The sequence below is a fragment of the Neodiprion fabricii genome, chromosome 4, assembly GCF_021155785.1.
Source record: "Neodiprion fabricii isolate iyNeoFabr1 chromosome 4, iyNeoFabr1.1, whole genome shotgun sequence".
Taxonomy (NCBI): Eukaryota; Metazoa; Arthropoda; class Insecta; order Hymenoptera; family Diprionidae; genus Neodiprion; species Neodiprion fabricii.
The window spans coordinates 5,353,389-5,621,329 of record NC_060242.1 but is presented as its reverse complement, the minus strand read 5'-3'; the positions used below and the strand labels follow the sequence as shown (position 1 = coordinate 5,621,329).

At 40.6% G+C, this 267,941-nt stretch overlaps 6 protein-coding genes and 1 non-coding gene across 8 annotated transcripts; 3 read left to right on the top strand and 4 right to left on the bottom strand.

The window, feature by feature from the left end:
- Positions 1–1,311: 1,311 nt before the first annotated feature.
- On the top strand, positions 1,312–12,336 carry LOC124179473 (proton-associated sugar transporter A). Its single transcript, XM_046563871.1, has 10 exons — positions 1,312–1,484; positions 2,723–2,947; positions 4,314–4,576; positions 5,252–5,506; positions 6,786–7,036; positions 7,567–7,680; positions 7,745–8,041; positions 8,802–8,932; positions 9,526–9,700; positions 11,095–12,336. Exons 2-10 carry the CDS (start codon positions 2,748–2,750, stop codon positions 11,323–11,325), a joined length of 1,917 nt encoding a protein of 638 aa, XP_046419827.1. The 5' UTR covers positions 1,312–1,484; positions 2,723–2,747; the 3' UTR covers positions 11,326–12,336.
- On the bottom strand, positions 11,916–18,937 carry LOC124179472 (tetratricopeptide repeat protein 21B-like). Its single transcript, XM_046563869.1, has 6 exons — positions 16,663–18,937; positions 15,933–16,246; positions 15,506–15,840; positions 15,217–15,424; positions 14,820–15,133; positions 11,916–14,226 (listed from the first exon to the last, which is right to left on the bottom strand). The coding sequence occupies exons 1-6, from the start codon at positions 18,804–18,806 to the stop codon at positions 13,594–13,596; spliced, it is 3,948 nt and encodes a 1,315-aa protein (XP_046419825.1). The 5' UTR covers positions 18,807–18,937; the 3' UTR covers positions 11,916–13,593.
- Positions 18,886–19,953, bottom strand: LOC124179476 (protein NATD1). The gene is made up of 3 exons (XM_046563878.1): positions 19,615–19,953; positions 19,241–19,347; positions 18,886–19,116 (listed from the first exon to the last, which is right to left on the bottom strand). Exons 1-3 carry the CDS (start codon positions 19,736–19,738, stop codon positions 18,886–18,888), a joined length of 462 nt encoding a protein of 153 aa, XP_046419834.1. The 5' UTR covers positions 19,739–19,953.
- A 901-nt stretch (positions 19,954–20,854) lies between these two features.
- Trnaw-cca lies at positions 20,855–20,926 on the top strand. Its single transcript has one exon. It is a non-coding gene; the product is annotated as a tRNA-Trp (tRNA).
- A 41,786-nt stretch (positions 20,927–62,712) lies between these two features.
- On the top strand, positions 62,713–64,115 carry LOC124179703 (39S ribosomal protein L16, mitochondrial). Its single transcript, XM_046564377.1, has 5 exons — positions 62,713–62,929; positions 63,030–63,101; positions 63,234–63,391; positions 63,472–63,603; positions 63,718–64,115. The coding sequence occupies exons 1-5, from the start codon at positions 62,890–62,892 to the stop codon at positions 64,042–64,044; spliced, it is 729 nt and encodes a 242-aa protein (XP_046420333.1). The 5' UTR covers positions 62,713–62,889; the 3' UTR covers positions 64,045–64,115.
- A 206-nt stretch (positions 64,116–64,321) lies between these two features.
- Positions 64,322–259,925, bottom strand: LOC124179702 (transmembrane protein 132C). Of its 2 annotated transcripts, none has more exons than XM_046564375.1 (10): positions 259,238–259,925; positions 135,157–136,072; positions 125,103–125,246; positions 103,137–103,368; positions 80,185–80,328; positions 73,421–74,170; positions 72,140–72,566; positions 71,057–71,478; positions 69,937–70,154; positions 64,322–69,829 (listed from the first exon to the last, which is right to left on the bottom strand). In XM_046564375.1, exons 1-10 carry the CDS (start codon positions 259,317–259,319, stop codon positions 69,340–69,342), a joined length of 3,825 nt encoding a protein of 1,274 aa, XP_046420331.1. In that variant the 5' UTR covers positions 259,320–259,925; the 3' UTR covers positions 64,322–69,339. The 2 variants fall into 2 exon arrangements, with proteins under 2 accessions (XP_046420331.1, XP_046420332.1); XM_046564376.1 differs by having other exon boundaries at positions 71,057–71,373.
- LOC124179704 (phospholipase A2-like) lies at positions 157,682–159,779 on the bottom strand. Its single transcript, XM_046564379.1, has 4 exons — positions 159,527–159,779; positions 158,274–158,433; positions 158,013–158,165; positions 157,682–157,851 (listed from the first exon to the last, which is right to left on the bottom strand). Exons 1-4 carry the CDS (start codon positions 159,768–159,770, stop codon positions 157,770–157,772), a joined length of 639 nt encoding a protein of 212 aa, XP_046420335.1. The 5' UTR covers positions 159,771–159,779; the 3' UTR covers positions 157,682–157,769.
- Positions 259,926–267,941: the final 8,016 nt, after the last annotated feature.

Genomic DNA, 267,941 nt, shown 5'->3' with positions numbered 1-267,941 from the left:
CAAGTCGTTGGATAAATCAAGTTTCAAAAATTCTCCTCCTCCATAAGAATAAACTCTGTACGTATTTTGAATATTTCACGACTTCAACAAAAGTTCCATAGATTTTTTTCTGCAAAATTTTATCAGTGATTTTTCGCGGAATTAATGTTTTTTTTTTTCACTAACTCATTAGTTGAATTGATTATTTCGATTAACAATAAGAAATTCCAAGTTCTAATTCGTTGGAAATACTTTCTGACGTACTCGGAATAATTCTTTTTTCTGTTAGTGAGTGAATTATACGTAAAAGCAACCGTATTTCAGAGGTGATGAAGGTATCTTTGTAACTGCAAGCAGGTCAACCGAGGATGGAATGGTCCACGTTGCAGGTACTTGTTGCATCGACACAACCTGCAGCCGCCAGTTCGAGTATTTGCAGAGAGAAGTCGAGGAAGAAGAGGAAACGGGATTAACGAAACGAAAAACAAATAACAAAATCGTTCGCCGCAGACATTCCGCCTGCAATTTCACGCAATTCTAGCATCCGCTGAGGAAGGTCTGTACTTTTATTTATTTTTTTTTTATTAATTTTGTTCACTGCACCGGGGAAACATTCAACTTAATCTTTGAAACATGTATTCGTTTTTTTCTTGTACGATATACGTATTGTACCTAGAGTATTTACATTCGACCAAAGAATAAGAAAGAATGAGAATAAAAAAAAAAATAAAAAAATTGGTGAAAATTAATCTCTGCCGAATATTGAGCCAACTTGAGTCGTGCAACATTGAACAAACAAGTCTTTGAACGCAGTTTTTTTCACTGTTGTTGAAACAAACGAGCTTTCGTTAAAACGAAAGCCATCTTTATGGTTCGTGTTACGATTGTTCGTACAAAATGTCGAGCCAAGTTTCATCCAACATTGAACGCTTGAAACGACTGTCTACAATATAAATTGTTTTTTTTTTTTATCGTAGAATGTACTTAATATACGGTATCTTCGTTGGACCAGGGAGTGAAAAAAATGAGTAAAAAATGACAAGAACAAAACAGGCGAAGACTGTTCCCTGCCAAATATTGAGCAAACTTTCATCGTGCACCATCGAAGAAAACATTCTTTGAACGAAAAACTTTTCCATCATTACTGAAACAAACGAAATCTTTATGGTTCGTGTTACGATTGCACGTATAAAATATCGAGCCAAGTTCTTTCCAACATTGAAAGCGCGTAGAGAGACTCACACAGGCATCGGTTCTTGTTAGAATAACGCGAAACTTGCAGCGCGTCGCGACGTCGCAACACCGGCTCGATTCGAGGGTGGGGTGAGCTTCGGGGTTGGTAGTCGAGCAGCGTCCGTCGACAGGGTTGAACGTAATCCTTGACGTTAGCTGCGGAAGAAGAGTGACGCGATCTTGTAATATTCGGGAGGGAGAAGCCGGTTGATTTGCAACGTTGCGGTTTAAAATGGATTGAAGACACGGGATATCAGAGAGCGATAATCCAGGTTGGTTGTTGCATTTTTTACGTTGCGCGCATTTATTCCCTTATTCATTAAAATTATAATTGTAGTATAAACTTTTTTTCTTACTATCAATGAAAAACGCAACTGATTGCCGGCATATTTTTTATTCATTTTTTTTTCTCCTTTCTTCTTCTGCTCTTTTTATTTACACCATCCCCGCCATTCAGACTTGCGGATACTTTCATTTGCCGCGTAATCCCGTTGGATTATCGCAATCCGGATCAACAGGTATACCGTATTCGCCCCAATTCACTTTCAATGCTTTTTGTTTTTTTTTTTTTTTTTTTTTTTACCGTGTTAATGTCGCTTTGAGAATTACTGCTATTTACACATCGACGAGACAAACGTTAAGTAAATATAATTATCAGTCTCTGGCTGGAAACTTTGGACTTTCACATGTCGTGATGACTTTCACATTCTTGACGATGTACCTTTTCATGTTTTATTTATTTCAAGTGCGTATTGTCATTATTATATTTTCAACTATTATATGACAGAACTGTGAAAATCACCCTCTAGGTGTTAAAATCAGTAAAAGAAATAGCGTGTAAATGAGATCAATAAGTCATTAAAAATAATCTGATTGTCTGGTGCGTAAGCAAAATTGATTGAATTTATTCCGATCGAAAGAATTAGCGTTAATGTTTCATTGTTATTAAACGAATAAAATACACAAAAATATAATCACGTGAATCACTAATCGCAGTTACAGCCAGTGTTTTCTTATATCTTCTACCCTGAAACTTTCGCAAACACTTTGCTCGATTCAAAGAAGCCTGAACCTAAAAGAAATGTTATTCTTCACTTTCGATAGGTTTTCGAGCGTTTTTATTCTCAATCCGATTAGCAGACTCTCGGGAGTTAGGCCATTTTCATTCGTATCCCCTACAGTTTTTCCATTCATTTTAATCGGGGATTCGGTTAAAGCAAACCAAGAAACCTCAGATAAGGAATTTCCGACCAATTAAAAGTTTTCAAATTCCTCATTTTTGATTTATTCAATGTATCATTTTACGCTTCACAAATTCAGATTTTCAATTCTACGGAATAATATCGTTTTTACTGTCAGGAGAAAAAGAGACAGTGAACGGAAAGCATGAGAACCGTTATAACTACGGAGCAGCAGCGTCCATCCATTTGAATTAAATTTTTCTCGAGGTCAATCGAATTTGGGCTTTTATACGGAGCTGTTACTCGACGTTTGAAACTGTTTTATTCAGGGTCGTATAAGGAGAGTCGGATATAATGGTGGATAAACTGCACGAGTACGAGGGATTGGCCGGTAGAATTCACGGTGTCCGAGATAAAGTTGGTGAGAAATGGAACGGTTGGAAAGAGTGGAAACAGAGTATTCCCTTGGATCAGGGAATCGAAGGTTTTTTGAACCATATCCGAGGCCCTCCGAAGCTGGAAAAGACCCTCGACGACTACTCGCACATATACAGGTGCGTTAGAACCGCTTTGATAGGATGCATGTACGAATGAACTGCTGAAAAATGGGCTGAGTCTCGGGACTTTATACATCTCGACATTCGATTATTCAATTCGATAAGGACGCCTTTTATTCAAAAGTATGTGAATCGATCTTAATCAATTTATTTCAAATTTCGAGACAACGCATACTTGGATAGTTTTAGGGTCCCTATCCCACAATCCCACTTCTCTTGCAAAGGTAATTTTCTTGTGATAATTGAATGAAGAAGTTGTCAATTAATGACTAAAAATCTAAATTCAACGCAAGACTGTTGTAATTTTTTTCACAGAAAAAAAAACAAAACAAACCATGTCGTGGCAAAGAGGATAAACAAAGTTATAAACCGTTTCTAAATTTCAAATAGATAAATCGATTTTCACCGTATTTGAGGTATCACAAGGACCGCAAGATGGTAGATGTTAAATATAGTCAATGACAATGCTTTCTATTTATCGATCATAGCGGATGAAAAAAATAAGATTAAAAGAAATACGAATGAAGTTCGATCGACATAGTTTTTATCAAGGAGTTGGAGCAACTCAGGATTTTCAAAAAATCGATTTCTTCTTTTGCGCTTTCTTAAAGTATGATGCCTCGAAAATATTCTCTGAAAATTTCAACTAAATTTAACGAACAGTTTCCGAGATATTATGCAATAACTGAAGGGCTAGATGACCCTGGATGGCAGCTTTCAGCGACCGATTTCCGTTAAACCCGTTTCTTTTCGATACTGTGTTTTCAAAGTCCGTGACCACTGTAGTTCAAAAACCACTCGATGGATATAAATGAGATTTATGCAGTTTATTGTGGGCATAAAAAAAATAGTGCCTGCTCGTAGGATTGTGTTTTTTTTTTTTTTTTTTTTTTTCTAATCCCAACTTATATTTTTACAAGCAATAGACAATTGCTTTTTTCCTCAAAAATTCGCAAGTAAATTATCAGAGGCCGCCATTTTTTTTTTTTTATTTTTATTTTCAGAAAAAAAAGCTCTAATCGGGCTGCATTAACTACTTGAACTGATGATTTTTTCTTGTTTGATTGATTTTGGACGGACCTGTGAAAAAAAGTTACGATGGTCATCAGAAAGCACTACTTGTGAGACGGGTTACAACAAATATGGCGATAGCTTGGTCTACAATGAACACATTGTTTTTTTTTTTTTTTTCAAAATAACCATTTTTTCACACCTCTGAGCCGCCCTAACCACTTAAAACAAAATCCGATCGCATTGAATAATTGATCGTCAAGTGTGCTGCAATTCTTCGGGAATTTACTGGTATTTAATACACCCGTAATTGAGTGTGACAAGAACGTGAAACAAGCATCGAAAAATTTAGGAAAAAAACGCGGGGTGAGCTGGTCCGGATCTCGGCCGCCGTAATGGGAATCGAGTTTTCGTACGCGGCCGAAACCGCGTTCGTATCACCGACGCTCCTCAAGATCGGTGTCGACCACCAGCACATGACCTTGGTCTGGGCGCTGAGTCCTCTGGTCGGTTTTTTCGTCACCCCGTTCCTCGGCAGCGTGAGTGACCGTTGCAGAATACGACAGGGACGAAGAAGGCCGTTCATCCTGCTCTTGGCCATTGGTGTATTCATAGGTGAGACAGAGAGAGAGAGAGATATCGATCGATTAATTTGTTGATTAGTTTTATTAACCATGGCAAGCCTTTTGCAAATGAAAATAAATAAATAAATAAATAAATACAGGAAAAATAATGCAAGATCTAGAAATCACCGTAACGGTGATGCGAAGAAGAAAATTATAGATATATAATCAACCCTCCGAGAAGAGAATTATTTTTTTCGACGGTGGAGAACACTCTGGGTCAAAATGACCCTGTTCCATTTTTCACGCGTTGCCATTTCAAATCTACTAGTCCAATCTACCTGAAAAAATTCACCGGTATACTTTTACTATCTCAGAGTGTTATAGCATAGTATAAATATAATTCATAAATTGGAAGAATAAAAAAAAAACAAATAAATTGAAAAAAGAATTACTTGTTTCAGAAGCAAAAAGGTGTAGGTCAGTATAACCCAATATGTTCTCGAGGGGTTGAACAAAATTTAACAAAATTAGAATAGCATGAATCATGAACCAATTAGAACCTGAAAATATTACGGTCGCGACCTTGATTGACATTATATAATTATTATAAATATTAATTCACGTGAAAATGTACGTGAATTGAAGTATAGAGAGGGAGAGAGAGTGAAACTATCCGTGAGGCCTGAGGTGCGATCGATGTAAGACTCGGGGCTTCAATTTCCAGGGTTGATCCTCGTCCCCAACGGCGAAAACATGGGATACGCCTTCGGCGACACCCCGACGTTTGCCAATCACACCGTTCCTCTGGGGCATCGGACCTCGGGCACAAATTCTACCGACGAAAACCGGCACTCGTCACCGACATCGTCCCATTCTTGGGGGATATTCTTCACAATACTCGGCACTGTTCTCCTTGACTTTGACGCTGACGCCTGTCAAAGCCCAGCAAGAGCCTATCTTCTGGACGTCACGGTTCCAGGTAGGCATCGAATTTCCTCTTCGATGAAAACAAATTTCGAATCCAATTTCACCGCGCCGTCGTCAGCTACTTTCACGCAACTCGAAGTTGAGGGATTGGATATGCAAGTGGTACAAATCAGTCTGGCCTAAATTTTTAGGATAAAAAAAAATTTTTACCTTGTTTAATCGCAAATGCAAATTCTTACTTATGCTTACTTATGCATATTCTTCTTGAACTTGAATTTTAAACCTACACCACTGGCGCGGCTCGTAGCGCGTCACGTTCATCACTTTTAGTCACTTTTTTTTATAAAACACACTTATTTGTCACCATTCTGCGATAAGTCACTTTTTCCAACTGTATCCCGATGATCGAGATTTTTTTTTCAATGCCTATATCCTGTTTATTAGGGTGGACCGGAAATGCAAAATTATTCAAAAATTTAAAAGCTTCAGCTCCGCGTGTAAGGACAGAAAATTCTTTGCCGGACCCCAAAAGTCTCGAAAGGAAAAGGCTTTGAAGATTCGGTTTTCCCGATGAATCCAAAAATTCTTACTTTTTCCGCACTTATACACGTATGCACGAGCATTATTTTCAAATGAACTCAAATTCATGCCATTCTCGTTCATCGTATCTTATTGAGAAACGTATAAAAAAACGCATTCATAACCCAGTACTTAGAAGTAAAAGCATGCTCATTTTTTTAAAACATTTTTTGTTCTGGACGTTGTTCTAATTTTTATCTGTTCCTGGTTAGTTCAACGTGATACTTTTTTCACTCTAATAAGAGAAGAGCCATTTTTGTAAACTATCGAGAAAGTATTTGTACGGATCAGAGAATTGAGAAATAATTATTTTTCGTTTCAGGCCTTTTTTCCCAAGAAACTGGTGAATCTCAAATATGCTCTGCTTCGTCGAGAGCGACGAATAGTCGCTAATTCAAGAATTTTTCTAGCAGATTCCTATTACTTAATCACTGACTAACTGACTTAGTGATTTAATCAGTACCTAAGTACTACTAATCCGAAATTAGATCTACAAATTTTTCGAAATACTTAACTTTTTAATCAGTTTTTGGTCACTGTATGGTGACTTTTCAAATATTCCTGGTCACCATTTTCACTTTTTCCGACCAAGGAGACTGCTACCAGCCCTGCACTTGCTCTCTCAACCCCTCAATTATTGAGGTGGTTCGCTAATTAACTCCATTGGGCAGTTACCGCTTAATTGTAACTTGATTATAAACCTCGCACCATTTTAAAACCCTGATTATACCTTACACGTGCCCACGACGCAGAGGATCATGCCCGGGGACTCAGCACCTTCACAATCATGGCCGGATTGGGGGGCTTCATGGGCTACGGACTGGGGGGCATCAACTGGGACGCAACAACCCTCGGGGTCATGCTGGGGGGCCACCTTCACGCGACCTTCACGTTGATCACGATAATATTCGTAATATGCGTACTTTGCACCATAACCAGCTTCAAGGAAATTCCACTCGAGGTTCTCGAGCGGGATCAGTACCAACGATTCCACGATCAGAAGGTAACGATGAAGATATTCCGACGGTACTGTTATACGTTCTCTGTCAGATAAATTTATCCAGAACAATTAGGTGTCTTATTGTCATAGTTAAATTCGCCTTTTGTCTTCTTATAAATTAATTGAATGGAAATAACCTTTCCGAGAGAAAAAGGATTTTTTACCATGAGACTAGCAAACATTTTTCTTTTTCCCTTTGACGTTGACGAAAAAAATCATTCTCTTGCTTCGACTAGTTTTTACTTTATTCTTATAACCAAATCGAGCTATCGTTGCTTTGGAAAAAAATTATTCACGGTAACAACATACCTTTTACACAAATTTTGTCGTTTTTATTTTGATTTTTTTCACTAAACAGATGGAAATAAAGATAATCTAATGTCAATCATGGAGATAATACATTTTATCTAGACGAATTTGTATATAAACGAATAGTTTCTCCGTCATAAGAGTATCTAGTACCGCAATGACGATATTCTGTTCGTTGATGATTTTCTCGCTGATTTTAACCGTTCGCAAACTTCTCTCCGCAGATGTCTGAGAGCAGAAAGTCGGAAGAGTCGGACAAGATTGCAGCCGAGGAGTGCACGTCTTACGGAACCCTGACGCAGACGGAGGATCCAACGAACGTTGGAAACAACGCAGAGGCTAGTTGACGATGAAATAAAGAGAAAGTTGAAACATAAAAATGAAACGTATCCGCGGTTTCAGGAGTTCATCCTCAGGCAGCTTCCCAACGACGAACGTCCGAAGCGACCTGGCGCTGTTCCCATTATTCCCGACGTGCTTCCGGAGGCATCAATGGCGATCGAGAACAACGAATTGGACGACGGGGCCGAAGCCAATTCCAGAACAACTCTGAGAGAGTATCTTCTGTCGATACTCTACATGCCTCACAGCATGAGGATGCTGTGCTTGACGAATCTATTCTGCTGGATGGCACACGTCTGCTACTCTCTCTACTTCACCGATTTCGTTGGCGAGGCGGTTTACGGTGGTGACCCTAAGGTCAGGATTAATCGGAAATTAATGAGTAGATTGGAAGAAATCAAACTTTTGGGAAACGACAGAGTTTTGAATGGCCGGAAACCCGACGGCTCAAAGTTCCGAAATCCAAGATTTCGTAAATTCAAGTTACGATAGAGCAATGTTCCGAAAAGTAAAGAAAAATGAAGTTTCGATAGAGTGGAATTCTGGAAATTAAAATACACTCACACAGCGTAGTTTATTCAATGAGTGGGTGCAAAAAATCAGAAAAATCGAAAATCGGAATAAACATGACTCCGAACGTGAAAATATCGAAAATCCAAAAGGAAGAACGATCAAAGTGGTGAACTTGTACGAAGTCAGAAATGCACAGAACTGAAAATCTTCGATCATTCGGAATTCTAAATTATCTCATTTTCGCACTTTTGGAACTTTGATTTTTCGGAGTTACGCCCTTTCGAAATTTTGCACTTTCTTAACTTTGAGCATCGGGTTTCGGACCTTTCGAAACTGATGTTTTGCCTAAGTTTAATTTCTTTACTCAAAGTTAAGCCCTTCCTTACCTTTTTCAAGAGTGAAACGTGATGTCAGAACGATGTTTTATAACCCATTTTTTGCATCTCAATGTGGCGAAAGACATATTTTGGATAATAATCGTAAGCCATATTTCCCAGATGAAAAAATGGGTCGTTAAGCGTCCTTTTGAGCAGTTTTAGCTTTGTGACGCGGTTTCCGGAATTCTACCCCGTTCCTTTCCAATTCTTTGCAATCTTCATTTCAGGCTTCTGACGGATCTAATGAACGACAACTTTACGAATCTGGGGTTCGATTTGGGTGCTGGGGAATGTCCATGTACTCCCTATCATGTGCCTGTTACTCGCTCGTCATTGAGAAACTCATTAAACGCTACAAGTTAGTCTTAGTCATAAAATCTATCATACTCAACATTTTCTGCGTCATTGTGAAACGGAGGTCATTCGCCATGTCATTGAATCATTACTTGTTTCGTGTCCTTTGCTCAATGTTCGTTTGACGCCTGTGAGTTTTAATTGGTATAACAGCAAGTTACGGTTAATTTGTGTTGTATCGACGTGAGGAAAGTGGCACACTAATTCGTTTGAATCAAATATACGCTTACCACATCACAAGGTGATTAATGGTTATTAAATTCAATCAATCCAATCTTTATATTGAGCGCAGATGTGCTTTTCATTCTGAAACACGGCTGTGCGTTTGCTAAATCTGTGTCATAAGTTACATCCAAATCTTCATCTAGCGAACACATCAATTCAAATAATTTGTCAACTCACTGTTCGGTCAAGCGTAAAGCAGTCGATCGGCTGCTCGATAAGCTTGATGAGTTTCGCAAGTTGAATAGGAAAGAACATTGGTATAAAACCAAAATTATTAACTCATTTTTAACTGCATACTAATCTTCCTACTCTAGGAGAATTTCCGAAAAAATAACAAGAGAATTATTAATTCATTCCTCGGGTCATCCACAGAGCCAAGAAAGTGTATATATGTGGACTGCTGTTCTACAGTACGGGAATGATGATGATGGCGTTAACGAAACACCCGGTGGGTGTAATTATTTTCTCGTGGACAGCCGGCGTTATGTATTCGACACTCTTCACAATGCCGTATCTGCTGATTGCCCATTATCACGCTTCGTCAACGGTAATATAAGCCCACACGCAGTAGACGCAGCTACGGTGAAAATAATTCTCTGAAAGAAAAAAAGGGGGAAAAAAAAAAATAAATAAATAATCAAACAGAAGTCAATCTCCGACAATCAAGCTCCAAAATATACAGCTCGACGGTTTATCGGTGAGGAATTCGGAAGTAAATCGAACGAAATCGGTGAACCTTGAGAGAAAATTCAACTATACGTTACTCAACATGATATGTCAGTTAACAGATTTATAAAAAAATATTCCATACTGTTACAACGTGTTGAATTGCAAAGCGAGATGCAGAAGATGATTTAATGAAGATATTTCTTTGGCGGACTGACGATGTGATGATTATCATCGAAGGCGAGGCCTTTTCTAACTTTCAAAATAAATACGGCTCATTTTATTGTGAAAATTTATTGATTGACGTAATTGGTGAATTTGTACCAAAATTCTTATAAAATTTTTCAAAGAATATTTTCACCCCGGTAGCCTATTTCGTAACTATGGCTGGTAATATAAAAATAATCGATTCAAAAAAAATTATCCAACAGGACTCGATTGAATCGATAGAAATTAATCGAGTAAACGATTATTTCGTAATTTTTTGAAACGGTGCACTTAAAATCAAAATTTCGTTTATTTCAATACGTAGACTGAATGGCGGAAAAGTTTGTTGATGATTTGTAGTTTAATTCAAAATATTTTTCAATTTCAGGTGAAAATATTCATTCATCTTTCGCTTATTGTATCAAATAGGTACTTGGTAAATAAGAGAATGATAGTAATTGATATTTCAATAACATAAATTGATACTGTATCGCGGCGTTCATGAGAGTAGGAAACAAAAACCGATTTTGAAGAAAAATAATCGATTATACTCTATTAATCGGGAAAAAATACGTCGCTCACGGAGTAGTAAGAGGGAGACAGCACTGCGCTAAAACTTTTCCCCAGTTTTCAGATGACGTGAGACGAATTGTCTGAATGCGATTTAAGCGCCTCTTACGGAAAAAAAGTGAAATTTTCATAACCTATAAACCTCCGTGCTACAAGTACACTCCGTATATTCGTAAAATACGCATTTGATGTGAGTGAAAACCAGTGAAAACCGAGCAATTGCTTTTCCAACCTCAACCGACATTAGATCCGAATCGTAAGATCATAGAAGGAAGAGGGGAGAGCGTTACGCGGGCTTAGACCGCAAGAGGCGCTTGAATCGCATTTTGGAAATTCCTCCTCCGTTGCCCGAGAAACTGGACCAACTTTTGAGCCGAGAGCTGCCTGAGTGTTGTCTCCTTCCTAGTTTCCTACTACTCCGTGATCTCTATCGATCCTCTCCACTCTAGGTGGAGATAATAAATACCTAATAAAACCACCATTTCATATCTTCTACAGTTCGAGGTTGGGTTGGATGGGATTGCCGTTCAAAGTGGCGGTGTCCGAGGCCTGGGTACGGATGTTGCGATCGTTTCGTCGATGGTGTTCCTGGCGCAATTCCTCCTGTCCTGTGGTCTTGGGACCATAGTCAGCGTCTCGGGAACGACAACAGCAGTCGTATGGGTGGCATGCATGCTGGCAGCTTGCGGTGCCGTTTCAGCTACCCAAATTATGTACTTGGATCTCTGAACAGCACACGTACTATGTAGACAAATTTGAGCACAGAGCCACTGGTTGATGGATATACGCAATTGCCAGTGTCGTACAAGATAATGAGTTTCGTTGTCTAGAGGAAAGTATGAAGAGATTATGCATATAAAAATTAATTGTCTCTGTAACCGGCATGAAAGATACAAGATTATCCTTATTTTTATCTCTGAATATTCGAAAAGATGACGATAATGACGGGAGATTGTTACACATCAGTGAGATAAAAGTAGGCTCATCTGAACGAAAATTAAAGATAAACTTGACCCAAATTATCTCTATGTAACATAAAAAGTAAGGTGAATTTATCGAAGATAATTATCTTTGATAAAAATATGTAGGCAACGTACAACACTGACGAATTCGCGAATTTGGGTGTTAAAAATTACGTACACCATACATTCGGGAGTGGAAAAAAATTCGTTTCCGATCTTAGCGACTTGTGTCTGTTTAATTTTCGACAATTTCAAAGTTCGGTTGTTATATATTGAAATAAAAAATATGTGGGAAACATTACATCAGCTGCGATTGATTTAAATATTAAGTTCGTTAATATCGAAGGCGCAGGAAACTTCGTGCAAGCTGATGGACATTTATTCATATTACATCGTGTCATTTTAGAGTAATAACCACAGTGAAAAGTTACTTTTATTGATACAAGGGGAATATTCCTCGCTCCTATTTGCTGAATAAGTTGTCAACTACCAATTTTGAATCAAACAAAATATTTGAGCATGCACAAATAGCCAATAGTGTATACATATAATGGTATGTAAAGTGATTGAAATACATCGTCGCGTTAAATCTATGATATACATACACATACATATTTTAATCTTATCTGATTTATTTAAAACAAAATTGTCATTGTACATAATATAACGTAATAATCGTAATAGGTATGATGTAAAACTGTCACTTTCAACGTGTAAATATTACTTATTACTGTAATCAAGTAGCATATAGAGTTAATAAAATTAAACGAACATCGTATCAATGTTTCAAGAATCCCGTGGTAATAACGTGTGAAAAAAATGCCTCGGAGCAATTCAACAGTTTGATATATTTCAACTGTAAATAGATATTGGAGGAAAACGAATTGAGTGCAATCACCGAAATTCCCAACGAATAAAATCACGCGAATTGCGCAGCAGCCCTTTCACATATCTATTTGCAGCTAACTGACACTTCAAACTCGATTCAATAAGTAGATATATCGTTTAGTTATACATGTATACATTTCGTTGCATTATCCACGCTTCCTCATCACCAGCCGACGTGCGGATACTAGTGTAATCGTACATGTCATATCAAGATGTATCGTCAAATATTTATAGTCAAGACAGTATTCGCCTTATCTTACAGGTATACTTTATAATTTTGATTCATGTAATTTGTTGTGACAGCAGCTGGTGGTGATTAAATTCGAACCATCAATATGCTGACGTATAATCCGTGGTGAAAATTATGTCTACGATTTTTTACGAATTTTTCAGAAAATTGGGACACTTCGTACAATTTTGTGCAACAAATTGTTCTCTCACAAAATTGTGAATACGCATAGTTTTTCATAAAAACTTGTAGATTTTCATGAAAATTTGTATTTTTATACAAAAAAAAAAAAAATCTACAAGCTACTAAAATTTTTAAACACAAATATTGAAAATTCTTTACGAAAAACTATGCATATTTACAATTTTGTACGAAATAATACAAAATGTTTCAATTTCCACAAATATTCGTAATGGCAGAAATTTTCATAACTCACTAGTGAAAATAAAAAAGAATGAAATTCAATCGGATCGCATTTTATTTGTCAGGAGTGAAATTTTAAACGTCGTTGCAGTGAATATTTGTTCCTCAGTTTTATGAGCGATTAATGCTTACGATTACAGTGGACGGAATAATTCATTTAATAATCAACTATACCGGAAGGATTCCCTGAAAACGAACATTTCGAAGGACGTTTCGCAGCTATTCGGATCGTCCTCCTTCAAATTCGTTTTTATTCGAATTTTCGGATAAAGAAATCGGAATGGATCGTATTAAAAATTCTATTCTTTTGCAGTTGTTGGGAGACAAATGGGCAACCGTAGTTACATATTACACGCAGTAAAATACTTCGTACGTAACTTCGGAGATCTATCTGCCGGCGAAGCGTCTTTGAAATCATACGATTTCCAGGAATTCTCCCGGTACAATCTCGTTTGCATGCAATTATTGCCTTTCGGTAGAATGATATTTGTAAAACTAAGTTCGCAGATTGTTCATAGACTTTTCCAGTATGTCTTTTTTTATCCGTGGATAATCCGGATTTTGTTTCAACACTTCGTTGCAAGTTTCAATGGCGTCAGCGTAAGCCTTACTCTTCATATGGCAATAGGCGAGTTTGTAGCCGACGGAGAGTTTCGACCTTCCTCCGTACTTCCAGGCCTGGGAATACTGGACGGCGGCCTCGCGATAATTCTGTTCCTTCTCGGCTATGTAGCCGGACAATTCGTGGGCTCGTACACAGGTCGCGTTGTGCTGAAGAACGCGCTTCAGTAGCTCGTTGGCCAGCTCGTATTTGCTCGACTGGACGTAAATGTCGGCCAGCAGGACCCAGCAGCGTTCCAAGTACTCGGCATCTTCGAAGGACCAAACATTCCTGCAAACTCTCTTGAGGTGGTTGCGTGCTCGCGGCGTTTGCTTAAGCAGGATGTGAGCCGTAGCCAAGCCCAGCGCTGGACCGACGTGATCCTTGAGCGCATCCTGGCTCGCCAGAGCTGTACAATCTTGTAGGGCACGCTCAATGTTTCCCTTCTGCTTCGTCGCCAAGAGGAAGAAATCACCCAGCAATCGGTGGGTCAGCATCTCCTGGATGCCTCCCTTTGGGTTCAGTTCCTGGGTACAAAGTTATTGGAATTAACGTTATTTCGACTTACTTTTGGAGGCCTGAAATTTATCAGGTAATGTGCCTAATGAAAATTATTTTGTAATGGATCACACAGCGTTATTACCGAAATTCCGATGTATTTTATCATGTAATTTAACATTTGGATACGCATTAATATATAACAAATCACATGACAAATCATGTGCAGCAAAGCGAGTATAGATTATGAGACAAAATACATAACAAATCATGTACCGAAAATATGATTTTAGATTTAATTTTAATCTTAAATAGATAATCTTACATTTTATGGAGATAATTTCCTGAAAAACTATCTTTTATATTATCTAGAAGCATTTTTATCGACAACTTGTATACGAATATTTGTATCTTCATCTAGATATTACCTAATTAATAGATAGTCACTATCCTGTAAAACACTGCTAAGTTTGAAAAAGTTATTAGGTACTATCTAGTTACCGTAACTTTCAGTATATTTGCTGATTCCCACCTCCCTGAATATGACTCGGCACTTTTCTTTGCAATGTAATAGAATTTCTTTGAAACGTCACTCTCTTTCAAATGTATCATAATATGGTACCTGCAATAATCGTTGAGCTGTTTTCAATGCCAGTGATCTTGAATCTTGGTACTCAGAATTACTCTCATTGAAAGTATCATTGGTTAGCGCAGAGTCATCGTCAGGGTCCAAGCATATATCAATCATGTTGTAGATGGCCTGCTGACCCCACTCCGGATCTCGTCGAGCAGCATTAAAGTACCGAAGCGCAGAATTCAGCTTGCCAAGTCTCCAATCTAATAGACCGGCGCAGTAAGAGAAGCCAGCTTCTTGGTTTGAACCACTTATACTAGATTCTGCCCTAGAGATCCACTCGTGAAGGTCATCCATGTTGCCTAGGGTACGACTTTCGTTTATTTAATGAAAACTTTGCTTCGCTCGCAGAAAAATAATTAACATTGGATCCTCGTTGTTCTACCTGTTCGACGAGAAACTTCTATCAGTCTTGCCAGCGCTGTCCAATAAGTCGGCTGACGAATTAATAACTGACGAAAATGGAACGCAGCAGTTTCAAAATCCACTTTGCGAAAGGCCAGATCAGCCATCATCACCAGTGCTGCCTCGTTGCTCGGATCCATTGTTAGTAAGGTTGCACAGTTTTGAGCGCAACGATCCAGGTCGTTTACCTGCAAAAAATATGGTCATGTGATCTGGCATAAATTTCTTTGCGAGGCTTGCTACGTTTGAGTAGAACACGTCATATATACCTGCATGTAAATCTTGGCGAGCGAAAGCAGAGCTTTAGTGTCACTAGAATTATGACTCAAAGCCTCCTTGTAGTAGACGATAGCCTGGTCAAAATCTCTCAGAGATGAAGCATGCTCCGCCATACTCGAGCATATTTGAGCCAGCAACTCCTTCTGCATTGTTGAACCAGGCGTGACAGCAGCTCTCTGAACAGCCCTACTCTGATTTTCTCTGGCTTCACGCAGAGTTGCGAGGGCTGCCTGCGTATTGCCTGCTCTTTTACGAACCTTGGCCAGTAACAGTAGCTGTTTTGTTCGCAGTTCTAAGCTCTGTAGGTCGTTTGCATTGCGACAATCTGTAAACGATCACAAATCGCTGTGAGAATTTGGGCATTGGACGAGAAACTGATGTGTATAGCCAATACTCATTTCCGTCAAAAGGACTTAACTTGCAACTCTTGAGCAAGAGTGGCTTCCGCTTTGTCGAACTGTTTCATTTTCATGAACAATTCTGCCATATCCAATTTCAGATCACCGCAACCTTCCTGGCGCGTTGCTTCTTTGTAGTAATTTATTGCCTTTCCGTATTGGTGTGTTTTGACCAGTGCCTTTCCCATTTTGCTAGCCAGTATTTTGTCCGATGGACTTTTCTTCAGGGACTGTTCATAGGCTTCTATCGCTCGGTCCGGTTCTTGAATGGCGATATAGGCATCCCCAAGCATGCTGTATGTTGTCGGACCAGGAGAGTGCTCGACTAGTTCTCTGATTGCAAAAACGATGGTGGGTTACGTACAAGCTGGTTTATTTATAACAGAAGGAGTACAATTTCGAAAATTTTCAGGTGAGTTGAAAAATTAACGACGGAGCTAGGAATCGAACCTGGTATCTAGAGATGCTTTACCGGAGACTTACTCCACTAGACCACCTAGCCGTCCTGACTACAGTGTCATTGATGAGAGAAATTAATAGTGGAAGCAAGTAACGCCAATCCAATGATGCATTTTGATGAAATGTCATTATTTCTCACAATCAGTATTAGTATACTCATGTTTATTAAACTCGAATACTTCAGAATAATACTCAAGTTGCAAAAAAGTGTTTTTTTTTTCCAGTCATTCGTTAAATTAACGCTACCGACTTCAACCCCGGATTAGTTTTTTGTTCGCACGATATCTCACCTGAAACACTTGGCAAAAGCATTCCTGTCCTTTCTCCACTTGAGGTGAATTTCAGCGAGTCTTGTGTGCGCTTGCAAGTAGTAAGGCTGACCTGGATGAACTCTTGACAAATGACTTATGGCCTGGTCTACATCGCCCATGTCCAGACAGAGTTCAGCATTTCCGATTATTATGCGACTCTCCTCAACAGTGCCACATAATTCCCCCGTAGCCTCCGCCATAAGTGAAATTGCTTCATTATACTTTTTGACTTTACTATAAGCAGATATGAGCTCAAGGTAAAGCGTCGCCTTGTCTGCGGTGGGTATCGAAGTGGTTGTTGATATACCCTCGCCAGGCATTAGACCGGCATACGACATAGCAACACGCAAACTATGAATACAGCTATTCAGGTCTCCATTTTCTTTCTCGACCAGTCCAATGATCAAATGGTACATCGGATCATCTCTGACTTTAAAATTGTAGCTCAATCCAACTTCCAAACTTTGCGAAGCCTGCTGATACTTTCCTTGGCGAGCGAGAATTTGAGCCATTAACAAGTGACCTGGAGCGCTGGTTGGATCAACCGAATCTAGTAGTTTTCTCAATGCTTCCAAAGCTCCGTCAAAGTCCCCATTTTGCAATCTGACTTTTCCCAACAACATCAGAGCTGCCGCTAAGCCAGGACAAGCGTCGCAAACTTTTTCGAGTATATTCAAGCACTGCTTTTTCAACGTATCGCTTGACGAGTTCTTCTCTTCCGGAGCACTGCCAATTGACGTGCTTGGTAAATATATCAAGAACTCTTTTACAATTTCCAAACAAAAATCTGGATTCAAAGTTTTGAGATACTCAAATCCGTAAGGAATACCTTTAGAGTCTTCCAACAATATCATGGCTGCCATGTCCAGATAATTTACAGCTATACTTGGCTCGTGATTGCTCAATTTAGCTGACATGTACAGAATTTTGGGACTTGTGGCATTTACCTGTATCTCTCTGAGAAAGTCAATTTGCTGTCTGGCCAAATCTGTCGCCCCTGAAGAAGTGTCGAGTAGCTGGCAATGCGCCAGTCCCATCAATGCTGGCAGCGAAGATTCGTCGATTCGTACCGTACTGCGGTACCAGTGTTCGGCATCCTTGATTTTTCCCATGAATACATTCAGGTTCCCTAATTCAACCATCAATTCACCGCTCTGAGGATTTTGCTGTACACATTTCTCAGTGATTTTTGTCAGCTCTGTTAATATGGCTGGATCCCGTCCAGTTACTCGAGAGAATAATTGCACTCCATCTATGAGAAGGTGTATATTTTTAGGCTCCGATAGCAACAAGTATCTGAAAAATGTTTGCAAGTATCTTAACCCTTCGGCGTAGTCGCCGTCCCTGCACAGCGATGCTATAGCTTTAAGTTTTGCAGCGCTTGTGTTGTTTGAATCAAGTAATAGTATTCTGTTAGAAGTTTCTAGCCCCTGTTCCCAATCTTTCATGGCCAATTGGTTGGACATTTTTTCTATCAACGGCATGGACAGTTTTGGATATCGAACTATGATCGAGTTAAGTATAGATATCGCGCTTTCGTGGTCTCCATTCTGTTCTTTGTAGCTTGCAGAGCCAAGTAAAGCGTTAAGATGTTTTCTGTCTTGTTTCAGAGCCTGCTCGAAGTAATCTGTGAATTTTCCTGCGCTCCCCTCTTTTGGTAGGTGCAAACTAATCCATCCTTTGATCAATAGCGCATCCATATTCGTAGGATTTAACTTATATGATCGGTCAGCATATTCCTTAGCTTTTTCGACTTTACCGAGTAAAAACAGCACGGTGCCAGCCAATGTTAGTGCTTGAGGTGTAGCTTTTCTTTTATCTTCGCGGATACGGGCGTCTAGCTGAGTCAATGCACCTCTATCAATACTATTGCCAAATCTGTGAGCATAGCTTTGCACTAATAAAGCAGCCAGCGTTGTATCTCCATAGCCAATTAATCCTGAAACTTCCTTAGCAGCGTCTCTGCCTTGTCCTATCAGTGCGTAAGCCAAAGCGAGTAAAATTTTCAAGTTGTCGCTAGCTGGATGAGCATCGCACGCTTGTTTCGCGTGGACTAACATGCCATTATAATATTTTTTGCGGCAGTACCACTGTATCAGTGCTTTATACTCGGTCTCATCCATTTTTTTTTTTTTTTTAACGGTCTAATAACAAGTTTTTGACTTATTTCATCTCTAAAAATGTCAAGTCCTTAACTCAACACTAGTCCTTATTGAATCTGTTCTTTGTGTCCGCAGGATCCGGCATGCCTTCAAGCCTATCGGCCTCTACAGTAGGAAACATTGCCACTGGATGAGGACCAGTTAAAAGGTGCGGAGGTCCAACCACATATGCACTGAGTTGTTGCGTCTTGATTGTTTCGTAATAGCGTTGCAGGTACGTACAAGTTAGGTGCATGCGATAATTGCGAACAATTACGTAAATGAACGCTGTCTGAAACGTTGGACGAAATCAGGATTAAATCAGATAAGAACAAGATGATTAATTCACGTGTTTAGTTCGTCGTGCGATTACGTTTCAATCGTTCGTGAATGTAATCACGGTAATCTTTCATTACCTCTGCCAATAGTCTTCCCAATCCTTTTCCCTCGTGTTTTTTTGGTACTTCTACGGCATACATGTCCAATACCCGATCATTTTGTTTGTAAAGAAGTACCGCACGATCTGATGAAGTAGAATAAATAAATTGAGCTGAAAGCTACTGATGTCGGCAATACTTTGTTATGAGTTTTTAATAAATGATTATTTGAATTGAGTGCCGAGTAGCTGCCGACGAAATTATAATCCAAGGTGATGTGAGCAGTACGTTATTTATTGATAAGAAAAAACAACTTCTCGTACAACTAAAAACAACTGACGAACATGATTGATTGGAGATGAGAACTGGTAATGCAGTAATCGAACACTCGTTAGTTGAAAACTAAGGTATACCATTTGGATGTAGCTTCACGTAGAATACACCAGGATCATGGTTAACACCGTACAAGTACCTTAAGCCGATCGGTCGTATCGCTGACTTAATACGAGCAGTAATTAAGGTACTAAGCCGAAGCATGTGATTGGAATTTTGTTGTCTTGTGATTTACTGCGATTTATCGCTACCGCAGGATAACTCTACTGGCTGAGTGGCTTCATCTTCTTCGATGATAATTCAATTTCAGCTTAGAAAAAGCCAGATACTTCCATGCGTTGTAAAACTTTGTTCGGCGAGTCAGTTATCAACGATAACGGACTCACAGTTAAGCAACGTTTTAGACAACCAACTGAATCCCTATCAAGGTATCTTGGCCAATGGCGTCACGTTGCTAGGCAACGGAAGGCTATGCTTGTAACACGTGCTTCCACGCTTTGGTGAAGGGGACCACTTTGCTCATAAAAGAGGCCATTTTCGTCTAGAGTGGCCATTTTGAACAAATATTTCTCTGTAATGTAACGCACCGTTCGTAACCGAGACTGTATTACGGTCTTTCAAATAAATCGAAAACAATTTCACCGAGTGAATTTTGGAGTTAATTATAATGAAATATGTTCACAAATCCAAATCATTAGTAAAATTAAAAAAACTGAAAGATATGAGTCGCCGCATTTCATGTATTGATTGATTGATTGATTGACGTCTATCAGAATTTCAATGAATATCGTTGATTCAATTGTTCCCGCGAGTAATCCAGTTAGAATAAACATGAAATATCAAAATTTGTTCGCTCTTACAACAGTAATTGTTGGAAAAACCATAAATAAGGGGTATAGGTACATATATTATGTTACTGAGATACGACAGAAACGCCGTCATTAAATTCATGCTGAGGAGTTCATTTCAAAATGAAAACGATATATTTTTGGTTTAAATTATTATTTTTTCATTTACAGCTGATGTCGCCCAATTCTCAAGCTTTCGTCGGTTGAATAATCTTACGTACGGCTGACACTCCGCAATCTACAGAGGATCAGCCAACGTCCAACGGCCGTTATCTTCTCGAGAAGCTTCGATTAGTTAAGCCATTCAGCGTTGTTGAAAATTAACATTTGGTAGCTGTGACCAGTATCAATTACAACGAAGCATCGTGATTTCTGTGATAATAGTCAAATTTTGAAACAAATGGACAGATGTGCGATCTGTTGAAATAAATCCTTTTGTTCATATGTTTAACGTACATCACACTTCACAAGAGACTCCGTGGCGCAACGGTAGCGCGTCTGACTCCAGATCAGAAGGTTGCGTGTTCAAATCACGTCGGGGTCAAGGGAAATTTTTTTTTCTTTTTTCTTTAACCATGAAATTTAAATTGGCAGTTCGCACTGCAATCGAGGGTATTAAAGTAATTACTTCTGTTGAAGTTTAACTTTGAAAGATGGTAGGATGGAATGAGAATCGTTTCCAGAATTACAAAAATTTCACGTTGTGTACATCGAGAAATAAAAATGAAGCAGGAAATTTCTTCAGACTAATTGTAAAATAAAAACGTTTGATTGTTGCATGCGGAACAATGAAGATCCTTATGTCAGAGCCTGGCTGAGTGCTCCAAATACCATATCAATTTCTACACGTTCCTGTAGACGAGTACATAGAAATGGGGAGACGATTGAAGTTGACAAAGTGAAACAGCCCTTTTTTCTCTGAGGTCTGATTGGAAACGAGCAAAAACAGCTACTAATGAATAAATCTGTCTTGTGCAATTTATAAAAATTATGTATTAATTGATATAACTGGAGTGATTGAAAGTGAGTATTGCATTAAGCTTGATATAATGAAATAAAGTGAAAATCAGATCGACGTAATTTTTGTTTAATCCTACCATAACTGTGGGCATATCAGGCCGAATACACAGTAGAAAGGATTTAAATTGTATGGTGATCCGGAAAAACTGCCGCCTGTTGAATTTATTGTGTAGTTTGCGAAGACCGCGATTGCTGAGAAATTGAAATGGCAAGAAACATTATGGGTACACTTCACTTATGTGAGAAAAAGGAAGCCAGAATAATGAAAGACGTGAAACATTGGAACGATCAAACCCAGCCGCACCAATCCTTCGATTCGAATATCCCATTTCTCCATCCATAAACTAGTAACTCACTTGAGTGAGGTGCCATGATTGGATGAGTACAAACACTCTGAGCTTTGATATTGAACAGAAGAAATGTTGGCAGCAAAATTACATAGCAAGAGAGACGAACCCCTTTGGATTATTTTCAATATTTCGATGACTTTGAGAGATGATCGAATAAAATTTCCGATGCTCTGTATCGACATCATTTTGCGAAAAGGATCGATTGCACTCAGTCTGAATACGCTGCGATTAGACAATGAAAAAGTACGCCTGAAATACATAAAATTTGGGACAGATTCTTGAGGAGGTGGAAAATAATCACAAATTTACAGTTCGGCAGTTTTATTTTTTACGATATAACTCGATTATAGGCCAAGTGTTTGAGTGTGAGTGTGCAGTAATTTGACAAATTACGAAATAACATAAGAGTGGATGGCAAAGGGTACAGATATTCGGTTGAGCATTTAATAAAAAGTCTAGGTAATTATACATTAGTAGTGAAGATAGATGTAAAGTAGGTATACAACGTTTTGAGCACAATAAGATCAATAATTTTTCGTAGAGTTACGGACATAGTCCTGTAAGAATAGCCGGAATTTCGGCTTGCGTACAGGATTAGAACACCTCTACGAGCTACGATGCGTCTTGAATATGTCTGTCGTGTATTAACGCTATTAGGGGAAGACATGTATTGACATAAATAAAGAATGAATATTCACAAAAATTTTTTTTTTGAATTTCCTCAACTGTGGGTCGCATGCTCTGTTGAATCTCTTCCTAGCACTCGGAAGGGCCTAGTGAGTCTGTGACAGATCATGTCGACCGATTCTAATATGATGATTATGTGCCGAGAAGAGTAGGGCTGGCATGGTGAGGTTTTTGGTGAAACTTCTGACTGCATCGAATTATGCAAGGATGATTTGAGAACGAACCATACGAACCTGATTGTACAAGAGGGACAGATTGACCGCGGTCAGTATACACTACGACCAACGGATCGAGAAATACAGCCAAAAAGCGGGGGATTTTTTACGCTATTTCGCTGCTGTTGGTCCTATAATCTGATCGCTGTGTTTTCTGAGTTCCTGGTGGTACAATGAGTCTGGAAAGAGTCGTGCAAATCGAATCTAAGACCAAACATTTTCGGTAAAACATTTAGCAAAAAAGTAAGGCTAACCCCTTTGCATTTTTGGAAAAATTTTCGCGGTTTTGGAAAGTGCTGAAATGAATTCTTTAATGCACTGTTCCGATGTGATTTTGAGAGAAAGAACAATTGAGCGCGGTACCCATACGCTGCGAGCAACGTACGAAGAGTTGAAGGCGAAAAACGAAAACCTGAATTTTCGACATTTTTCAGCAGGTGCTTTTTTCCTCGTATCTTCTCTCCCGTTGATCCCACGCTCCTTTTGCTGCGTTTTCTGAGTTCCTTGGGGTCCAATTGGTCGGGAAAGAGTCATACGAATCAATTCTGAGACGTAAAATTATCTGGTCAAGAAAAAAGGAAGGTTAACCCCTTTGGATTTTTGGCGAAAATTTTCGCGATTTTCAAAAGTGCTGGAATAAATTAATTGTGGCACTATTCCGACGTGATTTTGCGAGAGAAATCGATTGGGCGCAGTCCCAATACGCTGCGATCAACGCATCGAAAGTGACAGCCAAAAAACGAAAACCTGAATTTTCGACATTTTTCAGCAGGTGCTTTTTTTCTCGTATCTTCTCTCCCGTTGATCCCACGCTCCTTTTGCTGCGTTTTCTGAGTTCCTTGGGGTCCAATTGGTCGGGAGAGAGTCATACGGATCGATTCTGAGACGAAAAATTTTTTGGTCAAAAAAAAAGGAAGGTTAACCCCTTTGTATTTTTAGCGAAAATTTTCGCGATTTCCGAAAGTGCTGGAATAAATTAATTGTGGCACTATTCCGACGTAATTTTGCGAGAGAAATCGATTGGGCGCAGTCCCAATACGCTGCGATCAACGCATCGAAAGTTACAGCCAAAAAACGAAAACCTGAATTTTCGACATTTTTCAGCAGGTGCTTTTTTCCTCGTATCTTCTCTCCCGTTGATCCCACGCTCCTTTTGCTGCGTTTTCTGAGTTCCTTGGGGTCCAATTGGTCGGAAAAGAGTCATACGAATCAATTCTGAGACGAAAAATTTTCTGGTCAAAAAAAAAGGAAGGTTAACCCCTTTGTATTTTTGGCGAAAATTTTCGCGATTTCCAAAAGTGCTGGAATAAATTAATTGTGGCACTATTCCGACGTAATTTTGCGAGAGAAATCGATTGGGCGCAGTCCCAATACGCTGCGATCAACGCATCGAAAGTGACAGCCAAAAAACGAAAACCTGAATTTTCGACATTTTTCAGCAGGTGCTTTTTTTCTCGTATCTTCTCTCCCGTTGATCCCACGCTCCTTTTGCTGCGTTTTCTGAGTTCCTTGGGGTCCAATTGGTCGGGAGAGAGTCATACGGATCGATTCTGAGACGAAAAATTTTTTGGTCAAAAAAAAAGGAAGGTTAACCCCTTTGTATTTTTAGCGAAAATTTTCGCGATTTCCGAAAGTGCTGGAATAAATTAATTGTGGCACTATTCCGACGTAATTTTGCGAGAGAAATCGATTGGGCGCAGTCCCAATACGCTGCGATCAACGCATCGAAAGTTACAGCCAAAAAACGAAAACCTGAATTTTCGACATTTTTCAGCAGGTGCTATTTTCCTCGTATCTTCTCTCCCGTTGATCCCACGCTCCTTTTGCTGCGTTTTCTGAGTTCCTTGGGGTCCAATTGGTCGGAAAAGAGTCATACGAATCAATTCCGAGACGAAAAACTTTTTGGTCAAAAAAAAAGGAAGGTTAACCCCTTTGTATTTTTGGCGAAAATTTTCACGATTTTCAAAAATGCTGGAATAAATTAATTGTGGCACTATTCCGACGTAATTTTGCGAGAGAAATCGATTTGGCGCAGTCTCAATACGCTGCGATCAACGCATCGGAAGTTACAGCCAAAAAACGAAAACCTGAATTTTCGACATTTTTCAGCAGGTGCTTTTTTCTTCGTATCTTTTCTCCCGTTGATCCCACGCTCCTTTTGCTGCGTTTTCTGAGTTCCTTGGGGTCCAATTGGTCGGAAAAGAGTCATACGAATCAATTCTGAGACGAAAAATTTTCTAGTCAAAAAAAAAGGAAGGTTAACCCCTTTGTATTTTTGGCGAAAATTTTCGCGATTTCCGAAAGTGCTGGAATAAATTAATTGTGGCACTATTCCGACGTAATTTTGCGAGAGAAATCGATTGGGCGCAGTCCCGCAACGCTGCGATCAACGCATCGAAAGTTAGAGCCAAAAAACGAAAACCTGAATTTTCGACATTTTTCAGCAGGTGCTTTTTTCCTCGTATCTTCTCTCCCGTTGATCCCACGCTCCTTTTGCTGCGTTTTCTGAGTTCCTTGGGGTCCAATTGGTCGGGAAAGAGTCATACGAATCAATTCTGAGACGAAAAATTTTCTGGTCAAAAAAAAAGGAAGGTTAACCCCTTTGTATTTTTGGCGAAAATTTTCGCGATTTCCAAAAGTGCTGGAATAAATTAATTGTGGCACTATTTCGATGTAATTTTGCGAGAGAAATCGATTTGGCGCAGTCTCAATACGCTGCGATCAACGCATCGGAAGTTACAGCCAAAAAACGAAAACCTGAATTTTCGACATTTTTCAGCAGGTGCTTTTTTCTTCGTATCTTTTCTCCCGTTGATCCCACGCTCCTTTTGCTGCGTTTTCTGAGTTCCTTGGGGTCCAATTGGTCGGGAAAGATTCATACGAATCAATTCTGAGACGAAAAATTTTCTAGTCAAAAAAAAAGGAAGGTTAACCCCTATGTATTTTTGGCGAAAATTTTCGCGATTTCCAAAAGTGCTGGAATAAATTAATTGTGGCACTATTCCGACGTAATTTTGCGAGAGAAATCGATTGGGCGCAGTCCCAATACGCTGCGATCAACGCATCGAAAGTGACAGCCAAAAAACGAAAACCTGAATTTTCGACATTTTTCAGCAGGTGCTTTTTTTCTCGTATCTTCTCTCCCGTTGATCCCACGCTCCTTTTGCTGCGTTTTCTGAGTTCCTTGGGGTCCAATTGGTCGGGAGAGAGTCATACGGATCGATTCTGAGACGAAAAATTTTTTGGTCAAAAAAAAAGGATGGTTAACCCCTTTGTATTTTTAGCGAAAATTTTCGCGATTTCCGAAAGTGCTGGAATAAATTAATTGTGGCACTATTCCAACGTAATTTTGCGAGAGAAATCGATTGGGCGCAGTCCCAATACGCTGCGATCAACGCATCGAAAGTTACAGCCAAAAAACGAAAACCTGAATTTTCGACATTTTTCAGCAGGTGCTATTTTCCTCGTATCTTCTCTCCCGTTGATCCCACGCTCCTTTTGCTGCGTTTTCTGAGTTCCTTGGGGTCCAATTGGTCGGAAAAGAGTCATACGAATCAATTCCGAGACGAAAAACTTTTTGGTCAAAAAAAAAGGAAGGTTAACCCCTTTGTATTTTTGGCGAAAATTTTCGCGATTTCCAAAAGTGCTGGAATAAATTAATTGTGGCACTATTTCGATGTAATTTTGCGAGAGAAATCGATTTGGCGCAGTCTCAATACGCTGCGATCAACGCATCCGAAGTTACAGCCAAAAAACGAAAACCTGAATTTTCGACATTTTTCAGCAGGTGCTTTTTTCTTCGTATCTTTTCTCCCGTTGATCCCACGCTCCTTTTGCTGCGTTTTCTGAGTTCCTTGGGGTCCAATTGGTCGGAAAAGAGTCATACGAATCAATTCTGAGACGAAAAATTTTCTAGTCAAAAAAAAAGGAAGGTTAACCCCTTTGTATTTTTGGCGAAAATTTTCGCGATTTCCAAAAGTGCTGGAATAAATTAATTGTGGCACTATTCCGACGTAATTTTGCGAGAGAAATCGATTGGGCGCAGTCCCAATACGCTGCGATCAACGCATCGAAAGTGACAGCCAAAAAACGAAAACCTGAATTTTCGACATTTTTCAGCAGGTGCTTTTTTTCTCGTATCTTCTCTCCCGTTGATCCCACGCTCCTTTTGCTGCGTTTTCTGAGTTCCTTGGGGTCCAATTGGTCGGGAGAGAGTCATACGGATCGATTCTGAGACGAAAAATTTTTTGGTCAAAAAAAAAGGAAGGTTAACCCCTTTGTATTTTTAGCGAAAATTTTCGCGATTTCCGAAAGTGCTGGAATAAATTAATTGTGGCACTATTCCGACGTAATTTTGCGAGAGAAATCGATTGGGCGCAGTCCCAATACGCTGCGATCAACGCATCGAAAGTTACAGCCAAAAAACGAAAACCTGAATTTTCGACATTTTTCAGCAGGTGCTTTTTTCCTCGTATCTTCTCTCCCGTTGATCCCACGCTCCTTTTGCTGCGTTTTCTGAGTTCCTTGGGGTGCAATTGGTCGGAAAAGAGTCATACGAATCAATTCTGAGACGAAAAATTTTCTGGTCAAAAAAAAAGGAAGGTTAACCCCTTTGTATTTTTGGCGAAAATTTTCGCGATTTCCAAAAGTGCTGGAATAAATTAATTGTGGCACTATTCCGACGTAATTTTGCGAGAGAAATCGATTGGGCGCAGTCCCAATACGCTGCGATCAACGCATCGGAAGTGACAGCCAAAAAACGAAAACCTGAATTTTCGACATTTTTCAGCAGGTGCTTTTTTTCTCGTATCTTCTCTCCCGTTGATCCCACGCTCCTTTTGCTGCGTTTTCTGAGTTCCTTGGGGTCCAATTGGTCGGGAGAGAGTCATACGGATCGATTCTGAGACGAAAAATTTTTTGGTCAAAAAAAAAGGAAGGTTAACCCCTTTGTATTTTTAGCGAAAATTTTCGCGATTTCCGAAAGTGCTGGAATAAATTAATTGTGGCACTATTCCGACGTAATTTTGCGAGAGAAATCGATTGGGCGCAGTCCCAATACGCTGCGATCAACGCATCGAAAGTTACAGCCAAAAAACGAAAACCTGAATTTTCGACATTTTTCAGCAGGTGCTATTTTCCTCGTATCTTCTCTCCCGTTGATCCCACGCTCCTTTTGCTGCGTTTTCTGAGTTCCTTGGGGTCCAATTGGTCGGAAAAGAGTCATACGAATCAATTCCGAGACGAAAAACTTTTTGGTCAAAAAAAAAGGAAGGTTAACCCCTTTGTATTTTTGGCGAAAATTTTCACGATTTTCAAAAATGCTGGAATAAATTAATTGTGGCACTATTCCGACGTAATTTTGCGAGAGAAATCAATTGGGCGCAGTCCCGCAACGCTGCGATCAACGCATCGAAAGTTAGAGCCAAAAAACGAAAACCTGAATTTTCGACATTTTTCAGCAGGTGCTTTTTTCCTCGTATCTTCTCTCCCGTTGATCCCACGCTCCTTTTGCTGCGTTTTCTGAGTTCCTTGGGGTCCAATTGGTCGGAAAAGAGTCATACGAATCAATTCTGAGACGAAAAATTTTCTAGTCAAAAAAAAAGGAAGGTTAACCCCTTTGTATTTCTGGCGAAAATTTTCGCGATTTCCAAAAGTGCTGAAATAAATTAATTGTGGCACTATTCCGACGTAATTTTGCGAGAGAAATCGATTGGGCGCAGTCCCAATACGCTGCGATCAACGCATCGAAAGTTACAGCCAAAAAACGAAAACCTGAATTTTCGACATTTTTCAGCAGGTGCTTTTTTCCTCGTATCTTCTCTCCCGTTGATCCCACGCTCCTTTTGCTGCGTTTTCTGAGTTCCTTGGGGTCCAATTGGTCGGGAGAGAGTCATACAGATCGATTCTGAGACGAAAAATTTTTTGGTCAAAAAAAAAGGAAGGTTAACCCCTTTGTATTTTTAGCGAAAATTTTCGCGATTTCCGAAAGTGCTGGAATAAATTAATTGTGGCACTATTCCGACGTAATTTTGCGAGAGAAATCGATTGGGCGCAGTCCCAATACGCTGCGATCAACGCATCGAAGGTTACAGCCAAAAAACGAAAACCTGAATTTTCGACATTTTTCAGCAGGTGCTTTTTTCCTCGTATCTTCTCTCCCGTTGATCCCACGCTCCTTTTGCTGCGTTTTCTGAGTTCCTTGGGGTCCAATTGGTCGAGAAAGAGTCACACGAATCAATTCTGAGACGAAAAATTTTCTAGTCAAAAAAAAAGGAAGGTTAACCCCTTTGTATTTTTGGCGAAAATTTTCGCGATTTTCAAAAGTGCTGGAATGAATTAATTGTGGCACTATTCCGACGTAGTTTTGCGAGAGAAATCGATTGGGCGCAGTCCCAATACGCTGCGATAAACGCATCGAAAGTTACAGCCAAAAAACGAAAACCTGAATTTTCGACATTTTTCAGCAGGTGCTTTTTTCCTCGTATCTTCTCTCCCGTTGATCCCACGCTCCTTTTGCTGCGTTTTCTGAGTTCCTTGGGGTCCAATTGGCCGGGAAAGAGTCATACGAATCAATTCTGAGACGAAAAATTTTCTGGTCAAAAAAAAAGGAAGGTTAACCCCTTTGGATTTTTGGCGAAAATTTTCGCGATTTTCAAAAGTGCTGGAATAAATTAATTGTGGCACTATTCCGACGTAATTTTGCGAGAGAAATCAATTGGGCGCAGTCCCGCAACGCTGCGATCAACGCATCGAAAGTTAGAGCCAAAAAACGAAAACCTGAATTTTCGACATTTTTCAGCAGGTGCTTTTTTCCTCGTATCTTCTCTCCCGTTGATCCCACGCTCCTTTTGCTGCGTTTTCTGAGTTCCTTGGGGTCCAATTGGTCGGAAAAGAGTCATACGAATCAATTCTGAGACGAAAAATTTTCTAGTCAAAAAAAAAGGAAGGTTAACCCCTTTGTATTTCTGGCGAAAATTTTCGCGATTTCCAAAAGTGCTGAAATAAATTAATTGTGGCACTATTCCGACGTAATTTTGCGAGAGAAATCGATTGGGCGCAGTCCCAATACGCTGCGATCAACGCATCGAAAGTTACAGCCAAAAAACGAAAACCTGAATTTTCGACATTTTTCAGCAGGTGCTTTTTTCCTCGTATCTTCTCTCCCGTTGATCCCACGCTCCTTTTGCTGCGTTTTCTGAGTTCCTTGGGGTCCAATTGGTCGGGAGAGAGTCATACAGATCGATTCTGAGACGAAAAATTTTTTGGTCAAAAAAAAAGGAAGGTTAACCCCTTTGTATTTTTAGCGAAAATTTTCGCGATTTCCGAAAGTGCTGGAATAAATTAATTGTGGCACTATTCCGACGTAATTTTGCGAGAGAAATCGATTGGGCGCAGTCCCAATACGCTGCGATCAACGCATCGAAAGTTACAGCCAAAAAACGAAAACCTGAATTTTCGACATTTTTCAGCAGGTGCTATTTTCCTCGTATCTTCTCTCCCGTTGATCCCACGCTCCTTTTGCTGCGTTTTCTGAGTTCCTTGGGGTCCAATTGGTCGGGAAAGAGTCATACGAATCAATTCTGAGACGAAAAATTTTCTGGTCAAAAAAAAAGGAAGGTTAACCCCTTTGTATTTTTGGCGAAAATTTTCGCGATTTCCAAAAGTGCTGGAATAAATTAATTGTGGCACTATTTCGATGTAATTTTGCGAGAGAAATCGATTTGGCGCAGTCTCAATACGCTGCGATCAACGCATCGGATGTTACAGCCAAAAAACGAAAACCTGAATTTTCGACATTTTTCAGCAGGTGCTTTTTTCTTCGTATCTTCTCTCCCGTTGATCCCACGCTCCTTTTGCTGCGTTTTCTGAGTTCCTTGGGGTCCAATTGGTCGGGAAAGAGTCATACGGATCGATTCTGAGACGAAAAATTTTTTGGTCAAAAAAAAAGGAAGGTTAACCCCTTTGTATTTTTAGCGAAAATTTTCGCGATTTCCGAAAGTGCTGGAATAAATTAATTGTGGCACTATTCCGACGTAATTTTGCGAGAGAAATCGATTGGGCGCAGTCCCAATACGCTGCGATCAACGCATCGAAAGTGACAGCCAAAAAACGAAAACCTGAATTTTCGACATTTTTCAGCAGGTGCTTTTTTCCTCGTATCTTCTCTCCCGTTGATCCCACGCTCCTTTTGCTGCGTTTTCTGAGTTCCTTGGGGTCCAATTGGTCGGGAAAGAGTCATACGAATCAATTCTGAGACGAAAAATTTTCTGGTCAAAAAAAAAGGAAGGTTAACCCCTTTGTATTTTTGGCGAAAATTTTCGCGATTTCCAAAAGTGCTGGAATAAATTAATTGTGGCACTATTTCGATGTAATTTTGCGAGAGAAATCGATTTGGCGCAGTCTCAATACGCTGCGATCAACGCATCGGATGTTACAGCCAAAAAACGAAAACCTGAATTTTCGACATTTTTCAGCAGGTGCTATTTTCCTCGTATCTTCTCTCCCGTTGATCCCACGCTCCTTTTGCTGCGTTTTCTGAGTTCCTTGGGGTCCAATTGGTCGGGAAAGAGTCATACGAATCAATTCTGAGACGAAAAATTTTCTGGTCAAAAAAAAAGGAAGGTTAACCCCTTTGTATTTTTGGCGAAAATTTTCGCGATTTCCAAAAGTGCTGGAATAAATTAATTGTGGCACTATTTCGATGTAATTTTGCGAGAGAAATCGATTTGGCGCAGTCTCAATACGCTGCGATCAACGCATCGGAAGTTACAGCCAAAAAACGAAAACCTGAATTTTCGACATTTTTCAGCAGGTGCTTTTTTCTTCGTATCTTTTCTCCCGTTGATCCCACGCTCCTTTTGCTGCGTTTTCTGAGTTCCTTGGGGTCCAATTGGCCGGGAAAGAGTCATACGAATCAATTCTGAGACGAAAAATTTTTTGGTCGAAAAAAAAGGAAGGTTAACCCCTTTGTATTTTTAGCGAAAATTTTCGCGATTTCCGAAAGTGCTGGAATAAATTAATTGTGGCACTATTCCGACGTAATTTTGCGAGAGAAATCGATTGGGCGCAGTCCCAATACGCTGCGATCAACGCATCGAAAGTTACAGCCAAAAAACGAAAACTTGAATTTTCGACATTTTTCAGCAGGTGCTTTTTTCCTCGTATCTTCTCTCCCGTTGATCCCACGCTCCTTTTGCTGCGTTTTCTGAGTTCCTTGGGGTCCAATTGGTCGGGAAAGAGTCATACGAATCAATTCTGAGACGAATAATTTTCTGGTCAAAAAAAAAGGAAGGTTAACCCCTTTGTATTTTTGGCGAAAATTTTCGCGATTTCCAAAAGTGCTGGAATAAATTAATTGTGGCGCTATTTCGATGTAATTTTGCGAGAGAAATCGATTTGGCGCAGTCTCAATACGCTGCGATCAACGCATCGGATGTTACAGCCAAAAAACGAAAACCTGTATTTTCGACATTTTTCAGCAGGTGCTTTTTTCTTCGTATCTTCTCTCCCGTTGATCCCACGCTCCTTTTGCTGCGTTTTCTGAGTTCCTTGGGGTCCAATTGGTCGGGAAAGAGTCATACGGATCGATTCTGAGACGAAAAATTTTTTGGTCAAAAAAAAAGGAAGGTTAACCCCTTTGTATTTTTAGCGAAAATTTTCGCGATTTCCGAAAGTGCTGGAATAAATTAATTGTGGCACTATTCCGACGTAATTTTGCGAGAGAAATCGATTGGGCGCAGTCCCAATACGCTGCGATCAACGCATCGAAAGTGACAGCCAAAAAACGAAAACCTGAATTTTCGACATTTTTCAGCAGGTGCTTTTTTCCTCGTATCTTCTCTCCCGTTGATCCCACGCTCCTTTTGCTGCGTTTTCTGAGTTCCTTGGGGTCCAATTGGTCGGGAAAGAGTCATACGAATCAATTCTGAGACGAAAAATTTTCTGTTTAAAAAAAAAGGAAGGTCAACCCCTTTGTATTTTTGGCGAAAATTTTCGCGATTTCCAAAAGTGCTGGAATAAATTAATTGTGGCACTATTTCGATGTAATTTTGCGAGAGAAATCGATTTGGCGCAGTCTCAATACGCTGCGATCAACGCATCGGATGTTACAGCCAAAAAACGAAAACCTGAATTTTCGACATTTTTCAGCAGGTGCTTTTTTCTTCGTATCTTCTCTCCCGTTGATCCCACGCTCCTTTTGCTGCGTTTTCTGAGTTCCTTGGGGTCCAATTGGTCGGGAAAGAGTCATACGAATCAATTCTGAGACGAAAAACTTTTTGGTCAAAAAAAAAGGAAGGTTAACCCTTTGTATTTTTGGCGAAAATTTTCACGATTTTCAAAAATGCTGGAATAAATTAATTGTGGCACTATTCCGACGTAGTTTTGCGAGAGAAATCAATTGGGCGCAGTCCCGAAACGCTGCGATCAACGCATCGAAAGTTAGAGCCAAAAAACGAAAACCTGAATTTTCGACATTTTTCAGCAGGTGCTTTTTTCCTCGTATCTTCTCTCCCGTTGATCCCACGCTCCTTTTGCTGCGTTTTCTGAGTTCCTTGGGGTCCAATTGGTCGGGAAAGAGTCACACGAATCAATTCTGAGACGAAAAATTTTCTAGTCAAAAAAAAAGGAAGGTTAACCCCTTTGTATTTTTGGCGAAAATTTTCGCGATTTCCAAAAGTGCTGGAATAAATTAATTGTGGCACTATTCCGACGTAATTTTGCGAGAGAAATCGATTGGGCGCAGTCCCAATACGCTGCGATCAACGCATCGAAAGTTACAGCCAAAAAACGAAAACCTGAATTTTCGACATTTTTCAGCAGGTGCTTTATTCCTCGTATCTTCTCTCCCGTTGATCCCACGCTCCTTTTGCTGCGTTTTCTGAGTTCCTTGGGGTCCAATTGGCCGGGAAAGAGTCATACGAATCAATTCTGAGACGAAAAATTTTCTGGTCAAAAAAAAAGGAAGGTTAACCCCTTTGGATTTTTGGCGAAAATTTTCGCGATTTTCAAAAGTGCTGGAATAAATTAATTGTGGCACTATTCCGACGTAATTTTGCGAGAAAAATCGATTGGGCGCAGTCCCAATACGCTGCGATCAACGCATCGGAAGTTACAGCTAAAAAACAAAAACCTGAATTTTCGACATTTTCCAGCAGGTGCTTTTTTCCTCGTATCTACTCTCCCGTTAATCCCACGCTCCTTTTGCTGCGTTTTCTGAGTTCCTTGGGGTCCAATTGGTCGGAATAGAGTCATACGAATCAATTCTGAGACGAAAAATTTTCTGGTCAAAAAAAAAGGAAGGTTAACCCCTTTGTATTATTGGCGAAAATTTTCGCGATTTCCAAAAGTGCTGGAATAAATTAATTGTGGCACTATTCCGACGTAATTTTGCGAGAGAAATCGATTGGGCGCAGTCCCAATACGCTGCGATCAACGCATCGAAAGTGACAGCCAAAAAACGAAAACCTGAATTTTCGACATTTTTCAGCAGGTGCTTCTCTTCTCGTATCTTCTCTCCCGTTGATCATACGCTCCTTTTGCTGCGTTTTCTGAGTTCCTTGGGGTCCAATTGGTCGGGAGAGAGTCATACGGATCGATTCTGAGACGAAAAATTTTTTGGTCAAAAAAAAAGGAAGGTTAACCCCTTTGTATTTTCAGCGAAAATTTTCGCGATTTCCGAAAGTGCTGGAATAAATTAATTGTGGCACTATTCCGACGTAATTTTGCGAGAGAAATCGATTGGGCGCAGTCCCAATACGCTGCGATCAACGCATCGAAAGTTACAGCCAAAAAACGAAAACCTGAATTTTCGACATTTTTCAGCAGGTGCTATTTTCCTCGTATCTTCTCTCCCGTTGATCCCACGCTCCTTTTGCTGCGTTTTCTGAGTTCCTTGGGGTCCAATTGGTCGGGAGAGAGTCATACGGATCGATTCTGAGACGAAAAATTTTTTGGTCAAAAAAAAAGGAAGGTTAACCCCTTTGTATTTTTAGCGAAAATTTTCGCGATTTCCGAAAGTGCTGGAATAAATTAATTGTGGCACTATTCCGACGTGATTTTGCGAGAGATATCGATTGGGCGCAGTCCCAATACGCTGCGATCAACGCATCGAAAGTTGCAGACAAAAAACGAAAACCTGAATTTTCGACATTTTTCAGCAGGTGCTTTTTTCCTCGTATCTTCTCTCCCGTTGATCCCACGCTCCTCTTGCTGCGTTTTCTGAGTTCCTTGGGGTCCAATTGGTCGGGAAAGAGTCATACGAATCAATTCTGAGACGAAAAACTTTTTGGTCAAAAAAAAAGGAAGGTTAACCCCTTTGTATTTTTGGCGAAAATTTTCACGATTTTCAAAAATGCTGGAATAAATTAATTGTGGCACTATTCCGACGTAATTTTGCGAGAGAAATCGATTGGGCGCAGTCCCAATACGCTGCGATCAACGCATCGGAAGTTACAGCCAAAAAACGAAAACCTGAATTTTCGACATTTTTCAGCAGGTGCTTTATTCCTCGTATCTTCTCTCCCGTTGATCCCACGCTCCTTTTGCTGCGTTTTCTGAGTTCCTTGGGGTCCAATTGGCCGGGAAAGAGTCATACGAATCAATTCTGAGACGAAAAATTTTCTGGTCAAAAAAAAAGGATGGTTAACCCCTTTGGATTTTTGGCGAAAATTTTCGCGATTTTCAAAAGTGCTGGAATAAATCAATTGTGGCACTATTCCGACGTAATTTTGCGAGAAAAATCGATTGGGCGCAGTCCCAATACGCTGCGATTAACGCATCGGAAGTTACAGCTAAAAAACAAAAACCTGAATTTTCGACATTTTTCAGCAGGTGCTATTTTCCTCGTATCTACTCTCCCGTTAATCCCACGCTCCTTTTGCTGCGTTTTCTGAGTTCCTTGGGGTCCAATTGGTCGGAATAGAGTCATACGAATCAATTCTGAGACGAAAAATTTTCTGGTCAAAAAAAAAGGAAGGTTAACCCCTTTGTATTTTTGGCGAAAATTTTCGCGATTTCCAAAAGTGCTGGAATAAATTAATTGTGGCACTATTCCGACGTAATTTTGCGAGAGAAATCGATTGGGCGCAGTCCCAATACGCTGCGATCAACGCATCGAAAGTGACAGCCAAAAAACGAAAACCTGAATTTTCGACATTTTTCAGCAGGTGCTTCTCTTCTCGTATCTTCTCTCCCGTTGATCCCACGCTCCTTTTGCTGCGTTTTCTGAGTTCCTTGGGGTCCAATTGGTCGGGAGAGAGTCATACGGATCGATTCTGAGACGAAAAATTTTTTGGTCAAAAAAAAAGGAAGGTTAACCCCTTTGTATTTTTAGCGAAAATTTTCGCGATTTCCGAAAGTGCTGAAATAAATTAATTGTGGCACTATTCCGACGTAATTTTGCGAGAGAAATCGATTGGGCGCAGTCCCAATACGCTGCGATCAACGCATCGAAAGTTACAGCCAAAAAACGAAAACCTGAATTTTCGACATTTTTCAGCAGGTGCTATTTTCCTCGTATCTTCTCTCCCGTTGATCCCACGCTCCTTTTGCTGCGTTTTCTGAGTTCCTTGGGGTCCAATTGGTCGGGAGAGAGTCATACGGATCGATTCTGAGACGAAAAATTTTTTGGTCAAAAAAAAAGGAAGGTTAACCCCTTTGTATTTTTAGCGAAAATTTTCGCGATTTCCGAAAGTGCTGGAATAAATTAATTGTGGCACTATTCCGACGTAATTTTGCGAGAGATATCGATTGGGCGCAGTCCCAATACGCTGCGATCAACGCATCGAAAGTTGCAGACAAAAAACGAAAACCTGAATTTTCGACATTTTTCAGCAGGTGCTTTTTTCCTCGTATCTTCTCTCCCGTTAATCCCACGCTCCTTTTGCTGCGTTTTCTGAGTTCCTTGGTGTCCAATTGGTCGGGAAAGAGTCATACGAATCAATTCTGAGACGAAAAATTTTCTGGTCAAAAAAAAAGGTAGGTTAACCCCTTTGTATTTTTGGCGAAAATTTTCGCGATTTCCAAAAGTGCTGGAATAAATTAATTGTGGCACTATTCCGACGTAATTCTGCGAGAGAAATCGATTGGGCGCAGTCCCAATACGCTGCGATCAACGCATCGAAAGTTACAGCCAAAAAACGAAAACCTGAATTTTCGACATTTTTCAGCAGGTGCTTTTTTCCTCGTATCTTCTCTCCCGTTGATCCCACGCTCCTCTTGCTGCGTTTTCTGAGTTCCTTGGGGTCCAATTGGTCGGGAAAGAGTCATACGAATCATTTCTGAGACGAAAAACTTTTTGGTCAAAAAAAAAGGAAGGTTAACCCCTTTGTATTTTTGGCGAAAATTTTCACGATTTTCAAAAATGCTGGAATAAATTAATTGTGGCACTATTCCGACGTAATTTTGCGAGAGAAATCGATTGGGCGCAGTCCCGAAACGCTGCTATCAACGCATCGAAAGTGAGAGCCGAAAAACGAAAACCTGAATTTTCGACATTTTTCAGCAGGTGCTTTTTTCCTCGTATCTTCTCTCCCGTTGATCCCACGCTCCTTTTGCTGCGTTTTCTGAGTTCCTTGAGGTCCAATTGGTCGGGAAAGAGTCATACAAATCAATTTTGAGACGAAAAATTTTCTATTCAAAAAAAAAGGAAGGTTAACCCCTTTGTATTTTTGGCGAAAATTTTCGCGATTTCTAAAAGTGCTGGAATAAATTAATTGTGGCACTATTCCGACGTGATTTTGCGAGAGAATTCGATTGGGCGCAGTCCCAATACGCTGCGATCAACGCATCGAAAGTTACAGCCAAAAAACGAAAACCTGAATTTTCGACATTTTTCAGCAGGTGCTTTTTTCCTCGTATCTTCTCTCCCGTTGATCCCACGCTCCTTTTGCTGCGTTTTCTGAGTTCCTTGGGGTCCAATTGGTCGGGAAAGAGTCATACGAATCAATTCTGAGACGAAAAACTTTTTGGTCAAAAAAAAAGGAAGGTTAACCCCTTTGTATTTTTGGCGAAAATTTTCACGATTTTCAAAAATGCTGGAATAAATTAATTGTGGCACTATTCCGACGTAATTTTGCGAGAGAAATCAATTGGGCGCAGTGCCGAAACGCTGCGATCAACGCATCGAAAGTTAGAGCCAAAAAACGAAAACCTGAATTTTCGACATTTTTCAGCAGGTGCTTTTTTCCTCGTATCTTCTCTCCCGTTGATCCCACGCTCCTTCTGCTGCGTTTTCTGAGTTCCTTGGGGTCCAATTGGTCGGAAAAGAGTCATACGAATCAATTCTGAGACGAAAAATTTTCTAGTCAAAAAAAAAGGAAGGTTAACCCCTTTGTATTTCTGGCGAAAATTTTCGCGATTTCCAAAAGTGCTGGAATAAATTAATTGTGGCACTATTCCGACGTAATTTTGCGAGAGAAATCGATTGGGCGCAGTCCCAATACGCTGCGATCAACGCATCGGAAGTGACAGCCAAAAAACGAAAACCTGAATTTTCGACATTTTTCAGCAGGTGCTTTTTTCCTCGTATCTTCTCTCCCGTTGATCCCACGCTCCTTTTGCTGCGTTTTCTGAGTTCCTTGGGGTCCAATTGGTCGGGAAAGAGTCATACGAATCAATTCTGAGACGAAAAATTTTCTGGTCAAAAAAAAAGGAAGATTAACCCCTTTGTATTTTTAGCGAAAATTTTCGCGATTTCCAAAAGTGCTGGAATAAATTAATTGTGGCACTATTTCGATGTAATTTTGCGAGAGAAATCGATTTGGCGCAGTCTCAATACGCTGCGATCATCGCATCGGATGTTACAGCCAAAAAACGAAAACCTGAATTTTCGACATTTTTCAGCAGGTGCTTTTTTTCTCGTATCTTCTCTCCCGTTGATCCCACGCTCCTTTTGCTGCGTTTTCTGAGTTCCTTGGTGTCCAATTGGTCGAGAAAGAGTCATACGAATCAATTCTGAGACGAAAAATTTTCTGGTCAAAAAAAAAGGTAGGTTAACCCCTTTGTATTTTTGGCGAAAATTTTCGCGATTTCCAAAAGTGCTGAAATAAATTAATTGTGGCACTATTCCGACGTGATTCTGCGAGAGAAATCGATTGGGCGCAGTCCCAATACGCTGCGATCAACGCATCGAAAGTTGCAGACAAAAAACGAAAACCTGAATTTTCGACATTTTTCAGCAGGTGCTTTTTTCCTCGTATCTTCTCTCCCGTTGATCCCACGCTCCTCTTGCTGCGTTTTCTGAGTTCCTTGGGGTCCAATTGGTCGGGAAAGAGTCATACGAATCATTTCTGAGACGAAAAACTTTTTGGTCAAAAAAAAAGGAAGGTTAACCCCTTTGTATTTTTGGCGAAAATTTTCACGATTTTCAAAAATGCTGGAATAAATTAATTGTGGCACTATTCCGACGTAATTTTGCGAGAGAAATCGATTGGGCGCAGTCCCGAAACGCTGCTATCAACGCATCGAAAGTGAGAGCCGAAAAACGAAAACCTGAATTTTCGACATTTTTCAGCAGGTGCTTTTTTCCTCGTATCTTCTCTCCCGTTGATCCCACGCTCCTTTTGCTGCGTTTTCTGAGTTCCTTGAGGTCCAATTGGTCGGGAAAGAGTCATACAAATCAATTTTGAGACGAAAAATTTTCTATTCAAAAAAAAAGGAAGGTTAACCCCTTTGTATTTTTGGCGAAAATTTTCGCGATTTCTAAAAGTGCTGGAATAAATTAATTGTGGCACTATTCCGACGTGATTTTGCGAGAGAATTCGATTGGGCGCAGTCCCAATACGCTGCGATCAACGCATCGAAAGTTACAGCCAAAAAACGAAAACCTGAATTTTCGACATTTTTCAGCAGGTGCTTTTTTCCTCGTATCTTCTCTCCCGTTGATCCCACGCTCCTTTTGCTGCGTTTTCTGAGTTCCTTGGGGTCCAATTGGTCGGGAAAGAGTCATACGAATCAATTCTGAGACGAAAAACTTTTTGGTCAAAAAAAAAGGAAGGTTAACCCCTTTGTATTTTTGGCGAAAATTTTCACGATTTTCAAAAATGCTGGAATAAATTAATTGTGGCACTATTCCGACGTAATTTTGCGAGAGAAATCAATTGGGCGCAGTGCCGAAACGCTGCGATCAACGCATCGAAAGTTAGAGCCAAAAAACGAAAACCTGAATTTTCGACATTTTTCAGCAGGTGCTTTTTTCCTCGTATCTTCTCTCCCGTTGATCCCACGCTCCTTCTGCTGCGTTTTCTGAGTTCCTTGGGGTCCAATTGGTCGGAAAAGAGTCATACGAATCAATTCTGAGACGAAAAATTTTCTAGTCAAAAAAAAAGGAAGGTTAACCCCTTTGTATTTCTGGCGAAAATTTTCGCGATTTCCAAAAGTGCTGGAATAAATTAATTGTGGCACTATTCCGACGTAATTTTGCGAGAGAAATCGATTGGGCGCAGTCCCAATACGCTGCGATCAACGCATCGGAAGTGACAGCCAAAAAACGAAAACCTGAATTTTCGACATTTTTCAGCAGGTGCTTTTTTCCTCGTATCTTCTCTCCCGTTGATCCCACGCTCCTTTTGCTGCGTTTTCTGAGTTCCTTGGGGTCCAATTGGTCGGGAAAGAGTCATACGAATCAATTCTGAGACGAAAAATTTTCTGGTCAAAAAAAAAGGAAGATTAACCCCTTTGTATTTTTAGCGAAAATTTTCGCGATTTCCAAAAGTGCTGGAATAAATTAATTGTGGCACTATTTCGATGTAATTTTGCGAGAGAAATCGATTTGGCGCAGTCTCAATACGCTGCGATCATCGCATCGGATGTTACAGCCAAAAAACGAAAACCTGAATTTTCGACATTTTTCAGCAGGTGCTTTTTTTCTCGTATCTTCTCTCCCGTTGATCCCACGCTCCTTTTGCTGCGTTTTCTGAGTTCCTTGGTGTCCAATTGGTCGAGAAAGAGTCATACGAATCAATTCTGAGACGAAAAATTTTCTGGTCAAAAAAAAAGGTAGGTTAACCCCTTTGTATTTTTGGCGAAAATTTTCGCGATTTCCAAAAGTGCTGAAATAAATTAATTGTGGCACTATTCCGACGTGATTCTGCGAGAGAAATCGATTGGGCGCAGTCCCAATACGCTGCGATCAACGCATCGAAAGTGACAGCCAAAAAACGAAAACCTGAATTTTCGACATTATTCAGCAGGTGCTTTTTTTCTCGAATCTTCTCTCCCGTTGATCCCACGCTCCTTTTGCTGCGTTTTCTGAGTTCCTTGGGGTCCAATTGGTCGGGAAAGAGTCATACGAATCAATTCTGAGACGAAAAATTTTCTGGTCAAAAAAAAAGGTAGGTTAACCCCTTTGTATTTTTGGCGAAAATTTTCGCGATTTCCAAAAGTGCTGGAATAAATTAATTGTGGCACTATTCCGACGTAATTCTGCGAGAGAAATCGATTGGGCGCAGTCCCAATACGCTGCGATCAACGCATCGAAAGTGACAGCCAAAAAACGAAAACCTGAATTTTCGACATTATTCAGCAGGTGCTTTTTTTCTCGTATCTTCTCTCCCGTTGATCCCACGCTCCTTTTGCTGCGTTTCCTGAGTTCCTTGGGGTCCAATTGGTCGGGAAAGAGTCATACGGATCAATTCTGAGACGAAAAATTTTTTGGTCAAAAAAAAAGGAAGGTTAACCCCTTTGTATTTTTAGCGAAAATTTTCGCGATTTCCGAAAGTGCTGGAATAAATTAATTGTGGCACTATTCCGACGTAATTTTGCGAGAGAAATCAATTGGTCGCAGTCCCGAAACGCTGCGATCAACGCATCGAAAGTTACAGCCAAAAAACGAAAACCTGAATTTTCGACATTTTTCAGCAGGTGCTTTTTTCCTCGTATCTTCTCTCCCGTTGATCCCACGCTCCTTTTGCTGCGTTTTCTGAGTTCCTTGGGGTCCAATTGGTCGGGAAAGAGTCATACGAATCAATTCTGAGACGAAAAAATTTTTGGTCAAAAAAAAAGGAAGGTTAACCCCTTTGTATTTTTGGCGAAAATTTTCGCGATTTCCAAAAGTGCTGGAATAAATTAATTGTGGCACTATTCCGACGTAATTCTGCGAGAGAAATCGATTGGGCGCAGTCCCAATACGCTGCGATCAACGCATCGAAAGTGACAGCCAAAAAACGAAAACCTGAATTTTCGACATTATTCAGCAGGTGCTTTTTTTCTCGTATCTTCTCTCCCGTTGATCCCACGCTCCTTTTGCTGCGTTTTCTGAGTTCCTTGGGGTTCAATTGGTCGGGAAAGAGTCATACGAATCAATTCTGAGACGAAAAATTTTCTGGTCAAAAAAAAGGAAGGTTAACCCCTTTGTATTTTTGGCGAAAATTTTCGCGATTTCCAAAAGTGCTGGAATAAATTAATTGTGGCACTATTTCGATGTAATTTTGCGAGAGAATTCGATTTGGCGCAGTCTCAATACGCTGCGATCAACGCATCGGAAGTTACAGCCAAAAAACGAAAACCTGAATTTTCGACATTTTCCAGCAGGTGCTTTTTTCTTCGTATCTTCTCTCCCGTTGATCCCACGCTCCTTTTGCTGCGTTTTCTGAGTTCCTTGGGGTCCAATTGGTCGGAAAAGAGTCATACGAATCAATTCTGAGAAAAAAATTTTCTAGTCAAAAAAAAAGGAAGGTTAACCCCTTTGTATTTTTAGCGAAAATTTTCGCGATTTCCAAAAGTGCTGGAATAAGATAATTGTGGCACTATTCCGACGTAATTTTGCGAGAGAAATCGATTGGGCGCAGTCCCAATACGCTGCGATCAACGCATCGAAAGTTAGAGCCAAAAAACGAAAACCTGAATTTTCGACATTTTTCAGCAGGTGCTTTTTTCCTCGTATCTTCTCTCCCGTTGATCCCACGCTCCTTTTGCTGCGTTTTCTGAGTTCCTTGGGGTCCAATTGGTCGGGAAAGAGTCATACGAATCATTTCTGAGACGAAAAACTTTTTGGTCAAAAAAAAAGGAAGGTTAACCCCTTTGTATTTTTGGCGAAAATTTTCACGATTTTCAAAAATGCTGGAATAAATTAATTGTGGCACTATTCCGACGTAATTTTGCGAGAGATATCGATTGGGCGCAGTCCCAATACGCTGCGATCAACGCATCGAAAGTTGCAGACAAAAAACGAAAACCTGAATTTTCGACATTTTTCAGCAGGTGCTTTTTTCCTCGTATCTTCTCTCCCGTTAATCCCACGCTCCTTTTGCTGCGTTTTCTGAGTTCCTTGGTGTCCAATTGGTCGGGAAAGAGTCATACGAATCAATTCTGAGACGAAAAATTTTCTGGTCAAAAAAAAAGGAAGGTTAACCCCTTTGTATTTTTGGCGAAAATTTTCACGATTTTCAAAAATGCTGGAATAAATTAATTGTGGCACTATTCCGACGTAATTTTGCGAGAGAAATCGATTGGGCGCAGTCCCGAAACGCTGCTATCAACGCATCGAAAGTGAGAGCCGAAAAACGAAAACCTGAATTTTCGACATTTTTCAGCAGGTGCTTTTTTCCTCGTATCTTCTCTCCCGTTGATCCCACGCTCCTTTTGCTGCGTTTTCTGAGTTCCTTGGGGTCCAATTGGTCGGGAAAGAGTCATACAAATCAATTTTGAGACGAAAAATTTTCTAGTCAAAAAAAAAGGAAGGTTAACCCCTTTGTATTTTTGACGAAAATTTTCGCGATTCCTAAAAGTGCTGGAATAAATTAATTGTGGCACTATTCCGACGTAATTTTGCGAGAGAAATCGATTGGGCGCAGTCCCAATACGCTGCGATCAACGCATCGAAAGTTCCAGCCAAAAAACGAAAACCTGAATTTTCGACATTTTTCAGCAGGTGCTTTTTTCTTCGTATCTTCTCTCCCGTTGATCCCACGCTCCTTTTGCTGCGTTTTCTGAGTTCCTTGGGGTCCAATTGGCCGGGAAAGAGTCATACGAATCAATTCTGAGACGAAAAATTTTCTGGTCAAAAAAAAAGGAAGGTTAACCCCTTTGTATTTTTGGCGAAAATTTTCGCGATTTCCAAAAGTGCTGGAATAAATTAATTGTGGCACTATTCCGACGTAATTTTGCGAGAGAAATCGATTGGGCGCAGTCCCAATACGCTGCGATCAACGCATCGAAAGTTAAAGCCAAAAAACGAAAACCTGAATTTTCGACATTTTTCAGCAGGTGCTTTTTTCCTCGTATCTTCTCTCCCGTTGATCCCACGCTCCTTTTGCTGCGTTTTCTGAGTTCCTTGGGGTTCAATTGGTCGGGAAAGAGTCATACGAATCAATTCTGAGACGAAAAATTTTCTGGTCAAAAAAAAGGAAGGTTAACCCCTTTGTATTTTTGGCGAAAATTTTCGCGATTTCCAAAAGTGCTGGAATAAATTAATTGTGGCACTATTTCGATGTAATTTTGCGAGAGAATTCGATTTGGCGCAGTCTCAATACGCTGCGATCAACGCATCGGAAGTTACAGCCAAAAAACGAAAACCTGAATTTTCGACATTTTCCAGCAGGTGCTTTTTTCTTTGTATCTTCTCTCCCGTTGATCCCACGCTCCTTTTGCTGCGTTTTCTGAGTTCCTTGGGGTCCAATTGGTCGGAAAAGAGTCATACGAATCAATTCTGAGACGAAAAATTTTCTAGTCAAAAAAAAAGGAAGGTTAACCCCTTTGTATTTTTAGCGAAAATTTTCGCGATTTCCAAAAGTGCTGGAATAAGATAATTGTGGCACTATTCCGACGTAATTTTGCGAGAGAAATCAATTGGGCGCAGTGCCGAAACGCTGCGATCAACGCATCGAAAGTTAGAGCCAAAAAACGAAAACCTGAATTTTCGACATTTTTCAGCAGGTGCTTTTTTCCTCGTATCTTCTCTCCCGTTGATCCCACGCTCCTTTTGCTGCGTTTTCTGAGTTCCTTGGGGTCCAATTGGTCGGAAAAGAGTCATACGAATCAATTCTGAGACGAAAAACTTTTTGGTCAAAAAAAAAGGAAGGTTAACCCCTTTGTATTTTTAGCGAAAATTTTCGCGATTTCCAAAAGTGCTGGAATAAGATAATTGTGGCACTATTCCGACGTAATTTTGCGAGAGAAATCAATTGGGCGCAGTGCCGAAACGCTGCGATCAACGCATCGAAAGTTAGAGCCAAAAAACGAAAACCTGAATTTTCGACATTTTTCAGCAGGTGCTTTTTTCCTCGTATCTTCTCTCCCGTTGATCCCACGCTCCTTTTGCTGCGTTTTCTGAGTTCCTTGGGGTCCAATTGGTCGGAAAAGAGTCATACGAATCAATTCTGAGACGAAAAATTTTCTGGTCAAAAAAAAAGGAAGGTTAACCCCTTTGTATTTTTGGCGAAAATTTTCGCGATTTCCAAAAGTGCTGGAATAAATTAATTGTGGCACTATTCCGACGTAATTTTGCGAGAGAAATCGATTGGGCGCAGTCCCAATACGCTGCGATCAACGCATCGAAAGTTAAAGCCAAAAAACGAAAACCTGAATTTTCGACATTTTTCAGCAGGTGCTTTTTTCCTCGTATCTTCTCTCCCGTTGATCCCACGCTCCTTTTGCTGCGTTTTCTGAGTTCCTTGGGGTTCAATTGGTCGGGAAAGAGTCATACGAATCAATTCTGAGACGAAAAATTTTCTGGTCAAAAAAAAGGAAGGTTAACCCCTTTGTATTTTTGGCGAAAATTTTCGCGATTTCCAAAAGTGCTGGAATAAATTAATTGTGGCACTATTTCGATGTAATTTTGCGAGAGAATTCGATTTGGCGCAGTCTCAATACGCTGCGATCAACGCATCGGAAGTTACAGCCAAAAAACGAAAACCTGAATTTTCGACATTTTCCAGCAGGTGCTTTTTTCTTCGTATCTTCTCTCCCGTTGATCCCACGCTCCTTTTGCTGCGTTTTCTGAGTTCCTTGGGGTCCAATTGGTCGGAAAAGAGTCATACGAATCAATTCTGAGACGAAAAATTTTCTAGTCAAAAAAAAAGGAAGGTTAACCCCTTTGTATTTTTAGCGAAAATTTTCGCGATTTCCAAAAGTGCTGGAATAAGATAATTGTGGCACTATTCCGACGTAATTTTGCGAGAGAAATCAATTGGGCGCAGTGCCGAAACGCTGCGATCAACGCATCGAAAGTTAGAGCCAAAAAACGAAAACCTGAATTTTCGACATTTTTCAGCAGGTGCTTTTTTCCTCGTATCTTCTCTCCCGTTGATCCCACGCTCCTTTTGCTGCGTTTTCTGAGTTCCTTGGGGTCCAATTGGTCGGGAAAGAGTCATACGAATCAATTCTGAGACGAAAGATTTTCTGGTCAAAAAAAAAGGAAGGTTAACCCCTTTGTATTTTTGGCGAAAATTTTCGCGATTTCCAAAAGTGCTGGAATAAATTAATTGTGGCACTATTTCGATGTAATTTTGCGAGAGAAATCGATTTGGCGCAGTCTCAATACGCTGCGATCAACGCATCGGAAGTTACAGCCAAAAAACAAAAACCTGAATTTTCGACATTTTTCAGCAGGTGCTTTTTTCTTCGTATCTTCTCTCCCGTTGATCCCACGCTCCTTTTGCTGCGTTTTCTGAGTTCCTTGGGGTCCAATTGGTCGGAAAAGAGTCATACGAATCAATTCTGAGACGAAAAATTTTCTAGTCAAAAAAAAAGGAAGGTTAACCCCTTTGTATTTCTGGCGAAAATTTTCGCGATTTCCAAAAGTGCTGGAATAAATTAATTGTGGCACTATTCCGACGTAATTTTGCGAGAGAAATCGATTGGGCGCAGTCCCAATACGCTGCGATCAACGCATCGAAAGTGACAGCCAAAAAACGAAAACCTGAATTTTCGACATTTTTCAGCAGGTGCTTTTTTCCTCGTATCTTCTCTCCCGTTGATCCCACGCTCCTTTTGCTGCGTTTTCTGAGTTCCTTGGGGTCCAATTGGTCGGGAAAGAGTCATACGAATCAATTCTGAGACGAAAAATTTTCTGGTCAAAAAAAAAGGAAGATTAACCCCTTTGTATTATTAGCGAAAATTTTCGCGATTTCCAAAAGTGCTGGAATAAATTAATTGTGGCACTATTTCGATGTAATTTTGCGAGAGAAATCGATTTGGCGCAGTCTCAATACGCTGCGATCATCGCATCGGATGTTACAGCCAAAAAACGAAAACCTGAATTTTCGACATTTTTCAGCAGGTGCTTTTTTCCTCGTATCTTCTCTCCCGTTGATCCCACGCTCCTTTTGCTGCGTTTTCTGAGTTCCTTGGGGTTCAATTGGTCGGGAAAGAGTCATACGAATCAATTGTGAGACGAAAAATTTTCTGGTCAAAAAAAAGGAAGGTTAACCCCTTTGTATTTTTGGCGAAAATTTTCGCGATTTCCAAAAGTGCTGGAATAAATTAATTGTGGCACTATTTCGATGTAATTTTGCGAGAGAATTCGATTTGGCGCAGTCTCAATACGCTGCGATCAACGCATCGGAAGTTACAGCCAAAAAACGAAAACCTGAATTTTCGACATTTTCCAGCAGGTGCTTTTTTCTTCGTATCTTCTCTCCCGTTGATCCCACGCTCCTTTTGCTGCGTTTTCTGAGTTCCTTGGGGTCCAATTGGTCGGAAAAGAGTCATACGAATCAATTCTGAGACGAAAAATTTTCTAGTCAAAAAAAAAGGAAGGTTAACCCCTTTGTATTTTTAGCGAAAATTTTCGCGATTTCCAAAAGTGCTGGAATAAGATAATTGTGGCACTATTCCGACGTAATTTTGCGAGAGAAATCAATTGGGCGCAGTGCCGAAACGCTGCGATCAACGCATCGAAAGTTAGAGCCAAAAAACGAAAACCTGAATTTTCGACATTTTTCAGCAGGTGCTTTTTTCCTCGTATCTTCTCTCCCGTTGATCCCACGCTCCTTTTGCTGCGTTTTCTGAGTTCCTTGGGGTCCGATTGGTCGGGAAAGAGTCATACGAATCAATTCTGAGACGAAAAATTTTCTGGTCAAAAAAAAAGGAAGATCAACCCCTTTGTATTTTTAGCGAAAATTTTCGCGATTTCCAAAAGTGCTGGAATAAATTAATTGTGGCACTATTTCGATGTAATTTTGCGAGAGAAATCGATTTGGCGCAGTCTCAATACGCCGCGATCATCGCATCGGATGTTACAGCCAAAAAACGAAAACCTGAATTTTCGACATTTTTCAGCAGGTGCTTTTTTTCTCGTATCTTCTCTCCCGTTGATCCCACGCTCCTTTTGCTGCGTTTTCTGAGTTCCTTGGTGTCCAATTGGTCGGGAAAGAGTCATACGAATCAATTCTGAGACGAAAAATTTTCTGGTCAAAAAAAAAGGTAGGTTAACCCCTTTGTATTTTTGGCGAAAATTTTCGCGATTTCCAAAAGTGCTGGAATAAATTAATTGTGGCACTATTCCGACGTAATTCTGCGAGAGAAATCGATTGGGCGCAGTCCCAATACGCTGCGATCAACGCATCGAAAGTGACAGCCAAAAAACGAAAACCTGAATTTTCGACATTATTCAGCAGGTGCTTTTTTTCTCGTATCTTCTCTCCCGTTGATCCCACGCTCCTTTTGCTGCGTTTCCTGAGTTCCTTGGGGTCCAATTGGTCGGGAAAGAGTTATACGGATCAATTCTGAGACGAAAAATTTTTTGGTCAAAAAAAAAGGAAGGTTAACCCCTTTGTATTTTTAGCGAAAATTTTCGCGATTTCCGAAAGTGCTGGAATAAATTAATTGTGGCACTATTCCGACGTAATTTTGCGAGAGAAATCAATTGGGCGCAGTCCCGAAACGCTGCGATCTACGCATCGAAAGTTACAGCCAAAAAACGAAAACCTGAATTTTCGACATTTTTCAGCAGGTGCTTTTTTCCTCGTATCTTCTCTCCCGTTGATCCCACGCTCCTTTTGCTGCGTTTTCTGAGTTCCTTGGGGTCCAATTGGTCGGGAAAGAGTCATACGAATCAATTCTGAGACGAAAAACTTTTTGGTCAAAAAAAAAGGAAGGTTAACCCCTTTGTATTTTTGGCGAAAATTTTCACGATTTTCAAAAATGCTGGAATAAATTAATTGTGGCACTATTCCGACGTAATTTTGCGAGAGAAATCAATTGGGCGCAGTCCCGAAACGCTGCGATCAACGCATCGAAAGTTAGAGCCAAAAAACGAAAACCTGAATTTTCGACATTTTTCAGCAGGTGCTTTTTTCCTCGTATCTTCTCTCCCGTTGATCCCACGCTCCTTTTGCTGCGTTTTCTGAGTTCCTTGGGGTCCAATTGGTCGGGAAAGAGTCATACGAATCAATTCTGAGACGAAAAATTTTCTGGTCAAAAAAAAGGAAGGTTAACCCCTTTGTATTTTTGGCGAAAATTTTCGCGATTTCCAAAAGTGCTGGAATAAATTAATTGTGGCACTATTCCGACGTAATTCTGCGAGAGAAATCGATTGGGCGCAGTCCCAATACGCTGCGATCAACGCATCGAAAGTGACAGCCGAAAAACGAAAACCTGAATTTTCGACATTATTCAGCAGGTGCTTTTTTTCTCGTATCTTCTCTCCCGTTGATCCCACGCTCCTTTTGCTGCGTTTTCTGAGTTCCTTGGGGTCCAATTGGTCGGGAAAGAGTCATACGGATCAATTCCGAGACGAAAAATATTTTGGTCAAAAAAAAAGGACGGTTAACCCCTTTGTATTTTCAGCGAAAATTTTCGCGATTTCCGAAAGTGCTGGAATAAATTAATTGTGGCACTATTCCGACGTAATTTTGCGAGAGAAATCGATTGGGCGCAGTCCCAATACGCTGCGATCAACGCATCGAAAGTTACAGCCAAAAAACGAAAACCTGAATTTTCGACATTTTTCAGCAGGTGCTTTTTTCCTCGTATCTTCTCTCCCGTTGATCCCACGCTCCTTTTGCTGCGTTTTCTGAGTTCCTTGGGGTCCAATTGGTCGGGAGAGAGTCATACGAATCAATTCTGAGACGAAAAACTTTTTGGTCAAAAAAAAAGGAAGGTTAACCCCTTTGTATTTTTGGCGAAAATTTTCACGATTTTCAAAAATGCTGGAATAAATTAATTGTGGCACTATTCCGACGTAATTTTGCGAGAGAAATCGATTGGGCGCAGTCCCGAAACGCTGCGATCAACGCATCGAAAGTTAGAGCCAAAAAACGAAAACCTGAATTTTCGACATTTTTCAGCAGGTGCTTTTTTCCTCGTATCTTCTCTCCCGTTGATCCCACGCTCCTTTTGCTGCGTTTTCTGAGTTCCTTGGGGTCCAATAGGTCGGGAAAGAGTCATACGAATCAATTCTGAGACGAAAAATTTTCTGGTCAAAAAAAAGGAAGGTTAACCCCTTTGTATTTCTGGCGAAAATTTTCGCGATTTCCAAAAGTGCTGGAATAAATTAATTGTGGCACTATTTCGATGTAATTTTGCGAGAGAAATCGATTTGGCGCAGTCTCAATACGCTGCGATCAACGCATCGGAAGTTACAGCCAAAAAACGAAAACCTGAATTTTCGACATTTTTCAGCAGGTGCTTTTTTCTTCGTATCTTCTCTCCCGTTGATCCCACGCTCCTTTTGCTGCGTTTTCTGAGTTCCTTGGGGTCCAATTGGTCGGAAAAGAGTCATACGAATCAATTCTGAGACGAAAAATTTTCTAGTCAAAAAAAAAGGAAGGTCAACCCCTTCGTATTTCTGGCGAAAATTTTCGCGATTTCCAAAAGTGCTGGAATAAATTAATTGTGGCACTATTCCGACGTAATTTTGCGAGAGAAATCGATTGGGCGCAGTCCCAATACGCTGCGATCAACGCATCGAAAGTGACAGCCAAAAAACGAAAACCTGAATTTTCGACATTTTTCAGCAGGTGCTTTTTTTCTCGTATCTTCTCTCCCGTTGATCCCACGCTCCTTTTGCTGCGTTTTCTGAGTTCCTTGGGGTCCAATTGGTCGGGAGAGAGTCATACGGATCGATTCTGAGACGAAAAATTTTTTGGTCAAAAAAAAAGGAAGGTTAACCCCTTTGTATTTTTAGCGAAAATTTTCGCGATTTCCGAAAGTGCTGGAATAAATTAATTGTGGCACTATTCCGACGTAATTTTGCGAGAGAAATCAATTGGGCGCAGTCCCGAAACGCTGCGATCAACGCATCGAAAGTTGGAGCCAGAAAACGAAAACCTGAATTTTCGACATTTTTCAGCAGGTGCTTTTTTCCTCGTATCTTCTCTCCCGTTGATCCCACGCTCCTTTTGCTGCGTTTTCTGAGTTCCTTGGGGTCCAATTGGTCGGGAAAGAGTCATACGAATCAATTCTGAGACGAAAAATTTTCTGGTCAAAAAAAAGGAAGGTTAACCCCTTTGTATTTTTGGCGAAAATTTTCGCGATTTCCAAAAGTGCTGGAATAAATTAATTGTGGCACTATTTCGATGTAATTTTGCGAGAGAATTCGATTTGGCGCAGTCTCAATACGCTGCGATCAACGCATCGGAAGTTACAGCCAAAAAACGAAAACCTGAATTTTCGACATTTTCCAGCAGGTGCTTTTTTCTTCGTATCTTCTCTCCCGTTGATCCCACGCTCCTTTTGCTGCGTTTTCTGAGTTCCTTGGGGTCCAATTGGTCGGGAAAGAGTCATACGAATCAATTCTGAGACGAAAAATTTTCTGGTCAAAAAAAAGGAAGGTTAACCCCTTTGTATTTTTGGCGAAAATTTTCGCGATTTCCAAAAGTGCTGGAATAAATTAATTGTGGCACTATTTCGATGTAATTTTGCGAGAGAATTCGATTTGGCGCAGTCTCAATACGCTGCGATCAACGCATCGGAAGTTACAGCCAAAAAACGAAAACCTGAATTTTCGACATTTTCCAGCAGGTGCTTTTTTCTTCGTATCTTCTCTCCCGTTGATCCCACGCTCCTTTTGCTGCGTTTTCTGAGTTCCTTGGGGTCCAATTGGTCGGAAAAGAGTCATACGAATCAATTCTGAGACGAAAAATTTTCTGGTCAAAAAAAAGGAAGGTTAACCCCTTTGTATTTTTGGCGAAAATTTTCGCGATTTCCAAAAGTGCTGGAATAAATTAATTGTGGCACTATTTCGACGTAATTTTGCGGGAGAAATCGATTGGGCGCAGTCCCAATACGCTGCGATCAACGCATCGAAAGTGACAGCCAAAAAACGAAAACCTGAATTTTCGACATTTTTCAGCAGGTGCTTTTTTTCTCGTATCTTCTCTCCCGTTGATCCCACGCTCCTTTTGCTGCGTTTTCTGAGTTCCTTGGGGTCCAATTGGTCGGGAGAGAGTCATACGGATCGATTCTGAGACGAAAAATTTTTTGGTCAAAAAAAAAGGAAGGTTAACCCCTTTGTATTTTTAGCGAAAATTTTCGCGATTTTTGAAAGTGCTGGAATAAATTAATTGTGGCACTATTCCGACGTAATTTTGCGAGAGAAATCAATTGGGCGCAGTCCCGAAACGCTGCGATCAACGCATCGAAAGTTAGAGCCAGAAAACGAAAACCTGAATTTTCGACATTTTTCAGCAGGTGCTTTTTTCCTCGTATCTTCTCTCCCGTTGATCCCACGCTCCTTTTGCTGCGTTTTCTGAGTTCCTTGGGGTCCAATTGGTCGGGAAAGAGTCATACGAATCAATTCTGAGACGAAAAATTTTCTGGTCAAAAAAAAGGAAGGTTAACCCCTTTGTATTTTTGGCGAAAATTTTCGCGATTTCCAAAAGTGCTGGAATAAATTAATTGTGGCACTATTTCGATGTAATTTTGCGAGAGAAATCGATTTGGCGCAGTCTCAATACGCTGCGATCAACGCATCGGAAGTTACAGCCAAAAAACGAAAACCTGAATTTTCGACATTTTTCAGCAGGTGCTTTTTTCTTCGTATCTTCTCTCCCGTTGATCCCACGCTCCTTTTGCTGCGTTTTCTGAGTTCCTTGGGGTCCAATTGGTCGGAAAAGAGTCATACGAATCAATTCTGAGACGAAAAATTTTCTAGTCAAAAAAAAAGGAAGGTTAACCCCTTTGTATTTCTGGCGAAAATTTTCGCGATTTCCAAAAGTGCTGGAATAAATTAATTGTGGCACTATTCCGACGTAATTTTGCGAGAGAAATCGATTGGGCGCAGTCCCAATACGCTGCGATCAACGCATCGAAAGTGACAGCCAAAAAACGAAAACCTGAATTTTCGACATTTTTCAGCAGGTGCTTTTTTCCTCGTATCTTCTCTCCCGTTGATCCCACGCTCCTTTTGCTGCGTTTTCTGAGTTCCTTGGGGTCCAATTGGTCGGGAAAGAGTCATACGAATCAATTCTGAGACGATAAATTTTCTGGTCAAAAAAAAAGGAAGGTTTAACCCCTTTTTGTTTTTGGCGAATATTTTCGCGATTTTCAAAAGTGCTGGAATAAATTAATTGTGGCACTATTCCGACGTAATTTTGCGAGAGATATCGATTGGGCGCAGTCCCAATACGCTGCGATCAACGCATCGAAAGTTACAGACAAAAAACGAAAACCTGAATTTTCGACATTTTTCAGCAGGTGCTTTTTTCCTCGTATCTTGTCTCCCGTTGATCCCACGCTCCTTTTGCTGCGTTTTCTGAGTTCCTTGGTGTCCAATTGGTCGGGAAAGAGTCATACGAATCAATTCTGAGACGAAAAATTTTCTGGTCAAAAAAAAAGGTAGGTTAACCCCTTTGTATTTTTGGCGAAAATTTTCGCGATTTCCAAAAGTGCTGGAATAAATTAATTGTGGCACTATTCCGACGTAATTCTGCGAGAGAAATCGATTGGGCGCAGTCCCAATACGCTGCGATCAACGCATCGAAAGTGACAGCCAAAAAACGAAAACCTGAATTTTCGACATTATTCAGCAGGTGCTTTTTTTCTCGTATCTTCTCTCCCGTTGATCCCACGCTCCTTTTGCTGCGTTTCCTGAGTTCCTTGGGGTCCAATTGGTCGGGAAAGAGTCATACGGATCAATTCTGAGACGAAAAATTTTTTGGTCAAAAAAAAAGGAAGGTTAACCCCTTTGTATTTTTAGCGAAAATTTTCGCGATTTCCGAAAGTGCTGGAATAAATTAATTGTGGCACTATTCCGACGTAATTTTGCGAGAGAAATCAATTGGGCGCAGTCCCGAAACGCTGCGATCAACGCATCGAAAGTTACAGCCAAAAAACGAAAACCTGAATTTTCGACATTTTTCAGCAGGTGCGTTTTTCCTCGTATCTTCTCTCCCGTTGATCCCACGCTCCTTTTGCTGCGTTTTCTGAGTTCCTTGGGGTCCAATTGGTCGGGAAAGAGTCATACGAATCAATTCTGAGACGAAAAACTTTTTGGTCAAAAAAAAAGGAAGGTTAACCCCTTTGTATTTTTGGCGAAAATTTTCACGATTTTCAAAAATGCTGGAATAAACTAATTGTGGCACTATTCCGACGTAATTTTGCGAGAGAAATCAATTGGGCGCAGTCCCGAAACGCTGCGATCAACGCATCGAAAGTTAGAGCCAAAAAACGAAAACCTGAATTTTCGACATTTTTCAGCAGGTGCTTTTTTCCTCGTATCTTCTCTCCCGTTGATCCCACGCTCCTTTTGCTGCGTTTTCTGAGTTCCTTGGGGTCCAATTGGTCGGGAAAGAGTCATACGAATCAATTCTGAGACGAAAAATTTTCTGGTCAAAAAAAAGGAAGGTTAACCCCTTTGTATTTTTGGCGAAAATTTTCGCGATTTCCAAAAGTGCTGGAATAAATTAATTGTGGCACTATTCCGACGTAATTCTGCGAGAGAAATCGATTGGGCGCAGTCCCAATACGCTGCGATCAACGCATCGAAAGTGACAGCCAAAAAACGAAAACCTGAATTTTCGACATTATTCAGCAGGTGCTTTTTTTCTCGTATCTTCTCTCCCGTTGATCCCACGCTCCTTTTGCTGCGTTTTCTGAGTTCCTTGGGGTCCAATTGGTCGGGAAAGAGTCATACGGATCAATTCTGAGACGAAAAATATTTTGGTCAAAAAAAAAAGGACGGTTAACCCCTTTGTATTTTTAGCGAAAATTTTCGCGATTTCCGAAAGTGCTGGAATAAATTAATTGTGGCACTATTCCGACGTAATTTTGCGAGAGAAATCGATTGGGCGCAGTCCCAATACGCTGCGATCAACGCATCGAAAGTTACAGCCAAAAAACGAAAACCTGAATTTTCGACATTTTTCAGCAGGTGCTTTTTTCCTCGTATCTTCTCTCCCGTTGATCCCACGCTCCTTTTGCTGCGTTTTCTGAGTTCCTTGGGGTCCAATTGGTCGGGAAAGAGTCATACGAATCAATTCTGAGACGAAAAATTTTCTGGTCAAAAAAAAGGAAGGTTAACCCCTTTGTATTTTTGGCGAAAATTTTCGCGATTTCCAAAAGTGCTGGAATAAATTAATTGTGGCACTATTCCGACGTAATTCTGCGAGAGAAATCGATTGGGCGCAGTCCCAATACGCTGCGATCAACGCATCGAAAGTGACAGCCAAAAAACGAAAACCTGAATTTTCGACATTATTCAGCAGGTGCTTTTTTTCTCGTATCTTCTCTCCCGTTGATCCCACGCTCCTTTTGCTGCGTTTTCTGAGTTCCTTGGGGTCCAATTGGTCGGGAAAGAGTCATACGGATCAATTCTGAGACGAAAAATATTTTGGTCAAAAAAAAAAGCACGGTTAACCCCTTTGTATTTTTAGCGAAAATTTTCGCGATTTCCGAAAGTGCTGGAATAAATTAATTGTGGCACTATTCCGACGTAATTTTGCGAGAGAAATCGATTGGGCGCAGTCCCAATACGCTGCGATCAACGCATCGAAAGTTACAGCCAAAAAACGAAAACCTGAATTTTCGACATTTTTCAGCAGGTGCTTTTTTCCTCGTATCTTCTCTCCCGTTGATCCCACGCTCCTTTTGCTGCGTTTTCTGAGTTCCTTGGGGTCCAATTGGTCGGGAAAGAGTCATACGAATCAATTCTGAGACGAAAAACTTTTTGGTCAAAAAAAAAGGAAGGTTAACCCCTTTGTATTTTTGGCGAAAATTTTCACGATTTTCAAAAATGCTGGAATAAATTAATTGTGGCACTATTCCGACGTAATTTTGCGAGAGAAATCAATTGGGCGCAGTCCCGAAACGCTGCGATCAACGCATCGAAAGTTAGAGCCAAAAAACGAAAACCTGAATTTTCGACATTTTTCAGCAGGTGCTTTTTTCCTCGTATCTTCTCTCCCGTTGATCCCACGCTCCTTTTGCTGCGTTTTCTGAGTTCCTTGGGGTCCAATAGGTCGGGAAAGAGTCATACGAATCAATTCTGAGACGAAAAATTTTCTGGTCAAAAAAAAGGAAGGTTAACCCCTTTGTATTTTTGGCGAAAATTTTCGCGATTTCCAAAAGTGCTGGAATAAATTAATTGTGGCACTATTTCGATGTAATTTTGCGAGAGAATTCGATTTGGCGCAGTCTCAATACGCTGCGATCAACGCATCGGAAGTTACAGCCAAAAAACGAAAACCTGAATTTTCGACATTTTTCAGCAGGTGCTTTTTTCTTCGTATCTTCTCTCCCGTTGATCCCACGCTCCTTTTGCTGCGTTTTCTGAGTTCCTTGGGGTCCAATTGGTCGGAAAAGAGTCATACGAATCAATTCTGAGACGAAAAATTTTCTAGTCAAAAAAAAAGGAAGGTCAACCCCTTCGTATTTCTGGCGAAAATTTTCGCGATTTCCAAAAGTGCTGGAATAAATTAATTGTGGCACTATTCCGACGTAATTTTGCGAGAGAAATCGATTGGGCGCAGTCCCAATACGCTGCGATCAACGCATCGAAAGTTAGAGCCAGAAAACGAAAACCTGAATTTTCGACATTTTTCAGCAGGTGCTTTTTTCCTCGTATCTTCTCTCCCGTTGATCCCACGCTCCTTTTGCTGCGTTTTCTGAGTTCCTTGGGGTCCAATTGGTCGGGAAAGAGTCATACGAATCAATTCTGAGACGAAAAATTTTCTGGTCAAAAAAAAGGAAGGTTAACCCCTTTGTATTTTTGGCGAAAATTTTCGCGATTTCCAAAAGTGCTGGAATAAATCAATTGTGGCACTATTTCGATGTAATTTTGCGAGAGAATTCGATTTGGCGCAGTCTCAATACGCTGCGATCAACGCATCGGAAGTTACAGCCAAAAAACGAAAACCTGAATTTTCGACATTTTCCAGCAGGTGCTTTTTTCTTCGTATCTTCTCTCCCGTTGATCCCACGCTCCTTTTGCTGCGTTTTCTGAGTTCCTTGGGGTCCAATTGGTCGGGAAAGAGTCATACGAATCAATTCTGAGACGAAAAATTTTCTGGTCAAAAAAAAGGAAGGTTAACCCCTTTGTATTTTTGGCGAAAATTTTCGCGATTTCCAAAAGTGCTGGAATAAATTAATTGTGGCATTATTTCGATGTAATTTTGCGAGAGAATTCGATTTGGCGCAGTCTCAATACGCTGCGATCAACGCATCGGAAGTTACAGCCAAAAAACGAAAACCTGAATTTTCGACATTTTCCAGCAGGTGCTTTTTTCTTCGTATCTTCTCTCCCGTTGATCCCACGCTCCTTTTGCTGCGTTTTCTGAGTTCCTTGGGGTCCAATTGGTCGGAAAAGAGTCATACGAATCAATTCTGAGACGAAAAATTTTCTGGTCAAAAAAAAGGAAGGTTAACCCCTTTGTATTTTTGGCGAAAATTTTCGCGATTTCCAAAAGTGCTGGAATAAATTAATTGTGGCACTATTTCGATGTAATTTTGCGAGAGAAATCGATTGGGCGCAGTCCCAATACGCTGCGATCAACGCATCGAAAGTGACAGCCAAAAAACGAAAACCTGAATTTTCGACATTTTTCAGCAGGTGCTTTTTTTCTCGTATCTTCTCTCCCGTTGATCCCACGCTCCTTTTGCTGCGTTTTCTGAGTTCCTTGGGGTCCAATTGGTCGGGAGAGAGTCATACGGATCGATTCTGAGACGAAAAATTTTTTGGTCAAAAAAAAAGGAAGGTTAACCCCTTTGTATTTTTAGCGAAAATTTTCGCGATTTCCGAAAGTGCTGGAATAAATTAATTGTGGCACTATTCCGACGTAATTTTGCGAGAGAAATCAATTGGGCGCAGTCCCGAAACGCTGCGATCAACGCATCGGAAGTTACAGCCAAAAAACGAAAACCTGAATTTTCGACATTTTCCAGCAGGTGCTTTTTTCTTCGTATCTTCTCTCCCGTTGATCCCACGCTCCTTTTGCTGCGTTTTCTGAGTTCCTTGGGGTCCAATTGGTCGGGAAAGAGTCATACGAATCAATTCTGAGACGAAAAATTTTCTGGTCAAAAAAAAGGAAGGTTAACCCCTTTGTATTTTTGGCGAAAATTTTCGCGATTTCCAAAAGTGCTGGAATAAATTAATTGTGGCACTATTTCGATGTAATTTTGCGAGAGAATTCGATTTGGCGCAGTCTCAATACGCTGCGATCAACGCATCGGAAGTTACAGCCAAAAAACGAAAACCTGAATTTTCGACATTTTCCAGCAGGTGCTTTTTTCTTCGTATCTTCTCTCCCGTTGATCCCACGCTCCTTTTGCTGCGTTTTCTGAGTTCCTTGGGGTCCAATTGGTCGGGAAAGAGTCATACGAATCAATTCTGAGACGAAAAATTTTCTGGTCAAAAAAAAGGAAGGTTAACCCCTTTGTATTTTTGGCGAAAATTTTCGCGATTTCCAAAAGTGCTGGAATCAATTAATTGTGGCACTATTTCGATGTAATTTTGCGAGAGAATTCGATTTGGCGCAGTCTCAATACGCTGCGATCAACGCATCGGAAGTTACAGCCAAAAAACGAAAACCTGAATTTTCGACATTTTCCAGCAGGTGCTTTTTTCTTCGTATCTTCTCTCCCGTTGATCCCACGCTCCTTTTGCTGCGTTTTCTGAGTTCCTTGGGGTCCAATTGGTCGGGAAAGAGTCATACGAATCAATTCTGAGACGAAAAATTTTCTGGTCAAAAAAAAGGAAGGTTAACCCCTTTGTATTTTTGGCGAAAATTTTCGCGATTTCCAAAAGTGCTGGAATAAATTAATTGTGGCACTATTTCGATGTAATTTTGCGAGAGAATTCGATTTGGCGCAGTCTCAATACGCTGCGATCAACGCATCGGAAGTTACAGCCAAAAAACGAAAACCTGAATTTTCGACATTTTCCAGCAGGTGCTTTTTTCTTCGTATCTTCTCTCCCGTTGATCCCACGCTCCTTTTGCTGCGTTTTCTGAGTTCCTTGGGGTCCAATTGGTCGGAAAAGAGTCATACGAATCAATTCTGAGACGAAAAATTTTCTAGTCAAAAAAAAAGGAAGGTTAACCCCTTTGTATTTTTAGCGAAAATTTTCGCGATTTCCGAAAGTGCTGGAATAAATTAATTGTGGCACTATTCCGACGTAATTTTGCGAGAGAAATCAATTGGGCGCAGTCCCGAAACGCTGCGATCAACGCATCGAAAGTTAGAGCCAAAAAACGAAAACCTGAATTTTCGACATTTTTCAGCAGGTGCTTTTTTCCTCGTATCTTCTCTCCCGTTGATCCCACGCTCCTTTTGCTGCGTTTTCTGAGTTCCTTGGGGTCCAATTGGTCGGAAAAGAGTCATACGAATCAATTCTGAGACGAAAAATTTTCTAGTCAAAAAAAAAGGAAGGTTAACCCCTTTGTATTTTTGGCGAAAATTTTCGCGATTTCCAAAAGTGCTGGAATAAATTAATTGTGGCACTATTCCGACGTAATTTTGCGAGAGAAATCGATTGGGCGCAGTCCCAATACGCTGCGATCAACGCATCGAAAGTTAGAGCCAAAAAACGAAAACCTGAATTTTCGACATTTTTCAGCAGGTGCTTTTTTCCTCGTATCTTCTCTCCCGTTGATCCCACGCTCCTTTTGCTGCGTTTTCTGAGTTCCTTGGGGTCCAATTGGTCGGAAAAGAGTCATACGAATCAATTCTGAGACGAAAAATTTTCTAGTCAAAAAAAAAGGAAGGTTAACCCCTTTGTATTTTTAGCGAAAATTTTCGCGATTTCCGAAAGTGCTGGAATAAATTAATTGTGGCACTATTCCGACGTAATTTTGCGAGAGAAATCAATTGGGCGCAGTCCCGAAACGCTGCGATCAACGCATCGAAAGTTAGAGCCAAAAAACGAAAACCTGAATTTTCGACATTTTTCAGCAGGTGCTTTTTTCCTCGTATCTTCTCTCCCGTTGATCCCACGCTCCTTTTGCTGCGTTTTCTGAGTTCCTTGGGGTCCAATTGGTCGGGAAAGAGTCATACGAATCAATTCTGAGACGAAAAATTTTCTGGTCAAAAAAAAAGGAAGGTTAACCCCTTTGTATTTTTGGCGAAAATTTTCGCGATTTCCAAAAGTGCTGGAATAAATTAATTGTGGCACTATTCCGACGTAATTTTGCGAGAAAAATCGATTGGGCGCAGTCCCAATACGCTGCGATCAACGCATCGAAAGTTACAGCCAAAAAACGAAAACCTGAATTTTCGACATTTTTCAGCAGGTGCTTTTTTCCTCGTATCTTCTCTCCCGTTGATCCCACGCTCCTTTTGCTGCGTTTTCTGAGTTACTTGGGGTCCAATTGGTCGGGAAAGAGTCATACGAATCAATTCTCAGACGAAAAATTTTCTGGTCAAAAAAAAAGGAAGGTTAACCCCTTTGTATTTTTGGCGAAAATTTTCGCGATTTCTAAAAGTGCTGGAATAAATTAATTGTGGCACTATTCCGACGTAATTTTGCGAGAGAAATCGATTGGGCGCAGTCCCAATACGCTGCGATCAACGCATCGAAAGTTACAGCCAAAAAACGAAAACCTGAATTTTCGACATTTTTCAGCAGGTGCTTTTTTTCTCGTATCTTTTCTCCCGTTGATCCCACGCCCCTTTTGCTGCGTTTTCTGAGTTCCTACGGGTCCAATTGGTCGGGAAAGAGTCATACGAATCAATTCTGAGACGAAAAATTTTCTGGTCAAAAAAAAAGGAAGGTTGACCCCTTTGTATTTTTGGCGAAAATTTTCGCGATTTCCAAAAGTGCTGGAATAAATTAATTACGGCACTATTCCGACGAATTGTGCGAGAGAAATCTATTAGGCGCAGTCCCAATACGCTGCGATCAACGCATCGAAAGTTACAGCCAAAAAACGAAAACCTGAATTTTCGACATTTTACAGCAGCTGGTTTTTCCTTCGTAACTTCCCTCCTGGTGATCCCACGCCCTTTTTGCTGCGTTTTCTGAGTTCCTGGGTGTCCAATTAGTCAGGTAAGGGTCATTTAAATCGAAACTGAGACCAAAAGTTTTTTGCCCAAAAAAAAAGTAAGGCTAACCCCTTTGCATTTTCGGCGAAAATTTTCGCGATTTTGAAAAGTGCTGGAATTAATTCCATCTGGCACTATTCTGACGTAATTTTGCCGGGGAAAACAAATAAGCGCAGTCCCAAGACGCTGCGAGCAAAAAACGAAAAGTTACGGCCAGAAAACGAGAACCTGAGTTTTCGACATTTTTCGGCAGCTGGTTTTTTCTTTGTATTTTCTTTCCCGCTGATCCTACGTCATTTTCGCTGTGTTTTCTGAGTTCCTGGGTGTCCAATTTGTCGGGTTAGGGTCATTTCAATCGAATCTAAGACCAAAAGTCTTTTGCCTAAAAAAAAAGTAAGGCTAACCCCTTTGCATTTTTGGCGAAAATTTTCGCGATTTCGAAAAGTGCTGGAATTAATTCCGTCTGGCACTATTCTGACGTAATTTTGCCGGGGAAAACGAATAAGCGCAGTCCCAAGACGCTGCGAGCAAAAAACGAAAAGTTACGGCCAGAAAACGAGAACCTGAGTTTTCGACATTTTTCGGCAGCTGGTTTTTCCTTCGTAATTTCTCCCCCGCTGATCCTACGTCATTTTCGCTGCGTTTTCTGAGTTCCCGGGTGTCCAATTAGTCGGGTAAGGGTCATTTCAATCGAATCTAAGACCAAAAGTTTTTTGCCTTTCAAAAACTAAGGCTAACCCCTTGCATTTTTGGCGAAAATTCTCGCGATTTTGAAAAGTGCTGGAATAAATTCTCTGATGCACTGTACCGACGTGATTCTGCGAGGGAAAACGATTAAGCGCAGTACCAATACGCTGCGAGCACCGTACAACGAGTTAGAGCCGAAAAACGAGAACCTGAGTTTTCGACATTTTTCAGCAGGTGCTTACTCTCGGTCATTTCTCTCCGGTCGATCCCACGCTTCTTGAGCTGCGTGTTCTGAGTTCCTGGGCGTCCGATTAGTCTGAAAAGTGTCGTACAAATCGAATTTCAGACCAAAAATTTCCGGTCAAAAATTTGGCAAAAATGTAAGGCTAACCCCTTCGCATTTTCGGCAAAAATTTTCGCTATTCTGAAAAATGTTGGAATAAATTCTTTGCGGCACTATTCCCACGTATTTTTGCGAGAGAAATTGATCAGGCGCATTTCCAATGAGCTGCGAATATTCTGTGAAAAGTGACAACCGAAAAACGATGAATTCTATACGCCATTTCTCTCCTGTTGGTCCTACGCTTTTTTTGCTGCGTTTTCTGAGTTCCTGGGGTTCCAATCAGTCAGGAAAGGGTCCCATTAATCGATTCGGGGATACAAGATCTTTAGCTCAAATAACAGTACTTGGTTCCCTTTAATATATATAGCGAGAGAAAAAACCTGCTGGAATCCACGTTTGGATGGGCATACGTATGTTTGTACTCCATGTATACCAATGTCGTATGCATATAGTACCGTGGTCCACGCAGTGTTGGCTAGGTGAATACTACGATTTTCAACCTTTTCCGCCATCCAAGTATTCTGATTAGTCAACTAAACTTTGAAAACTAATCTGATTAGTTGACCAAATTTTTGCGTACCAATCAGAATGCTTGGATGATGGGAGGAAATGTGAAAAGCGAAACGACAGAATCGACTCCTAGCGTCGACTTCTCGGGTTCGTCCAGCGGCCAGCATGCCGCTGCTGATCTGAGTCTACGTGCCTTCTGCTAGTGTCACGTTGCGCGTAATTTGTCGATCGTTTGATTGTTCTTGGAATTATCTTCGATACTTTTTTTCTAATGACTTCCACATTCGTCGTTTTGCATTAAAATTGGTCATTCACTACAGCTCAATCCATCAAGTACACAATGCTGACAACTAAATGTATTTTCCGAGCGTTGTTAGCCGGTATTTACAATTTTACTATCATCGCTACGAGTTACTTTGAGGTTAAGTTTCAGTGATTGAAATTAGATAATTCTAATTATATCACCTGTCTTCTTTGCAGTGAAAGATGTTCCTCTAACAGCCCCAATAGCCTTAGGGTTGAAGCATTTTCCATTGCCGAAACAGTACGGAGGTATGTTAAAATTGCACTGAATCGTGAATTGGAGGTGAATCAAACCCACTGTGTTCCTCAAGCTTACCCGTAATTGAACCCGAAACGATCATCTCTTAGCCAAAGATCATATTTTACGTTTTTTTTTAATAGAAATCGAGTTCCCTGAACGTCGAAAATTGAAGCCTATAGATAAAATGCCGCAGTTTCCTCCCAATATAAGAGCACCAAAAATGCAGAAGAGATTGCGATACATGCGCGGACCTGAAGTTGTGCATAACACACTCTTGCACAAGCAATACGCGATGGTTGTGAGTTACTTTTTTTTACCTGTATCCATTCCAAGAAATCATCACTTGGTAATAACAATATTATTCCTAAATCCTCACAGGCCACCAGAGGCGGTAGATTGAGGTGGGAACACTTCGAAGTGATACGACTGATGGTCAATCGAATGATCGATACGGACCGAATGTTTGCTATTTGGAGAGTAGATCCGCCTTGGCAACCGGTCACCAAGAAAGTAGTTATCCGTTTACTTCGTCAAACGAATAAAGAAATTTCTCATCAAATCATGTGAACCCTTCTAGAATTATGAAGTTATTATCAATTGCAACGCTCGTCTTTTCATCGACAGGGTCAAGGACAGAGAATGGGTGGTGGAAAAGGAGCAATCGACCACTACGTCACCCCGATAAAAGCAGGTCGAGTGGTATTCGAGATAGGAGGACAATGCGAGTTTGTCGAGGTGAAACCCATCATTGATAAAGTTGTCGTAAAAATGCCTTTTGCGGCCGAAGCGACCAGCCAGGAATTGATGGATAAAATGAAAATGAGAGAAGAAAAGGGGAAACAACTCAACATGAACGATTGGTCGTTCGAGTATATAATAAAAAATAACATGGGAGGATGCCATCAATGGATATCTCCTGTCGATAGAAGGTGGTTTGGTAAACATCGTTAATCAAGAAACAAACATGTCGTGCTGTAACTTGTAGATAATTTTTTTTGAATAAACCGAACAGCTAATCTAAATTCAGTTGTATACTGTCTTACCCTCTATTCCAAAATGTTGAACGTGTTTTAGTGCCGGTTTTCGCGTTTATTTCAACATGCTTGCAAAACCTGTTATGCGAACTTTTGTATCAGCATTAAATATTACAATTATACAAATAAATATTTAAAAATTGTAATTTATAGAGGTGATGGGTTTGCTCATAAGTGTCAATGCATTACACATATACAATTACAATATTTTATATCTTTGATGACGGTTTGGTGGTAACAACAGGTAAATACTACATATTGTACATTGAGTAGGCAATATAATAATCATATCTTAATATTTAATATGTCAATAATAATAATAATAATAATAATGATAATAGCATTAATGATATTATTCCACAATAATGAAAATAATAATAATACAATAGTAATCGTTATCGTCGCCGCATACGATAATATATAATATATTATTTTTTTTTCAGCTTTATTACAATATATCGTAATGGAGGAATGATTTTTGTTTATTCACTTATATTATAGTACGCCTCAAAATATATGGTTTAGGGTTTCAATAACACACTGGCTAGACATTCAGTGGGGAAGGAATTGGGGGGGGGGGGGGGAGGGGGGAGGATGATGATCCTGACAAAACGTAATAATATTTCGTCACTAAGAACTTGAAACTAATTCGGAGCTAGCCATAACAACAAAGTATCTATTTTTACCGCAGCAATTTGCTGCAACATCGTGAAGTAATTAGCAATTGCTCACAATTAGCGATCTTATTGCGCCTTGACGAAATTTCTCTACAGTCAGTTAGAGACTGTCTTGTCACGTAAGATATGCCTGTATTTATTGAAAAATCAAATTTCAAATGTCTGTATAAATGTAACGCAAGTCTTTTCCCAATCTCATTAAATTTGCGGCTAAAAAATAAAATTTATTGCGTAAGAAGATGGGCTAAACTAGCGCAATATTTACGATTTTTACTAAACGTACGTTTAGCTCTAGTTTGTTTTTTTTATTATAGGTATTCTTTAAGATGGTATAAAGATTGTAAGTTTATTTCTTCCAACTTGCGCACACAAATTATCTTCGATAACTAATCGTAATACCCTTTAGTGTCATTGCTAGGTGATTTTTCCGTCGCAAATTTTCTCTCAGACTGCGTTTAGGGATGGCAAAAATTTTAGTACCTTAAATATCAACAGATGAATAGTCCCCCCCCACTTAGCTTACAAAAGTTAAGTATCGTATCCTATTCAAAACATCCTCACACACAGTCTAATTATTACGTAGTAGGTCCTATAACATATCTGCTTTTCTTTTCGTGTACATACGTTACATAGACGTTATATATATATAATATACGGGGTGACCCAGAACTATAACTCCATAGGCTACCAGCATATTCCTCGCGAAGATCTGCGACTGAAACGTTTTTTATTTCTCATAGGAAATTTGTCTTTATTTGAGTTATCAGGTGCTACCGGATTGGCCAATTTCAAAATGGTGTAATTTGCAAACTTCCAAATTTCCAATCAAAAGTAAAACATGTTTCAGTCGCGGATTTTCGCGCGGAACAGATTGGCAGCCTATGAGGCGATAGTTCTGCGTCACCCTCTATATATGCACATATAGGTTTTCAACGTCCATGCATATATCAGTTATGTGTTTCATTTATAATAATATTATATATGTATATATAATTTGTTTACATAGATTTATAAATAATCAGCTTATTTTATAGATTAACATAATTATTATGCCGTACGATAGACGCCACGCTGTTTTACACGCCTTTTACATATTATAAAATACATTTCGTCTTACGCGTACGTATCCGTCGAAGTGTAATTATTTATTATTATCTTGTCTCGTTAAATTACAAATATTTAATCAGGAATACGCCGTTGGATAGAACGTTGAAATGGTGTGGAAATTATTCGTAATCACAAATAATAAACCAGACAAGACGAAGAGTAAAACATATTTTTCCTTCCAGCGGAGTTCCGTGAATCATTGAAGCAATTAGTCATTACATTCGTACTCATCGTTGTATGTAGCAGAACGGTAGTAAATTATCGAGTCATCGTATTTACGGAATAATTACTGTTACATAAAGAGTTTCTGCCGAGTGAAAAACTAAATCTTATGGAATAGAATCACAGTGAAAAAAATCAAACAAATATCAACATCTACACTTACATTGACTGAAAATATACAATATATATATATAATATAATATACAATATATATATATATATAATATATATATATCGACACTTATATATTTACCGATCAAACGGAACGCGTATTTGGCTGGGTATGTATTTTTATACAATATGCAAGAGTTAGTCTTATACGTGAATGAATGTACTGTTTTTTCTTTATATTCTCAAGATTATTAATAATAATAACAATAATTTATTCGTGGTATGAATTTTATATGCGTGGATGAGATGAACGTTTGTGAATTATGAAGATTAGTCCTCGGGCGAACAATATTTCAGTCAAAGTACGAGGCGTGTTATCTGTATCACGTATATAACAGAATTGATCAGGTATATGTCCTATAGTTAAGCTTATTTCTCAACTACATATGTACGTACGAGTTTCCTGAAGCTAAGGTTAAATAAAAGAATTTCAGTGGCAGGCGACAACATCGAAGCGAGTCGCAATGAGTGGCGATTAGACTAGAATGCAGAAGGGCGAAAACTTCATATTATTGTTATCCGTACTCACTGTTGGTAATCGTCACATACCATCGACACATTCGATATTTCATATGTATGTACCATATACTAAACACAGTATGTGTGTGTCTGTGTGTGTGTATATATATATATGTATACGCATAACTTATATACTTATACATATAGCCCTTACAATTTAATTGATAATCAAACGATTTTTAATATTAATCTCTAGACTCTTACGATTTTGAAAATACTATTAGCGTTAGTGATTTAAAGGATACACGTTACCATGCCATTTCGAAAAGTGACTCCTCGCTGAGAGTCAAATCATGCTTTAATTTTTAAAAATCATAACAAATAATATGATTGGATTTGAAATAGGGATATCGTTTTCTTTCATTTTTATTTCTCATTTCATTTATCATTCGCATACGCCTTAACGTTGGTTATAAAACTTTTCATGCGATTACCTTCATTTTTAATTTCTTTATTGCAAGACAGGAGGATAGAAAAAAAAAAAAAAATAATAAATAAAACAAAATAGAAGAATACGCGAAAGGATTCAATCCCTGAAATTGAAATCCAATCATAGTAAAATACAAAGCGAATATGATCGAGTAACATTATAATTTATAATAATTATATTCAAAGGTTTTTCTCTTCGTATTCTTTTCTTAGCGAATGACACAACGACACAAGGCTTTACTATGGTTATATTCAGACCCTAAGAGTAATCTGCGACATTATTATTAATATATATTATATGTACAAAATCTTACAACGCAAAATTTACAAATATACGACACAGTTAATTGAATAAATATTTTTCTTTTCCTTTCGTATTTTTCCTTTTCTTTTACTTGAACGTAAAATGGAACACAGGTAGACTTTTCTGCCCTCGGCCGGAGGAACAAACGCTTAATTGTAAGCGATCAATGATCGGTTACTATTTTATTGTTATTGTTATTATTATTATTATTATTATTGTTATTAATAATAATATTACATTAGTTAATTATCTAATAATCTAATCAGATATTTATACCATTAGCGTTTTGTGACTCGGTCGAGTAGTAATCGTATTATGTTCGTATGTAAGTTTATGTATATGTATCATGTAAAAAAATAAAAATAAAAAACACGTAATCAAGTAGTAACACGAGCTGTACAGATTTGGATGAATATGATGCTTTATAATACACGTCAATAAATGATAGCTAAGCTAGTATTTTTTATTATTTGTTTTCTTTTTTTTTACTTTGTCGTCTCGTTTTTCCCCCTTTACTCGCGTGAAAGGTGTTCACGATGACGATGATCGTGAAAAACAAGGGATGATAGGAGGGGAAAAATGAGTTGTACAGGTTCAACAAATGGCAGATTTGGGCACGTCGGTATAATGAGAAGTTTTAGGGAAAATACGAGATTAGGATTGGGGTATGATATGGTGCCCAGCTGCTGATAAGTGATAGGTGGTAATAATATAGTTTAGACAGTGGCGGCGGTGTTAACAAACATTTTTTCGCTTATCACAATGCAATATATATATATATATATTATACTTATATAATATATATAATATATATATATATTTATACTTGAACCGCTTATTTATATATAACTAACAAATCTAACTATTTTTCCTTCAAATATATTCTTATATTCATTGAACTGTCAGTTTAAAATCTCATCCATGTATGTATCGTACTGTGCAACCAAACGAATTAATCGCCAGTTATTTGTTCTTTGTTTTTCAAATTTTTCCTCTCTCGATCTACGCTTTTGTTTGGTTTTTTGAACAGACAATTCAATATTTGATCTGATATAAATGTCACACAGCATACAATATATATATATATATATATATATACTTATACACATATATATGTATGTTTTAAATTTTTAGACCTATTTTGTTTACTTCCTTTCTGGATATAGGCGCGTTTCAGCGTTTCACTCCATTAAATTTTATTTTTCGAAAGTAAGAAACAATATGCGATTATGCAATCACCAACCGTCACTGATTTACTGTATATATGTATACACACATACCTATACATACATACGTATAAATATATATATATTTATGTATGTATATAAAGTTATCATTACGATGTGTAATTGGATGTGCTGCTAGGAAGCTGACTAGAATATAGCCTAACGGACAGCTTTGCACCTGTTGCGTAAGAATCGTATCGTTCACAGCGTATAAAGTGAAAACGAAACAGATGTTTGGAATCAGGGAAATGCCAATTTCATTTTGATAATTTAGGCATAAGATCGTTGGATTGGAAAGTTTAATCTGAGCCAGCACGGAAGCCGTTTTTAGTGCTTCCCTTACTACGGTAATAGAAAAAAGTAATCCGCTAATCGGCGAGAAGTGATATAAGTTACGTATACACAGGCTCGAAAACTTTCTCTCTTCATCCCTGTCTCGGAAAAACCATAGAGTCAAACCGAGCCCTGATTCCTGCGACACAACAAATCTCATAGTAACATTTTCAAACGCAATCGGGCGGCTGCCTGATCCTTAAATTAATATCCGAGGCCCTTACCTAGGCATTAGACTCCTTCAAATTGTCAAAGTACTGCATAATCTGATCGTAGTCCATGCCCAGGTTCAGGTCGTCCAGCGCCATTTCCTCTTGTTCCTGAGAGGAGTACATCGGGTTCCCGACTATGGTGGCCCTCTTCACCTCCTTCAGTTTGTCCTTGACGCCACGCTTGTCCTCGTGGTTCCTCAGCTCAACGAACTCCTCCTCGGCGTTGTTTTCCCGCGTTTCGTTATCCCCTGTCTTGCCGTTTTGCTCCTGGTGCTGCTTGTGCGATTTACTGTGATGCTTGCTGTGCCGATGGTTCCCATGGCTGCCACTCGACGCCCTGTGATGGTGCTTCTTCGGGGTGTCGGGGAACCGCGCTATAACTCCGGTGTTCCGGTGCGGCGGAACCGGGGGTTTGTAGTCGTCGTTGTTCCCGTTCGCGTTGTCGCTCGATACGGGCGGCGGAATACCGTGAGGCGGCAGCGGCGGTGGCAGGTCGTTGTTGCTGGAAGGTGAAAACCGGTTAGCGCTTGAATGGTTCGCCCGGTAAAGCCCGAAGAAGACGCGGTTGCGGAAAAACGGGGAAGCCCCTTGTTCAAGGGCGAAACTCACTCGATCTGCGTCGACGAGGGTTTCGGCTGCATGCTCGACTTGTTGCTCGAATGACGTGGCGTCTTGTCCTTCTTGCAGTAGGTCGTCGTGTCGATCGGAACCGGCGCCGACGGCCGCACAGACGGGAGCTCGATGTGATTTGGGTTATCGAAGCTGGTTCCGAGCTCCCCAGATTCTTCTTCAGGTTCGGCAGCCAGTGGATTACTGGTGACGCGAACCTGGCGAACAGTGAAAACCACCATTAATCTCAACGCGAATTTATCACAAGCCAGGCTTTTTCAATGAGAAAAATGTTCACATGTGGTTATTGAACAGTTCTTAAAGAGGTATCAATAACAAAATATTTAGGTCGGCTAACGAAGTGGGTGACTTGACAATCGATTATTCAATACGTTTAGGGTTTGACTCAGTGAAAAATATAGAAATCGAGTTTCGTTCCTATTTTTTTTTTTATTTCCATTTTTTCTTGAAATTAGAATCAATGAATAGGAAGCATTGTTCTTGACAATAACTGCAACGATTTTTCTCGGTGATATATTTTGCGGTATCCACAATATCTCAAAGGCTGATCAACCCATTTACTTTAAATTTTTCAGACGATATCGATTCGTTATTGTAACGATGAACGTATCTCACCAGAGTTTTTCAGTAACCACACGAATGCAAATTGTCTTACAAGGAAGGTATCCCAGGTCGATCTCTCCGATTTGATTTTCTTTTGTATTGTGTTACAGTAGACTAAAAACTAAGTGACACGTACTTTTTTTTTTATATCTGCCGTTAAACACTTTCAGGGGGTCAAACCACGCTTCAAAATAAGGCATGTCAAGGGACGACCTGGCAGTTTCATCCACAAGAATATAATATTTTTTCACCAATCCAACTGGAAAATCAATTGGAAAAAAAAAAAAAACTGCTGATTCGCCCCTCGACATGCCTTACTTCGGAGGGTGGTCTTACCCCCTTAAAGTGTTTAATGGCAGATGAAACAAAATATATGTCGCTTAGTTTTTACTCTACTACATTATATCAGAAATGGAATGAAATCGGAGAAATCGATCTGGGATACCTTCCTTGTAAGCGTTCTTCAGTCCCATTTTGCGCAGACGGCTCGACGTACCTGCTGAGGGGCACATGCGGCCCTCTCGAGGGTCGCTCGTCCCAGCCAGACCCAGTCGTGAGCGTTGGTCGTCGATTCCCGGGGGCGGCGATTCGGGGCCAGTTGACTGGCAGCGGCCCTGGCGGCACCGAGAACCGGGATGGTGGGCAGGGGGTAGTCGGGAGGCTGGGGCTTGAATTTGCTGGCGTAAACGACGCAGGAGACGACGAATACGACGATCGCGAAACAGAACGCGGCCAACAGAACGTACATGCCGATCTCTAGAGGCGTCATGTGCGGACCGCCGTGATGACGGATCCCAACGCCACCCATTCCCCCTGAAGACATGCCATTAGCTATAGCCGTGTGGTGCTGCTGCGCCTGACGCGCCTGATGCGCCTGCACCGTGGGCTCGTGGTTGTTCTCGTCTTTCATTGGTACCCCTTCGCACAAGAAAAACAGTCTGGCCAATAAAAACTAGGCGGAAATCCTCGGCTGCACGACGACCCAAAATAAAACATGAAAAAAAAAATACAAAAAAAAAAAGCAAAAGACAACAGTGCGAGGGACCCCATCATCCGCGCCACGATTCTTTTCTGTTTTACATACTTTCTTTACTTCCGATTCAACAATGTTACACTGCAAGCTATTACGAACAACCCACTACTGCACAACAGTACCAACGGCTCAAGCTTTCAAATGCGCATTTTTGGTGGGATTCAAGAGTGTTTCTTCGGATGCGTTGCACCGTACAACCAGCTGCTGGACGCAAAATTTATCGATTTCAAATCACGTCTTTATCATTTTTCTTCCGATCTCCACTAGACCGAATTTGGATGTGATAATCTCGTTTTCTGTAATTTTGTAACAAAGCTAAGCTAAGGTTGCTCATAATTAATGATTGGGAGCTTTCGGGGACACAGAAATGTACCCGTAATAAGACGCGAGTCTCTACCGAACCTCCTGACTGTTCAGCAATCGGTAAAAAAATCTATGAACTTACAGTTTCGATAGTACCAATAACACTCTTGAAGCGCACCGTCAGAGTACAAACTCTCAGGCTTACATAACGACTGGTATAAAAAACTTGAGCCAAACAATTACCGATCAAAATGTCGTGGAGGTCGGGCGCCATCTCCTTCCCGTTCTTTCTCTCTCTGTGAGAGCCGACCATCCCGCCACCGTCGTTCTGGACAAATTCTGGCCGGTTGGGTAGATCGCTGGACGCAAAGTCGACCTCGACATGGGCGGCGGCTGTGGCCAGAGGTGCCACCGGTGGTCTTGGTGAATTTTTCGAGCGCCGATTAGGCAGCCGACAGATATCGGCCAGCTGAAGAGTGACACGCAAAAGGTGACCCCGACCTTCACCGACGGCTATAACCCTGGGGTGATGCGACGCCACCATTGGAGCAAACGCCACAACCTCTGGGTCCAAACTCTCGACAAGCAGGTGATAGTCGTTTACCGTCACCTCCCTCAGCGGCGTGTGGGATCCGTCCGAAAACTCGATGTCTATGTCCAGCAGGCCCTCCTGGAATATCGAAACGGATCTTCGTGCATCGTCGTGAGAGATAGATAACGAATGAGAAAATTTGCAAGTGCAGACATGATGTTGGTACAGCTTGGATCTTTACTGATGAAGGTATACGGCAATGTTTCACAGTTAATAATGACTAGAAAAATGTTTGCTGTACTATACTCTGAGGAAACACTGCACTAAACTATTCTACACCATCCTATTAACACTGTGAGATGTCGAATTTTTTTTAATTGACCAGAGCAATTTTTCTATAATAGTCTACGTCGCCCAATATTGGTAAATTTCGACCCCACCTCTATCGGATGAATATAAGCACACGGAGAAAATGGTAGACTAAAAATTTGCATACGGTATGGTGACAGATGGATTTGCCGTTGCACTAGTCACACTATTCCGATCTTCCATCCCAATTCTTATCACACCTGAAGTATGTCTCATACTTCATATACCTAGTATTATAAAATTAATCCTAATACTGTTGCGGGATGTCAGATTATTACCGTACCACAGTTGGGTGAATTTTTAGTATACCCATTAGTGGCATAGCTATGAGAGTTCTGGAGATACAGATTCCTACTACCGACGTCTACTTACCGACATCCCACCTGGACTCAAGGACTCTCAGTGATGACGAAATTACGGAGAAGGGTTTCAATCTGGGTAAAATGTCGGTAAGTATGTCGGTAGTAGAAATCTGTACCTCGAGAACTCTTATAACTATAGTACACCCTTTTCTCCATGGCATTGTATCACGAAACCATTATATTTCAGAGATGAACAAAACATTACTCAAACCGACAATAGTATAATTACCAAATCAAAGAAATTCGACGAAGTTTCGTTACCTGATACTGAGCGGTTAGTCTCCGGGTGACTGAAGTCTCGGCGATGTAGCCATTCTCGATCGCAGTGTCCGGTGAGATGGTGAGCTGCAGTCCTGAGACGACGCGGACCGACAGGTGTGCGACCGAGACGCGGTCGCTGACGACCTTGACCTCCTTGGCGCCGATGACGCGGCCAGTGATTGGAGAGACGACCTGGACCTCGGTCCTGCCGAAGCTCCGACCCTGGACAATCCTTCCTTGGAGGGTGGCGAAACGATGATCCGAGACGCGGAGCAGTCCGACGACGAGGTCCGTAACCCGGAGCCAGGTCCGCCGGTTGACGAAGTACGAGACCCGGCCCGAGTCGTGATCGGCCGCCAGGAACCTGGCGTGGACCTCGACCGGACTCTGCTGGAAACGCAACCTGCAGCTGGCCGTCCGGTCTTCTGCACCGGTACCGGAATCCGACCACCTATCGCCCCGGAACCTCTCGTCGGCGGACGGACTCCTCTTCGACCGTTCCAGCTCCTCGTCCTCCGTGTCGTTCAAGCTCCGCTTGTTCTTCGAAGAGGAGAGCTCGTCCGGCACCTTCCATCCCTTCACCTGGCTCAGACGGCTGTCAGTCACAGTCACCTCCAATGGAAACTCCGGCATCCAGACCGTGAACCGAGCCAGACCCGTGTACGTTCCGTACTTGACCAGAACGGAGGCATTGCTAGATCCTCGGATCTCCGAACCATCGACGTACACACTACTGCAGGACGACGACACCTGGACAAAAGGTTCGCGGTGATTTTGGGTTAACCCGGAATTTGGAAAAATGTTTCTTACGACAGGTTGGGATGACCCTGTAACTACAACGGTCTTGATCAACATCTTTTTGGATTTCCGTCAAGAAGCTGGTTTATAAAAATCTTTTTTTTCAGACAAGGAAAGTTGAGTGTACACGGATGAGCAAAACTCGTGGTGTTCAGAGTGCAATTGGTATGAGTTGAAATTTCGCGAATCCGTACCACCAGATCTTGCATCATCGGAACCTTGGAATTGTCTGTTCGCAAATTGAAATGGGGGAATTTCATTTTAGTTCCAAGTCTCTCTGACATAAGATTCCTTTTGGCAAGGATGATGACACGAGGTGTGACAAGGAGTTTGGGAAAATAACCCGAGGCGTACAAGGGCGCAGAGATCATAAGGGACGAGGGTTCGCTGTCTGTCACCATGACACATGGAGAATAATTCGTGCACTGTTCACGATTCAAACATACTCAGTTCGGTGTGTGAATAAATATTTTCCAAACTCAAAACAAGTGGCAGTTCATTTCCGCCGTCCCAATTTTTACAGTTTCCTAGGACAAAGAGTACAGGTATAAAGTGCTGCGAGAGTGATCCATCGAGTTCGTGGGACGAAACTTTACGACTATGAAATGTTATTGACGGAAAGGTTTGCACTGCACGGTCATCGATCAGTCGCCGTAATGGTTTGCAGGGATCTACGGCCTATCCACCCTCGACTGCTTGTTAGAAGGGTGCGGATGACAGGGCGGATTAAAAATGAAAGAATATTTGCAAAAAAAAAGAAGATATTGAAAATGCACATCGCAAAATTTCTGCCATCATCTTGCAGCCTGCCGATGCGTTGATAATAACAGTAAAACCTCTTACGGTTCAATTATAATAGCGAAATGATTTCCCAGAGAGAGTAGCGATGACGTAAAGAATTTACGAACTAAGTTACTTTGGAAATTCAAATTTTTCAACAAACATTTAACGGGGGGGGGGATAAGGGTTTGCACTTTCGAAAAATCGAATTTTTTTTGCCTTATCTTATTGTTAAACATTTCAAGAATATATTATCAAAATTTTAAGTCGATCTGAGCAAAACTCTTGAAGTTATTGTCTAGTTAGTCTCCTGCCCTTTAACACTATAGCTCTGACAGCAGGTATAAAGCTTATTCACTTCTATCTTTCTGGTCCATTATCCTCTTTCGAAAATATTTTATTTAGTAAAGGCAGGTAAGTAAAGCCATGAAGACATATTTTATATTTGTATGTGTATACTGTACACTGTACAATATTTTAAAACGAGAGACGAGCGTCAGTTTGTCGTTGTACGTTGGATCGTGCGCTTGTGATTTTTTCTCAAAACTACTTTTTCAAAGTCCGTGTTCACTGCCATTTGAAAACTACTTGACCGATTCATTTCAGACTTGGTACACATTTTCTACATATAAAATACCTCCCCCGAACGTTTGAATAAAATTTTTTTTTTTACATTAAGGGGGTTTCCCACCCACAAAATGGCGGAATTTTTCGCGGAAAATAGCAGTTTACACTTTAGATGGCCACCAAAAATTTTTAAATGAAAAAAAAAATAATCATAGAACGCTGGGGGGAGGATTTGATGATACTTTGACTAAATTTTAATGATTTTTGATTTCAGATAATTTCCGACCGAGATATAGTGAACACCGCAAATTGTTTTTTTTCTTAGACGTTCTGGGGCAAGCTCTGTCACCGGCTTGTTTTTCAACATTTTCGCATGAAAAAATTATAGAATATTGTTAAAAGTATACTTAATAATGTACAAAAGGTTTGAATAAATTTGCTCAATCCATAATTTAAAAAAAAAATAACGAAAAAAGTGTTTTTTTTTACGCTGAAACCCTTATCCCCCCCCAAGCTACGTTTCGTTTCGTTCACCTGGCACGACTGTCAAGAGTTAACTTCCCCTGTTTCGGATCGAAAATTCCATTTCACACTGTAGAAAAAATCGTGTGTGTATATATATATATATATACATACACGCGTATATAGTGATAAAATTCGTACGGCTCCCGGGAGGATTCGATTGTATTTCTTCGGAGACAGACAGTCAGGCTTTTGCCGCCGCCACGAACTTCATTTCAACTTTTAAATTTTTCCAAGTACGTCTCGACCGTAGAGTTATGGGTGGATGACGGGTGCCGTCTTTCTGTCTCACGTTTGTGACATACAATTTTCCGTTTTAACATCCATTTGCACAGCCTGAGAGTCCTGATGTATTTTAACCGAAATCAAATCGAGAAAACTTGCCGGGTTCAGGGTTTTTTCAGTATAACGAAAGAGAGCATGGATATCATAGGGGGTTAATTGCTACAAACGATTACTCGGCAGTTTGAACTCGTACAGCTAACGAAGCTTTCAGAATTTCTTGCTGCAGTAACGAGGGATTGAAACTACGGAAGAACTCTCGACGGTCAATCGGTAATCGGGCGCGAGTGATTATAAATAACAAGAATCAAGCTCAAGTAACGTTTTCTTTTTCATTTTTTTTTTGTTTTTTTTTTACGCTTAATTTTCTACCATATTTCGTACAGCAAACGCGTGATTAATTGCGATCGCTAAGAGGTCAACGATCATGAAAGAATGTATGTTTCCTTTCTGTTATAATTTCGTAAAAAGAAGAGATGCTTTTGCGCAGTTCTGAAATCGCATTAAATTTACATTTTCGTTCCCGTTCGCGCGGTATCGGGAATATAGGAAATTCGGATGGAATTCATTAAAACAAACGACCGAGAACAAAAAGCTTGGAATATTTGGCCGGCGAAGCGAGACGGGGAGAAATTGAGTGAGATTGGCGCTTATAATGCGCAGGATGAAACGTCGACCGGGAATAGCGAGCGGCGTTTTCATTTTCCGATTTATTCATCCATGGACTCGAAGGAGGGTGTTTTTGAACGTCGCCAGGGTAGACAGAGAGTACACGAGTAATTAAGCCGGCTGGTAATTTTCGTTTCTACGGAATTAACATGAGAGATTGGTAGGAGGAGGGGTTACAGGGTACATCCTCAAAGAGAAAACAACATCGTCAAAATCACAATTATTCTGCAAAACAGGTATTGCATTACATCGAGATTTCGTACGAAGCGCTGTTTCCTTTGCCCGCATCTCCGCGGTGTTCCCGATTAAATTTCAAGAACGAGCCGGGGTCTCAGATTCACGCGGGTGAATCTTGAATCGACTAAGATCACTCTCAATTAGTGCAAACAAGCCCCGTTTCGCGAATCTGGAACAGAATGTAGCGGATGAGGTGATGCGAGGTGAACAGTCTCAAGATATCTGAGGGTAGCTGGATGGATACCCATTAATTCCGGGCAAGCTCTTGCCGTCGCGGATGGAGTGACAACCGAAAATCCACTGGCCTAAGTGCTCGTTGGATAGGAAATTCTGCCCGACCCGTGTCTCTGGTTGTCTAGGAGCGTAAAAAATAGTGAGGGGGGGGGGGATAGAGAGAGAGAGAGAGAGAGAGAGAGAGAGAGAGCTGGTCCAGCGTGCTGACAATGAGCCACCGCGACGTGGCAGAGGCGAAGAAAGAGTAAATTCAAAAGGTACTTTGTCACGCGACCGCCGCAAAACCGCGACCCCAAAGTTTCAACTTCTCTACAGTTTCAACTTTCGACTTTAATACCGTCTAGCGTGACCTCGGCACGTTTTTCAGACGGTAATATATTTTCCCGTCCCCGGCCGGTGTCCCAGAAAAGCGTATTTTCCTTCCTGAGGAGAAGAAGGTTTCGGTTATAATACCGGTTTGCATTTCACCCGCAGGACCTCTCCTAGCCACCATGGAATTATTATCAAAGGAATCTTCACCCGGTTATTACTTCGCTAAACGGTTCAAGATACCGTGTGAATACGTACGCCGTTTGTTTTTATTTCAACTCTGACTTTTGTGTATGAGGCATTCCACCGTAAACGGACCCACGTATAACCCTCACCATCTGCTATTTTATTCATTTTTAAATATGATGTAGTGTATATAAAATAGAATACCATCTTTCATCGGGTTTTAGATTTTTTGGATAACGGTTTCGGTTTTTACCACTCCCAAAAATATAAAAACCCAATTTTCGGATGAATAGCCTTAATTGATTGGCGTTCAATTTTTCTCGGGAATTCTTTGTTGAGAAAATGAAAATTTTGAGGATAGCTTTTGGCTTAGAAGCCACAGGCGAAACAAGTAACTGAAAAGTGAGAAATAACCAATGGAATATAAATTTTTATTTTCGAAATCTATATACAATTTATAAAAAACAACGCAAGCAACCGCCTAAGCAGTTTTCAATGCTGAACAATTCTGTTCATCGTAGAACTCGTTCTCATTTTTAAACTCTTTGCAAGGATTTACGTATCGTGACTCTTTTCACGATAAACTTGGAATAACGTTTTGGGACTGGTCGGAGACAAAAACCAAAAAATGACTCGCAATAAAAATGACTCACTTTCCAATGAGAACTGAGAAAATGCTAGGAGCTTCTATTCGAAAAACAAAAGTTGGGCCTCAATGGGCCTGGCAGAGGAGCCGGACCCAAAAACTGGAATACTCGTCCGATGCCCCTTTTCATATACAACAACTTTTGTCCGAGATATTTTTCAATTGAATGCTCAGTTTTCGATAGATTTGAGCATATTTAAAAAAATAGAACATCCTGTAGATAATGCCAAATTCTTATAAGAAAATAATTGAGAGGCCAAGTTTAAATCCAAGTTGTTTTTCCGTAAGGGTAAAAATCAAACCCGTGGTCCGAAAAATCTCAAACTCAAAGGAAGAAATTTTTGTGCACTCTACACCATACTTAAAAATAAATAAAATGGCCGATGGCAGGTGAGGGTCTGACGTAGGTCGGTTTGGGGTGGAATGCCTCATATACACATTTTCGAGCAAAACGCGTGAAGTGATTCGTTCCTTACTGGTAATTGCTGAGCACGGTTAAAAAGCAAACTGGGAAATCCACAAGTAGGCATACTTAAGGTTTATCGCAATTGGTACGTGAGTCAGCTCTTCTCACGTTAATTGGTTCAAAATGACTTCTTGCTGCGACGAATTGGTTCAAACTCACCGAATAAAACATCACCACTGGAAATTTCGATCTTTGATCGGTTATTGAATACAGTGCAGAGTTGAGAAAACGTGTTCAAACTGTCGAGTCGCGCAGTGAAACTTTAATGAAATACTTTGAACATCTCTTTCAAGCTATATTGCGCCATTTCTCGGCTTCCGGGCGATCAGGAATATCGATAAAAATTCAATTTTTCAGCCACTGTTGCTCACCGTTTCACGTGAAAAGTTGCATTGTGCATTGTTACGAATCTGCGAAACTTTTCTCACCTCGATACCTAATTAAAATATATTTCGTCGTACTTCAATGTCTTGAAGTGAAAAATTCACTAGGCGATAGTGAAAACTGCGCAACTCTAAATCGAGTGAAATCTAGAGTGAATTTGTTCACTCCAAGCGTTTGGAGTGTAAAGGTTTACTCTTAAAGAGTGAATATCGGCTCCATATTGCGAGTTGTGCGGTTTTCACTACAAGGAAATTTAGAGAGTACAATATTGAAATCGTCTCAATTGATTCAGTGTGATTAGAAATCGTATAACTATTCGGCAGGGCAACGTATGAAATTCTAATTAGGAGAGAAAGAGACAAGAAAAATAGATAACGCGTAATCAAGGAGAAAGGGAACAAAAAGGAAACACTGAAGTGGAGAAGATTCGTTGCGGTATTCCGGGGGCAAACAACTTGCTCGCAAAGTAAGAAAAGAGAGAGAGAGAGAGAGAGAGAAAGTACGCAGCGATTGTACATCTGCACACGTATAGAAGTCGAAGTAAAGTGAGGAGAAGGGAAGAGAAAAAGATAAGAAACAGCCGCGCAATGCGCCGGGGAAACTTCCACCCCCTTTCCTTTGGCCAACTTTAAAATTGAAAATGTCTCGCGATTAAAATAGGCACTCGACGATCGTGCAGCCTACCTTAAGGACACTCTCGTCCTCCGAGTGGCAGGACGACTGCAGAGTAACGTCGGCCACCTTTCCTGCCTGGCTGACTATGAAGACCTTCATCGCTTGGGAGACCTGGCGACCCGTCAAAACCGCGGTGTTCATCACCTCCCAGTTCTGAAAATAAAAAATTAGGAAACATCATCGGTTAGAGGGAAATTTAAAAATTTTGCAGTGTAAAAATATATGCGGTGTGGATTTTTGTAGAATATTTTTTGGTGGAAATCCGACGCTATTTCATGTTTAATATCTTAATTGACCATGAACGTTGTTTTATGGTAGTGACCACACCGGCCGCTTTACGTTAAAACATCTTCAATTTTTTACAGTTTGATTACAAAGTAACAAAGCTGCCTTTGGTGGATTCGACCAAAGTATGTCTCAAATTTCACCAAATTTGTTTGGTGAATACTGAATTTTCGTTGTTCGAAAGTAAAAATTCTTCCTAGCGTGTTCCTCGTTTCACCGGGCTCCAAGAGCCTCGCTGATAAGCCTCGGATCAACGTTGCCTCGATCCTGACGCTTATCTCAATTCCACCCCTCCTGTCATCGCTTGACACAGTCGAATGGTTGCAGGTCTTGAAACTGACGCGTACCTTGATTCAAAAATTATTACACTGAATTCGCGACACGGTGGAAGTACAAGGTCACACCCTCCTTTTTACTTTTTATTGCCTTTGATGATAAAATCTGAAAGTTATTGGTTTCGGTCGCAAGTCACTTTTTTCAACTTCAAACTCCCACGATGATCTCAAAAACGGCTGGATGACAAATTTTTCAACCTACCTACCCGATTTTACAACCAAATGATGGGCGTGAAATATTCCCACGTCCAGCTCAATTTTTGAATTTCCGGTTCTACCGGAAATAAATAGATTTACAATGTTTTACCGAGAAATATTTGGACGCCGAGTCTTATCAGTTTCAGATTTTTCACTCGCCTGCTTTCGAGATCGTTGCAAAAGTTTGCCGGACAGACCGACGGACTCTTCCCTTTTCACGATGATGAAAAGTATGGCAAAAAAAAAGCGTTTTTTCGGTTCGTTTTTCATCTTATAGGGCGAGTTACGAGGGGGTGAAGATAGAAGCCGGGCGACGCGTAACGCCTGGCTATAATATTTACGATTGGGAAAAATCGAGCAGGTATTGGATTCTTACGAGTGGTAGAGAGGATGAAAAAATGAATAATAAAATAATTACTTCCGGAGTTATACACACGTACTTTACATATTTTCTTCCTATAATTCCCGTTATGTTTTCTTCATTTATTTATTCGTTTCAAATTAGATTGGATGAGAGAAAATCAAAGATGAAATTCGAGCTTCCGAAACGTGAATTTCGCCGGACGATTTAGAAATTCCGGTTATATGTAAATTAATACTTAATGCTATGCCGTGTGGTAACTGTGCGCGAGTTTGGCTTGGGAATTGCTAATGAGGCAAAGCGTTACGTAACGAACTCGTCTTCCCGTCTCGAAAAAACCAAACTGTACCGGAGTGTAACTGGGTTTGCACTTAACATCCGGCTCGCGCAACAGACTTCCTAGTTATACCGTAGCCAACAAAATCCTGCCGACAAACATGCAGAAGTTCGGTACACGGTACGACTCCTCTTCCGACCACTTCCGTAACTGCACACATCCTCCTTGCCAATTCACAATCTGCTCTTACCACTTCCATACCTCGTGGAAATAATTGCGGTATTATAATTTATAGGTTATATTATAATATTTGTTTATAATTGGGGTGAAATTTTGCTATCGCGCGACATTCAAGGGATACACTTAAATCTGGGTGCATTATATATTGCTTTTTTTTAACCTAGTAACAACGCACGTTTTTTATGGTAGAAAAATTGAGTCACATCTGAGAATATATAAAGATATTTTTTGAGTCAAGGAGGTGAATAGAATAACGGTGTTTTTAAGCCGCGGAAAATGTTTCGGTTAATTCGGTAAATAATTAACGAAGGCTCGAATTGTTTATCCGTCAATTTCGGTTTATAGCGTCGTTGTAATTAATTCAATCTCGCGAATGCCGGGAGAACAAATATACAAGGGTGTGTATAATCACGCATATGACGACAAGACACCCCGTGTAATTATCCCTTTTCGTATCAGGGCGTGTATATTTATAGTCGGGCGTTTGTAGGGGATTCGAATTAGCCGTAGACAGACACGTGTATTGGTGTAGTACAAACTACGGTTCAGCGTAGGCAGATTAGCCGGTGATTATAATCATTTTGTACATGTACAGGGTCGTTAAGCGGCGGTGTGTGTCTACTTTGATTAGCGTCGATTAATGCCGAGGTTATATTCAAGGGAAATGTACCGTATAAAAATATCCCGTTTGCTCGAGGAACAAATGTGCATAACGAAAAATTTGACGTGTGCAAAGTGAAACTGTTTCACCAATCATTTTCTTCCCTTCTACGCCAGAATAAGTCTAAGGCGGGCCAAGAAATGAATTTAAATGTAAAGCTTGGTCTGGCATTCACCGCGAAAGGATAAAGTGGAATAAAAGTTGAACAACTCGGTTTCATTTGATTAAAAACACTGCAGAGAAAGTTCACCCGGCTTGTTGAGAATTCCAAGTTAATATGTCGGGTAATATTTCATCCTCTCGTCAGATTATTATCGTTACTACAGGATTATTATTAAACGGTTAGCGCTTTCATTTAACGCATACCACTCTCATACTTGGGACGTTTTTATAGGCGTTTCGAACGCCGCTGATCCGTCACTCGTAAAAGTAAACAAAAAAGAAACGGACGAATAAACGCGATATCAACAAAAACTTGTACCAGTTCAGGTATTTGAAGAGCAAAGATTATGATGAAATTCTTCAAATATCAAACATCCAACAACAACCACGCGGTTCTCTCCGAGTTTGCCAGACCGAAAAGTTATACCGGGTGTACACACAGATATTATTCAGCTTGTATAATTGAGTGCGAAGTAAAGTAAAAGACAATTGCCGGGGTGGGGAATAAGCTGTAGAAAGAGGTCAGGAAGGATATTATCCGAGGAAATATTTGCAAGTGTTGCTGCTTCGCGATTCACTTGGCGTATCCGCGCAGGTATCCTTAACTTGCGGAGCTCGAGGAGTTCAGGTGGCAAAGGGGGATGTTTTATAACCACCTCGAAGCGTAAAAGAGGAGGGATGGGGCGCTCCCGAAAGTTGAATAATATTCAAGTTTAAGATAAATTTATATCGCCTGTTTGCCGAGGGGAAATAAGCTCGAAAGAACCGTGCGCACCTGGCGTAGGTACCTACAAACATTTTTCCCGAGGAGATGCGAATGGCGTCGGTTTTGCGCAGGCAGCGTAAGGAGAAGAAGAAACAGCAATAGGAGCCTTGCTGCCAGGAATTTAAATCTCCAGCTGCTGCAATATCCGTAGAATCTTTTGATCTTCCGTTCGGCGAATCGAGCGCAAAGAGAACACGCGCGTTCGCCCGCTTCTATAAGACGTCGCTCACTCGGCAAATTTCTGCTGCTGCTGCACGCTTGTTCTTTACGGTATGCAGGCACCTATGTGCAAGCGTACTTCTCAAATCAGAGTACACGTAGTGCACCAATGAACGGGCAGAAGCGCAGAAAACGTCCCGCGTTATTCGCCCGAATGCCAATAACGCGAAAGCGAAAATAAGAAGAAGAGATGGAAAAGAAAAAATTGCTACAGGGGAAAGCCTCTTTCAGGCTTTCCTCCTAGGTATACGTCTATAAGGTGCTTACCTACACGAAGCAATAAGGGAAACTATCCAAGTGCAATATCCTCTGACATTGCATTTCAACGGTTGAATAACCGCGGACACTGTTGTCTCTCTTCTTTCTACTTTCCATCGACTTTGTCCGACATTAATTTTGAGACGAGAGAGTGGGAAAAATCGATTTTTTCTCTTTCAAGCTTTCCGCGCATCCGACAAATGGTTAGAAAAAATTCTGTACGAGCAGCGAGAAGGTACGATTGAATCTATCGTAAAAAAATATCGATAAAAGCAAGGTATAAGTTACAATTTTTACATTATTGTATTAGACTGAATCAAAAAAATTGACTGTTGTTTTTTTTTTTCTATCAAAATTCAAGTCGAAACGATTGTTCCAAATGACGAGAAAGAACGACGTCAAAGTTCGAGCTTTTAATATTAATATTAAGAGGTGCGTCATTGCGATTTTCTATTTCTTATTTAAAGAACATGGGAAATATTTTTGATAAACTTTCGAATTTGATAACTCGTCCACGACTTAGTGTACTGATAACACCAGAACGTATTTTCCTAGGGAATTGAACGTTCTACAAAAAAAGTCTGTCATCATTTTATGCCAAATCTAATCTTTCAAAAGTTATTTAAGATTAAAGTTGAATTTACAGTAAAATTCATGATTTTTTTTTTACTTTTTCAACGAAATTATCAGACTAGTTGTGTAAAATTTTGTCGAACTTGTTTGACAGAACGTTTAAAATTATTTGTGACAATGTTGTTGAAATTCCTTAAGGATCTTCAGAGATCTTAATACATGTCAAGGTTTTTCAAAATAAATTTACGTTTAAATGCAAATAACTAAGAATGCAGAATTACGCCAGTGTTGATGATAAACAACAAATGACAGTATCGAGTTGACGGCTGCAAAAAGAAAAGATCCGTTTCAGTTATTATGTAGTGCATAGTTTTCTGAAAAATAAAATGAGCCATCGTAGAACGAAATCGAACGAATTTGATAAATATTTTCAGCAATTTCAAAGCGATTTGAAAGGAAAGATCGATAGATCTAATAAACTTTCAAGTATAATTGGAGTATTTCTTCTTTTCATGGTATTTCTAAAGCGATATTCACAGCTTATAAATACAATGATGCGATAAATATTTAATACACGACTATATTACAATAAAATTAATGAAAGGCTTTGATTTTTGGGCAAGGAATCTTTTCGAGATGAGCGAGAACTCGAGACTGCACCGGGTTGGAATTTCGGTGTAAATATAGCGCGCGGTAAATTTCGGTGAAAAATGTTCAGTAGAGGTTTATTGCCTGACTCACGTCTGACTTGGCCTGGATTCTACTACTGATAAGTAGAAATCCACAAATACGCCGCAGCGTCGCGGCGTCGGCTCGACGTCGAGCTTTGTGGAAAATGGGCGGTCAGGGAATCGCCTGGATCGATGCCGAGAAATAATAGTTATACGTTCTTTCGCTGCTCTGATAAATTAAAAATACTTCTCGGGTTTGACGTGAATACGTATTCGATTATTTGCCTCTCGAATCCTTCTCTGGTTTTTTTCTTTCTTATTTTTTTTTTCGTTTTTTTTTTTCTTTCTTCTCAAATACGATTTACAAGAAGAAGTCGAACACGTCGTAACTAAATTCCCGTTACACGTAAACTTCCCGAGAAGTTTGTGGGATGGAAGAGGAATGCCGAGATTGTTCGCAAGCTTGGGTTGATATAAAACTGTTCTCCGTCACCTTGGTATTTTCATTTAGCATCGGACGACGGGGGAAAAACACCGTCGCAGATAAATCTGGGAAAGTAAGCCGCGAAGAATTTTCGAATCTCTTTTCTCGATCGACGAAAACGAGGAAAACGAGGAAAACGACGACGCGCGATTTGTCGCCGCTGAACCAAGATTAAGGAGAAACCTTCTCTCCGCCTCTTCGCCACCTCTGCCGCCCATTTTTTTGTTCCCTTCACAAATAACATCGACGCAATTAGAAAACTTTTCGACGTAGTTCACCGGTTACTTTTTCACGAAACCCCAGCGAAGGTTATGCCTGCAATTTTTCACGTTCCGAATTTTCCGCAATATTTAGATGTCGCTAACCTTTTCTTTTCACGTCTTTCTCGCTAAATTTTATGATACGTCATATGCGCGTAATAATAGTTTAATATGTAACAAAAAATCTAAGAAACTAAAAAATATTATAAACTTAAGGGTTGAAAAAGTGATACAAGAATGTGTAATTAAATTGAATGAATTTAAAAAAATTTTATCCAACATGGAAAAATGTATTGTATAACAAATCGCGCTGGAAATTTAATTATAAAGAGGGTTCAGTTTTTAGTAACCCAAGGAAGATCGCATTACTGTTTCGTTCTTAAAGTTTTAACTATATTAGTAGTATTGTTTGTGGATAAACGAATGAGATATTATTCTAATTAAATCCAGCCGTGTTGAGTTTAGCCTGAGCTTTCGAAACTTTGTCGATTCTTAAGCGTAACTTCAGACCAGTTTCAGGGTAAAACTTATAAATGATCCTCTATAGCATTGGTAAATGATTAATCGAATGATGTAAGAAAAATCTCATTTGTTAAGGTAATATTAAAAAATTCTAAAAGAATAGTTATCATTACAATAGCGGTTTAAATTTTCTTGGAGTTAAAAGACAGTCTTGTTACAGTAACCACTTAGTGTGACTATTGTTGTCAATAGTAAATCTTCTGGTTAATGCGAACATTGAATCTGTTTACTAGTTTCCTATATTTTTTCAGCTAATCAAGTACTCAACATCAATTTATTATTGCATAATTAATAAGAATAATAACACTCGGTAGATAGCCTGGTTAGAGTTACGAAATAAATTTTTACATTTTGCTTAGTTATATTAGTTAAAAAATAAAAACCAGCGATTACAAGTAGAAATTTCTCTCGGCGCGGCACCACGATTACACTAAAGTTTGACATAAAAATTATTTGATCTATTTTTGTTTTATACCGTTCGTAGAAGAGTTTGAAAAGCGAGCGAGAATAAAATATGATGTTCAGAAGTGGAAATTTGATGGTGGAAAGAAAAGTTTTCAACCCGTTTCAAGGCTCCAGCCTGCAGGGCATAATTTTGCGATATTGATTCGGGGCGCAGGGTGTAACGGATCGTAAATCCATGGGGGCGGCGGTATTTGAGCGTTGGAAAGAAAGTGTGCTTTGCTGATGACTACCCTCTTCAAAACGGTGGTGCCGAATTGGGGGCGCCGCCTTTGCAACCTCCTATTTAGGTGTCCGTAGTGTGATGTTTCCCTCCGAGTCTGTGTCTTTGACCCAGCGCTGTTTTTACTTTTATTAGCTGTCCGCCATAACCGTTCCTCAAAGAGGGTGAGAAGAAAAAGGCGCGCTAGAGGGTCGAAGAACCACCTCCCATAGGATTGACGGTCCTTTTTCGCGTTCGTCGTATACGAGTATCCCACTAATTCATCGAGGCAATGTTCATTTCGTTACCTACCCCAATTCAACTCGCATCTAATTAAGGTCATGTACTACTCCTATGTTTACCGACCGAGCAAACTCACCCTTTTCTTCGTATATTAAAAAAACAAACACATTTTTTTTTGACGGTTTTTGGAATATTAGTAACTTTCCTGAATTCTGCTACAAAAAAAAAAAAAAAAAAAAAAAAAATGCACCGTCGAAATTTGAACGCTTTTTGGTCGTTTGTTTATTTAATATAAAAAGACAAATGATGATTTAGCTCGGTCGGTAAAAGTAGGACTACTACATGACCTTGAGGTATCCATGTCATCGTTCGTCGAAGAAACGAACAGAAGCACGAAAATATGACACCATATAAAATTTTGTGCAAGAAAATTATTTCTACAGTTTACTTGAAAAAATTGAAATAACAGCCGGTGATATCTCCAAGATCGTTTATGCGGCTGCATAATTATCGGGTATTCTTACAGTTCCATGCGCCCAAAGTTTTTTGACCGTAGAGTCACCCTCGAGCCGATATCGCGTCGGTGCTAAAGTGGGTGGCATTCAATTCTTATTGCACGTATCTATACCCACCGACCCTTAAGGTGCTTATCGTTAACCGGGTTTACAAGGACAATAGGCAGCGGACCTTGCGCAGCCGGTTGAGCTTTTCTCTTCAGCTACCTTCGTCGTAGCGCCGACCCTCGGCTTGATATGGAATTAAACTAATTACAAGTTGGGTTACGGTCTGAGTAATAGTCCAAGCAACTTGCTTCCGTGTGTTGCGTTATTCTGTCGCACGCGTGTGTTGCACACCCTCGGCTTCGAGCAGACACACGACGTCCCGCATCCGACGTTCGACGCCAACGTCGACAACCCTGCGGCATGAGATAACTAGAAAATGACTGGGTGATATGCCCATTCAACCTTCTCTAAATCGCAGTCCCAAAACCTGCCATTGTTCTCATTCGCCTTAAATTCACCCGCGTAAAACCTCCGGGAAAGATTGAACGTGGTATTTATACATGCAGCGATCACGAAATCGTACTTTCTCTGTTATTCCAAGTCTTATGTATTTATTTAGTACAAGGTGTAATAATGGTTTTGTACTTTCGATGCGAATGAATAAATGAAACAATGACTTCGAGTAAGCTGGACGTGCTCGTAGTCTGACTTGACTTGAACAGTACAAACTATCGAAAATTACACCAAGCGGTTACTTGAAGTTACTGAAAAAGGTACCGTAGAGACGTGAAAAATTTCGCAAAGAATTTAAGACACGAAAGGACCCCGCAGAATCCTTATAGAAATTCGCTCTCGGTTGAATTGGCTGGATTTTCAGTAGATATGTCACAGTAAATATCCTCCCGATCAAAAGTTCTCATGGACTCAAGTCCCAAAAATCAGTAGTTTTCGAGATATAAGCTTCGGAAGGGGGGGTGTATGGATTTTTTGGTACTTATGGAACACGCGATTTTTACGAATTACGAAGCTTTCAGGGGGACTTGAAATTAAATATATCACTCAAAAACGGCACGGTCAATTCGTAGAGATTCCGCACACGCCTGCAAAACAAGACAAGTCGATGATTGTAAGAGTCGGAGGGTCTCGTTCTTCACGCGAAATCTGACGTTGCACCTTCTTCCGGTAAACCAGCGAGTTCATGGATGGAATCAATGCACTGATGGAACGAATCACAGCTGCTTGGTTATCTTTGAAAATCAACCGTGCAGTTTTTTGAATGATTTATTTGATTTCAAGTCTGCTTGAAGCTTTATAATTTATGAAAATCGCGAAACCCATGGCTATAAAAAAATCTGGACACCTTCCTTCCGAAGTCTGCATCTCGGAACTACTGGTTTTGGGACTTGTATCCATGAGAACTTTTGATCGGGTGTACATGTACCATCGACCGGGAGCCAATTTCTCGAAGGATTCTGCGCGATCCTTCGCAGAAATAAAGGAACTCTGAAACTATGATCAGATTCTACAAGCCTGCATACCTACTACGTACATAAATTCTAATAACGCGTATAATTAGTGATAAAAGCATGTAAACTGTAGCGAAATCTAATTCCGCTCATAAAATAGGGCTGAAAACGTGGCGTCGCATATTACAGAGCAGTGCGGTGTAGGATGCAGAGAAGAGACAGGGCATAAGTGAAGTTTCAAAGTTCGATATGAGTAAGTGCCTACGGGGCAGACTAGACACTAGACACTAGACTGTTCGAGGGTTCTCCTCATAGCCGAGGCGTTCCTCGTCCCGGTCTCAAGTTTCAGGAGGGGATAGTTCCTGGATAGCTTCTTCGAATCCTCGCCTCACCCTCATCCCAGCTCCAGCTACGTGCAAATATAATACAGGAGAAGGTGAAAGAGAAGAAGTAGAAGATGGAGATGAAGAGCAAATGGGTTGTTATCGCGGTATAGAAGCTAGGCGACATCCGGACTTGCCGAACGCTTTTCCCGCACTGATCGACCGTGGCTACACGCACGAGTGAGATATGACAATTAATTAACGATATTACGATTACCCTAAGTGGCTGTGGTGCGCCAGGGTGCACAGCTCCTTATCCGACAAACAAATTTCCTAACCACTGAGTTGCGAGCTTCCAGGTAGACGTAGTGCTCGTTCAACATTATCTCATCAGTCGGTAGAGAGGATTTGTAGAGGTTATAACGCGATATAATATGTCGTTGCGTGACTAACGGGAACACAGTTTTGATCTCATCTTCTTCGTTTGTAACTATCCTTCTTCAAAGTTACAGGAGAATGGATAGCATCGAGTATCGGAAGCTTGCGGGAACTCAACGTGCACACGTCGTTTCATTTCCCGTCAACTTTTCTCCCTTTCTCTTTCTCTCTGCAATCTCGAAGCTGGCTATTGCAAGCTCCACTGTGAGAATAGACTTTCGACTAACAAATGGCAACTTATCTTGTTAGACGGTTTTGCGGTGACTGAGTACGGTATCATATTGCGGAATGGGAACTTTTCCATTTGTGCATCTCGTCTGATTCGCCGTTTCGACGGTGTTTTAAAGGCGGAAACTCGGTGCTTGATGGGGCTCTGAAAATGTGACTCGGTGTGATAATAACAATGCAATGATAATCGAGACCATTTCCGAAATTAATGTCACTCTCTGTAACTGCTCAGCGTCGCGCGGTGTCGGAACTTCTGGGTAATTCCGAGTGCTCGGCAACATTAACGGTAGGCGGTAATTGGAAGTTTAGGAACGGCACTAACTGAGCTATTGTCTCTCGAAATCCAATGAGAATTCAACTCCGTGTTTAACAGAACCTACGTACATACCTCGTCTTTATCTCTCCCGGGATTCTGGCTGCTACCCACCCGACCGACCGAAGGGTTTTAAACCCACTATTATTCATCGGGAGCGATTGCCGGACAAGTATAGCTTCCGTAAGGATTAAAGAAAATTAGTGGGAAATCCCCGCTACCCCCCTCCCATTCTTCCTGCTGTTTCACAATCCTCTGAGAAATTTAAACTATAGAAGCAAGCAGGTGGCCTCGTGGTTTGAGGGAAAAAAAAAAAGAAAAATTAAAAAATAAAATGGTAGGATAATAGGTTTGGCAGTTACCGTAGAATGATGAGTGGACTCTGTGTCTTCGGACAAAACTGTCGTCAGTCGAGTTGAAGGTACGCCGTTAGACAAATTTGATTCAGTAAGGCACTCTTCTTTCCAAAGACATGCATTTTCCACCTCAGTGCGGGAAATTTATTACTATACATTCTTTACTGAGTTACGTATAAAATAATCATGTATATCGCTGCTCAATCTTCATCAAAGTCTAGTAAAAGCTGACATTTTCTGTATTGCATTTTTTTCGCAGACACCTATGCTCAAGCGGAAAAGGCATTTTTTTTATTGGAAAGAACAGTGAAGTCAAATTGGACTGACAGTGTATCTTCAACCTTACGACAACCGACAGAGCTTGCTGAAAAATAGGCCTTTATCAGTAGTATAGCTGTGGGAGTTCTGGATACAGATTCCTACTACCGACCCACTTACCGTCATTTTTCCCAGACTCAAACCTTTCTCTGCGATGACGTCAAATTATTCAACTTTGAGAGTTCTGGATACAGATTCCTGCTATTAACACACTTACTGACATCATCCCCTGACTCGAACCCTGCTCCGCGATGACGTCACCGCGCAGAAGGGTTTGAGTCTGAGGTAGACGTCGGTAGTAGGAATCTGTATCCAAAACTCTCATAGCTATACTACTTGTATATTTACGTAAAATGTAGTTTTTGATGTTCATAAGGTAAACATCAGGCATGAATTTCTCTAAACAGTCAGATCTTGTCGATCGTTCGTCGTTGAAATATTCACCGATCTTTCCAAAGTTTCAACCTCTACAATATAAGACTGTACCTCTACAATTAGAGTTTCTCCAAATATTTGACAAGTGTATAATAATACCGTAACTCATACGGTATATACTCTGCGTATGATCGCGTGTTGTTGAAGGTCCTTTATAACACGATACGTTCGTGTAGCAGCTTTCAGACAAATTAGACTCTTCTCAAAAGATTTCTTGGGAGTGAGGTCGAGCGCTTTGCTACAGGCTTTTCGTACGGCTGCTACTACCGAGGCTCTCCGAAAGCACATTGGGTCCATTCTTTCTCTCCGGTTGCCTCGCTTTCGCACGAGTATACATCGTATATAATATGGCCAGATCCAGGCTGAAATAATATGGGAAATGACACCTTGACAGCTCTCTCTGTCTCCCTCTTTCTTCCTCTCGCTTTCTCGATATCTATGGCATCGCTCTTTTTCCGACAGCTCGCATTTATCTCGCAAGCTGGAATATAATAATACAGATACGGCATCTTCCCGATATCCAGCCGAAATCATACATCTGCACTCAGTATATGATACGAAGTTTGATTTATCGAGCAAGTGAAACGATTCAATATATCCATTTCCTACGCAGGATTCAATTCAGCGTGAAATTTTCTAAATGTTTTTTTTTTCTCACCTTTCCTCTCTGCCGTGGGATATTGGTTGAGAGTTTTTTATATACATATATCATGTCAATCCATCATCATCGACTCGGAAATAATACTGGATTGATTTTTTCGGGGCACAACACGTGAATTTTTCGACGTGTATCCAGCATCCGGAGATTATTCTGACCACTGCCTAAGACCCCCAAATTGGGCGCTGAATCCTCGTCGGTATTTTCGGAAATACACAACATACGCGCAGACGAGCAGCTTCCGTTTTCCTTTTTCTTCACGTCCGGGGGAAAGATTGAGGATAAAATAATCCTGCGAAAAGAACTCGTGCACAGGAACGAGTTTTGCGTCAATTCCTTGAGCTAAGGATCAGCTTTTTACCGATGACGTTAAAGCTGGGGGACCAATCTGGGTCATCGGCCCGGAATAGCCGTTAACTGTAGTCGTTTGGAGAATTTTTCAATAGAATGAATTAGCGGTTAGTGAGCAAAATATTTCCGTTACATTTCAGATTTGCCAACGACTTCGGAAGTCGTTTGAAAGATCGAGTGTATCCTGTGCTCGTCATATTTACAATATCAATTGCTATTTTCTTTATATATATACGCAAATATATTTGGAACAAGCTGAAATTTTACCTTCAGACACGATAAGCTTCATCTTTCCGTTAAAAACACCTTGCTTTACTTCACAGGCAAACGCGTTACGCTATGTTCACCTTATATATTATAACGAAATATAAAAGCTGATAAGAATTTTCACGAATTCGAAGTGATTCGAGCCTTTACTTCATGAAAAATTCATTATCTCTAATGCTCCGAGATCCAATGTAGTGAAACGCCGACGTATAAGAGGGTAAAATCGGTATGCGTTATGCATGCCGTTGGATGTGCTTTGAGTTCCCTGCTCTACGATAATCATCGGATATTCGCGGATTCCGATTTCGCAGTAAAAGTTGGAAAAAAAAAGAAAAAAAACTATAGGTTCGTTTAGACGTTGAAGAAATTCTTGTTCGTGTAATCAAGTGTCGTGATGAAAATCCGAAGACGTCAATCTAATCAGTCGTATAGAAGCTGTTGCAGAAAAAATCTGTTCAACTATAATTAAGTTAATGACGAATAACTGATTGATACAAAAATGCGATCACCAAAAATATTTGCCGAGTCCAATCTATTGTGTAGATGAAAAATTTGAAAAAAATAAACCAAGTCTGCAATTCTGAATAAGATGTGTAATCGAACAAACAGAATGTTTTATCTTTCTAATTTTTACCCGAACTTCGTCAATCACAGGGTCGGTAATCTTACGGCGAATTTTTTTAGAAGCGTTCATTCGCTCATCTTTTTCCTCCGGCGCCGCAGCGTTAGGGGAAAACGTTCTTCATTAGCCGGTTGTTTTTGGGGGTGAGAGACGGAGTTTCATTTCGTTCTAATCCCTCCTCCTTCTCCTCACTCACCGTAGACAAAGGGTGCGAGGCGCGGGAGCAGTTAAGTTAAAGAATAGCGAGGGTTTTATTGCACCACGGGGCAAAACGGGGGAGGATCTTGCAGAGGGTGGAGAGGCAGAAAAAACGGCCGAAAAGCGACGGGCAGTGCGGGGTGTTGAGTGGGAAAATCCGCTGCCTTTTTTCCTGTGCACCCCCACGTGTTCGCTGCGGTAATCGAGAGTGTGGAATATCGGGATTGAGGAGAAGCGGGATAGGAGATAAAGTGGCTACGTGGGAAATAAACCGATTCGTTTTCCCGGTAATTTCATCCCCGTCGAATGGTCGAAACAGCGGCGTATTCCGTGAGAAAAACACCGTTGACCCTTTCTCTTTAACGGATGCGGTACCCCGATTCCGCTATTCCGCAATACCGTCGAAGAAGAAGCTGATAATGAACGAAGGAAGTCAATTGCTTCGAGAGTTCGAATTGGACTGTGGGAAAATAGGTTGTAGGTAAATTGAGGGTGCGACCGATCGACGGAGATTTCTATTAACTAAGGTATAAGGTTTCCGTGCGCGATCGCGGGACACTTTCTTGTTACTTCGTCGAATTGTAATGCGAATGAAAAAAGAAGAGGAAAAAATATGAGGGTTTCGAAAACAGAGATTGGCTTCAAAGCAACGGGGGTGGATATAATAATAATAAAAAATAAGAGAGAAAATGCTTACAAATAATTTCATACCTCTCTCCGAGAAAAGTCAAAATGCCTTTGACTCCAGGCTTCGACCCAGCGGCAGAGGTGAAAACGATACGTAGGTAATATATATATATACATTATGTTACATAAATTTTTAACGGATTTCATCCATATCTTTGTCGAATGAATCTTATTGCGTGATCATCAAAGAAGACATGTTGTAGTCGACGTGCGAAGTGAAAATCAAGAAAAAAAGAAGCAAAAAATGAAGTTTAGTGAAACAAGACGCGGGACGTGTAAGGAACATGGGTGAAGCGAAAGACGCAAGTGCCTGCAGGGTGAATTGATGCGCAGAGATATCTTTCAAGTAGGTATAGTCATATGTATGTTATACGTGACGTAACCGATGAGGAAAGAGAGAGAGAGAGAAAGTGAGAGAGGAATTCTCGATATCCGAAGAAATAGAAAATATGCATTTCCTCATCTATACTTTATCGCAGCCTTATAGCTTTCTCCAGTCTGAAGTTGAAATATTATACCTAGTATAGGTATAGGATACTTACAGTCCTTACAGACGGATTCTACCTCCATCAGCATAGGTATACGATAACAATCCGAGACGTACATTACGCGCAGAGCTTCGTCCCCTCATCTCAAAAATGCCTACCTAGCATATATAATATGTGTCGATGCTCCAAGGAATCGATCAACTACCGAGCGTAATTTTTCCAGGCTCTCTAAATATTGTATCGCGAGTTTCATTAGCGCTTAATTTATTAAAAAATTGTGATGATAGCACAGCAACGTTTTTTTTTTTCTGTTGCTGTCCGTTTTTTTATCAAACAAAACTTTCGTTATAATTTTTCCCAAGCTGCAGCTTCCACGGCGGTTTGATTAGCTTCTCAAGTCAGTCCACGCTATTGCTGCTGGTGCTGCCGCAGCTTTCATCTTGCAATTGGAAGCTCGTCGTCTGCTGGGATCGTTTCCAAGTCCCGAGTAAACATCGTGCAGCGTAGCATGGCGGTATACATGCTCGGTTATTTACGTGGTTCGTCACTACGGAGCGTGAATTGCAACAGTCTGTAAATTCGGCGTCGTGCAGTTTAACCAAAAACTTCTCTGCACACCGCACCACCTGCAGTATAACGAGAGTACTTCGGCAACAGAGATGCATTAGTGCAGCAAGCTCCGACATTTGCAAACGCGTTTCGCAAACCTCGTTGCAGAATTTCGATGGTACTGCTGAACCAGTCCAAGAACATGGATTATTTATATAATCACGAATATCGTAAACCAGAGACGTATTTTTACCAGAAAAAAAAGTGATAAAAAATAAAAGAAATAATAATAAAAAAAAATAAAGAAGAGAAAAATGTGTAAACAGACGGAACGAATAAAGATCTTGTTTGCAGAACGAGGGTTTTCCGCAGTTCTGACGTTTGGTTATATATTTTTCCATATATTTTTCTTGTAGGTTTCATTCGCGGGAATTGGTTATGCCACGAAAATTGAGGAGCTTTTCAAAACACTCAACTTCGCGAGTGTCTGAACGCTGGGTAGAGAAAAAAAGAAAAAACATATATATCGACTGAATATACATCGTGAATAGCTAACCGTCGAATGGTCCAACGCGCATGCGCTGAGCAGTTGTTTTGTCAGGACGGCCAACATTTTTGAGGTTACATACATCGCGGTGACCTGTCATCTGAACTTAAGACGGTTGGTCAACCTGACAAAACATCTGCATTTGCTCTAGAATTTTAGCGCATGCGCGTTGGATCGTTCGACAGTTGGCTACGCACTCTGTGTACACGCGAGAGAGGTTTTACGCCTTTCAACTTAAGAACCTGGGATGATGATAATAAAAGGTCTTGTACATAAAAGGGGTGGGAAAATGTACCGATAATTTTACATACAGTTTCGATAATAACTGTTTCTAATATTTGTACCTACGTTTGCTACAAAAAATTTCACACGGTAAAAACAATTTTTCAGAATTAGGGGAGCTCCGGGAACAGTTCGAGAGTACATATTGCTGATAAAATTCGCGTAGGTAGGTACGTAATATATTTTTCCAATAATCGTTAACCGAGTGGCGCGGCGGCCACTTGAAGTGAAATTGTCGACTGTGTTTGAAAAACAAATTGTTGACGAAAACATTGAACGCGAAGGAATGTAAGGGGCGCGGGGAAGATGGATACAGGAAGAAAAAGAGAGGAAAAATAAAAGGAAGATGAATAAAATAAAACGAACAAACACACACGTACCTGGGAATTGGGGAATGAGAATAAATAGATCAAGATGTTTCATCCCGTATTTCCGTTCAACCAGTCCGACAACTTTCAAATTTGATTCCACACGACGCCGCTGCGACTGCTTATACGACGTGATCGTCACGGGTCCATATAGACTGTGAAACAAGTCTCATCAATTGCGTATAACGCATCATTCAACGGAACGTTAAATCGAAATGCGAGTTTACTGCGTCCATCTAGCGATTAGTTTCTCAAACGCGTAAAACCCGGCGATTGAGTGTCCAGCTGGAGCCGCCTAGAAGGACATCTAGGAGACAGTCTTCGAATCGAGGAAACGGGAGAGTCCGTTTCGCTTTAGCGCGATCACTTTGAAAGAGGCACCACCGCGACTGGATGCTTAATTTCATTAATTAACCCGACGCCTCCGTGGCGAACCGCGACGCAAAGGAGAGCATCCTTTAATTTAGCTTGCAGACGACAGCGAGATGACTCGTCTAATTAACTTTCTGACGTCCAACCACCGCCGGACTAATGCGAAAAAGGGAAAGTCGAGGAAAAAGGTAGGGGGGGGGAAGGCAAAAAATAAAAAAAAAGTGAAAACTAAAAACAAAAACCGCGAACCTCACCACGCAGAGTGTAGGTATCGCCCTCAAAGTATTGATTGGTTTACGAGCGGTTACTTTTGGAATCCGCGCGGCACAAGACGAGAAGGAAGGGTCGGATTATTGGAAAATGCTTTATGAAACGCGTGAGCTGAATTCTCCCAGCGCGTGCCTCTTGCCATAGTGGAAAACCCTGCGTACCAACCCCTGTTGTATATACACGCCATTTCTGTCTGGGAAAAACGCAAACACCACAGTCACGTGTACATCGTCGGTCATAAATCGTCCCGATGTAGGTGTGCTGCTTTATCTTTGCGTATATTTCGGTTTTAGAAGTGAAAACCGAAAACCGAGAACAACTCGGTGATCGAGGGATGAAGCGGAAGGGAAAGAGAGAAGAAAAAGGAGGAATACGGACATCGTTGCATAAATGTTTTTATTTGTTCTTTTTTTTTTTGGTTAAGTCAGTATCAATATCGTTTTGAAACTCTGACCGATCAGATATACGAGTTGACGGTGCAGTGAGTACACATATTGTACGCGAACGACACGAGGATTTTATTATTATATCGATTAGGATAGAACCGTATACATATACGATATCAAAATTCACCTTCTGAATGGGGGATATTGTTTTTTTTTTTTTTTTACTTTTGAAGAAAGGACACCGCTCTCTATGGGGAAAATATATACTTTCTTTGAACCGGCGATGAGGAAAGACGGTCAGTCAATTCATTCGACAAACTTCCACGATGATCTCGTAGAGGGCTCGATGAAAATGATGAGCAAGAAAGATTACCACGTCTCGTTTAATTTGAACTTACGGTTCCACCGGAAATAAATTGATTTTCAATGTTTTACCGTTTACAAACGTATACTTTTTTATAAATAAACGATTATATTTTTCCTAGCTAGTATATTTATTTAGAAAAAAAAAAAATGTATAAATATTTTTGTTTTAAGAATTCGTTTTTTCCTATTTTCCTATCAAAACTTCTTCATTTGGCTCCCAAGTCGCATCAATTTCAGATTTGTCACTCGGCCGCTTCCGAGATCATCGCGAAACTTTGTCGGACAGACCCTTTTCACTGTGATGAAAAGTATCGCGAAAAAACAGTTTTTCCGGCTTGATTTAATTGGATACCGAGAATAACCTTAAAAAAACATGGAAAATATAATTGATTTCCATTCGAGCCGGTAGAATTTTCGGTTCAATGGTGTGATTCCGCGATCCGATCAATGCTTCGACAAAAGGATTGAAATCCCGTAGAAAAAGTCGAAACAAAAGTGAACACCCAGGTCCGAGTTGGTCGGATGCTGCAGAGGCATCATTGAACGGACCGCGTTTACCAGCTCGCAGTTTTCTACGATCGTTAATTCCACTCGCGGATTAAACGATGCGGAATGACGTTCGTGATGGGCTTTGGACTCGGGCTCGGGCTTTTTACGAACCGGCTGGATGCTTCGCTGGCTTCGTCAGCATCCGCACCCAAAATTCTCTCCATCTCTATAAACATACTCGAGCAGAGTGTTGGCACAATTTTTATCCATTTTTCTGTCCTTTTCTTTCTATCATTCTTCAACTTCGCCAGGACGTCGGTATTTCAAAAGTCAATGTCCAACTTATCTGGATTGCGATATATTATAAAAAAAACGTTCAATTTTTCGACCGGCGCAATGAAAAAACTGCTTGGCTCTGGTCTAAAAAGAAGCCTCAAAAACAAATTGAACATACGGGAAAAAAAAGTGAAAAATCATTTTGCAAAAAAAAAAAAAAAAATGCTTCATGGCCCAGATAGATTATTCAAAGCGCATTACAAATAAATGCTGATGCAGAAGGATCACAGCAAAGACTTTACATTTTCATATTTACAATATTACCTCTTTTATATTTTACAAAGAAATGCATTATCTAATTTTTTGCGATCAGCTTTTATATCAGCATTTCAATGTAATACGCTTTAGATCATCGTTTTCAGCCGTAAGGAATGTTTTTTTTAAACGCAAAAGAGATAATACACGTTAAAGGGGGGCTATTATAGATTTTTCACTCTTTTAGAAAGATCGTATTTGCCCACCCGAAAACTGGTGCTGCAGTGTTCGGTATTTTTAAGGCTTATTTATCGATCAGAATAATGTATCTTTTGCATTCACTCGTAGAAGAATTGATTTTTTTTTTACGTGAAGCGCTCTAATGTAGTCAATATCCCCCCCGTAACTTTTAAACCTTCAGGTTTACGAACGAGAACAAAAAGTTCAAAAATAGCTAGAAACGAAGCAGAAACATCGGAAGAGTTATCGGGAAAAATAAATAAATAAATTTTTTCAATGTCGTTGTCCAGGTTCACACAGGTCCTAATTCCTCGGGACTAACAACAAATCCTCCCGCAGCAGCGTCGCAGTATCGATCATGTAAAGCCCAAGGGTGTTATACGTACTGGGAAATGTTTTTTTTCTTTTTTCTTTTCTTTTTTTTTTTGGGCGGGGGGAGGGGGAATTTTTTTTTTATTCTTCATCCCCCTTTCGTCTCACCTTCCGTTTTTTTTTTTCTTTTTTTTTTTTATGTCAACCGTACGACGCGCGCAGGGCGAAGAAGAATTATTCGAACCCCCGCGTTCGGTGAGCCAAAGCAGGTGAACAGAAGCTGAGGCATCACGCAAAAGGTCCTGCAGCGGTGGGTGTCGGTCCGCTAGAATAAATCTGAAGTCCGTTCCTCTTTTTCCACCTTCTACAATCTCCCTCCCTCAATCCCATATCCTTGCGGCAAGGAAGAGAAGAAAAAAAAAAAAACTTTTTTCTTCTGCTACGTTTCACGCCCTGCACGAACGAGGGCTGATGTATGTATAAATCTTATACCTTGAGGTTTTTTTTTTTTTTTTTTATTAGGACGTTAACAACCCGACGATCGATTCTTTGGAGTGCCAAAAAAAAATCGAAAATCCTAGGCAAAACTGTCGCATACGGTTGGCGAATAAACTTTCCGCCATTCGTAGAAGGCGGCTGATGAACCATTATTTATTATATAGAAAAAACAATTGGTTGTTCAATCTGAAAAGAAAATGTGTTTAAGGTGAGCAAAGTTTTACTCGTCTTGAAAAAAAAAGGAATATTAACAAGAAATTCAATTGATTAGAAGCAAAACATATTTTAGGTATATCAAAGTAGATTACCCGGTAACAAATACTTTTGTCGTAATGTGTATTGCGGTTAACGAGTCGTATTGGTGAAACAAAAAACCGATCTATTAACGTTGAACGCGAAGAAGGAGAAATATCTAAGATATCGGTCGAAATTCGATATAAGAATTCGTCCAACTGTATAACGGTAGAAAAGTTTATTATTGCTATCAAGAAATGTTATTAAATTTTTAAATAAAATGTAAACTCCCGAGTATAGAGGGAAAAAAATGTAATACAGATTTAACATCTATTGTGGCGAATACGTGGATAGCACTTTTTTCGAGTCAAATCAACATCAATTGTGGTAGATCTTACTACTCGTTTTGTAACTCTTGTTATCGGTTATGTAAATCTTGCCACAATTGCTGTAGATTTAACTCCAAAAAAGTGCCGCTGTTCATACATTCACCACATGAGATGTAAAATCTGAAATATTTTTCTTTCCGTGTAGGAACTCGAAAAGCAACGAAACAACAAAGAAGAGCGGAAGGACTTTTTCACAGTTATTACCATCATCATCATCATCATCATTATTATTATTATTGTTGTTGTTGTTGTTGTTGTTGTTATTACTATAATATCAGTCTTCTGCTCCGAGTTTGGAATTTCTGAAATCCGTATTAGCAGACAGAATTTCGGGGCTTCGCGGACGCGATCAACTTTTTCTTACCACGCAAAGGGGAAAACAAGAGGATATTTCATTGTTTATTTATTTATTTTTTTTGGGCCACCCCGATACGCACACATACTCACCTTATACGCACACGATATAATACTATATCGACTGCGAAACAGCGGTTAGATGTTGGGACCTATAAAAATGGATGTCAAATCATCTGTAAGGGGAGAGAAGAGCTTCGATCCCCGCCCCCCGCCCCGAAAAAGCTTCGTATATATACATACATATATGTATACAATATACGTATATATTATGTAGGAATAAGATCGAAGTTCGAGATAGTGCAGCAGCCAAAGCCTGACTAAGTTCCCCTTGGGTATTCGGAAACTCGTTTCAGTTGAGCCTGCAGGATATTTCGGGTTCCCATCCCGCAGCCCAAGCCCCCCACCCCCCTTCTGTCATCGATGTGGGAGAATTTTTTGTCCTTTCTTCGCTCTTGCTTTCATTTTTTGTTTTTTTTTTTTAACTTTTTTTTTCCCCCTCTTTCTTTGGGTGGTTTTTTTTTTTCGATTGTATTGTTTTTTTGAAAATTCATTTATTTATTTATTTCTCGTCGCAAAGGGAGTGAAATCTGAACAGACGCTCGATAAACACCGGCTTCCGGATAAGCGAACGGTAGATTCAGGATTTTCGCAACGCGTATTCAGCTCTTTTTATTATCTCCTCGCTTTTGTTCGATTCGCCAATTGTACTTTTAAATGGGGTGAAATCCCCCCCCCTCCTCCGAGAGTTTGTCTTCGATTTTCACCCGAGTTTCGTTTGTCGATTACCATATATATATGTATACGCTGTTCTTGTATTTTTAGTCACGCACGCTGCGCAAAAGTCGATCTCTTCGAAACGATTTGGTATTGCAGGGAAAAAAAATTATGCTTCAATTGTACCTAAGTAAAAATACGAAGGTTTTTGTTCGAAAACTGCGAACATCTTCATTTTGGTAAGAATTCATGTTACCTGTTATTTGTTCTGAAGCGTACCGTAAGTATATTTTTAGTTCAATTAGTTTCCGCCTCACAGCTTGCGTCATTTTGATAAACGAGCAATTTCAATGAACCTCGATGCGAATGTTTCGCGTTTTTCTCAAAGTTTGAAGTTTCAAATTCTTACCCTCCAGGTCTGCACTCGACTCGTTTTATTTTCTCAATAAATTTCCGCTCAATAAATACCGGAGAACAGCGACGAGAGATTGCAGAACCAACCGCAGCCACTGAGCTTACAGTGAGCTTGCAGCCGCTGCCACGATGTAGTCATTATACAGAAATCGTAAATATACGTGGACGAGTTATTACGGGTCTCGTTATTGAGGTGAAGGCGCGGTTAGCTGATGCTGAAACGAGTTACCCTATTGTAGTCCATCCCTTCGCCCTTATTTTTCTTCTTATCATCGCGCAGAATTGCGAGATGTTACAAAATTTCGTACAACCCTTGGTGAAAGTAATTTCTACGCCAAGGTACAATAAAAAAAATTCCGTTCGTTGAAAATTCAGGCAATATACGAAAATCGTTGAAGATCGTAGTATTTTTCAAAAAAAATTACGAATTTCTACGAAAAATTATAACAATCTGAAATTATCTATAAAATATAATTATTATTTTCGATAACGGGTAAAACAGATTTTTTTTTCCTGGCATGAGAAGAAAAAAAAAAAAAAAATACCGGTTTCTACAAAAATTATGAAAGTCCGAAATTTTCTATGAAAAATAACGGCAATTTCGGTCCCGGACAACACGAATTTATTTTTCTCGTATTATTCTAAGAATTTCGTTGAAAAGTGCAACTTTTTATAAACTCCATTAATTTTGATAAAAGAGTGGGAATTTTGCGGAAAAAATTTCGATGATCGATAATTTTAGATTTCAATTTAGATCGATAAGATTACTGATAATTTGGATAGGCAGATGTGAGGCGTGATCGATTACCTTACCTTAGATATTGGCAAAACCGCCTGGATATCGTCCTTCTGGATTTCGAGACGAGCCTGGAGTTTCCTTCGATCGATATTGTGGTGGTGCTGGCTTGACCCAGACGGGGATCCGTCCTCATCTTCTCCCTCGAGCTCGTATCGCACGCTCCAGACAACTCGACCCCCGTCTCTGCTGCCCCCGGCCCCCTCCTCGCTCGCCTCGAGGAGCATGGTTAGGATCTCCTCTGCCGACCTGAAAGAGGAGAGTCGAAATTTGAGGGGCGGATTAACGTCGATGCTCGATTTGATTGAACGCGGAAGGAAAGGGGTGAAACAACGAGTTCGGAAGGGTGGTTGAAAAGAAAAACGGAACAATTTTTAGCAATCTTCTTACGAGACGATCGTAAGTTGAGTAATTGAAAAATGACAAGTTGTGCATAAGTTGAAAATACCGGCATCGAGATGAAAGAACGCTTATAGATATCGACGGTCCGTTTCAAATCGTTTAAAAACGCGGAAAAAGTCTACAAGTATTCGTATTAGGGTGTTTCGAAAAAGGTTTTCACACGATTTTAAGTCGTGTTCTAATGACGATAATAACTATGCTTTGTTACAGATATTTGGAAAGCTTGAACAATGAGCTTCAAGGATTTGTAAGTGAGTTTAAAAAAATATTGAACAATTTACGAGTAAATTAATATTAAAATAGCGACGTGTCAGACTTGACCTAGAGAGCTCATCTTTTGGGAGGATTTTTTTCTGTCAAACACTGACATTTGAAAGCGTGTGAGTGAAAAATAAAGCGGCTTTTTTTTTTTATCGAACCACCCTCATACGTATAAATAGAATAAAATAAGCCTGGATTTTTGTAAAGTAGATTTTTAACGCATTTTCGAATCGATTTGATTATGCGAAATATCGATGTCTAACCTTTTCTTCATCCTTTCAGTAGTTCCTATTTTTGCATTTCTAAAGCGATCTTCGCAGCTTGCGAATTTAATTACACCCACATATTTCTGAGAATCACTTTGTCGTCAAAGTGCATATTGAAATTCTCCCTTATTAGTCTTTCCAGCGAAGTGAAAATGCTGCATTACAGTTCTAGTCGGCAGACTCGCGTTAATCAGCTTTGTTAAATCTCTGCTTACAATAAGCTCTCCGACCGCAGGGAGGGTAAAATGACTATATTTCCAATCCCAGAGCTGCACGCTTAGTGCAGGGTTGGTTTTGAATAAGGTTCGAGGCCATGGAGCTCAAGTGATTCAATTTCACCGTGGGAAATTGAAAAATAGTGTTGTAGAGAGCGAGAAGAGGAGGATGCGGAGAAAGAATGAAGGAAAAAATTCAATGAAACGAAACGGAGGAATAACACTGCACGATTAATGTGTACCGATCATGGGAATTGAAATTTCCCTCGACGCGTTAAGATTATTCAGGTGATTTTAAAGTCCGCGTGCAGATATCAATTTCTCATTATTTTTCAATAAAAATCGAATAAGTTATGGATAAAAATAAAAATTTCTAGTCATTGGTATGGAATTAAAACGAGCCTCCTCGCTGTAACATGAAAATCTAGTACATGTGTCATCCAGCGTATCTTTTTGTATTACGCTCACTCGTGATTTTTATTTTCTTGCACCTATTGGGAAAATTCGACGAGGATGCAATTAGAAAATTATTTCAACCGTTATTGTAGCCATTCCAGACTGAAATTTTCTCTAGTAACTATGAGAAACGGGACGAGGTTGAAGTTCTGAATTTGAAAAGTTGCGAAAGCGCATAATTGCGAATTATTTGGCGGTGAAATTTGAAGTAAAGAAATCAAACATTGCCGTAAGCTCGACGGCTCAAAGTTCCGAAATGCCAGATTCCGTAAAATTCAAGTTACAATAGAGCAAAATTCCGTAAAAATAAAATATACTCACACGGCGTAGTTTAATCAACGAGTGGGTGTAAAAAATCATCGTAAACCGAAAATCGGAATGAACGTAGGAATATCGAAAATCCAAAACAAAGAAAGATGAAACTGGTGAAATTACACCGAGCCAGAAATTCCCAGTTCCGAATATCTTCGACCATTTGAAATTTCTATGCTTGAAATTTTGAAATTTTCTCATTTTCTCTTAAATTCGGAATTTCAACCACCGAACCGTTTCTCGGTGCAGTTAAACCGCGCACCAATAATCCGTGTATCGAGAGAAACCGTTTAGTCTATCCACGCGGACATAGTGGCGAGAGATGAGAGTAGGATAAATCGGATCAGTCAATTAGATAGAGCAGTAAACTTGATAAACACGGGGGTGAAAAATCCCCGCATTTACGGGGAACGATACTCTCGTTACAAGGGATGCGGTTGCGTTTTTCTCTGTTGCCTTGAGCAGTTTACGCGTCCCCGGGTTTCAGGGGCTCGCCAAAAAAAAATATCATATCGAGTAATTTCTTGCACGACCGGAACCGGGGATTTAAATTGAAACGGCATGACGTAGCGCCTCGCATTAAGGCCGCCGACTGCCCGCTGCGAGCCAGAAAAGAGTTTCGGGGGTAGGATAGATGAGAATATAACGTCGCCTTCGATTTTTTACGGACGAATGAAATGGCTGCGGGAGAGACCCACTTTGTTTCGATTTCCCAGCAACCCCGAAAACCCTCTCGAAAGAAGAAAAGGATCTCTCAAAGCCCGTAATGTCCATCTTTTTTTTTTTTTCAAGATCGATAGAAAAGTGGCAAAATTAGGGAGGAACGGTGTTTAAATATTTCAAAATTCCAATTCGCATAAATAGTCAAGTAAGTTGCAGTTTGTCTCTTCCGAATGTTTCGACGGGACAAAATTCCATTCCGGATATATAATGTAATCTGTTTCTTTTTCGCTCTCTCTCTCTCTATCTCTCTCTTTCTCTCTCTTCCAGTTTTCAACTACGTTTTCAAATAACGTGTGAGAATTCTAGGTTTGTATCGTATATTGAAGTACAAAAACGTCTGGAACAAAATCCGAGGACTGGATCGTGAAAATGTCTTTTTATGAAACGATAGTTGAGAAAAAATTACAAAAAAAAACAAAGAAACAAAAAAAAGCTAAGATTTAAACAGTTTCTTGCAACGAAACGGTACGATAGTAATAAAAATTTCATTAAATCATATCATCGAAATGATGATTCACAGGTTTATTCGGAAAAATTATTTCTACTGTTTATTTTTTCTTCTCTATCTTTTTCTCGCAATTTGCAAATTGAAGAAAATGCAGTCACGCGGTTCAGAAGGAAAACCTGATATACACGCCCACGTATGAAAATGGGCGAGCTAACGGCAGCCGGCCGAAGCTTTCAGAATTACGTAATAAAGTAGCGTATACTCGTTTTGAGAATTTGAAATTTAAAACAGATTCGGAAGGATATTCGCCATCGTCTTCGTCGTTGTCAGGGGAAAAAGTTAGGAGACAAGAAAGAGGAAGAGGTACTGTTACGTAAATATATGTATAACGAAAGCGGTGGACTGTTATGAGGAAAAATGTGGTATAAAAAACACATATCCAGAGACAGAGAGAGAGTGAGAGAGTAAGAGAGAGAGAGAGAAAGGGAGGCTCGCAGTATCGGGGAAAAATACCTTTCGTATTTTATGGAACGGAGAATTCGAACCGTTTTCCGATTTGTCTCCGTTTTGACTCAGGGATCGCTTTCAACTACCGTCACTCACGCTTTTATCTCACGCAACCTTCACACACATTTCGCGAAATTTTTGCGAACCTGTAACAGGCCTCCGGGTGTTTGTCTCGGTTCGACGTGCCACGAATATACGCAGTGTACCATGCTTGGGAAAATGAGGCTAATAGGAGCGGAGAAAAGTAAATGAAAAAGCAAAAACATTGCGCGCGTGAAAGGTCGGAGAGAATAAAATACACGCGAGATGATTTTTTTAACTTTTTCGAATAGTTTCATGTAGAACTGAGGAGAGGTTTACTGTGATACGATTTTTACTTTTACTGGCTAATTCTTAAATTTAACGATTCAGAAATTACTAAGATTTACATGTTTTCACAGAATCTATAAAAAAAAAAAGTAATTCGTATCAAAAGCCGTTACACATATGTTACCAAAACTTTTACGTCAATTCCAAAAGTCTTTTTACGCAACTTACTAAATCGAACGAACTTAATATTAATAGATTTTTAGCCATTTTGTGAGGATTTGGAATGATACATCGATAACTGGAAAGCTTTTGTTTATAATTTCAGTAGCCTCTAGTTTTATGTAATTAAACAGATTTTCGCAGATTATCAATATGATAATTTGTTAAATACCCCATGCATGATTTCCTCCAAGGTGGCCAAAAATTTTTGAGAAAAAAATTCCATGACATTTCCAGGTTTTCGAGGACCTAGAACCAAGTTTTCTTTGAAATTTTCCCAATTCTAGTAAGCTACTAGAACGTAAATCGTTTAACTCATTAACTCTATGTTCGGTTGAAATTCAATTTGAATTGAAGGAAAATATGATGTACAAAAAAGTCAGTTTAAACCAACTTGTTTTCTCGGCGAAAAAAGTAAACCTGTTACCTCAAAAAAATCATTTCTAATTTCCCTAATATAAAACTGATATTTTGGGTTTTTTCCATGAACAAATAAAAAATCCGTGTGCAATTCCAGGTTTTCCATAGACCCTTGTAAATTCCTTGACATTTCTAGGTTTTCCAGATTTTCCAGGCGTCTGGCCACCCTGTTTAATCTACCTATATAATTATTTTTGCGATGTTTAATACCGGTAGAAAAAACGGGATCGCATGTGCGGCTACGCAGTTCGTTCCATGGAAAAGGTAGAAGAGTACAAAAGAACTGCGTTTGCCGCAGTAGAGGAAGTGAAAGTAGGGTCAGACGGTGCGGCAGCGAAGGCCGGGTGAAAATAGTCGCAATTCCAAATTGAACGCCATATTCGCCATTCTTTTGTTACAATTTCTTTTTTCCTTTTCCTTTAAATTTTCCTCGCTATCCTTCCCGCCCTTCTCTCTCTCTCTCTCTCTTTGTTTTTTTTTTTATCGCGATCAGCCTCACGCGGAAAAACGGTACGGCGACAAAAACAATGAAAATTGGTGCCTCTCGGTCCATTGTCGGTTCGTTTGAAAAGCACTCACGCGACAAAAACAAGTGGAAAAAAGAAAGGTGCCGGATCTGACGTCTGTTGGCGTATCCTGCTGTTGGTCAGCTAAAAGTCGCTCTTATCCCTAGGGAATAAATAGTCTGGACCGTCGGAGAGGACGATAAGACGGTTTTTCCTCAACGGGAGCAACACGAAACGCCTTTCAGGGCTTAAGAATCGAGGCGAGCGACTCGTTTCGGGATTTATCTGGTGGGAAATTCGAAAAACGAATTACCAAGCCACTAAATAACCAGAAAAAAAAAGAATGATCAACGAAGGGTCGATAATTAGAGATCAAAAATGATTCAGGTACACTGTTAATCGGTCTAAATTCGGATGAAAATTTGATCGTAATGACCAAAATTTGGTCGTGGTAACGAAATTTCAGTATTAATATGCGATATCAGATCTACAAAGTGAAAACAGTTTGTAAAGATTGAAATATGATTGTTCAATTGTTGTAACTGAAAGAATTATCGTTTGATTGTAATTAAAGCTACGTGAGCCAAGTGCCACATCGATAATAAACAATAGTGAATTATTTTCCAAGCTTTGTGAAAACAACTTTTTCGACGCTCGAGTGACACTCGATTTTTAAAAACAGTGACTCTCCATCATCCTTTGGTTTTATGAATTATCCTTGTTATATCTTGAGTCTTAAATATTTGCTGCGAGAAGAATACGGCGAGCTGATGAGTAAAGTCGCTCAGTTAAAAGCACAGAAACAGAGCTTTTCCCCGAGAGTGATGGAGCGAATTCTTCACAGCCGTAGTATGGCGTGTTTCTGCTCTGTTATTTTACGAGGCTGAACACGAATTGTGTAAAAAATAATTTCAAACAATTACGATTACAGATTAGACTTGAAGGCGGGTTTAAGTTCTCAAATTTTCAGTTACACAAAATTCATTCTCGATATACCCGCCGAGCAGAGTCGCCGGTATAATTAATCCTCGTTACCACAGCGCAAGATAGACACTTTCTGCACCTATGATTGTGAAACAAAGCTCGGTACACCCGGTGCTCGTTATCAAAGTTCTGGCATCTCTCCTGACGAGGCCAACGCGCTGTTTATACAGCATGATTAAGGTGGTGGCCAGATCTCGCTGTACCGGAAGTCCGTTCTGGCCGCTGAACAGACCGCTGACAGCGCTGCCGAAATTTGTCATAGAGGACAACGTTATCTCTGTATTTCTATTTACACGTCGAGGTTTGAAATTTTCTTCGGAACGTCGTTAACCCGTTGATTCACGTGTTATTGTGCTGAGTCAACTTTTATAAAAATAGTACTTTATGGGTTTTGGGAACGCTGGTTACGAGTCTGAAATCAGATTTAAAAAATTTAAGATGGCGGATCCAATAAGGTGGAAGAAAATTTCAAATTTTATCGAATATGGTTGAAAAAATTGGATTCGCAGTGCTGAATTTTCAATATCTGATTTTAGATGCGTATTCAGCGGTCACAAAAATTTCTGTTCGGTTTTTTTCTTCGGAATCGATCAAATTTGAAATTTTCACCAGCCGTATTAGATCCACCGTGTTAAAATTTTGAAATCCGATTTCAGATTCGTAATCAGCGAGTCCATATGTGTGATAACTTCCTTGGAAATGGATTGTTCCTTCAATATTCACAATTTTATACCTATTAGTAGGTATACTGTTAGAAATAGGCAAAAAACTGCAATGAAAATCTCTCTAAATACACAAAAAAAAAAAAACGGGTATAAAATAGTTGGTAAAAATTATGTACTTATCACTACGACTCGAAGGGTTAAATCCCCACAGAGCGAAAGAGGAATGGCTAAAGGCAGTCAGTCAGGTCGGGTGTCAGGGGTGCATCACGAGGACGAGTTGGGGGATCAAATCACGGTAAAAGCTGTGCTTTTTATCTACAGTATCGCGGAATGTCTGGGTGTCAAGGAGCATCTACAATCATTCGGAAGTCAGAAAAGAGAAGCGCTGAGGAATGACGGTTGGCTTCTTTCTTCTTTTCTTTTTCCATTTTGTTTTTCTCGTCACTTTTTCTTTCTGCCTCTTCTACCAACATTCATTGTCGGTATTTTTACCTCGTGACACGGATTCTTTTATCATTCATTTTATGCACGAACCGCGGATACATCAGGCATATATTACTGAAGTACAGTGAAAAAAATATTCATACATGATTAAAGAGAGCATGATGAGAAAAAAAAACCATTCAACCGAAGTCAAAGTAAAACGCGATGCAGAAGTTGAATTTATGTGACAAGGATATATCCAGGTTTTTTTTTATTTTTTTTTTTAAATGTACACAATATACTAACTGAAAAACGTCGAGGAAAAAATTTGAGTTATTTTAGTAGCTGAAATTATCATTTCTGTTTTCAATTATACAAACGTTAATAATCGTTAAACAATCGAAATGATAGTTGATCTGAAACTCTTTTTCACGCTTCTGCGGATATCTACCGATTTCATTAGACTTCGATAACAATTTTTGAAATTCAATGCAATTATCATTTTCCTCCTCTGTTTATCGTGCAAGAAAACTCATCACTTTGGAAATCGAAGGCGAGAAATTTCAGGCCGTGAAATTGCATGAGGACAAAGTTAGTAACTTTACAGTAACGATGCTTGTTTAGAAGAAATCGCGTCACTTTGCACATTTAGGATTATTTGAAATTAAGTAAACCATGATAAATAAAACATACTCATATTATATATATATTTCTAAAAGTTTACTCCTTGAAAGTCACTCAGAAATTGACCCAATAATAATTTTTTCCCCTGACATTTTGTCACAATTGCACCGTTTGAACTTGTAAGGTTTGTTTTGAAATTTTAAATAAAAAATTTTTTCCCCACATGCTATGGTGAAAAGTTACCATAATTACATACTGAGTGGAACAGTTCAGAAAATCAGAACACCTTACACTATAACAAATTTGAAGTAATATGAACGTACTGTACATTTTCGATATGAAATTTTTCCCAATTTTTCTCTCTTGCCAATAAAGTTCACGGAGTTGAATTACAGCAACAAATTATTTCCACCTCATTTAACAGATAACCAGATAAAACCTCGGTACTTCGTACCTGATATTAAAAATAAGACAAAATGTAAAATCTCCGGTTGAAAAACTTGAGTAGCGGAATTGAGTTGCGTGAAAATGAGATGATATTATACCTGAATTAATATTATGTTCCTTGAGTAAAAACTTTACCGCTCTATCACAACGCTGCTGACCAGCCATGCACACCCGCGCTTCACAATCGATCACAATTTTTTACCGTATCGTTGAAGTATTAACGCCTTAACGACGTATCGAATATAATCAGCAAGCGATTCCAACCGGTTATCCGATTTCCGTTTCTTCTGATTTTATTCCACCCTATTTTTCACCCTTTAGCATTGTGTCGGAAACTGCGTTCCGCAGGCTTCGGAAAAACTTGCGAAGTTTGCTGCGGGTCAAGGGGTGAATTTTCGAGCAAACGTGCGGTGAGAGACGTGGCCGCAATCGACTTTTCGCGGTCAGTGGAAAGGGGATCAATGTTTGCCGATTTGTCCATAGCAATTTTCTCCCCTACGGTGTTTGTACGTAATGTGTATACGTATACATGTATATATGTACGTAAGTGTGCTTTGTTTATGTTGTATAACCAGGAATAAAAAACGAACGTGTTTCCTTAATGTTTGCACTTTCCCGAATGGTGGAGGATTCCATCGTTTCGAGTGTTCGCCGATCGATGCAGTTACGTATGGATAAATCGAAAATATGTGGTGTGAGTTCTCGAAATCGAATGTTTCCCACGATCGCAAGATACATTGGTTTTTTTTTTTTTCATTTCCAGATTCGTCCTTACAGTTAAAGGAATACACAAGTATCCAGGGTCCGTTCAGAATGGGGTCGGGTTGAAGTTCCGAAAGCGACTAATTCTGAATTATATGGTGGCGAAACGTCAAGTCAAGAAATCAAACTTTAACGATACGACAATGTTTCGAATGGTCGGAAACCCGACGGCTCAAAGTTCCGAAAATTCAAGTTACGATAGAGCAATGTTAAAAAAAAATAAAGTTTTGATAGAGTAAAATTCCCAAAGTTAAAATATACTCACGTAGCGTAGTTTATTCAATGAGCGGGCGTAAAGAATAAGAAAAATCAGAATGACCAGTATTCCGAACGTGAAAATATCGAAAATCCGAAGAACTGAAAATTTTCTCATTTTCGCACTTTCGAAATTTTTAAGTTTCGTTGAAGTATGATTTCCTTACTTTAAGTTTCGCCACCAAAAAATATGAAATGCGGCGCTTTCGGAACTTTTCAAATTCAGAATTTCATTCTTGTCCCGTTCAGAATTACGTCTGTTATCAGGATTCATACGCTTTTTGGAATATGAAATTCCCTGACTTTTCCAGTAACTGTTCAAGAAATATGTCGCTGAGCGGTAAAAATTTGTTTTTTTTTTTACATATTAATACTAATACCTTTAAAATTACTTAGTAAGTATCTTACTGTCTGATTATCAATTTACAAACAACAGCCTGCGATTTTTCGCAAGAAAACAACGAAAGAAAGTTTCGTATCAAGTAATACATTTTCAGACATGTAATCAATCGTGTGTTCATCGGTTCCAAATGATGATGATAGGTCGAAAAATTATCTTTATACAAATCTGACCTCATCATCTAGATATAACGTAGCCATAAGCTGATCGGAAATCTATAAAAAAAATTCTGAACCGATATTACGATAATCATAGCACGCGATTCGGAATCAAAATATCTACCCAGCTGTCGTCGTTGAACATAAACGGATAAATCACGATTGCCGGTGATTACCGTCGTTGACGTGTCCGAGAATTTATAGGGAGGAGTATAAAAGAAGAGAAAAATCTAGCGGCGGGTATATTCGCCACCTCTAGTGAGCGCTTGATTGATTATGTGGAAAAGGACGGGAGCTGGAGGAAAGGAAAATTGCTTGAAAAACTGACACGGATTAAGCTGGGTTATAACAGTGGGTGAAAGTGCAGAGAAACTTGCACGCAGCTAAGGGAAAGCGACGTGAATGATATAGAATTAGTTTCTTGGATTTACTTCGACGTTTCACTGAGAGAAATTTTTAGTTCCGGTTACCGCTCTGTCCCTTAACTATTTTCATTTTTTGCCACAATCAAAAAATATAGTTCTAGATAGAAAATGAAAATTAGTTTTCTAGCTGTTACCGCAAAGTCTATTATCCGTTACTATTCTTTCTCATTACGATCACTGTCGCTATTTTTTCTTGTAACTATTGCGAAAATTTAATGCTCGCGCAACAATAAATAGACGTTAAAGCTTTGTTTAACTAAAAAAGTAGAGTAAACCGAAGAAACTGATATATGTTCATAAGAATTTTAAACCATTATAAATTTGCAAAAAAAAAACCCTAGTCATTCCAAAGTTTAAGCATTTCTTTTGCCTGAAAATGAGTAATAAAAAAAAAAAAAATTGAGAATTTTCCATAGGATACAATGAAAATGATAGAAAGAAGGTAAAAACAAAGTGTGCCACTATAGTGACTTCTGTGACTGAAAGGATTAAGTTAATAACGATAATTTCACGGTATGTGTTTCGGCATAAAATCGTTATTTCGCAACGATCTTGAAGAAACCAAGATTTTGCAATTTGAGTGTGTTTTGTTTTATTACAGTTTACGGAATTTCAGAAAATTCCCAAATCGCAAAACAATTGTATTCCCTCAGCATGAATCGTTACGATAACGTTACTAACTTCAATGTGAGTCGAAGATTAATTCGATTCTCCGAATTTCCGTCCGCCATAAAGCTAACATATTTCCCAACCATATGCATATATGTATGTAGAAAGCTAAAAAGGTCGAAAACGGTATAAAACACGTTATTGTTGTTGTTGTTATTGTCGTTGTTGATTCGGTATGTCCACATTGAGGTAACTAGCTTAATTACCACCAGTACGAGCATCTGTTTTTTACCCTCGGTGTTCACGTACACAGTTTCAAAACATCCGGCGCGTTATATCCGGGAAAAAAACCAGTCGCCGGTTTCCGCGATACTCGCGGGCTGCTAATTCATTTCGCTAATGTTTTCCACGAGAGGCTGATTGCGATTCGGTCGAGGGTGGACGGTTTGCGCCGCAGCCACGTGGCCTGTTCTTGGGATATTCACTCGTCAATTACACCCGATGGGTTGGATTAAATTTCTCTCTGCGGATTATAATCTCTATACCCTAACGACGTTCCGCCATTTTAATATCTAACGAGTGCACGATACTCAATCGCGTGTAAAATCCAACGTTATCAACGTGTTATATGCGGGTATATGTCGGTTATGCTTGTGCGGAAAAATTGTATCGCATGTAAATGTAACCGTGTCAACTGCGTTGTTCATTGAGCGGGAATGATTGGAAGCGCGATGTGAAAAGTTACACGCTGGAAAAATTTACTTTTGTGAATTATTCCTCAATTTCCATAATGATCAATCTCCCTTTGACTGCACGTATAATCGTATAATATAGTTACCGAGATATTCTGCCTGTACGTTACACTGCAAGAGTTTGTTAATCTCCATGTAAAGCAGCGCTGTCGAGACGCGGATTGAACCGAGATTATTTTTTCTTTCCATTTGACAAAAGGTCAATAATCGTTAATCAAGGTTAGGTTGTTTATTGAAATTTTTTTTTTTTTACCTTGAATTTACGAATTGCGAAAAACAATATATATCTGTCATACTTTGTTATTCTTCTTTTGTTTTAGCTCGAATAACGAATTAGGAATTTCATAAACCTTAACAATATCGCGCGGTTCAACTTTAGGGTGCATCATTCCGAAGTATATTTTTTATGAGAGAATCTATTTGAGCAGGCACCGAGACCTTCGTAGTAAAAATGAGATTCGAAAAAAACGCGCAAACAAGAGAAACAAAAAAAAAAAATAATAATAAAATAAAATAAATAAACAAATACCATTTCGTTTAGCTTAATTGACTATGAAAGGCATTGAATTTCTCATTCAAAGAGAACCGTGGAATCGGTTTGTATCGATCGCGAGGTAAGGTGCGACGCATCGGCGAGCTCAACATACAAAAGCAATTTGGATCCGCGTGCCGAGAGTAGAGAGACAATATAAATAACTAGAAGATGTACCATTTCTCACCGTGGTCGTATACCTTGCTCCCCGTCTCTTCGTCACTGCAAGGTAGAGGTGGATCAGGTTCCGCTCTGGTAACGCGATCTCACCCCCACCCCTTCTTTATCCCGAACTCGAAGCGAGTAAGGAGCGTGACGCGGGAGGTTGACAAATTTCGCGAATTTGCCCAATGAAAAGGTCGATCGTTTCTCCCGGTGCGCCAGATTCTATAACAGAGTAGTCCGGCAGGTCTGCGGTCGTAAAATAGCTGAGCCATAGATCCCCGACGTTCGTGAACGCGCATGACACTTGCTCCGTGTCACGGTTTTGAAGAAGATCCCTCTTTGAGCTCAGGTAGAACGGAAGAGAGGGAAGATACACGCACCGCACACACACCGAAACCACTCGAGGCTCGTTGTCAGCGAATGAAGAGGATTGATAAGTTGAGCCGAACGTTGATCGTAAAACTGATCCACCGTAGGACGTATAGATCCTCCCTTCAACTCGACGTGTAAAATGGGTCAACGGAAGAAGACCCATCGAGGACCTCACGGAGCCTACCCAGGAACAGGTTAATTATTCATTCGACCTGAGCAGCGTGACACGTACGGTGAAAAATGTAAGGCCGACGAGTTGTTCCGATTCATGTACCCACGTAGAAAAATCCACGCTTGGTAATCGGGTCAGATTTTTACGTGGAAATCTAGCCTTGGCTCAACTCAACCCAACGTAACGCGTATCCTTACCGTGGAGCAGTTTCGAGATCGGAAGATGCTTTAAATAAACCATCACCAGGGTAATGCGATTCCGTGAAGAAGACGTAGTCGAGGTATGTGAGGAATATGAGATGATGGTGCATCGCGGCGACGTGTTACCTCGTACCTTCGCACTACCTGGTCGCGAAAGACATCCACCTCAACCGAGGTTCGTGTTCCTACCAAACTTCAAAAGGAACTTCCTTGCAAAAGGAACTACTTCGGAATCATTCCAAAGTTGCGGATCTTTTTCAATAATTCGGTACGAACGCAAACATAATGTTTTCTATGTGTTCAGTTCAACCTACCAAATCACAACGTCCACCTCTATGCTCAATTTTCTAATACATATTAAGCTTGGATGTCTGTTCATGGAAGTCAACGTGGGACGATATTGACCATACTTCAAGTAAGTCAAATTCAATCCTGGTCATTCGTTGTAAATTTTTCCAACTAATAAACTCTCAGGTCGGAATGAACCTTGGCTTTTGTTAAGTGACAATCGAACACCGAACGCGATATTTCCAACGTTGCCGAAGAGCCCAGACAGCTCGGTTGTTGGACAGAGTTTCAGAAAGCCCGAGAACTGTCTCGTCCTTGTGAAGAACGGTGACCTCGTCGGGAGCAAAGTAATTACGGTAACATGACTGGTGATCCGTAGTATATTTTCTCATCTGTCAGACAGAGAGAGAGAGAGAGAGAGCTCATACCGCGGGGTCTCTCAGGGTTTTAATTGACGTGTGAAACCAGGGTTAAGATGGATTCGGTTCGGGCCAGAGCGACGTTTCATTAGGATTTCTGTCAGGCAAGGAGAGAGAGAGAAAGAGAGCAAGCTTCTACTCGCGCAATGCGACGTCGTCGCTTCTACGTAGGTAGGTACGTATATACATGGCGATGTGGAAAATGGAACGGGGGTTTGATATTCGCTTGTATCTACTCTACAGTCTGAAGGTAGCGCCGATGCCCGTCGACTATCAATGCTCGAGGATGTGGAAAAGGGATATTCCCGGAGACCTGAGTCTCTGGCATCTCGGTACAGATACCCGAAACGCAATAGGTGTACGGGTTCGTGACTCCGAGTGTTTTGCATACCTATCTCTGTTGCACACGACGACGTCTGATGGGAAAACACATCCATTGGTATTCCCCGTGGGTCCTGAGAGCATCGCCCGCGGGTGTCAACTGGCGAAATAGTCAAAGACCGTGAGAGCGGGAAACGAGCGATGGAACGGGCATCCTGTAAAAACCGAAACTGCCACCTTGACACCCGGTGATAACTATCTCGGATTTTTTCACAAAATATTGAAAACTACGTTAGCATACGAACGATGGGTGAAAAGATTTATCAGTGGGTAAGTTTTACTCTTTTATTTCTTACTCTTGTGGAGGATGCTATCCCGGATGGTTTCGTTAGACGAAATATATGTCCCGCACCATAGATTTAAATCGGACGAAGCAATCGCACTCCCTTCTCCCAAAGAAATTGATATGTATTTCTTATCACTGTACCTACTTGACATTTTTACTTCTCATTGCCTTTGAATTTATCATGCCGGTGCACGCGCTGCATTAACGAGTCACGATGTCAGTTTTCGTTATTAAGCCAACGGCACAAAGACGCGTCACGCGACCGGAATGATATTTCTACGGGAGAACAAGTTTCGAACAACGAACGATGACTATAAATTTTAGTAGACGCGCAGATTGGTGTACATATTGTACGGTACAAAAGTTTGCTTCAGTGGGTAAATTATACTTCTATTATTCAAGTTAATGTTACTTACTTATATATGTACAGTGTATGCCGATGAGCAAAGCTAACGGTGATTGTAATTAAAATTAATTTATAACCTGTATATATTGTACATGTATATATATATATTAAATGAAAAATAAAACAAAAAGCCAGCGAAAAGTTTACGGGACTTATCAAATAATTAAAACCCCCGTCATCTCAGGCTAATCAAAACTTTTTATTGCCGTAAAATCTGGCTATGTCACGTGCAGTTTAGATCGTTGCGAAAATGATATTTTCTTCATCCATTTTTCGTTCGGCACTCGGTGTTCGCTTGGAAAATAGGTGGTTGGGGGGAGGGTGCGTGGAGAAAAAGTAAAGAAAAACAATAGCTAATTTGTTGGAAATCATCGTAAAAACAGGTCGCAAACCGACCGGCATACAATGGAAGGAAGTTTTTTCATTTCAGAAACTTTGGCCATGCCTCAGTCTGAGCAAGGGGCTTGGAGGTTGAGGCGGGTGTAAGAAATAACCCGGCGCTTAGGTAGATGTATAAACTCTCATAGAGTTAAATGCTATCAATTTGAAACTTGGGGAGAGTGTTGCTCGCCTTGCTTGAAAGGGAGAAATACGGAGAGAAGGGGGGGAGAGAGAGAGAGAGAGAGAGAGAGGAACTGGCGAATCTCCGGTCTGATTACCGGCATTAAGAATAAATTGAGAAATACAATATTAAGTTTTATCTCACGGAGGGACGAGACGACGCTCGCATGTTACATTAGCGCAGAAGGAAAGTAAAGGAAAGGAAAGGTGAAGAGTAGGTTCTGAAGACCCCCTTTCACCCCGCCCCCCGCCGGGGTTTTCCGGCAGCGTGTTATTTCCTCTATCCTTCGTGGATTTTTTTTCTTTCTTTCTCTCCGTATAATTTAACCTCGTTTTATATCCTTACATATTTTATCTCCCGTCCCTACATTACGTAACGTGTACCTGCTGTGTTTCACTTGTGAAATATTCAAAAAAATAAATTTTTTCTTCCTTTCCTGCAAGTATACCATACACGCGTAGATTTATTTTTCCGAACATACTCTATTTTTCACGTGGAATTTTTCTTTCGTACGAACGCTTTGCTATTTTATTTTTATAGTATTTTTTTATTTTTTTTTTATTTTTCCATTTTCATGTCACAGACGACGTTTTTGTTGTGGGTTGTTTTTTTTTTTTGTTTTTTTCTTCTTCACTCTTCTTTTTTCTCTCATCACTTTGCTTATATTACGCGAGAAAGAAACTTCTTTTTCACGTGCGACTATGTCAGCAAAGAAGACGCTCCCTCGTCGGGTAATTGAGACGGTGCAGGGGAAATTGAAAAAGGAAACTTTCGACCGCTTTAGACGGAGAAAATATAAAATATTCAGAGGGTTGGATAGGGTCAGAGTTTATATTCGTATAAATTAACGAAGTGAATTCATCGACGATTATTCCCCGAGTAGTTACTGGATGATAATTTACAGTCTATTGAACAGGAAGAGAACCTGGCGGCAGAACCGAGTTGCGAGACAGAAAGAGAGAGAGAGAGAGAGAAAGACGGAGAGCGATATGAATCGAATCAACGTTTCGATAAATACTTGAGAGTGATTTAATACCATACCTGTATATTTCTTGTTTCATTTTCGTTCATTTAATTCGGCTGAGTCGGCCGCCGCGTTTCTGTGAGCGGAAATTTCTTAATACGAGACGCTAGCTGATTGTGGTTCGTTCTGCAGGATTATAAACTAGAAGAGAGGGGTAAAAGAAAAATGAAGAAGCTTAAATAATCATCCCGTTCAAAGAGAAAGAATATTTCAATTTCCGGTCGGTGTTGTTGATCCGTTGAAACTTGAAAAATTCATATGCGATAATTATCCAACATACAACACGTCGCGGTTGGAATATACAATTGTTTGTTATTCATCGCCGGTTTACACGTTCCGCGATTAACTCAGGACTGAACTGGCCATACTTAGGCATAATTAAATAACTCGCTAGTGCTGCTACCGGGTATCCCAGCAAACTTATCGTCAATTAGTTGTGGCTTATTCGCGACTATTGTAGGAGGACCGTGTCAAGGGATCCGAGTAATTATTTCGACCGGCGATGAGGGAGAGGGGCGGGAAATTTTCCGCCGAGCTTAGATGATCATGTAATTTTTATTTATCATTCGTTCGCGAGAAAATTAAATTGTACAGTTGGCAATCGGAGACAGCGTTTACTCTCCAAGGGCGAAGAAAGAGCGTTGTCAATATATTACACTCGAGCTTTGTTCTAAATTGAAACATAGTCTACCGAATCTCTCTTTCTCTCTTTCTCCCTTTCTCTGGAAGAGAGGAAATTCTCAGCACGTAACGGTTGTATAAGGAATGGGTTTGGTCCAGGAAACTACAAGCTGCGTCGTTCCGTTGAAAATAGTAAAGTAAATACCGCAACGTCCGCCGTACGGAGAGTGTGGCTCTCATACATCTGTGCAACTGAAACTCCGAGTAAATATGTACCGAAGGTAAGAAAATAAAAAAAGGAAATAAAATAAATAAATGTACATACATATATGAAATAGAACAACGCAAGAATCTCTGTGATGATGTTGCGAAGCAATTGTTACATGTATTTCAGTAACGTCGAATCGCGAAGTTTTAGAGAAAGAGAGAAAGAGTCCGTCGAACAAGCTGCTTTCCACATTCGTCAAGCCATGTTCGCTTGATTAACGAGAGTAAAAGAGGAAGGACGACTGGTGAAGTTCGAGGAGATGAAGGCTTGCCGAAGAGTTACAGGCTTACGGTTGAACGAGGTTGAAGTTAGTAACGTTAATCCAACGATGCATGTTTGGGAAAAATCGTTACCTCGATCCTTGGGATTGTTCGAAATTCAGCTAGGAAATCGTAACAAATAAAGCATTTTCCTAATTCAGAAAGAAACCACCTTCTTGAAAGTCTGCGTAAGAAAGGCTTGTTCATTGGTTTATAGTTCGTGAATTAGTTCCAAGTTAATTTATAGTTACTTGTAAATGTCCGATTGGTAGAAAATAAATTCCAGTTTAATAAGCAACGTTCTTTTCACGGGATCGTTGTGGAAATGGAGCAGAAGGCATTCGGTAAAAGATGTTGTAGAAATTGCGACGTTTTGTGAATAATAAATAAAGTTATTTACTAATTTCATACAGCTGGAATCATTAAGTGCACTGGTAAAGTTTATTTAAATTCAATATTCAATTCAAGTCGTTCCACCTCCGTTGCAAAAGTTCATCAGAGAGATTCTGGCAACTTTAGTTTACCTAAAAGGAAATGTCTTCCGGATAACTAAAAACCAGGATTTAACCAGCTGGAGATTTCAGAAATTCACAGAACTAAAAGCTAAACATCTTAAACAAATCACCAATTTATCTTACGACGAATTAACAAGACTTCTCGTAACGAACCAAATAAATAAATAACCGTAATAAAGTAAAGTGGTAGATAAAAATTCGGGAGACAACACCTTCCGTCACGAGTCGTTCTGATGAAATTGTGCAACAACGATTTTTTCGCATCACGTTTCGTTAACGTTAACGCTACCAACTTCAGCCCTGTCCGGTGTAATGGAAACGGAAATTTATCTGGCATTAGTGTCTTCAGCGCGTGGTTAATTTAACTGGTTTATAAGGCAAATTTTATGGAAAGGGGGGGCAAGGGGCGGGGTCATTTTCCGCGTGTGTGAAACACCCCGAGATCCCCGACCACCTACCTCGTCCTTCAGGAACCTGGAGTGTTTTGCTCGTTTGCCATCGTATCGCGGTTTATTATCTCGAGGGAATATGTGCGGAGACGGCAGAGCCGCTTCGCTGTGGTGGTCCACTTTTACGTCTTTGCTTTTCTTCTATTTTCTAGGCAATATGGAACGAATAACACCCGCATAGGTGCCTGAGTTACGTGCAAGGATCACAGGTCGGGATACAAAGCTCGTTGGACTTCGTACTTGCAGATGCTTGTACCCGTGTTCCTGACACTCCTCGTAATTTCCAATTCCTCCCACTTCGTTCCCTTCGTATTCGTTTTGCCTTCTTCTGCTTCGCTATTTCCTATTTCCAACTTGCACTTTTTACATCCCGCGTACACGACTCAGGAACGGGTTTTTTGCATCCGTAGAATGTTTCAGGATACATGAATAACTGATACATGGATCTATTTAGATTTCGGGATCCAACGATTCGGAAAAAAAAAAAACAGAAATTCGACAAGAAAGAAAAAGAAGAAAAAAAATTTCGCTCGCAGAGGTCGAAAAGCCTTGACGAGTTCTAATCGGGACTTGACCGTCGGTTAATTTATCGCGCCTAAAATGGTGCTGATTAAAGAGTTATAACGAAGCGGCTGCGATGCTGTACGTCAGACCGGAACCGTTCTTCAGATAACAAACAGTTCGCTCGTAGTTTTCTTACCTCTTCACACGAGCAGCGACTTTCTCGGTGATTGCGAACGCCGGCTTTGCCTAATCACAAGGCTATCCAACGACTTTTTCCCGTCTCTCAACAGCTTATGTTTCCACACGTTCGACGAGTGAGGAGGTGTTTCAACGCTTATTCTCCTCAGATTCTCGGCTGTTATTAGCCGCGCCAAGTTAGCCAATAATTACCCAGTGCTTGCAACGAGCAAAAATGTGACTAATTATCCCGATATCGTTGCCGCAATCGCGAGGGTTGTATAATTTGCTCAACCACAGTCAGTCGGTGTTACGAGCAACACATGTTATCGTAGCAGGGCTTCCGGTGTGGTTCTTGGACCGAATGAATTAACAGTTCGTTTCGATACGTTTTACACCAGATCATTCGAGCAAGGACGAAAATATTCCGGAGCCTCTTCTCGATCAAATGAATCGCGAATCTCGTAAGATGAGTCAGCCTGTCGGCGTTGGCACGTGTGGTAGAAAAAGTTGAAAGGAATGCGAAAGAGGGTCGAAATTAGGGGCTGATAATGACGCGGAGAATAGCCGGGATCTGAGGCGCAGCAGCGAAGTTGGAAGACTTCGGGTAAAATTGGAGAGGCAATTAATCATCTTATTGACTACAGTCGGTGCAGCGGTAAACAATTTAGCGAATAAAAGTCGGCTCGATTTTTTCGCCTTTCATCCTACCCAAACCACGACCCCAGTCTCTTTTTACTGGCAAATCTCTACCGCCTACTCACAGCTTCCTGTCTAACGATAAAAATAGCTCGGCGCCGTAAGATAAATGATAGAGCAGCGAGTTGCGGATAATCCCGTGGCAAAGAGAAAGGGGGAAGTTGAGATCGAGGTTTCGCGGGTTAGACGCAAGGACATCTGGTTGATCCGATTTCGAATCGACCTGCGGATTCGGGGGATGGGAGAGGAGCGGGAGTCTTTAGATTAGAGAAACGCCCTGCCGGGTAACAGAGAAACGTAAAATGATCCCGCTTTTATCGCAGCGCTATCCCCGAGCCGTGGATTCGAGGCAGCCATCTGGTATGCACGATGCCAAAAGACATCGAAAGACATTTCGAAGATTCTCTTCCGAATTAGGAGAGACAGCCGGCGTTTCGAGGAGGCGGCGTTAAACGTGAGCGGAACTCCGAACCTCGAATTCTACACCCGTTCCCGACATACCGGTTGTCTCCATCACCCTGGATACCGACTATTCAAAGCTTCCATGGGTATCCAAAGTATTCAAAGCAGGCAGTGTAACAGTTTCTTCGTCCCGAGAGTCGATCCGGTGATAAACTCCGAAGTGCGGTTACCAGTTTTCATTTCTTCGTTAACAGGCTATCGGAAGTCGCACGTGTCGCAGCCTTTTTCTCATTCCAAAAATCATCACGGCACCGTGATGACATCAGAGGACGCGGAACATCCGAAACGATTCTACAGAGAAAATTCTCTCGATATGAGAATCACTGATGGGTCTGATTTCCCAGCGGTCTCTGCGCGGAAGAAAGTGCCTCGGCTGTTATTCGCCGTTTGAAATCACGACGATCCGACGACGAATCGAACTATGCCGTCGCGATGACCGGCGGTGGTTTGGACGGTGGATACTTTGTAACCTGAATCGTCAATGCGGGCCATGGATTCATTCGATGGAACCTTGTCATCGAAAACACGTGATCGCCTGAGCAAAATGGTCAACTGCCTCTGAGTCGCGCGACCGCAACTCCTGATAACGAGGTGCAAAAACGTCGATAGCAATGGATATAAAAGGGGAGCCGTATATACTAGTACCAGTAGCAAACAAACTGCGACTGTGCGAAGATGTTTAAGGTTACGGTGATCGTCGCGTTGCTGATTGTCGCGGTCTCCGGGTTCCCGGCCAGGATGATCGACGTCGCTGACTTGGAGACTGTTCGAATTCTGGGTAACCAAGACCAAGCCAACGTCGATCCGACCGTCGCGGATAACGGATTGATTTACTTGGACTCCGAAGACGAGGAGGTCAAAACTTCGGAAGGATTGGCGAATCACGAATACCTCGATCCCGACTGGGAATCGGATGGCTCGTTCGAGTCGCGGGATAATGACGATTTGGAGGACGATGACACGGAGGTTGGACTGCGGGGAAAGCGATCAATGGATTGGCACATGGCGCAACCATCGAAGGATTTCGACGAGGGTGCGGTTAAGATTCGTTGGAGGTGGAACGACGGGACGCCGGAATCGAAGCCACGCAAGGTGGACGTATTCGATGGTCTTAACGCGAAGCAGTCTGACTCTGCCCAAATCAACGTGCCCCTTGTGCATTATCGACGACTCTGCAAGTCCAGATTCGAGCGTCGTGACAGACACGGCGTCTGCAGATCAGTCATCGACTGATCGCGTTTCATCACATTAGTAAATGTCAATTTTTATGGTTCGTTTCACGATGTGTTTGTCATACTTTGGAGTCATGAGCACTTCTTTCATTATACATGTACTTGTGCAAACGATACGACGAGTGATAATTACATATACGATATCAATTTACCGACAAATTGGCGGTTCTTGGGTGTAATTTTGATCATTCCTTTTTTCCCCCACATCGCACTACCTCGTGTTACTATGTGCGACGAAAGTTTCGTCAAAAATCTTGAAATGGGTAGGAATAATTGATTCCATTTGCAATTCTTTGGACTCCGACATAACATGCATACAGCTGTATAATAATAATCTCAGGAAAGTGTCCACAGGTATAATTTAAACGAATTAAATAACGTTCCAATTTCAGATCTTCGAACGAGGTTTGTTTTTCACGTTGAATTATTCGTTTTACTTACATATTCTGCGGACGGGGTGCGTTTTCCTTTCGTATTGCGGTGAAGGTGGCGGCTGTGTACTTTCCATTAACTTCAACAGTGACCGTCCAATCAGGGCTGCTGGACGTGGCTCCCAATATTCGTACGCCGGATTTCACCCTGGCTCTGTAAGCGGAGAAATGGAAGAGTAAAAATTTGACAATCGACCGAAGAAGCTTGGATGCAGGATAACCGAAGGAGTATTCGTAATACTAGCGGATGTACTATCGGCTATGCTTTATCTCGAACCTTTTACCGGGCAAAAGTTTCCGGACCTGCGGGACGATATTAAAAACTCAAAGCCACAAAGTTACGCTCTGAGGGGAGAGGTGGGGAGGGAGGGGAGGGGGAAAGGAGGGACTCGAGAGGGTTGTAGTGGAAAGATGAAATTCCCCGTTTCATCGTTTGAAAAACGATCATTGAGAGCGAGTATGTAGTTATACCGAATAATATTATCCTCGATAACCGCTGCACGGGGGGCAATTATAGAGGTCCGGATAACTTTTCGCGAAGGAATTAAATTATAATTACCTTTGAGTGGAAATAATTTTTATAACCTTCTTTGCCTCTCGACTTCAAGCCTCCGTCGTTCGTTCGGATCGAGTGGAAGTGAGGGGCGGGATTAAGACGTTACGCGTACTTTTAGGAGCGGCGACGAATTCAGCCCGTCTAGACTCTCTCGAGGCTATGAAAAAGGAGCGAGCGTCGTAAATCGGGGTTGAATCGACGAGGCAGACTGGGTATATTACACTACCCCGCGATCTTATAAAGCCGGGCTCAATACCGCGTAATATTATAATGGCTCGGTCCGCGATAGCCGCCCTTCGAGCTCAAATAGGGACGATGACGACTCGACAAATACTCGCGTATCTGACAAAACCGGTCCTCGAACCTTTTGCCGCGGTCGTCACTTGAATTCGAGACCAAGTTTCCGTCCGACATTACGATTTATCCTATAAATCTCAAACTAACGAATTTATGGAATTTAGCGAACGGTTCCACAAAATACGAAGAAAAAACCGTAAATGTGACCAATTGTAGCGTAACGTATTGAAAAAAGTCAAATTCACCGTTGGTTGAGAAGGCTAAGGAAAATAAGACGTGTGGGAAAAAGAAAGTCGGTAAAATTTTTTAAAAAACTAAGGCGTTTCTGAGTTTCCGGTAATAATTCAACCCCTTCTTATGCTAAGTTGGCAAGACTCGGTTCCGATCGAAGCTGCGTCGACGAATCGTAGAGTATCAACGATGAGAGAAAGAAGAAGAATGGGTGGGTAGTTTCCACTGCATGCGGCACAAGTTTTTCTAAAATCTCAACTTCATGCGGAGTCAAATCGTTTTCAACCGTTCGAAAAAGGGGCTTCTTGTAACTTTTAAACTGCGAAAAATTTTTGAAAATTGTAACATGCTGTCGCAATGAGACGCAACATCAAATTACAATCATGAAAATAATTAAAATTTACCGAAGTTTGGAGTCTCGTTCGTTAAAGGAATAAAAAAGTCATGTGCTGACGTCACGCTAAACTGCAGTTTGAAATACGTCTCACAGATAAGCGTTAGATCCCGGAATGAGTTCGAGTTGTAAGTGCGAACTTAGACAGCGATACATTACGTGCAACCGGTGCAGCAGTATCGCTCTTAGAAAATTGCAGACACGTCTTGATTCTGCCGTGCCGCTCTGCATCTTTACCGTTCCCTATTTTCCCTGCTTCGTTTTTCCTTCTCCTCTTCATTTTCCGTATTATACACGTGTAACGACAGAAGCCAGGGTCTTCGAGGCCAGAGGGTAAGCTCTGGAAAATTAATTGGCTCACCAGAAGGCAGCCGCAGGTGCTGGAGAATAAAGAAGAGAACGACTTGCCGAAAAGCGCAGTTTTCAATGCCAAAAAACCAACGACTTCCCACTTTTTCTTCCCTACTTTGTCTCGAACCTTTCATCTCGTTTTAAAACTATCACTCTTCACTTTCCGCCTTTGCGAAAACGTTAGATATCTCGGTACCTCTGCATTTCACGCCTCCTGGCGCTTCAAAGCCGGACGCAAATTGCAAGGGAACGAGAGTTTGCAGACATTCGACTCGAAAGATGAGGTAAGATGGTTTCTCGTATTGCCAAAGTCGTTTTTGCACTGTGCAAACTTTCAGCCGAAGAGAACGGCGAGGAATACAATGAATAAATGACGGGGATTCTGTGTAAGGTAGGACGACACGTGGAGGCCATTGGTATCAATTTGGTGGTTACATTCCGCGACGTGACTTAATAAGTCATAGACTTGATTATCGATCACGCTTACTTACGCCGACGGGGTAGCCGATAATGATACTCGACAGAGAGACGTGAGTTCAATTCGAATTCCCTTAAGCTCGTGTTATATAAGTATATACGATGTTTAAAAGGTGGGCGGCGTTTCAACGAAAGGTATAAGCAGCAGCGATGAACGAGCCTCGAAGTATTTCAACTTCAATTTCGGAGGGCATAAGTAATTCAGGTACGGGGATTCTGGGAAAACATTGACTCGTCAGAGATTCAAACCTTCGCCCAAGGGGGAATTAAATTCACCAACGAATTTTCACTTTTTTTTCTCATTCGTTCTTTCTTCCCCGAATTCCAATTCTCAGCTGTAATTATTTATCAACTTTTCATTCTTCCCTCGTCGTTTCTTTGACAGTTAAAAAAGACTTGCACGTTGACTTGAACCGTGCTTTTCGAGTCAGAAGAGCAAAAAATAATAATAAAAAATTAGATAAAAATGAAAAGAAACTGACCGATCTTCGAGCAACATGACAGGCGTGTAAATTCCCTGTAATATCCGACGCATAGAAATCAACGCCTGATAAAAGACAACTCTGATTACTCTCGTGTAGCGAGGACCGAGGCAATAAGGCGCCATTGGGTTGAAAATAAATCACAACACGTGCGCGTTCCGCGCCTCCTTTATACACATCCATCCATCCATCCATCCATCCATCCATCCATCCCAGTACGTTTCGGGTGAAATATGAACGGATATAGAATTTACCCAGGTAAAAAAAAAGGGCATCCGATTTTTGATACTACCGAGGGAGATTCGTCGGGACGAGAGACAATTCATGACGCAAAACGCGAATCGTTACGCTATCTGTGCGTGTGTGTGCGCGTGTGTGTGAAAGAGTATAGGTATAACGGTGTAATGAAACCGGACCGAGATTGCTGTGCGAATTTCGCAATTTCGCAATTTCGCTGTACCCGCCGATCCTCAGTCACGTACTTCGGGGAATACATAACTCAGTTGAGATTCAGCTGGTATCGTTGTCAACTTCTCCTGTCCTCGGACTGTGCGAGAGGCAGGCCCCGGTAATACAGTTAACTGCAAAGTGACGTACCTCTAACGGTTTAGTTTACAGGAGCAATTACAGTTCCCGACGTAACCCTGACGAGGGTTGCTCGAGGCCGCAGCAATGCGGCCTCACGATTACTCTTGAAGCCGCCATTTTTCATTCCGAAAAATTAAACTGAGCCCGCGTTGCCGATGAAAATTAAACGAAATCTAGATTCACTGTTACCGTGTTATTCTGTGTTCGAAATGCTCACGACTAATAATAATTAACAATTGTTATTCCGGCGATTTCGGTTCGATCGTTTATTATTATCGTATGGGCTGGACATTTTTTCGTTATACGATGCAAGCTGTAAGGTTGGCGATTAAATATTTTAACGATATTCACGATTCGATACATTTTTTCCCACCCAAGTATATGCTTATGTAATCGGTAAGACTTGGTTCGATAATCTATACCGTCTTCGAACGAATTCTCAAGGGAAAGAAAACAAAATCTCTGGCGCAAAAACTTGGCGCCAAGTACATTAAATTGGAAACTACTCAAAAAAAAAAAAAAATAAAATAAAAAATTACCCCACGATTCAGAAGCCGCCAGAATGACAATGTATATTCAAATAAGTACAAGCAACAATTATACCCTTACCTACAAAAAAATTTTGAAATCAAAATCCTTACTGCCAAGTGCGTAATTTCTTCACAAAAAATAAGAAAACAACAAGAATAGTAAAGAATTAGCGACTATTAGAATTAGGGAAAATTTGGTGCTATTTGTACTTGAAGGAGATATTTTAGAAAAATATTTTGAGGAATAAATCAAATTTTGTCATTATAGCTTCATCTATGCATCGTGCCTTGACTAAATTTACCTACAGAGCGTCTTTGTGCAGCTATATGTAAATCGCCTCTATAACAAGGTAATTAATTTGCTGTGTTATAGCCCATTAGTCGAACCGATATAATGCGAGCATACGGACGTATCTAAGAAACAACACATTCGTAAATATAGAGGTGAATTTCGTTGGCTGGATTTTAGAAAATAAAATGATATTCTTCGAAATTGTGGCACGAAATGGATTGCCGATAATTTGGGAATCCGTTCATCGTTAAGAACGGATTGTTTTGGATCGCATATGCTGCACGAAAGAGAATATCGAGTACCGAATTAACTTCGACTTGGTGAACAAAGCATTGACATTCATATATCCAATCACTTCCGGTAAATACTCTCTTGTCGTAACGAAGATCAAACCTGAATACTACGGCGTTTGATGGGCGAAATTATTCATCGAGCAAACTGGGCGGAAGACTTGCGGAAATTGCAAAATATAAGTCCTTCGATCAAACAGACTTTTCAAGAGGTCCGAACCTACACGGCAGCGAACTTCAATATTTGCTCGCTCCAAACGGCGCGTCTATTCATCTTGTACATACCGATCGATGTGCATCGTCGTTTATTCTTAGTTTTCTAAAAAGTCCCGTCAAGTACAACTGATTCTGAACGTTTCAATCCGTCTCTACTTCGTTATTGTCCGTGTTGATTATTCATTTTTACGAAGAAGTTACGACGTATTTGGCGGCAAGGATTTTCATTTCAATATTTATTGTCCGTAAGTGTATACTTACTTGAATACGTACGTTGTCATTTTGTTGCTTTCCAAGTTGAAAAGCAAATTGTTGATTATAGTTTCGACTTTGTTATACTTGAAGCAAGATTAGACATACCGATATAACGGTGAATCGGAAAATACGATACATCTACCAACGCCAAATAAACGCAGAAAGAAGAGAATCCTCTTTCTCAATTTCGGAGCACGTGTGAAAGATAATATCTTGATCTCGTAATCGTTCGGCGATCAAGAGAACAGATAATAACGATAGATCAAGCTGTGGGAAATCCGAGATTAGTCGACGATACGATGGTTCGGATTATAATGCCGTTAAGTCTAACCTCAGCAGAATGCTGGGTAATTCGGTGGAAAACATAAGAGACCCGCACAGCCGAGAGCCGGGATACGAATCGAGGGTTGCAAGTTACGTTTAGGGGATTGTGGCACACACCGTGGGATGCGGAGGAAAGGGGTGGCCGCCACACGTCGAAACAACTTTCGACAAAGTTACCCGCATCGCAAAGTCGTTCCTCGCATGCCTCGGGCTAAGCAGGAAATTATGCTGCTTCTCGTTTCATTCGTCGCAGGACTTCTGCGAGGATTCGAATTAGAATGCGTTTGAGAGTCGGAGAAAGCGTATTTCTTGTAATCATTTAATTAAAAGGAACAACAAGAAAAATCAAAAAAAAAAAAGAAAAATGCTATCGAAATTTCAAATCGAGAGGAAGTATTTGAAATGAGTTTCTGGCAATATTTACAACGAAACTGTTATTCATATCGGTATAATACAACAATCAATTGTATATTATAAAGAGAAGCGATGATTTGAAAATCTTCCTTTTGTTTCGAAAAAATGCATCTCCTCATATACAAACTTTACGATTTCAATAAAGCTTGGCGTTCACCCTACATCAGACTTAGGGCACGACGATAATTGGCCATGTACTCTGTTACAGGGGCCGGTTTTCATCCCCTCGGAGTGTTCATAAATTGTCGAAAAAGAAAGAAGAAGAAGAAAAAAAAAGACGAGGAAAGAGAAAGAGACGGAGAAAGAGAAAACGAAAGAACATAAGAACGCCGTCTGTTTTTCATCCCCTTGAATTCCCTCCACCTTCTTTAAACGTATTATAACACCAGCACCGGCGCTTTTCGAGATACCGGCGCAAAGCGGAAAGTTCCCGTAGCCGACTTCTGCGTCGCGTCGTCACCGGCATCGATGGTGACCCATCTCGTTACCGGGGATTTACGTCCCTCCGCACCCGAGCGTTCTCCATCCCGGCCGTATTCTTACCTCAGTAAGGAGAAAGAAAGAAAGGAAGGAAGGAAAGAAGGAAGGAAGGAAGGAAGGAAGGAAGGAAGAAAGAAAGAAAGCAAGGAACGAGGTTCAGGGTGGTAGGCAGTTCCTCCTTCCTCCGCAGGCCGTTATATAATCGCCGTTGTGCTTTACGACAGCGCCAGGTTTCCCACGGAATCTTGCGTCGTAGCAGCTGGGAGCGAAGCGCCGAGGAAATTAAAATTGTGCGACGATCCGAGGGGGGAGGCAACGTCAGGACGACGTCGACCTTAAAAACTCGCAAGTTTTACGGTTGGTGCAGGGTAAATTATTACCGAACACAGCGGCAGCTTCGCCTTCGGCGAGGTCTGTTATCGCGTACCTTATTGTAATCGAGAACAGATGCGACATCGGCGTCGCTTTGACCCACCCTCGCAATATTCGCAACGCATCGCACATATATATATATATATATATATAAATATATACAGTAGGGGGTCACAAATCAGGGATGGATCGATAGGGTAGCTTTTACTCGGTTCCCCGTGCATACATATACACGTATAGACTACCGCAGAGACACGCGAGTTCGTAGAGCTCATGAGGTAGAATGTAGGTACGTATCCTGCTTGGTGTTCGGAACTCGAGAGGATTTACGGATTGGGGGATGAAGGGGTGGGTGGTTGGGTGGCACGGCTTGATCTCTCCACACCGCGAACAGGGTTCCCAGTTCGTACTACGAAGTAGATGGAGATACCACGCTGCGGAGACACTCAAAGATATACATATACGTATAATACGCAGGGACTGTCGCCTAGTCTGCATGCATCGCGTGGATATCGATTAACAATTTGCATGCAAATGACACGGGGCGGTAATTGCGCCCCACGGTTGATCAGCTCTGTTGCCGGAGACTCGGTCTTGATCCCAGACGAGATCTTGATCTCGATCTCTCGGTCTCCTGTCGTCACACTCGTCGGGAGATTCTAAACGCGATTCGTGAAACGTATCGCTAATCGAGAATTCACCTTCAATTCGACGGGGTGAGAATACCGGTAACTTTGCTTCAACGTTACCGTTTTATCATCGTCCGCGTTTTCGACGTACCGAAACCGTGGAGCCGACTACCTCGCAAAATGATGGTAACGATAGGGGGAAGCCGAAAGCCCCGTGACGTAAAAAAATAATGAAAAGTTGAAACTCGAGCAGAGCAGGGTAAACATGTTTGTATAGGTACGTATATAAGGGCATGGTGCCCGGCTTGACAATATTTTAAAAGTCGAATATCCACGCGCGGATTCACCGAAATATGTGTGTATAATTTGGATCCGCGGATGCTAAGATTTCATCGCGGTAAACCGACGTCGTACCGAGTTTGGCGATCAACCCCCGTCGGCGAGCTCGTTAACTCAGCTCGAGTAACGCACGTTATCCTGCAACCTCGTCCTAGTCATTGCCTTCCAGGTTATACGTGTATGTATAAGCGGACTGTGCAGAACTTCGCTGAGGGGTTTATTAGGAAACTATTTTCATCGAGGTTTATAGTTAATTTTCGAATCAGGCTTTCTACCTCGGATACCAACGGTTGTAGGGTAGAGGCACCATTTTTGGCCACCTTTGTATCATTTTTTTACTTTTTTCTGGTACCATGAATCCATCCACTCATTGAGAATTCGTTACAAAAGCCTATTCTGCACATAATATTGCTGTGATAATAAACTGCTTTGAAAACAATTTGAAGAATAATTAAAGCTGTCTCAACACAGGTTGTACAATTTTTGTCCATACTCGGAGAAATTTTTAGTTCCGCTCACCGCTCAGTCCTCAATTATTTTCATTTTTTACCACAAACGAAAAATATAGTTCTGATGGATCTAGTGGATGGTCCAAAACGGTGCATCTACTCTACATGCCAATGTACCATGGTTTTCTGATTCTAAACCATAATAATTTCGGGCCACCTGCAAGATAAGACCACGATTTAATCCACGAGATAACCCATTATTCAGAATCCATAATTCATCTTCTTGTATAATTGTACCGATGAAAAACGTTGGGTACGCGGGTTTCGCCGTTGTCTGCTCGTAGTCGGAATCGTCTCTTGTATCTGCCGGCTCCATTTTTTTCGGCATGATGTATCGCCGCGGTTCACAATCAGTTCCGAAATCGAATGGACGGGATTTGGTCGGCGGAGGTTGTATAGCCGTAGTAGAATGCGGAGTATTTTTATTCGTTTTTTTTTTTCTATATACATTCGAGCTCACGTAAGGGAGGGAGGGTTTTTGATTGGTTCCCGCCACTCTATGACCCGATACGATTAACTCGATTTGATTTAGAGGATTCGGATAGGTATTACCGCCGAGGAAAATGAATTATACCTACACCAGTAACGAAGAGGAGGAACGTTAGCGGGGGGGAAAGAATCGGGCGAAACGCAGCGGAAATCTGATAGAGCGTGCGGAATATCGCATCGATGTGATGCACGGCTTCGGTCGTGACGTGGCTTACGATATAAATCATCGTTTCAGGTTAATCTGCCCGACTGAACGTCACGACGCACCGGCTTTCGGGGCTTTCCTTAATCCCTCTCATGTCCGCGGAGATTATTGCTTCGTAATGACGCATTTTTTTTTCCAGCTAGCGTTGGATCGAGCATGAGGAATAGGCTTACAGGAGGGCAAGAGCGATGGAATAATCGAACACTTCGAGTTACGGTTCTGAAAGTAGGATTGACGGATGCAGAGCCGAGCAAGGGGAGAAAAATTAGAAATGAAGGTTTCGAAAAAAGAAGATGTAAAATAAAGAGAATCGAAATTGCACCAAGTGATAGAATTACGCTACGTCTTGCCCTGTCAAATACGACGATTTCAACACACCGAGTTGTAGCATTGTAGTATGCATACAGTGTAGGGTATTTCAAAAGAGACACAGCGGGTACGTAAATATTCACATTGAATCCGATAACGATAATTGGCTGAATTACGCGATAAGAATTCGACAGGCTCTTTTTCTCCATCCGATTATAATACGATCATTACATTACACTATATTTGGAGAGGTCGTGTAGGAACGGTCAAAGCGGCATTCAACGACTCGAATAAACTCGAGCTCCTTATTTGGTACCAACCCTCGATCCCACTGCGTCGCTAACAACGGGAGTATAAAATAAATGGGTTACATAGCAGCTGAATGAATCCTTATTCCAACGTTTCACGAAGCACTTCCATACATTCCGCGTGACGACTTCACGGAATTTCCCAACATTCATGCAACAACGATTCTATGTAATGTGAACAGAGTATTAAGCTTTGTTTGACACCCTGGGGTACGCAACAAACGACCACGTGCCTCATTTTCGTTAATTTAAAGTACCTAAATCTAAAAAGATCGGGTCTGCGAAGCCGCAATGTGCCATTTCGATATTTTTTTGTATAACCTACATAGTTCCAATAAGTTTTCAAATGAAAATATTTAACGGTTCATTTGTTATAACGATTTTTGTCGCTGGGGTACAAATGATCCCAGTGTGTCAAGTACGCGATTCTACAAGAGTGCGCGAAGCAAGGGTTAAGCCTCTGACTAAAACCGGGAACAATAGAAACATACCCCCAAAAACGAGGTATTTTGTTATGTAACCTACATAGCCCCAAAAAGTTTTCAAATGAAAATATTTAACGGTTCATTTGTTATAACGATTTTTGTCGCTGGGATACAAATGATCCCAGTGTGTCAAGTACGCGATTCTACAAAAGTGCGCGAAGCAAGGGTTAAGCCCCTGACTAAAACTGGGAACAATAGAAACGTACCCCCCAAAACGTGGTATTTTGATTATCCGTACTCACCGTATGATGACTGCAGCGACAAACGCGCCTTGTCTGGGGTGTAGAAACGCCGGAACATGGAGCCTGGACCTCGGATATAGAGGCGCGTGGGGCACCAAAAGCGTCAAGGCATCATCAGCCCTGAGCTCCTTGTAGGCAGCCCTGTTCGGAGCGAGAGGAACCTGTCCCAACGGAGTGACAGGTTGTATCTGAACCCTGGGCTGACAGCCACCGTCGCTCTCGGTCCTGGGCTCGAGTACGGAATATGCGACCTGAACTAGCCGTGGTAGGGTCTTGGCGACCTTGACCCTACCGGAGGCGTCGGGAGGTGGAAGCGGCGCCCACCACGCGGCGGGGATGGTGATTTGGGCGAGGCAGACGCCGTCCTCACCGTCGGGACTGCAGGCCGCGGTAAGTGGCGTCCGACCGGCGAGGGAGGCGTGGAGAACGACGCAGACCCGCTGGTGCCGAGCCAGCAGGACCTGCCGACGACCGCCGGCCTCGCTTCCGGCGTGGAAAAGCACTCTGAGCACCGGCGAGTCCCGAGGGACACTCGGCCGCACTAGGTGAGCCGACATGTCGAGATGCCTGGCGCTGAGCTCCTGAGCATCGAGGAGGGCTGTCGTGGATGTCAAGTTCCGCCTCATCTCTGGTCCCGGAAGCGCGTCCAGAGGATCAGGGACTATGTACCTCGCCGGAACGGTCTGCTTAGTGCTGAAAGGTCCGTAGGTCGCGCGGACCGAGGCCGGCTCGCTGGTCTGGAAGACCGTGAAGGTGTCGATGGACAGGATCGAACCCGGCGGCGCGGGACCCGGCGCTAGGATTGGGGGCACCGGGATCGAATCCGGCTGCGCCGGGTACGACTGTCTTGGTGTGTGCTTCAGGAAGAATCCTCCATCCTTGTTCTCGAAGTGCACCTCGACCGACGCAGCTACGCCTGTATGGGCAGAAAGAGACAGGATTGTTATCTTAGGGCATCGTCATGGGTTGGATCGTATGAGGAATGGGTTTGTCTTTCGGTCGGATGATAACTATCCCCTAAGTAAACCATCGTCCCACTAGCAGAGAGTCTCGATCAATGTTTATCGAAGTAAGCAAGGTGTTACCCTCTAAATTGGAAGACACTTTTTCTTCGTTAAATCAATCATCTTCGATCATACCGTCACTGAATACGTACACAGTTCTCTCTTGATGAACCTGAATCCAAATTCAATCTCATCAGTAGGACTAATTCCGTAGAAATTTTGTGGTGTACTATATTTGACCCAAGTTTTCAACACTGAGCTTCGGTACGGTTGCATTCATAGTTTGACTGTGAAATAAGCGGATAGAATTATGCAATGAAGATTGCACGGTTGCCGTGTCTTGAAAACACTCCGAAGTTCGGTAACGTGAGGTAAAAAGTGTATCAAAAGCGGGTTCTAATTTTTCTCTACAGAGGGATCACATGTTCCAATGAAGAGAACACGCTCGCCATGGAACATCCGCAGTCTAAGTACAAGGGTACGAGATGCGGTACACGTGTAACGCACACCCTAACCAGCTAGTGCAGGAATAGCACAAGCATTAAGGGTAAGCCCGTGTGTGCAGGGGCAGGTCGTAGATTAGTCAGAGAGGAATGAAGCACAGGGAGGAAGGGGTACGGCGGTAGGGGGTGGTGTAGGTAAAGTAGAAGGATTACGAATCCGGGGATGACGAGGTCCCCGTCTCATTCTACGGATTAGAGAAAACGGCGAGATTGCGGAGGACGGATGGATGGATGGACGGACCGAGTGACGCGGGATTCAATTTCGTCTCTGTTAGTCGGGGCTCCGAAACCGAAAGGGTCCAGCCGACTACCTAGATTTCAGTTATTATACGCAACGGCACGAGAGAGATAGAGAGAGAGAGAAAGAGAGAGAGATTCCTCCGCCACGCATAGATGGGTATAATATGGGTTTAATCTGGTACCGAGACGCTGACGTTATACCGCGCAGGGGGTTGAATGACGACGAGGAAGTGAAACTTCTATGCAGGACCGTTCGCCGTTCGTTCGTTTTATTTTACAGAAAATTAAGCTACCTCGTACGTGTGTACGTTGAACCTACACTGGCCCGCAGTAACGGAAGTTTACGGGAACTCGGATACAATTGCGATTCTGCGGCAGTAATTTCACCGAGCAAATATTAAACCCCAAGTGGTAACATTCGCTTTTACTACAAGTCGTGCCTCAAACTCGAACTTCGCAGTGAACAAGCATCCAAACGGTGATTCCTTCGGCGAAGAATTGAAAAAGACAGACCTGTTCTTCGGTCTAAGTGAACGTGAAGTTTTTTGGAACGCGGAATTTGGACGGTGCGCCGTCATAATCCATGGCCTAAGGACAAAGTTATCGGTCCCGATGTTATTCGCGAAGAAAATGGTTTCCCCGGAAGATATGGCTAAGCCGATAATCTCGGGAAATGAAGGAACTCCACCGGCAGGGTCAATACTTGCTTCTCTTCAGACCTCGGAGGTGCATCCAGCAAGCAGCTATTTTTACAACAGAGTTTTGTGCTCCACCTTGGCTTATTCTTTCTCGTTTCGATTCGAGCAGCTAATTCCGCTCACGTTTCCTAGCCCCGGTAATTATTTTCCGCAGGGTTCGAGAATGGGGGTTGAAGAAACAAAAGAGAGAAGTAAACGAGGAGAAAGAAAGTACGGAACAAGAGACACCCTCTCGAAAGGAATGAGAAAAAATAAATAAATATATAAAAAAAAAAAAAACTACCGACAAGGATACACAGAGGCAGTTAAAATTTAGAACCTGTACCGCGTTCCAGTTAATCCAACCACCACGTTGAGCCACTAGAAAAGTTTGAGACAAACGATGCAGGTGCATTCCGGGTTAATGAGGTAGTCGGAGAATTGTCTGCAATTGTTGAACATTGAATTTTGTTCCAAGAGGTGTAGGTGTAGGTCCAAAAACTTGTGACGAATAGTGAGAAAAAAATATATCGTAAAACCTGAAGAGAGGTCGCTACCAATTATTGTAATATTTTTTATTCATTTTTATATCTACACCGTAAGGACTTATCATATATATGTTAGTTTATTTTTTTCGTATCGCGGTCGAATTAATCATTGTTCATAAAAATCAGTACCAAAAACGAAACAGGGAGGTTCGGGGTGATGCGATGCTCCTATTTCGGTAACAAAAACTGTTATCCAAATCTCTCCGAGACAATTAATGTTTCGGATAAAAGACGAGAACAACCAACTGCGGAATTGTTGGGCCCAGTTTGCTACTGATTGGTGAACGATTGATCGGACCACAATACAAAAAAAAAAAAATAATTTAAATAAAACTAATATATAATATAGAAGTCCGTAAGGTGGATAAGGACCTCTAAATATTTTCTTACCTCTACCAAGTTGGACATTTTTTTTTCTCAATATTTGTCACAAAGTTTTCGAGTGGTACCTAATAAAAAAAAAAACGAAGTAATAAAATTAATCATCGTAGCGTACGTCGAATCGCGAAGAGTTAATAGAGAGTTCCCGTGTATCTGAAGTAAAAACAAGGAAAGTTCGGTGGAATTCGTCACTTCAATCATGGTAACGAGTCACGTTGAGACCACCACACCATTGCGTCGGCTTTGAGAGAAGCGTCCCGAATGAACGCGATGCAATTCTCCGACGCTGTTCTGTCGAGACGAGAATTCTGAGGGGCTCAAGCCGTCGGGCAATGGCGATTCCAATTTTCCGGATGTTTGGAGAATTCACGTCTGGGTAACTTGGCGGACCTCCTCGGAACCCCCGGTCGGCTTTCGTCTACCGAATTTTCAACCGCTAGTCGCCTGATTCGTCTGCATACGCAAAATCTCCCGTTCGGCTTTTCCGAGCACCTCCGTGTCTTTTTCTCACTATTATGCAGCCTCTTTTGCCACCTTCGATACGAACTGAAGCAATTTTATATCTCAATTTGTTGTTCAATTCTCGTCTCATATTGAGCAAACTTCATTTCAAAACTCACCGCTGTCCAGTTGCGAAAATTCGTTTCGGATGATTCGAAGAGAAAGATTTCAAGTTATGCCACCTCAAACTTATCACGTAAAAACGAAAGGTGCCTTGTGTTCGAAAAGTCATTATTCAAAAGCAATCAAGTTGAAAATGTTTGGAGAATCATGAAATCATTTTCGCAAATAGATATGAAACTTTTTTCTTTCTTTCATTATTGTTTTCTTCTCTGATTCCGGGCATATGTATATAAATGTCGTTGTTTGGTTAGGTTAGTTTGTCTGCTTGGTCCGTAGCGGCGCCATAGCGTATGGGAGTAAATAAAACATCCCATAAGTGCGTGCGTGATACGTATGTACCTAAGCCTAGAATGTAATTGGTTATCCTCTCATGATATGGGAGCGCGGATATGTATTTGGACAAGTAATCGATTTATCCCAAACCGTCGAGCGGAGAGTGAGAAATATGTGAAAAACAAAGAAAAAGAGAGAGAGAGAAAACGAAGATATGCGCGGAGGATAAACGAGATCGAAGTATTGTATACATTTTCATATCCAACTAAGCCTGACAATACGTTATAAATTGTTACTCCCTAGCAGCCTTTATTTATGTATATCCACAACCTCTATACATGTATTTTGTACGAAAATTTATTACACTCATTGTCAGTCGAGAGCGTTGTGAGACAGATACCGAAATATATATGAAAAAAAAAAAAATTATAAGAAGCCTCGATCCATCCGCTTCCATCGATCTCTCCCGAAATGCGATAACTATAAACGCGAGAATTGCCGATTGCGGAAAATATTCTCAGACTTAAATTAATCGGGAGAACTGATATAATTACTGTTCATAGATTTTGGCTGTTCGAGATGATCCGTACAGGTGGTGATGATCCAAGGGGGTGTGAGGTGCTTCAAGGTTCTATCAGCTCCAAGATTACGCAATCCGTAGAGCTTTGTTTCGCTAAATTAAATCAGAGATGATGTCCATTTCTACATGCTCTCGCGGGGTTTATTGTACCGGTATCGGTGGCTGGGCGAGGAGGGTGCGGAGCGAAAGAGAGAGAGAGAGAGAAGACTACACACACTTTCATGCAATTGCCTAAGCAATTGTCACCTCTTCACTGATAAACCATCCGCTCGCGATATCTCTCCTCCACTTTATCGTTCTCCAGGTTAAACCATTTGCGAAATTGAGCCATTCTCGCGCAGCGGTTGACTAACGGTTTTCCAATCATTTTCGAATGAAGGTAAAATAGAAACATCGAGTCTTTGCAGCGTCGAGTAATAAGAGTGTAAAAGAGAAAGAGAGAGAGAGAGTGAAACCTGTAGACCAAAAGAATTTCGACAAGTATAAATTGTTTCTCGAGGTCGAGAGTATAGATAATGTGATTTAAATTTCGCGGATTCAGATGGATTAAATCTGTTACAAATTTACTAATAACAACGATGTAACGTCAATATTCAAGGAACGGGTTTCAACACCGAGCCGGGAGAATAGAATGAATAGAAATTTTGAACATAGGGTAAACAACGACCCCTTTATCAGAGTTGAAATTTTCCGTCGAAGTTGTAAAACCCACGAAACTGGTGGAAAGGTGTTAAGCCGGGCTGACCCCTGAGGGTGAGAGTTGGGATTCGGCTAAACCGTATCGCCAGCTGAAACATCTAATCAAGGAGGAGGTAGGAAAACTGGGAGACAAGTTGTATAATTATATTGCACACGGGGTGTGCGAACATAGCTTTATACATGAATAACGCCGAACCCCAGCGACATGGTTTAATTTTCCCATAGCGTAGCGTACAACGCATCGTGTAAAGTCTGTAGCGGAATGCAGAAGGGCGAACAAACGCACGCGTTTTGCGGATATATAAAACGTAGTCCGCATTCCTCCGGCTCTTTCGTCCAGGACGCAGCGGTACGTACGCATATTCCTAGTTTACGCTCGACTCGGTTCACCATACATATATTGTGGGAAACGGGACGACCCTTTGCTCGTCACGTACCCGCAGGGGATGTTCTCGTGTTATCAAAAGAACGAATCGGAGGACGAAAATCAGAGCCAATGATATGTATGTACGTACACTGATTGTGAAAGAAATTTTTAGTTCCGATTACCGCTCAGTCTTTGACCATTTTCATTTTTTACCACAATCGAAAAATATAGTTCTGGGTTCAAAAATGAAAATTAGTTTTCTAGCGTGCCTCGTTTTTCGTAATTCCAACAATATTCAAACAGTTTTTTTAAACGATACCTCTTTTACTCAATTTTTCTAGTTACTGTAACAAATGAAATTTTTCTCAGTTTACGTTACGCCAGACCCCGATATTGGCGTAATCGATTTTTTCAAAGACTGTTGGTAAATCGTTGGTAAAAATTCTTAACCAAAAATGTAACGTTGGTTAAATATTTCAACATCGAGATTTTTCAAGTTTTCAATGGGGTCCGTCAACCCCCCACTTACTCAAAAGGTGATTAGAAAATGACGGAATTTCCTTAGAATCGTAGGTAAGGATTCGTAAGCGAATAAAAAAGTAAAATAATCGTTGTCGTTGAATAATATTTCGCAAATCAGGCTGCCAAATCTGGATCTTGGAATCTTTATCCATTCAAGTTTCGAACGGTTAGCGAATCGTTGATAAAGATTCGCGAATCGTATTTTGTCGATCGTAAAGTTTCGTGAACAGAATCACGAGTTTGGAAAGGAATTCAAATTTCTATAAGTGACATGCCTATCAATGACGTCGACTCTTCGATCATTCAACAGATACAGCACCGTATACATATAGAGAAAAGTCTGTCGATCTGTCCGAGTGATTTTGATAAACTTACGCGATAATTTTGAACAGATTGAGTGAAAAATCTGAAACTGATGGGACTTAACAGCCGAGTGACATAGTTTTGAAAGAACAATTACATAAAAAAAAAAAAAAACAAAGATTCCTGAGAAACGAAGAGGTTATAAGTGAAAAAAAAAAATATATACTTTCTGAACGGTGATGAGCGGATAAAAAAAAAAAAAAAAAAAAAAAAAAACCAAAAACTCTCAATTGTCGAGGGATTTAACCGACAAAATCGACTACTGGCTGTTAATTTCTTATAAATGTATGGAAATTTAGTGAAACGAGATAAAAAGCGTGCTGTGGCAGGAAATTCGGAACACTCAGTACGCGTTGTGTAAAGAAAGAAAAAAAAAAAAAAAATCAAATTACGCGTACAGAGCACAATTTCCGTTGTCGCGTAGTTTGCACAATGTATTGTCGCATATTTGTTGCGCAGTCGTTATTTTTCGGTACATATTGTAAAATCAACGAATTGCATTGTATACTTACGAGGTATAATGAATCGCGGATGTTATAACGCTGAAAGAAATCCGATAGAGATTTTCGAGTGAATATTGCGAATTGTTCGATTTCGCGAATCGTACGAGTATCGACGTACAGTGGTTACCGAATTTCGTATATATGTATAGGTACTCACTTACATTTGCGAGCCTATTGTGCGGAGGCACGCGTTAATGGGAATTTCGCTACGCCCGAGTTTCGCCCATTATATGCGAAATTATGCGGACCATTTGACCACCTGGGGACTCTGGAACCCACCGATAAATGGCGAACACGGGATCCGGGCGAATTCTATTTTCCGATACACCAGCGGCTGCTTGCTCGATTGTATCGCTACGACGAAATCGATTTAAACCGAATTATAACAAGAACGCGAAATTAAAATCCCTTTGAACAACGCGTGCGAGACTGGCCCATGATCCATAAAGAATATTGCCAAAATCTAGTGCGAAATACCTTTTCGTTTTTACTTCATGTATCCGCCGCAAGAAGAAGGTCGAAAATATTTTCGGGTAATTGGCAAAAATTCAAACGAATCGTTATTTCTTAAGCTTATTGTTATTATTAGTATTTCTTAAGAACTCTAAACTTTGAACTTCAAATTGGCGAAGTTCAAGTTTCATTTACAATCGTTCTAATTGGTGACGAAAAATTTTCGTGATCGGGCATTAGGTACGACGATCAATTCCGAGCAGGAAACTTTGAAAAATTAGAACCATTCGGAGCTCCGGTTCTTAAAAATTGATCGAATGATTCTGTATTCCACAAAGGTCATTCCGCATTCCGATCACTCGAAATTTTAACCCACGCTATATCTGTTCCACCTTACTGTCCATCTCTGCGAAACGATTTTGCCAACGACTTTGAATTCTAATCGCGTAGACCCGACCGAATACGTGACGTATTCGGCATCAGCAGGCTTGGTTTTGACCTCAACCTGAACAAGAAGTCCGTGCCATGTGAAACGCTGATCACGAATCGGAAGGCAATTATTAGCGAAGGAATAGCTGACCTTGATTTCCGCCAAATGGAGGAAGACGAGAAGTGGAAAAAAAAGTAAATACCAAAGAGGTAGAAGAAGACGAAGAACTTATAATTATCGAATATATTTCTGCGGTGCCAGAACCCCAGAAGTGAGATCAAAGTATCAATTTATACGGTATCGAGGTGATAACTTTTCGCCGTTTCCAATTCTTTATACGAAATTCACAGCATGGATAAAAAATTTGTAGAAACGTAGAGAAGTGGCGATCCAAAAACTGCGGAATAATTTTCCTCCGACTTTGGTCAACCCCCTTACGATGGCCACTTTTGCGGAAAAAAAAGTTCCCTGACCTTTCTCTGACTTTCTCTGACCAGTTGTTCAATTTTCTCTGACTAAAGTTCTTATTTCCTTCGTTAATGCTACGAATCTTCAATTAAAATACCCCCAATTTTTCATTTCGTCGCAATGTAAATTCATAAGGAAATTGAACAATGTTAGAAAAAATTACATGAAAACACATCCAAATGTTTATATATATATATATATATATATATATTAGGGTAGTCCTTCGTTGGGGCTCTGACGAAACCCAATTCTCAGATTTTTGTCAGATTGTTATGTCAACTCTAACCCCTCCCACCAAGAGAGTGGATTTCCCCATTAAAAATATACGTGTTTCGGCGACATGAATTTTTCGTTTTGTTTCCATGATTGACTGCCAAAATTTTTTTTTCCTTTATGTTTCCCAATTTTTCCCTGACCACCTTGCCTCGGTCCAGTAATTTGACCATTCTGCAACGACGTAGTCTCGAGATATTTTCTCGTCGAAAACGTTTCTTCACTCGTTTCGATGATAGAAGACTGGTTTGTGGAAAATGGTACTTCAGGTTAAATTTACACACACGGACAAGCGATGGCGCGAAAGAAAAGTGATAACTCGAAGGATGAGAATGCGAATGGGAATCGGTTTACTTTGTATTCGTTCCTTGCCTCATAGTTCCGCCTAATTGCTTGCCGGCACGTGTCTCCTGGGAATTTCATAGAGCTTGCAACGCAGGCAGACAGACAGACAGACAGACAGACAGACAGACAGACAGACAGACAGACGGACGGACGGTTGAACAATTGCTCTCCATCCCTTGAGGAAAGTTTCTCACCCGCTTGAGGATCGTCACCGAATTTCCCAACGTTAGACTAGAGAGACGTTACGTAGCGTTGGATATTTCATCGAGTTCTCCAAAGCGTCGCTGTTGATATACACGGGGAACGGGTGATACGCCAAACTTCAGGATGAAAAAAGAAATTCGGAATTTGCGATCAGGGTTGATGCGGTGAGCGATTGTAAAGCGGATTGGAAAATTATGCGTGACCAAAGTGGCGCTCCGTGAAAGGAGAGCAAAGGGCGAGTCAATTCAGCAGGAATGTTTCCGTACCGTCGTAACTCGTTTATGTGCTCGCACACACGACGGCAGGTGTGAATATATACGCGGTATACAAAGAGATACGAATGCGATATGATAAAATACGAAGCGAAGTGTATTGGACAGGGGTGGAGGAAAAACTTATCAATTCTTGGGACAAGAGCATCGGGGTGAGGGCGATACTTGAACGCGGGGTACAGGTATTGAAAACTTGGGATTTACGCCGAGTTCCCTGCACGGAATTTTTCCCCCCCTATCAAGATTTTTACGGGCATGCAGCGCGGGCACCATCCTGTCACGATGTGCGGCTGCATGCATGCATGCATACGTGGCTTACGAGCTTTACGAGGCGGTATAACTCGCAAGCACGCCGTATAAGCTGAAGCTTCGAAATACGTCTATCCGGCGCATAGCCGCGGCCAATTGCAATCGCTCATTCGCGAGAAGGTGAAACGCGCCCGGGAGAATACAGAATAATAAGTAAGCCGTACGTGGGGCGAGGGAAATTTTATCGGGTTGTCCACAAATTGTATGGAAAAGAAATTCCATGACATTTCCTAGTTTTTCAATACCCAAGACCCAGTTTTCTCTGACATTTTGCCACACTGAGAGATATTTTTACTTCGGATTACCGCTCAGTCCTCGACTATTTTCATTTTTTACCACAATTGAAAAATATAGCTCTAGGTAGAGAATGAAAATTAGTTTTCTAGGTGTTACCGCAAAGTCTGGTATCCGTTAATATTCCTTCTCATTACGATCACAGTTACTATATTTTCTTCTGGCTGCTGCGAAAAATTTAATACTTGTGCAACGATAAATTGATGTTAAAGCCTTGTTTGACTAAAAAAGTAGAGTAAACCTCAAAAATTGATTTTGCGTTGCAATTACCAAAAAAGGATCGACGATAGCGCAAAATGGTTAGGCGTACCTCGTTTTTCGTAATTCCAACAATATTCAAACAGTTTTTTTTTTAACGATACCTGTTGTACTAAATTTTTCTAGTTATTGTAACAAATGAAATTTTTCTCATCCCTGTTCTGGTAAGCTACAAAAGTCCTAATCGTTCAGCTCATTAACTCTATATTCGTTTCAAATTCAATTCTAATCCAAGAAAAATATAATTTACAAAAAAAAAATCAAGCTAGAAAAATGATTTCTAATCTCCATGATAGAAAACTGACATCGTCAGTTTTTTCCACGACCAAATCAAAGATCCCCTGACATTTACAGGTTTTCCAGTTGCGTGGCCACCCTGTTTCATATAACAAGCGAAATAATCCTGCGAATCGCTGAATGGGGGAGAATTTCGTGAACCTTTCAAAGTCCGGGATAATCTGTCGGGTCGCGGACCGGTTATAGGCTTCGTCATTAGAAACCGCAGCGACAGGATTGATGGAAACGTGAAAACTCATCCCGGCGTTTGCGAAGAGGGAAACATCTTTCTTAGTACGTTGATTGACGGGAGACACGAGAGATGGGACAAGAGACAGGGACTTCCACGACAGATTGTTATGGATAATAACCCAGCTCGGCTTCGTCGTAATCGATTTGTTTAAAGAAACACTTAACCTTCGTCTCCCTTCCACTTTGTCTGTCGATGATGAATCGACACATTTTCGTTTCACTCTCTCTCTCTCTCTCCATCTCTATCCCTCCGATTTTCGTATAAAAATATTGAAGCTTTTCGGTGGGCGTTTTCAGATCCTCCGATAACGATGAAACGGTAATTTCATGAATTCTCCTGCCACGAAAAGAGGGATAGACGGTAATAACAACAATAAATACCAGCCACTCGAGTGTGAGAGAATAACAGAACGAGAAGAAGAAGAAAAAGAAAAAGTGAGGATGAAAAATATCGTCAAGCTGGAAAGATGGTGGAGCTTATTGGCGACGTGGAGCGGCATCGATTCTCAAGACGGCTGCCACAGCCACCGTAGTCCCTGAGAAATGAGGAAAGTTTGCACTAGGCTCGAATACCACGTTGTTACCTGGAGAAAGGAAACGCGGTCCGCAGTAGCAATTTTATTATTTTCTTTCTTGCCTTTTTTCTTCTTTCTTCCTGTTTTTCCCTTTATATTATTACTATTATCATGATTATTATTATTATTATTGTTATTATTATTATTATTATTTAATTATTCTCCCCTCGTCTCGACAAGGTAGTTCCAACACCTAACCTAGTCTCACCGGCTGTTTGCACAGTCTGGTCTAGAGGAAGTGTTCCGGGTTCTCTTCTGGCCGCTTGCCAATTTCTCAGACAAGCACGACGATGTAGTTTTTTTTTTTTTTTTGTTACTTCCCAATTTTAATCAACTTTTTTTCCTCCACTCCGAGTCAATTATTCTCTACTTTTCACTGCTGCCTGTCGACAAGTGCATAAAGAGCATCATCTCGCATAGCGGCTGGGAAACCAGACACTGTTCATCGTGTATTATACACTTTTCAGCAAAGCAAGTCGATCAACGGATATACGAGAAAGGCTTCGAGACACCCCTCGGAAAGACGAATAAACTCCTCGCCGCTTCAGTTGCAGCCATCACGTTGAGCTTTTTGAGCTTTTTGAGCTTTCTCGGGCACTTCGGGACATCAAATATTAACACGCCAAGCGTCCGGTTCCCGTCCCTGTCGTTTCATTCGCCTGATTTTTACTCCCCAAGCGTCTGCAACTGTCTTATTCACGGGAGATGATCTCCTCCTCAAGGCACAAAAGGGAGGCGCGTGACACTCGAGACCCTACGCGCGATTCCGTGACCAAGTACCCACCGACGAGATCATTTGGTACCTACGAGAGTGGGTATATGATATATACGTAGTATTTTTGCCAGCTAAACTCGTCCGGGATTTTTGGGGCGTGAAGGAAATTACTCAGTCGGATGATGTTTCACACGGAATGCAGACTTATAACACGGCAGTGATGAATGGAAACGGCGGAGTTCATCTTTGGACCGATGGAAGCAAGGTGAAGAACGCACAGGACAATCAAGGATGTATGATCAAAAAAAAAAAAATAATGTGTTTAATCAAAAACATATGAAAGTTGAACAGGACAACTGAAACTGCGGATCAAGCTGAATCTGATTAATGAAATACCACGTAATCCAGAGAAAAACGTTTCAACACTGAATTCGAATTGTAAACACCTTGTTATCAACACGGTTATAGAAAAATCACAATATTCTTTCCATTATTTTTTCACCATTAAAATCGTACTAAGAAATAAAATCATAACTCACTGAATTTGCAATATTTTGAGCTGAAAATTGACTGAGTAACTCTCGAGGCACAGATATCAAAGAAAAAACAAAAACAAAAATAAATAAACATTGAAATACTGCGCGATACATAAAAAGGAATTTATTTGAGTGAGTAAAGTTGACTTTTTAGCAAGAGAATAAATTCACGTTTTTTTTAACGATATTTCATTATATATTTTGCTTGAAATCAGATTAGTTTGAATGTTTTTCGTACGGGATTTACGGTGAAGATGTTATGTGGCTATTTTGACCACGGTGTGGAACTTAAAGGAATCGACGATCATTAACTTTTTTTGTAAGTCAGCTAATATAAATGAGAGATTTATAGTACGCATTGCATACCTACCCACGACTATTTCATAGAATTATCAAGAGAGATACGGAAGTATCGGAAAAAGAATTTATTTATTCAAGAATACTTCATCAGGCAGCCGCTCCGCGCTAAGCTCGGTACGAAGAATGACGTCAGAAGAATGCATTTTTAGTGAGAGAAATTTATGAGCCCGAGGAAGACTCAAGTGAAATATACGAAGGTCGAGGTACGGTATACATATACGTAGAGAAACGACGGTGGTGCTCTTTTATTCCACTTTCCGTATAATGGATAATCTGCATAAAACGGGAGAACGCTTTTTGCCACTGAATCTCGACTGATACTCCTCGACTGAATAAATGAAAGAGGAGGAGGAGGAGGAGGAGGAATAAGGAGAACGGATAACCGTGGCGGCGCTTATCTGCCACTCCGAAAAGAGATAACAAAGTCCGTCAAATATCGCTGCCCGCACGAACGTTTTACAAATGATCCCGTCTACTTTTCATCCGCATCGGTGATCAGGCAAAGTTTGTTGGACAATTTGACGACGTACCGGATATACACACGCGTCAACGTTTGCGGGGAAAAATAATGAACAAAGTTTCGTCCTACCATCCGTGAGAGGGAAACGACGCGACGCGACGACGGTAGGGAGAGGAGAACCAGGTCGAGAACTTTACTATAGGCTGCGCGGATGTACAGAATTCTCTGATGAAACGGTCAAGGGTCCTTATTCCCGACCTCAAATCCATCCCACGCCCGGCTCAACCGCGGTGCAAACAAAGTTTTCCCCGACACAGTGTATAAGCTATGGTCGCCTCGTCGACCCTTTTTTTTCTTCTTACCTCATCACATACACCCGGTCGTTGATCTCTCTCTCTTTCTCTCTCTCGAGCAATTTTTTCCACTTGTTATACCCGGGGCGTCCCGTTGACCAAGGGTGTCGAAGACGTACCTCGGTTAACGAACACTTCAAGTGCGGACAAAGACGCTACCGACGGTGAATGGAGACAAGAACGCGATGGCCAGTGAACGGGAATGCTCATTGACTGGACGATGCTCGCTGCTTCAACCTCGCCTTACCGTCACTCTTCGTCCACTTAACGGTCGGCCACTTCTACGTCGATTTGTCGAAAACCTGACACGCGGTAGATACGCTCCCCACTAATTTTAAACGCAGCGGAATTTTTGGCGCCGTATTACGGAACTGTAACACGTAACACGGTGTCCGGTGAAAAATCCATAACGAATTCAAGGACGTTCGTAACCAAAAAAAATACACGAATTCATGAATTCTCCGCAAAGGATAGAGGTCACTGTACATAATCGACGCGATGTACGAGATACATTAAGTTACTTCTACTACCACCTGTTAATAGGAAAGAACGAAAGACACGATTCGATGTGGAAATCCAATTTTTTTTAAACATTTACTCAGTGAGCACAAATGAATGTGTCGTCCGTGGCAAAGCTTGAAAATAGAATGTTTCCAGGACACAAGAAAAATTCAAGGAGTTCCAGGACCATCGGACAACATTGGATGATATAATCATCACGTACGATAGCAATGGTCCGTGGAATTTGTTGAGGTGCGAATTAGAGAGTTATGCGGTCGATGGGTGTTACACCGTGATGCGGAGATACGACGTACCTGAGGTGCGCAGGTTCGTTCTCCTCGACGACTCGATCCGTATCGGGAATCTCGGAGTCGCTCTGGAGCGACACTCAATTATACGGTGAGAACGCTGCACCCGCGATCAAGAGATACGAATTCTCCTCTCCCTTCGTACACCTGAGGACCAGCCAGAGTGGATACGGCGTTTGCAGTCCCAGCGAAGCGTTATCGGGATCCTTGGAAACGCGAAACTCGGCAGCAGAAGGCGATAGATCAACAGTTTCCGTTGAACCGCTAATAACCGGGATAATCAGCGGGTTTCAGGGAACGATCTGCGCCAGATCACCGCCACGAGATTACCTTGACAACTCCTCTCGGATGGTCGGACGATTAATTACCACAATTCCCAGCGTGCTCAACATTGTCGCCGATGATCGTAGCACGCGCGATCGATAAACTGTGAAGGACCTTCTTCTCAAGTTCGCCACATTGTATCGAGGCTTTGCGAACTCGTCCTGCCTGCGGCCCGGGGTAAAGGATCTCCGAGATGCAAATTTACGCGTGGTGGACGGCCATTTTTCTGCCGGCCTTGAAGACTCTTCGCTCTGCGAACGCTGTTTCGCAACAGGGTCGTAAATCGAATGTCGAACAAATTATACCCACGATTTTACCCCCGCACGGGATCAAAGGTTCGGACACAGAGCTTTGGTCGCGGTCAGTTTTTGGGGGAGAGAATTTCGCTGATAGCAGCGATATTGTCACCAGATTTCGAACGCGTCGACGATTCTCTGCAAATTGGCAATCGCGATATTTCCAGCAAAAAAAGGAACGAGAAAACCCGATATAAAACCTGAATTTAAATGACAACGAAAAGGAATGATCAATCCGGCAGAGGTGCGAACTACTTTGATTTCCTCTGCAGAGGAATCGGAAAGCTTGATGCATTTACGTTGAAAACACAGTTACCGGTGATAGAAAAATGATTAGATTGTTGTCGCTGCTGCATCTTGCTCTCCGTCTCTCTCTCTCTCTCTCTCTCTCTCTCTCTCTCTCTCTCTCTCTCTCTCTCTCTCTCTCTTTCGAACGTGATTTTCTCTCTAATCCTCCAGAGAGTGGCTCTGCGGGAGAATTTATATTTCGTTCGCGTCAATTTTATTTCTCATTTTCCACAACGGTCCCTTCGGCAAGCCTCTCGAGTCTCGAGTGACCAACTCCTTTGTACGGTCGAGATAAGAACGCGGAGTGTAGGGAATTGATTTTACACGTCATAGTTCGTTGCACAATAACCGGAAGAGGTAATCCTGTTCGTAGAATTCGAAAAAGCAGTTCGCCTCTGTAATATGACAAACTTGAAGAGAGTAGAAAAAGGCAATCTCAAGAGACGGTAGCCGAGTTTCTTCTCATCTTCCGTAGAATCTCTGCTGTCTGGATTCGAGGCGTAAACAACACCGTTCACGAATCCGTGAAAACGACGAAACGGTGAACGGGAAGAGTAACAACGAGTTTCGGCTCATTTTATTCTCCCCCGAAGACGACGCGACGTTACAACGCGCAGAATTACGTTCGGAGAGCGTAGCTGGTGCGAAGCCGTAAAATCTATACTCTTGTGATTTTCCGGTAGTACGAACGCCAACTAAAAGTTTAATTGGAATTGAATCCGTGCCGGTGGTGCTCGTGGCGTGCTGCTGGCCTGATGCCGGCGGATCTTGAGAATAATCTTCCGCCGTAGGAAGCAGCAGGCAGGCAGCAACACCACCACCAGCAGCAGCAACGGCAGAGTTTCCCTCCGTCTCATACTGCTGAAGCACCGGGGAGAACCTGGCGAACGAACACCTCCACCACCTAACAGCGTTGGAAAGACGACGGAATCTGAAAATAGACTGGAGCCGAACGAACAAGGGAGAGAATATCGAGAACTCACGGCTTACCAATTATCTCTTGGATTTCCAACTCCCAACTCCCAGTTGCCATCGCCCCCTTTCACTTACGATTTCGAAGAAGGTGGAGAGCACCGTCTTCTCGAAGAAGTTACGAAGCTCGTTTCTTACCGTCGCTCACCCCATGAATTCTCGTTGTTTCTTCCTTTTTTTAACTTCTTCTTCTTACTCCTCCTTGAGAACAGGAAATGATCGTTTTGGTTCGAGAAACTTGAGGGGTTATTCCTCAAAGACCGAGAACATCGCGACAACGAATTTGAAACCCTTGACCGAAATTCGTACAGTTCCAAGTTTTTACCCTTGTAATTCGGACTGGCAACATATAGCGTGAATCCCTTCGGCATTTTTGCCTTGTAAAACAATTCCGTAACGTTGAAGTACATAGGCATCTCGCGAGCTTGCAGGAGACTCGGAAGGATTACTAGAGGAGGTGGAAAACCTCCTGGCAAGTTGTAAGCGACGGAAAGAATAGATCGAAGAACGGATAGGGTGTTCGAGTTTGTTCGAGTGGCTCGAGTAAGGTTTAAGAGCTTCGAAAGAAGCAAAGTATCGACGCCCCTCTCGGCTGCTTTCCTCGGATCTTTGGGGAAAGGGAGTTTGGCGGAAGGGGAAAGGCAACGAGCGGAACCGGGCGAGAGGAAATACAGGGAAGACGACGGGGCCGCTGCACTTAGTTCGGGATTTAGTTGGCGAGATTTATGTTTAGGTCAGGTGGTGCGCAGACCCTCTAACCCGGGTGCCAGCGGCTCGGTGCCCCGATTTACAGTTCGCGGAGGCGAGCGTCCGTGACCGATGGGTGCTGCCCGTTTCCTTCCCGAAAAGGACCAGGGCCTCCGGAAGACGCCGGTTGCTGGATGCCGAGCCGATCACTCCCGCCCTCGCTCACGTCAAACTTCCGGATATAATCCTCGCTGGTTGATTTATTCACGCGAGAGCGGCAAATCCGGTTCGATTCAATTCCTGTCTGCGGGCTGTGGGTGGGAAAATGATAACAATTTATGCTCGACCAGGGTGAGTGGAGGGATTTTTTACAACGATGAGACCAAACGATCCGAGAAAAACGAAACTTTGGCCCAGGTGCAGTCAAGGACCTTTCCAGGACATTTCAAGGTTGCTCAAGAACAGTTTTCAGGACTTTAAAAGGACAAGCAAAATTCAAAGATAGTTTCCAGGACTTTGGAACTACATGTACGATTCAAGGACATTTCCAGGATCACTGGAGACCACGTAAGTAGCAGTAGTACCATTGGAACATACCTAATCAGAAGTCGGGGATGAATTCTGCTGGGAGTAAGGTTGAAGTTAAGTGGTACATCGTCTGGACGAGCCCGTAGAAATGTTTGGTTGGCGGGGACAAGGTGCAATTCAGACAAACCCCTGTGTATTGCAAGGCGGATATTTCACCTCAGCAGAATACTTAGGTACCCGGTTTCACATACCTGTGCAGAGCGATTATCCATCCAATAGTTTAATGCGCATGTGCCACAACTAGAAAGCAGTTGCTTGACAGGGTGACCAACCGTCATAAATTTGGAATACAGTTCGGCGCGTTTTATGTGACCTGAAAAATTTTACAAGCTGTCGATGTTGAAGGAAGACAACTACCAGCGTCAACTGTGAAAATCTTGTCAGATTACATTCACGACGATTGATCGCCCTGTCAAAGAAATTCTCTCGAATTGTACCGCGTCCGCATCAAACTCTATCGGAGGAAGAAAAATTCTGTCGATAGTTAATCGCTTTGTATACTACTGATTTGAAGAGAAAATCGAAGAGAATAATCCTCCCGTACTCTCTGTATTGTCGCCGGTAGATTATATTCCCGAGAAGCGAACGAAACGGTCGCGCGGCGAGGGGGAAGAACGTTGGGCTATTATCCTGGATTCCAGAGGCTCATCGGGGATCAATTTCATTAGAATAATTCCTTGCGCCGTTGCACCTGGCGCGAAGATGTTTGCTTTCCATTACAAGCCGAGGAGAAATCTCGGTGGAATGGTACCCCGCTTCTACTTCCTGATGATGATAAAACAAAATGAGCCGGTAAAAAAGTAGGTATCGCGGTAAAATAAGAGAAATACGATAGAGCTGCAGGGAACGGGAGGAGACACGGCAAAGAATTTCTGATTAATTTCCAACCCCGTTATCGCATCCCCGAAGTTGATTCTCCCTTATTCTACAGTTTTCAGCGGCTGCTTTACCCGCAGTTCACTTCGTCTTCTATACTCGACGAAATATTCGGCCGAATCGAGAAATACGAATGCGACAAATACTAAAAAAAAAAGTAACGATGATGATATTATTATTATTATCAACATTATCGAAGGGAATAAAGGTTGGATGAAAATTCAGAGCGCTCCGCACGAGCGGTTTCCACCTACGTTTTTTTCCGACGGAGTAACGCCAGGCGTTTAACCAGGTTCGTGTATAATAACGTTCTGCATACGAAATGCAGTGTGCAGTATGACCTAATTGAAATACGCGCCTGCGAAGCTTTGGCTGAAGGCTAGCTGGCAAGGTTCGGTCGTAAACGTGAAACCGCAGTGTCCAGCCCACACGTTGTTAGCACCCGTCGTAATTCCGGCGCCTGAAAGAATTAACCCCTGATCCCGTGCGAATCGGGGAGAGGATAAAGTGGAAAATCAAGAGAGAGAGAATAAGAAAAAACAAAAAAAAATAAATAAAAATGAAGAGAAGAGAAGAGAGGTGTTTTTTCTTCGCACCAAAAATACGATAAACGCGATGCTAGATTTCGCGTAGGCGTCTTCATTCCTCGCACAATCAACTCCAATGAGCCGTGATATTGACTCCTCGCCAACTTCTGTGCACCAGCTGTTAATTGCGGAGCGGGAAAGAGAGAGGCAAGATGGAAAGAAAATATAGAACGTGAAAATAAGACAAGAAATAGCAGACAAAAGAAGAGCCGGAGAAGAAGGAAAAGGTAAATGTTGGAACTCGAGACGTGAAGAAATTTCACTCTCGGAAGAGAGAGAGAGAGAAAGAGTGAGAGTGAGAGATAAGACGCTTCGTTCTCACTCTTTCGTCGACTACTGTTGATGAAGATCGTGTAGCTTTTAATCAAGCCAAATGAGGACAAGGCCGATGACCGAGGGGTAAAAAAAGGAGCGAATTACTCGCCCGAGGATACTTTCTGCACGCTAAATTAGTCTCGTATAAATTATCTCAAATAATTTTTAACTCGCTTTGCAAGTTCCGTTAAGTTTTAGGCCAAGATCTTTCAAGTCGCGGAAAATCCACACGAATAACCTAGAAAAGCTGGATTAAAATTCACCTGAAAATCCTCGGCGATTTGACAAAGTCGTTGCCATGAAAATTTTCGACAAGTACGAATAACATTCTAATCACAGTAATCAGTCCTTGATCGTCAGTCTCTGCAGTAAATTTTCGAATGAGACATTTTTCAGCTACCCTTTAATAAATGAGACGGCGTTGAAACGAGTCGAGGGTTCGAGTTAATATCGACCCCTGGTCGCGACTTGAAACCTGCGGGGCTGAGCCGAGAAGCTGTTAACGGTCCACGAGAATATTCATCCTATTTCTTGGACGGCGCGGAAAGACCGAATTATATCCTTTTGTTTTCCGCACTTTTTAATATAAAGGGTGGGAAGGGAATTGTACCTACCTGCCTTTTAACTTCTGCAGGCCAAATAACCGTCCGAACGTATTTTCCACGGGAGACTTTTTGCCAGAGCCTTTTACGAGCCCCTTTCCTTTCATTCTTCTGCCTTAATAATACGCATCGTCAAAATTCAACGTCGTGCTACCTCCGCCTCTCTACTTCTCTCCAACTCCCTTTCTCCCAATTTTGCTTTCTCGCTTTTCAAGGAGTAAAAAAACGAAACGAAGTATGAAATATCGGCGGATGTACGCACCGGTTCAGTTTTAAATTGAACCTAACAAAATATTCACGTCACGATAAGAGAGTTCTGCAGAGTAGGTATTATTATACCGTTTCTTTATCGAGCGTACTTCCGAAATTATAATATATTCATCGAAAATATTCAACGATTATACAAGTTCAATTTCGGATATTACATAGGAGAAATGTGAGAAAAAAAAAGCAGGGACAAGAGGAAAAAAGAAACGTAAAAGAGGGAGAGAGAGAGAGAGAAAATAAATAATAATAACAGAATTCAATCTCCGACAACTTATCACAAATGTGTCTCCGTATTCCGGAAAAAAGAAGACCATCCTCGTCGCCGTGTTATAACAATCGGGAAGGTGGATCCAAAGACCCGAGGATAACGGAAATTCGGAGTACATTGAGCTCGTTCGCATTTGTCCAACTTACCCAACGAGAGCCAGAGAGACTCGCGGCTAGCTTCAAATATATATCCGTATTTATTGCCAGTCACAATTGTCGGCCAGCCAAGATACTCTGGCGCTGGTCCATCGTTTGTATGAGATCGGAGCCAAACTTATTCGGGGTTTGTTGCAATATCGTATACACGGTCGTATAAAAGTAAAGTAGTGTGCGTAGCCCGAAATATACATCGGGTACAAAAGATCCCGAGGGGTAATACAGTCGTAAACGTATATATATACATATATATATACACACGTGTATGAACGGAAAATTGGCGTATAGCGTAACATGTTGCTGAATATTATTATTATTTCATGGTACTTTACTTTTCTTCGTCCTTTTTTTTTTTTTTTTTCCTTTATTAAAAAAGGAAGATTGAGATTTATTTTCACCAGGAATATGAAATTTGTGCGAAAACAGTTTGCGTTTAATGTCTTATACGCAATGCACACATTCGATAAGATTACGTACTTACTCGTTGCGTCGCGACGAGTGATACGGTTGTAAAAAGTATTGAAAAAAAAAAACAAAAAAAAAAATGAAAAGAAAGAAAAAACGGCAATACAAATGCGACGAGATAAGGAAAATATCGAGGCTACGATGATGGGTCAGAGGGGAAACGGGAGTAGAGTGAATCCATAAAATATTTTACATACATGTAACGTATATACACGGATACACACGGATTGTATCGGGGTAGAAAAGTAGCTGAAGGGAAATCCGGAGAGTAGAAGGAAATATGACCGCTTATAGAGAGATTCGCAGACAACGATGGATCGATGATGTGCGGGTGAGAAGAGGGGCTTTGGCCTCCGTACCTACTTTGCCGCATGCATGATCGAGTGCCGACCTTCGCATTCTGTTCCTCCCGGTTCACCGCCTCTCGCGCCTTCACTTCCGATCTGAGTTTCCCTCGGTTGGACCTAATAACCGCTCTCTTAAAGTTGGACGAATTTTTATCGAGCCCACCTCGACGATTCAACTGGGAAATATGGGACCTGAGAAACGAGGAGTCGGTTTAAAGTTTCCGAAGGTATGCGAGAGGCGAGGAGTCTCAGTTTTTTTTTTTTTTTCTTTGTCGTTGCATACCTAACGTTCCGTTTCCATTGCTTATACGAAAGTTGAATCCGCACTTCTCCCGATCCGCAGAGATTTATCTTTGGAAAATTTTCACGCTCGAATATACAGTACCTACCGACTTGGCCAAAGTCGAAACTCTGTCATTTATAAACATCAGTATTCGAAAAAGTTTCGGGAGATCGGTGTCTTCTTCGCTAAAGGACGGAATTAAAGAACGCTGGAAAACGCGTCAAGGGATGGTACGAATGAAAACATCGGACAACGAAGCTGCGCGATATCCAATGTCGTAAATGTGTTTTTATTCAAAGAAACGTGACACTGCGAAAAGGTTCGTCCGGAGGCCACGTCGAATGGATTTTTCTCATCCCAGCGTGTGTCAGTACAGAGGGACGTCAAACCACTGGTACATCATTGGTTGGCTCTCGTCCAGTTCGTACTCGAGGCAACGTTTCGGGTACCTGGAAACAACCACCCGGTATTCCGCCTAGTTCCTTCAACTTTTTTTAGTCCCATTCCGTTCGCGTTTAGGGTAAAGCCTCGGATTTGCCAGCCCGAGGAAACACGGGCAATCGGAAAACCGGATGCGGGAGAGAAAATTAAAAGAGGTGGTCGAACTTACGGGTGGTAACGCTTGCAACCAACGATCGGATAATCGTTACGGAAGCACTTGGTGCCTAGGAAACTGAAGTACAATATTCCCACCTTGTCGCCAATTTCGTCCGGAGAACCGTGAAGACAGTCGTAAAATTTCTCATCGCACGAACAGTGCACCCTTGAAATATACGACAATTGAGTGATTTGATAACGAGAGATTTATGTACCGAGAAATGCTGCCAAACAGCTTTGGCTGAGAAAATAATATCGACAAGCGATGATGAACCTTGTATAAAAGGACGGATTGGTTAGATTGAATTTAGTATCCATTGCTTCGATGATGTCTTCGCAATGGTCGTGTGTACGGCAGCAAGCATCAGACTCCGCGAAGGTACCGAGATCGTCGTAATTGTCAGCAACGTTACCACTTCCGCACCACTTGGTACCTGAAGTGAGAAGAAGCGGAGAAATTACATGTATTAGGGCCGTCTTTAAGAAGGTTTTCTTCGAATTTCTTTGAATTTCGACCGGCTGGTCACCCAAATCAGATTTCTATCTCAACTCTAACGCGTGCCCCAAAGAGGGTGGATTTTCACGTGAAATCTACCGAACGGATTTGGATGAAACTAGGTATAAAGGGTTTTTTTGGGTCGCTGATTACAAATCTGAACTCAAAATTTGGAAATTTAAAGTAACGGTTCCAATATGGCGGACCGAATCCCAAGTCACTTGCTATTGTCATATTTGATTTTGTAATTTTGAGTTCAGATTCATGATCAGCGATATCAAAAACACTTGAGTGCCGAGTTTTATCGAAATCAAATGACTTTTTGGATTTCACTCGACCATATTGGATCGGGCATTTTGAATTTTCAAATTTTGAGTTCAGATTCGTAATTAGCGACCCAAGAAACCCGCCAACATGAAATTTAATCTAAATCCGTTGGGTAGATTTGATGTGCCTCTGAAAGGGTTGAATGGAATCCACCCTCTTTGAGGCTCGAGTTAGAGTTGAGTAAAAATTTGAAGAAATTATGGAATTATTTTCTAATCATCTGGAGTCAATTTGGGGGGTGAGTCGGTAGAAATTCGAAAATTACCTTTTTCAGGACCACCCTAAATTATATATAAACCGTCGTTGATAGGAATGTAAATTTTCGATGTCGAATAAGCCGAGGACACGCGACCAATTCGGCTATAATCGAGCCGCGGTGTTGGAAATGAATCGTTACCAGGTAGTGCGATCAAACGGAATAACGATCGGGAGAACTTACCAGGAGGATAATTAGATTGAACAATTTGGTGAACGAGGTACTACGCACTGTTTGAGCTTGCGAACGAAGCGTCAATAAGGTTTGAAACGGTCGGATGAAACGAGCAAGTGTCCGTCTCTCGGGTAATCGATTGAAAAGAGAAGAGGTGAAGAGAGGGAGAGGGAAGGACGGAAGGGAGGTCAAGAGGCCCAGCGACGGTTTATAACCGAAAATTAACAAACCCTGGATAATTGGTAGGCAGGACGTACCGGCGCTCTCTACTCACCGGGAAAGATCAAATTCAAGCGTTCTCGTCTGGTTTCACGTAGGTCGTTAGTGTCAACCGCCTCGATGTCCAGAACATCCGTTCTAATGACCCAGGAACCGGAGAGCCGGAACGCGGCGCAGAGAAGTATTAGAAACTGCGAAGTACCAGCCATTATTGAGGAAAGGGAGACGGAGGGAAAAAAAAAAGGTGCCAGACCGATGTGAGCTCGGTTTCGAGGGATGTTCAGCGTCAAACTAACCATCGCGGTGCTCGAGACGTACCAACTTATAACAGATATAATTAACCCAATTCTTAATCAAAGCGTACGTGAGTCGTGATTACGGACGACGTCGACCCAGCTTGTTATCTGGCATCACGCGGTTTTCGAATCTGAAAATGCGGAAACCGCGCGATAAGGTACCAGAGGTAGTCGCCTATAATCGCGGCTACCAATGTTTGTTAACAAACCCCGCTTAGCCGATTGTAGAGCGTCGTGAAACGTGATCGTCCTCATTCTCAAAACACATGTTTTGCAGTTCAATATCACAACAAGTTATATAGTTTTCGGTATAGTGTCTATGCAAAACCACTATGACCTAAAAACGAAAATTAAAGAAAATCGGATTAAAGCGAACCAAATGCAAAAGGAAAGGCGGAAGGAAAAAGAAAAAAAAAAGAAACAAAAATAATTAAACCTGTGGCGAGAAGCTGTTTAAACGTGGTTAAAATATGTCCTCGAGAAACGGAGAGGGGGGAAAAGTTGGGGGATTGTAATTTACATTTAAATACCAAAACGCGACACCCCGGTTGCGTATACATACGTAAGAATATGTATGAACATGAAAGCTTAGTTGCGGTCCAAGTTGACCCCTGCAGAGTCCCTCCCGGAAAAGGGGAACCAAAGTGGAAAAAGAGAGGGAGAAGATACGTTGGGATAAACGAAGGCGAGCACCACCCCTGAGTAACCCTATCGTGAACCACTTCCGTGCCCGCAGGGCTTTACCGGCTTGAATACTTGAAAGTGCGGTGTGGCGTTGTAGGCGCAGCTCGAGTATGCGGCAGGGGTAACCAATTTCGAAATAGATGGAGAGCGAGAGAGAGACAGAGAGAGAGAAAACAGTCATTACCATTCGGCATCCAGCGAGAAACGTTTATTTGCCTTTGTTCTTTCGTTCTTTTTCCACCCATCCTGCGTATACATGGTCCAGTAAAAACTGGTCCCGGTAGTAGTTTTCTCGTTAACCGATGTCCGTTAATCGTTCGATCCGCGCCGGATTTCATGTCTCCCAAACGAACGGTTTGTTTCGATGGTATCGCAGAGCGAATTTCCAAGTCAGAAGGAGGGTTGAAATTCGGATTGACCATTCAGCCGAGTATTCTCCGCGTCGCTTTGGGAAAGGGAGGTCGCCACTACCCCGAAATAATTCAAATTACCGAAGGATCGAAGCGCTGAACCACCCGGAACAATTTCGCGCAATTTCTACCTTGTTCACATTTTACGCAATATTGGTCGGTCTGAATTTTGATCGTTCGAAATTTCGCCTCCTACCGGCGCGCGGCGTTGTCACGAGAGCAGACGTGTCCATGAGACGTCGCGTACCCGAGCCAGTCGACTAACGAAACACCCTTGGGATGCGGCACTGGCTTAATAACGCGAAGGGTGGATGAGTGGTGGAGAGAAGCGAACCCCCCTTTGCCATTCCCGGACTGTTCCGAACCTGGGCGGCACGATTCTCTTGATGCCGGGAGAGCCGAGAGGAGAGAGGATACTCTGTAAGGGTGTCCCTTTGATCTAGCGAAGGTTGTCCCGGCGGTGATGACGGTGTGGCTACCGCGTGTGTGCGATGACGAAGTTGGTGAAAGGTGGAAGAAGCGCCGCGAAGAGAACTCCTCAAGAAGATGAGGGAAGGGAGGAATAAGGGGGGGGGAGGGGGGAGGCCAGCGGTCCAAAGCCCATTGATAAAATACTAGATGACGACCCCGCATCTTCCATTATCCCAACGGACAGATGCCCACTCTGCATTTTGATGCCCGCGAGTAGGTGCCGCAAAATTTAACGACTCTCCTCCTCTTCCACATCCTCTTCCCAAGGCAAGCTTTCATCTCTAGCGTAGTACAGGGGATAACTTCCAGCAGTATTACCCACCAGGCCACCCGCCGCAAAGCGAAATTAGATATTGTTATGTAAATACACAGCTCGCGTGTGTTGTTTGAAGCGTGTAACTCGAGGATTAGTGCCTGACGGATCACGCGTGTCTAGAGATGCCTTATGCAGATATTTATGTAATGTAGATCAGAAGCGGGATGATCGTTATTTAAGGCAACCTGCAACGGTACCAGGGTCCTTTGATATTTTAATCAAAAATTTCGCCAACGATAACGAAGCCTCGCCTCCTCATCCTTTCGCAACATTGACTGAAATACGAAAATGCATACAATACGCAATATCACGTTTACTGGGTACAAGATAGCTATGAATGCACTGGTATTTACACAACGTGAATGCATTACACGTAAATATGTGAGGGTGCGTACGTTGCACTCGCTTGTAACGACAGTTTTTACGACTCGCTTGTGTAACGACCGGTTGAAAAGTTGTTTTTTTTTTTCCTTAATAAAACGGGGTTGTTTGCGATACATTAGCGAATGCGAGGTTTTTTTTTTTATTATATCTCTTCTTTATCCCAATTCCACGTCGTCGACGTGCTGGAACTCGTTGCATCGGTGAAATCGACATGCGGTGTGTTATGCTTCCAATTATCGTAGACGCGAAAAACGACTCGACCGTTCGCGTTATCCGGATAGCTGACAAAGAAATCCGCAAGCCTTTCAGGGTGGCGTTATTATGAAAATTGATTGAAACAAATCGGGCGTACACATCAAAAGTGCAGACACGTTGATAACACGTATTGACATCGATGGATCGTATGTATAAATTACCTTTTCCAAGCCTTTGATCTCATCGCGTTTACACAGTTTGTTCGGATTTTTTCATATACCAGTGAAAAACGTATATATATGTATATATATATATATATATATTACCAGACGCTGAAAAAGCTCGTTGATTATATTTGAAACGATCCGTTCCTGTACGGTGAAAAAAGAGAAAAAATTCAACACAGTTAAATATGTATGAAAATTGAAAACATGCATACCTGTGCAAAAGTAGGGTACTGCATTCCACGTCCGCGTCCGTAAATATATTATTATATACGAAATAATTAAATTTCCGAGTGCAAAATTTTACGCACGAATAATATAATATGCATTGCTCGTCGCCTCATTACTGCTGTAGCAGCAGCAGCAATAGCGAGCAGCTCGACGGCAGTTTTAGTTTCATTGTCAAATAAATTATATCGTGATAACAATATACCGTTATGATCATAACGACGATAATAATCGTATTATATATGTACAGGTAGAATTTTCCCAAGTGGAAAACAGTCCTCGCATCGAAGCGTGTGACTTATTCATATTTTAATCAACAAAGCGGGGTGAAATTGAAACACGACAAAAAGAGGAGAGTAAAAAAAAAAAACCGTTGAAAAACAGATACACGCCACTCATGTGAATAATTATCATTCGTTCAACATTTGGTGATTTGGACCGTCGGGTTTCTGCTGCTATCCATCACCTACTTTATCAAATTATCATTTGATTACTCAAATGCATAACGTTTACTCGCAATCAATATTTGATCGGTAAATTTGCTACAACTCCGGATGAAATTGCGTAAACTACCGAAGCATTTGATATGATTTTGCACTATTATACAGTGCAAACGAAGGCACAGAACGCGGTGTTAAAGTTCAAAGGTTGATGAACTAATTATCGCGATAATCGATCTCGCTGTGAAGTAAATCTTTAATTTGTATCAATCGAACAAAGAGATTGTTTAAACTCACTCACATTCTTGGCATTCATTCGTACGGAATAAAACTTCCTGCTGTGAATTATTGGTATAGTGAAAATATCGGCATGCAAATCAGAGACGTGAATTTTCAAATAACGATATGCAAAATCACGAGGAATACGTTGTACAGCGATCTATAAATATACCCAAACATACCTACGCATAAAACCAACGAAATAAATCGATGCTCGGATTATATGTTTACACCGAATTTAGCATTTATTATCGTTATGAATCAACATCGTGTGCAAATATTTAATTAAAGTATGTTCAATATTGCCATTTGACTTATTGGCTGTATCAGATTCACGGTCCCGCGAGACTAGAATTTTGTGAGCGTGTCCAATTTGTATTCCAAAACTCACGGATTCGTGACCTTGTCGCCTTAATTCTTGATCACGCTGAAGTTAAATAACGTTATCGTAAAGATTCATGTCGAGGAAAAAATTGTTGTTCCGTGATTTTTGACTTGTCTGAAATTCAGTAAACCGTAATAAAACGAAACACACACTCATATTTCGACATCCCGTTTCTTTAAAAATCATCGTAAAATTAAGAAAATGCTGATTTTCGTTATAATGTTTCGTTAAAATAACATTATTAACTCAACTTCGTAATTTCTGCCTGCCTGCTTGCTTGATTGGGGTTGTCAAATATATTATGTGAATTCGTGCACGTTCAGGAATTCCGGGATTTCGAGATAATATTCAACAACCGGACTGCTGACCGCAAAATCCTACGCAAACAGTGCTGTGCATGCAGTGTGATGAGTCGACGATTTTGAAAGCCTCAGACGAAGACCAGTATTCGCGCTTTTCACGTCATGCATGTATGTATACTTACACATCTACGCATAGCAGAATCACAGGAGTCACGAGCTGATTTTACCCCGGCGTTATATCTCTCGGATTCACCTTTACTCCTGTTGCTTTCTGCCACGGGGAAAGGATCGATTTTCAAATAACAGACTAAAAACGAGACGACTCGGAGTCTGCAAACTAATTTCAAATAAACGCGTATCGAGTTATTGCCACGAATGACGATCATCCCGCACGACAAAAAATATTTTAAACCGATCAGATACAACCGACGACGATATTTCGTCCCTGAAATCGCGGCTTCGTCTTTTGATTCGACACGATCTTGTAGGTATACCATACCGTAAATATACCATTCGTCATAAGCCCGGTTTGGAATACATGTTAGATAAGATAAGAAGGGACTTGGGTAAAGGGTTCGGGACAAATTCCAAACTTTAACCCTCCCTGCAGCGACCGTACAACGTTGCTCAGTTTTCACAGACCGAAGGGACGCAGCAACGGTTGACGGTTAAATTTATGAAAAGACGATGAAGTGCCGGGTGCATAACGAGGAACGCACCGAAGAATAAATGTTATTTCAAAAAAGATTTTATGCAGAAAATGAGCATTCGAATGACGAGAGAGACGGCGAAGAAAAAAGTAACGCACCGAAGAATAAACTTTAAAATATTCTGCTTCTCTTTGCAGTTTGAAATACTAAATTAATTGCAATCAATCAAGTGTTAATAATTGCATTGAAACACAGTTCGACATACATATTACAGTCGATTCTCTGTTAGCGAGAGGAAACGTGAAAAGTAATACTCAGAATCGTATTTCGAATGAATAGGAACGTGATCGATATAACCCTACAGGTATAACGTGTATAGATGCGAAGTATAACTGAACGCCATTTCTGCTGGTGGCGATTAATCATTTCACTTATCTGCGTTGTTCATTTCACAAAGTGCACGAATTGATTGAAATAAATAGCAGAGTGTGCCGATCAATGAGATTTAATGAAAGAACTGACGTGCCAATTAAACTAACGTATCCCGGTTGGTCGGTCTGGCACCTTACACCGCAAGGCAAAGTGGTGCTCCCGACATTGAATTGAACGGAACAAACCTCGTTGCCGGCCTGCCGCGTTTCAAACAATCGGCAAAATTTGTATACATACACAGTACAGATGGAACCGGCTGCGAGAAGGCGATAGTGCAGCTCGAACGCGAATACGAATGCACCGTTAGTCGTTAAATCTCTCGTACAAAGCGCACGCAAAAGAGATGGTTTGCAGTAAAGTGCCCGCCTCGAGCAGAGAGAGAGAGAGAGAGAGAGAGGGAGGGAGGGAGAGGGAGCGGTAAAATAGCAGTACGAGATGAGAGTTGATGGGTGGAAATAAAGGTGCCAGTCTTATTTCGCTCGGGGAAAGATATTCCGACGGGATGGGGGGTGATAATGCTTGTAACAGCAGAATGTTAATTACCCCGTTCATATTGTACGTAAACCAAACGTCGAGGGATAACTTGGCGAAAATCCAGAGACGAAACGGAGGGAGGGAAGCTCGGTTTTGGCGGCACATCAGGGCTGCGTTTAACAAGCCACTGTGACGTTTCGTCCTAACCGGGTGATTTATTGTTCTCATTTCCCCCGGTATACACGGCTGCACCCAACGCAGTCTTCCTCCTGTCATCCTTGAGGATCTGAATTACACAGTTCCTCTCCGACGTCGTACTGTTATGGCATTGCGTTGCTTGGAGGTAAATGAGGCGAGTGGGGTCATTTGATTGGCCACTTTGACCCGCCTTCCTTTCATGCGGGTTGCTCGCTTAACCGAATAGGTAGCCCGATCTTAATAGCTATAAAATCCTTCCAAAGGCGGACCTCAAAGGTTTTGAGGTCAGCTAAGCATAGGTTCTTGGACGGAATTCAGATCCTTCGTTACGAGGAGTCTCGTCGGTTCAAACGGCCGTAATGTGGACAGGTTCTGTTCGACCATGATGGAATTGGAACTCTTGAGGATAACGAGCCCTCTCATCGTCTAATGTGGTACCAAGGTCAAGAAGTTTGACAGAGGTCTTGGCGAGGCGCGAGGGAGGAGGATAGCGAGAGCAATATGTGGGGCAATGTATCACCTGTTTGTTGCGGGAAGGTCGTTGGAACGCGAGAGCAATGCCTCACTGCCAGTCCGGCTCTCGTTGGATCGTGGCTTCCCGGCCTGGTAGCGCCCTAGGCGTGAATCTACGGCGGTAGGAGAGCCGGGCTAACGCCATACATTATCACCGCAAGGTTCTGGCAAGCATCCGGCGGAATCAAGACAGCCGAGCGAAATTCAACCACCCCGTTGTTCATAACCGCTGGGGAAAGGCGGTGGCCTCCACAGCCCGATATTGCAGGTGGACGTTCATAACGTCGGGTTATTTTTTACGCTTGGAATGTTTTCCAAGAGGAGGACGCGGTTAGGGGTGAATTGAGTAATTAACCTGATGGTGCCAAATAAACGCGCCCTGATGCACCCCCGAAATGACCATCGCGAGATACTTATTTCACGGGGTTCTTCTTGATCGTGGCAAAGTCATACGTAACTAAACAACCTTGGCTGTTGGTCCTTACATTGCGGATACAATGAAATGGAGATAGTGGGGGGGAAAAAGAGAGGGACGCGTGAGCTTCAGTTCCCCCAAGGGACATTTCTTCGATGACATTACCCGCACAATCGTCAAGACAGCTCGAAATTCCTTTAGCAAACGTCAGCGACAATGGATTCCTCCGGGGCATTGTCGGTGGTTGAAGATATCCTTTCTGCGACCAATCGAGTCAGCTGCTGCTGCTGCTACTGCTTGTGATGGCCTGGAGAATAGGAAGGACTAAATTTGGATCCGTTGGCTCGACAATCGGTCCGATATAGGTGACAGCAATTTCGGACTCCTTCCTTTCAGCGCGCAGCTGCGATGCTTCGGGGAACAAAGGTTGAACAGCGCGAATCAGCAGCGATGCGAATTGGCATTAAACGTAGATAAAATATGTTCGCCCGCACGAGTGAGTCCCGAATAATTCGTGTCCAGCAACCGTGAAGCGATTCCTGCATCGGCAGGGTAGCAGCGCCGTCTACTGGTTCAAACACAAGGCAGAGCTAATGAAGCTTAACACCGACCGCCGCCGGCTGGCAAAGCGACCCGAGCGCCCACATGCCATAAATTAATTTATGCCCTCAGGTTGACCCCTCGTTACACGTTCGGTGCGATTTTCACAGGAATTTTCCGTCGTGTCCGGATAATTTCTTCTCGTTTTTTTTCACCGCTCAAAAACCCCTAGAGGCGGAGACCAATTTCACTATTGTATATTCTCACATAATAATCATCATCGTCATCATCATAACCGTTACGTCTTTGTGCATGAAACGTTCCTAGATAATGAAACCGCGCTGTAAAATTATTCCACTCATTCCATCCCATCTGAGTCGACATTTCCATTTATACGCACACACACACATACTTCTACCAGTGAACATATCAATTTCCCTAGCTCACAACGCTCCGCACGTTCATAGAGTATTCTTTTTTTAAAGAAGGACTTCCAACCACCAGCAAAATAGCTCCAGAGAGGGGCAGATGCAGGTGAGAACCCGACGGGCACCCTAGAGAATCTGCAACTACAACTCTCATCTATACAACCAGAGTTTTCACTCCCACTCCCGCAGTGTCCTTCACTAACGGATGCTCGACTGTGTACCCATGCACTTAGAATGCGGTGTTGGAACGAGGAAGAAGAAGAAGAAGAAGAAGAAGAAGAGAAAAGGAAACGGTGACGGAAAAACTCGGTATCTCCTTTCATCATCCGCTTAGCTGCAGACCGCAACTTTACACACTCCAAAACGTGTTACTCTCGAAATATTTTCAGCAGTGTAAGTAGAAGGAACGAAAAGAAATTGGCCCATTCTAAATCAACATAATATCTAGGTATACTCCGGAATTCTGTTCTTTGAGCAATCGACACTGCAGTATATGTTAATAGTACGAAAGTAATCCGCGACGTCGGCAAATGTAGCAAAGGAAAATCTATATCTTTCTCTCTATCTCTCTGTTCCCGAGGAACGCGGGGTCTTTGAAGAAGAGGGAGTCAGACCGAAGCTGAGATAACGCTTAATCTTGTAATTCTGTACCGGGAAAGGGAAATGTGCTCTTTGGACGGTGTATTTCCAGGCAGATGCCATGCCCTGGCCTGTTTGTTCAGCTACCGTTTGCCCAAATTCTCTCTACGCTAATCTATACGAATAAGGAAGGAAAACAGGGGGACGACAGTCGCGTATCCTCGAAGTTGTTTCTGTTTCTATATGCACAAGAGAACCAACATGACAAGAATTTCCACCGTGTTTCGGAAAGCATCTGCCTGAAAATTTCGATACGTTTCGATTTCGGCATAACGGATAGTCCACAATTTCTCAGTTTAGTTACACGCGTTGTTCGATCCAACTTAAAGCTGACCGTTAAAAGAAACGAATCCAAAAGAAATCCATTTAATCGTTCGAGTAAAGTGAAATAACATTCCTGGAAAAACTATGCACGGAAGCGGCTACAGAGGGCGGAAGTGTATTTTTAGATGGGGTTAATACCTTGCGGAAGGGTGTTTACGCCTCTCGCCGTAAAACGCTGGTCAAGTACTAAATTTAAAAGGTCTCTTTGCCTCCCTCGTGTCCCCACTCAGAAGAGCGTTAATGCGCAGCACCCTTGTTACATTTTCGCTATCCAACAAACCCTGCGTAAACAGCAGTTTCCCAGCCGTCCTATACCGGTGCCACTCTTATTTACGTTGAAAGCGGATAATTCTGTCGTTGTAAATTTTCGCGAGGCGTTTTGTTTTCGACGTTTTCAAACAACGCGGTTGTTTTTATCCGCGAAAAAAATTTGCAACAACTGCTCCTTGGTGAGACAGTTTTTGATGTTCCTTTCTTTTTTAATACCGACGAAACAGGAAATAAATTATATTCTCGATCAAGGAGACTTATAGAGGGTTTCCTCAGCCTCCTCGTACATCGAGCGTTCTTCCAGGGAAGGGCATAGAAAATGGCGTATGTTACGAGGGCCAACAAGGCCGGCCTGACGTCGGGCGCAATCGGTTAGCCAGAGGCAAACAGCGGTGACCCGGTGCTGGGGTACGACGGGTCCGATACCGTGGAGAACGGGATTGACGAAGGGTGGTGGAAAGGCGCATCGCATTCGCTCGAGGAACTCCTCGACGGGGTCGGGTGGAGGCGGAGTCTCGGTCCGTTTTTCATCGACGGGTTCGAGGCACTCGCAGATTCCCTCGAGCAAAGTCTCAAGTCCGATCGGCTCGTAAGTCTCCATGTCGGCCATTCCTTCCTCCCGTTCCTCCTCCCCGTATCCCTATGGAAATTTACCAATAGCTTGCAAGCTCTGAGAGAGCCAGCGAATAGGAATCGAATCGTTGTACCTGAAACACCTCGAAGACTTCGGTGTTGTCCACGTCCTCCTGGTCAAGATCGTCCTCCAATTTCGTCCCGACATGTTCTGTCTTTCCACGATCCGTCGAACCCCCGGATACGGAAGTTCGGTTTACCCTGACAGAAGGTGAAGCTCGCCTCGAGCTACCAGGGGTCAACGATGCTTGATCGTCGGTCGGACTCACGGCGATGGACGAAGACCTGCTTGATCGATCAGACTTTCTCGTGTCCGGTTGGTCTTCGGGGTCCCGAGAGATGCTCGAAGAGGTGCGACGATTGTCGATCTTCCTCGACGAGCAGGGCTGGATTTCGTCTTCTTGAACTTTGTCCCCGCTGCTGATCTCGGACGAGGATTCGGAAAGCTCGACGGGCTGGTCGGAGCTCTGGAGGATTCAGAAACTCTGGTAAAGACCGACCTTCATCGTCATGACACGAGCCTGAAGTTCCGATTGATAAACTTGCCACGGATAGATTAGCGGAGTGTTTACTCGAGTTCCAATTTCGATATCCTCGATAGCTTTATACCAACAAGTTTCGTCTACCCACCAAGAAATTATCAATCGAAACCAAACAGAATTAGCGACATCGGTTAAACCGGCGAAAACTTGAGGCACACAGCGACGAACTAACCAAGGTTGACTCTTCAGACTCCGCGCGCGAACCTGGAAGCGCGACTGTCGATGGATCGGGAAACTGCGAAGGAGAAACACCGCAAGGTTCAACGTTATCTTCCGACGAGTCTCCGGGCAGAGGAGAGTCCGAGCAGTGGATACCAGCCAGGAAGACGTAAAGCTCGATGAATCTCTTCAGTGGAATCATGGCCGAGCCACCCTCAGGCTCGTCGGTAAGAAGTTCGCAGACGTACACCATGGTCTCGAAGAGGTTCTAAGAACGACAGTAGGTGAAAAGGCATTGGAACATTACTCTCGTGGTAAAAGGATACGCCAACCTTTCCCAAAAAGCCGCATCCAATTGCGAGGAATTCCAGGAGCACCAATTCGCGGCAGAGGAAATTACCGATCATCAGTATCTGATAAAGGCTCGAATCCGATAGATCGATGCCCCGCCATCGTGCCAGCAAGGAATCGATGCCCACCGTCTGAGCCGAGCCAAATTCATCGTAGAGTATCCTCAGGTAGGCAGGAGTGATACCGGACGGATGAGAGACCGAGGGATACTCCAGTCTCCTCTGATTTTCCGAGACATATATCATGTTTCTTCGATGAAATCGTGTTGTGGGAAAGTGGCAGGTGGTATACGGGCTTGTCTACCTTTACGGGGGGAGCTTCTCCGTTCGCGAGAGCTCGGAAGTAGGCCGAACTCCACTTGAGAAGGTCGCGCGGTTGGGTGCGGATCGCGGCCTTGGCGTAGAGCTTCAATATGTGGGGAAACGTGACCGGAATTTGTATTTGCTCGGGGCAGTACATGTGCTCGACCGGGTCCTGCATCATCCGCTTGATGGTGAAAAATTTCGACAGGCTTCGAACTTCTCGGTGAAATTTATTCAAGCCGTACTACTTACTGGCTCGGCAGAACCGATTGTAAGAGAAACGGGATTGCAAGTGACAGCCGAGGGAAAATGGTGCCGAGTCTTGGGAAGACTTCGATTGTCTTTGCATCGCGACGATGCCAAACGTGGTTGGCGGGCCAGATAATTACATGCTTTTGTCCGACGACGATCGGTATTTGATACTCAAGGGGCGATGAGCGTCTGGCGAACACCACAATGCCTGCCAGTTACGTAATAATTAGTAGAACAAGGTGGTGTCTGTACATACACCAACTGCGACGCTGGTTATAGGTATAAGTTGTAGGTCAGTAAGCCTGAGTATAATTAAATAAGCTTCCGAAGGAGTCGCTCCGCTGCGAAGCAACCAGGTGGATAATGCAATTAGGCTACAGCACTTGGCGTATTCAAAAGCCGATGGACGAAGGCCTCGGAAGTGTTCGAGAATGGATGAATAAGGGGTCGAGTCAGTGAACGGAAGTGCCATGCTTGGTTCTGTTTTCTTGTATAAACGTCTGCTTCAGCATAACGGATAACATAAGATCTGGTGGTCTCGATGAGAAATCGATTTTCATCGTATATCTTGTGGCGCGTAGGGCAGAACTGAGAGTCGGTATGAAACCCTAAGTGCCCATATCGGATAGGAGAGCAGGGATGTTCGATTAGGATGAACATACAGACATTCGATTTAATTCGATTAATTGCTGTTGATCAACGAGATAGAAAAAAATATTTCACCCACCGATGAGAATGTCTGGTGTAGACTTTACGTACAGGCCGAGGTACGGTAATGTTCATTAATACCTTGATTTTATACAAATTATGTGGCATTGAGTGGCGATGCAGGTAACGTGACGTGAGAGATTCGGAATCATTGTCACATAATTCTTATAGAATCGAGCTCGAATTCTTTCGAATCGAAAACAAGTTACCCGGAAGCCCAAGGTATTAATGAACATTACTGTGCATAATGACGATAGAAATGAAAACAGCCTAATATTATCCGGTTTTCAAAGTGTGGGCGAAATCAGTCAGTGCTGATTGCGTAACATATTTCAACTATGAGAGAAGAGTATATGCTGGTAATTATCGAGTCGAGCAATTAATGGCGGAAGAGAAGTGCGTATAAGTCGAGACTTGGAACTGCGCGAGAAGAAAAAACGTCTTGTTTTATCGCAACGATTAAGTTCAATTAAACTCGTAACTCTTAGTTTTACGACCGAATTAAGAAGAATTTCGGAAGGTTCAACATTGCCGCGACCACCGTCATTGACCGCCTATAATAATCGTAGATGCCGTAGTTCTCTCTGAATTTTTTGTTCCAACCGTACAAGAGAAAGACAAATAGGCAATGACGTCGTCGGGAAAAATTACCCTGTGCTGTACACGGGTCTGATAAAAATTGTCACGATAACTGGAATCGATCGATGAACTCGATCGTTCTCTCGTACAAGTAAGACGGACGAAAAAAATGTCCATAAATTAGACACCGTTGCGTAAGAGGGAGCAGCATGCAATGGTTCCCGTGGGAAAAAAGAGAACGTTCATCGTCAACGTAACGGGTGCTCCAACAGCTGGCGCCTCTTTGGTCACAGCTCGAATTACATTCGCTACGTGCCGCATGCGTGAATGCACAATGGTATCAGTGACACGTGCTCGCGAGTTAAAGGATATACATGCGTGGCACGTGGGAGGTGCCGTTTTCGGTATGAACATTACGCGGCAGGTTTCGTTTGGCTCTCCTGGTCTCATCCTGGAATTGGAATGCTGGCAATATTGTCCTCAGCCTCTTTCATCGCTTGGTGCAAGCCTACTGACACGGAGAGCATCAGACCTTGGTAATCATGGATTCTGATCAAATTTTCGGGGGTCGTTTTGTTGACCTATAATGTGTAGCCTGTGATATGTAGTATCACGCAACCGGCCTTTAATTACCTTGGTTAAAATTGGTTATATCAACAGCCTGACGAACGAAAATCTGTAATAAATAAAGCATGCGTTTTATATTTTTACCTTAAATATTGATTTTCGTTGTTCTTCGTTGAAGTTTCGGTAATAGGATCTCATAGATGCCAAGACTCAGGGTAGTCACTAAATCTCCATCACGAAATTATCTGACTTTTCCAAGTTTTCCAGACCACAAATCTTAAAATTTTGCTTATTTTCCATATAAACAAATATTGATTTTCTCGAATTATACTTTGGTAACATACACTTCTATTTTTTATCACGTGTTATAGACCGTTTCTATTATTGTCAACGCAGTTATTATGGCTCGTATTATTTTTATTCACCAATGAACTTACTCGATTGAAAGTACGTATCTTTGATACGATAACGCAATGATAAAAAAATTTGTATTCGATCTAATTTATGTAAAGCTTAAAGAAAATTTTGGGACCCATTTCTATGAAAAAGAATATAGTAAACGATTCTCTGACTTTTCGCAAGAATCCCTGAAATTTCCCTGACTATTCCACATTTTCTGTGATTCCCTGACCAGTGGCCACCCTGCAAGTGTAAACCGATATAGTGTTACTTCAGAAATATAGTGAAGTACGTAAGCTGCAACTTTTTTTTTTTTTTCTTAATTGATGAAAAGAGGGCCCGATGGATGAAAAATAACGCGCATCAGAAGCTTCATGTTCAGGGTCGAAAAACCATCCCTCGGAAGTATCAGCAGAATCCGCCAACCGTAGGACCGATACTCACAACTCTCCTTGTGGTTCTGGAGAATTGGAAACCGTAGGCTGCAGAGTGGCGCATTCCAGAACAAGAGCGAGCAAAGCAGTGCAGCGCGTGCGCGTGCACCGCATCCTGATTATGCATATTTATGAGGTGATTCGAGGTCAAGTTAGGTGCGTGGAACAGAACGGGGCCAAGATTCCATCCGCAATGGTCCACACCGCTTGACCGTGGAGCTCATGACGCTTGGTAATTGGTTGTGCGGATGGAAACAATGATGATCCAGCACGTAGTGGGTACGAATTCGGCTCAATATTTTTGAGGAGAAAAACCGAAAGTCAAGGTGCATGGCTCCGGAGCGGTGACGATCAATGAATGAGAATTCAAGGAACACGAAGAGGAATTGTTGAGAGCGATTGATCCTATCTCCACAGAGTCTTGGTCTTTTCAAACTTTTATCCGTTTGATCGATCAACCAGCCGGCAGACCATCTTCCGCTTTACTTTCTCTCTTCTTTTTCTTTCCAACGATTGTGGTATTGCCGACCGTTTGTATCCAATAAAAGTCTTCACCGTCGATTGGGTCGCTCCATTGCTTAAGGCGCACGCGACAAGTGGCGGGCTCATCGAGATGCAGGATACGAATAAAAATCTACAAGATTCTATCATCGATGTGGGTCTGCATTGCTCGCTCATCAACGGCGGCTGGTTTTCGAGTGAAGAACGGAATTAACCAATCGACGATTGAACAGCCCATCGGTGTAGACCGTTTCTTAATTGCCGTTGGTACACAAAATTGATGACGACAACGAAATCGGATGGTCAAACAAACGACCTGGACTGCCCGAGGCGACGAGGATTTAGGGATATAGGTATTGCACGTACAGTCAGGTGAGAAAAGTGCAACTGATGCTGATCAAGTTGAATTTTATAGGAACAGAATCATCGGCCCCTTGACAGAGTAGAGAATATAAAATCGAAAGTTTCAACTAAAGTGAGTCCGACTATCGACAACTTTAGATCGATGACATGATTTTACGGTTCCAATTACAGTAAATTTGTATGGTTTGTCCAATTTCTATACACTGAGGATAGTTTTGTTTGCGAATGAGTTTTTCATCGGGCGACTCGAACGCCTTCAGTTGCTCTCGTCAAATCATCCAATCGAAATATTTTTATTCGAGTATTTTTTCGGCCGGACTGTACGCGCGATACATCCATGGATGGTAAGGTTCTTCGCATTAACGGAAGGAGCAATAATTCAAGGATGTAAATGAATTACGGCCGAGGATATCGATAAAAATGTAACCATTGTACAAAAACAGCAATACGGGTGAAATATACATTATTGAGAAAAAGAATCTTTGGTACGATCGCTTCGTCGAACCTTCCGCTGGCGGTCCGCCGGGTCATATACCGGTTTTAAAAATAAATTAACTAAGTAAGTGTGGTGTATATTTTCATCGGAGGGCACCATAAAAAATGTAAATGACTGAGAAAGTGCGTGGGCCGCGGTATGCTGAAGCATTCGAGCCTAATATAGAGGGTATATAATATATCAGGCGCGAGGAAGCGGGGATAAAAAGCTCCACTTGCTGCCCGCCGGAACGGGGGAAAAGTCTGAGTAACCCGTAAGCAGAAATGTTCAATTTTAAATTCCTAATGCACTCGACGCCGCTGCCGCTGGTGCATCTCGATTCTTCCTCCGGGATAAACCTTACCACGATACTCTCTAGTCCACCAGGTACTACGCGGCTTATCTATCCAGCACTACTGCGGTATCTCTTGACTACGAGTAATAATAATTCACGACTGGGTTTGGAAATTAATGATATGCTGCGAAAATATTCGACAAGTGATATTGTATCATGTATGTCATGTATGCAGGGGTGTGCCAAGAAAATAAAAGAAATTTTCTCGTCTTCAGACGGGCATCTAAATTATTGGTACAACATATCAAATAGAATATCTCAGTCAAATATGAGCGCTTAATATTGATGTTTAAAGGTGCATATTTTATTTCTTCCATTTTCCATTTACATAATATCGTAAAATAAATTTGGACAATTTTAGAATTTTCTTTTCTCGTAAACGGCTTGACTTATAAACTACCTAAATACAGATTCTTATAGGAAACTTCACGCTTGATAAAAAAGTACTGAGACAAAATTTTTCTAACTCTAATTCGCCTATAAACGTTGAGTCATCTTAAATATCTCTTAATCGGTAGAGTTAGAAAAATTCTATCTTGGTACTGTTTCATAGAGCGTGAAATTTCCTACAAAAATCTGTGTACAAATAGTTTATAAGTCAGGTGGTTAATGAAAAATGGAAGAATATTCGGACTTTGTTTTTATCTGTTATTCAAACGAGAAAAATAAAATAGGCACCTCTAAATATCAATATTAAAAGCTCATCTTTGGCTGAGATATTCGATTTGAGAGGCTTTGCCAAAATTTTAATGCACGTTTGCAAAGAAATTCTTTCCTTTTTTTATTTTTTAGATAGAATGATGAAAACGATAAATCGATAAATTATCGAAATACTCGCCAGTGATTCGACGGACAAATATATCGCCCAGGTGTTATTTCGTATTAATTCTTTCGATACTTACATTTCGACGACACGTGAACATCAGTCAGACTGATCAATACAATTACACTGAGAAAGTAGCTTACCTGAAACAGAATAAAAACAAACGAAAAATAAATACGATGATATATTATTTCCCGTTGTAAATTGGCGGATATGATCAATTATAATTTCCGATACATTGATTGCGTCAATGAATTACAAATCCCTTTTATTTTCATTTTATTCGAAACGTTAGCCGGCAAAGCGAACGGTTAAGTAAAATTGATACATCGATCAGAGTTGGGCAACTCCAGAGACACGAATGAAAGAGGCAAAAAGTGTGTCGGGGACTTTTAAAAAGTAACGTTAGTACAACAAAACACTGAAAAAAATCATTGTATCCTTATTTTCAAAACGACCTGAAAGAAATTAGGTTTGAAGAAAGCAGGACGTGCTTTATTAAGAGGTGGTTTATTGAATTTCAGACAATACCAAATTTGAAATAGTAACGTCACGAATTTTAACTTCATTAAACAATTTCACAGGAATCCTGGAAAATTTTAGATGACTTTTGGTGCATGCTCATACACTGAGAAGAGTTTCATTTGTTACAGTAACTAGATAAATTCAGTAAAACAGGTATCGTTAAAAAAAATGTTTGAATATTGTTGGAATTAAGAAAAACGAGGTACGCGTAACCATTTTGCGCTATCGTCGATTCTTTTTTGGTAATTGCAACTCAAAATCAGTTTGTTCGGTTTATTCTACTTTTTTAGCTAAACAAGGCTTTAACGTCAATTTATCGTTGCACGAGCATTAAATTTTCGCAACAGTTGTGAGAAAATATAGCAACAGTGATCGTGATGAGAAAGAATAGCAACGGATACCAGACTTTCCGGTAACGGCTAGAAAACTAATTTTCATTTTCTACCTAGAACTATATTTTTCGATTGTGGTAAAAAGTGATAACAGTCAAGGACTGAGCGGTAACCGGAACTAAAAATTTCTCTCATTGTCAGTGTAGCCATTAATGTTCTAGGGGATCCGTGTTCCGTTCCAAAAATCGAATCTGGCATGCACCTTAACACGTAACACGTAACGTGCACCGCGCTACATATTCAAGAATTTTGCACGGATTGCCTGCGCAACTTCTGTTGTAGCACGCGAAGACAATGGGGTTAAAGTAAGCAACAGTACAATAGAGATTCTCGCGAGTTACGTAATTTCACGTCTTAACGTTCAGAAGTTGCGGTCCGTCGATTTAACCACTTGCAGCACAGTGGCGCATTCGGATTCGTGTGTGCATACATACGTACTTGTATCAACGTAGCGAGCGCATCTACGTCGGCATTGCAGCAGTTTCCGGTTAATGGCTCATATCCCCACCTCGCCGTCTGAAATACCGTTTCCCTCGAAGAAACGACGCAGCAGTAGCAAATCTCAAGGAGGATTTCTCGCGGTATTTAATTACGTTCTACGGCCAGTTTTTTTAACCACCTCAAAATCTGTCCCGTTGATTAATTTCCGAATTTAACGAGACCCAAAAAGTATAGCCTTTTGAAAATAATTGCTGAGAATGAAATTCGTGGAATGAATTTAAAAAATTTTATTCGGTTTCGCGATGGTGAAAGAAAATTTTACAACTTGAAGCCTACGCAAGGTGTTTTTGCAACACTCAGAGAAATTTTTAGTTCCGGTTACCGTTCAGTCCTCAACTATTTTCACTTTTTACCACAATCGAAAAATATAGTTCCAAATACAAAATGAAAATTAGTTTTCTACGTGTTACCGGAAAGTCTAGAATCCGTTACTATTCGCTCTCATTACGATCACTGTTGCTATATTTTCTTGCAACTGTTGGGAAAATTTAACGCTTGTGCAACGATAAATTGACGTAAAGCCTTATTTAACTAAAAAAGTATAGTAAACCTCAGAAACTGATTTTGCGTTGCAATAACCAAAAAAGGATCGACGATAGCGCAAAATGGTTAGGCGTACCTCGTTTTTCGTAATTCCAACAATATTCAAACATTTTTTTAACGATACCTGTTTTACTCAATTTTTCTAGTTACTCTAACGAAGGAAATTTTTCTCAGTGAGTCTCACAGCAAGCGTACCATCGAGGTCTGAGGCTCTTAAGGTGGTTGTTGGTAAGTATAGGATGGATGAAAGTGAGGTGAACTGAACACCTGACGTAACGAGAGCCTTACTTCAGTCTCTCGTTACGGTGTGGGGTAAAAGACGTAGTAATAATTAACGTAGGCTTGGATTAATTGCACTACCAAAGAACGGTGAAGATACGAAAGTTGTATCGCAAGTGTGTATGAATACGTTACAACACCTGTACAAAAGTATACCGTCTACAGGAGTGTGGAAATATTGCTGAGCGCACGAAGATGTTGAATGAAGGGAAAATAATCCGACTTCGGTAAAGTTTACCGCTTCTGATCCTTTCATCTTCAGCTCCCAACGGCGGCGTGAACTTTGATACCGGATACCGGAAGTAATGCGGGGGCGGTTTTAACATTCAGGCGTGTGTGGACGTTGGGATTATAGTGATGCCCGGGTAACGGGTTTGAAAGTTATAACTTGCAGAACGGAAAACGAAGTAGAAACTGTTGTACGCAGATAAACGTTATCTACGTATTCATCATCGTCATCGCTTATACTTAGGCGAAAGTTAGTCAGAAATTTCGGTATACTCGTATAGATAGGTGGTAGTTGGGTTAGAGGAGTCCCCCTCTCACCTGCCGGGCTTCTCTCCCGTCGTTCCGTCTTAATTTATAGGTGGATTCGCGAGATACCCGCAGGGTAGGAGGAAGTAAAGGGTGCGAAATAATAAATCGAAGGAAGTTTCAAGGCCCTGCGAGTTTACCACGTTACTCGAATACGTAAACATTCACCCTCTCAGCGTCTTTCAAAATTCGAAATAACGAGCGGCAAAAATTACCACGTGCAAGGAGAACCGATTACTTGGGCTAAAAAATTATATAAAACGAAAATTGGAAAGGGAAAACTCAGAACGATGTAGTCCTGGATATCGTCGAAACAACGTCTCCTCGACACAGAGGGAAAAAAATAAAACCGATTAATTCGCACGAGAAGAGTTCGATTATTGACAACTTTTGAGATAAATCACTGTTCTGTTTTACATTTGATAAAAACAACTGTACCGTGTGTATCCAATTCCGATAAATCAAGAGCACCGCTTTAAATTTTACTAGGTTCTTAAATTGGCCGAAGAAAAAAATCGTGCAAATTTTGTACAACTTTTGCACATGTAATTATGATCCGATCCTTTGCTCGAAAATATATTCATGTTACATAAAATGTGAATGTCAGATGCTGAGTCGAAAATTCATTAACCAAGAAAATGAACTGTTATTCGTTGAAGCCGAAATCGGTATTGAAAAAAATTCGAGTCACTCTGTCGTACAATAAGCCCCACCTAAAAAAAAAAATGTTAAAAATCAAAAATGTTTGGCAAAATTATCAGTTTCGCGAGTTCTCAACGATGCTGCGATATTTTCATTAGAGGAACAACTGCGGAAGGATCAGAGATGAAACGGCGGTACAGCGATCTCTGGCCGGGTACAAAGATCGGTCCTAATCACCGATCCGAGATTTAATCGGGGTCTTCTCATTACTGCCGTGGCCATAACGGGGCCAGTATAACCGGAACTGAACAAACCGGAAAGCTGAGGGGTGGAGGGGTGATGGGTTATAACTGGCGAATGCGGAGAATACGAGAGGAGGAGATTTCCCAGGAGGCAGTACAAGCGATAAGCTGGCCGGCTGAGGAAAGTATCCGAAGCCGAAAAAGTCAAGTGTGAGCAAAGTTCTGGATCATCCATCGCGAGTCGCGTGTTGTGGATTTTTTTGTTTGTTTGTTTTTTTTTTTTTCATCTTCTTCCTCTCGTTTCTCTCGTCGTGATTTGGGGTGAAATTTTGGTGGGCATGAGAATGAAAAATTTAAGATTATAATTAAAAAGAAGAAAGTAAATATAATAGTAATAATAATAATAATAATGGCAATGAAATAAAATGAATATAATAAATTTTTTAAACCCAGAAAACTTGACGTGCGGTATAATTGAGAACGACTAATTGAGTTTAAGTCTTAGGTTAATAAGCCGTCAACTCGCATGCTTTACCCGGGAAATTTTCGACCATGGCAACTTTAGCCGACGACTTCGGACGTACGAATGAAATGTGCGGATATTATGTTGCAGTTTTGTATTACAAATGTACAGCAACATTTTGTTTGTCAAATTTGTAAAATAATTTGGTATAATTATAAGACGTGTGTCGGTTATAATGTACGAGGTAACTATTGCCACAGGTGTGTTAAATTAGAATGTTTAATCCTGTCGAGGAATTTTTATATCAAAACCAGTTATGTGCGACGATAAATATTGAAAGGAGTAACGATAATTAATTTCTAATTGTCGGCATATCGAAATTAAGGAGTAATAGTTGAAATCCGAAGACAGCCGATACCTTGAAGGTACAATGGCAGGGTAAATACTTTTTTCGGTGATCAGGAAATAACGAAATTTAATGTCTTTTTCCGAAAAGAAACAAGAATTTTTTCATGACCTTTTTGACGATCTACAACTACGTTAAACAATTTTTAAATGTGATTTTCCAAATATTTAGAGCACAGCAACTTCACATTTTAACATCTCGATTTTTGATTATTTATCATCATAAATATTGGTACCGCAACGCTGAAGCGAGAAACGTATGAAATGCTTTTATATATATATATATATAGATACATATATGTGTATATTTTTTTCAATTAAATAAAGAGTAACAATCAATACAGTTTTTTTAGAATATACAGAAGTGATCACGAGACTTTGACATGACCTTAGCAATACGCGCAGTAAATATATCAATATATTCCGCCCATAGGAAGAAAAATAAATCGGATTTTCTTTAAATCGGTCCATCTATACAAGAGACTCAAAATTTGACAAAAAAAAAAAAAAAATGTGAATGAGTATAGATCTATATTCCGTATATTCCTGAAATCTGAGTTACTAATTAACCTAAAAATAAAATTTGCATATTAATTAGTCAAATTTCATGACATATCATGACTTTTTAAGGGTGGCATTGAATTTCACGATATTTAAGAATTTTCAGATTTTTTCAGGTCGTTAAACACCCTGAACGGGAAACGAGTATCGCGAATTCGACGGATTCGCGGTTATCGGAATTTTTCGAAATACAGTTTTTGAATAATCCATCGGCCGCGCAGCGCGGTTTATAAAACGAATGCAACGGAAACACGAAGGGAGGGTGAATACGGGATGAGACGGTGTGAATTTTTAGTGTGATTGAGTCATATTTTATGGCCAAGTTTCCCACGCAAGTAAAAAAGATAAAAGGAAAAAAAAGGGTTGAGGATGAAAGAAAAAAAAAAACACAAAATCTTGACCGGGTTATGCCAAGCACGAGTATCAATGTATAAAAATGCAGACGCAACGGTAAAATTTTATCCTCAATTTTTGCTTCTTCCCCGGATTGAAGATCCCACCAATTTTCAAAGTTAGCTGGGATTAGGAACGCAAGAGAAATAAACCCGCGGGATCAAATGGAAGTCTGATCGTTTTGTTCTCGCGTGTTTCAGTGAGAAACTGTAATCTGCCTGAATTTTTACAACGATATAATTTATACAACGAATGACGTATTATGTGCTATGTATGTCATACAATAATTTTTTATTTTTTTTTTTTCAATGCGATCAAAAGCCATCATCCTCTTATCTACATCCTGAAAACGCTGTTTCAATTCCCCGGGTGAAAAGGACGTTACCGGATTAAATTTTAACTTCAAAGATATTCTCGCTTGTTGTGTATAAGAATACCTTTAACACACTTGTCGATTCTGAAGAACTCAATTTTCGAGAATTTACTCTACTTTTTAATCCTTGATGTATAATTTAAGCGAGGCACGTGAAAGGAAGAAAATTGTGCAGATAGATTACCTATTTTTACATTCAAGTCATCTTCTTGATAATCATTTTTTTTTCTTTCTTTTTTTTTTTTACAAAGAGCTCGAGGCTTGATCAACCTTTGCATAATAATCGCGGTACAATAAAGAGTACACGATTTTTTTTTTCCTTCTAGTTTTTTCTTCCATCAAGCCGGATAATTCTTGGTTCTCAATTTTTTGCTCGTTTCAATTTTGGACGTGTTAAAATTTTTTTTTCTCTCACTCTCTTTTTTTTGTTTTTGTTTTTTTTTTTTTTTTTCTTTTTTGTTTAACTCAACACTTTTTCACAAGGTGACGAGATATTCCGACAACAGTTATTTCCTAGTAGATGCAGCAGCGAGAGCGATTTAGAGCATATGTATGTACGTATAGTAATAAATTCTTGTTATTATGCAAATCAGATTATCATATTTCTCATATAATTCAAAGGGGATATAATGTCGGAACGGTAATATAAGAACGTCCGAGATATAAACAGCATATATATTTAAGCATCCGAACGGCGGTGAAGAAAAGTTCTACTGTACGATTTTCGACGCGACCGCTGCGTATAAAACATCAAAAACTTTCCAAGAGATATATATATATATATATAAGCAAGACTTCACGACGCAGTAAATATCGGCTTTAGACGTATAGGTTATATAGCGCGAGCATTGCCTCCAGCCACGCAAACTATTTTTAATAAATACATATTATATATAAACTATTACACTGGACAAATTTTTTTTTTTCAAACGACAGTGATCTAAGAAATGGCATAAGAAAAATTTGTAGAAAATTGCTACGCTCGAACAAAGTCCAATGATAAGCGTTCATTTTTGCCAAATTAAAAATTTGCAAAAATCAAACTCGAGCTAAAAATTTTTTACTTCGGGGGGGATTTTTTTGGAATACGGCAAAAACTCATGTTTCAGAACTAAAATTTGAAACAGTATGACGGTAGTATCGAAAGTACAGCGCGTAAAAAAATGTCGGCTTTTTTTTTTATTAATCGTACTTTTTCGCAATCCTTCGTTATCTGACGTTCAAATATTTGATAATAAAAATCGATCGAAATGAAACTAAAAAACCGGGCATCTGAAATAAACTCAGAATAACATCACGACGAAGTTCCCGTGAGGGTTTTCCCAGGTTCACCCTTGCATGTTCCGCCCTAGTTCTTCCCTTCATCTCGGTTTATCTTTGCCCCCCTCCTTAACCATGCCAGGGAATTTAGGGGTGGATAGTCGAGGTTTGGAGGACGACGGAGTCCTACAACTTCGTCCGAATTACTTTCATCCCTTAATCCCGCGGCTGCAAGACAACTGACTGCGACTGCAGAGTGAGCGAAGCGTCGCCGTCACGAAGAGAATAGCCTAAAATTAGCGGGGTGATATTTCCACCTTCAACCGCGCCGTGAAAATTGGAAATCCAAACGTCAGCCGTCATCCTCCAGACAATGTCATTCTCAATTTCCTCCGTCCAACCGACCTTCTGCACTTCTTTGGTCGATGCTTTTTCCGCCAAATTATGTATATGCCAACCCGCGACCGCAGAAGTCACGAAAATTGAATTAGGAGTAAAAATATATATATATCTGATACCCAATTTATCATTCCAACGCTGCCGAGGCGACAAGTCGGAATTCGAACGTTTCAAAGGCCTTGGATGATTAAAAAAAATGGTTCCCCCTTTTTTTATTTTATTCTAATGATCGAATATTCAACATCGTATTTGATAAAAATTTCACGTCGATTATTACGTAGGCGGCAAAAGAATGTTTCACTCATGGATTGTAAGCCCCCTTCAGTTTGATTAGTGATATTGACATATGATAGTGATAATTGACAGAGGTAGAATAATTTTAATAACCCTCTGTCTCCTACACAATTCTAGACGCATGTATCACATGAAAGTTTCTAATCCCGTAAATAACTGTAACATGAAACTGATTTTATCCGAATTAATTTTATCAAATCTCTCGCAAGATTGATAGAACGATGAGAAAGCAACGCATTTCTCTTTCTCTACCTTTTGTTGACTCACCCTTTCTCTTTATTTATACGAAGCGAGATAAAATCAGAAGAGATTGATTGCTCGCCACTTGACCGGATGCAACCTACGAGAAACATATGGTTTTTTTTTTAGTTTTTTTTTCTGCCCTTAGTGATAAACAACAACGGAGTCTGTCCACAAAATTGATCGCCTCAACCCGTTGATCGGTCTTGGACCATTTTAAGATCTCTTTGAGGACAAAGAGAATCGCTCAGAGGTCGAGATTTTTTTTTAACTCTCTCAGTGTTGAAAATTGAAAGAAACGAACCCCGATTAATCATCTAATGAAAATTCATCCACGTATGTTATTCGTGCCGTACGATTATCCGTACTGTAGGTAAATGTATTACGGTGGAGAATGAATGGAGCAGGAAGCGAGAGGAGGGGGAGGCGTAAATCCGGAGGCGGATTGACGAGGAGCTGCAAAGTCTGTTCCTGATGGTGACGATTGATGGGCTATCCTCTCGACGAGCTTCCCGAGCCGTACCTTTTCCCCTCGACACGTACCGCCACGGCGTCGCAGACACTGACGGTGCAAAAACCGCAGGAAAGGAGGGATGAGGGGGGGGCGTGAATAATCGGGCAAGAGATTTGGTTACACAGTCTGGCACCCTGATTGCCCTTTTTATCGTTGGATGCCAATCGCGACGGGAGGCGACGTTTTACTTAGCGCTTGGATCTGGGGCGAATATTTTATACAGTGTATAACATCGGTATATACGACTATGTATGTACATAAGGACTTCCGAGATTTCCGAAGAGTGTCCTCTAAGCGCGTCCCGCCTTCGGTCCTCGTCTTCGATGAGAGGACCGTTTTCGTCCGGCACGACAAAGAGCCGTCTCGTAGTTTTTGCGAAGGGAAAATCCACTTCTTAAAGATTTGAGTGGAGAGAGGTGATCATGGTAAAGCATATCGCGCTTTGATTCGTTAGAATCGATTGAAAACAACAGAGAATGTTTCTTGGGAGAAGAAAGGGGCAGTGGGATCGGATGAGTGGAGTGAAGTGGAGTGGAGTGGAGCCGAGTGAAACGACGCTTTCCTCGCTCTGAATACTTGCACTATAGTTTTCCGCTGTGCTTTTCAGCTGCATAAAACACTCGGGTGCACCTCGCCTGCCCGTAGCCTACCTTTCCTACCGTTCTTTTCGTCTTCTACTTCTACTACTCCTCATTCCACTTGATCTCTCTTCAAAGATTAATGGACTATCAAAGAGAAGGTGGATCTTGGGCGAAGGTATCTAATGGAATTTCTCTCTTCATAGGTTTCCCCAACCGATACCCATACACCTTCACATCCGAGTCGGAAGCGGGCGGCATAACAGGTGCAGCACCTGGATAAGGGGTCACAAAGGGGAGGATGATTAATTTGCAATAGCGGGGTATTCTCGGGAGTGAGAAGTGTCTGGTGTTGAAATAATGGCGCGTGATTTGCGCCATTGGCATTCAACACTGGGCGCTCAGCTCTTGTCGTAGCTGGTGCTCCGGGACTTGACGTAACCAGTCCTAATCGCGGATTGTATAACGATTAGAGCACCAGTGCCAGGTTGGACAGACATACGTCGGACCATAGCGCACCGAGCAGCAGCAGCTGTGTCGCATCCGACCCAATTAAGGGAGATTGATGAGCCGTAAAAATGAAAACCAGAAAGAGCGGAGGTAACGACAAAAAGGTACCTCGACGCCTCCTCTTCATCGTGTGTACATATGACGGGTAGAAGAGAGAGCATAAAAAGCAAAAACCATACCGTAGGGTCCAATTAACCGAGACGCCCTGAACGTGAACGTGCGAGAGTAGAAGAATAACGAGGTTCCATAAGTATGGCGGGACACGAAATGGGAGAGAGAAAATGGGATAAAATAAAAATAAATGAACTAAAAAAAAAAAATTATTTTAAAACAAATAAAAATGAAAAAATAACCCAATTGTGTAAAACAGTACGACGAAGCGGAATTCGAGGTAGAGTTGAAGTTGGAAATAGGTGACGACGAGGACCTCAACGTATAATAATTCATCAATGGTAGATGTACGATGTTCATGCTCGTCTGCTCGCCTGTCCACCGCAACACGAGACGCTATCACGCCCACGCGAGTTTACTATTGTCGGGCATTCGAGAAGACCAGGTCGCTGGATTCTAGAAGCGATGGTTAAGCCGCGATGTTTTCTTCGTCCTAATTGCCCGACACGGAAGCAATAAATTCTGAAGAAACGCCGTGTAAATCTCCTCTACGAGGGATAGCTCCGTGGTTCGTTGGACCAAGCCGGGAGGACGTTATTCCATTATTACTTCCGGAAGATGTGAAAGCCTAACAAAGGGTTCGTACAATGTATTATATATCAGTCGGTCTTCTCCTCTACCCACCTGCCACAAGGTCCGACGACTAGCTAAGGAACAATTGGTCTTCACGTTCTCTGTATTGGCTTTCCTCATTTCATTCCTTATACGGAGTCGAACGAGGAACATCATCGTTCAAATACTACGCGATACGAAAAGGAGCAAAATCATGTCCGTCGAAGCGAAGAGAAGGAAGTGAGTAAAATCGCGGCCGAGTTACCAACGGCTGGCCGGTTCGAGGAAGAGGCGAGACGATCGCGAAGGGATGGATTAAGCCGTTGTGCATCAGGGTGATGTGCACGGGACACGAAACGGGCGACGGCGAAGCACCCGGTCAACTTGTCCAATATCTTCCGTAACTCTGACCAAGCGATTTGATCTCCAAGCAACGGGTTCCGCCCATGCACGAACGGGCCGGACGGCCAGTCGCTTCAATGCCGTAATAGGATCATGTCCAGCCCCCTCAATACCTCTCGGATATGACCGAGGTGAACATTTCCGTGTCCAAAATCTTGAACCCTCGGTGTGAAAGTCGCAAGAAAAGTTCGGTAAGTTGGAACAGAGTGAAAGAGAAAAGAAGAGGTTGCAATTTCGTCGTGCATATGGTACGCGATTTGATGGCTCCAATAGCGGTTCTGTTAGGAAGCAGAATTACTCTTCTCCCGTCTCTTCTCCGCATAGGTGTTCAGAGTCTTACGGCGCCGTAAAGAAGAAGTAGGGTGGGTGAGGTCTTTCGGTTGGTGAAAAGAGGGACTAGCATATAAACAGAATTAGCACCACCATTTAGCGTCTTAGCGGAAAAGCTGGCGGGAGCGTCTCGTCGTCTGCTTCTTCGGGTTTAGCGAAGAGACGAGAGTCGTTCCAGCTGGTTCTCTTCTCTAGGAGTAAATGTAGCGAAGCTCGTTTGGGAAATCTCACGATCCTTGCTCACATCACCTCCTCGCTGTGTCGTTTCTCCGTCTTTGTACCTCCCTCTTCCGCTGTACGACTATCTTCTTCGCCTGTGTCTTCCCACTGGCTTCGCCAGACCGTATACCATACGGAGTGGTGGTTGAAAGCGCAGCCCGTGCAGGAACACCGAGGTAAGACCGCAACTACATCTTGGTGTGGTTCTTGAATTGGGATTCCTCGCTCTTCTAGCACCGGCTGCAAACTACCCGAATTTCTCGCCCAAAGTGCAAATGTTTAATCACCCATTTTTCCACAATCCATTTTCAGAGAATCCCGAACAAATTACACCTTTCGAATATACGGCAATGATTCAAGTTGGGTCGGGCTAAATTCTACAATCTTTTAGATTCAGTATCAATTAATGATATCCACTTATTGACTTCACGAAAACGGACCCTACCTAATTCCAAATTTTATGGTAATATAACAGAATTCGATGAGACCGTTACGACTGTGAAAAAAGTTCCTTATTCCCCAGAAAATCCCTTTTCCAATCGAGGTGTATTAACACCCCATTAAGCGGCTAGATCACCCTTCCGAAATCAGTGCGATAAAGGTAAAGTTTTAACGATCCATTAGTTTTAAGAGAGTAGAATAATCGAGACGCGGATTTATTAGAGCTCTTAACGAGTTTTGATAAAGAAGAAAAGGACCCAAAAACAAAACATTCGAAACTGTCGAATTATGCGGGAAGAAGAAATCCCATTCCATTTCAATCCGGTTACTTACTCCTTCCACGGGGAAGATCGGGTCCATGAACCGTCCGATCCGACCCGCAAGAAGGACACTTTCAAGAAAACAGGCCGTGATCGCTCCTCCCCGGAACAGTGCCGGGCGGGATTGTTACGAGGTCGCCGACGAGGGTTGGAATGGCTAGGGTTGGGCGACGGTCCCAGCGTTTGCAGAATCGCTGACAAGCCTATCCGATAAGATCATCTCTACTGCCTCCCTATCTCCTACCCTTGACTCGAGGAAGCCCCGAGATGACGAGTCAAGGGGTTTCCGAGTCCCTCGTCCTCTTCCTCCGCTGCCCGAGGGTGGAGAACGCGATAGTATGAAAAAATGCTTCTCAATGGACAATCCAACAATGGAATCAAAAGGCCGTGTGTTTGGTATAATTGGGTCTCCGAGTCCTCGTCGTTCGTCGGTGCAGACAGAAGGAGCGTTTGGTCCACAACGCAGGCGTGTTGATACGGATCCGTTGAAAAAAGAAAATTTTCCAGGCAAATATTCGAATTGGCAGGGTGAGGATGGGTGGTGCTGACCGTTTTCAACGAGGCGAACTGGAACCGCCGGAATAATTATAGAACAACCGAACTGGCAGCGAATCACCAGAGCCTGCAGCTCGACTGCCGCGATCATCATCGAGTGTGGTCCGAATGTGTGTGCGCCACGGTGACAAAACGATTGACGCATCTCCATAACGCTTTCCGCACTGGCTATGCCAGAGTCCATGGATATCACGTACACACATACATGTGTATGCAACGAATTGAGTCCACAGGGATTCGGCAGTCAATTAAACAGCCATTCATTTCGGCCAGCAAATGAATTTGCAGGCTGCTGGTGCCGGCCCGTTGTCGAGGGGAAAATAAAAAATTAATTTCCCTAATTAATGTGCACGATGTACGCGGGGGGATGGCGAAAGGGGATGAGAAAAAAAAAAAAACAAATTACCGCGAAAGAGGGAAAAAATCTTCGACGATTTTTTAACCTTATTCCGAAGCCGTTTTACGCGTCACGAAATTATATCGACCTTTCTTGGCATTATACCAAGTCGCCAAAGAAGAGAAGAAAAGATGCGAGACGAGCGACGGTTTATCCCCCCCCACCCCCCACCACCTCGATTCCTAAAGCAGGATCAACCCCCCGAAACACTTTCGTTGTTCGACTTGGCCGCGCCCTCTCCCGCGGCTCCGACTCCTCCAAATAAACTTTCAGAAGAGCTAAAATATGCAAATTTCAGTAAAATATGCAAATTCTCACTTAACTTTATCTCCTTACCCGTAGCGAAAGGTTCGCCGCCGCTCAGCAGACACTTTTCTCCGCACTCTCGCTCTCCCCGTCGTCTGTATATTTTCCATTCCCATCCCTTAAAACCCGATATTTGGAAACCCAAGAATTCAACACCAATAATCTGTCCGCGATGAGCAGAAGACAGACTGAATGGGAAATTCATGCGCCAGGATGAACGTTGCTTTCGAGAACATTAATATACCAATTCAACACACAACCCTGTCCAACAGACAAAATTTACCTTCAACTACAGTTTATTTCAGCATAGACGCGTTGTAAAATACACAGAAACCGGTGTAAGCAGTCTGAGAATCGGTAGATATTTTGATTCCCCCGACGATCTGTTGGTTGGTTGGTTTGTTCGTGGTCGGGTAAAATCTTTGCCCTTTGTACACGCGAACGGAGTAAGGAGCCGATTATAATCGTCAAGTAAGAAGCCCCCGGTGAATACGCCGCTGGGGTTCGTTAATCCGAAAGGGCAATACATGTTTGTACCTAGCTGCAGGTTCCCAGGCGATGTGCCTGTAATAACACGATATTCGGAAAGCTTAGGAGGCATAATTTGCCCCGATTATAGGAGCAGGAGGACCTCTACGTTCCACTTCGCCAAAATCCACCGACTCCAAATTGTACCACCATCCGACTGTTTACACCCCCCGTGAAGAGATTTAAAGATTTCTATTTTCCGTCCCTCAGTGGCACATCTTTTTCTCACTTCTTCGCCCAGCTCTTATTTCGCTTACTGCTCCGCTTCGTCGCACGTATTCAAAAATATCGGGACACGATAAGGGGCGAATCTTTTGGTGTCCATTCCAGTGTAGTTAGAGGATGAAATTGTTTGGCCAAAAATAAGGAGGAGTACACACGAGCACCCGTGGAATGTGAGAGCTAGATGGCTGTGTTGAATGATAGCATTAGGAGTAAAAACCGAGTGGGTAGTTTTGCAAATTACAATAATCTCCCTAAACTTTTCTTTCGCACGAAAACGTGACCAGAACGCTGTAAACGCGAACGAACTCCTTGCCTCAAATCGAATCGATCTTATGGTTGTACTTCAGCCAACGTAATTCGCGATGCATAAATATTTGATACGGATAGGAAAACTTTGAACATCGTTTTCTTATTCGATTACTCTCAGACGATACACCGGGTTACGCACTTAAAACTTATACATCGATCACCGAATTTCTCACCACCTGAATAATAATTATACTCTACTCCCAATAGTTTGGAGAGGTCTTGCAGGTCTGCAAAGATATTTGCCCCTTAACCCCTCGGCAAATATTTATCGTCAAGTTCAAGTTTCAAATTTCATTGAGAACTTGACGATGCTCTGTACCGTATCCGAGTAAATCCAATCAAGAGAGTTTCCGCTCGAGCGAATGAACGAGGTAGTTTTACTTATGTCTTTTAACTCGGGAAAACTATCCAACAACCAGGTTAGGAAGCAGACAAATTTTTCTCCTCCGATAAACGCTCACACCTTTGCCTTGAATTATACGACTGCTATAAGTTGTAACGATTGCGGGTGTTGGGCATAATCCAAATGAAATTCAAACTCGTGTATAACAGAGTGGCCCTCTTCCCCCGCGAATATATACACAACCGTTAAGTTATACGAATAGGTAATACAGCTCGGCAAGCGCGAAGTATCCGGACGTAGAGCGTTGACACTGTACTTACAGTAATAATTACCCACCAACACGTTGCCGACTTGACAAATTTAACTGCTAGTACCAGCTACCCATGTAGGTAGTTATACACCAGTGTACACCTTCTCCTCCGCTTGGCTTGCAGCACGCTTGTTTGTATATTTACATAGGAGTTACTTGTTTCGTAGAAATACACGTAGCTTTCATTAGCAAGTTCCAAGTTCATTTCCGCCTCGCTCTACGCTCCTCGCACACCCCATTTCAGTTCCCCACTCCGCCCGTATCAACTAACTCGCTCCGATTCAACCTCTTGAAACTTTCTTTCCATCGGGTCTTCCGCTTCCTATTCCCGGTAACTTTCAAATATTTTCTTTCTTCTTTTTCTCGATGTTGAAACATATGAGCCATGCCTGTGCCGAAGCGCTCTTGAAGAAGGAAGAAACGTACGAAAGCTACGCGGTTTCAAATCCACATCAGCACACATCCCCCTAATATATCTACAGCAAAAAGAGAAAGAAGCAAAACATACCGCGAAAGGAGGAAGACAAATAGAGAGGGAATCCAATTTTCACCATCGGTGCAGCAATCGTTACTTCGTATGGAATGTCCGCGGTTTTTCCTCGATTTAAAATTATTCCCGCGACCCGTTTTCCCGGCCAATTCTCTGACACCTATTACCTGGCATCGTGTAACTTCGCCAACAACTATCGCACGTCAAAAGCGCACGGCGAACTTCGTTGAACCGCCTATCGTAAAGTCGGTTATAGTTTGACATGGTTATACGTTATATGATGACGGGCATAAACCAGAACTAATCGCAAGATCGTTCCACATCGTGCGGAGACTTAAGCTCTTTGACAACGATGAAATGTCTCCACGCGACGACGTCGACAAACAAGATAGAAACCCTTGCTAGGTTGTTTTTTGAAGGCTACAAAAAAAAGAGGCCGAACAGGGAATCTTATTCGCCGAAGTTTGAATTTGGCGTCTACTCGAGGGGCACTTCGTGTGTAACACAGATACTCGATTGCGGCATCGGATCTGCCCGTTTAGTCAGAGACCTTGAGGACTCTCGAGACCCAACGAAACACGCCCGGTTACTTAATATCATCCTAAGCTAAGGGTTTGCCGAGCAAAGAGAGAATGAAGAAGAAGACGAAGGGGCGAAAAGAAAACCGACCTTTCCAAACTCACGTGGTTCTCAGGTTTTGTCAATTTTTCGGACAAAAGAGACGATTAATAACCGGAAGTCCTGGCGCTAGCGGGCGGCCAGTGGCCGGTTAATCGCTCGATCGATATCAAGGGTTGAGATTAATCTCAAAAATGAATCAGTCAAATCTGCAGGCTTTCCGATCGAATCAAAAAAACCCCGAAGAGTCCCGATTACTGGCATTTGATTCACTCGCGCTCATTTTGATCTCACTTTACTCCACAGTTTCTATATACATCTGTGCTTCATTTTTTTTACCGTCGACTACCTAGTCAGGTTAAGAATAATCCATTTCAATCACTAACAAGTGCTCAAGGAAAACTTAGAGAAATTTCCTCATCTTTTATTATCTTCTCTCTCTCTCTCTCTCCTCATTCCGTACTGTAGTATATACATCGTGAAAGTGATTGAAGAACAATCTAATGTTTTCCCCTGTGCGAGAAAGTACGCCCATCGTAAGAATTTCGACTGCTCAAAGTCCGCTTAAGAGTCTTGTTCTTCTCGCCAGTTGTCGCAAAGTTTGAAATTGAAAAGTTTTCTTATTTTCCGTTTCATTATTGACGCTACTTTTGTCTCCTCCTACCCCTGAAAATAAATGATCGTTTACTACCACGCGTGCGTGTTACCTCCGGTCAAATAACAATAACAATGCCAACCGGCTTCATTCCGTCAAAACGAAAAACGCAAATCGTGCATTCCGGCAATTTGCTCCAATCCATAAATCAACGTCAGGCACATAATGTAATTTAATGAGATTTTATTTATTCCATCCAACGATATATACGCATGTTATTCGGAGCAGTCAATCGCTCGCCTGACCATTTTCTAGGGAAAAGGACACAAAGTCCCCCATTGTGTGTGTGTGTGTGTGTGTGTGAGAGAGAGAGAAAGAGAGAGAGAGAGAAAAATAAAAAAATAATTTTTAGACAACCGCCCTTAGAGAGAAGGGAAGGCACCCCCGGGCGATTCACCGATGACGTAATCGAGCGCTGAGAAATATATAGGGCAAGAGGTCCTCCCCCTATAATTTCGCATCCCTGCAAGCCACTCCACAGTAGCAAATCATTCCCAACTAAAAAGGGCGGGGTGGTATTACAAGAGTCGCCGAGGGTTTGCGAACGACAGACCAACCATACCGATGATCGATACGCATAGCGATTTGTTTAATGAAAAATTTCCGTTCCAACTTCCCTTGCTGAAAATATCAACTGAAATCGCAAACGGTATGACCAACAGTAGGAGTACAGGGGCTACTGCACGGTCCCATGCAGATTGTGTTTGGCGGTAGTAAATATGGGCAGATGGTGCATATTCGACAGTGTTCAAACATAAACTGCGTCGCTGTTGCACCCGGCTACGCAACGCACTGCAGCAGTTCTGCCGAACGGGGACTACAATTTGGTAGTTGGGGTATGACGATGGTCTGTGGAGGTCGTAATATCTACCCGGAGGATTTGCGTGTACACACATCACATTTCTAGTGCCACAGCTCTGAATCTAATTGGTCTCGAGCGTTATGCCGCACGGGCAAAGCTCTGCCGGAGTGACTGATCGATCAAACCGAGGTTGGAATCCACTGTGCCTGCCTGCAGTAACAGCCATAGCTGCAGGTATGAAAATATTACTATATCCGGGAGACCGGCACTTCTTCTAAAAAAGGTGAAGTTTTCACCCAGCCCTATGTCGCACGGTGTAAGCGAGTGCCACTCGAGTAATTAAACCAGTTGAGAACTCGAGTAGGACGAAGAATTAGGCGTGCCTACGCAATAGGCACTGCAGATTATACTCTCAAGGACCACGACTATGTACCCAGTACTCACTTTCAGACTGGCTGAGCAGCTGTCGCGAAACGAGTGGCAAGAGACGGGGATGATAATCGCGGGGGACGAAAAGTCCAGCTTCGTGCACGTCGAACGAAAGCAGCTAGCGAGTCGGTTGAGCTCATCTTCCAACTCTCACTAACCCTCACCCTCACCCTTACCCTCTCTACCTTTCTCTCTATCGACTATAATAGCACCTCGTCAAGGGACTCACTGCAGGACAATGCGTAATACGGGAGCAAAACGTAACATGGATAGGGTGCGGTGGGCAGCAGGATGATCACCCCGCACTATGCCAAAGTCAACAGACGTTGTTCGTTGAGGCAACGAGGACTTGCACCGAGCTCGAGTCGATCATAGTCACGCGGATGTTGTCATTGTGCAGAGGATGGAGTTGGTTTAGTTTCAGGGGTTGGCACGCCACGTGCGGGGGTCACGACGACCCCGGACAAGGTGGTCCGGATAGGAAAGGGTCGAACCCTGCAGCGGTGGATGGGTTCAGGGGTAATCCGATCCGAAAACCACGCGTTCGACATTCGTCGTTTGGCGAATGGACACGCGTAGTACATGAACCTGTACGCACGAAGATGTCTGTGCCAAATCCGTTCATATATGTATAACAACACTCAACCACGTGTTATCGTAATTACGCACCGCGATACCCCGACCAGATATACATATACAAAGTTACTCAACTCCAATTAGCCAATGGCACTTTATTGCTGTAACAGATGTTCAACGTGCGAATTATCGCGGACACGATTTGCCCCGAAACTCTACGGCAATTCGATTGTAATTCATTAAGCACCCCCACGCTCTAATTCTCAACTTCTCGTTTGTGCTCCGGAAGACGATGGGATAATCGACATTCTTCCTTTCTTTCGTCGACACGCGAGAACGGAGATACGGGAACTCGGGAACACCGAGATGCTCTCGTATGAGTCCCGGGATGCATTCTTCTGCAGATTCAGAAGGAGAAAGGGGATGCGAACATCTTCCGGTGGTAAAATAGCGAGAGCTGGGTGTTAGGAAGCGGCGGAGGAAGGTGGATCCGGAGAAAGCTGCCGGTGAGGACGACACAATGGCTCGTCTCTACCTCTCGGTTTGTTGATTCACGGGTCGCCTCCGCAAATAAAAGCTCCATTCTTCCAACCTCTTGTCTATCCACTAGAGGGCGCGAATTCCTTGATACTGCACAGACACCCAGACCAGCAGAACAAAGCTCGTCCCGTGTGAGATGATGTAATATTTGAGTGCAAGCTCTCATAGCGCATAATCTATCTCTGGATGGTAACGTTTTATATTCTCTTTCTTCTTTTGCGCAAAGAAAAAAGTAGATTGAGTGGCCGGTTTTTAATACAGTTGTTTACGGTATGACGGCAGAAGCGAAAGTGAAAAAGGATTCTCATAAATAAAATGAAATCTCTGACGATTCTTATCGTTGCGTTAATTAAATCGCAGAATGAACTTCTTCTACGTGTACGAGAGAAGATTCCGTATATCTCAGACCCACACAAATACATGTTATTCGGTTTTAATAAAGGAGTTTAATCACGTCCCTTTTAGGAGAGACCATGTCCTCGCACAAAGATAGAAAATCGCGTTACTTGTTATATCCCCTGATTATAGACACTGGAAATATAAAACTCACGCTTTAATTAGCCCACGTACGAGCTGGAACAAATTGGTTAATAAAAAATTGACAGCGAAAAACGGGAAGCTTTTTCTCTCCCTGGATTTGCTTTTTTCATGAATCTAAACAAAGTGACGTTAAACACGCTGCTAACGGAGTTTCGAATCAAGTCCCGATTTTCACCAATTTCTGAATGAAAAAGCGCAAAGTATCTACAAGAGTGACGTGAGACAAGAAGGCAACAGAGTGATCGCTCGGATTTCAAGCGCTACGAGAGATTTTCAGTAAGAAGGGTCGAGTTGCTTTTGAAAAACGATACTCTAGCGCGAATACGAAACAGCAGCCCCAATAATTAACTTCTCGCATCGCGAGTGTAACAACCAATTCACCGTCAAAAAGATGAGCCTGCTTAATGTGTACAATCGTCATCGCTGTGCCAATTTTAGTGTCCGGTATTCATGACCAAAAATTGCAGTTCAATTCAGGCCGCAAGCTGGAGTAAAAAACCTATCGGACTGACAGAGGTATCGAGGAGCTCGCGAAGTGAAAGACGAGGGACGAAGCGACGACCGGGATTAGCGGTGGATCGGGAAGTCGGGTGGGTTGGTGAAGGTGGGGGATCAGGATCAGCCATCTGGACGTTTCATTTCGTCCCCAGAGACGACACAGGAATAGGAAGGGAGGATGGCATCCGAAGGACGTGACGGTCTCTTCTATGACCCATCTTACCTCGCGACGACTTATTCGACCTCTTTGATGCCCGTGTCGACTGGACGTTTCTGATTCCGTTCCGATCCTTGTTAGCCGCGATATGGCAAGTCTCAGATTGGAGTGTAACCGTCCGTTTTCACTAAGACGATGATCAAGATTTGAAAAACTGAGGACCCTTGCAGTTTTTCTCTACCCTCAGAAATTGGTTGATAGAGTAATAATGATAAGCACGTTGTGCCGAGGAGGGCTAATTGTGATCTCTGATTTCCGAACGGCTTTTGTACTCGGAACGCCAGACTTTATGGGGGACTGGGGCGACTCTCCAGTCTGGATAACGGTTTATACCCCAACTACAGAACTTCGCCAGTGTATACCACGGTATACCGCGGAGCGGAAAGTTTCCCCTTTGACACGGTTTTCCTATTAATAGAGTCCTCTTACAGTCCGCACCCGTCCTTCCCGTCCCTCTTCGACCTGGACCGAGCGACTGACTATGTGCTCGAGCCGCCTGACATCCACGACACCACCATGCACCCCCGAAAGCACAAGAACTTTGGGAATCCTCATCTAGTTGCCAAGCTCCGGCCGCGACAATGCGGCAACCTATAACGAGGGTCCTGCCGCCATAATGGTGCCAGTCAAGTACGTCGTACCTGCGGTGAAGAGCCGCTCGTATTCGAACTTCGACACCATAAATTGGAACGGAAGGAAAAATTGGGTTTCAGTCCAATCGAACGCGGGCACTGGTCTAAAGCTACTTCGCTGATTCATCTTCGCCTAATTTCGTTCGCCAAATGACAAAACGTGCCAAAAATTGATGATGAGGAAGTGGAAGCTTCATAACTCCGAAATTAAATGAGTGAATGTAAAACTGTAACGGTGATTCTCGTTCACTCCATTTTTTGCATCACACTTTGCGATCGAATGCTGTACCACTCGTTTATCCCGAGAGTACCTCTTGGAAATACATTTTTCCACGTCTTGTATGTTCGTACAAACATACATCGTATCGGATGTATATTCAGTAGTCGGTGCAGCTCTACCATATATGATATAACGGCGTCGTTCCATGCAAATTGAAAATTGATGCGATATATCCACTACGGTTATACTCGTTTACCGGTATTACCTTCAAAGTTTTGGTGAAGTGCTGCTACCGCTATGAGGAGGTCAGCCGAATCAATCTATATGGTAAACGCGAAATGGACGAGTGATGACTTACGGCAAGATCTGGCCGATAATGGTTGTATACGTACACTCGTGCATGATCCATTTCTATGCATAACGCGACAATCAATGATCAGCTCGGGAATGCAATTCAACGCTTATCGGTATCGTCGAATTACGACTTCTCAAAACTTTGATAGGTCATGGTGCGTATCTGGTATCCGGGTCAGAGACGTTAATTCTCTTCGCGTGCAGATGATACAACAACGCGTGTCTGCGTTTCAATACAGAGAGATCAGCTACACGAACGCCGATTCCACTCTTCGTATACGACGGCAATAATTAAACTGGCAATCATATATTAACTGGTCACACTACAAACGGGGTACAGTTTCATCGGTATTATTGGTTGCCTACCTACCAGTCTCACATTATTATAGTGTTCGCATTCAAATTTACGGCTCAACGTAACATTTATCGGCTCTGCACCGTGATTATTACAGCAGCATCACCTCCGCGAGGATGTACCGAGTGTCGTCATGACACGATACACCCAGCGTACCATTGCCGATATAGATATTGAAAGAATGGCTCGTTCGTGCCTCGGGAATAATGATTTTCACAATTTGCTTCATGTGGGAAAAGAGAGAAGAGGATGGGGAAAATTGACTCGTCAGTAATATTCCGCTGAATTTTTTCCTCCAACATCCTTCGTCAAAGAATATTTCGCAAGCAATGATCAAAGAAGGCAATTAAGGGTTCGCCTACACAGAGAAAGAAAGAACGATCAGAGTACAAAGCCAAAGTTCACTTTTCCGTCGTGGCAGATCCTTGTTCTCCACCTCAATTTTCAGACTCAATGTAAAATACGTATATATATACGGACCAATATCCGGTCGGAAGTCTTTCCCCAACGTACGAGTCAACAACACCAACATCACACGTTGGGAAGCGAAGAAGAAAAAGAAGAAAGAAGAGGAACGGAATCAACAACATCAGTTTGTCGAAGTTCAAACAATCTCTTCAAACGGGAAACCCAAAAAGCGCCACACAACAAAGCGTCGCGACGCCCGCAAGGAAGATTTCCGGTGCTTATACCACACCAGTAAACCTGGAAAACTGATAACTCCTCTACACACTCCCAATAAAACCGATATAAACTTTCAAAGGATTTCAAAATCTCTTTTCATCGAAGCTGACAGGTCCAAACTTTAAGCTCATTGTGAATAATACGCACTGGATTCATGGGGCACTCCACTCGACGAGTAGCCTTCAGACCACGAACTTTCAACGGTGCAGATGACGAACATGAAGTAAGAGAATATTATAAATAAAAAACTGAGCGTTGTTCGAGTAGATTTGAACGTACCTTCCAAGTTTGTTACGAGTGTATAACATTATTGGACAATAGAAAAAAATAACGAACAAGGCGTTCGAGAATTGTGTGGGGTAATTTTTTAGCATTTGACTAATTCCCGTACTGTATCGGTAAAGCTCTGGTCTGCCGGGAACTCCATCTTCACTAAGACTCGACCGAAGAAGCTTAATTTCATTTAAGCCCTCTCATTTGAATGTACCTACACTTGGAACCCTTCCTCGCCAAGTATAAATCGTGAGGAAAGCGTTACTCACCGCCTCTGCGATTCTCCACATTCACCCTTTCTCTGGTTCCACCTCTTTTACTCGTAACTCTCAGCGTCTTATGTGTCAAAGGTGGTCAATCATCCGCAGGATTCTGAGTTCAAAAACCGAGAAACGCTACTTGATCCCAGGAAAAAGCCCAGAGGAACAAGTTCGTTGAAAAGTAAAGCAGCCCGAAAACATTGTTGGCGTCGTCAGAGGGGACTGAGAAAAATAGAATAACGACATGTAGGTAATCATAAGCCCCAGATCTGCGGATCCCAAAGAACGTTTTCAGGCCACTGTACATCAGGGTTGTTTTTCGAAGGGTCGAAAATTCGATGCTCCCTGGCTACCCTAGACCGACTGAACCGAACCCTCCCCTTTTGTGGCCGAGGTTGCAGTCAGCAATAGCGCGGAGTCTGGCGGCTAATTGTCTGCAGAGCCACGCCGAATTACAGTTAATTGACTACCAGACGTGATTCGTCCCTTCGCCCGCCGCCCTCCAACCCGCGACGAATGGTTTCCTTGCATCAGCAGAAGAGAGAAGGCGTCCTCCCACTTCACCAGGTGTACGTATAGTCCGCATCAAGATGGTAAACGGAAGGCGGGGACTCGACCGGTCATCATACCGGTACTACCTATACTTCACCTCGGTGGATATCAAGAACATGACCATGGTCGGTTGACATCCACGGAGCAAAAGGGCAGGAAAGAAAATCGTCGGCAAGAGCAGCGACGATGCTCATCCCTGAGTGGCCCCGAACACGAGTATCGAGGTTGTAATTAGTAGCCGAACATCGTTAAATGTAATAATAAGACAGGTTGAAATAGAAACTGCTGAGAGTCGTAAGCGGCTTGCGTTACGAGAGGTAACCAACCCTGCTGCACTTCCAGGGAATGGAAACGGCAGGGAATTGATCCGCTTATACAGAGTGCACGGAAATTCATGCAGCGCGGGTGTTCAGCCCTTGGTTATACATCTACATTGCGAGTATAAAGATATACCGTGCCGACTCCTCTTCGCACGCGGTACGAATGCGAAACTAATTAAAGGGTGGAGACGGAAGAAGAAAGAGAAGAAGCTGACGGGTACCAGTTAGCAGTAAAACGAAACCGGTATCCTCTCTACGCAACGATATATAGACGCGGCACTCGGGAGGTGTAAAAAGAGCCGACGGACTCGCTGCTATCACCGTTTACCGTCAGTCGTAGAATTATACACAAACACGCACGCACACCATCGTATCCTTCACTGTAGGGGTTGGAAAATTTGTGAATAAATCAGGTTTCTTCCAATCTTTTAGTAGGAAATATGAGACAAGATTTGGCGATGGGATTTTTTGGTTGCGTTAAATTTTCTTTTTTCTAAAGATAACAAATTCTAAATCGACTTTTGGTGAATTTTTAATAACTCGATATAAAGACAAAAAAGTGAAGAAAGATTCACTGACACTTCGGTGTGAAAAGAAACGAGCATTTTTCTATTTTATCACCTTTTTTCGGCAGGCTTGTGTCTTACGCTGTGGATCAAAATTACAGTTTGACAAATTCTGCAAATTGAGATATACAGATAAGCAGAGAAAGGAAAAGCTAAGAAGCAAAGTAAAGAACGTCGAAACGCGGGCATTGCGGCGTATAAAAATAACAGACGAGGGAACTGGAAATAACGAGATACCCGAAGAGTTTTCGTCAAAGAAGATAAAAAAATAAACAAAACAAATTTAATAAAAAAAAATCGACGTTCTCGGGGTGGAAAATAAATGACTTTTTTTCTTCTGGATATTCAACAAATGACACGAAATTCCCTTTCTTTGTTCGGTTGGTATAAAATAGGTTTTGATCACACGGAGAAGACGTGAGTTTGCGTGCGGTGTGTTTCTTCGGTGTGTGCAACGACGCGGTTAAACCGGGCGATGAGAGGAGACGTTTGACGAGCTAGGCAGGAGGCAGCAGGTAGGCAACGAAGAAGAGGGAGATGATGGGAGTACAAAGAAGAAAAGGAAACGGAGACGAGGAGGAGACATCGATACCGAAAGGAAATAAACCTCTCTTTTCTCCATTGCCTGCCGCGGTGACGTAAACCACCATACCCTTCCTTCCATCATTCGGACGCGTCTTTCCACGTCGACTATCAACGGAACAGAACTTTGCTCTTCGCCCTTCGTCCTTATCGCCTACCCGGCACGAACGTGTGTAAACGAAGGTAGGTGAGTAGGTATACCTACAGCCTAGCCGCAGGTTCAACACCAAAGTGGGCGAGGACTTGAAAGTCTGGAAACTGAACCGCGCATCAAAGATGATGCTGAGTTTATCCAAGAACAAAGTCGACCGATTCCAATAGCTACGGAATTTCCTTCGCTCGCGATATTTCGGTCAATCTAATAAGTGCAATGGAAAATAAGAAGGAAAAGAAGAAGAACAGGGGAAAGTTAAATTGAATCGCGACTTGCCTGCGGATACAATTCAGGTTCGTTAGTATCGGGCTGGACTACCGGCGCTTTTGTGACGTTCGTTCCGTAGGCGTCGAATCGTGGCGGGTAAAATTTTCACAAATGCATCCACATCCATCCGTGATCGTGTTGGATATAAAAGGGTATCGTGCATCGCTCGGCACGCGCTTTTCAAACATAAAAAGTGAAGAGCTTCCAGGGATATACAATTTGTAATCTTGTTAAAAGGACACATATGCATGACGTTGTGATGCAACGAATTTACGGATATACAAACGCGTTATAGAGATGGATGGATGGACGGATGGACACGTCCATTCCTCGCGGAAGCTACAGCTTTTCCCTGCAAACGCAAGTTTTAGTGCCCGTTCCAAATACTACAGAGACACGTATTACACCTACACATATCAATGTGAAATGCAACCGACAGCCAGGTTCGCGGTACCACTGACGTAGGTAGGAAGGTATAGCACATCATTCAGAATCGGCCATTCGAATATTTCGGTCGGTCAATTCGGTGCAGGGATTATTTCATTCGCTCTCTATACTTCTATGGGCTCCGGCAATACTGCCCATCCATTTGTATATTACACCAACACCCATGACCACCGTACAACGTGCCCTCTATGTGCGACCTGCGTTATTATACCAACAGCAAACCGTGACACAGATCGCGGTAATAAAAATCCGGATATAGAAATTTACAAACCGTTTATACGACCGCTACCGGTCAAACACGAGCAAGGAAGAAAGGCAAATAAAATAAAACTGTATCAAAATAGATTTTCAAAAAAAAAAACAACAATTTTCTGATTTTTTTCAAATGATACTTCGAGATTTCGTTAAATTGTTCTTCGAAATTCTGATAAATTCTATTTCATTTGTCACTGATATTTTTTAATAACAATAATAATAATAATAATAAAATTTAAAAGAGAAATAAAAAAAAATTAATCAAGTATGAATATTTCAAAATTCTCTCCATAGTTCAACCTACGTACGAGGTGTGCGTTACCGTAATTGTTTAATTTTCCAATAAATTGTTCGTATCCTGTTGGCACTTTTTTCAAACTCTCAATTTGCCGATTAGACAATAACGTCACGCATAATCTACCTAAACGTATTCAATTTTCGGTTATAAAATTTTTATTTACCGGGCCAATTCGGTGCCAAGAAGAAAAAAGGAATAAGAAAAAAGAAACCTCAAAAATTGTAATATCAAAAATTGCGAAAAACAATTTCGTTCAATATAGTCGGTTACAGTGAAGAGTTTTTGTTTATCTTCTTCAACGACCCGGAGGTCTATATTTACGTTGCACAGCGTTTTAATAAATTACACCCGACCATGGTGTGTAAACAATGACATGGAGGAGGAGTAGGGAGGGGGAGTAATTGGGCGTACCTCGAGGCAAAGAGGATGAGGGAATTCGGCACACCTGTTACAAGACTCATTACTGTTAGATGATGCTGCCGTTATGTACCTGCTGTGGAGTATAGCCTCCCTCTTACTTCCGTTACCTCTCTCCCTCTCTCCCTCTCTCCCTCTCTTCGCCTAACCAACACTCGACCTACGCAAGCGAGGGGTATAAGGTATAAATAAGGGTATAAATAGTTTGGCGTATGGATAGGGTATGAGGTACATTATGTAATTCATGCCCAGGGAAGATAATGCAGTTAGTAAAGTTTGCAACCCGATGCGGCCGTCTTGCGTCTGGTGGTGGTCGGTGGTGGTGGTGGTCCAGGTTCTCCGGTGGCCGGCAAACCGGCGCTCTATCGTACCGCAAAGCCTCTAATCCGGTATGGGCCAAGATAATTGATTATGCATCGATTGAACCAATCAATTAGAATACGGCGGAGGACGAGGGTCTTTGGAAACGAGCCAATGAATCCATTCCAAAGTCCCGGATTATAAGTTATAATATTCCCTTCGTACATATCGCGTGTAAGATTATGACCAACGTACTTCTCCCGACAATCGTATAATACAATCAATATTGCGGATTTTAAGAATCCCCCCCCCCCCCCCCCCTCTCAGTCATTACACGACAAATTTCTATAACTTGAATTTTCTACCTTTCCAAACGAGTATATTACTTATCCCTTACCGTGTTTACCGTAACAAACTATACGTCAATAAATTACATACTATATACCCACTTATCGCTGGACGCAATACTGTTTGTTTTAATTAAAAAATTTCGAGCTGACGAATAAGGAACCGGTGAGCTGCGTCGTCAAAACGTTGAGCAGAAGATGAGAGAGGAAAAAAAAAACGCAATTTATAAACATGACGTACCGCGGTAACGAGAGCCAATTATTCAGTTCACATATATATATATATATACATATATGAAGGTCAAGGATGGAACTTCCACTGAATTATTTACGCATGCAGAAATTTTTTCAACATTTTTTTTTTTTTTTTTATGTCCCTTGAACTAAACTGGTTTTCAGACGTTCTCCGGCCCATTCGTCCTTAATTACGTCACGAACAGGGTGGATGGGGTGGAGAGGGGGCAGAAAGGAAGGATGATTAGTGTAAGAGAGAGAAAAGAGTTGAGAGAAAAAAACAAAAAAAAAAACCAACAACGAAAGCAAATGGCAAATACGATCGTTACCAACTCTTTGGCCACCCCTAAAGTAACATATAATGCGCCATAATGTAACATTCACCCTCGTTCATGCCATGGAGAATTAACTTAAAAGCGTCCGTGTCGTTTAAGCTCCCACATATAAACGAAAACGTTTCACCGAGCACGAAAATGCAAGAGCTAGGGGAGAGCGAGAGAAGAAGATGGAGTATAATTTTTGTGTGGAAAAACGACCAGGCACCCCTTTTATTTTTTTTTTTTTTGTTTTTGTTACAACCAGTAAATTATACATCACAACCCTGGAATCGAATTTTTACGCACTGTGATACGGAGTTGGATTCGTTTCTTTTTTTTCTTCTGTTTGTAATTTTAACGATATTTTCGTCTCCTTTCTATCACGGTTTTTTCCTTTCATTTTAGGCCAACGATATTAGTCTGTAAGTCGAGCAAGATAACGAATAACAATAACAAAAATTGTCATTGTCACGAATAAGATGGCAATTAAGGAAAAATTACTATATATATATATTATATACGTATCAAAATGAAATGAATGACGTGAGATATTAGTTGAAAAAAGAAAAAAAAAAGTCTAAACATTCAAAGTGAAGAACGTTCATTAGTTGGAATAAGTATTAATACACGCCGTAGAGAGAAAGGCTTGCAAGCTCGTTGGCTTTAGGAAAACGGTAAACCTTTTGCCGTAAATCACACGTACTGCATGAATATTTGATGGATGCTAACACGTATGTGGTCGACGTCCGCCTCACCCCCCCCCCCTCCCCCCCCCCCATCCTTTGAAAAGTATCATCACTCCCTCATACATGTAAACGGTACGTAATCTTTTTTTTTTGGATCCTTCAATTCCCTACAAAAACACGTATTTTCGATGATTTTCGATATGTTCTTCAACGACTTAAAAAATGTCAAAAAGCAAAAAAATATTTTTTCCAACGTTATTATTTTCACGAGATACTTCGATCGCAAAGCGGACTATTTTAGAGTCGGTACAAAGAACTCAAATTTTAGATGAATGTTTTTTTATTTTTCCATTTATCAATTTGAAAAAGTTTTAAGCCCCTTGTGAGCATAAAAATTCAAAAATAACCCTTTTGGGGCATTGAATTTTCACTGAAATGCAAAATTGTAACGAAAACGAAGAAAGAGAAGAGGAGGAAAAGAAGGAAAGAGACTGAAAAATGGCAATGCAGATAAGGAGCGGCGTGCAAGTAGAGCAAAATAAACGAGCAGTGGTAAAACAGGAGTTTTAAAGCAAGTAGAAAAAGATATCACAAATCTGTTCGATTTATCTAGTCTCTTAAGTCTGGTTCAAACCCAATGCTCTTCATTTTACACCTAAATATTCAGTTTTGTATTAATTTTATGTTTCTCCGATAAAAATAATTCAAAAATGCATAAAAAATAAATCACGTTATGCTGTTAAAAAAACTAGCCCAATATTTCAATTCAACATACCTAAATACCCGAAAAAAAAAAACACCATTACTTGAGGAAAATAATGACGGAAATGAGTGTATGGAAAAAAATCGTTCTTAAAAATTCTCCTTTTTCGCCTTGGAAGCTTTTTTCTTTCTTTCTTTCTTTCTTTCTTTCTTTCTTTCATTCATTCCTTCTTTCTCTCTCTCTCTCTCTCTTTCAATACCGCCACAAAATTCTCTGACTTTTCCCTGACCGCAGGTCACCGTGTAGATTCATGTGTTTGGATTTTACGCGTATAATCTACATATTTTCTTAAAAATCAGGTATAAGCCAGCGAAGGACAGATGCGAGGGTGGCTGTTATGCATAAAACATAATCCTTGAAGTAAAATGTAAGTCACGTTGTCAGATTCGGAGGTGATATTCAAGAGACGAACTGCGACTCGGCAAATGTTGCAAGGTGCAAAAGTAAGTTAAAGTGACGTGGACTAATCTGAAAATAAAAGAGAAGAATTCGTCCTCGGTGTTAAAAAAAAAAAAAAAATTGCGTCACCCCTTAGAAACTACCTTATTCTTCCTCCTCTCCCAATGTTTGTTAAATTCCAGTTGCTCCAAGGTTAACGCGTCGCTTCGACGGTGACGACGACCACGCAAAACGTGAGCCGAAATTCTCGTCGAGGTTTATTAGGACGCACCCTTACTTTCATTCCCTTTTACATCGAACGGACGGCTTCCTTTTTCTTTGTCTTTTTTTCTCTCTCTCTCTCTCTCTCTATCTCTCTTCTTCCTCTTTCCTTCTTAGTCTCATTTTTCTTTTTTATTTAATTGGGACGGATAGCTTGAACTGAGAAGGTACTTAGATTTTTCAAACCGTACCGTGCATAATTCAACTATTACTTTTGTAAGTGTTTAGTTGAAGAGAAAAAACAAAAAAAAAAGAAAAAAAACACGTATATATATATATATAACATTGTTTGTAAAATGTTTTGATAAAATCAACAGGCTAAAAACTTTTGTGATAGATCGTAAGAAGTGATATTTACGACTTTTTAGAAACAATAATGTTTATTGGCGCAAATGAACATTCATCGCGAGTTAAATATACGTATGTACGTAAAAGTGAAAACAAATTTTCTATAAGAATGAATGAATAGTGAAAAATGGATAATTATTTTTCTTTCGTATTGCGTAAATTTCCGAAGACACGCAAAACAAGACTTGATAATTTTCCAACAAGTAAGCAAGGATCGTGCTTTTTTCATTCGATCCAGAAAGGAAAACCGCAAACGTTAGATTTGCAATTGCGGAGTGGGACGGAAAATCGTTAATCACTAAAACTGAACGCCGCGAATCTCGTCTTGTTTGTTGCGATTTCCGCATCAGGTGGCTTTGATTAAAGAAAAATTAAACATTGAATTTGGCGATAAATTCATTCTGCGAAATGGTAATTTATTTTTCTGCCAACAGTTGGGACCACGACGGATTGAGTTCTACGATTGTTAAACAGTAACTCGAAAGCTTGATAAACCGGACTCGACGCTATTGAATAATTTAAGGGTATATATAACCTGACAGTGTAAACAAACGGAAAACCGTTCCAGTTATACTGATTCATTTATTTATTAATGACGATATAAGTGTAATTGACAAATGGAAGGGTACATAATACGACGGATCGATGACTAGATCACGCTAATTGTAAGTTTGGCAAGCCATGTCTCGACAATGCTTAAAAAGCATTTGCAAGTTCGTCGCGGAATGATTATTATCGATATAAACATTCAGAGAATTGAATTTAAATAAAACATGACTGACGAATGAAGAGGAACGAAAAAATTTATCTCTCGCATCTTTCGGTTTATAAAATCAAGTATTTATACACTTGTTTCGAAATCCTGTCTGCATCGATATAACGTGCGTAATACTTCAGAGAATGAAATTACCGTACGTATGTAAAATTTCTCGACGATGCGAGACGTCGAGGTAAAACGAAGACGAGTTGAATTTGAACACGTGTTCGGGTTACACGCATCCATGGATTTGAGTAGTTTGTATACCGGTTTTTTGGAAAGTAAGCTGCACAGCTAGACTGACCGCAAAATATAATCTCGGCTACGAAACCGACGCGAGAATTAGCGATTAATTAATAATAAATTACCTTTCGACGATACAAGGTGGTGGAGTTTTTTATAGGCTTACCTGTAACAGAAAATAAAAACAATTATTTCTTTGACATTCCCAAAACGGTATATTTTCAATATCTGTTACCTTCGAGAATATATTAATATAATTACAGTTAGTTTTTGTTCGTCGTTTAAAAAAAAAAAAAAACTCAGATTTTCGATCTATAAATACTGAAGAAACGAAAGAAAAATTTCATCTTTTCAATTACACTCAGATTTTTAATCTTTTTTCCCAGTGTTGACAAGATATTATCAACTGATACATCGTATCAATTATATTTTTTAAACCTCGATTTCGTCATTTCTTCGCATTGATCGATTTCTTTTTCTCCGCCACACTAAATCTCAACAAAAAAAAAAAAAAAAAGGCATTGCGTCAGTTTTACAAATCTAAACTAGACCAACAGAAAACCGCTATTTAAAAAAAAAAACCTGATGGGCTTTCGATAATAACCGATGCGTATAATCAAAATTGTGGTTTAAATTGGAATTCAAATAATTCCAAAGTACCCGACTCAAATTCCCGATAACGGTGAAATGCATAATTATTTCGTGAATTACCGGCGTGCAAAGAGAAGGAATAAAAAGTAGAAACAAAATTCAATGACTATTCGTATTGAATGATTTTTTTCAAAACACACGCACACTTTTTCCGATACACGGACACTGATTACGTAAACTCTGCCTGCTGCAATTATGATGGGTAAGCTTGACAAAGCGGGCCTTTCATTCTACCTCACCTACACTTGCATCAGTAGTCTCCTACTGGTTCAACCGAATGGAGACTATAATAGGAGCGCCTATTAATCAAGAGAAGCCTTTTAACATGTCCGAGTGTTCGCGATGAGATACGGAACGCTTTGCAGTCCGAATCTGTCCGGAATCTATAATCTAGATAATATATATATATATATTGTATACTAGGTTGAGCAAAAAAAAACTAACTTATCGAATCTATGGTGTTAAAAGGACCTATTTATTGAGGAAAAAATTCTTACGTTTGGAAAAATTTTTGGCTCATTTTTAAAAGGTTTCGCTGACCATTTGAAATTTCCCATTTAAATAACATGCAAAAGTAAAGTTTTTCATTAAAAATGCCGTAACTATTGAACCGTTTGAATTAAAAAAATTTACCAAGCATATTCTTGCGGGGCATTAAATTCACTGAAAAAAGGCCCTGGAGTCGATTTTTTAGACTCCAAATTCGTACAATTACGGGCCGGGAAAGTCGAAGAAATGTGGAAATATGCAGTACAGCGTTAATACAAAATTATAATCGAACTTTAACGAACAATGAAGAAGAAAAACAATTTATTTTGCTAGTAGTGCGATTACATCGCCAGCGATATCCTAATTGTAACAAACAAAGTATTATCAACGATTAAAAAGAATGTTAATGTTTAAAAGTGCGATAACAAATGAATAAAACGTCAAAACTCTACTCCTTTGACGATTCTAGTTGATGAACAACATCTTTCGCACACCTTGTTTCATTTTAGTTCAAGTTTTTTCATTTAGTATGGATATTTTCAATCTTAGAGCCCTAAAACAGCATATTTCTGCTTTTCATCGACTTTCACGGCCCGTAAGTATGCGAATTTTTGACTCTAAAAAATCAACTCACGGTTTTTTTTTAAACAGGGTTATACGGTTACTACCTGTGATCTTACTAAACGCGGCGAGGGGAGGAGGAAAGCTGCTGCACGCACTCTCGGTAATTTATATTTCAATTACAATCCTACAGACGAGGCAAAGGCCCCAACAGCGGAGAGATTTAGATTTCTATTTAGATTTGAAAGTTGTTACAGCCACTCTCCCGTTGTTCTTTCGGTGCGGACGATTGGAACAATTCTATGTTAAACGAACTGTAAGAAGCTGTGAATTCGATCGATGGATGAATCGATGGATTTATGGTGAGGTGCGATCGCAAGGTGGAGAGTGAAACTTTTAACGTTTAGCCATATCGATCGAAAAAAAAATATTCCGTCAGAGGCAAGTGAATTAGTGAAAAAGTGTACACTCTCCAAGACTTCGGCCTCATTCGCCAGCTTGCGTAGCTTTCAAGTATCCGTGAACGCATTTTCAAATTATACCGATACTTTGAAACGTTCGAAATAAATTGAAATCGCTTCAAATCATTGAAATCATTTCGATCGCTTGTCACCCGATCTATGAACGAATAACTCCTCGGTAAAAGGAGAAAAAAACAAATATCCCAAATTACCTAAAATATAGCAAAATTTGCAAAAAAAAAAAAAAGCCTACGCGACGTTAATTCCAGCGTATAAGATGACAATGTTTAACGCACAAAGACGATTCGAAAAAATAAATAAATCGAAAGACACGTCACATCAAAACCGTTCCACAAGTGGCGACGAGATCTTTAAGCGTCTGTGACAAAGAGCGATAACCACCGAGTGTCTTCTTCGTAGGATAGAATCATCTCTCCGTCCCTGCTCTCTGATCTCGTCGAGGTTGTTAACTCCAAATCAAATAAACGATCCGCTTCTGTAGTTCCCCAACGACTTTGTTTTGTCATAACAAATTATATGTATATAGTATATTATATAAGAGTGATGCTGCGTATACGTATAACGCGTATACAAATCTGATTATCTCAGCTGCGGTATGATGTTTAAGATAAGCAAAGAGAATATACATAAATTGATGTACATTCAGTGTACGCACATGGGATTGAAATTTCGTGTGTATGTACATCGGGATGATTTAGATACAACGGAACAAAAATTGTGTGTATTCGTTGACAAAATGAAGAAGAAGAAGAAGAAAAAAAAAAAGAAGAAAAACAAGATGATAACCATCTGCCACATGTTAAAAAATAATTACCGTTTACCGAGTGACTTTATACATACGGTTTGGTTTATTTCTATTATTTATAAATATTTTTCATCGCAGTTTAATCATTATCAAGCCGCTCGGCCTGTCCAATCATATTTAAAACGTGTACGAACAGTGTTTCAGTGATTTTCGAATGGTGACGTAAATTTTTTTATTTTTCACGATTTTATAAAACTCGACGAAATCCGGTACGTGTAACAAAATGATTTCGCGAAAGTATTAAAAAAGTTTTTGAAATGAGCCGAGGAATCGACCGATCGATTAAAGATCGGTTGTGAAAAAACGCAGAAGCGCAACGGTTGAAACATTTCGAGAACGGGGTTACTGTAACAATGTTATGTAAAAAGAACAAAAAAAAAAAAAAATATATAAACAAATGATCTGATCACGCAAATCAACAATTAACCCTTGACGAGTTTACAGCCACTGCAGTCGAATCGTCTTGTAAAGTATTGTCAAGACAAGCTCTTAAAAATGAGGTTTCGTCAGGTAGGGTTTTCCGAATACCCGGGTGCATGAAGAATTTGAAAAAAAAAAAAAAAATGAGAAACACCTGCAGCAACGAGGGCGTAAAGGAGGTTTTCACATATGCAACAGAAAGCCGACATTTAGGCAAGGCGGAGAAAAAAAGAGTGGGAGGTGTTGCGCATAGGTCAGTGACCTAAGAAGAAATGCGTTTACCTCGAGTAAACACACAAGGACAGAAGATATATTAGGTCGTGGCATGAGATAGACTGCAACCGTGGTGTGTTGCTTTTTTTTTTTTTTTTTTATATACATTTTTTGCTATTGCGCAATATCACGCGACTCTGCATCGTATTCCAAAGGTTTGATTGCATCGTCAATGATAAATCAGAGATACTCCCTAATCCGTAATTTTTTACATTTTTCGAATCGACAAAGACTTCATTTTTACAATAACAACCACGTTATTCCCCGTTTCTTGTAAAAACGGGGAATGTTTAAACAAAATCGTTTCATATTAGACGCGTTTTTTTTCTTTTTTTTTCAATAAATTTTCTTCTTCTAATTCGGATTATTCCGTTCCTGTACTACCACTATATCGGCCCAACAGTTAATACAGCGGTGTGACGATTTCACCGCGAGAAATAAAATAGTTTCTTTAAAGTGGCAATGAAATAGACCGCGCGCGTGATTTGGAACTTCACGAAGTTACACGATCTCGAAATATGTACAGTATTGTAACGCGTTACTCGAAGCCACTTAATTTATTCCGAGAACAAAGCAACAAACTTCTACTTTTTACGATCGCGTCGGCACTAATCGTCAACTTATTTATACGCCTCGTTCTCTTCTCGCTTCTTCGTTGTCACGTCGAGAAAATAAACTGCCCGAAGAATCAGACGTGAGATCGAGAGAGAATTAGATGTCTTCGCAACTGGATCATTTTTGATGTAAATAAAAATTTTTTTTTTAATTTTACACCCAAATAAACATTTGTTACAACGAAAGCTTTCGTCTCGATAAATTTTTAAAATCAAGTACGGGTTGAAACATATTATATCGAATATCTAAAGATTCGAAAACATTGTGTAATACGTGATAAAATTCGCTTCAATGTACGATATTGTTTCATTCAAGTTTTTAATTTATAATCAGAGAAATTTTACAAGAGATATTAGATCAAGTTAAGGTGAAAAATAAGCTGATACTATAAAATAATCGATCATTTTTTTGTGACGAGAATCCGATTTTTTCACCTATAAATCAAAAATGTACTGAATTGGTTATTTGTATTCCAAAAAGTGACTTTTTTATACGTGCCTAACATAGAGAAAGACGAAATAATGAAATAATATTTTATCTTCTTCGTAAGAAATTAAACCGAATCACTGATTTCACAATACGCAGATTATATACTTTAGCATTATATGTGTGACGTCGTATTGTTATACTTTCAAACCTAAAGTGTTTTCGTCAATTTTCGTTGAAATAAACAAGATAAAAAAAACCACGAACCAGTTATTTTCGGTGTCTCTGTTTAGTACGTAAATAACATTTTTTCACCCAAAGACTCGATCGAACATTAAAATATTTAATGGTCAAATGATGCGTCATAAAAAATGTAATTTAGTATTTTACCCTCAAAATTCTATAAAAATATTGAGGGATCAAGGTATTTCACAAAATTTTTATCATCCGGAGTCCGCGATCATGTTCGAATGAACGTTAGAAGTTTTAACCGCTAATTCTGGCTGCTAACTTCAGCCTCGTACGTAATAAGAAAAAGCTGAATAAAACTAGAAATCGGGGTGATGGATGTGTGAAAATAAAAAAAAAAAAAGACCGCGGTCTTTCCATTCGAAAGAGCAGAGTGAAGAGTGACTGGAAGATTCGAGGACGGAAGGAAGGAAGGAAGGAAAAGTGGCGGACGAGTTGAAATAAAATTTTTGCGGTGTTCGATAAAAACAACAAACGAAGCGCAAAGCAAGGTAGGAAACAAAAAAAAAAAAAAGGAAGAAAGGAAGGAAGGAAGGCTTGAGAAAGGGCTCGAATAATCCCACGATCCCTACTGCCGAGGAAGCAATGGCGCAGGCGAGGTAGGGAAGGGAGACCCAGCTCAGATCCAGTTTGAGGTAAAGTTAACAAAATCCCGAGGGAGTTTACGGCTTGTCGCGTCTATCGACAACGTGACTAAAGTTCAACGCCGCTACGTCACACCTTATCAGCCGGTTTCATACGACGCGGCTCTGCGGGTGTTTCGAAGATATCAGAAGCTTCCGAGGTGAAATAACTGGTCGAAATGTCGGTGGGAGTCGATTTTTTCGTTTTTTAAATGACTGAACAATGTCTAGTAGAAAATATTGTTACCCCACGAGATACGGATTATGGAAAACGTGATGTGTACTGAGAAGGGGATGAAGAAATGTCGATATTCTACCGGGGGCTGAAAGTGTTCAAGGGGCAAAGAATTTTTGGCAACGCGGTGCCGGCGGGAGAAATTTTCCGCGAAACGTTTTTTTCCCGAGTGAATGCTTTCGTCCTTTGTAAAGAAATTGAAAGTTTTTGCTAATTACGAACGCATACACGGTGTCTACTAGCGCGTCAACGACGTATGTATCAACTTCCCCGACATTTCCCGGTTTTACAGACGAAAACAGACGTTCTTTCAGGACTCGTTTCAACCTAACTTTATTAATTTGAGCACTTCTTTCATGCATATTAGTTAAAAATTAAACGTCAGATGTCTACGTCGTAGGTTGAAATAGTCAAATTTTTCTTCCAGTACAATTTTGATTAAACTAAATGACCAAATGTATCAATAAACGTTCCGATTTTAAGAAACTAACCGAAGATTAGGATTATCCGTCCTCTCGAAACGTGAAGGTAGAAACATCGACCTGAGAGTATTCACTGTTTTTAGTAATTGTTTACGTCTTCGACAAATTTTACACAGTGCCCAACATCAATTTGTCAATTCTTAAAATTTCTCCAAAACCCACATCTTTCGTCCCTTACACCCTCCATTCCCAAAAGCCCCTCCAATTCTCTCGCGGAGAGTAATTTTCTACATTTCAAAGAATCGTACGCTAGTGAGGATGAAAATAAAAAAATCACCGGACCCATATCCGAATCCCCTGACATTTCCTGGTTTTCCCAGGTGCCCCAGAAAGGTAGAGACCCTGACATACTGCCCTGATCCAAGTCTAGTGTACAGAATTTCTCCGATTGCACCGTTCGTAGTAGTTTATATAAATAAAGAAAAAAAAATAAAACTGTTCTCGTCACATTTTCACCAAAATGAAAAGCTTCAAGTTTCGTGTAAAATTTCGTTTTGAGTAGGCACAAAGTTACGCTGGGCGATTTGGATCGAGGAATGAAGAAAAAAAAAAAAATCTGACCACGAATAACGGTAACAAAATATGAATGTACTAAACCGGAGAATTTTCTTCCCGTCATTAATAAACAAATATATCCGTGCTAAATTTTTGCATTCTTTTTGTTTTGTAATACAGTGACTGAGAGTTGCAGCGCGCAATTTCTGAGTACGGTTGAAATAAATTCGTTTCATCTTTGCCGCAACATGTATACTACATGTGAAAGCGGAGAGAGCGGAGGAAGAACCCGACGTACGATCTTCGCCGCGATGTTCCGGCGGTACCGGAAGTCGCTACTAGTTGTACTTCCTACATAACGTAGCTTCTCCGCTGCCGCGTAGAGTGAACGGAATGAGGGAAAATTCAGACGTGGATTACAAAATAATGAGTCAAAAATTTCGTACAAGATGCAAAACGAATCATTGTTTTTTCAAAGAATACCTTTTATTGTCCCGTAGAAACTATCTTTGATCATAACTCATAAAACGGACACTACAATTTTTCGTATAGTATTAAAGAATTATCACACGTTTACAGTTCACGGTTTGAAATCAGTATAGAAAAAGAAAAAGATATTGTGAAACGTTAGTTGACGAAAAAAACCACAAAATAAAAAAAAAAGAAAAAAAGGACAACCGTTAAAATTAAGCAAATTACGTTACTTTGAAAACAGTTTTGTCTTTTCCTTTTTTGCGTGTTCACAAACACGTTTAATACCCGTTGTTCCATATTTTTTTTCTATTGTGTTAAAAAGCACACAAGTTATTATAAATCGATAAACTTCCAACTTGTCAATATGCAATACACGTGATTTTCATCTAAAGATCAAAATTAGCAATTGACAGCTAAGAAAAAAAAAAAAATTAATTCATTTACAACGAGCTCGAAGTTTTTTTTATTTCGTTGAAAAACGATTCTGTGTGATTTATTCGTAATACGTACAGATTGTATCTATAAGATATAAAGATTCCGATAGCCCTAAGAAAAAAAAATATCAAATACAATTACAAACAGAGTTTAAATGTATAAAAGAAAATTCAGCTTAGGGTATAGATTGTTGAAAACTATTCCCACCGTACCTTAAGGCTTGAATATAATCGTCGCTGTGTTAATTACAATAATTAAACGCAGATAGTCGTCAAAGATTGTAATCATCCGATCGCTTGGTCCCATATAATTACGCCGGTCTTTCCCGTTCAGGAGGTTGGGTTAAAAATCGAAGGGTTATTATATAAAGTGTCCGTCTGCGCGCGCGCGTGTGTGTGTGTGTGTATAATTCATTACATGCATCCTACAACGCACGCGATTAAATCTATCCAAATTTGAATTATGGTAAAAACCGGTATAAACCCAAAAGTAAACCGCATACGTACATTATTATGTGTAATATGAATTAACGCGTTAACGTCACTTTGACCAATTCTTATGCGATACGTACGTACATACAAATCTGGAGAATATTCGAGTACATATTACGCGTACGTATCATGTACACAAAACCGTATATTCAGTAAATGTATACCGGGACAATCGCTTGAGACATGAAAATCAACCGCGCATGCGCCAAGTAATTCAATCTCATTGGTCGGTGAAATCTTCCCGCAGCGATATTCTTGACCGCGATGCAAGCGAGCCAACCTGCGCAAAATGTGTACGTTTGAATTTTCAAAGAGCGTAAGCGTTAAATTCCGACCGTTCTTTGAAGAATCGACTTTCCGACCCAACAACAAATGCTTCCCAAACCTTTCCGAGTCGCTGCTTCGATTGTTTGAGATTCTAACCTCGAAAATTCGTATCAATCACATCGCCGTCAGAAACAGTTTGACAGCTGAAACTCGGGTTGGCCAGCCTGCGCGAACGGCCGATAAAACGCGCGCATGCGCGGTTGATTTTCAAGTTTCGAGAGATTCCCCCGGCATATACACACAGACGCATACGAGTATCATTACACCAAAAGATTCTTTATTTTTTTTTTTTAGAATCCGTACCTGCAGATGAATGAATCTGTAAATTACTCAACCTTTTTTTCCTTCACGTCTTTTTTTTTTTGCCTCTTTCTCTCTCGTCGACGAGGAGAATTTTTACGGCGAAAGGCTCGAATGCAACGGGCACACGCCACGTTGTTATTTAAAGACGCATTCGAGATGCAGTGCTGCGGTGACGTGAGAGAAGGTCCGTCGTGTGCATGGAACTACTATACCGTGTGTGTGTGTGTATGTGTGTGCATAGATGCGTCTTACACGCTGACGCGAGCTAAGCGTCAGGTCTCTTCGTCACGACGACGACATTATACATTTGTATGCATACACGCGTATCAGTATATGTACGTAGGTATACAAACACGCGTACCCGACGCAGTCATTTCCAAGCCTTTCGAGAGAGGCGAGCCTATTAATCTGTTTCCTCTTTTTTTTTCCCCTCCTCTCTTCTTTTTATACTCTTTTCTTCGTGTCTATACCGTATTTTCCGTCACTTTCTTTGGCTTTTTTTCTCATCACCTATATACCATGGCCTGGTAATACGTATGAGTATAATTTTTTACTACCAATTTTCACGCCACGTTTCCGTTACATAATAAGTATATATATATATATATATATATATATATATATATATATATATATATATATATATATATATATATATATATATATATATATATATATATATATATATATATATATATATATATATATATATATATATATATATATATATATATATATATATATATATATATATATATATATATATATATATATATATATATATATATATATATTACATATAAACATACACATGTATTTATGCATACATTGTACATGAGTACCAAGTTCTATTGTGAACACATCAAGAATAGACGCGAAGGAAAGAAGATTGGACTGCGGAAAAGTTTGGTTTTGAAAAAATGATAAATGTAAAAACAAAATCGAATTATCGAAGTGAAAGATGAAAAGAAAACATAGGGGAAAAAACGCGGAGAAGCAATTTCTTCCTTTATTCTTTTTTGTTTTTAACGAGTTACGCAGACAGTTAAGAAACGGGGAGAAGTAAAAAGGAAAGAGGAAAAACCGTTTAAAGAGCCGCTGTTAACACACAAAGTAGGCATATACAAGAGACGTTTTTTTTTTATTTTTTCTCCTTTCTTTCACTTTTCTCCCTCATTCGAGGGGCGAGAGAGCGACGAGGCAGATAACACGCTATGGATAAATCCGGACCAGGAAAAAAAATATATATATATATATATATATATATATCTTTGATACGAGAACCTCGTAAAAGAAGCCAATATTCGTCTCAAGTATTATTATACCTTGTATATTATACATATACCTATAATATGTATACACACATATTTTCAATGTGTGGAATTTATTTTTTATTAACGAGGATCGTATAACGATTTTATTTCCTTCATCGGAAGTTATAATTGATGAGGATGTTTTCGATATTGGTACGTGTGCATCGCGGTGCGTCATACACACGACATAATATATATATATATATATATATATATTATATATTATATATATATATGTGTATGTATCGAAGAAGAATCGCGTTTTGTGAGACAAATATTGAAGAAACCAAAACTGTACGTTACAAAAAAAAAAGCAAAGAACGAAAAAATAAAAAATAAGTAAATGACTTCGAGAGTGTTCAATGTATCGAATATCGCCGACTACCACACGTTATATTAAAAGGTCATTCCCTTTTTGTTTTACCGCCCTACAGCCAGCAGCAGCATTGTACATAATAAAAAGCTTTGCGAATGTCAATACTTGACCTAATTCTTACAAGACGCGAAGTACGTATGACAGCGCAAGGTATTCGATTATCGTGAAGAGGTCTCCGAGTTGCAAAAAAAAAAAAAAAATAATAATTCGCCCCCTGAGTTGGCATAATTTATCGGGGTGTGTGACAGGGTGTGTATAAAATGAAAGAAAATAAATGTCAACGAGTCAAACTCCCGTGCTGCCCTCCATCCTACTTGACGAGAGAACTGGAAGAAGACAAACACACAGCAGTGAGGAGGAAAAGAGGGCGAGAAGTAGATTGTCCGAGAGTATAAGAAACGGGGAGGAGACGGAGAGGCGGCTTTCTCTAATTTGGTTTGCACGAGTAACGAGACCGGAAGTGGCGTCTTGACTCTCAGAGTGCGAGTGTCACTGTCAGCTGTCCGCATCAAGTCGTCGTTTGTCAAGTCCGTCCAACTGCAAATGAGGAAAAGCAAAAGCTCGGTGGTTCATCTCCTTCCGTTAAGGGACAAGTTTTCCCTACCTCTCCTCCCTTAGGCTCGAGAATTCTAGTGCTGGGGGACTCAAGAGCCGCGGTATAAGCCGTGTCTCGCCCCGATTTTACTCCGTGCCTAACAAGTAAGCCTGCTAAATGCAGAGCGCACGCGTTACCGTCAGTCGGTAACTAAACACTCGAATTAACGCCCCATTAGACTGTTGATTGCAAGCAACGACGCTATTCGTTAAACGGAGATTGAGAGACATCGGGCTTCCGATTTGTGATGTAGTTACATTCGGGTGCTCCTTAAAAAGGTTGTTTTTTGTTAATTTGTACCGGCTCACCCCCTAAATCGGTTCGAGAAAATTCGAAAATAATTCCATAATTTACGGATTTAGATGAAATTTGATATAGGGGGGTTTTTTCGGTCACTGATTCAAAATGGATCTAATATGCCAATATCAAGTGACTTTTGGGGTTTTGGTCCATCATAATGGACCCGCCACTTTTTATTTTTCAAATTTTGAGCTCAGATTCCTAAACAGCGACCCGAAAAAACCCCCTTTACCCAAATTTCGTCCAAATCCGTTGGGTAGATTTGACGTGTCCCTAAAAGGGTTGAATGGGGAAATCTGTCCCTTTCGGAGCGCGAATCAGAGCTGACACAGAAATATGAAAAAATTAGAAAAATATTTTTGAATTATCTGGAGCCGATTTGGGGGGGCAAGCTGGTAAAAATTCAAAAATGACCTTTTTAAAGACCACCGTAAGGTACAGACAGCACGAAACAAGTCTTGCGCCTTATCTAATGAGGGAATTAGGTTTCTCGTTTCATCGGTTAGCTTTTTATCACACTTATACTCTTCCACTCCCACCTTTTCGTCTTCTCCGACGTTTCATCTTCTTATCGTCAAATACTCACTGCCCTCGAAGCAGAATGAACGCTTCAAACGTTAGAGAAAATTAGGTATCACGACTGTTAAAGAAGAGGTGGAAAATGGTTATCCTTGATGTGACATTCTTATGCTGAAGAATTTCATCGTTGAGTACGAATCAAGTAAAGATAATAAGTTAAAGGGGTAAAAGTTTTTCTCATAATCAGAAACAGGTTGAATACGAGTCGAGTGACTGAAATACTAAGTCATCGAACAATCGTCCACTGAATGATCTCAACGATTGATTATAGGTGCGTCGATATCTAGTCATCAGTTGCGTTACAACAGCGAGAGAAAAACCGGAAATTCTAAAATGTAATCTCGAAAACGACGGTAAGAATAAGAATATAAATAAGAACTGGTAGAGAGATCCGTGGCACGTTTGTACGCATTTCATTACCTTATATCCAGGGAGTCGGACGCCTGTAGGAAGGAAAATGAGAAAGGGAGAGAGAGATAGTGAAAGAGGGAAAGGTGAAAGAGAGAGAGAGAGAGAGAGACGGCGGGAGACCCTCGAGACAACTGGTATGGAGTGGCAGCCAGCACGGTATGTGGCCCACTCAGACTCACTTTTGTCAAGTTTTTCTGCCCGACATTTGAGAAGTGCAATTGTTGGCTATAATGGCTCCATTTCTCGAGACAGTGCGTGCAGGAAAGTGAAAAAACGTCAACCAAGAAGAAGAAGAAAAGTGGTAATAGTCGGGTGATACAGCGAGTTGTGACAGGTTCGTTAAGTTATTTGCGTATCTAAATGATTGGAGAGATACGGGTATCAGAGTTCATAGATCATGGACCCAAGCGGACAAATTGATAGGGATAATTTCCTGCGAACTGGCAAGTTATCCTTCAACTTTCCGGCTTATAAAGCCGGGTGAGGTCGAGGGTAAATTCCAACGACAACTATTCGCTATACAGCAGTTCCGTATGACAATCCGTAACGCAATTAGCATAACCCAGATTCCAGGATGACCAACCTGAAATCTGGCATTGCACGCCGAAACGTATAACCCACGTTCGACATTTATACGTATAACCAACACCTATGCGCGTTTCTTTTTTCAATTTCAACTTAGGAAATGTAATGGAAACCTGCAGTGCCACTGTCTGTTCTCCGAAACTCGATGTAAGGTCACTTGGCGAGACCAAGCGTATGAGGTATGGGGAGAAAATGGCCGGTCATTTGGAGGGTCGATAGTCGACGTTGTACACGGAAGCAATATCTACTCACAGTTACAGGTGAACGCAGCCCTCGTTATAAGGGGGATGAAAACGCGGCCATTACCGATATTGCAGGGGGGTGTGTTTTAGCTCTCTCTCTCTCTCTCTCTCTCTCTCTCGTTTGACACGGCTCGGACCACGACGCGAGGTCATATCACGATCGGAGGCAACCTGGATCCTCCGGGCATTCGGCTTTGGACTGGAGTTTCGCGAACTACGGCAGAGAAGCCAAGGTTCCCGTTGTTTTCCCTGTGGATTCATGATCTCCGTAGAACCCAGCATTACGATGCCGCCACCGTCGTCCCATGCAGATAAACGCTATTGTGCTACCGAGGAGTGTGTAGCTCACATCATGGATGAGAGATGTGCAGCGGATGAGCTGAGAGGACGCGAAACTACAGAATGCTCGCATCATCGGATCTACCAGATCGGCGAATAGTGGATCATGCAAAGAGTGGCCTGGAGACTGGCTCGATCGTTATTGCCATGTCGTAGGTATTCGTATTGCTTCGACGAAGAGCATTGCACCCCAATTCCAAGGGCATAAACGTCCGCTGGTGAGAAAAGAGGGACCCGACTGCTTCTTCTTCAGGTTGGGAAAATCGGAAATGCGCGAGAAACGCGAATCACCCGGATCTTGCAAGGCGACGGGATGATCGATGCGACGAGGGATCCCCGCTCTGAATGCTCCAGACAAATGTTCGGTCTAAGTCCTGCCTTATATAACGTAATGCTCCCTAAAAAATGGCCCATACCTCGCCATTCACGGGACCAACGGTGCGTGTCTGAGCTCCGAGAGCCTAGACACTCGGAACGACCAGAACCCGGCTGTACGAGCTGTGGTAGTAGGACACTGCCGAGTGAAAAGAAAGTCGACCTTGTAAACCTTTTATTATTTTATATTTGGTGGAGAATCACTACGAAAACATTGCACGAGTGCTTCGTGGTCGTGAAAGAACAAGACGTCGCTAGAATATTCGATTGCATGTCGATAATTTCATAAGTCACACAAGCTTCCAAAGATTCCACACTGTTCCTTGCACAAAGATTTACGTCGAGACTTGGTGAGAGTTCACGCTACAATGAAACCTGTCACTTAACGTAGACGTAGACCGCTTCAAGGAAGTCATCAACACCTCGATCGAGCAATAATTTTAAAGCGGTCAAGTTCTTCCTGCGATTCTTGCCTTCTTCTTTTCACCTCATCTCGAGTATAATTGGCCAAAAACACGGACATCAGTCTTTCGAAAAGTTGCGGCAGGAACTAAAGCCGAGGTGATGAATTCTCATCACAAGGTTCACGTTTCCGTCCCAGAACAGACAGTCGATATCCCCACTTTATTGCATCCTGCACAACCAGCTGGTGAATTGAATGTTCGCCAACTGACCAACCTCCCCGCTCTCATCCTCCCGATCTCTTTGAATTCGAACCACTTATTTCCAATACAACACTTCTTCTCCTGTTCTATACCTGAAGCAGCAACGCTCTACTCGATATTATCGTAATACACTAGATGGATATCTTCGTTTAAAGGATTTCGGTACCATTCATTGGAACAAAAACTAATCGATCACCATTTCAGCACTGCAGATTGAATAGTTCTAGTATGGTTATTAATTTATTCGTTTGCTTTCTGTCTTTCTTTGGTCATAAATTCCCATCTCCGCATCCGGTACGCAATTTCAAGAATTGTTCTTCATGCTACTTAAAATCAACAGTATAATCTAAATGTGTTCCACTTTTAATGTAGTTAAAGAAAAGGTTTTATCGACGATCTGCATAACGCGTGCAGTGTTATGTCGTGAATTGTGTAACCAAAAATGGATCGAGTGCCACCACACGTCACTCCAGCGGCACACCATTGCCCTCTCAGCTGCCATTAAATAACGATGAATCACACCGAATGAACCGCGTGAAGGAAAGACCGGCCAGCACCTTGGCTGCAGGCCCGAATGCTTTTAAGCCAAGGCATTCACCGACGTTCGACCGAGTCATCCTCTTACCAGTATCGTCTATACATGTACGTATTATGTATGTATATATCGTATACAATATATCTCCGAAAGATGGATGATAGAAGGACGAGAAGAGTAATAGAGAGAAGAATCAGAGATGTAGAAAATGTTTTGATTCCGAGACCCGAGGGTTACGAACTAAGCCCCTGCATAACATTGTGTAGATAAAAAAAGAAAACAATAAAACGAAAAACCAAGAAGAATAAAAATTGGCAATCCCCCACTTTTGGGTACACACAAAGCGAGGGAAAGGAGGAGCCATAATGGCCCGGCGATCGATGATGGGTAGAACGTTAGCTATGACGGAGCAGATGTATTATTACGCGATGTATGGAGAGTCGAGGTTCTTTGGGTTTCTTTCATTTCCATCAATTCACGATCAGTTCAACATTTCCATACACCGGGCACAAATTATTCATACACACTTACACAACCAGAGAGTTTGGCGACCAGCGTGGAGTCAAAATGATGCGGAAAAATTTGGAAAGATGAAACCGTGTGAGAAGCAAAAGAAAAAGTAGTAAACCGACCAATGCGTGAGAGCAGATACTCATGACCACCTGTAACAATTATCATCGTCGAGAAGGACTTAGAATAGTTGGTACAGGCATGACGGCGACTCAGGTGCCTGTCGTCATAGTGAAGCCAACCATCAAAGAGGTTGGAATTTTGGCAGTACCTGGGTACGGTGGTGGTAGGGAGAGCGGAAGAAGGAGTTATGTAATAGCTCATGGTTTATGGCCGGAGGGTTAGACTTGACGTGTATTAAACCGGGACGTACGAGACCGCTTATTAGTCAGAGCTGTTCCTATTATCCGTCTACTCTTCAGTGTGCCGTGGAAGACGAATGCTGCTCACTGCATCTGTCCCAGTTCACTGTGCCCAGCCCATCTGCACCGCCCATCATACCTTCTACCTGTACCGCACGTCACTGCTGCAAGATTGAAATGACACTCGACTGTGCACCGAGTTCCAAGACGGAGGAGTTTCCAAATGTCCGTAGATACGGAACACCTCGGCGGTTTCGCTCTCGCGCTTCTAGAGCCTGCAGCGTTTTTCGATCAACGGTTGAACCAAAAGAGAATACAAATGAAAGAGGAAGAAAGCCTGCGATATTAAACCGTTTGCCTAAGGCAGTAACCTTGGATTACATAGCCCATATCCCCAAGAGATGAGATGCTAATTGAATGAGATAACTACCGATGTCGCGTGATTATTTACATATCTTTGCGCTCACAATCGGAGCGACTTAGAGAAAGGGGTTGTAGAAATTCTGGAAATCAGTGATCGAAGGTGATTGTTTGTAATGCAGACTTGAAGAGTTTAAAACAGTCGACACCGTCGTTTTAACCTACACGGTACAATGAGACTATATGTAGATGCACCATTTGGAACCACCTTTATATCTTAATTTGACTTTAGAACTCTTCGATTATACAATTCATGACTAAAATACAAAACTTCAACAAGTTCTGAATAGAAGCTTTAATACTTTAAGCTGAAACCACCTCCAAGCCATTTCTGAACGTAAATGAATATAGCCACAATAGATTCAAACGGCCTTTACAACTGGCACTAAGACGACCATGCAAAACCAGTCCATGTACCCCATCTACCGTATCTTGTCGTTGTGATCCGAGAAAGTACAGTACAGTACCACAACTGCGGTACAAGTCACTGTTCGGAGTGTAATGATACCAGCAAAAGAGGTGAGAAAATATCCATAAGTACGTTTGGCGTAGAGTATAATGATCACGGTGTTCGAAGGAACGAGTGAAACTCATTGACTGGACGATGGTAGGTGCACAGGAAGGTTCAAATGCATGGTTTCACCGCGCGAACGAGGCGCGGAAAAAGGGTGAGGGTGGTGTGAAAGTGCGATGTCTAAAGCGGGAGGAAAAAGGTATCCTCGACGACGGCATTACTAAACCCAAAGTACCGTTTTATCTCGAAGAGGTTGAAGGCGAAAGAGAGACAGGTGGGGTAGAACAAGCGGTGTGCATGTTGTACCTCGAGGTACGAGGGTCAGGTTATTCGCCCCGTAACGCTGCAGACGCGGTAGGGCGGGTTTGGTTCAAACGGCTCATCGTCAGCTCCCGTTTATAGCGCCTATGGATGGGTGGATGGGTGGATGGGTGGCTAAGCGAGTACGACTACGTCACTTTGCCAGAACGAGCGATGCTGCTGCTGCTCTTGCCGTTGGTCTTCGTAACGTACTTTTGTATCTAGGTGTAGTACTTTCTGCAGGTTACGAATCACCTTCTCTCAACGCAATACATGCTGTACGAAAGGTAGTGAAACGTGTATCTACAACAATTCTCGGTTTTCACTAATCTGAGAGAGATTTAGTTTTCTAGTTTTTGAAACACCCTGCAATGGTTCGCGATCCCCGAGGTAAACTATGAGTACTTCTAGTTGTGATGGTTACCGTAGTCTTCGATACGATTTTCATTCTTTACCATGATCGAGAGACTTGGTTCTGGATCCAAAATGAACATTACTTTTGTACATGTAACCACGTAGAAAATGTGTTGATGTGATACTATTATTTTTTCATACCGTCACTGGGACAATTAGAGAAAACTATTTGATTTTTTTTTTTTTTTCTATCAAATTTTAGACCCATTTTGTGGAAAATTTTCTCGTGGGAATACGATATTTTGTTGTAAATACCAGAATTAATAAAATAATTGTTCCAAAATCGCTAACAAAATTCAGACTAAATAAAATATACTTATGAATATGAAATTTCGATTTTAATTTAGTCAATTTATTGAAATAATACTGTTTTCATAATATTAGCAAAATATTGAACGCACACTCTGGTAGATTCAACCAAATCGCTTTGTACAGTTCACCAAATCTATTCGGTGGATAAAGATCGGTAAAATTTACGAAACCGTGAGAGTTACCGATTGATTACCGCTGTCAAATAACACACATTACATTGTAAAACTACAAAAATTTGTGTCGAAGTGGTAAAATTCTCTCCGTGATCCGTCAAAAATCCTTCCTCGCAAGAAAAGTAGGTTGAGTAGTCATCGGGAGAAGCCCCGGGCATTGGTCTCATATAATCGGCAGAACTAAATCATTCGTGGTCCGATACCATTCGATCAGCCGGTCAATTCATAATGGCATTTATCTTTGCCGTTTTGTCGATGTGGCACCCAATTCGTGCAGCACAAATCACAAACGAACGATATTTTTTGCAGTTACGACGATGAAACAATCATATTTTAATCTTTACGAACCGATTTCACCGTATAAACCTGATTTCGCAGGCGCAATAATATCTATGGGATTCTGATGCCAAACCTTTTCTTATACATGACTAAACCACTTTGTTTCCAGCGCACTAAAAAAAAAAAAAAAACTTTCGGGTAGTGCGAAGATAATGTTTGAAGCCCTGACATTTCGTTTCCAGGACCAAAAAATATTGATCATTACTACCACATTTTTTTCTGATTGTACCATACTTTCCTTCGACTATACCGATAACTTGATGTTTAGTGAAATAATAAAGTGGCACTGGAGCTTTATGCGACTTAAAAAATGTAGTCAACCGAATAAACAGAAATTAGTATCGTAATAGCGAGAGAATGCGGTACCTACTAACAATTAGTCACACTTAACAACAATTACTCGAACCATATTTTCCTGTTATTTCTATACTATTCAAAATGAAATATTGTGACGATACTCGTTTCGCCGTTACCATTTCCTACAATATAAATGCACGAAAATGAAATTTAACTCAACATAAATTATATCGACAGATCATATTCAGGGGATCTAATCTGATCTGCATATCATACAACGAGTGCACGACATCTACTCTCAGTTCCGATGACGACAGTGTACATATACAATATACACATACTCGTACATCATCGTATGAAGTGGGACACGTTGCTAACGTTAGATTTTAACGAGCGAAATCCTCCGCACCGATTACAGAGCTCAATGATAAAATGATATTGGATAAATCAACTCTCCTTAAGGTGCATACAGAATTAACCGCGCAATTAATTAAATCTCGTGGTAATGAACCGCGGTTATTATCGGGTAACCAATTCGGTGCTTTTGATTCTTCTCTCTCTCTCTCTCTCTCTCTTTCTTTTTCCCCCTCTGGTTGTGGGTGATACAAGTTCCGCTATACGATAATTGTTGAAAATATTTCAAATTATATCTCACTCTAATTCCATCGTTTCGTCGCTACAATCTTTTTTCACCAATACTCAATTCTTATTGATATACCATGCATGTAAGTCAAGGGGTTTGAGCATCGTGAAAAATTTTCTTTCAATCAACACACACGCACACACCAAGAGAGATTAGTTTTAATTTAACCGCCACCCCTTCTTCTTTATACTTCCTGCACACACAGTGTCTTGACCCAGCTATTTCTAAAAGCGTCGACAGCACCGCTTACGTGTTAGCAATAATTAATCCACCCGCGTGGGTCGCTCTTAGTTAATGGATTATTCTGACAGCTCGGGTAGCCAAGCTGTAAGGACAGGGTAGAAAATTATGGAGCTCAATAATTTATGAAGATGATGAAATACCGAGGGCTGTTTTTTGTTCCTCAACTTTTTAGTATTAATACTGTTGTTACTATTACTATTATTTCACGACGAAACAACAGGAATTTACAATTATTCCACCGCTATATGCTGCCCGTATATGGAACGATCCTTTCTTTTCATCAAGATCCTTCGTACGAGAAGGAAACAGGGGATTGAAAAAAAAAAACGGAGAAGTTTCATAGAAACGCAGAATAAATCAGTGTGTTTCATATTTTGGGAATGAAATAATTCGGTGTATAATCAGTAATTGAAAGTAAAAGAGAAGAAAAAAAAAAAAAAAACCAAAAAACGAAAACTCAATACGCCTTCTTGCAATATTTACTTACTTTTCAACTTTTTATTCCATCCGATTGCATGAACGAAAAAAAAAAAAAAAAAAGCAAAAAAATTTTGTATGCTTTGTGAAATCGCTTGTACTTTACAAATCTGAAAAATCAAGATAATTCAGCCAAGGATTTACATTTATGCCTCTCGTGTCTTTCAACCATACGATTCCAACTATATTCCGCATACATGCATTTATATTACACATGAATGTTTAGCCTCGTTATATGACATCGACGAATCCGTTACAACGAAATGTTGTCTATATCAGAAAATGAAAACAAAATAAAATTTTTAAAATGAAAAAAAAAAAAAAAAAAAAATCACACACCGGTTTAAAAATACAAAAGTACCCAGCAAACGGATTCCTACAACGTTCGCAAGTGTCTCGCCATTTGTGTCTTTCCTTTTTGCAACAAGGAGGAGGTTTCCAGTATGGCGTTCCCGAAGAAGCGAAAAGCTCCTCCGTACCACACACACACGCACACATACACAAACATACATACATACATACATATAACGATATTCCCGCGCTTACGTAAGATGGTTTTGGTACTTGGCCAGGATCAATAGATCCCTCCTTTCCTCCACCTCCGCCACCTTCACGTCACCATGGTCTCCCTCTCTCACTCCGTCTCTTTCTCTCCCTTTCCCTCTTCTCCTCTGCCACGTTTTTTTTTTTTTTTTTTTCTTCTTCCCTCGCCCCATTTTAACTCTCCGCGATGAGTTTCTCTCCTTCCCGTATATCACGAAAAGGGGAGGTGGATATACATGTATGTGTGTGTATATATACAAATATATATATGTATATATATATATATATATATATATATATAAACACACACACGCGCAGACACACACGGGAGATTATATACATATACACATGTATATATAACATATATTACACACGTGCAAAGTCAGGGAGTGCGGAGCAGCAATTTACTCCAGTAGGACTTGGAGAGATTTTCACGTTTTCCTTATTTCTTATGACTCGTACCTTATACATCGTCTACGTTTATTTGTTTATTTTCTTTCTTTTTTTTTTATGTTTCTTTCTTTTCCTCATTTCACACTTATAGACACGATGCATAATTGAATAGACAATTTTCAATCAAGGGTTTTGCGAGAGAAACCAAAAAAAAAAAAAACAGTTTTTCCGACTTGTTTCCGCTAGGTTGACACGGAAAATTCACCAACAGCCGCGTGAGAACCAAAATTCCGATACGATGACTTTTGATAAAATACGAAGCGAATGAATTTCTTTTTCTTTTTCTTTCTATTTATTTTCACACAGACGTATCGTGTATACGATATGTGAAATCCCAGTGTTTGCGAAGGGTGAAAAAAAAAAAAAAAGAAAATGGGGAGGAAAGATTCACCGTACAGTTTCCGGGATTAGGTGAAATTTATATACAACGATCGCGGTAATACCATGGCTTTATATATATATATATTAGGGTGATCCTTATTTGGGGTGTTGATGATTTTTTTTCAGACCACCCCCCAAATCAACTATAAATAATTCAAAAACAATTTCCTAATCCTTTCCGATTCTTATATCAATTCTAACCCGTGCCTGTATATAAATGGATGGATATCACCATTTAAAATACACCCGTTTCAGACACATTCTCAGCATATAATTTATTTCAAGAATGACGATGTTCGAATCAATCTGTAATTGCGATGATTTGGCGAGTATTAGTACTACTGTCTGAGAAAAAATTCACATCATCATATCAACCAATCTCGACGTATTGCATACCCCGGAAACTTGATTTATTCTTTTTATTTATAAGAAATGCAATTGTCTGTATTACCCGGTATGATGATGTGAATTTTTTCTCAGATAGCAGCACTAATGCTCGTTAGAACCTCGCATTCATGGATTTTTTCCAACATTGTTACTCTTACAGTAAAATGTATACCAAGAACGTGTGCGAAATACGTGTATTTTAAATTAGGTGATCCTTCTTCTTACAGGCACCGGTTATAGTTGATATAAAAATGTGAAAAAAAATTGTGAATTGTTTTTCAGTTATTTATAGTTGATTTGGTGGGGTGATCCGGCATAAATTCGTCAACATTTTAAATGAGGACCACCCTAATGTGTATGTATATATATATATATATGTGTGTGTAGGTGTGTATGGATACGTATAGGTTACGTATATACCGAATACATATATCATATATGTAATATATGTAATACAGAGGGTATGGTGAGAACTGATTGCCTATATATATATTTACATACTACGAAAACTACAAGTCCAAAGTATCCAAGGTATAACAAGAAAAGTACAGGATATTTATGCGGCGATATATATATATATATATATAAGGCTTGATTTATCCTTGTTTACGATCCTGCCCGTGTCACGCGTGTTCAACTTTTCTTCCCCCGCCACTCCCGTCAGATCGACAAACAATCATGCTGAAAAAAAAAAAAAGAACGAAACCAATCCGTGATACCGTGAAAGAAAACAGTATACATACCTATACGGTATGTATATTACGTACGTTTGTTACATATGTATACGCATAATTTATGTAAAAGGCTCTTCCCCTCGCTATCCGCGAATGATATATATATATATGTATACATATATTATATACGTGTATAAAAATATCATCGTTTCGTTTCATCCCCCCTCCCCACCCCCTCCACCAACTCTTTCCTCTATAATCATTATCGTAATTTTTCATCTCTCTCTTCTTCTCCTTATTCTTCTTTCTTTTTCGCGGTAATTTTACTTTATTGGAATATTATAGTGTTTCTGCGTCAACTTCCGGTTCACGTGTACGCGTACACGTACATATACCTGCCGTATATTGCATATTTATATTTTTATGTAATACCGGAAGCTCGCATCTACTTTTTGAAGCCACCGGTACAGTTTTTTTATACCTTAATACACCGCTAAATATGATCGACGCTGTACGTATTGATGCATAGATTTGATTGTTTTGAACAAAAACTTGGGAAAAAATAATAATAATAATAACAATATTAATCCTCTTTGGTTGAGAAAAAAAAACAAAAAAAAAAACCGAATCATTTCAGACAACTTTCACGTTTCGTCAAAGATTTATTTTTTTACTTAAACTTTCGCGGCAGAAGAAAAATTCATAATTTGGCGCTTTCGAAACTTTGAAAGTTCGTAATTTCGAAATATTTTCTACAAATTTCTGAAGATTTTAGACGCTGCATTGTCCAGTAGTCGACGGAGAAACAAATGAAAAGAAGACGGAGACGATAATTATTGACGAGAATGTGATGGGAATGGGAACGGGAATGAGAAAAGGAAAAGAAACGACTCGGCACAAAGACGACGACACAACAAGCGGCGTAGAGTGGAGGCAGAGCTACGGTGATTAAAAGAGAGAAAACCTGCACATCGATGAATCCTGCCATGCCTAACTGCTGCTGCTGCTGCTGCTGCTGCTGCTCGATCCATAATTCATGTAATTATTGTTTCGATCAAGAGAAACGAGACGAGAAAATGAAGACCTAGAAAGATGAAGCGGGGATGACGGGGAGGCTTACAAACGTTGATTGAATATTTTCTTATACCTGTATAACTAGGTGTGTGTGTATATATATATATATATACGGTTGTGTGGCAACAAGGTTTTCATAAGCAAGGTGAAGAAATTAAAACGAATACACACATCACTTTGCAACGAAAAAACCGTAGTATTTTAAATATAACATTTTGTAGGTACGTACGTGTGAAGAGAAGGGTCCGAAAAAAAACCGTTTCAATACGTACACCGAGAGAAATTTTAATTTCCGTTTACCGCTCAGTCCTTAACTATTTTCATTTTTTACCGCAATCGAAAAATATTGTTCCAGGTAGAAAATGAAAATTAGTTTTCGAAAGTCTGGTATCCGTTGCTATTCTTTCTCATTACGATCGCTGTTGCTAGATTTTCTTGCAACTGTTGCGAAAATTTAACGCTCGTGCAACGATAAATTGACGTTAAAGCCTTGTTTAAATAAAAAAGTAGAGTAAACCGAACAAACTTATTTTGCGTTGCAATAACCAAAAAAGGATCGACTGTAGCGCAAAATTGTTAGGCGTAGCTCGTTTTTCGTAATTCCAACAATATTCAAACACTTTTCTTAACGATACCCGTTTTACTTAATTTTTCTACTTACCGTAACAAATGCAAACAATTTTCCTCAGTGTTTATTTTGTGACATTATATAAGTATAAGATAATTATTATTGAAGAGGACTGAGTAATAAATAAAAGCAGTGAGATATAGTCCCAGATTGAATAGTATTAAATTGAATGAAATAAAAACAAAAGAAAGAAAAAGAAAAGAAACAAAGTGCATAATCTGAGCAACTTGAAGAGATAAATAGGGGCGAGGAAAGGAAATGGTTTTTCCTCCCGCGGGGATTCCTTTCTCCTCCCTTGTTTTCCCGGCACCGAATTAACTTTTTCACAACTTCTCAATTACCAGGTTTTATATATATGTATACACCCTATAATGTATGCATGCATATATATATATATATATATATATATATATATATAAGATATCAGTATAGGTATGTGTGTGATATTCCCGTTTTCCATTTCTTTCTTCACTCTTTCTCTCTCGCCTTTATTATTGTACCAGCATTTACGTAATATTTATGTATTGGAAAAAAAAAAAAAAGAAAAAAAAACACCGTGTAGTCTTTTTTCTTTTACACTGTCCTTTTCACTTCATGCACAGCGCGTTTCGTATTTGCATTTAAATTTTCCATCTCAGATATCCAAGATATATTTAAATATGCATGTATAAATAAATAAATAAATAAACGAATTACGTGATTTAATCCCAATCTCAATTTCGAAGTGAAAAATTTGCTGTACATACACCGGTATATACTTTTATGTAGCAATATATGATACACCTAGCAGAAATCAATTCCTGCATAATTTATAAGCGCGAGCTTCGCGAGTAGAAGTTGAAGTTCGTACACCTATCCTATCAACCTGTGACGATATATTTTTAAACGAATAAAAGACGTTGGATATTTTGGAATATGATAGAATAATTGGGAATTCGATGTAAAGTGAATAAATAAGAATTATAATAAAGCAAAATGTAGAAATGCATGCAAATCACGGTGTTTCAAGGAACAACTTTTACGCGCATCAAAATTTCGGCAGAGTATCTGAAAACGAATATCTTAATATTGAAATTTAGAGGTGCCTATTTTATTTCTTCCATTTTTCATTCAAATAAGACGCAAAACAAAATTGGAAAATTTTTAAATTCTCTCTTCTCGTAAACGGCTGGACTTATAAACCATCTAAATACAGATTCTTACAGAAAATTTCACGCTCTGTGAAAAAGTACTGAGACAACATTTTTCCAACTCTAACCGATTAAGAGATATTCGCCTATAAACGTCGAGTTATCTTGAATATCTCTAGTTAGAAAAATTCTATCTCGGTACTTTTTCATACAGCGCGAAGTTTCCTACAAAAATTTGTATTCAAATAGTTTATAAGTCACGCCGTTAACGAAAACTAAAATTCAAAAATATTCGGACTTGTTTTTTACGCGTTATTCAAACGAGGAAAATAAAATAGGCACCTCTAAATATCAATATTAAAAGCTCGTATTTGACTGAAATATTCTATACCAGATGCTCTCCCGAAATTTCGATACACGATTGAAGAGAGAAGAGAAAGGAAAGAGAAAAAAAACAATTACAACAACCTAACGCACATTCTTCAAATTTATTCTCCACAACAAGGATCCAAAGTGTTTGATTTTCCGTTCTTTTTCTCTCCAACTTTCCCGGCGTTAACAGTAATACATAATAATAATAATAATAATAATAATAATAATAATAGTAATAATGAGGATTACAATAACGGTCTATGATCTCGATTTTCTCGTTCTCGGTTTATTTGAGCCTAGGTTAAACTATAACTCAACCCACACACGCAAACGGCAAAGACGGAAACGTAAAGCACCGTACACACAAGCGGAGAATGAAATTGAAAGGGGGTAATTAAATCGCGCACGTGCATCTGGGTGCATTTGGCACTAGGCGAGAGGACTTGAGGTTCGCACGTTGAATAATCGAATCCTAAATCGAGTGGACCAATTACGTCACAAGAAGCTGAAATACCTGGGTGCGTCAAATATTCGTACAATTTAATCGAATAAAATTAACGTCAATTGATAAATATAAGAAATATCGCCGCTACCGCTGTTAATAAAATTTTATACAGCACAACGTCGTTCGATCAGAATCGATCTGACAATTTTGTGGCGTAGATTAGAAGCGACAAGTAAACGTTGTCGCGACAATTTTCCTCGAATAAAATTATCCGACTTTTCCGCGTGAAAAAAAATTCCCGATTCCGTAACGTTTTTTACACGATACTCGTGTAATGTTGAGCAGTTTTTATGACCAAGAGTTTCGGAAGTTACGCACCTTGAATATATAAATTTAGATTTGAGAAACACAACAATAATAGTCATCGCTTTGTTCCCCACGGATAATTAAAAATCGTACAAATACAATTCCCAAAAGTTATCTTAAACTGTCAACGCCGGTTAAACGTGAGTTAAAATCGATCTTTTATTAGACGTAAATAATTTATAAATAAATTCAATCAATTTTCTTACGTGGTGTCCGCAACCTGACCGCTAGTCGATAAATCGACCACTTCCGCCGTTGAAAGGTTAACGAATTTTCCGAATCATAGCTGAAGTTTGACAACGATTTAAAAATAAAAAAATAGAAAAAAGAAAAAGTAATTTTTTCCCCAAGGTCCGTCCTAATCCCCTGACTATTCCCAGTTTTCCCGTTTTTTTCCCGCTCCCGTGCAACGAATGCGCAAACGAACGAACGAACAAACGAATAAAGAAATAAATAAATATCCTTATACAACTACACGTTACAAATCGTCGAGGTTCTACATCCGGATATCGTTGCGAGTGAAATTCACCCGATAAGAAAATAATCCGCGTTCGTTTTCTGTCCAAGTTATTAAATTACGGTGAGGTGGGGAAGGGGGCAAATGGGGGAGTAAAGGGGGACGATTGGACATCGATATGCATACCCTGCGACGAAGTATCTCTGCCTACGGTGGCCATGAAGCGGCGTCGCAGCCACCGAGGGATACATCAGATAGCGATGATATTCTGATTCACATCCTCCTCCTCCTCCTCCTCCTCCTCCTCCTCCTCCTCCTCCTCCTCCTCATCCTCAACGCCGAGATACGATCCCATTAAATGCGCCGTATACGGCAATATAATCCGTGCCTTATATCTGCCTACCTACTGCCACGTCTCTACGGGATGCAGTGTGCCCTTTATCCCTCCTCACCTCCCCTACCTTCACCGCCCCGCCAACTACCTCCGTTCGCCCTTAGAACCAACCGCGAAGCCCTAGTCAAAAGCGGTTCTCAGATGCTGCTAATTCACATACACATATATGTATTATATGTATGCATGTACAGTTCGTGTACCTTATACGCATATGCCAATGGATAAACCAATGACTGAAAAACCAATAACGTATCGTGGGAATGAAGGTGAATTCGATGCATCCGTATACATGGGGCATTCTGCATTCCTCAAACGTGCCGAGGAAAATTGATGCCATTGATTTGGCTGAAACTTGGCGGCTCTGTATTTTCGTAACTTGCGAAAGAAGGTTCCTTGATTTTTTATACATTTTTTTCTTTTTTTTTTTTTCTGTCATACTTGTCAAGCGATATGAATTTTGGAAAATTTCAATTATTTGAATGCTTGTGCTTTATTTTTTTTCTTTAATTTTTTTACTTCAAATTGTGTGTCTTTGAATTTACTTTTGAAAGATGCGATGTGATGCAAAAAAAATAAAAAAACTAATCAAGAGCTTATTTCATATTTTCATTCGCACAAGTCCTTAGTTTGTGTTTTTCATTATTTTTTTTTTTTCTTTTCACATACTATTACGCATCAATACTTATCGCCTGTTATCGTTCATTTTTCGAATATCCCGAGAAGAAGGGCCGAATCAAAAAGAATTAAAAAAAAAAAAAAAAAATGGTACGACTTACGTTGACATTGTTGAAATAAAATGTTTGAATCCATCTGGCAAAATAGAAAAAAACCGAAATCACACTTTCGTTCTGGTATTGAAATCATCGTTTCCAACCAACGCGGTGCTTTTGAAACGGCTTGAATAACGAACGAGAAGAGAAAAAAAAAATTTCACAAAATTATTTTAAAAAATTGTCGAAGATGTAAATTCGTTACGGGCTCGGTGAGCTGGCACGGAATGCCCCGTACATACGTTTCGCAAAATTATAATTGCATTACGTGCCGGATCTATTTCTCCTAGTTATCATTTTACAGGCAGGCATGTCATACCTGTAATAGGCAGGTTTAATACCGTCACGTTCGCGCGCATATATGAAATTCGCAAAAGCGCGATAAACAACGTAAGCCGACAGCGAGGCAGTTAGGCTTGGATCGTGAGGAAAATTTTTCGTACACAACAAGACACAGCGCACTCTCTCCTCCTCTGTCTCTTTCACCTTCTTCTTCCACGAACCTAAGACACACTCTTTCTATTCCAAACTTCAACGTCCAAAATGAAATCGACAATTTATTTCCCTCCTTATTGCTTATACCGCTTTCTCTTTCCCCATCGTTGAAGTTACAAAATTACAAACATGTAAAGAAATTTCACGTCATACATTTCGATATTAAAAAATAATCGTCAAGCGTATAATCATGCGATATATTTCGTTGCACCGATTGAATTGGTTCGTTTGCGTTATAAGGAGAAGGAAAAAAAAGGTAATTTGCAAAAATTGTAAGTTCATGTCGGATTTTTTTTTTTTTTGGTTGTTTGGTTAATGTCAATAAAAATTATAAGATTATATAATTAAATTGTAGATTATGAATTTCAAAAGATAATTGCTAATCGAAAATATAGCCACTCCACGATCAAATTTTCTCCCATATAATCTAATAAGATTGTATAACTTTAGTTTTGTTCCTACAACTTATCTTTTCTTTCCTTCTTTTTCATCCCTCTTCCTATACATACATACACACACACACGCACACATATATATATATATATATATACACCTCTGCTCATCCCTGGATTTTTGCCGTGACTCACAAACGCAACAGCAGCAGCAGCAGCTTGAATGGCTTCCGAGTTACGGTTATCTTACTAATTGTAAAGTAACGTCGAGTTACAAGTTACAACTTACACCCTCGTATTCGAGTAAATAGAGACGTTACGGTACACGTACGCCAGCAAATGACTTGCTCTATAAAAAAAAAAAGAGGGAAAAAAAATGAAAATCAAAAAAAAAAAAAAATCGACGTATAACAGATCTATTTTTACGTTATTTCTATATTTCTTTCACTTACGCATATATTGTAGTATTGTCAACCAATTGTAGGCATAAGATACAATTAATTATAATTATTAATACATCATTTCGGTTTTCATCCTCAGTTTCACAGCAACGACGCAATAAATTGTACCCACCCAACAATACGCAACCGCCCAACACAACATTTATCGCAAGCAAAATAAGGTGGAAGCCCGTCGCGTGCTCCCCCCCCCCTCTCGCCCAAAAAAAAAAAAAAAATAATAAAATAAAAAATTTTCCTCGGGTCACGACGGCGTACGCTGATCGCATTACCAATCTTCGTTCGCAAGGAGAATTCCTGACCCCTGACCTAAAATAGATACATTAACGAGGAAGGTACCCTTAATTGGTAACGCGAGATGACCCGGCTTGCGGGTGCACTTGTACCTATGCGGTTGCACTTCGGGTTTCACCTTACAACCCCCTGTGACAAGGATAAGAAAAGGAAAGAAAAGAAGATGAAAATAAAAATAAAAAAAAAAAAAAAAAAACAACTACGTTTTTACCAGAGTTTCAGTAGGATTGTATATTTTGTCGCGGGACGAATTGTTTGCGAAAAAATCTGTTACCGTGAGAAATCAGTGATCATTGACTCTCTAATAGTCAATACGAAGTATCAGCACAATCTATACGGAGTATTCTATGCCAGCTATCAGCCAAATACAATCTAACTTTTTCGCGAGTTTGATATCAGTGGACAATTGACGTGAAATGCGCGATTGACGATGCTGATATTTTAATCAAATAGTAGCATAAATGTAGATTGATTTCTCGCACGGCTTGAAGGATTTTTTCCAAATATTTAGTACCACGATGAAATACGTAATACCGGGACAATCTCTTGGGACTTGAAAGTCAACCGCGCATGCGTCGAATAATTCGATCTCATTGGTCGGCGAAATCTTCACGCGGCGATATTTTTGTCCGCGATGCAGGCGAGCCAACCTACGAAAAATGTGTAGGTTTGAATTTTCAAAGAGCGTAAGCGTTAAATTCCGACCGTTGTTCGAAGAATCGACTCTCCGACCCAACAACAAATGCTTCCCAAACCTTTCCGAGTCGCTGCCTCGATTGTTTGAGATTCTAACCTCGAAAATTCGTATCAACTACATCACGGGCAGAAACAGTTTGACAGCTGAAAACTCGGGATGGACAGCCTGGACTAACAGCCGATTTTCAAGTTTCAAGAGATTGTCCTGGTATATCTATACCGAGAGTTGAGTAAAAAAGTGTATATTTCAAATAACAAATTTCTCAGTTCACATGTCGTACATTGTACGTAACACGTTTATACGCATGCGTATGAATCCTACCAAGTGACGTATAAAACACAACACTCTATTACACGCATGGAGTAGATAAAATACAACGAGGATCGGGTATGGAGTTAGGAATTGATTGGGGATGGGGCGAGGTGGAGGGAAAAAATAGGGATTCAGCCAGAAGGTTATGAGGAGGAGGAGGAAGAAGAAGAAGAAGAAGAAGAAGAAGAAGAAGAAGAAGAAGAGTAGGGACCTCGCATACAAACTAGCGTTTATCCCGACAATGGGCTCTGTTCGAGGATTCACTGAAAGGCCGCGAAAGGAGCTGCGGGGTTTGAGGGAGCCCCCGAATGGTGGTTGCAAGCTTATACACACACACACGCACACACGCGTATCCATGCATGCATACCCATGCGTGTACAATATACTGCATCGAGTACCTATCCATATAGATACGGGTGTGTACGCGTATCGTCGTACAGCGTGTGTGTGTAACGTATATAATGTACGTATGTACATAGGTGGTCGGTAGGAAAGAAGAAACTCGATTTTCTCCTTTTTTATTGAAAATCTATAAAACCCCGAGCGACTTATATGTATACATGTGTGTGGGTGTGTGTTTCTGTGTAGACAGAGTCCGAAATCGCACGACGATGGCCGCATCAAACCCTGATGCAACAACCCTCGTATTTCTCATCCTCATCCTCATCCTCATCGTCCTCCGCCTCTCCTCTCTCATGTCCTTTGTATATATCAACAAAACACGTACGACTTCCGCATTTCGAAACAAGCTCGAAAATCTTTCAATCGCGACGGTAAATTTGACCAATTGTAAGGGACGATAAATTGCAAGTTTACGCAAAGTACGCAAAGTAAGTTTGTGAATGAAATGAAATAGTGTATATCGTGTAACAATGAGGCAAACTCGGTTTTTTAGAACTGAGCGTAAGTTTGCAATATGACATCGTAGGTGAAATCGTAGACTTGAGAATATTGCAAATACGGGTGGCGAAAAGACCGTCGTATCTCCTTGAAGGAAACGATTATTCATATTAAAACGCGAATACGTTACGCGTTTTTTCACGAAGCACGAAATTGAGGTTACGGTCGCGTAAAGTCAGATTTGTTCGAGACGGCGCATGCGCGCAGTGCGGAAAAGACCACTTTCGACACTCCTACGAAAAGTGGTCTTTTCGGTAGACCGCGCGTGCGCATTAGCAGACTCCCTCTAAACGTTGTAGAAACGAGTAATTTGCGGACGGAAAACACGCGTGAAAAAACGCGTAAGACACGCTCGCGTTATGTGAATGAAATTTCTTACTTCGTTTGCTTTCTGTAATAACGATAATTCGATTCGCTTGACTTATAAATAATACACTCAATCCAGCGATATTAAATTATTTAGCCACAGATTATAAACAAAAGTATAATCAACTGTTTGAAAAATAATTGACGAAAGATTCAAGATCAGTCAGTAAGAAAAAAAAAACATCCCAGGAAAATTTCTAAAGTGCATACATATACATATAGATATGAGGCATTCCACACCAATTTTCGAATGAACAGCCTTAATCGATTGGCTTCAAATTTTTCTCATGAATTCTTTGTTAAAAAACGACAATATTGATACGAAGACGGAAGTGGACAAATTTTTGGTTTAGAAGCAACGTGAGAAACAAGTAATTGAAAAATGAAAACATCGAATAAGTTGTAAAGTTGAAAAATAAAAATTTATATTTCATACGTTTTTTCTCCTTTTTGCCATGCCTCTGTTAATGAAAAGTAAGAAATTATCGTCCGAGACAAAAACAAGGAAATAAATCCGTACTAACCTGTCGTAAATTGTGAAAAGGGAAAAATAATAATAACAATAAAAACAACGATAATTCTGATAAAGATAACTCGCGGAGAAAAGTTGTTAAAAAGAGGGGAAGAACACGAGGGGCGGTAGAGAGAAAAAGAAGCAGAAGAAGAAAAAGAAGAAGAAGAAAGAGAAAGAGAGGAACAAAGTATGGCAATTAAACTACGGCAACAATTTTCGTGAATTCATCAACGATATTGGATTTCGGAATTTCTTTTTATATTGATTGATTACACATTGGCGCAATAATCAGAAGTTTAATTATTGTTAACGACAGTATCGTTATTGTGTTCGATTAACTTAGAGGCTGACGGTGATTCGTCAGAGCAAAGATTGAACGGTGAAAAATGATCGTGATTTACGATCACCAAAAAAATCGCTAGAAAATAAAAAACGTCACGTATCGAAACGATGCGAAATATAACCGAAAAGCCAGAGACACGTTTCTCAATCGATCAATGACCGTGGATCGTGGATAGCCAATTTTCTCGTCATGTTTCTTTCCATGGATCAAATTTGATCGATGGATCGAGTTTTAGAACTAATACTAATTAATATTTAACAATGATTTTGTGAAGAACAGCAGGGATTGCGACTGACGCAAATATTGCTGATAATTCCCACCCGTTAAGAAAATCGCACCTATTTATAAAAAATTCCGATTAATTTTAGGAAAATTAAAACCCTTGTTCATTCTGCACTCGTGTTTATAATTACAGATCAATTATTATCACTTGTCAATTGATAATTATCATCATTCAATCACTTTCTAAACATCACGCACGTTTTTCTGCTAATGATAATTCAATACCGAGTTCGTGGAATTCGACGAACCCGCATCGCATTAATTATTATTAATCGTTTAAACCGGATAAACATCTTTCTTTCCGTTTATCCTGCAGACGTAGGTGAAAAAAAAAAGAAATATCCACCACAATATACTTTTATATTATACGAAAACTTTTTAAAAAAGTAATGATAAATTTTCTTTTTTTATACAAACTCCTTTTTCACGAACACCATCTGTAATCGTGATTTGTTATAAATGAATTGAAAAATTTTTACTCACGGACAAAATTCGGCACACTCGAATCGGTTGTAGCGTACACACAACGACTATTATTACAATATAATACGTCTACAACATCGTGAAAGTAATTCTTACCTGAAACAGAAAAAAAATTATTCCTCATAAAGCAACACTTATTTATACATACGCGTACGATTATATGCAATTATACAATATAACATACAAATATCGATGAGTAATATTTGCAGTATTATTTCTCATCGTACTCTTAACCGAATTATAGAAATTACGATCACCATACAGGCATATAAAAAAAAATGGGATAATTAACCGAAACATCAATATATTCAAATAATAATAAAAACATTGATAATAAACTCTAAATACAAATGCAAATACAAACAAAACAAAATAAAAAAAAAAAAAATAAAACAAATAAGTAAAACAATTTCAAAGAATTCGGCTAATCGTTTCGCGATTTAATTTTTCCGTGATGCAATACCGCGGAAAGAATCCGCGTAATACGAGAACAGGAATTATAAATGGAAATAGAAATCGGGCAACGTATCGCGGCCCGGAAATAACGAGTTTAGAGCTTTGTTTCGTTCTATTATTCGTTACATATACCCATTGTATATTTTTTTTACATTGTACACCTAAATTTACTAAAACGAACAGGTTCGAGAATTGAAATATTTCACGGTGTAACGGTTATGTAATACATACAGCGCAAAATGGCGCGCAGTGTGAATTAGAGATGGGGGAGAAAAAAATGGTGAAGGCTGGAGGCGTTGATCGATCGATCGGTCGTTAAATAAAATTGGATACCCAGCGCCTGTGCGATAGTTTAATGCAAGAGTAACAATAATAGGAAAAAGCGTGGCAGCCTTGGAATTGCTCAAAAAAAAAAAAAATTCCACCTGGGCACGTGTTACAATATGTAATGTATAAAAAATACCAAATGTTAGGTATCAAGAACGTGGCTTGTGAAAGAAATTGTAACCGTCAGAGAATTTTTATTGGATTTCCAATTATGAAGCGAATAATGAAAATTTTGAGAATGTTTTTTGGGGGGGGGGGGGAATTTCAGACCGATTAAACAATGTCTCGGTTGACAGCTACAAAGTGTGGCCAGATATCAGGCTAAATACGTTTCACGACAACCAGATCAATATTTTTCAGAGATATGACGATATTTTTTAACTTAATCAGAACGGGATCGGCAAACTCAAAAATGCGAAGCGAACGCTGAGTAAACTCTTACAGATAGAGAAAAATTATCGTGTTCAAGATTTTTCAAGCACTCGACGAGAGTTAGGCAACAAAGTCCTGAGAGAGGATAAAAACGCAAAGTAGTAAGTAACGTTAACGTAACGAAAAATCGTGGATGAAAAAAAAAAAATCGTTATCCTACAATTTTAGAACGACTTTCGAGGAGTTGACTTTTCATACCATGAACATATTATGTTTTTTTAATATTTACTAGCTGATTTTTCGAAAATACGAACGTTCCAAGTGACCATTTTTTCCAATCATTCATCGTTAAAGCAACGTTATCAACTCAATTATCATTTCCCTCGTTATATCCAACAGTTTTTTCAACAAAAAAAAAAAGAAAAGAACTTTCAAACACATATCACATAATTAATATATATAACGCATGTACGCAGTGGGAGAAAATTAGATGTCAGAGGTATATTTTCGCACCCTCTCCAATCCCCGTAATATAATGTCAAATTAAAACACGACGCCCTCGGGTCAGTCGTAATAATGGAATAATTATCCCAGAAACCTGAGGATCCTCCCGCGATTCGAGAGATCAAACGGCAAGGAGAAGACGACGCGTCGTTTCGGTATCTGTATCTATGTATTGTACGGTATAATATACATACATATATATTATATATATACATATAGTGTACACCAACACGTTATATGAGGATGAGATGGACCCGCTCCGTTTTCGCTCTACGCCAGCGGCATCAGCCAACAACCTTGATTAATTAACGTAAATTAGCCAAACACAATATACCCTTGGACATCGTAGAGTGTATGTGTGTCTAGTGTATATAATTATATATATATATATATATATGTATATATATTATACATGCATGCATGTACATTATGTACAATTATTAGTCAACTCTGTGCCATCGAGCCAAGGCAAGCTAATTGTAAACTCAATTGCGTTTCTGACAGGGTGGCAACTTGATTCACAAATGCAATTTTTCTCAGTGAAGCACGGAATTCCAACTGATTTCCAGATCTCGCTTTTCCCAAAAATTTACCGCCATTAAATATCACCGTTCGTGTCATAGAAACGGTCGTGTAAGCGCGGTTCGAGATTAGAAACAAAATTTACATTAGAAACAATTGAAAATCGGAAAATTATACGTCTTCGTTCGGTATCAGTTTGTCGTTAATTATTACCGATAATAACTGAGACGATTTTGACAAACGATAAAACAGAATTACAAGTTTTCAATGTTTCCCTGGTAATGTGTTTGATGAGGATTTCACGAATTTCTCCAAATTTTCTAGAAACCAAAAATTCTCGAAGAATTTCATCATTTTCTTGAACAGTTGCTGGAGAATATAACGTTTGTTTGGAATGGTATACCACAGAATGCAGGATAGATAAAGCGCGGTTTGAGAATATATTATCAGTATAATCTATTAATTCTGAATCGTAGTTCTCAATCTTCGCAGCAGCAGGAGCGGCAGCAGCGTCGAAATGAGTTTTCAAGTTTATTTACATACCAAACTATTCCTCCGAAGTGCACAATCATAAAATTTTAACGTTAAACTTTCATCACCAAAGTTAAGTAAAACAAGTATGTGTATGAGAAATATTTCCAAGAATTTAAAAAATCCACGTTTATCCCCAAGGGCAAGAACTTTTTCAGACTCCTAAAACTTATTATTACATACCTAAGCTAAAAAAACAGAAAAAAAAAAGAAACCGATGAATTTTTTTCACCGGAATAAATTAAGCAGTATAAAAAAAAGAAACAGAAAAAATAATTATTAATAATTATTTTAAAAAAAAAAAACGGTTAATTTTTCTTCTCTTTTTCCTCCTATTTCCATCCGATGTCGATGTATCAATTTCTCTCTCGCAACATAAACTGCCGTCTATATTATATAATTGATTCGCGCCAAGTTTATACATACATGTCTCGTTTATAAATCATACGTGATGTACGTATGAGTCACAGAATACATCCTCACCAATATACTTTTGTACTGCATACATAATTGGTAATGTAAAAAGAAATTCTAGCCAGATTACATATTTCAAAGGGATGTTTCACCGAAACCACTGAGATGTCAATATCATTCGGAATCGTTTCTTAATCTCCGAAAAATCACACTGAAATCGATGTGACTATCAAAATAAAATTCTGCATTCGGTGATGATCAAGGTACTTCATTGACGAACTGAGAAAAATTTCATTTGTTACAGTAACTAGTCTAAAAACTAATCAGTTTGATCGGTATAGTCTACTTTTATATTTATATAAATCAGCGAGGTCTTGAAGAAAGGAGAAAGAAAAAAAAAGATGATGTTGTGGGTGGAAGGATCTCCTCCTAACGATACGAAAATTGATGCTCGGCATCGTAACCCGGGGATTTTGCTTTCAGAGGTAACAAGCCTTCGATTTATCTCTAGAAAACCGCCCGGAAAGAGCAAAATTCACGTTGCGTGCTTGCAGGATGCGTAAGAATTAAGTTCGATAAATATATATGAGGCTCCCTTTTTCTCCTTCTCTATCTCTGATCTCTGTCTCTCGCTTCATCTTGAACGTATACTCGGCACTGCATCACCGGTGCCCATCCTTTACATTTCCCGTGAGAATCTGAGCAGACGTTCTATTTATCAAACGACGAACCTCCGGGCAAATGTACACACGCACACATTAGCAGAGTCTCTGGCGCGTAAATGACATATAAAATTCCTCGACATTTTCCGGTTTTCCAGACGAAAACAGACGTTCTTTCAAGACTCGTTTCAACCTAACTTTAATAATTTGAGCACTTTTTTCATGCATATTAGTTAAAAATTAAACGTCAGATGTCTACGTCGTAGGTTGAAATGGTCAATTTTTTCTTCCAGTACAATTTTGATTAAACTAAATTACCAAACGTATCAATAAACGTTCCGATTTTAAGAAACTAACCGAAGATTAGTATTATCCGTTCTCTCGAAACGTGAAGGTAGAAACATCGACCTGAGAGTATTCACTGTTTTTAGTAATTGTTTACGTCTTCGACAAATTTTACGCAGTGCCCAACATCAATTTATCAATGCTTAAAATTTCTCCAAAACCCATATCTTTAGTCCCTTATAACCTCCATTCCCAAAAGCCCCCCGATTCTCTCGCGGAGAGTAATTTCCTACATTTCAAAGAATCGTACGCTAGTGAGGAAGAAAATAAAAAAAACTCCGTGACACACATGCCCGAATTCCCTGATATCCCCGCGGTTTTTCCTGGCGCATGCAAATTCCCTGACAATTCTCAGTTTTCCAGATTTCCCTGACAGCTAGACATCCTGAATTATAAATATGTATGAGGCATTCCGCGCCGATTCGATCTAGGTCTGACTCTCGAACTCCGATTCGGTTCACCATTTTTTAAAAGGCACTCTGATTTTCAAAAAATATTTTTTCATCAAATTTAATTCATTTGCAATTCTTCGATACGGAAATATCTTTGAATCAATATCTAAAATGTAAAAAAATTTAAAAATCCAGTATTACATGTCAAAATGGTTGAAAAGAAAAAAGTCCATAGTAATCCGACTTCTGCTGCGTCTAATTTAAGAAAGAAAAATTTAACCCCGAATCTTAGATCGAAAATCTCAGTACCTAATACCAAATTTTGCACATTTTTTGCAGACTTTGAAACTTGGAGTAACAACGTTACGGTTTTGAAAAATTACAAATAAATCAAAGTATATTTGTTTTAAATCTGAAAAAACATCCGAGTGCCTCTTAGAGTTGAAACAACAAGATAAAAAGTCGCGGACCGAATCGGAAAGGTCAAGGGTCAGACCCAGCTTGAATCGGCGTGGAATGACTCATATACGTATTACGAGGTGGTTGCTTCCCCCTTTTCCCTACCCTCCACAGTATACCGACCACAGTCCACCACCTCATCTCATCTCATCTCATCTCATCTCCTCTCATCTCATCCTCATCCTTGCAAAACCTACAGGTTTATGTAAATTTGAGATCATCGCCCCCGGCAGAAAGTTTGCCAAAAGCTAATTGAGAGTTCTTCGTTGTAGGTATGCGTGTGAAATACTTTACCGTACATTGGTTTATGTCAAATTAATCTAATATTATTGTTTTAAAAATTCAAGTAGAAAATATCGTTCCATATGACGAAAGAATGATGTTGTCCAAGTTTCACGTGTTAATCCTTGAATACCTTTCAACCTCGAATAACTTTTAAAATAGTAGATTTATCATAAAATGACAAGAGACCTTTATTGTAGAGCGTTCAATTCCCTAAAAAAATAGGTTATGGTCTTATCACTACGCACTGATGCGTGAACAAGTTATAAAATTTCACAATTAAAAGAAAACTGTACGATGTTATTTATATGGGAAATAGAGAATCGCGATAAGACGCTTCTAAATATTAATATTAACAGCTAAAAATTGGACGGCATCTTTTTTTCGTCATTTCGAACAATATTTTCGAGTTGAATTTTGAGGAAAAAAAAAGTCAGTTTCTTTGATACGGTATACTATAAATTCATTACAAAATATGAATACAATACATGTACCTGTTCGTCGATAAGCAACAATTTATTAATGTTAGTGAAACGCGTGAAGAAAAAAAAGAAATGCAACGAATAAAATTATAATCACCATTTCGCAAATTGCCTACATTGATTACGAAGTTGTTGAATTAGCGTGGCATCAGCACGTGTAATTGTTTTGTTTATACACGGTTAGTTTACAACTTCAGATAATCTCAGAATCATGATTTATTTATTTATTTTTTTTTCATAAATATTCATCGTCGCATTGACATTAATCCTTAAGCTGAACACCTTCTGTGTATTTATAACACTTAATATTCAGATGACTTGAAAAATCACGGGATATTCTTTAACCATGATATTTTAGAGCAAAGAAATTACCCTTAGCAAAATAGAGTTCCGAATATGAAAGGGAAATTCGTAAAATCACAAAATGTCAAAAAAAATTGAGTATTCTACTAAAAAAAATTACAACTCTCTGAATTTTCAATATTTTCAACTGAAAATCGACCGAGCAGCTTTAAAGACGCAGATATTTCAGCAAAAAAAAAAAATATATATATATGTATATATATATATAGAGAGAGAGAGAGAGAGAGAAATATTGCACCATGAAAAAAACATATTTATTTGATTGAGTGAAATTGAATTTTTGGAAAACGAACGAATCAACAATTTTTACGATATTTCACTATTTATCTCAAATGAAATCAGATTATTTCGGATGTTGTCAACATTGAATTTTTCGGTGAACATGCCGCGGGGTCGTTTTGACCCCGGTGTGCAGCTTAAGGGTTAATAAAATTCCACATCGTTGGGAAAAATTTTCGTAATTGCGAACAAATGGCTGCGTTGTGACTGAGCGTAATGGAAAAAAAAACAGCCGTTTCCGAAACCGAATAAATATTATTTGATAGAAATTAAATTTTTTCATTCGACATCAAAATTTTTCTTCGCTAAATTTATTTTTCAATCCACCCAACCACCCGTCACGTCAAATCGAAAATTCGCAATCATTAATATCGTGTAAACACAGCCAATGTCATGTACATGATATACGCTACCTGGATAAATATGATGCAGGGTACGGAAGGATGTCGTTCCGTCAATTTAATTAAAAAACTCTCGATGAAAAAATGAAAATCCCCCCCCCCCCTCACACGAAGCGAGGCACGCAGGGTAGGGTGCATTAAAACTCTGCACAGCGCGAGGAGGGACTTTTCAAATAAATCCAATTTATTCGCGGAATGTAAAAATGAAGAGATAAAATCCTAGCGAAAGTTTCCATTAATTTTTGCATCACTGTTTAACACAATTTCAATGTAATTATACCATAAAGATAATATATATATGCTTCGATTTATACATTGTCACATTCTCTCGTGTTATTTACAAAATTTGAAGAAAAATCGCCAGTATTCTGTGGGTAGATTTTGTTACTCCGGTAAAAGATGAAAAAAAAATTATTTATAATGCGTTTGTTGTACTTTGTAATGAATGACAAAAAAAAAAAAATTTCATAAAAAAAGAAAGTTCATCAGGCAGATCCTACAGACGCGTTCTTTTTCACAGCGATGAAAAGTATGGCAAAAAAACTATTTTTCCGGCTTGCTGTTGTTGTTGTTTTTTTTTTTTAACGATACCTGTTTTACTCAATTTTTCTAGTTAATATAATAAATTTTTCTCAGTGTATCAGGTACGATCTCAAAGGCTCGACTGCCGCTGCAAGCGCCTAGGTTTCTAGTTCATAGTAGTTGAAAGTGGTTTGTCAGCGTGCGTGTGTGTGTGTGTGTGTGTGTATGGTGGTCCATAGGGTCGAAGGCACACCTGCTCGAAGAGCAGTGGAGGAGAATTCAAGGACCGAGATACACAGCGTTAATTCAAACCGCCTGAATATTAAGCAAATCTTTGGATCACTATTTCTTACTTCAGTTAAACGAATCTCTCTCTCTCTCTCTCTCTCTCTCTCTCCTTGTATATATTTTACCAGTATAACAGATATCAGTGATGGGTTAGCAGATTTTTCTAAAGCAGATACAGGTTTTCTAAACCATTTTTTTTTTTTTTCACAATTTTTCGATCCAGCGTATCTCGAGTGTGATTTAAAAACTGGACAAACAAAATCCACTTACTAATATCTATATAATAAAACGTAATAAAATTTTTCACGCTTATTAGAAGATAGAGATTTTACAACTTCGAAAGATAAATACGAACAATGACAAAGGAGGGAAAAAAAAAAAAAAACAAATCAATATTATCGGATTACATTTTTGATATAAGAATGAACATAAAAGCTTATTATAATACCTCTTGACTAGATATTTTTCCGTGTTATAATGAGATTTTACGTTCATTCTTACATCAAAAATGCAATCCAATTTTATTAATTTTATCTAATTTTTTTTATCATATTTTTCATTCATCTGTCGAAGGTATGAAATCTCCATCTTTTAATGAGTGTAAGAAAATTTCTTATATTTCGTAAGATTTTTCCTGAATTTTTACAGATTTTAGAAGATGGGTTTTTTTCTCACAGTTTTTAAATCATTCTTCATATAATCTGGGTCGAAAACTTGTGAAAAAAATTGTTATTGCGTTTTTAGTCATGCACTTTGATGGAAAAAAAATCATAAAACCAATCTGAGACATCACCGTAGAATGTTGATCGCGATGTCACGGAATGCCCCATATATACGTAATACACATAACGAAGATCCGATACGTGATCGAACGATTTTCAATATTGAATTAAGAATTTTAATGCGTAAAAATAAAAGGATATTGTAAAGTGAACGTGAATTGCGAAGAAGAAGCGAAAGCGCGTCAATTATTCATTTATTTATTTCCTTTTACCTTCAAATTCGATTAATGAAATCAATCAATTACTCCGTGACCGATAAATAATTAATAACAGTTACGTAACAGCGCTGGCGGGAAGACAAAGATTGGCATTTATACATTCATCGACAGGTACGAGCAACGATTGTTGTAATTCTAACAATTGTAAGTAAAATTAATGGACTTCTCTGAATATGGTATTATTGGTTGATTGGATTCAATGATTGATTGATCGATTCACCTTTTTCGCACTATATAAAAACAAAATATTTTTCCATTATTATTTTTCATTCCAAAGGTAAGAAGTAGAGGTAGAAAAATTTCGCAACAACGAAAAAAATTTCAAAAGGAAGAGACGGAAGAATATTGTTGTTGTTGTTGTTGTTAACACCGTTAACCAAACACATGCAAAACATTGCAGATATGACGATTGATAATAATAATTAATGACTTTTAGTGTCACATTTTATATCTACGATCGGCAGTTCTCTGATTATAAATTGTTGATGTTTTTTTTTTTTTTCTTTCTTTATTTCTTTTTTCAAAACTGCAGTGTTCGTTTTTTATCAAATCTCTTCTTCTTCTTCCTCTTCTACTACTACTTCCACCATAAACTGATATTACATTTGATTGAGATAAGATTGATTTTGCAGAGTTCGTTCAACCCTAACTGGTAACATTTCGTTAATCCTTCGACAGGGAGTACTAAAAATCAAGAAAAAAAAAAAAAAAAGAAAAACACACATGTAGGTACTATTCAAGGATCGCAGAAAAAGCTATCTCAGTTTTCCGAACCAAAATCGATTGTTCGAATATTGTAAAAACATGTAAGAAATTAAGGTAATAAAGGACTTTACGAGGGGGTTAGAAAAAATGTATGGAGTGATCGATATTCATCCCAGGTGACCGTTCATGGCTGGAAAAAAAAAAAAAAAAACAATAAAAACCAATCGGTAAACAAATTCCTGTAGTCGGTAAACTTGTAGCGTTTTAGCGGCGTGAATAACGTTTGAAAAATTGTTCAATATTCAAGGCTACAATTCTGTACCGCGAATAAAAATCTCTCTACCAAAGCGACAAGGATTTGGTGAAACGGAGTAAAGAGAAAAGTCCAAATATCAGGACGAGTGGTGAAATTGTAGAGAGTTATACACACGCACACGAAGATCGATAGATACGAACGACCGCAAACTATTGACCGGGGTTTGTTATACGTGACGTTGTCCTCGTCCTTATACAGTCATCGAGGTTTGTTCGGGGCTCACGAATCGCTTCTACATCTGCATACGTATAAAATAACGAACATCGTAATCGATTCTTCTGAACGAGGTTAGAGGGATAGAGAAACAATAAAAAAAAAAATTGAAATTTTTTGCAATTTGTTCAAATGTTTTTTACTCTCTACATTTATTTTTGTCATTAATAAAAACGTTGTCGTTGCTGTTGTCGTCTTCGTTGGGATATATTACGTATACGGTACGCGAATAATTTCAAAAAACGAATCTGTTGGTGGGTTTTTTTTTCCTGTTTTTTTTTTTAAATGAAACAACGACGCAATGTTTACCTCGATTGTTTTTATTTTGTTTTTTAATTTTCATTATTTTTGCATTCTCTCGTCTCTCACATTTTTTGCGCGTTAGATCTGAAACGTTGGGTTTTACGTATGTATATGTATACAAAAGTATACGAAGTTCAAACCGTATCCCAAAGATTAACCGCTAATGAAGTTTAAATTTATTTACAAAGTTGTAAATGTAAATGTTTATGTAATGTAAAATTAAGTAAACCGCAATAACATACAAGGTAGCACTTTAACCCTTCAACTCGTAGCGGCAAGGATTCTTGCCACCTATTTTGGATCCGTTTTTTGTACATCTAGAAAGCGTTTCGACATATTTCTTTCCGTTTTTTTGTTTTTTTTGCTATTTCCGATGGTATACCGACAGTTTTTCAATACTCGAGAGTAATTAATGCGATGTAATGTAAATTGATATTGTTAGAAACAAATTGATTGTAAAAAATCGTGAAAATTGAAGGAATAAGTAAATTCCGAGAAAGTTACCCCTCTACGCACATACATGTTTTACATAAATTACGATATTTTGGGGTCACTGATTACGAATGTAAAATCGGATTCAAAAAATTTTCAATGGCGGATTCAATATGCCAGAGAAAAATTTCAAATTCAGCCGAATCCGGAGAAAAAATTCTGTCAAAGGATTTCTGGGGTTGCCGATTACGACTCTGAAATCGGATTTTGAAAATTTAGAACCGCGAATCCCCAATCAGCGACCGGGAAAACCCCTGCATAAAGTTTTTCGACCGTATTCGATCAAATTTGAAATTTTTCTCCGCTATATTAGATCCACCATCTTGAATGTTTTAAATCTGATTTCAGGTTCGTAATCAGCGAGCGGAAAAACCATGGAATACAATCTTGTTACAAAATTTGACTCAGCATAATAATATGTGACTCGAAGGGTTAACAACACGTACTAACGCTTGTGTAAAATAATTTTGCATAAACATTAAACTGTAAACTGCTTTGCATTATATACCGAACAGATTATCCTAAGGTTTCGTGATTAGTGATTTATTTTCTTCTTTCCAAAGTACACAAAGCGTTACGTATCGACCTTTTGTCAACTTTTTGTTGTTTCTTATATTATCGTTGGCAGTCATCGTGCATGAAACGTTATAATTCATGTTTTGCGCAAACGAGAAACGAAGTGAAGATAAAGAAAAGAGAAGAATAAAATAGGGCGAAGCGTGGGCTCGTGAAAAATGTAAAATCATCAGTTGCCATCCGAGCACCCCCGTGTCCCATGTCTCGTCTAGAAGGTCTGCAATCTTGATAACAGATAAGAGGAGCACGATGCCGAGGATAAAGAAAAAGGAGAATGAGGAGGAGGAGGAGGAAAGAAGAAGGAGGTCCCGTGTCCCGTGAGAAAAGTGAAAAAAATCTGGGAGCGACGCGATGAGGGAATGGAGAAAGAGACGATAACGCGAAAAGAAAGGAGAGAAAAAAAAAAAGGTAGATAGAGCGAGACGAAGAAAACGAAATGGAAAAAAAAAAAACAAAAAACCACCTTCGCACCAAGAAGGAAGCGAGGAGGCGAGAGAGAGAGAGAGAGAGAGAGAGAGAGAGAGAGAGAGAGAGAGGGAAAATCACGAGCTACTGCTGCTGGACGCGATGAGGCAAGGCGGGGTTAAGTGACATTTCCAATTTCCGCCAACTTGATCGAAATTTTAATTAACACTCGCGATTAATTACGCAACTTGTTTGTGTTCATACGTTACAGGTATACATAATGTATACGTATACAGACACATACGTGTGTATATATATATTTATTATTTTTGTTTTTATTATTCTATAATCGTTATAATAATCGTTTAAAATTTTTTTTACACCAGTCGATCCGAACTCGGAGGAAAGTTTGCTTTTTTGGAAAAAATCAATATGCAGACCGCGGTTTATCGTGGAAACACAATATTTTCAATTACATTTATTGTCTCAAAATCGCTAACAAAATTCAGACTACATAAAATATACTTATAAATATGAAATTTCGATTTTAATTTAGTCAATTTATTGAAATAATACTGTTTTCATAGTATTAGCAAAATATTGAACGCACACTCTGGTAGATTCAACCAAATCGCTTTGTACAGTTCACCAAATCTATTCGGTGGATAAAGATCGGTAAAATTTACGAAACCGTGAGAGTTACCGATTGATTACCGCTATCAAATAATACACATTACATTGTAAATCTACAAAAATTTTTGTCGAAGTGGTAAAATTCTGTCCGTGACCCGTCAAAAATCCTTTCTCGCAAGAAAAGTAGGTTGAGCAGTTATCGGGAGAAGCCCCGGGCATTGGTCTAATATAATCGGCGGAAGTAAATCATTCGTGGGCTGATACCATTCGATCAGCCGGTCAATTCATAATGGCATTTATCTTTGCCGTTTTGTCGATGTGGCACCCAATTCGTGCAGCACAAATCACAAACGAACGATAATTTTTGCAGTTACGACGATAAAACAATCATATTTAAATCTTTACGAACCGATTTCACCGTATAAACCTGATTTCGCAATCGCAATGATATCTGTGGGATTCTGATGCCAATCCTTTTCTTAAAGTTTGAGTAGGCGAAGAAAAAAACTTACCACAAGATAACGGATCAGTTCCATATATTTCGTATAACATGTGAGGACGGATTGTTTAAAGAATTAAATGAAAAAAAAAGTAGATAATATAGGCAGGGTGTCTACTGCGTTCGAAAATTTAGATTCCAGGATTATGCCAAAAGTTTCCGGACGAAAAAAATAATGAAACTGAAAAATTCAAGGAATGAAACGTCGGAGTTTTTAATAAGAAATATATAATATCAACTTTACCAGGATAAATAAAAATATTCCAGGACTTTTCCAGTACTTGAGTAGCAATTTTTGTTTTCCAGGATAATTCCAGGATTTAAGGATATTCAAGTAGCAGTAGACACCGTACAATAGTATAGAAAAAAGGGGGGGTTGATATCCTTTCGGAGCTATTGATTCTTCGCATTTTTCTCTTGCTCTCTTTCTCTCTCTTTTTTCTCCCCGTCCTAGAGAGAAACGAGAGAACAACCGTGCCGTGTATGCATGCAAAGCCTTCGCCCACCCTTGAAACTTATACACCCCAAAACGACTCTAAGCTCGTGAGTCGTGAAAACTGACAGAGGAGAGGGAAAAGGTTAGAGAAGAGAGAGAGAGAGAGAGAGAGGGAGGAAAAGAGAAAGAGTCGTCTCTCTCTCTCTCTCTCTTTCTCTCTCTCCGGTTCCCCGGTTGGATCGATGGTGGAAAACGTGACCCCATCCACGACGAAAAATAACTAACTAAGGCTGCAGGTCGTCTTTCGTAATTTCCAGAGTAGTACAGTAGTACAGTAGTATATATATATATATATATATATATAAATATTATATATATATATGCATATATAAATTGCAATTCTCGTCGTATTATTATAATACCTGTAACAACATTCAGCAACGGAAGGAAAAGGCTGGAAAGAATTTAATATCGAATAAGACGACGACGAATGACGAAGAAAAAAATACTCGACGAAAGTAAAATAAAAAAAAAAAAGTCGAAAATAAATAAGTGAATTAAGTCAAAGTTATCAAGGTTGACGAAATGAAAGACTAAAACAAAAATTACTGTTATTTTTTTATATTTTAATGGCTGTAATGCTAAGGGTTGGAAAGTAACGAGTTCTTCGTCTATTTAAATGCGTCATTAAAACGAACGAAACGTCAGGGGAACAAATTCATTATTTTACAATTTTAGAATGACTTTCACGGAGTTTGTCGCTTTGTTTATAATGATTTGTTGAATTTCAGAGTATCCTAAATGTGCGAAGTAACGATTTTTCCTCTAAACATGCATCGTTACTGCGACGTTACTAACTTCATCCTAGTTACGACAAACTGTTGCAAACTTCAACGAGCTAATGAAAAAACAGAAATAAAAAAGGGAAATTGAGGTGAATTTTACGCTTCTTTTTTTTTCGAGAAATTTCTCCAATCTTCCATCTTCCTTCCACCATCCACCTTCACTTTTTGGTTCTCAAAAAAAAAAAAAATTAAGATTGTAAATTTCGTTGCCGACGATTAAACGTGTTAATAAGAGTAACGCGAAAGTTAGCAAGGCGTCTAGCGTCAATGACGTTATAAAATTCCCCGACATTTTGCGGTTTTCCAGACGAAAACAGACGTTTTTTCAGGACTCGTTTCAACCTAACTTTAATAATTTGAGCACTTCTTTCATGCTTATTAGTTAAAAATTAAACGTCAGATGTCTACGTCGTAGGTTGAAATAGTCAAATTTTTCTTCCAGTACAATTTTGATTAAACTAAATTACCAAATGTATCAATAAACGTTCCGATTTTAAGAAACTAACCGAAGATTAGGATTATCCGTTCTCTCGAAACGTGAAGGTAGAAACATCGACCTGAGAGTATTCACTGTTTTTAGTAATTGTTTACGTCTTCGACAAATTTTACACAGTGCCCAACATCAATTTATCAATGCTTAAAATTTCTCCAAAACCCATATCTTTAGTCCCTTACACCCTCCATTCCCAAAAGCCCCCCCAATTCTCTCGCGGAGAGTAATTTCCTACATTTGAAAGAATCGTACGCAAGTGAGGAAGAAAATAAAAAAAACTCCGTGACACACATGCCCGAATTCCCCGACATCCCCGCGGTTTTTCCTGACGCATGCAAATTCCCTGACAATTCTCAGTTTTCCAGATTTCCCTGACAGCTAGACACTCTGATTAAGAACAAAACGAAGGAAAAAAAATCCGGCCATCAGCCGTCGTTGTGACTCGCTACCTCATCGTGTGTCCAGCGCGTGTAACTTCAGGACTTCTTCAGCAGGACTGGCGCCACTTCGCTTGCATTTGCTTCCTTTCCCGAGAGTGGGCTTAAAAACGCTGCTGCCAGATAGAAAGAGAAAGGGAGAGACAGAGAAAGCGAGAGAAGAAGAAACTAAACGTTGCAATTAATTGCACGTTTTTTACAGAGTCCAGAAATACACGTGTCACTCGAAATAGAAGGAGGAGGCGCAAAGTATCCGTCTTACAACTTGCAGCCCTTCAATCGAGATAACGCTCGGCAAAGTTTCGAATGAATGGGGATCGAGGGATGTTAAACGCCCGGCTTAAGTGGGGCCAAGAGCCAAAGAAGACGTGGCGAAAAAATGTTTTCCCGGCTCATCGTCGGTTCAGCTTCGAAAAAACGAAGCACAATGAAGAACGGGACGAAACGACGAGCCTCAAGTTAGTAAAGTTAACGTAACGAAACGTGAAAGGGGAAAAAATCGTTGTGCTACGTGCAATATCAGAATGACTTTGAATGAGTTCGTTTTAAAAAGAAAAAGAAACAAGAATGTTCAAGAAGTTCGCACGGCCATTTTGGTTTTTGACAAAAATTTTCATTTCGATGACACGTGCCAAGTTTTGTTTATTATCATGGTTTATCAAATTTCAAACGGTAGATCCTGAAAGTGCAAAGTAACGATTTCTCATGCCAGGAATTTTTCGGTACCTTTCTAGAGTTAGAAACTGGATAGGAACCGTTGGAATCAAATTTAAGGGAAAAAAAAATAACGACAACTAATTGTGATACGCGATGTCAGTATTTTTTGTTCTATTGTTACGGTTTGATGAATTTTTTAGACAATCCTAAAGTAGCGAAACAATAATTCTGCCGACAGATGCATTATTGCGTCGTCAACGTTATAATGTGAAATTAAACGTAATCAGCGTGCAATTTATATTTAATCGAGAGTGTTTAAATTCAATAAAGATGTGACAATTACCGTCTAAACTCTAAGAGAGTCGATTTTACTTTTTTTTTTACCTGTACATTTATAGAATAGCCTAAATCTTGAAGATAATATTAATTTCGAACGAAAAAAAGACAAATAATAACAATTCATTTTTACAGCAGACAATTTTTAAGGTTCAATAGATTTTTATAATATCGCTAAGGAAGCAGAGAAGAGCTAATTAGTTTGTCGGAAATAATTATCGAGTATCTTTTGAAGATATTCAGAATTGAGAATATCAAATCATAGAATAGTCAAGAGCGTATGGATTTTAAATAAAAATGGGACAAATTATCGTACAGCAATATTCTTAACTATTATAACAATTGTTTTCACAACACAATTAGAATTTCAGGACGTTTTATGCGTAGCACTAAAAAAATCAATTTCGATCGATCAAGATTGATCAAAATTTGATTAAACGAAACTAGGTAAGCAATCTAGTCATGAAATGGAGAATTTGAGACTCAGTACCCATATCAATGATTCATTTTCTTCCGTTATCAGAATCTCAGAAATCCGAATTCCTAAAAACTCAAATTTCAATCAAGCCTGACCGATCAAAACTTCGGTATCGTACGAACTGCATTTAACCGTGCACACGTGGAATGCACCACGGAGGAGATCCACGTGGGATTTGCAATTCGCTTCGACTCTTCGTATCATTTCTCAAGCGTAAAATAACGATATCCGAGTTGATTGAAAATATTTTCGAATAATACAGACAACCTCTTTTCTTCGATTATAAACAAATTTCAGAGAAAATTCTCCCAAGGGAGGGAAAAGAGAGGAATAAAAAAGAATTAAATTTAAAAAAAAAAAAAAGAAAAGAAAACACTCAGAGCAGCGCTAAGTGGAAAACGGACGAAATAAGAAGAGGAAAAGACACGAAACGACGACGACGAGGATCTCCCTGAGTATATATATATACCGCGGAAGCAGAGCGACCTCGCCGACCTCGAAGAGTGGCGGCAGATGCATAACCGCATTCCGAGAGATAAAGGCGGCACACGCTCTTCTTCCGCGGCGAGAGTTTCGATCACTGAGAACGAAGATGAAAGAGGAAGAGGAAGAGGAAGAAGATAGAAGAAGAGCGTGCGTTACGCGTTTCTCGATATATGCAAATTCCCACGTGCGCGCGTCGTGCGATTGTTTTCAACAACAAGCGGTAGGAACACGAGGGATGATAAGGCAAGACGATAAGAAAGAAAAGATACCGGTAAAAGGGGTAAGTAAACTTACCGGCAATTGCGTGAAAAACAAAAGAAGACAGTGCGCTGCAGCGTGGTAAGGAGGGAAGCAAACTCACCGGCAATTGCGGGTAAAAAACAAATGAAAACACGCCGTTGTAATTTGTAATGCGGTAAAGTAGGGAATGAAACTCACCGGCAATTGCGAGGAAGAGTATCCATACATCCATGAGGCCGGCCGCGTCGCGATAGCTGTTAGGAGAGGAGGATGCCGGCATGCTCAGTCGAACCTAGACATAGCTCAAGCCTTTTTCTTGTTCTTTCTATCCCTCGCGAGAAGCGGCGAGAGTCGAAAAGAGTGAATAGGCGACGGTTTCTCCAATCACACTCGTATCAATTACCGCTCGCGCACTCCACTTGTCAACAAAACCACTTTTATCCCTTCACGCGCGCACCACAAAACAAACAAACAAACAACAAACCGATAACAATATAACCAACAAACACACCGCGTATAATCGGCACGCACAACAAGCCGTTTCGACACTGTTTTTTTTTTTTTTTTCTATCCCTCGTTCACGCGCCGTATTCAATCCATCCCTCTGTCTCTACCGGTCGGAAATTCCTCTTTTACGATATTTCTTTTTTTTTTTTTTTTGTTTACCGCAACACCGGAAACCGGATTTACATCGCACGATTCTCACCGATCGCTACAGAGAATTGTTTCAACGTATAAACCGTCGATTATGTCGGCGGACGGCGGTTCTTCCGAAATCCGCTCCGGCCGCACGCTAGAAACGAACTGCTGAATGCTGCTCGCCCTGTGTCGGTCGTCTCGGTCCGTCCGCTGTGCCGATCGCGACGCTCGCTGCTCGATCCTGACGTGCTTTCCCCGTCGCGACGCCTGGAGTATTGACCGCGACGGTGGGACGAAACGCCGGCCGAGATGCGCGCGCACCCTGCGCGACACCCTCTGGTGGGGGTAACGCGGCGTTGCCACGTTTGACGACCTCCTCCTACTCCTTGACGAAAACCCGGCCTTCCTGCCCCCCGTTGGTAGGGCCGACGGTTTTTTTTTCTTTTTTTCACAAATTTTATGCAAGACGACGGAGCGTCGTTGACTAGTACTTGGTTCCGACCACCACCCCCGCCCCGTGACGAAAAGTACACTGAGAAAAATTGCATTTGTCACGGTAACTAGAAAAACTGAGTAAAACAGGTCTCGTTAAAAAAACTGTTTGAATATTGTTGGGATCACGCAAAACGAGGTGGGCGTAAACATTTTGCGCTATTGTCGTTCCTTTTTTGGTTATTGCAACGCAAAATCAGTTTGTGAGGTTTACTCTACTTTACTCTACTTTTACTCTAAACGGAAATAAAAATTTCTCTCGGTCTAGCATGTCTCAGGTTAGTCAGATTTCTCACGAAAACTGGCACGTTTCGGCTTTTTACGAAAACTATCAATGTTTCCGCTTTCACCACGAAAAGTGTAAGCAATCCTGGTGAAAATTTTTACTGCAACGAATATTTAGGGTAATCGGAAGATTTCGTGTTATTTCGCACAAAATTGTAACATATGCATAGTTTTTCGTAAAGATTTGTTCATTTTCGTTGAAAAATTGTAGTATCTTGTATAGATTTTTTACCGACGGAATACGAATTTTCAGAAAAATCTACAAGTTCTTGTCAGAAACTGTGAACGACGAGCGTTATTTCAAATCATTCCAATTTCACGACAGGCAAAATAAAGCTTAATTGGAAACGAAAGAACTCCATTCGCAATAAAAGAAAAAATTCCGCTTTGAACGATTGTACACAACAATTTTTTGACTATCGTAATATTAAACCTTAAGTTTCTCACCTCATGGGTGAGAAGTTTTTCTTCCAAAGAAAGTTCCATTATCAATAGGTGAAACAAAAATAGCGAATCAAAATATTGAAAAAACAATAAGTTATTTCTCTCAAAAAGTGATAAATCCTGAGATTTTAGACGTTTTTGGCTAAAAATTTACATATATATGTATATATCAGTTGATCGAATTCTTAAACATCAAGTTATCGCGATAGTCGTACGAAAATACGGTAGGAGTGACCGTAATGAAAAAGAATGCAGTAAGACATACCGGATTGTCTGATTAAAAGTGCAAAACTCGTCTTCATTGTCCACCCAGAAGTATATTTTTTGATCGTGATAAAAAATGGCATAGCTGAGGACTGCTTATAACTAACCGTGATGGCTGAAAATATACCTTTCGGCAGATTCAAGGAATTGTCGCAAATTTAACATTCGGAAATCAAACCGTAAATCAAAGGAGCTTACAAATGTCTAAAGTCCCATTCAACACAACGAGGAATGAATCGTGACAACCGAAACCATTCCGGATCACTTGAAACGGTTTCAATTCATCAGCATTCTATCGATTAATATCTTATCGTTTACCCGCTTTCGTAATTCGTTGATCTCCAGTTTACCAAGTGATTTCGATTAATTTCCAAACGGATCCCGTCGTTCTACGTGATTTCCAGTCATTTGCTGTGATTGCACCTGAGATTCTATCCGTCCAGGAAGTTCACTGAAAATCGGCTATAGAAGACTCGGAAATTGTTGGAAATCGAAGATAACATTGGCAATCAATGAAACTCAAACTGTAAGGTAAAAGGTCAATGAAAGTCGCCCGAAATCTGTGCGTCTGATTCCCATTGAACGAACCCCTCGTTATACGTACAGTTTCAAATACAGTCAACATTCAACGTGCATCCAATTTTCGAAAGATTCTCTGTTAAATTCTCCGTAATCGAAATTCGAAACGTTGAAAATTATTTTGCCAATCGCAATTCGAACCATTCGTTCGAAGTATTTACCATTCGAACCGATAAGATATTCGACTCAATGGTCAACGTGACTTTTGACTGTTCAAAATATCGAGCCGCACCCATTTTCGTTGCGTCATTATCCGTTACAAATGGAAGGAAATTAGAGGAAAGAGTCGTTTTGCGGGAGAGGCGGAGGGGGGAGGATGAGCATCGGTTTACCAACGCGAAAGGGTTTTTGGGAGATTGAAAGACAAAAAAAAAAAAAACCAACAAGGAGGAGGAGGGGGGGGAGGGTATTTGCAACATGTTTCGCAATTCGTTTCATAAAATTGTACGCGGGCATACGTGTACGTGCATATATACGTACGGGTGTAACGGTATGTATACTCAAGAGAGTTTACGAGCTGGAAGATTTACGACGCATGCGATGCTACACGCGGGTATATGTGTGTATAATGTAAGTGGACGTGGATACACGCCTGCTTTCCGGGTGTCGCCGGATAGGGAGAAAAAGAGAATGCAATAGAGATAGAGAGAGATCGAGCTCTCTCTCCTTCGTCTCTCATTGTCAGTTTCATTTGTCATGTTTCGGTGTCGCCGCCGCAGCTGGTATTGCTAATTAGTTTTGTCAAATTTGATAATTGGTCGTGGGTGAAACCGAAACTCGTTGCTTACTGATTACCTTTCGCCCCATGAGTCATAAGGGAACCAGCGGCGACCAAAAACCACTTTGCTAGATCGCCGGGCCTCCTCGACAGTTACGACAAACTTTCTGCCTCCCGAATTATCAGGGACCAGCGAGTTTCGGTGAGCCGGTGTATCGATATCAGCACCGTGTGAAATTTCACACCCTTCCTCGAATTAGGACAACCCTGGATGTTCTGGGACACGCCACGCGATTACAATCGACCTCCGATATAACTTATTATTCTTATTATTATTATCGTATTTATTTTTACAAAAAGGATACTGCTTGTAATATAATAGGTGTGTGTATATATATATATATATATATATATATATATATACAGTTATACATTATACATACATTGCTAACGAATTTGTCGGAATTGATTGAAAAATCAATGCGACCCTATGCAGGTATTAAAAAATGTAAATACCGGTCAAAGGTTCACCCATTTTTCCCTCACTTCCGCATATCACGTAGAATACATATAAATATGCGTGAAAATTTTCGATACCGATTGAATGAACGTTTCTTATTTACCTACGGACTGTAGAGCTGAAAATCGATATACCGCCGATATATTTGCGCTTCAGCGATAGGGAAAGGAATAAGGCGATTCGTATCGAACGAGGTGTTCCGTTTAACACCGGATGTACGTGTGTATGTACACAGAGCTACCGAGGTTGGTGTAGTCGAAGCCTACCAATCTCCCTTTATATAGAAATTATAGAGGTGCGATAACCAGGACCGAGATTAGCATACTCATTTGTTTATTCAGAAGCTCGGAAAGAGCGTTATATAGCATGTCGCTAAATGCCTCATACCTGTACCTTCGTTTTCCCTTATAATTCTCTATTCAAATGTATGCAGATGGAGGTGTGACGAATATAATTACTGTGGTTAGCAGTGAAGCTTAGAGGGGAACTCGCCGCTTACGGAGATGACGTGCATTAATGCGTTCATCGAGGATGTGAATCGGGAGAGAATGTTGCGGGAAGAAAATTGAAAAATAAAAATTACATTATTGAAAAACCTTCGACGGTATTAATTTGCGTCGTTGGTACCTACACGAATGACACGAATGATAACACGAATGAATCAACATCCCTGCACTTCTGCGATAGAATTGCAGGGTGGGCACATACCTGGAAAACCTGGGAAATCTCAGGGTATTTAAAAGAGGCAATGGAAAACGTAAAATTGTTTGTGGACTTTTGATTTGGTCATGGAAAAAACTGAAAATAACATTTTTCTATCGTGAGAATTAGAAATGATTTTTTCAGATAACGAGCTTACTTTTTTTTCGTCGAGAAAACAAGTTGGCTCAAGCTAACATTTTTTGTACATTACACTTTTCTTCAATTCCAATTTAATTTGAACCGAATATAGAGTTAATAAGCCGAACGATTTAGGTTTTAGTAACTTACTAGAACTGGGAAAATGTCACGGAAAACTAGGTTTCGGCTAATGGAAAACCTGGAAATGTCGTGGAATTTTTTTTTCCCAGAAATATTTCCCCGATTGTTGATATCTAAGCTCGAGTGTTATTCGTAAAATTCCTCAGATTCGTTTCCGTTGCATATATTGTCGATGCTGCAAATAACATTGATGGAGGTTTTTCAAAAAGTATTTTCCCAACTTTTCATTCAGACGATACAACCGAATTATTCTTAAGCTTGTAGTCAACTAGCAGTACACCACTTAAAAAAAAAAAAAGAAACGTCGTCCATATGAAATTTCGCTCAGCTTTTGTAACCAACAAAAAACGAATAACGGTCTGATCGATGGACAGATGTCCCGATCATTGGAAGGAAAATCATCATTCAATTTCATTCTCATACCGCAGTGAAAAGCATTCGGAAAGCCGGCATCGATCGGTAGAAAACCGAAAAAAAAGACGCGCATGTAATAACAGGGCGAATTTTTTTTTTCTATTCTCTACCGATTCCAGTTTTCTGATGTTTTTACTGCCCACTGAGAGAAATTTTTAGTTCCAGTTACCGCGCAGTCCTTAACTATTTTCATTTTTTACCGCAATCGAAAAATATAGTTCTAGGTAGAAAATGAAAATTAGTTTTCAAGCTGTCACCGGAAAGTCTGGTATCCGTTACTATTCTTTCTCATTACGATCACTGTTGTTATATTTTCTTGCAACTGTTGCGAAAATTTAATGCTCGTGGAAGAATAAATTGACGTTAAAGCTTTATTTAACTAAAAAAGTAGAGTAAACCTCAGAAACCGATTTTGCGTTGCAATTACCAAAAAAGGATCGACGATAGCGCAAAATGTTTACGCCTACCTCGTTTTTCCTAATTCCAACAATATTCAAACAGTTTTTTTAACGATACCTGTTTTACTCAATTTTTCTAGTTACTGTAACAAATGAAATTTTTCTCAGCATATAATATACATTTTCTTAATATTCAAACCTCAGGGAACACTTTGCACAAAAAAAACTACAAGTGCCAGAGCTTTCGGGTCATCCCGCGTTGAAACGAGCCGTGATGGAGGTCCCCGCAGCCCGTTGATAACTTCACCTGCATCAGCAGGGAATCCGTGTCACGAAACGCAAAAACAACCCCTGCTGTCAGGGAGATATCGGATATCCACGCGGCGCATTGTTCCCGCCGTTTCAATATTCCCACCCATCCCCCAAACGCTGCGTATCTATATATATATATATACATACATACATATCCTCCATATCCCCCCCCCCCTCGCCCTCCAATCGCTTTATCGGCGAAACAACTTCCGCGAAATGTGCTCCTCGCCCTTCTTTAATCGCGTTATTTCCATTTCCATTTCCATCTTATTCTTTCATCTCCGTTGAATTACCTTGCTTTTATTTGTTCATTTATTTATTCAGTTATTTGCTTTTCTTTCATTTCACTCTCGTCGAAACACTCTCGAACAGTCCATTCTCTCCGTTTTTTTTTTTTTTTTTTTTTTCTCTCAAACACTGCCTGGCAGCTGAAACCAATTCGGGCTACTAATGTATAGAGGAGATAAAATATCGTTCGTATTATCGATGATTCTGTACTGTGACATTTCCAATATCAAGATCGTCTAGTTCATTGGGAACTTTCAATTTACTATCGCAAGTCCTATATTTAATTATATTGTATATATACCTCCATATATATGTATATATGTATATATACCCGATGAAATAAAATTCTAAAACTTGACTGTACTAAGATTCAATTAATTGAACTGTTCAAGAACCATGATGACTCTATATTTCGACTTTCACGATTTTGCGTGTTTTTTAAAACCTTGATGGAGTAAGAAAAACATTACATCGGCTGTTTGACTTTGAGACCTCTGACTGGTGATCTTGAATTCGAATATAATTGATCATTCCGTTTTACGGCCTGTCTCAATTTTGACCCCCATCCGAAAGTCACGCATCCACCCGAAGCGAAGAGAGTGCTGTTGCGTTTCTCGATTCCAATTTATTCCTCCACTTTTCGTCGGTTCGAAAGAATTTAGAAAGCCCAGTTGTTCATTAGCCGGTTAAGGCGTTCAACTTTGTCAAATTTGTCTCGCGCAGTTAATGCATGGCGAGCTGGGATGGTTTTCGAGAAGAGGGAGGGGAAATTTGACGAGGGAGAACGAAACGTGTACCAAGAAGGATGCGAGAGACCGATCGTTAAATACCTGGCCAAACCGGCAACATCGTCTCCTCGAGTTTCTTTGGGACAAGGATAATTCTCGGTCTGTCGGAAGCAGATATTCGTGCCTCGTTAACGCGGCTCATGTACCACCATCCAACCCTGCAGTGTCACTGTCTTCCTACTCTTATAAATACAACGCGGGAGGTGCAGGGATATCACGCGGCGGTGTTTATAATGGGAAGCCCTTATGGGCTACTTCGTACATGCGGTTACATACGGTTTAAACTCGGTGATCCGTGAAACCCGGCGAACAAATCGACGCGCATTGACTCTATGATCGTTAATTTATACATTCATCGGCTTCTAAACCCTCAAAGCGTCCTGCACCAGCTGCTTGTTTGATCCTATCGAGGACTAATGGGACCCACAGTCTGCATCGAAGGTTAGAGAAAGATAAGATGACCGTTTCAAACATCTCCAGCAATGTTGTTGGAAAATGTTCTCATGACGTCAGAGCCTGGTTGCCAAACACATAACCTAAGTTTTCAATTTTAAAGGAGGCAAATCGTAATTCTTGGGCTTTGAAACTACTCACGTCACGCGAATTGATGAAACGTAATCAATGAATATATCTGTTCCACTATCCACACGCGAAAAAACACTGTCAACGGTCAGCTGTTAGCCTGATTGCATTGGTTTGAGTTTTTTCCACCAGATGACGCGTTGCAAAATGACAATCCCAATAGATGTATACTTGCACCTATGATAACGACTTTGAAAATAAGTCGGAGCAAACGCGATTAAGATATCCTAAAATATCGACAATTTGAAACTTCGAAATGATCGAACTTTGATATTTTTTATCCGATTTCAACGTTTTCCCCTTCATTTTGCTTACCGCGTTACATAAATTTTAATTCAGACTGTAGATTCCATTCGTCCCCGACAAGCCAGGCCTGCGAGTTTGGCTTTCGATCCTCCTCCATCAGGCTCTGCAAGATCCTCAAGGATCCAGAGAAGGACCGACTACGCGACGCCTGTAGGAAGTCGCTCTGCGGGTATTAGTCTCAACCGTAATGAAAACAAATGAAGAGCGGCGCAATTAGGCCTCGCCTGAGGGCTGCGAGGGTCGGCTTCTGCCGGCAGGTATACCAACGGCTACGAGAGGGTTGGGAATAAATTTCAGGGGGCAAGGCTCTGTTTGTTATTCTACGTCCCTGCAGCGTACCGCCTACGTAAGCTGCGCTGCATGAAGTTTCCTTGATCGCAGAATCGTTGCTTGAATTACTGAGACGATAAGTAACGCTACGACGATGAGACTCCAAGAAAGAACACCATAAAAGACGCAGAGTAGATAGATACTCGGTTTTTTTCAACAAACAGGATTGTTTCGTCCGGATCGAGCTGACGACGAGCCATCGAAGATCAAGTACCTCCGGACCACAGATTCTGCTGAAACGTCTGCGCCAAAATACGAACCTTCCAATATGTAGTTCGATCCATCTAGACCTGCTTCGTTCGATTTACGATCCATTGGATTGTCAAAAATTAGTAGTATATACTTTACACTACAGCTCTGAAAGGATGATTCATCCGTTCGCATTTGAATTCGCGATAACCCGTTGATTACTTCTACGCATTCTACCCGCGCATGTTTCAAATTTCCCGCCCTTGCGCATGCGCAGTAGGTCGATTTGAGGTGTGTGTGGGAGGGGGGAGGGGGGGGGGGGGGATTTTCGCGATCCAGATGCCCTCCGGCCTATCTGCTATTTCATACTTCT

What these genes read in the sequence shown, in the direction of transcription:
- LOC124179473 (XM_046563871.1), top strand. Translation starts at nt 2,748, where the DNA reads ATGGTGGATAAACTGCACGAGTACGAGGGATTGGCCGGTAGAATTCAC. An exon ending in GGCCATTGGTGTATTCATAG is followed by an intron (nt 4,577 to 5,251) that starts GTGAGACAGAGA and finishes TTCAATTTCCAG; the next exon opens with GGTTGATCCTCGTCCCCAAC. An exon ending in TTTACGGTGGTGACCCTAAG is followed by an intron (nt 8,042 to 8,801) that starts GTCAGGATTAAT and finishes TCTTCATTTCAG; the next exon opens with GCTTCTGACGGATCTAATGA.
- LOC124179476 (XM_046563878.1), bottom strand. Translation starts at nt 19,738, where the DNA reads ATGCTTCGGCTTAGTACCTTAATTACTGCTCGTATTAAGTCAGCGATA. An exon ending in CGTGAAGCTACATCCAAATG is followed by an intron (nt 19,348 to 19,614) that starts GTATACCTTAGT and finishes CTACTTCATCAG; the next exon opens with ATCGTGCGGTACTTCTTTAC. An exon ending in TGGGAAGACTATTGGCAGAG is followed by an intron (nt 19,117 to 19,240) that starts GTAATGAAAGAT and finishes CCAACGTTTCAG; the next exon opens with ACAGCGTTCATTTACGTAAT.
- LOC124179472 (XM_046563869.1), bottom strand. Translation starts at nt 18,806, where the DNA reads ATGGATGAGACCGAGTATAAAGCACTGATACAGTGGTACTGCCGCAAA. An exon ending in TCGCCAAGATTTACATGCAG is followed by an intron (nt 15,425 to 15,505) that starts GTATATATGACG and finishes TATTTTTTGCAG; the next exon opens with GTAAACGACCTGGATCGTTG. An exon ending in AGAAGTTTCTCGTCGAACAG is followed by an intron (nt 15,134 to 15,216) that starts GTAGAACAACGA and finishes GTCGTACCCTAG; the next exon opens with GCAACATGGATGACCTTCAC.
- LOC124179703 (XM_046564377.1), top strand. Translation starts at nt 62,890, where the DNA reads ATGCTGACAACTAAATGTATTTTCCGAGCGTTGTTAGCCG. An exon ending in TTTCCGAGCGTTGTTAGCCG is followed by an intron (nt 62,930 to 63,029) that starts GTATTTACAATT and finishes TCTTCTTTGCAG; the next exon opens with TGAAAGATGTTCCTCTAACA. An exon ending in ATTGCCGAAACAGTACGGAG is followed by an intron (nt 63,102 to 63,233) that starts GTATGTTAAAAT and finishes TTTTTTTAATAG; the next exon opens with AAATCGAGTTCCCTGAACGT.
- LOC124179702 (XM_046564375.1), bottom strand. Translation starts at nt 259,319, where the DNA reads ATGCCGGCATCCTCCTCTCCTAACAGCTATCGCGACGCGGCCGGCCTC. An exon ending in CGGTTTTGCCAATATCTAAG is followed by an intron (nt 80,329 to 103,136) that starts GTAAGGTAATCG and finishes TTTTATTTTCAG; the next exon opens with AACTGGGAGGTGATGAACAC. An exon ending in CCGCATGTGCCCCTCAGCAG is followed by an intron (nt 70,155 to 71,056) that starts GTACGTCGAGCC and finishes ACTGTTCGCCAG; the next exon opens with GTTCGCGTCACCAGTAATCC.
- LOC124179704 (XM_046564379.1), bottom strand. Translation starts at nt 159,770, where the DNA reads ATGGTTAGTTTGACGCTGAACATCCCTCGAAACCGAGCTCACATCGGT. An exon ending in CTTGAATTTGATCTTTCCCG is followed by an intron (nt 158,434 to 159,526) that starts GTGAGTAGAGAG and finishes TTCTCACTTCAG; the next exon opens with GTACCAAGTGGTGCGGAAGT. An exon ending in GGTTGCAAGCGTTACCACCC is followed by an intron (nt 157,852 to 158,012) that starts GTAAGTTCGACC and finishes GGTTGTTTCCAG; the next exon opens with GTACCCGAAACGTTGCCTCG.